A 288,358-nucleotide genomic window follows, 5' to 3' on the forward strand; every position below is an offset into this window, starting at 1 on the left:
AAGCGATGATTGAGACGGGTCTTTAACTCAGTCGTCGTCTCGCCTACATACAGCAAATTGCACGGGCAGGATAGCACATAGACGACATAACTAGAATCACAGGTTAGATGGAATAAAATGCCAAAAGATGCACCAGTGCTGGGGTGTATAGCTCCCACCCCAGGAGAATGATTCAATCACTGCCCTTCTTCCAGTTCCTTAGGGTTAAGCGTGTAGTGTCGGAGGAGACTAAACTGGATGCGATCCTGGACTCCATGGCCCTTAAATTTCAGGATAGGGGTTACCCCAAACAGCTGCTGAAGGAGCATATTGACAGGGTTCGCAGTCTGGACAGGGCCGAATTACTGGTAAAACGGAAAGCTGTCCATAAGGTGGACAGAATTCAGTTTGTTTCAGTATATAGTGAGCACAGCTCCTCAATAAATAGGATCCTCAGGAAGCATTGGGGTCTGCTAGGCTCATGCTTCAAAGAAATTCCAGAATTTCAATGTCCACCACTGCTCTCCTACCGTCGATCCAGAAATTTGAGGGATCAGTTGGTTAAAGCCGACATTGGCTCAAAAGGGTCCTTAAGACAGACTACGTTAACGCAATCCGGCCTGGGCTGTTTTCCCTGCCTGAATTGCGTTAACTGCAAATACATCCGTAAAGGGAGGAATTTCATTCACTCCAGCACTGGTGCATCTTTTGGCATTTTATTCCATCTAACCTGTGATTCTAGTTATGTCGTCTATGTGCTATCCTGCCCGTGCAATTTGCTGTATGTAGGCGAGACGACGACTGAGTTAAAGACCCGTCTCAATCATCGCTTGAGTATCTGGAAAAAACGGTTGGATCTACCGGTATCCAAGCATTTCACTGAAGCCAATCACAAGGAAGGTGATTTGAGGTGTTGGATACTTGACCATATACCTCAACCCAGACGAGGTGGAGACAGGTCAAGGATACTCAAGCGTAGAGAACTCAGCTGGATCCACAAGTTGGACAGCCTGAAACCCAATGGTCTAAATGTAGAGTACCATCTTGGTGATGTTCTGTGAGGGTTGGTTTGCCTCCTATGTCAGACTAGATGTAACTCAGTGTTCTAAGAGTTGTATAGCTAAATTTTTTCTTGCTTTAACAATTGTTGTTGTTCTTTTTTCATAGATCACGTATATTCAATACCAGGAGGGATGGAAAGTATGGATGAAGTGGTCGCAGCATACCGTACAGGAGAGGGTCATTCTACACGCTTTGTATTTTGTTTTTATTTTTCATATTTCATCTTGCCTGGTTTGGCGAGCACCGTGGGATTGGTTTATTCCGATACAACAGCCCTGATGATGTAATTTCTCAACATGTTACCTGCACTCTGTGGCATCTGTGTACCTACAAGAGGAGATCCCTCTCGGGTGAGATGGCAACTAGGTACCTTGGGTGATATTTCTGCACGAACCACGGTCCCCGTGGTTGCGGCAGGTTTCTACCAGGGTTGGGTATGTGGACACCCTGTTTCTAAGGGAGTTCACTACCTCTCTAAGTTGTACATACCCTATTTAGTGTAGGTTGGATGTGATACACCGAGTTACATGGTTCATGGGCAGTTTTCCAGAGACCAAGATGGCACTATGAGCAAGTTCTTCCACTGAGCATGCGCCTGGAGAAAGACATCGAGGCTGTATAGGATGACGTTGGGGTGACGTCTGAGCGCCGGCCCAGTCCGATGACGCTGGACGTTCCCCTCTCGTCCTCATTCCCTAATTGGTGCTGCGCTACGCCTGCACAATGAGATGTATACAACGCCAAGTAGCGGTATGAAATGAGTCTCCCTGTTTTTTGGTATGTCTGCGATATCACCTCTCTGCTCCTCCCACTGTATGACACATAATTATTTGACACACTGTTTGTTCAGTTCTGTGTTTCTGATCGACAATTTTTTTTCACCATGCTTATAATGTATATGACATGTATGTTCATGTCTCTTGTTCTTTGATTTGCACTTTCATTATTATGTCAATATTGTTTTATCATATTATTGTCACAATTTGTAACACACCCACTGGGTGGAGTGTGATCACATGATTGGTATGTAGATTGATATACACACACACACACACACACACAAAAAAAAGAAGCAAAACAGTTATAAAATAAATGTGATATAAAAAAAATGAAAAACCTAATTTACAAGCTATAGTTCTTCTGACTTCTTTGGGGGGGGGGGGGGGGGGGGGGGGAGTGGGTCGAAGGAAATATGGGAACACACTCAGATCTTGGCTGACCTGCGCATGTGTAATTCTGTTCTTATGGTGAGCCCAAGTTTTTTTCTAATTTGAGCCCACTTTTGAATCAGTATTCAGATCCCTTGTTGGTGACTGTGCCGTAGATTAATAAAAAGGTCAAGGAATATTAATGTGTCTGGCTTAATTCTCCCCCCTTGCATGCGGTGGTTGGTACTCATCTGGGATGTCCATTTTTTGTAGCTTATACAAGCCAAACTCAAGTGTCAAAAGTCACCCTCTCCCTATGCCAAGAGCTCCAGCTCTCAGCCACACTCCTGCAATAAATATTTACCTGAACATTTCATGTTTTTTTTTTTTCTCCCAAATTCACATTCATCTCATTTGGACTACAACAGAATTCCCCTGACAAATGAATACAGTTGTGGGCCTTTCATTACAATATAGTTTTGTTATTTTATGCCATTTCCTCAATTTTGTCTATACTCCTCCATTCTCAGAAGTCGTTAAAAAAATGTAATAAAAAAATACCAGAATAATCACGTGTTTTTGCCTTTTATTTTTTTTAACAACCTACAGTTTTCAGTTTTTGTGGCCTTTTTTGCATACAGTGCGTCTTAGGGCTCTTTCACACTTGCGTTGTCCGGATCCGTTGCGTACTCCATTTGCCGGAATTACACGCCGGATCCGGAAAAACGCAAGTGAACTGAAAGCATTTAAAGACGGATCCGTCGTTAAAATGCGTTCAGTGTTACTATGGCAGCCAGGACGCTAAAGTCCTGTTTGCCATAGTAGTAGTGGGGAGCAGTATACTTACCGTCCGTGCGGCTCCCGGGGCGCTCCAGAATGACGTCAGAGCACCCCATGCGCATGGATGACGTCACTCTGAAGTGCCCCGGGAGCCGCACGGACGGTAAGTATACCGCTCCCCACTACACTTTACCATGGCAAACAGGACTTTAGCATCCTGGCAGCCATGGTAACCATTCAGAAAAAGCTAAACGTTGGATCCGGCAATGCGTCGAAACGACGTTTAGCCTAAGGCCGGATCCGGATTATTGCCTTTCAATGGGCATTAATTCCGGATCCGGCCTTGCGGCAAGTGTTCAGGATTTTTGGACGGAGCAAAAAGCGCAGCATGCTGCGGTATTTTCTGCGGCCCAAAAACATTCCGGTCCTGAACTGAAGACATCCTGATGCTTCCTGAACGGATTTCTCTCCATTCAGAATGCATGGGGATAATCCTGATCAGGATTTTTCCGGCATAGAGCCCCGACAACGGAACTCTATGCCGGAAAAGAACAACGCAAGTGTGAAAGAGCCCTTACCACTCGCGTTTTCTTTATGGTGTTTTGCCCTATAAATAAGGCATTGTTAAAACGCCTGAAAAATCATCAGGAGCTACAGCAGACTGCATTTTAGAAAAGAAGCATAAAAAGACAAAAAAATAAATAAAATGCCACCCAATTAACAAAAATGCCAAAATGAAAAAAATAAAATAAATGCCATGTCCTGCATTTTATCTTTCCCGTAGTCCTTCAGCTAACACCCAGAGCTAACATTTTTACAGCAACAAATGTTGCAAAACAAAAAGCCACAAAAAAAGCCACAAAAACAAAAAAAATGCTAAAGTGCAGCAAACCAACCAGCAAAAACCTACATGTGAATTAAGTTTCCTTTGAAGGGTTGAGAACCATATTACCAAAATGCTTGTTAATTCAGTAATAAATTCTATAACTCTAAAAAGTGGGAAGTTCTCGTGACAACAGCAAGAAAACACAGCTTTGTTGAATTTCATATTTCAATGTTTTTATTACTGTCCAATGTCCGGAATGCATATAAAAATAAGTTTTAAAAACGCAATTAAGGAAAGTTCTAAAAATCTCAAACATAAAAGAGCACAGTGTTTAAATATAAATCATAAATTAGCTGTTACACTTACTAGCATATTTAGATGTCATTAAATTAGGCAAAATGCATATATAACAATCTTTGTACTAGAAAGAGCAGTGTTAATTGAATTATGTTAACACATAGGTACATGATGGAACATACAACCGCTACCGAATGTTATCAAATAGGTGTAGCTTAAAATGTCAAGGTGCCCAAAGAAAATTGTACTGAGTGAAAGTGCACCGAGTAATTCTAAGCATATATTCGACCGACCCAAGCCCCAAAGTTTGCATTTTAAGACAATTGCTCATAAGCAGTATCTTATCTCAATATGTACACAAAAACTGAATTTGGTTTCTTTTTTTTTTGTTTGTTTTTTTAAATATGACCTGAATACACACACAAACATCAATAGAGATCACTGCAGTGTGTCACACAACTATGTCCCGGAAGGGGTCAGCGAGAGCTTAGCCGTGAACTGACCTTACCACGGTGCCATAAAAAGGGTATTAAAATACACACTGTTAGCAACCTTTCCAGAATACAGTTAGAAAGTGTATACGGCAAAAGTACCTGGTCACAAACACAAGGTAGCAGCACTAAAACAAGTCAGCAGTTCATTCAACATTCTCTTGAAAATCCATGATTATGTCACGGTCCCCACTTATCAGACTAACTGCAGAGATGGGCTCTGTGGAATGAAGGTAGGTGAATAAGAAGTCAATAGGGACCCAGTTTGTAATGGATAGTAGATACACTTCATGTGTCGGCAGAGGTTCCTATCCACTTACAAGGATTTATAGAAGTAAAAGTTTTAATGTTTACAGATTAGGTTTCCATTATGTAACATCCGCTCATCACAGCAAAATCAGTACTACCTGTTCTCAACACACATGCACCTAGCAAGGTATCACTAGTTCTCCAAAGTGCTGACGCTGGGAAATCTGAATTCCATACAATGCCTTTTCTAAAGCAGGAGCAGAAAAGACCACATATGCACTATAGTGCTTGCAAATATTATGTGGCATGACTACGGGAAAGTTCTGGGATATAAGGGCAGCAGGAATTACTCATCATGAGCTTGTTGATGCTCTGAATGTTAACATTTGCCGTAACACTAGGTCCATTCTATACACCATGGCACCACATGCATGCAGAGACTTTAAGGATGTCTATGGAAAACAATCTTTTAGTTGTGATTTGCCAACATAAAATGACTGGCACTCGAATATCAATTATGATGTTTTCACATCACCGGTCCCAACGGTATCAATAAATCACAGAAAAAGCTATGAAATGAACCCAATGAAATTCTTGACACCTATACTGAAGGCTCAATTAAAGATATAGCTAAACTATTATATGGGGAAAAATTGCCATTCTATAACAGTAACATATCCATTTATCCTTTAAAAGAGTTGTCCTGCCACAGCCAGAAAACCCCTATAACATGAGAGCTGCTGTTCCCGAGACCCTGCCAAACAGATTAGCTAGTTGGAGAAGGCTCTCCTCTATGGCATATGTACAGGAGATGTCTTTAATGGAATAACCTCTATAAAAAGGTACCTGACCCTAAACCCCAATAAAATGCTTTATTTATCCGGTCCTTGAAAAATGTAATTTAGGCATCTATGCTTTTGGAATATATATTTTTTAACAATCTATTAAGTTTAAAAGGTGATTTCCGATCATTAAAAATGTTGCCCCCATAGTTCAAGTGCACTTAAAGGGGTTGTCTCACTTCAGTAAATGACATTTATCATGTAGATTAAGTTAATAAAAGGCACTTACTAATGTATTGTGATTGTCCATTTGCTGGCTTGATTACTTTTTCTATCACATGATACATTACTCATTTCCATGGTTAGGACCACCCTGCAATTCAACACAGGTGGCCATGCTTGCACACTATAGAAAAAAAAAAAAGTGCTGGACTATGCACACTCCCGCGATCCCAGCCACCAGAGAGGCCGGTGCTTTTTCCTATAGTGTGCAAGCACGGCGACCAATGCTGGCTTTTAGGGTGGTCGTAACACCTGGATACGAGCAGTGTATATTGTGATGGAAAATGAATCAAACCAGCAAAGGAGACAATATGGATAATCACAATACATTAGTAAGTGCCTTGTATAAACTTTATCTACATGATAAATGCCATTTGCTGAAGTGAGACAACCCCTTTAATGATGCAGCTAAAGGGTCTCTGTATGTCCCTGCTTCTGGTGTTCTGCTGCTTGGGTGAAATCCTGCACTGTGATCTTGTGCTATGTCCCTCTACTATACAGTACGAACCATCTCAAATCACATGCCTCTTACCTCTACTGCTCCCTAGATTTCCAAACTCCTTAATTTCCTGTCTTAAGTCTCATTCACACGTTGGTGTTTTGGTCAGTGATTTCCATCAGTGATTGTGAGCCACAAACAGGAGTGGAGCCTCCACAGACATAAGGGAAAGATCTGCATCTGGTTTTGGCTCCAAAACACTGACGTGTGAATGAGGCATTAATAGGGATCGTGTTTCACATGCTGGGCAGAAGGTGGTGCAGTATGCAGTTTAAGAACAGCACAGCAACAAGTGATTAGCAGATCTGTGCTGTGTGCAAAAATAGAGAGCATGAAGCAGCTGTAAATACATGCAAAGCTTGCAAGAGTTGAGTGGTATCATGGGAACTGCAGTTCGTTACATAGTAATACCATTCACAGGAAGCCCTGGCAGAGTCAAAGATGCTATAAAGAGTTAAGCAAGATAAATTAAAGTAAACATAATTATTTCTGAGATCTAGTGAGCATTCAGGCAGAGTGAGGCTACTTTCACATTAGCAGGTTCGGTTTTTGGCCGGCCTCCTCTCGGCACGTTTGCCATGCTGCTGCCGGACCTCTGGTCTGTCCCCATTATAGTTCACCCTTTCGCTACCAGCGCTGTACATGTACGGCGCTGGTAGAACTGTGCAAGCATGACCTCCGCTCGCGCGTGCAGTGGGCATCATGGCCCCTGCTGTAACAGCCTGCCGGACCCTGCTAACGCTAATATTAAAGTAGCCTGAGGTAGTTTTCTGTATCTTTTTCCAGAAAACCGCTACAGAGTCCCTATACACACAAGTTTTGACTGGCTTTTTTTTTGGGGGGGGGGGGGTTGGAGAAGGCAGAATAACTGCATGTTTTTGCTCAGGCCACCTGAGTTTTTTCCTGGCATTTTTTGCACACTAGCGTTTACTTCAAGATGCTCAACCCCTAAAGAGAAGGTGATTTAAAAAAAGCCAAAAAGACAAAACACAGCAACTACGGTAATGAACAAAACCACCTATAGAAAAAAAAAGGCTTGAGTTTCCCGCTTTTCCCATAGACCTGCTAATTCTGGAGTTGCCGTTTTTTACTGCAAAAAAAACAAAACAAACAAAAAAAAAAAACACCAAAAACCACAGGTGCACAAAAATACCAGCAAAAACCCTTAGACGTTACTATAAAATTGGATATGGTATATATTCATCTACTTTCATTCCAACTTACTGCAAACTCATCAATCCTGTAATTGTTTTTACAGATCTTCAGGCATTTTCACGTACATTAGATTATTTTTTCCAAACAAGTTCTGTACAAATATAGCTGTGGGGTCTTCAACCGAGCAGTGATACAACAGACCAGTACATAATTAATCATACATGCTCTGAATACAAGACATTAATAATACACTGTACATTTCACTATATTAGTTACACATGACAATTCTTGTTTCCCAGGTAAAACATATCAGTGGGTATTCTAATTATATCACACATAGAGCCTGTGGCACCAATACAGCATCTTCACAAACGGCCCTATCGACTTTCTACCAATCCAGTACAATCATTTGCAGGGAAGGGGGGGGGGGGATGCTGTGATGACTGAGGCTCCTTCTATAGATAAAAAATGAACAAGCTTACCATTTCCTCACTTCCAAACCTATCCTGACACGCCAGGGATATCTTATCATTCAGGGCCAATTTCATCCAATACATTATCCAAGAAAACCGGCATACATCAGGTTGATAACCTACACAGGAGCTTACTTCGATATCTCCATTACCTCCTGGCATAGTACACAATGTTAATGGAACAGAGCACAGGATGTGTATGCATAGATTAACATACATGTATTTAGTCATTATAGTCATAGCCTAATTATTGATGGGAGACAGAACATCTGGATAACACATCAAAATTGTCTGTATATCCTGTGCTCAGTTCAACAGATGTTTGTACTATGCCGAAGAACCCCGTCACTGGGTACAACACTGGCTTGATAGTCAATAGGGGTAATTTATCAAACTGGTGTAAAGTAGAACGGGCTTAGTTGCCCATAGCAACCAATCAGATTCCACTTTTCATTTTCCAAAGGAGCTGTCAAAAATGAAAGGTGGAATCTGATTGGTTCCAGAGAACTGTAATTTACAACTAGAAAAGCTTGGAATGCACTTTCTTGTAATGATGAACCTTCTCACCATAGGTTATTGTCTTCAGAGTTCTAATAGTCACAGACTAGACCTCTTCATAAACTGTTTCATCAACTTCTCTCCTCGGTCCTAAAGAAGTACTGCCCGATAAACATAAAAGCAACTGAACACTGTCAAAAAGTACAGTACAGTATTTCAAAAAGTTGTAGAATGCAAAGCTAATGTAAGGCTCCATTCACACGATGGCTGGCAAAAAACGTAATTGTAATTGTAAAGGGGCTGTTGGCCCATGAAAATAGACAAAATAGGATAGACGTTATTCACGGCCCATCAAAAACAAACAAAAAACAGCATGTGAATAACCCCATAGACTATCATAGTTGTTAAAACGGTCATGTGACAGCCGTCGTGCGAATGTAGCCTTAATGTGAAGTAAGGAGGTTTTGCTTAAAACATATTTAGACTTAAAACACAGAAAAATCCAAGACATAAGTGGACAGAAATGTGTTTTTTTTCTACAGGTATTCATAATATAAGTCTATGGGCTACAAGGTAGTACAGCAGAAAGGCATCTCTCAACAAGAAAGCGCTCATTTTCAAGACAAGCCCCATGTCTCGCCCCCCCCCCCCCCCCCCCCAAGTAATGCTATTGCACATGAGCCATTGCATCAAACATTCTGGGCATAAACCTCAACATCCACATATATAACATAGAAAGACAGCTGTAGAAGTGTACTGAGTATCGTCATTCAATCAAGCATTAAAATGGTGGCATGTCACCATGTCACCCTCATCTGACCAGGACAGACTAGATACATTTAAAATTTGATTTCCTGTATTACAAAAGTACGACAAAGTAAACTGAACATTTAGGGGCTGCAGTGACTGGAGACCGACATTTTGGGTAGAAATGAGTCAATTCATTCATTGTGGTATATTAGTAAGCTGAATAGTGGGAGAAGGGCACAGTATGGCCGCTTCCCCTTGTATAGAGATGCTAGGAATAAATACAGATTGAATGTTTTTGGAGAACTGACCTGAATTGTGTTATTCATGTACAACAGATCTCTGGATAGGCCAGAAACGAGCGCCATTAAAAACCCCTAGACACAGTCACCTACGCACCATTAATGAAGTCTATTATATTTGGGTGACACGTGGAGTATAACTTGAACAGGAAAGATGGGGGTTCACTTAAAGTAAAGTAGTGTATGCGATACCCACAGCGAGGTCCATTTTACTTGCTCATTTGTTCCAATACAACCCATATGGTCGCTTCACGTGTTTTTATTGTTGGAATAGCTGTCTTGTTCAAACCCTGTGCATTTTTGCTAACACATTCAAAAGAAGAAGAATATAAAAAAATAATAACATTTATGACGCAATACAAGAGTGAATAGCTTGGTGGAAGACGAAGCAGCAGCATAAGTTATCGTCAAGATGGAAGAAACTAGAAACTAAAGGTTTTGATCTAAAGTCCTAGCTGAAAGGCAGATTGTACATTCTATACAAGTTTATAAAAAAGGGGGGTATGGATGAAGTTTGGTTAATTTTCAAAAAGGCACCTCAAGGCTAAAGGCTTTTACAAATCTAGAATCCTTTCACTGGTCAAAATAAAAAGAAACACGCTTTTATTGCTGCTTTTCAAGTAGCAGAGAAATAAACTTCCATGTATTCGAGTCCCATACATCGGAATCTCCCTTATGAAGCCAGGATCCACCGGTAATGTAACAGAAGCAGTAAAACTGCAACAGATGCTCAAGTGTGGAAAAAGTTACTTTCCTCCATGTGCTTTCAAGTCTGTGAAATTCAGAAAGAGAAGTTCAGGGGCTTTAGAGAACGTGATGATGCCTGCATCCCAGCCACTGAAGTACCATTTCTTTGGGGGCTTTGCGGCTGTCAGCTTTTAGGAGTAGAAAGTAAGGACGCTCTGGTGATTTCCACGGACAAGCAGGATGGGTGGGAGATCTTTAGAAAGTGCCTCTAGCCAAGCCATGTAAAGTGCACTGGACACGGCACCTTTTCTCGCAACTGGAAGGCTCCTGTCACAAAACAGTAAAGCAGATATGTTTAGGCTGAAATACAGAGTAATAACAGAGCAATATAGGTAATCATAGGAAGTATTACTGAACACCTTAAAGGGGCTATGCCACACTGCAATCAATATTGATGACCTCACCTCAGGATAGGTCATTAATATCAGAGCGGCGGGGATCCGACACCTGGTACCCCAGCCAATCAGCTGTTTGAAGCAGTAGCGGCGCTCGGGCAAGCGCTGTTTCAGCTTTAAAATTACCTGAGTGTCGTCTTGTTTATAGAGACGGCTCAGTGTAATTGCAAGAGCAAGATGACGTGCAGATAATTTTGAAGCAGAAGTAGCACTCCAATGAGTGCCGCTACCGCTTCAAACAGCTTATCATCAAGGGTGCCGGAAGTCAGACCCCCACGATCTGATATAGATTTCCCATCCTGAGGATAGTTCATCAATAGGGATGAGCAAACTTGTGTTTTACACGTTCGAGTTCAGGGTTTGTGTTTTATAACAATTCCAATATGGATTCCGTTACCACGGGCCAAAACGGAATTCAATGACGGAATGCCTTTAAGAGGCATTCAGTCATAAAAGAGGTCTATGGGCCGCATAACGGATATGTCTGGTTTCAGTTATGCAGGAGTCCACTCCTGCATAATGGAAACCAGACGGATCTGTTTTGCAGCCTGTAGACTTCTATTATAACAGAATGCCTCTTAACCTCTTAAGGACATAGGGCGTACAGGTACGCCCTTGTGCCCTGGTACTTAAGGACACAGGGCGTACATGTACGCCCTGTGTATTTCTGATCACTGCCGTGCGGCTGGCAGTGATCGGAACCCGGTGCCTGCTCAAATCATTGAGCAGGCACCTAGGCTAAATGCGCGGGGGGGTCCCGTGACCCCCCCATGTCGGCGATCGCGGCAAACCGCAGGTCAATTCAGACCTGCGGTTTGCTGCGATTTCTGCAGTTTCTGATCCCCGCGGTCCCTGACCGCGGGGATCAGAAACTTTAGGATTCCAAAAATGTTCCTGCATCCCTCCCCCCTGCACCCCTGAGTTATTTGAGCACGGTGGGAGGTGCAGGGGGAGGGTTGCGGGCGGTGCGGGAGGTGCGGTAGGCGGGATCGCGATCCCCCGCCCGCCTCCCCTTGAATAATCGTTGGTTTCTAGTGGGTATACCAGGGTGCCAGCACATTGCTGGCACCCTGGTATAAACGGCTGACATCTGTGCTGCGATGTCAGCCGTTTAACCCTTTCCATACCGCGGTCCGTACGGACCGCTGTATGGAAAAGGTTAACAGCGCAGGGAGCTCCCTCCCTCTCCCATCGGGGGGCTGCTGTGCCTTTGCAGCCCCCCGAATGGAGAGGGAGAGAGCTCCCAGGCAGCCCCCCCAGAGCCCCGTCCTTACCCTTCCCCGTCTGCGCAGTTCTGACCATAACTGAGCAGACGGGGAAGGTTCCCATGGCAACAGGACGCCTCTCAGGCGTCCTGCTGTCCATGGTGCTGAACAGATCTGTGCTGAAAGGCATAGATCTGTTCAGACAAAGTGTAAAATACAGTACAGTACTATATATTGTACTGTACTGTATTATACAGACATCAGACCCACTGGATCTTCAAGAACCAAGTGGGTCTGGGTCAAAAAGAAAGTGAAAAAAAGTAAAATAAAGTAAAAATCAAAAAACACATTTATCACTGATTAAAAATAAAAAAAAATGAAATTCCCTACACATGTTTGGTATCGCCGCGTCCGTAACGACCTGATCTATAAAACGGTCATGTTACTTTACCCAAACGGTGAACGCCATAAAAATAAAAATTAAAAACTATGATGAAATTGAAATTTTGCCCACCTTACTTCCCAAAAAAGTTAATAAAAGTGATCAAAAAAGTTGTATGTACTCCAAAATTGTAACAATCAAACCGTCATCTCATCCCGCAAAAATCATACCCTACCCAAGATAATCGCCCCAAAACTGAAAAAACTATGGCTCTTAGACTATGGAAACACTAAAACATGATTTTTTTTGTTTCAAAAATGAAATCATTGTGTAAAACTTACATAAATAAAAAAAAGTATACATATTAGGTATCGCCGCGTCCGTATCGACCGGCTCTATAAAAATATCACATGACCTAACCCCTCAGGTGACCACCGTAAAAAAAAAAAAAAAAAAACGGTGTAAAAAAAGCAATTTTTTGTCATCTTACTTCACAAAAAGTGTAACAGCAAGCGATCAAAAAGTCATATGCACCCCAAAATAGTGCCAATAAAACCGTAATCTCATCCCGCAAAAAATGAGACCCTACTTGAGATAATCGCCCAAAAACTGAAAAAACTATGGCTCTTAGACTATGGAGACACTAAAACTTTTTTTTGTTTTAAAAATTAATTCATTGTGTAAAACTTACATAAATAAAAAAAATTGTATACATATTAGGTATCGCCGCAGTCCGTGACAACCTGCTCTATAAAATTACCACATGATCTAACCGGTCAGATGAATGTTGTAAATAACAAAAAAAAAAAACTGTGCCAAAAAAGCTATTTCTTGTTACCTTGCCGCACAAAAAGTGTAATATAGAGCAACCAAAAATCATATGTACCCTAAACTAGTACCAACAAAACTGCCACCTTATCCCGTAGTTTCTAAAATGGGGTCACTTTTTTGGAGTTTCTACTCTAGGGGTGCATCAGGGGGGCTTCAAATGGGACATGGTGTCAATAAAACCAGTCCAGCAAAATCTGCCTTCCAAAAAACGTATGGCATTCCTTTCCTTCTGCGCCCTGCCGTGTGCCCGTACAGCAGTTTACGACCACATATGGGGTGTTTCTGTAAACTACAGAATCAGGGCCATAAATAATGAGTTTTGTTTTGCTGTTAACCCTTGCTTTGTAACTGGAAAAAAAATATTAAAATGGAAAATCTGCCAAAAAAGTGAAATTTTGAAATTGTATCTCTATTTTCCATTAAATCTTGTGCAACACCTAAAGGGTTAACAAACTTTGTAAAATCAGTTTTGAATACCTTGAGGGGTGTAGTTTCTTAGATGGGGTCACTTTTATGGAGTTTCTACTCTAGGGTTGCATCAGGGGGGCTTCAAATGGGACATGGTGTCAAAAAAACTGTCCAGCAAAACCTGCCTTCCAAAAACCATATGGCGCACCTTTCACTCTACGCCCCGCTGTGTGGCCGTACAGTAGTTTACGGCCACATATGGGGTGTTTCTGTAAACTGCAGAGTCAGGGCAATAAAGATACAGTCTTGTTTGGCTGTTAACCCTTGCTTTTTAGTGGAAAAAAATTGGTTAAAATGGAAAATTAGGCAAAAAAATGAAATTCTCAAATTTCATCCCCATTTGCCAATAACTCTTGTGCAACACCTAAAGGGTTAATGAAGTTTGTAAAATCAGTTTTGAATACCTTGAGGGGTGTAGTTTCTTAGATGGGGTCACTTTTATGGAGTTTCTACTCTAGGGGTGCATCAGGGGGCTTCAAATGGGACATGGTGTCAAAAAAACAGTCCAGCAAAACCTGCCTTCCAAAAACCATATGGCGCACCTTTCACTCTACGCCCCGCTGTGTGGCCGTACAGTAGTTTACGGCCACATATAGGGTGTTTCTGTAAACGGCAGAGTCAGGGCAATAAAGATACAGTCTTGTTTGGCTGTTAACCCTTGCTTTGTTAGTGGAAAAAATGGGTTAAAATGGAAAATTAGCCAAAAAAATGAAATTCTCAAATTTCATCCCCATTTGCCAATAACTCTTGTGCAACACCTAAAGGGTTAACGAAGTTTGTAAAATCAGTTTTGAATACCTTGAGGGGTGTAGTTTATAGAATGGGGTCATTTTTGGGTGGTTTCTATTATGTAAGCCTCGCAAAGTGACTTCAGAGCTGTAGTGGTCCCTAAAAATTGGTTTTTTGTAAATTTCTGAAAAATTTCAAGATTTGCTTCTAAACTTCTAAGCCTTGTAACATCCCCAAAAAATAAAATATCATTCCCAAAATAATTCAAACATGAAGTAGACATATGGGGAATGTAAAGGCATCACAATTTTTAGGGGTATTACTATGTATTACAGAAGTAGAGAAACTGAAACTTTGAAATTTACAAATTTTTCCAAATTTTTGTTAAATTAGGTATTTTTTGGTGCAAAAAAAATATTTTTTTTACTTCATTTTACCAGTGTCATGAAGTACAATATGTGACAAAAAAACAATCTCAGAACGGCCTGGATAAGTCAAAGCGTTTTAAAGTTATCAGCACTTAAAGTGACTCTGGTCAGATTTGCAAAAAATGGCCTGGTCCTAAGGTGTAAAAAGGCTGTGTCCTTAAGGGGTTAAAGGCCTTCCATTACGGCCTGTTGTAACGTAATCCATATCGGAATTGTAACAAAACCTGAACCTTGAACTTGTAAAACACAAGTTCACTCATCCCTAGTCATGGATATTGTAGTGTTGCAACCCCTTTAAAAAGGAGTTAACTGGGACTCTAAAATTCATGGTCTATCCTTAGGATAGAAGGGCCCACATCACACTTTTAGTAGAAGCTGTGTCTGGTATTACAGCTTAGTATCTCTCACTTGAACCAGAATGAAGGTGTAGTGAAAGTAACCTTGGGCACAAGTATGGCACAGAGCCTGGTAAAGACAGACCATCATTCTTATAGTCCCAGATAACCCCAATATTTCGCTACCACATGAACTCAAAATATTATTGTAGGCCATTATTCATAATGTTGTGTTTAATCACATTTAGGTCAGGTTCACATCACGCCTTTTTTTAAAATAGGTTGCTTTGTGTCATCTATGGGATGGGAAAACTACACCAAAGATAAAACATTTGGCTTCAAACGCTCTGAACCAAAAAAACAGCTGAAAGTGACAATTCGGCAAGTTTCCTTTTTCTCCAGAGCCATGAGTCATGGTATAAGCAGAACATGTTTGGAATTCTTGTTAAAGTATTTCAGACCCATTTTCTATACAGGCTCATACGAACAGTACTGGCACATAGGAGAGGCAAAGCTCACTCCCGAGCAGCATGTACATAGCAGTCTAGATCATATTTCAACTTACATGACAATAACATTGGCTGTGCTCGAGTGCTCCTTCAACAATTCATTTAACCGGATCTGACGATGAGTCTAATACAAGGCAGAGGGTGAGACATGGTGAATACTCAACAACATGTAGTAGACGAAACAAAGTTGGAAAAGGAACAGAAGATCTATTACAATAACCATGTCTTACAGATTCTGTTAGCATACAGTTTTAAAGATGGCTCGTCACATTTGCCCTCCCATATGAATTAACATCGAGTGAGGGCAAATTTACTTTAGATTGCTGTTACTCACCTCATTTATATCAAACTATGTTTAAAGGGGTTTTCGGGGCTATAGATATTAATGACATCCATAGGATAGGTCATACATAGCAGAATGGTGGGGTTTCAACAGCCAGCACCCCCACCAATCGGCTGTTCTCAGCAGCTGCTGACACCGGAACCAACAAAGGATGGGGTTAGGAGAACAGTTCTGTCCTGTGTAGTGGCCATGCCGGGTTACTGCGGCTCATTTCCCACTGAAGTGAATGGGAGCAGTTAGCCGGCACAGAGGACGCTTTCTGCTTCTGGCTCCATCTGCTGTGTAAGTTCTTGCACTGGCAGCTGCTGAGCTGATTGGTGTCCGGCCTCCATGATCTGATATTGGGAAAAAGCATCAATACCTATAACCTGGAAAATGCTTTTAAAAGGGATTTTCCTGGCTAGGTCAGCAGGGGGTCAGACACCTGGCACCCCTGCCCATCAGCTGTATGAGGAGACTGTGTGCGCAGTCTTTCTGCTGCTGCTATGTCTATGGTAAAGCAGCAGCGAGCAGGAAGATAGAAGGGAGACAGCACGTGCACACTGCGCGCGCCGTCTCCTCATACAGCTGATCGTTGGAGGCGCGGGTATCGAATCCCCACCAATCTGGTATTGATGACCTATAGGTCATCAATAATAAAAGCCAGAACCCCTTAAAGGAAATATCCTGAATTGTCAATGTAAAAGTAAGCTAGGTAGTAACACCTCATGCTAGGGATTTTAGACTCTTCTTGACATGCTCCAGGTTTTGCCAATTGTATGAAATGTAAAATACTCTTCAGATCAACTAGCTCATGGCTAATTAGGGACCTATCCATTCCCTTTAATGCCATTATTGTTCCCAGAAACTGGTTAAATGGCTGGAATGAAATGACAGCAATTGTCTTAAGCTTATATTAAGGGGGAATATAATCATTCGTCGCTAAAAAGCATTCGTATGAAAAAAGTTGTGCACCTCGCTCAAGATTGTGAGGTATAGTTATGCCATTTAGAGGAAAACAAGCATTAAAAAGGGGTGTCTCACTTCAGCAAATGGAATTTATCATTTAGATAAAGTTAATACAAGGCACTTACTAATGTATTGTGTCCATATTGTCTCCTTTACTGGCTGGATTCATTTTTCCATCCCATTATACACTGCTCATTACGGCCACCACTGCAGCGCAGAACGGGAGCTGCTGCGCATGAGTGCCTATGCTTGCTCCCATTGTCCTGGCCACCAGAGAGGCCAGCACTTTTTTCTATTCTGTGCCAGCACGACCACTGCTATTGGATTAAAGGGTGGTTGTAACCATGGAGCAGTGTATAATGTGATGGAAAAATGAATGAAGCTAACAAAGGAAGCAATGTGGACAATCACAATACATTAGTAAGTGCCTTGTATTAACTTCATCTCCATGATAAATGCCATGTGCAGAAGTGAGACAACCCTTTAACATTGCAGTTTCCATATTGCAGTCTATTTGATTTTGCTGCAGTGCGCCAATGCCAAAGCTGGCTGTAAGCTTTAGCCAACAGGACATATGACAGATCACTGGATGGCAGATACCCCCGTTTAATACATCATGTGTCTGTAAGTTAAAGGAGTTGTCTCTTTTTTAAGAAGAAGCCACCTTCTCAAACCCCATGCATTGCTGGAGGAAGCCACATGCTGATAAACACTGAATGATTAGCTGGCCAATCAATGGAGAAGGCACACTTCTACATCAGCTTTCTATTCTGGTCTGAAGAGAGGAGTCCCCAGCGAGGACACCATAGAAAGGAGATGTCTTTATGATATCACCCCTTTAATATACTAGAACTTTAAGAGTTCATTCCCTGAAATGGATATCTGACATCTTGCTATTGGCATTGCTGATCAGATAAAAGGTACCTTTGTCTTATAAAGCTCTAGCTCATTATCAGTTATTCGCCATGGCTCTTCCTCTTTCATTTTGTCAGCGACATCCTGTTCCTTTTCGTCTTCCCGCAGCCTGAACGGTTCAATCATCTCTTCAAAAGCTGCCACACTGAAGGCAACGGAGGGAAAAAAAAAACTGTTAACCGCAATTCTATCTCATTGTAGTAGTAGAAATGTAACAGTCAATGTCACTTCAGGTTTTAGTTGCAGATTCCCAAAAACCTTGAAAGTCACAGTTTAATTGTTGGAAATCCAAAACGTGCAATTGATCATTCCACTACTGAATGTGAACAGACAAGGAGCTTCATTTGTTGACATCCATGGGAATCAGATCATTCCCATACAAACCTATTCTACAAAATGACAAATCCGATTGATGCGTTTGAAGCTACAGGCGAGGGAAAATAACATTAAGGGGGGGGGGGATATGCTGAAATGAAAGCCAAATCCAGGATTTGCCAAAAGTGATCCTGACAAAGCAACAGCAGCTAATGAACACAGCTCAAACACTATGCCAAGAAATCGGGATACATACTTGGCAAGCTCCTGGCTTCTTTATCGTAATAAATGGAAGGTGCCACCTTCAGCTTTGAAGTGTCTTACATCTACAGCTAATAAGATTATAGAATTCCTTACAAGAACACACAACACAGACAGATTATCTAAACCTTTACCTTTTAACCCATTTACCCAAAGCTATTAAAAAACAAACAAAAAAAACATAGCTGTATAAGGGTTTGTTTTATGCAGGGTAAGGCCGAATGCACACGGCCGTGAGCGGTCCGTGGAACCGCGGCCTGGATTCCTGCTGAGAGCAGGAGGGCACGGCGGCATGGGTTGCTATAACGCCGTGCGCTCCCTGCTGCCGCCACAGTACAGTAATGCACTGGTATAGATCATACCAGTGTATTACTGTACTGTGGCGGCAGCAGGGAGCGCACGGCACCATAGCAACCAATGACGCCGTGCGCTCCTGCTTTCAGCAGGAATCCAGGCCGCGGTTCCACGGACCGCTAACGGCCGTGTGCATTCGGCCCAAGTTATATTTTTGGGGAAATGTTTTTTATTGGGGCCTGTTGAAAAAATACAACATAATTCTACCATTGTTTTTAGTGTTTTGTTTTATGCTATTCACTGCATGGTAAAAATAATATTTGACATTTATTCTGTGGGTCAGTATGATTAAGGTGATTCCATTTATATGGTTTTTACAATTTTTCAAATTTTTTTTATTGCCGTGTCTCCCCATATTTGACCACATTTTTATATTCTGCTGACATTGCTGTGTCATAACTCATTTTCGTGGGACAAGGTATAATTTCTTATGATACCATTTTTGGATACATTGATCATTTTTATTTTATTTTTTCCTGTTACAGAGTTCACAGTGCAGGTTAAATAGGATATTTTGATAGATTGGGTCAACTGAAGCTGCAGTCCTTTTATGGCTTGTACTATGCATGGTAACACTCCTGTATTACATTGCAAAGTCATTCTGACAGGCACACTACTACATCATGTTGGAGGCATGATGTAATAGTGGCCCTGAACATGGCAGGCCTGGGGCTCTTCAGAAGGCCCCCAGCTGCCAAGCTGAGTACCCAGGACCTCACAATAGCTTTCAAGGGGTACAAATCAGAGGACCGAGGGAGCTCCCTTCATCTAACTGCTCAGATCCAGAGGGGCACCTGAGGGGTTAAACTGCTGCATCAGATTTCTCTCTGATCCCAGCAGTGAGAGCTGGATGCCTGATGTGCAATATAACGTAAACATGCAAACTATGGCGCGGGCCCAGCTCCTGAGCCCACTCCATTGCCACGATGTACTATTATGCCACGCAGTGGGAAAAACTCTGCTGCTGGGACCTAATAGTATGTCATGGAGCATTACGGAAGTAACAGCAATTTCTAAACCTACAAAGTACCCAAACACATGTTGAAAAAAATAAGAAGTCGGCAGCCACGCCAATAATTCTAACCTTAAGCATTATAAGGCTGCTTTCAGACAAGCGACTGTCATGCTCTGGACTCCCAGCTCAGCCCCCATCGTGAACTTCCAGCACTGCCGGGATCGAGTTATGATTCTTACAGTTCTGGAATGTATTGGATAACACTGACCTAATGCTGTCAGTGTTATCCAATATTGCAGAATTGTAAGGGTTAGATAGCATCATAAACCAATATAATGCTATGTGCTGGAAGTTCAAGACAGGTGCTGCAATGTGAGTCCGGAGCGTGACACTCGCTCGTCTGAAAGCGGCCTAAGAATATTTTCTGAAAATATATTACTATTATTTATACCAGTCAAATGTCTCTTTATACTTACACGGTGGGAACAGTTAACCTGCAGAGTGCAGACTACCAGCAGAGTGTAGATTACCGGTCACTATTAGGTAACTTCCACAAATATACATGATCCATGATGGAGGACAATATATTCCATTACTCTTCCTGGGTTCTGCCACTAAGCAGCATTTCTGGCCAACTACATCTAATCCACATGTACAACTGCCCTTATTTTTGTTGAACATTTTAACCCTTTAACTGCTGGGGGAGGGTTGTTTCTGTACACTTTGTCACACACAGATAAAATTATCATAAAAAAATAAAATATTATACCCCATGAAAACACATATCATCTTGTACACAAATTAATTAAAGAAATGCTCCTGTGACTCAGAGACTTAAGGCTGCCGATTTTTCAGCAGATGATCGCTAACGAGCGTTTGTTTGAACGCTTGTTAGCGATCATCTTGCAGTGTAATACTGCTGCTGATTGCTTGTTCATCGGTAAATAGTGATTTTTAAGCACGCTTAAAAACCATAGTTTGCCGGTGGCAGATCGCACTGTTTAATTACGATCTACTGCTGGCAAACCACTAGATAGCATGGGGATGATTGATGGCACAGCAATCGTTTCTTTCCCCGACAATAGCTTGCTCAGTCAGGCCTGTGTAACACAGGCTTTAGACCTTCTTAAGAAGGAAACAAAAAAATCGAAATGTGCATACAGTATTCTTGGATCTGTGTATCTTCACAAAATCACAACAACTAAAAAAGCAACAGAGGATTAACTGCATGCTCTTGCAATATTAAAAAACGGAATTATAAAGAAGTACACACATGATCCTGCACCGGTACACACGTCATAAACCAAAAATAAACCTACTTTTCTTTCTTTGGCTTGGTGTTGATATCGCCGAGAACCATGATGTCAGAGAAGTCAATTCTGAACTTGCTCAACAATGTTGCCATCCTGGAAAAACACCATGCCAGATATCAGCATTACAGACAATGAAATTAAACACAGGCATTATAGCATTAGGGAGAAGAGGGTGCCACAGTTTTGCTCGATTTACTACTTTCCCCCAGAGATGATGCCGTCAATTGACATGAACGAGGCAAGATCCAACTATAGCTATTACTGTGCACCCAGACACTACACAAGTGCTGGTTTTCAGGGTTTGCTCTTCTCACAAAGCCATTTCTTCTCTGCTCTGTTTGAAATAATATATTAGAAATTCTTGCGTATAGATCATAATGTCACGGTACAAATTGTTTTGGTGGCTTAGGGTTTATTACTTAATGCTTTTGTCATTCCCATGTCATCAGCAGATTGTCTGGTGATAAATTGATTTAAATTTGCTTTAAGCTGAGTGTACACCCCTTTGAACAGAAGCTTTCCCACACTGCTCAAGAAAGAATGGATCATGAGAATCATTAAAAATCATGACGGTGGTAAGTGACAACTTGAATTACACTCTGATGTTATCCTAGGGCCTAACAGAATCTCATCCCTGAATGTGACTGTGTGTGTATGTATATATATATATACACACAGTACAGACCACCTTCTCATTCAAAGTTTTCTTTTTTTCATGACTGAAAATTGTAGATTCACACTGGAGGCATCAAAACTATGAATTAACACATGTGGAATTATATACATAACAAAAAAGTGTGAAACAACTGAAAGGTTCTTTTTCTAGGTTCTTCGAAGTAGCCACCTTTTGCTTTGATTACTGCTTGGCACACTCTTGGCATTCTCTTGATGAGCTTCAAGAGGTAGTCACCTGAAATGGTCTTCCAACAGTCTTGAAGGAGTTCCCAGAGATGCTTAGCACTTGTTGGCCCTTTTGCCTTCACTCTGCGGTCCAGCTCACCCCAAACCATCTTGATTGGGTTCAGGTCCGGTGACTGTGGAGGCCAGGTCATCTGGCGCAGCACCCCATCACTCTCCTTCATGGTCAAATAGCCCTTACACAGCCTAGAGGTGTGTTTGGGGTCATTGTCCTGTTGAAAAATAAATGATGGTCCAACTAAACGCAAACTGGATGGAATAGCATGCCGCTGCAAGATGCTGTGGTAGCCATGCTGGTTCAGTATGCCTTCAATTTTGAATAAATCCCCAACAGTGTCACCAGCAAAGCACCCCCACACCATCACACCTCCTCCTCCATGCTTCACGGTGGGAACCAGGCATGTAGAGTCCATCCGTTCACCTTTTCTGCGTCGCACAAAGACACAGTGGTTGGAACCAAAGATCTCAAATTTGGACTCATCAGACCAAAGCATAAATTTCCACTGGTCTAATGTCCCTTCCTTGTGTTCTTTAGCCCAAACAAGTCTCTTCTGCTTGTTGCCTGTCCTTAGCAGTGGTTTCCTAGCAGATATTCTACCATGAAGACCTGATTCACACAGTCTCCTCCTAACAGTTGTTCTAGAGATGTGTCTGCTGCTAGAACTCTGTGTGGCATTGACCTGGTCTCTAATCTGAGCTGCTGTTAACCTGCGATTTCTGAGGCTGGTGACTCGGATGAACTTATCCTCTGCAGCAGAGGTGACTCTTGGTCTTCCTTTCCTGGGGCGGTCCGCATGTGAGCCAGTTTCTTTGCAGCGCTTGATGGTTTTTGTGACTGCACTTGGGGACACTTTCAAAGTTTTCCCAATTTTTCGGACTGACTGACCTTCATTTGACCTAATGATGGCCACTCGTTTTTCTTTACTTAGCTGCTTTTTTCTTGCCATAATACAAATTCTAACAGTCTATTCAGTAGGACTATCAGCTGTGTATCCATCTGACTTCTCCACAACGCAACTGATGGTCCCAACCCCATTTATAAGGCAAGAAATCCCACTTATTAAACCTGACAGGGCACACCTGTGAAGTGAAAACCATTTCAGGTGACTACCTCTTGAAGCTCATCAAGAGAATGCCAAGAGTGTGCAAAGCAGTAATCAAAGCAAAAGGTGGCTACTTTGAAGAACCTAGAATATGACATTTTCAGTTGTTTCACACTTTTTTGTTATGTATATAATTCCACATGTGTTAATTCATAGTTTTGATGCCTTCAGTGTGAATCTACAATTTTCATAGTCATGAAAATAAAGAAAATTCTTTTGGTCTGTACTGTGTATATATATATATATATATATATATATATATATATATATATATATATATTCTAACAGGGTATACATATTTGATTTAAATTGTGGGAGACCACATGTGGAGTAGTGTGTTCAGTTCAGGAGACCTCGGCCATACGAACGTCGGAGGCTGTGCTGCAAACCATCATTGCAGCCCACCGTGATCTGCTTGATGATAGGGCATTATACTATCGGGAAGCTCCTGATGAAACATTGCGAATTATAGTGTGCAACAAAGTTGAGCACCATCACCTGCACCTAGCCAGAGCAGCAATACTATGCTTTGAGAATTATATAGGCAAAGCTATAGTTGGATGAGATTTATCAAAACTGGTGTAAAGTAGAACTGGCTTAGTTGCCCATAGCAACCAGGTTCTACCTTTCATTTTCCAAAGAAGCTGTAAAAAATGAAAGGAGGAATCTAATTGGTTGCTATGGGCAACTAAGCCAGTTCTACTTTACACCAGTTTTGATAAATCTCCCCCAATATGTATGAAGGGAATGATACAGCTGAGGGAATTGTACAGGCATACACTTCCAATAGAGCACAGATCCAAGTGCAGCCCCCCTCAGGGATCGGGAGCAAGTCATAAAACCCTGGTGTTGATAAATGTCCCCACTAGTGTTTTAACAACCTTTTTGAATACCTTACATTTTATATAGGAAAGTATGTATTCCGTTGTAATGTCACTTGACATTACAATCTCTGTGATTTAGAAAATAAAATAAAATCGCCATGGACCCCAAAAAACACAACTCAAGTGTGAAAAAACTGTGCTGTATTCAATAATTCCCATAGACTTCCATTTAACTTCTGTAGCTGTGCTTTTTTCCATAGAAAAATGCATTACTGTGTGTGCGACACCATCTTTAGGATTTCTTCACACACAAATGGTGTTTTATTCCCGCCATAGAAGCAGATTTTTCCATACCATGTACATTTTTTTCCAAAACAAAAGCATGAATGGCTTGTTTTTCTTCTCTAAAAGCAGATAGAAAACCAGCTGGAAAAAACAACATTACTTAAAGGGAACCTGTCACCGGGATTTTATGTATAGAGCTGAGGACATGGTTTGCTAGATCGCCACTAGCACATCCGCTTTTATTGTGGGGGAAAAAAAAAAATTCATACATATGCAAATTAACCTGAGATGAGTCTGAGCTTGAAAATATGACTCTTCTCTGGTCACACAAGTAAGATATGACTCTCTTATGTTAATTTGCATAGAAGGCGGGAAGTACAAAAATGCATAATTCTTATTGAATTAGTCTGCAAATGAAATTAAAAGTGTCATTTATATGTTTAGGGTAACACAATGAACATGAAACGCTCAATGAGGGTAGCATAGTAGAGATGACAGGTTCCCTTTAAGATGCGGAGTTTAAAAAAAATATATATAAAAAAATACCAGAGAAAAAAATTTCAGTAGAAAACACTATATTAGGAACCAATATTTTCAACATACAAAGGTCTTTTCTGACCAATCGTAAGTTGAAACTAAACTCAACATACAATGCCTGAGACTCAGACCCAACCAATCCAGGCCACTTCTCTGGTAAAATAGTTGTATTAGTTGCTAGTTAGCCTCTATTCCTGACTGTTATGTGTAATGACTTGTTTTATCTGTCTTAGCTATCTGCTTATTTTTCTTCATTTTTTTCTTGGATCTCATCTTGGATGACATTTTGGGGCTTTGGAACCAATTACTCTACATACCATGGTTTCAAGATACAATGGTCGTCCTGGAACCAATAAATATTGTACCTTGAGGGACCACTGTATGTCTGACATTAGATGTTTTCCATAGACTTTAAGGTAACATTTGGACATCAAATGCTGAAAAACGCCACTAAAAACTTATGTGTGAATACACCCTAAACATAGTATTTGCTGGATCCCATGGGTGATTTTGTTGGGAAAATGGGGACCACTCAGATACTGTATATTGGCTGCAGTAGAAGGAACTAGTATTACAAGACAGTCTGAGAGGAGGACCTCCCCCTAGGATGTCCATATGCTCTACTAGTTCTTACAGTACAACCCTTTACATATATGTATGTTATCAAAATCAACAAACTTACGCTCTGCGGTCATGATCTATCCTGTTAATCTTTCCACCGATAAACACTCTGATCTTGCAGTCTTTCCACTTCTTTTTGGTAGTCAGCAAGTATGGAATTAGCAATGTCAATCCTGAGCAAGGGTGATAATGCATGAGTTACTAAAATGGAAGACAATCATGTGCTAGAGCCATCAATTAAAAATGTAGGACAGACAGGAGAAATGTGATAGCAGACAACACAAATCAGCCATGGTGTGCACAGAACAAAACAAAGGAGAAAAATTATGGAAAGTTTTATCTCCCTTTTCTGTCTAGGATGCATTCTCTACTTTAAAATCACATTACGACAGTATAGTGATTGTTGCATCTTCCTCCCACTTTAAGTTAATGTTATATGCTTTAACCCCTTAGGGACACAGCCTTTTTACACCTTAGGACCAGGCCATTTTTTGCAAATCTGACCAGTGTCACTTTAAGTGCTGATAACTTTAAAACGCTTTGACTTATCCAGGCCGTTCTGAGATTGTTTTTTCGTCACATATTGTACTTCATGACACTGGTAAAATGAAGTCAAAAATTATTATTTTTGCACAAAATAATACCTAATTTACAAAAAAAAATCAAAAATTTGCAAATTTCAAAGTTTCAGTTTCTCTACTTCTGTAATACATAGTAATACCCCCAAAAATTGTGATGATTTTACATTCCCCATATGTCTACTTCATGTTTGTAGCATTTTGGGAATGATATTTTATTTTTTGGGGATGTTACAAGGCTTAGAAGCAAATGTTGAAAATTTGGACCAGTTCAGGTTTGAAGTCATATTGTGAGGCTTAGATAATAGAAACCTCCCAAAAATGACCCCATCTAAGAAACTACACCCCTCAAGGTATTCAAAACTGATTTTACATACGTCGTTAACCCTTTAGGTGTTGCACAAGAGTTATTGGCAAATGGGGATGAAATTTGAGAATTTCATTTTTTTGTCTAATTTTCCATTTTAACCCATTTTTTCCACTAACAAAGCAAGGGTTAACAGCCAAACAAGACTGTATCTTTATTGCCCTGACTCTGCCGTTTACAGAAACACCCAATATGTGGCCGTAAACTACTGTATGGCCACACAGCGGGGCGTAGAGTGAAAGGTGCGCCGTTTGGTTTTTGGAAGCCAGATTTTGCTGGACTGGTTTTTTCACACCATGTCCCATTTGAAGCCCCCCTGATGCACCCCTAGAGTAGAAACTCCATAAAAGTGACCCCATCTAAGAAACTACACCCCTCAAGGTATTCAAAACTGATTTTACATACAATTTTAACCCTTTAGGTGTTGCACAAGATTTAATGGAAAATAGAGATACAATTTCCAAATTTCACTTTTTTGGCAGATTTTCCATTTTAATATTTTTTTTTCCAGTTACAAAGAAAGGGTTAACAGCCAAACAAAACTCATTATTCATGGCCCTAATTCTGTACTTTACAGAAACACCCCATATGTGGTCGTAAACTGCTGTACGGTCACACGGCAGGGCGCAGAAGGAAAGGAATGCCATACGGTTTTTGGAAGGCTGGATTTTGCTGGACTGGTTTTTTTGACACCTTGTCCCATTTGAAGCCCCCCTGATGCACCCCTAGAGTAGAAACTCTAAAAAAGTGACCCCATTTTAGAAACTACGGGATAGGGTGGCAGTTTTGTTGGTACTAGTTTAGGGTACATATGATTTTTGGTTGCTCTATATTACACTTTTTGTGCGGCAAGGTAACAAGAAATACCTTTTTAGCACAGTTTTTTTTTTTGTTATTTACAACATTCATCTGACAGGTTAGATCACGTGGTAATTTTATAGAGCAGGTTGTCACGGACGCGGCGATACATAATATGTATACAATTTTTTTATTTATGTAAGTTTTACACAATGATTTCATTTTTAAAACAAAAAAGTTTTAGTGTCTCCATAGTCTAAGAGCCATAATTGTTTCAGTTTTTGGGCGATTATCTTGAGTAGGGTCTCATTTTTTGCGGGATGAGATGACGGTTTGATTGGCACTATTTTGGGGTGCATATGATTTTTTGATCGCTTGCTATTGCACTTTTTGTGATGTAAGATGACAAAAAATTGCTTTTTTTACACCGTTTTAATTTTTATTTTTTTACGGTGGTCACCTGAGGGGTTAGGTCATGTGATATTTTTATAGAGCCGGTCCATACAGACGCGGCAATACCTAATATGTATACTTTTTTTAAAATTTATGTAAGTTTTACACAATGATTTCATTTTTGAAACAAAAAAAATTATGTTTTAGTGTTTTCATAGTCTAAGAGCCATAGTTTTTTCAGTTTTTGGGCGATTATCTTAAGTAGGGTCTCATTTTTTGCGGGATGAGATGACGGTTTGATTGTTACAATTTTGGCGACTTTTTTGATCACTTTTATTACCTTTTTTTGGGAAGTAAGGTGGGCAAAATTTCTATTTCATCATAGTTTTTATTTTTTTATTTTTATGGCGTTCACCGTTCGGGTAAAGTAACATGACCGTTTTATAGATCAGGTCGTTACGGACGCGGCGATACCAAACATGTGTAGGGAATTAAATTTTTTTAATTTTTAATCAGTGATAAATGTGTTTTTTGATTTTTACATTTCTTTCACTTTTTTTCACTTTTTTTTTTACCCAGACCCACTTGGTTCTTGAAGATCCAGTGGGTCTGATGTCTGTATAATACAGTACTGTACTCTATATAGGGTACTGCACTGTATTTTACTTACACTGAACAGATCTATGCTTTCAGCACAGATCTGTTCAGCACCATGGACAGCAGGACGCCTGAGCAGGCGTCCTGTTGCCATGGGAACCTTCCCCGTCTGCCACAACTTCGCAGACGGGGAAGGGTGAGGACTGGGGTGTCGGGGGGCTGTCTGGGGGCTCTCTCCCTCTCCCATCGGGGGGCTGCAAAGGCACAGCAGTCCCCCGATCGGAGAGGGAGGGAGCTCCCTGCGCTGTTAACCTTTTCCATACAGCGGTCCGTACGGACCGCTGTATGGAAAGGGTTAAACGGCTGACATTGCATCAACGATGTCAGCCGTTTATACCAGGGTGCCAGCAATGTGCTGGCACCCTGGTATACCCACTAGAAACCAACGATTATTCAAGGGGAGGCGGGCGGGGGATCGCGATCCCGCCTGCCGCACCGCCCGCCTCCCGCACCGCCCGCAACCCTCCCCCTGCACCACCCACCCACATAATATCATTCAGGGGTGCAGGGGGAGGAAGAACATATATATTCTGGGCATTGTAAAGTTTTTGATCCCCGCGGTCAGGGACCGCGGAGATCAGAAACGGCAAAAAGCGCATCAAACCGCAGGTCTGAATTGACCTGCGGTTTGTTGCGATCGCCGACATGGGGGGGTCACGGGACCCCCCCGCGCATTTAGCCTAGGTGCCTGCTCAATGATTTGTGCAGGCACCTTGTTCCGATCACTGCCAGCCGGGCGGCAGTGATCGGAACAACACATGACGTACCGGTACGTCATGTGTCCTTAAGTACCAGGGCATCATGACGTACCGGTACGTCATGTGTCCTGAAGAGGTTAATAGAAATGTTATCTTGCAATATAGTATTCATATATAGGATAGGCCAAGAATATTCGATAAATGGGAGTTTGACATCCGGCACCCTCACAGATCAGCTGTTTTAGGAGGCCATGGCTGTGAGTGCTGCAGCGTACATTGTATCACAGCCCCAGGCCCGTTCACGTCTATGGGACTGAGTTACCAATAGGTCATGTAACCGATAAATATGATATCACTAGCCTAGAAAGAGGCCACGATGGCCACCAGAGTGCTGTGGCCTCTTCAAACAGCTGATCAGCCAGGAGTTGGACCTCATCCAAATTATAACAAATAAAGAGTTGAAATATCTCGCTTTGCATGTAATGAGTCGCTCATATGTTAGTTTCACCTTTTAAGTTGCATTACTGAAATAAATGAACTTTGCACGGTATTCTTCAAGTTTCCCCTGTATACACACCGCCTGTAGGCATGCATCCGCAGTGACATCCCGGTAGTTTGGCTGACTACCACTCAACGTGTAACAGGAATGTAACTACAGTTTTTGCCACACAATTATAAAACTGACATGACTCAAGCCTTCCTCCACTTGACAGCACTGACCAAAAGAGATTGCATAAAAACAAAAAATCAATTTTATGCACAAGCTTCATAGCCTATGCTAGGAAGCACAGAAAGACTCCAGCTTCAAATCGACAAAAGCAGTCAAATTTATCCTCAGGGAGTAACATTGTAAAGAAGGTCAAAACTGCACAGCGGCTGAATATAAACCAAATGGTCATCAGCAGCAGATAACTTCCCCACTGGACTATTTGTTCCAGGGCCAAGATCTACAAAGCCTGCTGAGCATTAAAGGGTCACTGCGCTTTCAGAAAACGTTTGAGGTGTTACAGGGGCATATCAAAAGTTTTGATCAGTGGGGGTATGAGCACCGAGACTCCCGACGATCTCTAGAATGAGGGGAGAGAAGCGATCACCTGTATATGATTTACAGTAATGTACACAAGTACATACAATAGAATCTGGTAAATCTAGGGCAATATGGCAACTTTAGTATTACGACATCGCAAGTGCGGATTTTGAATTTGACCATGTTTGACATGACAGGTCCCAAAACATTCAAACCTGCTGGATTTTTGATTGCAGGTTACATGCAATTTTATCAGTCTAGACTTAGTATTTTTTTTCTGTATAATGGGTGTTGCAAATACTAAACCGTGATAATACTCCTTAGACAATACGTCATAGCTGTGGGACTTACTGTCGCATGGCCAGGGTAGCCGTGCAGTCCTAGCCTACAGCAAACATCTTTGTGTTGTCTGACAATAATATTATAATAACAGCATAGTCATTTTGGTGTATAGTCCATATGACTGGCACTACCTCCATCATCAAAGAGCCACCACACATCAATAGTGCTTTTGCCTTGCGTCTTCTGGAACTGCAAGCTGGCATCCAAAAGTCTCTGGTCTGCAGAGTTCAGAGCAACGCCTTGACCTTTAGAGTCTGCAGAAAGAAGCAACATTTTAATAACGTCGAATAACGTTGTATGCAGAGATCTATTTAAAAAAGGAGTAAAATTTTGGGGAAAAATTTTTTCGATCACACCATCCGTCATACATCTTGACCTAGCCAGAAGGTTGACAAATAAGCAGCCATATTAAAGGCTTTTCTACTTTAGAAGGTCAGTCGAGCCAGCTGGACACAGAATTGTTCTCCAAGACGACAATCTACATTTCCTACCATCATCTGGAATCCGCTACCCTTCAGCACTGGCTAAATAAAAGCAGTTTAATACTATAACAGTTCTGGAGGATGAGTGCAGCTGATGTGACTGCAAATAGTCAGCTTCATCAGCTAATGGATTGTGTAGACATACTGGTAGGTTCCAGGAGCATTAGTAATTCTAATGGTGGTAGCCGCCTTTATCGATTATGCTAGGGAACTGAATTATCAGCAATTAACTCATAACCTTAGAAGAACTGTATCATCTTCAAGAGTTTCCTAACATATGACATTAAGGGAATCTGCCACCAGTTTTCTGATGCTCTGAGGGCAGCATAAACGGATGAGAAAGACCCTGACTGCAGTGTCACTTACAATTTTTTGGGCCCAGTTATTTTCTTTAACAAAATCAGTCATGTTGAACATGGGCTGCAGTTATATTACATAGCAGAATGAGCTGAACAGAATAATATATAGTTGTATGGGAAAAGGCTCTATATAAGGGTACTTTCACACTAGCGGTTTTCTTTTCCGGCACCGAGTTCCATCAAAGGGCTCAATGCTGGAAAAGAACCGATCAGTTATATCCCTATTCAGTCTGAATGGAGAGCAATCCGTTCAGGATGCATCAGGATGTCTTCAGTTCAGTCTTCTTGACTGATCAGGCAAAAGATAAAACCGCAGCATGCTACGGTTTTATCTCCGGCCCAAAAAACGGAAGACTTGCCTGAATGCCGGATCTGGCATTTTTTTCCATAGGAATGTATTAGTGCCGGATACGGCATTCAAAATACCGGAATGCCGGATCCGTCCTTCCAGTCTGCGCATGCGCAGAAAAATAGGGTGAAAAAAATAAAAAAAATGCCGGAAAGAGATATCCGGCATTTCAATACCTTTTTTTTCCAAGACTGATCAGGATCCTGATCAGTCTTACAAAAGCCATCAGTTGGCATACGTTTTTCCGGATCCTGCAGGCAGTTCCGGCGACGGAACTGCTTGCCGTATTCACTCTGCTGCAAGTGTAAAAGTAGCCTAACCTGGAGCTGAGGACATGGGTTGCTAGATGGCCGCTAGCACATCCGCAATACCCAGTCCCCATAGCTCTGTGTGCTTTTATTGTGTTAAAAAAAAAAAAAAAAAAGAGGTTCCCTCTAATGTATGCTCATTCTGGGCTTTGACCTCAAGGAGGAGATCCCATCAGTGATTGACAGCCTTCCTCTAGGTCGGTGCATACAAAGATAGCCGTCAGTCACTCTGCTCCTCCTCTATAACATGCTGCTTAATTTTCATGCATTTTCGTGGTGCCAGGTTCTCATTAAAATCCTTATTGAACAGCTCCATTGGGAGTGGAAAGTTGGAGTCTGCTTAATACAGGGCACCAGCTTGGGAGTCCTCATATTTTTGAGCTCCTGCCGCATAGACACTGTTAATGGAAGGGGAGGTGCAGCTCTCACCAGGTATTTTCATAAAATGACTGGACTAAAATGAGTAAGTGACCCGGCATTTCAATCAGAGTCTGTCGCCAGTTTATTGCCCTGTTATTATAAGGCAGCATAAAACTGATGACATATTCCCTTTAAGCATTATATTAGGAATCACTTGAAGATGTTTCTAAGGCCAGCAGTTCTTTTAAGATTACCAGGAACAAGTGCTGATCATTCAGTTCCCAAAGATAATTGATAATGGTGGCCACCACTAGGACAGCATAAAACTGGTGACAGATGCCCTTTTAATTCTCTGTACAGAATTAGAAACACATGGCTGCTTTCTTTCAGATACGTTGCTAAAACCTGTCCGTGCGCTGCGTCTGGTATTGCAGTTCAGCTCTATTGAACTTTCGTAGGTAATGGCTATAGAGTTACCTTTTCTGATGACATCCCTTAGAGATGGGCAGCACCACAGCTTACTGGTTAGCAATGTTGCATTGCAGAGCTGGATCAAAATCCACCCAAGGGTAATATCTACAAGGAGTTTGGATATCCTCCCCATGTTTGCACGAGTCAGTTCAGGTTTCCTACATAAAAGATGGGTCTCTTTCTTTGGGAGATACCTCTGTGCATATTATTTTCCAATGGGGCATTGCTACTAAGTCTCCATACCCAGTTGGTAATGTTAAAGGAGTTTTGTCACTTCAGCAAATGACATTTATCATGTAGAGAAAGTTAATACAAGCAACTTCCTAATGAATTGTGATTGTCCATATTGCCTCCTTTACTGGCTTGATTCATTTTTCCATCACATTATACACTGCTCTTTTCCAGGGGTTATGACCACCCTGAAATCCAGCAGTGGTGGATGTACTTGCACACTATAGAAAAAGGCACCAGCCTCCCTAGTGGCTGGTACCACGGGAAAGCGCACAGGCCTGGAACTTTTTCCTATAGTGTGCAAGCACGACCACCACTGCTGCAACAATGGATACGCACAGGGTATAATGAGATTGAGTAGTCATGTGTACGTGATTAATGCCATTTGCTGACGTGAGACAACCTCTTTAAAAGGAGCACCAGTACCTCCCCCTAAGCTGTAACCAGTAGGTTAAATGAAATGGAGAATGATTCGCTTAGTGTGGACAGTGATCAATGTAAGCCAAGACAATCTCTGTACAGCGCTGTAGAATAAGGCTTATTTCACACTGTCAGATCCGTCCCTGCCGGGCGCAGCCACGCGCTGCCAGCATTCCGTCCGGCCCCATTCACTATAATGGGGGCAGGTGAACCCTGCCAGCCACAACCCAACAAATATGCCGAAGAGCGACCGGAAAAATACCTCTGCGTGCACACAAATGTGAAACAAGCCTAAGCTGGCGCTATATATACAGTAAATAATACGCCCACACAAGTCCTCATAGTTATATACATGTTCAGTCTTTTTGAAGTAACTTAGATGTGAAGAATTTCAAATCTAGTTGAAACAAGCATGAATTATACAAAAGATATCAAATTCAACTTGCTTGCAGTATAAATGACACAAATAACATGAGAATGTCTGAAGATAAGCCTTCTCACAGAAAGTCACACAAAAGTTAGAAAGAGTGGAAGAACTATAAGCTGGAAAAAGAACAGTTCAAGATTAAGGAGTTACAGAGCATTAAAGATTCTTCCCAAATCTATTTCCCACAAATAACATTTGGTAATAAATGTACGATTGCTGGGGGTCTCTCTGCTGGGACCTCACGGTCAATAGAACAAAGATCTCCAGTCCCCCATTTCTGTGGCAAGGAGAAGTTGAATGGACTGGTGGTCATGCATTCAGGCTCCTTTTAAAGTGTAAGGGACTGATGGAAAACACTCAACCCCTGTTCTAGTGATCACGGGTGTCCCGGCAATCATACATTGATTAGCTATTCAGTGGATAAGTCTCTAGATGTATTTTTAAGGGCCTTTTGTACATCAGGTATGTTTTAGCCTCTACGGTATTTCATGATCAGAAAAGGAAAGATGAAAGAAACAAGACAGTACAAAAAAGAAGGAAGCTGGAAAAGAACCAAAGACAAAATTAAGGATGGCACAAAAAAAAAAAAAATATGATAATGCCTGCCTTTTTTCAACAGAGGTTGTGTAGTTTGTGCCTTTCCATCGTCTTCCTCATCTGGATATTATTTAAAAAGAAACATGAAAGTCAATGTTAATTGTGTTAACAGTCAGTGGAAATTATGAGAAAACAACTAAAAAAAATAAAAATTTAAATAAAGCACACAACATAAAGGCTACTGCACTAACCAAAACATACAGGTACTGTAGCAAATGTCTGAATCACATTTTTCTACAATGTACAGATGAAAACGAAATGATTGACTGAACAGCAAGGACTCATTTTCTGGGCTGGTGCTACAAGTCAACATTACACAACTACAGATCAGAAGAGTGTTCTGACCCAAGTGTGGAAATACTGATGTTCTAGAAACTATTCCCTCTTAGCCTGGTACTGATCCCAAAAGGGATGGGGATTGCCAAACAACTAGAATTGGTTTAATAGATAATAAGACTCGTGGAATAGCAAAACTTTATGTCATGTTTTCTGTAGAATATTAGCTGTGTACCTGCTAATTTTCCACCACAGTTCCCACAGAATTTGGATAAACCCATCAAAAATAAAGCATAAAATGGTTCCAATGTGATTTATACCTTTCCTCATCACTGGACTGGTGTCACTGGAGAAAGGCTTTGAAGACTCTGCCTTTTTACTATAGTCTACGTTCACCACTACATCTTTGGTGCCTGGAGACTTCTCTTGTGATGACAGCAGCTCCTCTGGAGAAGAAAAGAAACACCACATGAGCTTGAATAAGTAAAGAGGACTTTGTTAAATCCGAGTGACCCCCATTGACATCAGATGAGAAGTAAATAAAGTGCCTACAAAAGGAAAATAGAACCTTCTGCTTTCCCATTTATCCGAGGTCTGAAACACCACAAACCTTTCTACTAACAGGCCTATATTTTTCCTTCATACATACTAACAATGTACGCACTACTACCATAGCAGATGCAGTAGAGATTAGTAAATCCCCAACTTGGTGCAAGTTTGGAATAAAATCTGGGCCACTGCGTTCTGAAGCCACGATGACATCCACAGACTCAGGCAGCTATTGACCAGACACCATTGATTTCCACTCAGACAAGCTAAAGAGATTTGTAGTAATTAAGATTTCAATTAAAAAATGCTCCCAGGACAAACCAGAGCATAGCAGGAGCTAAAATAGTCACACATTCTGCCCCTGATCTCGACATGGTGTGTTCATCTGCACTAAAAGTCGTGCAAAGAGCAAAGTTCAACCAGTCTGGTTACATTATCGCCAAGGATTGTGAAATGGGTAGGTGTCTAAGGCTACTTTCACACTAGCGTTGTTTGCGGATCCGTCATGGATCTGCAAAAACGCTTCCGTTACAATAATACAACCGCATGTATCCGTCATGAACGGATCCGGTTGTATTATGTCTTATATAGCCATAACGGATCTGTCTTGAACACCATTGAAAGTCAATGGGGGACGGATCCGTTTTCTATTGTGCCAGATTGTGTCAGAGAAAACGGATCTGACCCTATTGACTTACATTGTGTGCCAGGACGGATCCCTTTGGTTCCGCTTAGTCAGGCGGACAGCAAAACGCCGCAGGCAGTGTTTTCGTGTCTGCCTCCAGAGTGGAATGTTTACTGAACGGAGGCAAACTGATGCATTCTGAGCAGATTCTTTCCATTCAGAATGCATTAGGGCAAAACTGATCCGTTTTGGACCGCTTGTGAGAGCCCTGAACGGATCTCACAAATGGAAAGCCAAAATGCGACTGTGAAAGTAGCCTTAGATCGACAGATAAGATAAACCTTCCTTAGTATAGATTTGCAGGGGGAACAATATCCTGCACTTTCTGAAGAAAAAAAGACAATGAAAAAAAAAACCAAGGAGAGATTCTATTCGCATACCAACACTAACCAACAGGAAATTCTTTTCTTCTCCTCCTGAGCTATAAATTAGGCTGGTAAAGAGAAATATTCCTGCAGGAAATTCTACTACATAATGTGCAGGCTGTGAGTCATCAATCTCTCTACTCATGTCTTGGTGCATCCTCATAAATGCTGTATCCTCGGCCCATTAAGTGAATACATAAGCATGGCCTACTTTATGTCTAGTGATAGAATAACCAATTATCCATCTCCAAGAAATAACCTCCCTATATAATCACATTTCTAGTGACAGTACCATAATAAGCAGCCAACTGAAACCAGTCTGTCCGGGAATGGTGTCTGACAAGGTTCAGGCTCATATGTCAATTCAAAACGGTCCCAATGTCAAACATAACATTGAAATTGCAACACCAAGAAGGAAAAGTTGTGGAATTATGGAAATCACAGGATCAGACAGACATGTTAATGATAAGTAAATGATAAAAAATAAAATTAAAAACATCTTTATTTATTCAGTATTGAGTATGAGTGCAAGCCGGAAAATAAAAATAAAATAAAAATAAATCAATCACACACTTCCACAACTTGGCATGCTATTGGTGATGTTATTAATAGTTGCCTGAAGAATGTTCTTCCATGCTGAATGCAACTGGGCACACAAATCATCAAGATCCATTGTTCGCAGATCCCTTTACAATTGCATACCAATGAAGCCTGGAGGCGCTGCAGTCATGATCACATGTTTAAGACACAAAGGCAGTAAAACGACCCCTGGCGTTGTCCTGTTGAAAAATTTCTACAGGAACACTATGGATAAATGGCCACACCACTAATTCCACGATCAAATAACTTTAAAGCCGAGCTGTTAGTGTACATCAAATGAAGACTTAGTGGGGTCTATCTACCGTACATCATGCCACCATACACCATAATCCTGGGTGTAAGGACCGGCGTGACATTGCTTTCTTCATGGTGTTGCCCACATGGCCTCCATACCAATCTTTAGCCATCATTGCATTCGAGTCAAAACTGTGACTCATCACTGAAAAGGATAGACCTCCATTGCCGACTTACTGTGCTACCTTGATAGCCTTTGAGAGTTGTGGCGTGAAGTCAGTGGAACACCTGTAACTGGACTTCTGTCTCGTTTTTTAAATGTAGTGCAAACGTCTTTTGATGGTTTGTGCAGACTCTGTTTGCTGCCCCAGGCTTGGCATGTGACATCCAATTTCATTTGCAGTATACAATGGATGACTACGCTCCATTCTTGATCAATTCGTGCAGAGGTTCTCCTCGGTGCACATTTTGCTGTCATTCCAGTTTGCCATTTTTCTCCCAACCACCTGGACATGCAATGATGAAGAGTGCCGACATCTTGGCCTAGGCAAGTAGCGATAAACCAAGGTCTCTCATCTCAAGGATTCTGTCCCTATCAGTTTGCGATAACTGGCACGTCAGGAAACAGGAGGCACAGCATCATCACCCCACACTGTTTGAAACCTCAAAAATCTGATCATGTCGTGTGGGGTGATAATGCAGTGCCTCCTGTTTGCTGTCGTGCCAGTTATTGCAAATTGATAGGGACAGAATCCTTGAGCCGAGAGACCCTTGGTTTATCGCTACTTGCCTAGGCCAAAACCTCAAGAATCAGATCATGTGGCAAAAAAAAACAAAAAAAAACGTTTCTTTCAATCTCGCTTTTATGCCCCTCTCACATGCCACAAATTGGAGAAAGGTCCTTGAAAATCCGATCTGCAAATGTAAGAAAATCCTGCTACTTCCTCAATTTGCATAACCTTATAGCTTGTCCTTCTTGATGCTGCAATTTCAATAATGAGACCTGCAATATTTTTTTTTATATCCCATATGGGCTTCTTGAAAAATGGATGGTAGGTATTTTAGCTCTATGTCTGCCATGACAAAGTCACAGCTCTATCTCAGCCTCCTTGGCATGGAAAGAATGCTGCAAATCATATGTTAAGACTAGGCCTATGGAGAAACAACTATCACCACCAAGAAGGCAGTAACATCAATAATATATGAAAGTGCCTTATTAGAGCTTATAGAGAGCATCTTGGAGAAGTGATTGCCAATGCCACATGTGCTTAGTTGACACAAAGGTGAGTCAGCAAGATGCTGAATTTTCATAAAGAAATTCTCAAATTTTGCAGCTTACACACTGCCCACTGAGCCTTATAAATGGCTGAAAGGTCTTGTTCTACAGCCTTTTTTTCCAGCAGTTATTGCATTATAATCACAGGCAGAATTAAAATGACAAGTAAACTATTTAGATTGGGAGCTCCACTGAGACAGTGTGATGCTAGTGTCACACACTAATATATATATATATATATATATATATACACACATACACACACACACACACACACACATATATATATATATACGACCCTTGTGCCCTTGTTTCAGACTTCAAACCGCACCAGCAGTGTGAAGTCTGAATCGCAGTGCGGACCCATTGACTTCAAGAAGATGTTTCGGGGTCCGTGCCGCAAAAGGGAAAAGATCTTACAGATCGCTGACCCATTGAAGTCATTGGGTCCACACTGGGATGTGGCGTTTACACGGTCAGTGCCAGTGTTTTGCAGACCCACAGTTGGCGGTCAGCAACACTGGCACGGCGGTCCATGGTCATGTGAATGGGGCCTAACTAGACTTTTCTGCCATTTTTTATGTGATGTTGAGGACACCAAATCCATAGAACAGTGTGACCACAAATAATCTGAGCAGTGCAGAAACACTGAAACACGAAGTCGCACAAGTTGCTCTTTGTAGGCCCGATTTAGGAGACAAACACGTAGCAGAATAATAAGTGAATCATCAAACGTCTTCCTGGAAAAGCAGGCACAGTCGTCCAGATCAGACAATGATAGCTATAGGGAAAAACTTGCATGGTTTCTACATCATATCACGCCCATAAAACGGTCACTGCAGCCTTTTGAACACACACAATAGCTATTCTAGCCGGAAACTAGTCTTTCCTGTGGTATTTCATTCATCTATAAATAAGCCACAGATGCAGCTGCTCGTAAAGAAATCCCAGTGGATAACTATTTGCCAGGAATAAAAGAAAATGCCATAGAACTATAAATGTGTAAAGGGGCTTTTCTCTTAAACAGCTGTAGGCCTAGATTCCACATATGCAACCAGTTTTCATTATCAATTGTCTTGCAAAAAAAAACTAAAAACGCAAGTCACTAAAAAGCTGGGTAAGGCTACTTTCACACTTGCATAGTTAATTCCGGTATTGAGATTCGGTAGATTAATTAAATGGATCCATTTTGATTTTGCACATCAGGATGCATCTGATCCATTAGGATGCGGTTGTGTGAAATCACAACTGGGAAAAAAAAAAAAAAGGAAAAAAGGGATCCTTCAGTAAATGCATTGAAAGTCAGTTGGTGACTGATCCGGTTTTTTTAGGCTCCTAAAAATCACATCCGTCACCATTAACATATTGTTTTGAGTGCCGGATCTGTTTTTTTCTTCTGTTTTTATGAACAGACACAAAACCGCATCTTGCAGCGGTTTTGTATCCGGTCACAAAACAGAATTCTGCTGGAACTGAAGACATCCTGAACAGATCTCTTTCCATTCAGAATGCACGGGGACCAAACGGACACATTTTTTCCAGGACATCCTCCATGACAGCCCCACATGGAGAAGGTCTCCCCGCCCACTATTGGGACAGGAACAAAGAGGTTCAGAGAGGGGACAGAGAGGGTTCCCTGAACCTGGATACTGGCACGGGTTGGATCAGGGGGCATGTTCCTTTTCTTCCCTCTCCCGCTAAGGTGCCATGCTAAAACCCTCTAAACTGGGGGTCCCTTAGCTGTTTCCCCAGCCCCTCCAGTACCTGATGGCCAAGTGGCTATAGAAAGGTAGAGTCCAAGTAGGCCGTGGGCTGGGGAGTTGGTTGCCGTAACCCCGGAGGGGCTGTGGGCACCAGGCTTCCTACTCCTCACTAACAGACACCGGGACTGCGCACGCGGCGCAGGGCGTCTGACGTAATTTGACTCTCCTAGTATGAGTCCTGGAAGGAAGAACAGAGGCCTGGCGGCAACAGGAGGGGTAAGTGCAGGTGGTATTTAAACCTCAGGGGAGCCAGCATTAGGGTCCCCATATTATGGATACCTCAGCTATCCGCAGAGAGCAATCCCCAGAGCCTCCTGTGCAGTGACATGTAAGTAAATATCTTAGAGTAATTACCAACTAAGTTTGTGCAAAAAATAAAAAATAACACAGAAAACGACAAACTTCCCCAGTGAACAAGTCCCTGTTCACGTAAAACTAAACTGTCACAGGATATTCCATTTTCCCACTCATCTCAGCACTGTAGTTTCCCTTGTGAACTCACCCTAAGGGTTTATGCTTATGCATACACAGAAAAAAGGACAATCTCTCTGCCAAGTTCTTTTCATTTCTGACAAGACTGCCTCTCATCAGAGACAACCCCTTTCAAAAAGCAGATGCTGAGGAGTTTAGCTTATGGCCGTGGGCCCTCCTTCTAGCACCCCTGTGAAGCAGCAGATAATGGCTGCTCATGTAATACAAAGAAGGCTTGAATCCACCAGAACTGGAGCAGGTCATACAGATAAGATCTCTGGTCGGGAACATAGATGGCAAAATAGGGCCTACGGATGGAGGTTGTGTTTATGAGACAACCCCTCTAAATCTTCAACACAACCTAAGAGGGTTATTCCAGCTTTAGAAAACAAAACCAAAAACCCACTTGCCTCCTCCAATCCTATTGGTTCCAGCACAGAAGGCTCCTCTCCAAGATGCTTCCGGTTCTTGGTCTGTACACTTGCAGACGGGATCATGTGCACAGCTGTGGCCAATCACTGCTGGGTTACGTGCCGCTGATGGACACATCACAACTGAGTCCAGTGACTGGCCAGAGCGGTGCAAATGACCCCCAGCCACATGTCTACAGAGCTGGGAAATGAAGCCTCTCAGAAAGGTGCCTCTGCACTGGAAAAGTGTTAGTGTGTCATTAAATAGGTTTGTCACGTTAATAAAATCTGTGTTATAGGTGAATATGGTGACTGCTGATGGAGGGGCATGTGACCAGAAAATTCACTCAGCATCCTCCACTGTGTCTGTGAGATTACCGGCGTACAGAACCTGCGCAGGCGCTGATGACAGGTGAGGCAGAAAGACTAGTCCCGTGACTCTCCACCTGCAGCCATTTTAAAAGGGTTGTATCACAGAACACATTCTACATTTTTCAAACCAGCACCTGGATCTGAATACTTTTGTAATTGCATGCAATTAATAATTTTATAACCAGTGAGTAAATGTATCTATACAGTGCCACCTGCAGTTTTGCTCTTTTCCTTATTTTTTGGGCCGTCACATACACTCAGTTTTGATCTTCACCTGCCACCATTTATATGTTCTGTTAGAGGGAGAGTGCTGTGGCAGAAAGGACACACCTGCCAGGCTGAAGATAATCTGGAGCTCTCCGGACCCATGTGTAGACCCCTTTAATACATTCGCACCACATCTGAACGTATGCCGTATTACATTTGGCTTAATTGTGTGGAATGTTTTTGATGTCAGAATACTTAGAACACTTGTAACACTTTCATATGTACTTCTACAGTGCACATAGTTTCACCATGTAGACGCTTAGCACAAACAGCTGAGGACACACGGCAGTGAAAGGGTAGGCGAACATATCTGCCACGTCACACATTCCCGCCATTGTCTACTCGTTAGAGAGAGAAGGTAACATTTACAGTTTGTGCTGTCAGTCAGCAAAGTCTTTGTGAACCAATTCCACCCTGCCCTGCAATGAGTAACCCTCCGCTCTGCTGCTGTCGTACAGTCCTACGCCAGAAGGGCGTGGTGAAAACCCTTCAATGAGAGCACGTCCTGTCACACCTCCGTCTGACATCCCCGTCATGATCTTTGTGGTATTCTTGTCTCTACATGTCAAGACATTAGGAAAGTTTCTAGCAGCTATTTGATCAAGTCATAAACATGGTATTTGCTGGAGGGAAGGGAGAACTGAACAAACGTTTAAGCCATGAGATGCCCCAAGAATTTATCACTGATGAATAGGAGCTGAAACGATGGATAAGGGTCCATTCACACATCCGTGTGTGTTTTGTGGATCCGCAAAACACGGACAGCGGCAATGTGCGTTCCGCATTTGCCAGCACAAATAGAATATGCCTATTCTTGTCCACAATTGCAGACAAGAATAGGACATGTTCTATTTTTTTCGAGAACGGGATTGCAGACCCGGAAGTGCAGGTCCGCAATTCCGTATCCGGGCAGCACACGGTGCTGCCCCATAAAAATGAATGGGTCTGCAATTCCGTTCCGCAAAATGCGGAACGAAATTGCGGACGTGTGAATGGACCCTAATAGAGTCGAGATCACATTTTTTTTTTTTTATATGGTCCTCTTTTGCATGTATGTTTTAGTCATCACATAGCCGCAGCCAGGTTATAATATAAGGTGTAAACAAGCATAAAAAAAAAAAAAGGAAGAGATCCCAGAATATTTTTAAGGTCCTGTTCAGATCATGCCAGCAGCCTCTCTCAAGCTGGTGGACCAAACATTTATACCAGTCTCGTCAATTCAGACAGGCGATATCGCTGGGCAATGATGGGTAATGGGCGTTCCCCGTCACTGGCCGCTTGTTAGGCATGTATGGAATTTTGCCATAGTCTTCTACATTCTATATAACAGCAGTAATAAATAAAAGCATACCACGCGATATTCATTTTTTTTCGTACAATCGGACTCTATGGGTAATATAACCCACTGTATCACTAGACAGTGGAATATGTCACAGACCTCCATTAAAAAGGTACACGTCGGGAGCTTTTCCCAAAGTATACATTAAATGGAGGCCATTACTGTTAACGTGGACAGGGCCTAACAAGAACTTCTCTATCCTAACGGCCTGTGGATAATTTCTGTACAGTGTACTTGGTTTATCACATATCAGACTTCCATACCTTGACCTTGGAGATGAGAAATATCTAGACCTTCTCTCAGACGAATCACAACTACACCATACTGGAAATCAAAAGCATCACTGCAGCAAAGAAATGGAAAAAAAACAAAAGGTTTAAAATACGTTTGGAGTAAGTACAATGCACTCGGCTCGTTTTGTTAATATCTTTACACGAACTACTCATTCGGCCACAGTAGACCTTCTTGCTGCATTACTGATGCCTCCAACAGAGCGCGGGTACAGAAAAATGAAAGGGTACCGTTTTATCCAACTGGATGGACTAACTGTTAGTGGATGTCCAGGTGGATATTAACCCCTTCAAGCATTATCACGTACATGTACATGATAATGTGTAAGGGACTGTATGCTGGGAGTGGGCTGCTATGCTGAGCCTGCTCTATACATAGCGGAGGCCAGCTGTACGGCAGCGACGCTGAACCCAGTCATTTAACCCCTCACATGCCACAGGCAATAGTAATCGCAGCATCTGTGGAATTAGGCAGAGGGAGGGGGCTCTGTCTTCTGATCAGCCCCCTGTAGTAAAATGCAGTGTGAGGCTCTAAGTGGTCACCACGGCAGCCTAGGGCCTGCTGAAGGTTACCACATAAATGTATAAGAATACCACAGCACTCAAATGATGCTTGAGTATGTCTTTGTTTTATTAAAGGCACTCCAAAACAGACAAAATTATAGGCGAACACTAGTGTTTTTCGGTCTAACCATAGACCTTGCCCACGGCCATGTGGTATGTAGAGGAGTAACCATGGCGTCAGAACTAACGAGAATAAAGCATCCTGCATGATGAAATGCCAACTGTTCCCAGGCCTGTCATGGGTCTCCATTATAAGACAAGCGATCAGAAGATCACAGGTTCTAGCCCCCTAAGGGGGCTAAAAATTATGTAAAAAAATTTTTTTTTTAACAAGTTTACATATAAAAACTAACAAAAACTAACAAAAACAAACATAAGTATAAAAATATAACAAATTTCCTGTGCAGTGTAGGCCAAAACAGAAAAAATAAAATATAAAAACATGCGATTTGCAATTTTTTTGTTATCTTGTCCCCCCAAAAAGTAGACAAAACTACTTCATTCCGCAAAAAACAAGCTCTCATACAGCTCTGTGGATGGGAATTTTTTTTAACAAAAGTTATGGCGATACAAAGAAAATAGTTTTTTTTGCAAAGGTTTTTATTCTTTTAAAAAGTAGTAAAACCAAGTAAAATTTATACAAATCTGGACCGGTAATCGTCTTAACCCGTTTAAGACCCTGCCGTTTTTCACCTTAAGGACCAGGCCATTTTTTGCAAATCTGACCAGTGTCACTTTATGTGGTGATAACTTTAAAACGCTTTTACTTATCCAGGCCATTCTGAGACCGTTTTCTCTGCACACTGTGTACTTCATGACCGTGGCAAATTTGAGTCAAAATATTTCATTTTTATTTATAAAAAAAATACAAAATTTACCAAACATTGGGAAAAATTAGCAATTTTCAAAATTTTTATTTCTCTGCTTTTGAAACAGATAGATAGTGATACCTCCTGAAATAGTTATTACTTTACATTTCCCATATGTCTACTTCATGTTTGGATCATTTTGTAAATTACATTTTCTTTTGGGGACGTTAGAAGGCTATGAATCTTGATATTTTTTAGAAAATTTCCAAAACCCACTTTTTAAGGAGCAGTTCAGGTCTGAAGACACTTTGTGAGGCTTACATAATAGAAACCACCCGTAAATTGCCCCATTTAAGAAACTACACCCCATAAGGTATTCAAAACTGATTTTACAAACTTTCTTAACCCTTTAGATGTTTCACAAGATTTAAAGGAAAATGTAGATGAAATTTCAGAATTTCACTTTTTTGGGCAGATTTTAAATTTTTATAATTTTTTTCCAGTAACAAAGGAAGGGTTAACATCCAAACAAAACTCAATATTTATTGCCCTGATTCTGTAGTTTACAGAAACACCCCATATGTAGTTGTAAACTGCTGTACACTGCAGGGCACAGAAGGACAGGAACGCCATATGGTTTTTGGAGGGCAGATTTCACTGGGATAATTTTAAGTTGCCATGTCACATTTGAAGACCTGGAGTAGAAACTGCCAAAAAATGACCCCATTTTGGAAACTACGGGATAAGGTGCCAGTTTCGTTGGTACTATTTTAAGGGTACAGATGATTTTTGGTTGCTCTTTATTACACTTCTTTATTATTCTTTTTGTGAGGCAAGGTTACAAAAAATAGCTGTTTTGGAACAGTTTTTATTATATTAAATAAACTTTTTTTGGTTGTTTGTTTTAGTTTTACATTATAAAGCATTTTTTTAGTGTCTCCATAGTTTATTTTTATTTTTTGGGTGACTGTCTTATGTAGGGGCTCATTTTTTTCACTATGAGATGATGGTTTGATTGGTACTATTTTAGGGTGCATATGGCTTCTTGATCGCTTGGTATTACACTTTTTTGTGATGTAAGGTGACAAAAATGTTTTTTTTTTACACCGATAGAGATATATATATGTATATATATATATATATATATATATATATATATATATATATATATATATATATATATCTCTATGTGTAAGAGAAAAAAAAATAGATATATATAAAAAAAAAATTTTTTACGGTTCACCTGAGGGGTTAGTTCATGTGATATTTTTATAGAGCAGGTTCTTACGGACACGGCGATACCCAATAACTATAATTTTATTTATGTTTTACACAATAACAGCATTTTTTTTTAAACAAAAAAAAATTAAATTTCATAGGGTGAATACATAAATAGGTGGGGGGGGCACTCGATATCTGGCAAACACGACCTCAATGGATACTATTTCCTCTTGTATATATATTGTAAGCAGAGGTCCTCTGTAGAGCAATAACAAGCACTAATACTTCATATATGAGACCAGTCGGTTGGAAGGTGTAGTTAGGGTTATACCAATCCCTGTGGGATACTGGATACATAAATCTTGAAGGTATAAGTGGATACAGAGTGTCTGATGTTAGTACTCCGTAGACTGGGGATTATATTAAAGTTTGTACCAGTCCCCGTGCTTCAACTGTACCGGAGTTTGCAATAAATATCAGTATTTCCACATTCATATAGTTTGCCTTACCATTCCAGGTCTCGTCACTTATCAGAGCTCCATAGCTGGAAACTGGTCAGGAGACAGAGGATCCAATTCCTGCTTTACCCTGCAAGGACCTAAGAGGCATCCCACGTGGTCCGCAGCTCTCCCCGTGATGTGTCACCTGACTCGGGAGGAACTTACTTTGAATCCACAGATTGAGCGATAGTCCCAGTTTGATGTAGAGGGGTAGTACTGTAAGTGTCTCCAAAGGAATCAATTATATAAACACCACTTCTGTTCAGTCCCTCACTGTTCAGTAACAGAATAGTTTCGGGGTTAAAAGCACCCCTTCCTCAGTGGCTGAACAGTAGATGTAGGGAGGCTTCCTTTTATATGGTAACCGTCAACAAGGCGGTGTATTCTGGGACAGTGAGGGATATTCAGAAGATACAGATATCAGCTCCTGATCGGAATTGAACTATAAAGTCTCTATACATCAATGTACCTTAGGGGTTGGTGCCCTACAAAGGTCCCTATCCCTTCGAAAGACAACCTCACATATAAATACATGAATAAAAGTATATATCACACTAAATAAAAATATATATCACATTAAGAACATATTAAAAATAACTGTATAAAATTACATAAAAAAGATTATATAAAAGAATATATGGGATTAGCAAACTTAATAGCAATCTGGAGAATTCATATCCAATATTTTGTACCGGAGGTAAGTTACACATTAAATGTAACAAATATCTGCAGTGTTTTGTATTGTAGATCTGGAGGTAAAGTGATTAATGATGCTGTTGGTGATGGTAGAGGGTGTGGTGGCCCACCCGGGAAGGGAGATATGGGTGCTGGAAAAACAGCCTGACACAGATGTACCGTCCCTAAATAGGCCCACACCCCTACAAAAAGCCAAACAGCTCCATTTCAGCATTTAAACCTCTTGGGATGAGAATATCGAAGTCAAAAATCCTTTTGGACTCTAATCTGGACATTTGTGCGATGCGATTCCCTCGCCAACAGCATCATTAATCGCTTTACCTCCAGATCTACAATACAAAACACTGCAGATATTTGTTACATTTGATGTGTAACTTACCTCCGGTACAAAATATTGGATATGAATTCTCCAGATTGCTATTAAATTTGCTAATCCCATATATTCTCTTTTATATAAGCTTTTTTTTAATGTAATTTGTGGTATGGTCCATGTTTATATATAGATATTTGTTTTTTTATATTTGTCTTCATGTCAGTTTTTTCCCCCCAAAAGAAACGCAGTGAAAACGCACATGCGTTTTCCATTTCATGTATCCCTACAGCCTGGGAGTGATCCAGTTATTTTTAATATGTTCTTAATGTGATATATATTTTTATTTAGTGTGATATATACTTTTATTCATTTTTATTTATATGTGAGGTTGTCTTTTGAAGGGATAGGAACCTTTGTAGGGCACCAACCCCTAAGGCACATTGATGAATAGAGACTTTGTAGTTCAAATCCAATCAGGAGCTGATATCTGTATCTTCTGAATATCCCTCACTGTCCCAGAATCCACCGCTTTATTGACAGTTACCATATAAAAGGAAGCCTTCTTACACCCAGTTTCCAGCTATGGAGCTCTGATAAGTGACAAGACCTGGAATGGTAAGGCAAACTATATGAATGTGGAAATACTGATATTTATTGCAAACTCCGGTACAGTTGAAGCACGGGGACTGGTACAAACTTTAATATAATCCCCAGTCTACGGAGTACTAACATCAGACACTCTGTATCCACTTATACCTTCAAGATTTATGTACCCAGTATCCCACAGGGATTGGTATAACCCTAACTACACCTTCCAACCGACTGGTCTCATATATGAAGTATTAGTGCTTGTTATTGCTCTACAGAGGACCTCTGCTTACAATATATATACACAAGAGGAAATAGTATCCATTGAGGTCGTGCTTGGATTATGTTTTATCAATCAGCATGTTTTTGGCCTTCACCATCTGTATGCCATATGTGAATCTGGCCATTTGAATCTATTGGGATGTACGCAGTAAACCCTTTTTATGAATTTATCTTATTTTTCATAGTTGTGAATAAATTGGTTTAAATTAAATTGTATTCGTTGCGGTCCATGTGTTGCCAGATATAGAGTGCCCCCCACCTATTTATGTATTCAACCTAAACCTTTCTATACAGCACTGGGGGTGCTGAGGGTGTGCACCTGTCCATTATTTGGGCAATTTGGTTGAGCCACTAGTACTACTACTCTATCTGTTCAATAAAAAAAAATAAAAAAAAATAAAAAAATCATGTTTTAGTGTCTCCATATTCTGAGAGCCATAGTTTGTTTTACTTTTTGGGCGATTGTCTTAGGTAGGTTGTTACGGAAGCGACGATGCCCAATAAAAACTTTATTTTTTGTCCCACTCTGGGTTCAACTTTTAGAGGGTCTGATCCCCTTTACAATACCTCTGTATTGTAATGCATTGGTTGTAAGTGTATTACACAGCTTACAGCTTCCTGCCTGTGAGATCCAGGGGACTGGATCTTGCAGGCTGTCACAGAAGGCAGCCACGATGCCTATGGAAGGCATCAAGCTGACTTCCTTGCCATTGGGTCCCCGTCACAGCAGCGCGGGGACCCGATGGCCACCCGGCAAGATCCCGCACGTGCCGCGGTCAGCGCTGACCGCAGCAGAGCGATTGTTAATGTGCCGGCATCTGCGTTTTCACCGATGCTGGCGCATACAGCAGGGGTCCAGCCATCAGTGACTGCCAGATTCCTGCCGCTGATCGGGCGGATGCAGCTCTTGCACCCGCCCTATCAGCACGCCGTACATGTACGGCGCTGGACCAAAAGTCACGTCCACCAGCACCGTACATGTACTGTGCAGGTCCTTAAGGGGTTAAACATGGCAGTGTCCCTGTTTTTTTCATATAAATAGTATACTTGTGTTTAATTTACCAGTAAAAACAGCAAGGAGCATAACTAAGCCCAGATATACACCACTGGGCATTGTGTAGAAAAGGCATACTTAGAGCAGAGACAGGCAGCCTCGGAATCACAAGACATAGAAAACGTAGAGAAGAAGTTAAAGAAAACATTGGTGCCAAAGTCGGTAGATACACATGCAGTTTCAGATTTTTCCCATACTTACTGTAATAAGTTAATATAAGTCTCAACATCTTTCATATCGGACTGAATCCAATTATTCTTGAAGCCAAGCACAAGAGTATTTGGTTTCATTCTCCCCAATCCAGCAGCCTACAAAGCAAAAAAAAATAAACAAATTCAGCTTTCCTTTAACTTTAACTAGAATGTCTTCAATATTATATAATTACATAATTGGTGTTGATAGCATAACTTTACACTATGCAAACTAGAAGACATGGGGATAAAGATTTTACCTGCATAAGATACTGAACTCCATCCCTCAAGTCCTCGGCATGTACTGGGGAGTAGAAGGCTTTGGTTTTGTTTTTAATAAGCCACCTCTGATATCTAGCCTGGTCTGTAAGCAGCTCTTTCATAGCTTGTCTTCGAGGACCCTACAGAGATATAAAACTAATGTTAAACATATTGTATTATATTCATTTAGCAAGTTCTATATGACTGTCAATGAAAAGGGCTGTCGACCATGAAAGGCCAGCCTACAAAAGCCGCTAGCTTTGATCAACCACATCTAAGGCTACTTTCACACTCGCGTTTGGTGCGGATCCGTCATGGATCTGCACAGACGGATCCAAATCAGATAATACAAACGTCTGCATCCGCTCAGAACAGATCAGTTTGTATTATCTTTAACATAGCCAAGACAGATCCGTCTTGAACACCACTGAAAGTCAATGGAGGACGGATCCGTTTTCTATTGTGCCAGATTGTGTTATGGAAAACAGATCCGGCGCCATTGACTTACATTGTGTGTCAGAACGGATCCGTCTGACTTAGTTTTGTCAGACAGTCACCAAAAGGCTGCAAGCAGCGTTTTGGCGTCAGTCTCCAAAGCGGAATGGAGGCGGAACAGAGCCAAACTGATGCATTCTGAGCGGATCCTTATCCATTGAGAATGCATTAAGAGCAAAACTGATCCGTTTTGGACCGCTTGTGAGAGCCCTGAACGGATCTCGCAAACGGAAAGCCAAAACGCCAGTGTGAAAGTAGCCTTAACAGGAATAGCAGAGTCTATTCTTCTAGGTACACTTGCACACAGGTTTTTAAGGAACTCGGCAGAGATGTTGTTTCAGACATCTTGGAAAACTAACTACAGATCTTCTTTATATGTAGGCTTGTTCAAATCCTTCTGTCTCTTCATGTAATCTCATAGGACTTGATGATGTTGGGATCAGGGCTCTGTGGGTGCCGTATCATCACTTCCAGGACTCCTTGTTCTCTTTACACTAAGACAAATCTAGACATTGGCTGCATGTTTGGGGCCGTTGTCCTGCTGCTGAGTAAACTTTGAGCCAGACACATCCCTTAGGGTACTTTCACACTAGTGTTTTTCTTTTCCGGCGCTGAGTTCCGTCCTAGGGGCTCAAATCCGGAAAAGAACTGATCAGGCATATCCCCATGCATTCTGAATGGAGAGTAATCCGTTCAGGATGCATCAGGATGTCTTCAGTTCAGTCTTTTTGACTGATCAGGCTTTTCAGAAAACCGTAGCATGCAGTATTTTTACCTCCGGCCAAAAATCCTGAACACTTTGACTGAACGCCTGATCAGGCCTTTTTCCCATTGACTTGCATTAATGCCGGATCAGGCGCTGTGTGTTCAGTCAAACCGGATCCGGCTTTTGCATGTTAAACCCCAAAAATGTGAAAAAAATGTTAAAGTCCATAAATGGCGGATCCGTTTTTTTCCAATGCATTTTTTCATTGTGATCAAAATCCTGATCAGGATTCAAATGTAATCCGTTTTCATACGTTTTTCCGGATCCGGCAGGCAGTTCCGGTGTCGGAATTGAACGCCGGATTTAAACAACGCTAGTGTGAAAGTAGCCTTATGGTAGTCCATGATGGATACTTATCTGCCTGTATTTCATTATTGAGGACACCATTAATCTTGACCAAATCCCCAACTCTATTTGCTGAAATGTAACCACAAACTTGCAAGCAACCTCCAACCATGCTTCACTGTTTCATGCAGACTCTTTTTTGTACCACTTTCTAGCCCTTTGGTGAACAAACTGCCTTCTCTTATTGCCAAATATTTTAAATTTTGACTTATCAGCCCAGAGCTCCTGCTGCTATTTTTTTGCAGCCCAGTGCCTATGTTTTCATGCATAGTTGAGTCGCTTGGCCTTGTTTCCATTTCAAACATATGGATTTTTGGCAGTAATTCTTTCATGAACACCACTTCTGGCTAAACTTCTCCATAGGTATAGCTGGATCCCACTGGTTACTGCCAGTTCTGAGCTGATGGCACTGCTGGATATATTTTGATTTCAAAGTAAAGTAAGCAAGATGCGTCTCATCTGCTGCACTAAGTTTCCTTGTTCAACTAGTGCGTCTACGGTCCTCATTGTGCCTCTTCAAAAGAGCTTGAGCACACTTGAAATCCCCGTCTGCTTTGAAACCTTTGTAGAGGAGATACCTTGAGGATGCAGTATAACTACCTAGTCTTCTTGTTGTGCTCAATCTTGCCATGGTGTATGATCTGTGACAGTCAACTGTCTTCCTCAACCTCACCTTTGTAGCAGACTTTGGTTGTTCCTCACCCAGTTTTAAGCCTCCAAACCAGACGTTTCTATTTCAGTTAATGATTGTTTTTCAACCTACATATGTAAATAAAGCACTGCTTCCTTTAAGTCTCATTTGCAGCGGCAGCACATTTTATTTACAATTGCGAAAGCTTTCTTAGTTTGCGGCATTTCTTTCAACACCTGTCTACAATTTTTGCACAATACTGTACATCAAGGATTAGCACACTCTTTCAGTATTCTACTTATGTTCTAAGAGCTATTTGGTAACAAGTTTTTGTTTCCTTCCATAGTCCGTTATGTGGGTGAAAGGTGCCATTATCAAGCACAACATGTTGTGCTTAGTAATCTATTCATATTTACCCCGATCTACTTCATACTTCTTTTATCCAACTCAATGAAAACATTTTAAAATACAAACTTTTAACATGACATGCCAAAAACACATACAGAAAGGAAAATGAAAAATAAAATTTAAAAAAAACTTACCATGTGCACATGGCCACAGATCATCAATCCAACATTTTTTGTAAAGGCGTGCACTAATTGAAGGAGAGCTGGACGTGAATTCGGAGCACCAATTAAAACAAGGCATTGAGGCCTGTGATGAGGGAAATAATGCACAAGACAATATAAAAAATAGTAATCCATTTAAAAAGAAATGTATAAATATTGTAACTGGAATATTTTAAGGGTGAAGAAGATGCAAGATAGGGGTCGGTTCACATCTTGTTCAAAGTATTCCACGACAAAAGCATGCTGCGGTATTTTCTCGGTCCAAACACCGTACAGTGATTGAACTGAAGACATCCTGATGCATACTGAACGGATTGCTCTCTATTCAAAATGCATTAGGATAAAACTGATCAGTTTATTTCCGGTATTGAGCCCCTAGGACAGAACTCCATACCGGAAAAGTTTAACGCAAGTGTGAAAGTACCCTTAATAATAATATAAATGAAGGATGTTACAAAACTCCTAGGTCTACACAGCAGATGATATAATTCCCCAGTGTATTATCTACATACACACAAACTTGAAAAGTGTACACAGGACTATGTCAAACAACCAAGTCCATCAACTTTGTGTTATTGTCCCTCAAAAACATCAGCAGGAGGATGGTAGCAGAACATATATAGGTTACTTCTGAGTAAAGACAGTGATAAATAGAAATCAGGGACCTTTTTAGGAGAAATTTGTTTAAAAAGAGCTCATATTTAACTGCCAGTAGACAATTTAGGGATGGGGAGGGGTGTTACTTGTCTGCGCAGACTGGAAGATAAACTGATCCATATACAATGTTGTATTAAACAAATTATCCTTTAAAAAATTACCTGAAGTTTTTCACATGGTCTTCAACACCTGCCAACCGAATGGTGTGCTGCAGTGCATTCAGATAGGTCAAGGCTTGGGTTGAAGACCCCCAGTTTACATCTGAAAGGAAGTCAATTATTTCATGTTTTAGATAGAACACTAGTCAGACTCCTAATAAGTTAGATTTACACATTCCATAATGGATACAGCTTGTTACAGTTATGGGGTAATTGGCACACAAAAGTTTGTGATACTAACAAAGTATTGGCCAATGTAAATATGTGCATGGATTGCATGACCAGTGAGAAAGTGCTAGCGTGCTGTTCATAAAAATTACTGCTGGTCATCCATGGTACATCCATTCGTGTAAGTAGGTACCTTCTACTTATTAGCAGACAAGATAAGAGGTGTGGAAATGTAGCACGAGGCATGGTCCAGACAGGTGATCTCACAAGCACTTGAAATTCGGGAAAAAATAAAAAAAACATTTATTGTTACACCTATAGTAAATACAAGTCTTTCCCATGTTAATGACTTGTATCAGTAGATGTTGACCCTTAAAAGGAGTAATTCCAGCCCAATAAAAATGTTGTCAGATTTTAAATATGCAGCATGTCAATTTATGTTGCAGATTTCCAATGAGGCTTTACATTGCAATGAAATCCGCAGCAAATCATCAGCAAAATCTGCATCAAATTCATGTACTCAGAATATAGAACATGCTGCGATTCTCGCGCAACGCAGAACTGATGCGTGAAAAACAACGCCGATTGAAATGAATGGGTCAGGATTCGGTGCGGGGGCTGTGTGTTCACTTCACTCATTGCACCCGCTCAGAAAACTGGCTCGTGTGAAAGGGGCCTAAATGTTCTCCAAGAAGATTTCATGTATGCCAGTGTTGGTTGCTTTAGTAGTGGCCGGTCAAAATGATAGGATGCTGTGAAAGAACCAAATTATGAATAATGGCTTCGAGCACTGAACAGACCCAAAATATATTGTGACCAGAGGTGAATCAGGTTTAAACATGTGTTCTAGATTAAGACAAAGAACTCCAACAACCCCATCCATACTCCATTTTAAAGGAATTAAATTGTAAAGCTAAGCATTGTAGACCGCTCTGTGAATGGTCATTGTAACAGAACTTTCTATATTGTCACATTTAAAAAACAATGTAAAAGTTTGTATTTCTGTTATTTTAGACCAATCTAGTATGTTTTCCCCCCCCCCTAGTGCGCAAACGATCCAGTCAGGAAACTAACAGGAACTAAATGGAACTTCCCGTAAACGGCCCTTCACTGTGATATTCCACAGGGCTTCTTCACTTAGAGAATGTCCTGCCGCCTTCCTCCATGTGTTATGCTTGCATCTATTATTAAAGTGCATTATTTTCTATGACTGTATAAGTGTAGCAATGTACGTACGCAACATTCATTATCATATAGTGCAGGATGTTTTATTTTTATTTTTTCCGTGATTTGTTTAATTTGTCTTGAAGGAGTGGCACCTTCATTTGTGAATACGCTCCTATCTTGGGAGTAGCATTCATGTGCACTTTTGCCCCACCTATCTAATAGGCGACCTTGATTAGGTGGTACATATAGGTGTGTGTGCTCCTCCTCCTCCGACCGGTTGCTGTTGCACATGGAGGTAACTAGGAACAACACACTATATGTGTGGGGTCTGCGCTCCTGAACATAAATGCATAACGGCATAGGCAGGTTTAGCGTAGGACCCGCCTGAACTGAGACCACCTTGTCGCTTGGTAGGTGGGCTTAGATGTGTTTTGATCAAAATGTATTCACCAAGTGTGTCAGATTTTATCAATAGAGTGAGGGCTTAGTCCATGTGTTATGCTGGCATCTATTATTATAGTGCATTATTTTCTGCGATTATATAAATGTAGCCATGTACATCCGCAACATTCATCATCATATCGTGCAGGATGTTTTATATATTTATTTTTTCTGTGATTTGAGCACTGAACTGACCCAAAATATATTGTGACCAGAGGTGAATCAGGTTTAAACATGTGTTCTAGATTAAGACAAAGAACTCCAACAACCCCATCCATACTCCATTTTAAAGGAAATGAAAAAAGGTAAAGCTAAGAATTGTAGACCGCTGTGTGAATGGTCATTGTAACAGAACTTTCTATATTGTCACATTTAAAAACAATGTGAAAGTTTGTATTTCTGTTATTTTAGATCACGACCAATCTAGTATGTTTTTTTTTTCCCCCTAGTGCGCAAACGATCCAGTCCAGTCAGGAAACGAACAGGAACTAATGGAACTTCCTGTAAACGGCCCTTCACTGTGATATTCCACAGGGCTTCTTCACTTAGAGAATGTCCTGTCGCCTTCCTCTCAATACAAAGACATTTGTTACCAGGCATGCTTTCTTCTCATTTAAAAAAAATAAAAAATAAAAAAAATTCGTCATCTACATGTATATACCGCGCACAGCTGCAGCCAAGCAAAACAGCCGCAATACTGCTGAAAATAGCCACAAATTAACTGCACATGGCTTCTATAAATGAATATATCAAAAGTGTTACACACCGTGAGGCTTCTGATAATAGCTCATATTTTCCATGGATAAAAATACTTTTCTAAAGATTTAAAAATAGCAGATGGGCGCGAGTCGCTCTAAATAGCTTCACAACTCAAAACGGACCGCTGCGACCTTGGGAGTGAAATCCGCTCCATTGTTTCGCCCATTCTAAATGAGATCCTAACTAATCCATGCGCAGGAATGCTTCTTTCAAAAGCTTAGGGTCAATATGCAACAGTGACTATTCAGAGAACCTACTTCATAGCCTTTCACAATCCCATCTGTATAATTGGGAAGAAAACCATTGCAAAGTGATTGTGTCCAACAAAAAGCCTAAATGCTGCTTCATTTTAATGTGTAAAGCAGGGGCTGACATCATCTGCGCATTAAAACCTTTCTGATCTAATCAGCGGTCTTCACACAATATAGCCGTGTTTAAGGGCTGCCACCATTGAAAGGACCGTGACTAAGAACGTATTACTTCTTATGTCAAATAAGTCCCAAGCAGCAATATCTAGGGTCGGAGATCAAATCAACAAATCTGTCAATGTTAAATTTACCGAATTCCTTTTTCAGTTATGGTCACTTACAAACGGTTCAGTATAATCTGTCAAAATAGATGTAAACTTACCAGGCTTCTTGTATGTAACGTATATATACAATCCAATGACAATGACATATGTTAAAAGAGCAGCCTGCCAGTTAATAACAAACATGACCCCACAGCAAAGAAGGGCTCCAATTAGAGACACCCACATATTGTAGTATTTAAACGCTGGACGCCAACCTGTCAGGAAAAATAAAATAAATAAGAGTCACCACAGATCATATAAAAACGTAGCATCTCTCTGGATACAGTATAAATTCATCTTAAAGATGTCCATCACTGGATCACCAAATTCAGACTGTGTACATTAGCGATTCGCTCATCCCTAGTGCACATGACCATGACTTGCGTTGGCCGATTCCTGACAGTAGTAATGATCATACAGGGCGCACGTATCTCAGGAACAGGAGGCTCTTATCAGCAAATAACGCTCTAGTGTGATGTTGGGAATGAACTTGGTGAACTAGCTAGAATTGCCTATTCTTGATCACCAAATGAAATGGGGGCTTGTTCATATCAGCGTTGTGTTTTGCATATTTCTGTTCTGTCAGAGGAACAGAAAAAAAAAAATTCTGTTAAAAGGATCAATGACATAATTCATTGATTTCAAAGCAGATATAAAAAAAGTTCCTTATTGTTGGTGGGAACAAGCACAGCAGACGGCGCTTTTTCTCCCATCAAAAATAATTAAAACTTGTTTGAATGGACACAAACTGAGCTCAAAGTGACCCATACAAGCAAACGGGGATTGAAATGATGGAAAAGAAAAAAGGAAAACACAACACTGATGTGAAAAAGGCAGAAGTCGCAATAAAGCACAACCCTATGTATTCGTATAGATGTGTAGAAAAACATTTAGAAGAGGGAAGAAAACCAAAAACATAGGCATGTCTTACCTGGAGACTTTGCAAGTGAAGCGTGAAACACTGAGAAGTTTATTAAGGCATAGGATGCCAGGAAGAAGTTTGAAATGATTGGAGCAATCACATTCAGTTCAGCTGAAAGAGGAAAACATCCAAAACTTTAAATTATGAATTAAAAATGTAGTTGTAATTTGCAATACTTGTGCAAAACATCATTGGTTGGTTTACAATCCATAGAATTAGAGACTCATTTTATGCTACTCATTTTATGCGGCAAGGAGATCCACCAAAACGGCTGAGAATTGGCCAGACACAAAGCGCAGCATGCAGCAGGTCGTGTCCGGCTGATTCTCAGCATTTCGTTTGTATCCTGCGGTGCCTGATCCGGAGAATTCCATCAGGTGGTTCTCTGCCAGAATTGTTGCCGCAGATGTGAAAGTAGCCTAACATCTCCATGTCTCCCCCTCAACCTTACTTTCATACCAGACCATCCAAGTGCCATCTATCTTGCACCTGAACTTGCTAAGAAATCAATCTTCTATCTTTCAGCCACAATAAACTTTATGGAGATTTATCAAAAAGAGTAAAAGGGAAATGTGGTCTAGTCACCCATAAACCCAATTAGGACAGGAATTTTATTGAATAAAAAAGGTAGAATCTGAATGGTTGCTATAGGTAGCTGCTCAACTTTTTCGTTATACCAGCTTAATACATCTCAGAATCTTCCTGGTGGCTTTATTTTTACTAAGATCTGAAAATGACTGAAAAGCGTAATTTATAAAAATCTTTTAACTTTGCACATACAAGTAAGAGGATGGAGTATCATATCCCTGATTCAAAACTAAACTCCCCCACCCTCCAAGAGAAAAAAACTAAAACACACCAACCAATTAATATGAACCCCAATGCAATTAAGAAGGTGAGCAGATATCCCCGAAGTGGTTCGTTGTTCTTGCCATATCCTTTAGCAAATATTTGAAGACCAGGATAAATATTGTCTTTGCATAGGGCCTTGGGAGAAAAAAGGTTTAATCAAGGAAGATATAAAATGTATTTATGCTGTACAAACAAGACACACAATCTGAACAACCCCCAAGGAAAAAAATATAGCTAGCATACAGTAAAAATCATTTATTAGTCTTCTATGAAGGAGTACAAAATATCAGCAAAATCAGAAGGCATTGGTGCATAAACTTCCTTTTAAACTACAAATATTCAATAAGTTACGTGCTGTAAGTCTATTTCATATTAAGAGATGCTTAAGCTTGGAGCCACGTAGGAAATTACAGTATCATCAATTAGTATAATTTTCAAAAAAACTAAACAAACAGCCGTTACCCAGTAAGAGTGTTTTTTTTTAGAGCTCTATTATGAGCTGCAGCTTTGTCTCGTCAGTGGACAATTGTGGGGCCATTTTTACAAATTATAGATTAAAATGCAATTTGGGCTAAGAAATTGTTTTTTTTTGTTGCAATAGGTTTTTGCTAGACATTTTTTAACATTGTATGCATTCTGCAGCTTCTGTTTTACACTACATAGCAACCTCAGAAAGCTCCTGTGTGATAGACCCAATAGCCTACGTGTCTGATAGCTCTGTCTCCCTTCAGTCTCTGACTTCTCCTGATCAAATAAATCAGTCAAATAAATCCGCTCAGAAGATCATTCAGTATAGGTCAGAGGCACTGGAAACCAGTTAGCAGCTAGCTATGTAATGTAAAACAAAGAAGCTGCATAGGCCAAACATACATAGAATAAATTATTTTCAAGCCAAAATCTATGTAAAAATCAATAAAAATGGTTTCCAATTTGTGTCCATAGTCTTTAAAGGGGTTGTCTCACTTCAGCAAATGGCAATTATCATGTAGACAAATACAAGGCACTTACTAATGTATTGTGATTGTCCATATTGCCAGGGGTTACGACCACCCTACAATCCAGCAGAGGTGGCCATGCTTACACATTACAGGAAAATGTGTCAGAGACTAATGCCAGCGCTGCTGGATTGCAGGGTGGTTGTAACTCCCCCTGGATAGGAGCAGTGTATGGAAAAATGAATTCAGCCAGCAAAGGAGGCAATATGGAAAATCACAATACATTAGTAAGTGCCTTGTATTCACTTTGTCTACATGATAAAGGCCATTTGCTGGAGTGATAATCACTTTAAGTAAACAGCTTCTACACATCACTGATGGTAGCTGCAAGATGTAAAACAAGAGTTTGATTGAAACATAGACCCGCAAGCTTACTTTCAGAATAGTGATCACTTGTATTGGGAGCAAATCCAATTTTTTTTGTAACTAGGCGCAATTTGGATTACCACAGCAAGGAAAATTGTATACATCAAAATAGAAAGTACTCATTGATGGTCAACTACAGAGTAAAGAGGTGAGCATATAAAGAACAGGTCACGTTTCCTCTATACATGCTAGTATAAAGAGCTCACCTGGAAAACCTTTGGTGCACTCACTAAGGAGGCAAGTGCTGATGAAAGGGTGGCAGAGAAGATTCCTGCTGAAATAAGTGGTGCAAATCCAGACACCATGCCCATGACCTAAAAGGGAAGTAGAGTTTGATTGTTGACACTGAGTACATAACGCATTCAAAAAACATACAGACAGGATAGGGCAAGTGCCAGAGTCAAAACCCAAGAAATAAAAGGCATTGCATGGACTAGGTTGCCACTTTTCAATGGTGAGCAGCACTGGAGACTTGTCGTCTCACTATAATGACTCTAAAGACATCAGTGCAAGAATGGGCGAAATATTTCTCTAACAAACAGCGATACATCATATCAATCATATTAGCTGAGATTTATGCAGGAAAGATCTATAAAAAGTACAAATGCATTTTCTAAAGGATGTTTCACTAAAAGAGAAAAGATTTTGCTCTCAAATCTAATTAATATATTCTTGACTTCAACTTCATTTACACATAATGAAAGCCCAATGGAGATAAAAATGATAAAAATGCACCAGAGCCTTTAAAGAGGACCTTTCACCGAAGGTACCGAAGGGCATAGCAGGAGAACGGAGCGGCGCCCTGGGATAATAGTAAGTGCAGTGAGATCCCCCGGGCGCCGCTCTCCATGTCTGTATACTTAGTGAAAGGTCCTCTTTAAGCCGTGCCAAAAACAACGAGGGGAGTGGGGGACAATCCAAAGAATTGTGTATATATAGCGACTCACATTTTGCAGTAAACTTAAAGAGGACCTGTCACCACAAAATGAAATGCCATCTGAGAGTGCAGTAGCATAGAGCAGAAGGAGGCCGATATATATTTCTGTGGGAAAAGATTCAGTAAAACTTGTAATTTATACATTTATATCTCAGCTTTTTTCACTTCCTGTGAACAGCTATCGGTACAGGAGAGAGGTGTTATCAGTGATTAATAGCACTGTGTGTACAGCTGTCAGTCAAAAGGCAAAAATATAAATGGCATAAAGTACGGGTTTTACTGAATCTTTTCCCATAAAACAATATATCAATCTGCTCAGCTCCTCCTGTTCTATAACATAGTCCTGTCAGATTGCATTACATTTTGTGGTGACAGGTAGAGATGGCCAGTTCGCAGTGTTCGCCCGCGAACACATGCGATCTGCCATCTTAACTGACAAGTCCGAAAAACGACCCCTGGACTGCCTGCTCCTGGAGACCGCATTTCATTTTAGACCGGCTCGCACACAGGTAAGGACTTACCTGTGCCTCGCCGGACTTGTCAGTTAAAGGGAACCTGTCATTTGGATATTTGATTATAATCTAACTAATTATATACAATCATTAACTACTAAAAAGTACCTTAGATGTATTCACTTACTGGTGTGACAAATGGTTACCTCATAATATACACACACAAAGATGCCACATGCCGCATGCTAATGAGCTGATTTGAGTCCAGCGTGATGTCATTGAGTTCAGCGTTTATTTAATTCAGAGATATAGCCACTCCCCTTCCCACCTGCTGCTGATTCATATGGAAAATAACTGTCAATCTGACTCATCAGCTGGAGATTTTCAATACAAGATGTTGGCAGATTGACTGGGTCAATTAAAGAAAGTGACCCAGCATTTTTCTAAGAGAATCAGTCACTTATTTATGTTGCCCTTAGTTCGGACACCATAAAACTGGTGACAGGTTCCCTTTAAGATGGCAGATCACATGTGTTCGCGGGCGAACACTGCAAACTGGCTATCACTGGTGACAGGTCCTCTTTAAAGGGGTTTATCCAACTTCACCACCCAGCAGGACCTGTCAAGGGAAGCATGCATACCTGCTCCATGACACTCAGTTCCGGCTTACTGGGTCCACCACTGTCTTCACTGCGCTTCAGTCACTGCCTTTACATTCTGGCATGGGACATGTGCACTGCTGCAGTGGCGATATGTCCCCAAGCGGCATGTCACTGCTAGGTCACATGCCATTTAGGGTTTAATGCTTGGACCGAAGTGCAGTAAACACAGTGGTGGATCCACCAAGCTGGAACAGAATTGAGGAGCAGGTAAGCATATTTGTTTCTTTTTTACTAGAGAACAGGGTGTAGAGAATTTTGTTAGCAATAACGGATTCAGTCTTCAGCATTCTACTGACAGCTGAAGACGCCTGTGTGTAACGTACAGAGCCTCCCAGCCTGCTTCTTGACACTACCCCATTCCCGACTTTTTACATTTGCCCCATCACTGCACCTCAACCTGCCTGTCTGACTTGTTACACACAGGAGTCTTCAGCGCTCATTAAAATGCTGAAGATGGACCCCTCTTTAGCAGTGCTCAAGTTAGGGCTTTGCTAAGAAGACTTTACACCCTGTTTTCTAGAACAAAGAAACATCTTTCCCTAATGAAGTGTACTACAAAAATGCTCCAGTTTGGAGAAACCAAGATTCCCAATAAACAAAAAGGATAAGATATACATTCGGATACCTGAAAGTTGTTCATCAGTCCATATTTACAGTCTGGTATACAGGATGTAAAGTTATAACCTAATTTACAAGAAGCATCTGTGCAGTTTGTCGCAGCGTACGAAAGGGTGTCATTAACATTTCCGGAGGCATCTCGTATGACACATGAGCCTGGTGGAGATAAGAAAAACAGGCCATATGGATGAAGGAAAAACTGGAAAAAGACAAGAGCATTTGTGTGGTAATTTGGCAACAGTTTTAGTGCAGTAGCAAGGTTTCCTAGTATACTGAATAAAACGGTATTGTTTTCCATTGATTTTGTGGCTTTATAGTGTCTGTGAGCCTGGGTCTCCACAGGGAGGCTGGATGCAACAACTGCAACCTCGACCACCCGTGGTAAATAGTCACACAAATTTGCAGGTTAAACAAACACCTTTAATAGAAAATATATTTTATTTTTACTTACGTTACATGCATTTTTTTATGGCTTTAATATGCGTTTTTTTTCCCTTGATACAGAAAATGTATGAGAAAATGAATGAATAAACCCTATAGTGAGAAAATACTGCGATTTAAAAAAAAACACCCATAGACCTAAAGCTAACAAACACAGTTTTTTTGTATGGCATATACAGTACTTACATAGAAAAAATTGGGCTGGGCATAACATTTTCAATAGATGGTTCCGCAAAAAACGGAACGGATACGGAAGACATACGGATGCATTTCCATATGTGTTCCTTTTTTTTGCGGACCCATTGACTTGAATTGAGCCACGGACCGTGATTTGCGGACAAGAATAGGACAAGACTGAAAATCTAGCGGAACGGAATTGCGGACATACGGAAACTGAATGCTCACGGAGTAAATTTCGTTTCTTTTGTGGACCCATTGAAATTAATGGTTCCGTATACGGAACGCAATAAATGGCCCGTATACGGAACGCAAAAACGTTCGTGTGAACGAGCCCTTAATGCAACCTAAAGAAAACATGGAATTTTTGGTGACCGAATTACGTTGTAGGTCATTACATTACAACTGGAAGGAGCAGTCATTGGAAAACATTAAATGCCTGGTTTCTTACCCACAGACACTGCAACGCCCATGTACACTATAGTTGTTACTAGAATAGCCAACAGTGTGCCTTTTGGTATGGCTTGTTGTGGGTCCTGGAGAATACAGAACAGATACATGGGTTAAATAACACCTAGGTACCAGAAATACTTTGCCATCTACTTCCCCAGAAAATACTCACCGTAAGATCACCTGAGATATTTGCTCCTGCTAAGATACCAGTCGCAGCAGGGAAGAAAATGGCAAAGATACTAAAGAAAGTTTCTTCATTCCGGAAAGCTGGCCCAAAGTTTTCACTGAAAATTTCAGCTAAAAGAAAAGTAAATGCAAGCTCAACTACTGGCTTTAATGGGAGTCTGTTCACTCCAAATACCGGTTTCAAACTAAGCATACTGCCACACAGGGTAGGAGCCCTCAAATCATACCCATACCTTTCTAGTGAAAGTCTGGCCCTCTAATCCACGAAAATCCTCCTTTTTAAATTTTACGCAAATAAGGTTTTCAGTGCAACATCGCTCTAATGATAATGTCGCCCAGCCCTCCCCCTCTTGTTTGATTGACAGTCCCTAAGACTTAAAATAATGTTGTGGGGCACCTACCCTACATGGTAGTACGATTACTTCGAATACGATTTTGGAGGTGACAGACTCCCTCTAAACAAAAGCAAATGCAATCCTGACAAGCATCTTTTTACTTTCACTGTGCAAATGACATTACTGATCACAAGCTACATGCATCTGCATAGATCGTATTTAATTTCTTAAGAAGCAGATACCAGAAACTGAAGTCTGAAGCTGATCTATAACAGGCCAGTTTCTGGTGCAAGTTACGGTTAATACGGCGGGCTACACTAAGGCCCCCCCCCCCCCAAGCCACACACCTTTCCTTAATACTTTTAAAATCTGGCGAGAACTTCTAAAAGTCGCAAATTATGGCACAAATATTGCATATGCCATCATTTCCAACTTTTTCATGCCATTATTGTGAAGTAAAGACACGGATGAAAGTCCTCCTATGGGCTCAGATATACAGGTCCTTCTAAAAAAATTAGCATATTGTGATAAAGTTCATTATTTTCTCTAGTGTACTGATAAACATTAGACTTTCATATATTTTAGATTTATTATACACAACTGAAGTAGTTAAAGCCTTTTATTGTTTTAATATTGATGATTTTGGCATACAGCTCATGAAAACCCAAAATTCCTATCTAAAAAAATTAGCATATCATGAAAAGGTTCTCTAAACGAGCTATTAACCTAATCATCTGAATCAACTAATTAACTCTAACCACCTGCAAAAGATTCCTGAGGCTTTTAAAAACTCCCAGCCTGGTTCATTACTCAAAACCGCAATCATGGGTAAGACTGCCGTCCTGACCTCTGTCCAGAAGGCCATCATTGACACCCTCAAGCAAGAGGGTAAGACACAGAAAGAAATTTCTGAAGGAATAGGCTGTTCCCAGAGTGCTGTATCAAGGCACCTCAGTGGGAAGTCTGTGGGAAGGAAAAAGTGTGGCAGAAAACGCTGCACAACGAGAAGAGGTGACCGGACCCTGAGGAAGATTGTGGAGAAGGACCGATTCCAGACCTTGGGGGACCTGCGGAAGCAGTGGACTGAGTCTGGAGTAGAAACATCCAGAGCCACAGTGTACAGGCGTGTGCAGGAAATGGACTACAAGTGCCCCATTCCCCAGGTCAAGCCACTTTTGAACCAGAAACAGCGGCAGAAGCGCCTGACCTGGGCTACAGAGAAGCAGCACTGGACTGTTGCTCAGTAGTCCAAAGTACTTTTTTCGGATGAAAGCAAATTTTGCATGTCATTCGGAAATCAAGGTGCCAGAGTCTGGAGGAAGACTGGGGAGAGGGAAATGCCAAAATGCCTGAAGTCCAGTGTCAAGTAGCCACAGTCAGTGATGGTCTGGGGTGCCATGTCAGCTGCTGGTGTTGGTCCACTGTGTTTTATCAAGGGCAGGGTCAATGCAGCTAGCTATCAGGAGATTTTGGAGCACTTCATGCTTCCATCTGCTGAAAAGCTTTATGGAGATGAAGATTTCATTTTTCAGCACAGCCTGGCACCTGCTCACAGTGCCAAAACCACTGGTAAATGGTTTACTGACCATGGTATTACTGGGCTCAATTGGCCTGCCAACTCTCCTGACCTGAACCCCATAGAGAATCTGTGGGATATTGGGAAGAGAAAGTTGAGAGACGCAAGACCCAACACTCTGGATGAGCTTAAGGCCGCTATCGAAGCATCCTGGGCCTCCATAACACCTCAGCAGTGCCACAGGCTGATTGCCTCCATGCCACGCCGCATTGAAGCAGTCATTTCTGCAAAAGGATTCCAGACCAAGTATTGAGTGCATAACTGAACATAATTATTTGAAGGTTGACTTTTTTTTGTATTAAAAACACTTCTTTTATTGGTCGGATGAAATATGCTAATTTTTTTAGATAGGAATTTGGGGTTTTCATGAGCTGTATGCCAAAATCATCAATATTAAAACAAGAAAAAGGCTTGAACTACTTCAGTTGGTGTGTAATGAATCTAAAATATATGAAAGTCTAATGTTTATCAGTACATTACAGAAAATAATGAACTTTATCACAATATGCTAATTTTTTTAGAAGGACCTGTATAGGTTTATATGATTTGGAGTAGGATTTCTGAGTAAAAGCAGAATAAATCCTTACAGGACTCCTAGGAGACACAGTAAGAGTCCTGATTATCCTGCTCACACATGGTTGAAAGCTCCCCCTGTATCAGTGTGTATATACAGAAGGCTGTCAATCACTGTGTGGAGACGGGATAATCAGGACTCTCAGTCTCTGCTAGGAGTCCTATCAGGATTTATTCTTCTTTTTACTCAGAAATCGTGCTCTATCATCTCCTGCACAGAAATCACTAGACAGGTTCATTTTACTTGAAATGTTATTTTTGTAGCTTCCATTACAACAAATACCTTTGTAACTAAAGAATCCTTTGGCCTTCTTGTCCTCCATTGGAATAACTGTTCCTATAAAGAAGTCAGCTATTGCCAACAATAAAATCACCAACAGCACAATTTGGGCCTGTGAAAACATAATGTAACAGAATTATTAACAATATGGAGACATACTCCAGAACAAACATACCAATTATACACAAAGTACTGTACCAGCGATCTTGGCATCAGACAGCGGGCACGGTTTAGAAAGATTTGTATAGGTGCATTTACAGACATCTGGGGAGATTTCCTAATCAAACTGTGCCAGAATTCTAGTGCAATTTGCACCCAAAAAACGGTGCACATGCTTTGCATCACATTTATTAAGCGTTTTGGACACTTAGAGGGAGATTTATCAAGACTGGCTCTTTCCTGCACTGCCGGACGACGTGCCCAATTTACGACGAGGCCTTCTTTGTCATAACTTAGGTGCATCCTCCAACAGTCTGTGCACCTAAACAGATATCTATAGCAGCACTGCGCTACCATAGATTTCTGGCTTCATTTGCACCAGAAAACTGGTGTAAAGGAGGATAAATTTGACTTGGTTATTGGCCTGCCCTTGCCCCTCTGCTTTTTGGCAATGTGCAAGAGTGGTGTTAAAAGAGGCACTTGTGATATTTTATTTTTTTAAACAAAAAATTCACATTTAAAAAGTCACAAACACACAGCTTGTGACTTTTTAAAGCCACTTTTCTGGCACAAGGGATATCAAATCTCCCCCTTGTTGTGTCTTCTCCGACAATGGCTTCACAAAAAGGGGCATGGCTTAAATGCCACACTTTGCACCCAAAAAAAAAAGTAAACTACACCAACAAATAGGTGGTGTAAAGTTAGATTAGTCTATCTTAGGGTGCACCAGATTTATCATCAAGCACCAGCCAGCGCGATAAATCTGGCTCAGTTTAAGGCTCCATTCACACATCCGCAATTCCGTTCCGCAGACCCATTCATTTCTATGGGGCCGCACATTGTGCGGCCCGATCCGGAAATGCAGACCCGCACTTCCGGGTCCGCATTTCCGCTCCCGAAAAAAAAATAGAACATGCCCTATTATTGTCCGCAATTGCCGGTATCCGTGTTTTGCGAATCCGTGGATCTGCAAAACACACATGGATGTGTGAATGGACCCTAAGACTGTCTAGTCTCACTTTTAGACAGCATTAGTAAATCTGCCCCATAATGTATGACTTGCCTTCAGTACATTTACCTCTGCATGCAAACTTCCAAAATGGGTGAATCCTCCCCCAGCCTAAAAGACTCTGATTCCCTCTTAGGCCTCATGCACACGACCGTATGTAATTTGGGGTCCGCAAAAAATACTGATGATGTCCGTGTGCATTCCATATTTTGCAGAATGGAACAGCTGGCCTCTAATAGAACAGTACTATCCTTGTCTGTAATGCCGACAATAATAGGACATGTTCTATTTTTTTGTGGAACTGAATGCATTGTAATGAATTTTGCGGACCGTATACGGAGCCAAAAAAAAAAAAAAAAAAAAAAAAAAAAAACACGGAACGGACACGGAAAGAAATTACATTCGTGTGCATGAGTCCTTAGGCTATATTTACGTCACATTACATGAACGCATTTAGCATATGCAGCAGGAGAACTCCCAAACATAAACTAGGACCCCATTTATTTAAAACACGCTGTTGGGATGGTATGTGTCATAATATTTTTTTTTTTTTTACTGCATTTTTTTTTTTTTACTCATGAAGAACGGATTCGGTTGTATTATGTCTTCTATAGCCATCCGTCTTGAACACCATTAAAAGTCAATGGGTGACGGATCAGTTTTCTATTGTGTCAGAGAAAACGGATCCGTCCATATTGACTTACACTGTGTGCCAGGACGGATCGGTCTTGCTCCGCACCACATGGCGGACAGAAAAACGCTGCAGGCAGTGCTTTGGTGTCCGCCTCCAGATCTGAATGGTGACTGATCGGAGGCAAACTGATGCATTCTGAGCAGATCCTTTTCCATTCAGAACGCATTAGGGTAAAACTGAACCGTTTTAGACCGCTTGTGAGAGCCCTGAATGGATACCACAAACGGAAAGCCAAAACGCAAGTGTGAAAGTAGCCTAAAACAAAGACTAGCGGGTAGCAGCCAAATCATCTGCAGAGGATTGAAGAGGTGACTTGATTGACTTACTTTCGCTTCCCACTCCATTCCTGCTACAGAGATACCCAGCAGCAAAACAACTGTGATTGCGCCTATGATTCGAATGTCATTCAGTTCATCCACCATCACAGCGTTGCTTTCCTATATAAGATATTAACAGCGTTATCCTACATAAAAGAGTAACAGATTATTACGTCTAATGCATACATGTACAGAAATAGTACGTCACTGATCCATATACCAGCCCGTTAGACTACACTGTTCTTTGGCTGTCTGACCGAGTTCACTTAGTGACAGGAGACAGAATACAGAAAGCCTTCTGTGTGCATAAACAGCCATGCAGTGTGCCTGAGAGAAGAACATGTGCGGAAGGTCTAGGTACACTGAGCAGATGTTTACAGCATTCCTATGAAAGGCACTGAGCGGAGCTGATGACAACCGCACTGTGCTCAGGACCCCCTGCTCGCACACTTTCCTTGTGCCTGGCACTTGCTGGGTTTCTAGAAAGAGGTACAGGAAAACTTGACTAATTCGTAGGCAGAGTATTGGAAAAAAGACATTATGGTTACCGTCTACACCCTCAGTCACTCCGTGAAGCCAAACTAAATAAAGTCATAGTTTCAGCCACTTATTGTTTAACATATTAAAAAGTATAAGCGTGGGTAGAGCACACTATTTTACCATCTGGTATGGACAAGTGCTTCAGATGCTACTACATAGGACAACAGATGCATGTGACTACCAATGACAGAAGGACTTGAAAGACATTTCTGCTAAAACCACTTAAAAGCATTCTAAGCCTTAAAAGGAGTTATCAGAGACAAAAATAAATAAAAATGTCCCCTCACCGCTGCTGCCGCTTCTCCACGTGCGGGGAAGGGGGAGCAGCCAATGGTAGGCGGTGATGGGGATGAGTCTCCCTAGCATCACAGGTGACGCTAGGGAGGCTCGTCTCAGTCACCGCCTGCCATTGGCTGCTCCCCCCAGACACTGGATGTTTTCATCCGCACATGGGAAGATGCAGCAGTGGCGGTGCGGGGGCCAGGAGCGGCACAGGGAGCGGGCAGCCAGGTAAGTATATTCAGTGTGAGGGGTCCGAGCATATGCAGTACATTTTTTTTTATAGTCTCTGATATCCCCTTTAAAGGGCTTTTACCAGACTTACATAATTACATACTTTTTTTTACCGTACTATGCAGGATACAAATACGTAGTGTACTAAGCTTTTGTATTTTTTTTTTTACCCAACATATTCATTAAACGGATTGCAAAAAACTGATGTGAACCCACCCTAAGCTGGTTTATTTAATGTAACTATTTGCAGGTCCTGGGGCAGCGTTTTTAAGGGGTCGGTATATCGTTTTAATTTATAATAATTGTAAAATTATCCTTTACAAACGTGAACAATTCTGATGTTGAGAGAAATGTTATCTTCACTGAACTAATAGTAGCATATAAGTAAATATCACACATATATTGTGTACATGTACAATATTTCATATACCTGTAGTAATTCCACAACAGTTTCAGCAAAGCCCACCACATACATGGCAACTGCAACTGCATTGGCAAATGCAAAAATTAGCCCAATTGCACCACCAAATTCTGGTCCCAAACTTCGGGAAATTAAGTAATATGCACCTCCTAAAACAGAGAAAAAAAACATTATATGAACGTAAAGCACAACACAAACACAGATGAACAATTATAAGCAAATTAAGATCTAATTGACCATAGCTGACAGATGGGCACTGGCATTTGACTTTTTTCTGAAATCCAACAATTTTTACATATCTGGCCATAATTAAAATTTGCCCCTAATCCAACCAGAACTCTAAAGCTTCTTTCACATCACAGTTCAACCTTTCCGTTCTCCTGCTCCATTTAGGACGGAGAAGGCACATAACGGAGCCTAAAGACTATAATGGGGTCCGTTATGTTTCCGCTCAGAGGATGCTTTTGGAGCGGAGACCAAAGTTGTGCATGCAGGACTTTTGTCTCCGCTTCAAAATCATCTTCTGAGTGGAAACATAACGGACCCCATTATAGTCTATGCTCAAATCCAGGAGTGCAAACCTTGTGGTATAATACCCAAGAAGATTGGAGGCTGTAATCACTGCCAAAGGTTTTTTAGTTTTTTCTTTTCCATGAATTTTGAAAAGATTTCGAGCATTCTGTTTTCACTTTCTCATTATGGGGTATTAAGTTAAAAATGATGGGGAAAAACAAAACAAAAAAAACAGTTCTTATGTTAGCACAAGGCCACAACATAATAAAATGTGAAAGCATTATTCCAAATGCATTGTATTAGGAATGCTTAGCTGCTACTATAGTGCACTACCAGCAGTAGAAGCCAAAGCGTGAAATGAGATCTACTGTTAGCACAGCGAAGGCAAGTAGACTGCAATATCATCCTGCTACTGAAAGTTGTTCTCATGTGCTGTATTACTGCTATTACCTCACTAATAAGTTCCCAGCCAGCAATACTCGCTCAGCCCTGTCTCCCTCCCCAATGCTGGCAGCCAAGATCTGCAACATTGGACATTAGCACTGATCTGTTTGGCGTCCTGCTCCTGCGGAGAGCCACCTAAGCCCCAGAATTGCAAAGGGTATTAGAAGTACAGCTTATGCACTAGTGGTGTCGGCCATTATAGTAGAAGACCGGACACCGGTTATTCGGCAGTAGCAGGAATACACAGGGAGATCTACAGAGGCACAAAGATTCCAGTATATAAAAAAGAGCTCACAAAACTGGAAGTGCAGTGGTCATATGACTTCCCTTCTCATGGTATCGCTAAAAGTGAAAGCCAACGCACACACTGATATGTCTATATATTTCCTTTAATTCCCCAAGCTCAGTGCTGTGAAGTCTCTATAAGACATACTACTGGGTCATCTGCTTCTTGTGATTTCCATCTGTGCATACATTGAGCTATACGAGTAACTGTAGAGAAATTTAAAGGGGAAGTGTAACTGATTATGCACTCGAAAGAGCAAAGAATTGCATGTAGAGGGATACATCAATAGATTTTAAGGTTTAGCAGTTTGTCTAGAATTGTAACATCCGATATTTACCCCAACCAGGGGTTAATTATTTGTCCAAGTAATAGGTTAAGCCTATGGCAGCTATCATATATATATATATAAACCTACACAGAAAAATGCCAAACCGCTTATACTAATCAATTCTTTATTACAAAAATCACAATGTTTGCATAATTAAATACAGACATGATTAAAACAAAGTGCAGGAGATAAAAAACGACATCACTGGAGGAGATCTACAGCGGATCCAAGTCCATTATTATTCAACATGATGGTTGGCGCCATCCTGGAGGAGAAACAGCATGGGTAAATGTTCAAATGTCTACTATTTATCATTTATAATATACTCCTCATTTGTTGCACATGCACTTTAGTGAATGATAATCATGTTGAATAATAATGGACTTGGATCCGCTGTAGATCTCCTCCAGTGATGTCGTTTTTTATCTCCTGCACTTTGTTTTAATCATGTCTGTATTTAATTATGCAAACATTGTGATTTTTGTAATAAAGAATTGATTAGTATAAGCGGTCTGGCATTTTTCTGTGTAGGTTTATATTGTCTAGAATTGTTGCTGATCAACAATCCTTGTAACTTGGGTTCGCCACACATTAATTCATTGTGTTATTTTATATGGCGCAAACATATTACAATAAAGAACACAGAACAGTCAGAACAAAAGGATCAGGCATGTTGAAATTCCATATACTTTCCCCTTCTTTCCCCCAATATCTGCCATCTTTGTTGGTACACCCTCATACATATTAGACGATGGGTGAATCCAATATTAGGGAAAACCTAAATATTAACCACTTAAAGACTAGGCTAATTACCCCCCTCCCTAACCAGGCACATTTTCCATTTCTAAGCACATGTGCCTTTGGAAGCCATAACTTTTCTTTCCCATTTAGTTTTGTAAATCATTTTTGAGCTTTTTTTTTGTTGGCGATACAAGTCATTTGAATTTCAGAAATCTTTTATTTTTTTACTTTTTATAATCAGGAAGATGTAAATATAAAAAAGGGAAAAAAATAATAATAAAGTCTTGTTTTCACATATATATATATATTTTAAATACTTTCATTCTGTCTCCATTGGTTAAGAGTGAGTTTTATATATAGGATATATGGTTATGGTTAACAGAAGCAGAGCTAGAAGCTGCCTCTACAGCTACATGTGGTAGCTTTTTTATTTTGTCTATTTATTTACACTTTTGTTTGTTTCATTTAATGTTTGTGTGTGTTATTAAAAGATAAAATAGACAGTATTCCCCATAACAGTGACCTCTACAGCACCCCGCCCCTTTAACAGTGAACGCCACAGTCCCCTACCCCTCAACACTGACCCCCCACAGTGCCATGCCACTTTAAAATGGCACCTTCACAGCAGCCCGCCCCTTTAACAGAGTTTCACAGCACTCGCCTACCTTGACAGTGACCTCCACAGTACCCCGCTGCCTTAACAGTCACCTCACAGTACCCTGCTGCCCAGTGACCTCCACAGTGTCCGCCCCTTTAACACAGACCTCCACAGTGGCCTGCCCTTTTAATGCTAGGGCTACACAACGACATGTGTCGCGGGACATTGTGTCTCAACAATATTTATAATGATAGACTATGGTGTTGCAGTGCTACATGTGACATGCTGCGACTGCAATACGACAGTTGCAAAAAATCCATCCGAGATGGATTTTTTCTGCCACTGTCGCGTCGCAGCATGTCAAGTGTCGCAGTGCGACATCATAGTCTATCATTACGAAAAATGTTGCGCGACATTGGTGCAACATCAATGTCGTGCCACACATGTAGCAGTGTAGTTGTGCCCTATGTGTCGTGCAACTTATTGTCGCGCGACACAGTCATCTAGCCCTAGCCTAAAGCTGACCTACAGCAGTGAAGAAAAATGGCTGGGTTGTTATGGAAACCTGGAGTAAAACTGTGTGTATGTGGAGACTAAGGGCCTGCGAGCTTCTATTGGCTGATAAGGGACATGTGACCGTGTGTATGGCAGTTGGGATATGAAGAGAAGGACTTGCAGGCTTGTATTGGCTAATGCAGGTCATTTTTTGGGAATCTCTCAGGAATGGTGCGTCCTAGAGAGCTGAGACCCCCACAAGATTTATTTCCAGGTAGCAAGGGGTGTGTATACCAAGTTTCATTGAAATCGATGGTTGCGTTTTTGAGTGATCGCAGAACATACATACATACATGCATATATACGTCCTTCTTATATATATAGGAGCCGAACGTAAACACCGCAGGGCCTGGAACATGGACACAGCAGAAGCAACATGGAGGACCAGAGCAAGTAAGTATGAACCTTCTGTTTAGAGAGGCGCGCTGCAGACTAGAGTTGTTGCGATACCAATTTTTTGATTCGGTTTCGATACCATAAAAAGGATTGCGATACTCGATACCATTCGAAAAAAATAAACAAAAAAAGCCACGTGCATTCCTCATTTTTAAAAAAGGCGAATCGCACAGTTTTTATTTTATTTTTTCTGTTCCGGCATTCACCACCTAGATTTTTTTAATATATTTTAATAGTTTGGACTTTTCTGACGTGGCGATGTAATATGTTTATTATTTATATATTTTATATGTGAAATTGGGAAAAGGGGGTGATTTATACTTCATATTTTAGTGTTTTTTGTTTGTTTTTTTTACACTTTTTATTTAATAACTATTTCCCCCTTAGGGGCTAGAACCTGGGATCTTTCATCCCTTTTCCTATTCAGCCTGATAGATCTCTATCAGGCTGAATAGGACTCCACACTGTCCCTGCTGCTCTGTGCTTTGTGCACACAGCATCAGGGATGTTACCATGGCAACCAGGGCTTCTGTAGCGTCCTGGCTGCCATGGTAACCGATTGGAGCCCCAGGCTTACACAGCTGGGGCTCCGATCAGAAGCTGCCACTGCACCACCAATGAGGGGGAGGGGAGAGGTCCCTGTGGCCACTGCCACCAATGATTTTAATACTGGGGGGTTGAGAGGGGCCGGCGCACTGTGCCACCAATGATTTTAATGGGATGGGGGGGGTTGAGGGGGGGGCGGCACACTGCACCACCAATGATAACTACCCCTTTATACAGGAGGCGGGTACTGGCAGATCAGCGGCAGATCGCAGCTCCCTGTCAGGGGCAGGGTGCCGGCAATGCGATTTTGCTGCCGGCACCCGCCTCCTGTATGTGTTAAAGACTGACTACTGTATATGAGTCCAGACTTTCACTATCAGGCCACACAGAGCGGCGCCCAGCAATGTCTCAGCACTCACCATTAGTCCTGGGCGCCGCTCCGTTCGCCTGCAGTGCTCCATTACTGTCTCCTCTCCTGCTCCACATGCTGCTGATTACTATCGGAGCGATGGGAGGAGACATCAGATTCACTAGTGGGCGTTCCTTCTCCCTGGCTGTAGCGCTGTCCAATCGCAGCGCAGGGAGAAGGAACGCCCACTAGTGAAGCTGATGTCTCCTCCCATCGCTCCGATAGTAATCAGCAGCAAGTGGAGCAGGAGAGGAGACAGTAATGGAGCACTGCAGGCGAACGGAGCGGCGCCCAGGATTAATGGTGAGTGCTGGGACATCGCTGGGCGCCGCTCTGTGTGGAAATAATCCTATCATTGGTGGCGCAGTGCGCCCGCCCCTCCTCCGCCCCTCTCTTCTCATTGCCGCCCCTCCTCCGCCCCTCGCTTCTCATTGGTGGCAGCGGCAGCAGCACAGGGGGAGGGAGGACAGCTTCCTTCTCCCCGTGCTGCTGAGAGAGAACATGAGCGCGCCGATAGCAGCGCGCTCATGTTCAGAGATACTAGACTGCCCAGAAGCGCAGCCCAGTATCGAAAAAACGGAAATCCCGGTATCGTATCGATACCGGGACAAAAGTATCGATTGGGTATCGAAATTTCGATACCCGCAACAACCCTACTGCAGACACTTGCTAAAAACGGATTATCCCCAGAGAACCCCTTTATACGAGATCTCTCTAATAAGGGACGCACACAGCCAATGAAGCGCTTTCTGCTTGCCCCAGGGTGACAAACCTTAGTATTCTCTGGCATTACATATATGGCTGAAGGAAGCAGAAGTTTCTTACTACGGCATATTGTTCAGTAACTAGTAGCTCTCCAGCTGTGGGGGTACTACTACTTACAGAAAGCTTTAACAACTGGGTGCTGTAGTTTCCTATATAACGATACAAGGTTCTCATCCCATTTTTCTATCATTTAGCTAGAATCTGACACGGTTTGCTGTTCTTACACAGAAGTAATCGATTTTCACAAGTAGTACACTTAAAGAAGGAGAGGAGCCAAATAAGGAAGAAACTAGGAACTAGGTGACTTCCGCAAAGAAATTTTAAGCAAAACTCTACCACAGTCATTGGTGTTCAGTGAGGTAACAACGTGAAGCCCGACCAAACGGCATTAAAAAGAGTGAAACAACAAGAAGTGACATTTTTATCATGTCAGCCACGCTCCTCGTAGGAACACATAGAGCCAAGATTTACATGTGATTCATCCTTCTACTCACTAGAAGATAAACAGCTTCACACAAGGGCTTTTTCTGGCACCAATTTCAATTGCTGGAAATGGGGATTGTCAAGTCCAGCTCTCGAGGTCCACAATGATCACAATGACTGGGAACGTGGAGAATGAATGGTTACAATTTGTATGGGATAAAGAATTATATCATCTATGTGAAACCCGTCTCAGATGTACAGCGCCATGGAATTAATGGCACTTTCAAATAAACAATATAGCTAGAAACTGCGGAACAGCGTTTTTTCTTGAGGTATAATATTAATTCCGATACAGTTATATGGATAACTAATAACTAGTTACGAAGAACCCCAAAATGTCAACCCAAAGTAAGGCTACTTTCACACTCGCGTTTGGTGCGGATCCGTCATGGATCTGCACAGACGGATCCGTTCAGATGATACAAACGGATCCGTTCTGAACGGATGCAGACGGTTGTATCATCTTTAACATAGCCAAGATGGATCCGTCTTGAACACCACTGAAAGTCAATCGAGGACGGATCTGTTTTCTGTCATAGAATCCGTCTCCATTGACTTACATTGTGTGTGAGGACGGATCGGTTTGGCTCCGTTTCGTCAGACGGACACCAAAACGCTGCAAGCAGAGCTTTGGTGTCCACTTCCAAAGCCAGAATGGAGACGAAACGGAGGCAAACTGATGCATTCTGAGTGGATCCTTTTCCATTCAGAATGCATTAGGGGAAAACAGATCCGTTTTGGACCGCTTGTGAGAGCCCTGAACGGATCTCACAAACAGAAAGCCAAAACGCCAGTGTGAAAGTAGCCTTAGAAGAACAAGGAGATCTGCAATACGAATGACGCAAGTAACTACATATAAAAGCTGCAAATCACTCTTTATGCATAGGAAAGGATCTTCTTCAGGGTCCATAGTACATTGAAAATATTATATCCAGAAGCCACTGTAACATGCGCAACCAATAAATTTAGGATCTGTGCAAGTCCAGACATTTATGTGACTAGGCCTGTTCCCTTAAGAGGCATTTTGAATCTTTCTTCTTGGACTGTGAGGCAGAAGCAGACACTCCCAGACTAGAAGGTAATCGCATCTCCATGAGCATGCTCCCCAGGCAATGTGTCAAGAAAGCCTACACTATTATTAACGATTAATCTGCACCATTATTTTACAATAAGAAAAAACATTTAACGGGAAATATATTGCTTGTAAATTCAAGGCAGTCATAATGTTAGGAGAAAATGAACCCTTTATTAGTGTAGTCTCAGTAGGCGCTCTTCAAAATGCAGGAAGTCTTAGATGCTGCTGAGCATAGCTATTCTTAAGACACAAATATATAATGCATGAGGCTGTCCTGACCCCAGCAGGACCAGCAATGATCGCATTAAGAGCCGGAACACAAGCTTTGATTTTCGTAAATGCTGTATTATATACCACCCTCTGAAATGGAACGCATAATAAGATGATGCACGTCGGTAACAGGCGAACATGATAAAAGGTAACATAGATGACTGTTACTCTAGATAATCAGCTGAGCTGAAACTAAAATAATCTGGCCCTTTGGAGACAAAGCGTCAGCAGCAGAAGGAGAACCGAAGGTCATAATAAAGTTAGTTACCTCCTCTTACAAAGCCATTTGTAGCAATGGCCGAAGTAGACAATCCAGTGATGGTCGTCACCACGGTGGCCATGCCAATGACAACAATGGTTAAACCTGGGAAAAAGAGAAGAAAACAGAAACTTTCACACAGAGCTTTGAAGTAGGATGCAACAAAGTAAATATACATGGGGGCGTTATCAAAGCTTTCACACCCTACTCAAAGATAAGGTATAATGGAACGATTTACTCTTGTTCTGTGCTTGTGACCAGCACCTGGTTTTGGCTCACAATAACTGATGGAAATAACTGAAATGTGAACTTGGCCTAAAAAATACAGGATTGTGCAGGATACAAGAACATGGTGTGCTGCGGTTTTTTTTTTTTTTTTTTTCCCCCTAACATACTGTATACGTCAAACGGAGGCATAAAACGTGATGTGAACCCACCGTTTGCAAGTCAAATTGTGGCTCATGCCATAGGTGTACCATTATTGGTTTTTTTCTTTCTAAAGCAGTGGGAAATGTGGAGGTGCTTACCAAATTACCACGCAAAAGGTAGAAAAAAAAAAAAAAAAAAAAAAAGCAGGCTTGTGTTGCTGCACTTGGCAACAAAGACATTTTAGGCATATCAAGTAAATACAATCGTGAAAAATTAAATGTCCTCCCCCTAATTAAAGAATTAAGAACTAAAATACATATATGGAAAAAACTGCCAATGTCAATTCAAGGTAGGGTAAATTTAATAAAAATGGTCTTTCTCCCAAAGATACTCTATATATTGCAAAATGCTCCAGTGAGAATATCGCAGACTACCTTTAAATTATTAGAAAGACTAATGGGGGACCTCATCTGGAAAGGCGCGATTCCTCGGATAAAGAAGGAAGTCCTCCAGCTCCCAGTGCAGGATGGAGGTCTAGCGGTTCCTAATTTGTTTCTTTATTATTTAATAATTCAATACGGGAATATTAAGGGTAGCTTAGACACTCAAGTGGGTAGGCAAGAATTAAATAGATGGGGTTGGAAAGAGGGAGGGAATCACTTAGAGGTGTTGGAGTCAGGTTTTTTGGGTAAAAAAAATTCAGAGAATAGAATATTAAACTTAATAGAATACGTATGGGGGGAAATTAAGAAGATATTGGAGATTAAAGGGTTTTTGAAATACACACCGATATGGAAAAATGTTAATTTAAAAGAATTAGAAACAATAAGGGACTATATAGATTGGCAGAAAAAAGGAATGAAATATCTAGACCAGATCTTTGAGGAAGACAAGTTGAAAGATTTCAACACAATGGTGTTGGAATTTGGGATCCCCCATACTGACACGTATAAATATCTCCAACTTAGGAATGCATTGCGGACAGTGGTACAGGAGGATAGGTATAGAAGGGAAAAATCAGATAGGTTGGATAAATTCATTACAGTAGGAGAAGGAGTAGGAACAACAGCAAGGAGATATAGGCTTTTGATGGGTGGGAAGAGAAAAAAGATCACAATGCTAGCTCTAGGAAAATGGGAAAAAGATCTTGGATCCCTTACAGAAGAAAATTGGAAAGATGCCCTTAGAAACTATGCTACAATCTCCGATAGGGGCTCTCATAAGATCTCACAATTTTTTATAGTGCATAGATTACATCGATCTCCATGGATGTTGAAAAGAATGGGTGTGAAAGCAACAGATAAGTGTCCAAAATGTGGGGAGGAGAGAGCAGATTTAATGCACTGTTTTTGGAGATGTCCCAAGCTCCATAGATATTGGACAGAAATAATGGAAACCATATTCTTGCTCCTGAAAGTCCGGCTGCCCAATGACCCAATAATTGGTATTCTAGGGGCAACTGAACATTTGAAACTAAATAAAAAAACTCGACTGGTCTTGAATAAAGTACTGTTTCAGGCCAGACTGCTCATACTTAGGCAATGGATAAAAGTAGATCTACCGACAGTGGGACAATGGAGAAAAATGGTAGACAATTTAATTAAAGAAGAACGAGTGATGGAGAACTATATAAAAAGGTCAATAAATCTCGACCAAGTGTGGGAAAAGTGGTTACTTTAGTGTTTTTTTTTTTTTTTTTTATCTCTCACGTCCCTACGCGGAGGGGGGGGGGGGTGTAGGATGGGAAACGGGAGAAGATAGGGAAAGAAAAAAAAAGGAACTGTACTTATTAATTAGGACTGGTGGATCTCGGTTTACCTGATTTTTGTGGATTTGTTCCTTGTGTGAAAATTAAATAAAGACTAATTTAAAACAAAAAAAAAAAAAAAAAAAAAAAAAAAAAGTAAATACAATCGTGCCACACTCACTATAGAAAATGTGAAATGCTGCGTTATAAATGTGAGATTCTTGGCAAATACATTTTGTACAAAATTTGTGCCCATCTGCCGGCGTCAAGGCGATCTCATTAAGACGGGAACCTTAACCCTAAATACCACATTCACTGGTGCCATACCAGCCTCCATTACATTTAGGGAATGCAGGTTCCACATGCATGCCGAGCCCAAGAGATATAGATATATATATTTGTGGTATTTAGGGTTAAGGTTCCCGTCTTAATGAGATGGCCTTGACGCCGGCAGACGGGCACAAATTTTGTGCAAAATGTATTTGCCAAGAATCTCACATTTATAACGCAGCATTATCATTTTACATTTTCTATAGCGAGTGTGGAACGCAAATTTATTAACTTGAATATTTATGTTTGCAGAGTGCAGTTGCACTGTTTGTTTTTTGCTTTTGTGTTTTCAGCCATGGCAGCGTGCACCTGCGCACTGGGATGTGCTGACTGATGCCCAATTTTGATTTCTTTGCACATTTTAGGCATGTTATGAAACTGGTTTACATCAAGCATAACGCAATCAAAAGTAGTTCACGGCATGTGAGGTAAGTATCTGGAATTTTAAAGATATGCTCTCCGAGCCGAGAGCAAACATCAAACACTGCCTCTTTGACATTCAAGTTAAAATTGCTGTTGCATCTCTGGATTGTCTGGAATTTCACAGGGAGAATTTATGTAAGTCTTCATATCTGACTCTGCATCTTCTGCTCCGCTAAAGCAAATCTCTGATGCAACATGCTTTCATGTCTTATTATTAGGGGGAAAAAAAAATTCAATCTGAAGCAGGAGGCTCTCCTTCAAAGCAAACCCATGAACAATCAGAAAAACGCACCGATTCCAGCGTGGCCGACAATCCACGACAACCGAATGAATAGCATCACACCCCATATATTCAGCATGCATCGTACCTAGGTGACAAGCAGAAAAAAAGAGCAACATAAACATAAAAAAACAAAAACAAGAGCAAATTGACCTTCAAGGAACATATAAACGGATTAAACCCATTCCATCATTATCTTCTATAAGTTTTCTGTATATTCAGTTTATGGTCTTAATTATGATTTGGGATTAAAAACAGACTAGAATTACAATTTGTTATCGTAATGTAAAGCATGTGTAAGCAATCATTGATATGACACGCTGATGATAAAAATAAATACAGCTAGCACCATAGGGAAATAAACTCAACTTAGTAGTATAAATCTTAATACTAAAGCAACTCTTGAAAGTCATAAAATCAAGAAAGCAAACAAGAGTTTGACCTGGGGGCAATATCGGTGTCCAATACGGTGACACAGCACATCAAAAGAATAATAATACACCAGTTTGCTGTAATATTGCTTTCCATTGATCAGTGTGGAAAAAAAACATTATATAAACACTCAAAAATGCTAGATTATGAAATAATTGGGGCAGTTCTAGAAAGATATAAAACTAAAATGTAATGGTAGAGGCCCTGTTCGAAGCAATCTCTAAACAAAATGTGAAAGAAGTTCTCCCACAATGGACATTAATCATGTATCGACAGGATAGAAGAAGAATCTAATCGACCCTATTCTTCGCCTGATAAGAGGCACCTAGGTTTTTGAGGAGGAAAATAAGGAAAGAAAAAAATGTTGGGAACCAAATGGGGTGCTTTTGGTGGGTTTTGAACTAAAAGGGGGTCTGTCACAGTTATTTTGGGGGGAATGAAGATGACAAGCATATAGCACCTTATGCTGGTGGTATTAGTGTCCCCATGTGTCACAGTCAGGGTCTCCTCATTTCCACCAGTATTACAGTCATTAATGGGTCCCCTCATGTCCCTGTGTGTTACAGTCAATAGTGACCCCATTACACTGGGCCCTGGTCACAGCGGTCTTCACATGCAGAATGTCTCTTCAGTTCATCCCCTGGCAGTGGTGCTTCTTTATTAAACTAATCACCTGTTGCAGTGCTCACTATCAAAGCAGCGAGCAAGCAGGCAACGTTGCGTCACTCATTCGGTCCCGCGTCAGAGCGAGTGACGTTGCTGGCCTGCCTGCTGTTTTGGGAGTACTGCTACAGGTGATTACTTTAACAAGGAAGCACCACTGCCAGGGGATGAATTGAACAGACTTTACATGTGACGACCGCTGTGACTGGGGCCCGGTGTAATGGGGTACAGTGACAGCACCGGGCCCCACCGCCAGTGCAACAGCAGTTTTGTCTACTATTGACTATCTTTTCAGTTAGCCATTAAGGATTCTTATTTTATACCTTCCATGAAAAAATATTATGACATAGTATGACATGAAAGGCTTTTTCCTTTGGAAAGGGTGTGTAATTTATTCATTGCCTTAACTTTAACCACCAGCTCTTGCTGCAGAGAACGGCTGTCCCGACCTACTCCTCTGCCTCTTTTGTTCCCTAGGCAGTGAAGCTATGGAAATATTTCCTGTCATAGCAGCCGCATCATCACAACAGAAAAGTTATAAACTGTGAGCTCTAAAATAAGAACCCATACTAACTTGTATCTTAATGTATTACAGTGGTCAATATCATACTTAACCGCTTTTCTTTTAAGAGCCACAGTGGTTTTTTAGTGCCTTTAGTAAATATGCAATGTGTGCCGCCATTATTAACACTGGGCAGGTTTCATTTCTTCTCTAGTACGTGCTCACTAAATTAGGCGTTTCGTATTCTATGGCAAACTACAGACTGGAGCCTGAAACTAGAGCACGAAGCATGAGCCTGCGGTGATACATTGCCATAAATTGTGTGTCAGGATTTGGGGAAATAGTAGAAATATACCAAGTAACATAGCATTCATATAGCACAAATATTATTAGCTGCACACCAGCAAATATACAACTTATATTTCACGACTCAAAAAAATAATAATAATAATAATAAGTCGAAATGAAGGCTTAGGAGATTTGAGAAAAAACGCTCACCAATACTCCTTTAATCCAGCCAAATTTTACCACTCCTTTGCTATCAGCAACGTGATTGGTCACGGCATCTCCTGTCGGTGTTCCTTCTTCTCCATTGGCAAAACCATCTTCAAATGGTTCCTGAAAACCCCAACATGACATGGAAATGTTAGTGAAAGACTTCACATTCATTCCTAAAACTAAAGGTTAAAAGGATATGTACTTTTGCAACCATTTTGTATTGCTCTAATGCATTTAAAATTAAAATGAACGCAAATCAGTCTAAAAGAAAACAATTTTGTTTTTATATAGTTCCTATGAAGACCAAGGTGTCTCCATGTTTAACGACTGAGAACAAACCCTACCCCCCATGTTATAAGCCCACCTTCCTGGGACAGATGAAGACTTATCAGACAAAAGAGGTCATAAACTGGGGAGAAAGGGGAAGTTAGTCATTTACAGACAAAAGGCTAAACTGCACTGCTTTCCAGGCAACGTAGTGATGCTACTGGAATAAATGCAGGCCACAGACCGTAAATCCCCAGGCCACCCAATGCTGCTGAATAAATCCAGAGACCAGAAGATATACATCAAAAGCAGCCTTGTTATAATTCAAGTTTTGTAATATACAACTTATGTTCTTATGATCATAGCATGTGGGCACTAAGATTTTCAGTCTTAGGAAACCTACCGAATTACATATTGGTTGAAAGGATACATTTTTTATAAGTGTTTATATGCCTGGGTTAATAAAGATATCCTGTAAACCTGCCGGTCATATTATTCGTCTCAGAGATACTTACAAGAAGTTGTGCCTCAAATTAGAATTATGCTATACAACTTTCCACTGGTTTAGCCAACCTCCTGTTATATGACTAATAGAAAGGTGAAAGGAGGGCCGGCTAAGACCCTTTAAAAATTGCATAATGTAAACCAAACAAGTTTTAGTTCCCTGGAGATACATGTAGTTGTAGGTATAGTCAACTTTCAGCTGTTCTCCCATCATGGATCCATCACCAGTCTAATTGGTATACGACTCATTATTTCATCCCTTTTGTTTCTGTACCGTTTGCCTGTCTGTATGTCCTTTTTTCATCTCTTTGTAACTTTTTAGAACTGTACCTTCTTGTATAGTAAACCTTAAATGTAATTTAAGACTTCCCTTGCAACTCTAAACATATCCACACCCTCTAAGTACTGAATTGCAGTGTTACCATTGAAGGCCAGTGTGATTGAGGTTTGCCTGTCGAATACTAGAACGCAGTGGGTTCCTGTGAGTGTTGGGCATCTGTAACCGCGGCGGTCCATCAGCCATATAGATGGATGGTGGCAGCGTTGTATGTGGATGTGCAGACGTGCTGGGGGGGCTGATTCACTCCTTGGTAGCCTAATGCGTTAGGAGAGTGTGAAAGCTAGAGTAGAAGAGGAGTTCCCCCTAACAGTCACATCCAAGGTCCCGGGGGGCAGTGAATACCAAAGTGCCCCTTCTGACCCGTTGTGTTGCGTGTGTGCCCCGATTGTGACAATGCAGCTATAGGTCACTCTTTTCTATCCAGCTTTCTTTTTAACAGTCTATAGGCTGAGAGAGGGGTGTAGCAGATGACCAGCAGATCAGGATATACAGGGTACCCTAGTAATACGTAACCAATTATTGCAAATACAAAAACAGCTTTTAAAGCATACAGTGTTGGCGTGTGTCCATAAAGCACAAACACTCAGACATGAAATAATCAGGTCTTTTCTAGAGGTTGGGCAGACAAGTGGCGGCATGTGTTGGTGTTATTAATGCGGGATGTGATGCCGCGTATTCACAACACTTGGGGCAATGATAGTGAGGTAGGAGTATCTCAACAATGAATGGACTAAAAATAGCTGAAGTACAGACAGCTGGCCCTATATAACCACGCCTGTCACTGACAAACGCCACCCTACCTAACTGCACGCTTTCTCACACTATGTATTAATGTTTGGTAAGAGAAAGGCTATGGAAAACTACTAGTTCTTAACCCACAGAGACAAAAGGAAACATCGCCTCCATCAGTCAGTAGAGTATTCCAGTGAAATGACCTTTGAAGCTTTGTGTTTGCTTCTGTATATTCATGCAAACACTAAAAAAACTCAAATCAGAATATGGGACTGCCTACTACATCAAAAGCCTAAATGACCATCCTAACAGCCCGGAATGACATTATTAGCACACAAGAGAAAAGTTAAAGGGCTGTGTAAAGGATGGGGTGTCTCAGGTCATCAGTCTAATCCAGGGAAGGCCAACCTGTGGCACTCCAGCTGTTGTAAAACTACAACTCCTGCCATGCCCTGCTGTACGCAGTCTGGGCATGCTGGGAGTTGTAGTTTTGCAACATCTGGAGAGCCTCAGGTTGCCTGTCCCTGGTCTATTCTATCACACTCCTGGAAACATCACTTGCATGCCCCTGTTACTTATACTGACAGGCCTGGCCAGGCCTACTGACAACAGCTGGCTTTAAATGGTCACCAACTTTTCACACAACTTTGCATAAGCCAAATAGTACAAGCGATCATAAGAAACTTTGTAATATGTCTTATCAGTAAGAAATGTCTACTTCTCATGTTATCAGCTGCTTACCTCTCCCCCACCACTCCCCTTGCTAATTGCTTTTAACTTTGAAAAAGTCTTAAACCTGTCCAGGAAAGATCGGCTCCACAGAAAGATATTACACATGTCAATACAAGTCTATGGAGAGGAGAAGGGAGGAGTGAGCAGGAGCTGAATAAGACAAACACAGACAAAGAGACTGCACAGCTATATTAGGAAGCTTATATCTCAACACAAGTGCTTTATTCACACCCATACAGAGGTAAGTACTCCTCCATGAGACTGCTTCTAAGTAAGAGAAGTTTAGGAAGCAGATTCTCCTCTACTTTCTGGGCTGAGTGGGTGGCAGCTAGTCTCCACCTCTCCACCTTTGGTAGAACTGCAAACTAGACATTCTTTAAGCACAGGTCAAAACTTGTTTCAGACCTGAACACAGTAGTGCTCATGGAAATTAGTAGACTGCTAGTAAACACCATTCTCAACAGTCAGCATATATTAATATAGGACTACTGGATGCACTGGTCGAAGAAAACAAGCTGCGGAATTGAACTTTTAGAAAGGAATATAAGTATTTTCAAAAAAAATAAAAAAATTGGGTCAGGAATCACTCTTGAGAAACACCCAGCTATCATATGGAGTCAAAACTTTAACTGATGGTGGATGTTGCTGCCGCTTCAGTTTTTTTGGATGTCATGAGTGGGTGACAGGTCCTCTAACTCCCTGCAACTAACAGTTTCCTGGCAGCTAGAAAACAGCAAAGTATTTATAGCATTAATGACGCTGGAAGAATTAAGAATATGTGGTCTAATTTGTTACAGCAAGTGTGGCCCTACCTAACCCGATTAAAAAGGAACCTGACCTAAATTCCAGCTAAATATCTCCTAATTCTTACTCTGATACCATTGCCAATCGGAGCAGTGAGTATGTCCTATATCATTGGTACATTCACATGCATTATGTATGCTCTCCAGTACTGGAATAATGTTACCTTAAAGGGGCTGATTGCACAGGATTTCTTCTGAATAGATGTATGCAATTCTACGAATAAGTGGAAAACATAGAAGTCTAGTCCACAGAATCACTTCAGGGATGTGCAGTGATTTCCCAGGAATCCTGCTAAGAAGCCAAAAGGAGTAGAAACTTTCTTTAAAGGGCACATTTGAACCTATGACACTGGCTGACCTGTTGCATGTGCGCTTGGCAGCTGAAGGCATCTGTGTTGCTCCCATGTTTATATGTAATTAAAGTCCAGCGATTCTAAATAGGATTATTATATATTGGGTTAAGAGGTAAATAGTACTAAAGTCCAGCTAGAGCATAACCCTTCTAGAGAGATTAACTTTTAATGCATGTTTATATGTACCCACATTGCTGAGAAAAATGATGCTATAATATATGCAAATGAGCCTCTAGGAGCAACGGGGGCGTTACCATTACACCTAGAGGCTCTGCTCTCTGTAAAGCCTTATTTACACCTCTGTGTCTGTGCTCCGATCCGTGTTGGGTCCATGGGTCAGTTTTTTTGCTGTCCATGTTGATCCAGGGAGTTATTCTGATTGCCTGATTGGAGTTGGGAAGGAATTTTTTCCCCCTTAAGTGGGGAAAATTGGCTTCTACCTCACAGTTTTTTTTTTTGCCTTTCTCCGGATCAACTTGCAGGATAACAGGCCGAACTGGATGGACAAAGGTCTTTTTTCGGCCTGATATACTATGTTACTATGTGTCATCCGTTTTTCGCTGACACTGCACAGCAAAAAAAAAAAAATTCAAAGCATCTTTTCCTAATGATCTGTGAAACACGGTCCCATGGACTATAATGGGCTTGATTGATCCGTGAACACAGACAAAATAGAGCATGTATCCGTGCGAAAAACATGGACCCGCGGATAGTGCTAAAACACTGATGTCTGAATATACACATTCAAATTAATGGGGATGTGTGCTGTCCATGGAGAACACGTACAGCACACGTCCATGAAACACTGATTGATGTATGAATGAGGCTTAAAGGGGTTATCCAATTTCTCAAACGGCCCCCACGCCATGTGCCAGGCTCCTCACAGGTAATATACTTACCCCGCTCCGCTCCTGGTCCCCACACCGCCGCTGCTGCGTCTCCCTGTACATGGACGAAAACATCCGATGTCGGGGAAGGGGGGGGGGGGGAGCAGGCGGGAACTAGCCTTTGCTCCTAGAGGCTCATTTGTATATATTATTACTTCATTTTTCTCAGCAATGCGGGCACATATGAACATGGGACTAACACAGATGCCTTCAGCAGCCAAGCGCACATGTAACAGGTCAGCCAGTGTCATGAGTACAAATCTACTGACAGATTACCTTTAAGATCTACTGTGATACTGGCTTCAATTCAGCATGTGTAAGCGCCCTAAAAGACGTCCTGATCTCTGTATGTAATGGAATCTCTTATTCAGGAGCACAGACGCTGGTTGTCTAATGCCCAGTGGGGGGCTTCGGTTTCTCCTTGCACCCAGCCAAAACAGCTGTTTGCAAATGGGTGTTTTTTCCATTAAGGGAAAGACTGTGGCTTTGCCCAGTTTCCTAAACCATTGCTTCATCCATTAGAAGGCACTACAGAGCCACAAGATTATTTACATTTCGTTTTGCCAATTTGCGGGCTCCAGAAAAGAGAAACCGGTTTACTCTCTGCAGAAAAACGTGTGGAACTGAACCAACAGTAGGGTTACACTAATGCCACCAGCCAGATCGCCAATGTGCTCATTAGTTATGCCTTCATCGCATGTTTTGCAATGTATTCTTTCCCAGTCTAAATTGTTTGCTGGCCGCAAACAAACAGTCACTAGAGTGTGTGTGTGTATATTGTGAGGGGTAGTTTTCTTTCAGGGGATCATCCTCACAGATACGGCTTCAGGACACCAGGTTTAAGGTCAAAACAGTGCATTTATTCTGGCACACCAGCAAAAGGAGAACAACCAAACAATAAACACTCGCCCATCCAGGCTCTAACTAATACATAACGTCCCTGACTCACCTATTAGGATCACATGCGGCTTTCTCAGTCAATGTACCACAGCCTCCTGGCTGTACAGAGCACAGTATACCCACTGTCTTAAGTGGAGGATTAAAGCTCAATAGTCCACCTGACTATGGCCCTACCACCCAACTCCAGGCTACCACCCAGCCTCGTGGCCCTATAGCCTTGCCCGGCTGAAACCACACTCTGTCCACAGGTTTTACTGACACCCTGGGAGGTGCTTTATGCCACCCTGAGTACCTCCAGCTGGTCTCGCCTGTCATGGAATAGGGGTGTGGACCGCACTATCCACCCCTTCCTTGCCTCTAACCTGTGTGAGATCTGTCACTGTCTCACAATATGTATATATCTAAAAAAAAAGCAAGGAAGAAAAATTTGTGTTTTCTTCTATACTAAAGAATCAGGCATTTTTCTACATTCTGCACGAGTACTTGCTTGATAATACAGCAAGTTCCACATCCTATATACTTAGCTGCTCATGTTTCCTGAGAAATTTGAGGTAGAGCTGTGATCATGGGGGCAGATATTCATCTGGACTTCCCATCAGTAATTCTATACAAGAAAAAAATAAAAATCTCTCCTGCCTGAAATAACCATTGAACGGAAACCAGAGTCGGCGTCCGACTGCACAAAAACATATACGGGAGAGAGGAATCTTTCAAACCACTAATCAGCGATGGCGTGATTTCCCTCGGTACAATCATTGCGCACATGCTGTTATTTTCTAATGCATGGATGATCATGGGATTTAGATTTGCTGATGGCACCAACAACGATTTTGATGCATGCCTGATCAGCGGTGAACAATACCGGTATCACAGATCATTTTGTGCATTAACATTTGCCAATAATCGATATTCTTTAGACATTAATGAAAAATACAATTATTGCTAGAGGTAGGTACTCTAGAACTCATCTGTCCAAGAAAAGTCCTCCAAGCAACAGCCAGTTACATGGTAAAGCTGAGATATGAGATACAGGTTCCAAACCACCTTCTAGCTTACTGGCCGATCTCCCCTGGGAACATCCAACATGCCTGATCCTTCTTTCCGCCCTAATTTGGAAAAACTAACACACATTAGGTGGCCATTTGGTAGACTTTATCCAGTGTGTATGGCCAACGTAAACGAGTTTGGCCACAATACAAACTCAGATCCAACTGCTGGGACCCCCACCAATCATGACAAGAGGGGTCCCACTCCACTAAATGAATGGAGCAATAGTAGGCGGCTGCTGCTCCATTCACTCTCTATAGGACTGCTAGAGATAGTAGAGTAGCTTGGCTATTTCCGGCAGTCCCACAGAGCAAATGAGGAATGGCAAGCCCATTCTCATGACCCCCACCTATTCTGCAGACAGGGGATAAGTTTGTACTGTGGGGAAAACTGCTTTAAGGGAGGAGGATCAGAGCCCACAAATCTTGTACTGGTGATTCTTCTATCACTTTATGTAAGGCATTTTACAGATTGCTATACAGATTCACAATAATTAAGACTGCATACAGAATATAACTTCTCCGTACTACTGCTACGTATCCTCCAGCAAAGAAAGTTTGATTTATTTTGCCTGCCCGGGAGATTGACCATGACATGATCGAGAAAAACAGCCGTTTTCAACAGGAAGAACTAAGAACCATCCAATTTGTATCCTAAATCTCAATGTAAAGTGTTACAATGATTACAGCCAGAGCAGAACGTTCTCGAGGATCGTTCACATTGCTTCCGCTCTGTTTGTGGATACAAAATGGCTTTAGAAAAAACAAACAAAGCAGCAAACATGAAATTACTAAGGGTACTTTCACACTTGTGGCAGGTCTTCTTCAAAGAACAGATATCTCAGGCCAGGATGAATGCTGTAATTACATATGACCAGTAAGGTAATGCCGACCTCTGCCTTCCAGCTCTCAAAAAGGTTTATCCTACAAGCCTGTCTATAGTCACCCGCACACACCATTTCATCTACATGAATTAGGAATTTTAAAGCAGTGTTTTGGCTACTTTTTTAAAATTCTGCAAGCATTTTTCCCGCCACTGTTCTTGTCCTACATAGAATTCTATGAGAAAAATTCCAGAAAAAAAAATGCCATAGCATACCAGAGCAAGCCATGTTTGAAAAGACCTACAGAACACGATAAAACTAAATGGTTTGTATGTAGATTTTTAAATATCTCACTAAATACTTTAAAATACCATATTTTGGGTTCCATAAGATGCACATGAGGTCTCATTCTCATGAGGATTGGGGGTCTTATCTAAGGTCTGTGGAGGCTTGAGGGTCTGATTCGGTGGGTTTAATCTGAGGTTTTATGAAGATTGGGAGTCTTATCTAAGATCTAATGAAAATTTATTTTCTTATTTTCCTCCTCTAACACCTAGGTGTGTCTTATGATCAGGTGCATCTTATAGAGTGAAAAATACTGTAGATACCACTGAAATTGCAGCGCAGCTCCTGTGTGTGATTGCAGTCAATCAGCAAGGATCCTGCATGGTCGGTTCCCTCATCACCTGGTGTCCAATTTCCCAAAGGACCGGACAGGTGAGCTATGTTCAGTTCAGTAAACCTATGGGAAGTCCATGTATTGTGGGTCTAAAAAAAATTACAAACATTAAAGAAAGACCATACTGAACTGTAAGGGTCAGGTTTTGACACAAAATACATAACTAGAAGCTTAATGATTGCAAGTGTGTTTAAAGGGGTTGTGACATGAAAAATATTCTAGTTTTCAAGCCAGCACCTGGGTCTGAATACTTTTGTAATTGCATATAATTACAAATTTTGTATAGCTACGGAGTTATTCAGTAAAACGTATTTGCCACTTAATTTCTCATTTCTTTGACCTGCACACTGAGATGGCCGCACATGCTCAGTTTCATCTTTCAACTGCCTCCTGAGCTGTGATAGGGAGAGCATGGACACGCCCCCTGAGCTGCAGTAGAAAAGACACTCCCCTTCAGCTGCCAGCTTGATATAAATCTAGCAGAGTAATGAATGGGGAGGTCTCTGGATCCATGTGAGGTACAGGGCTGGTTATGGCTTTATTAGAAAGAGATGGTCATGTACTATATGATGTCTGGTTTAATTTTTTTACATTATTAATTGGATAACCCCTTTAACAAAACTTCAAAAATTGGAATGAAGACCCCAAGGAAAACAGCCTTAGGACTCATGCACATAAACATATTTTCTTTCCGTGTCCATTCCATTTTTTTTGTGTGGACCGTATGCGGAACCAGTTATTTCAATGGGTCCGTAAAAAAAAAAAACACAGGGAAGTTACTCTCTGTGCATTCCGTTTTCATATGCTCGTTCCACAAAAAAGTAGAACATGTCCTATTATTGTCTGCATTACGGACAAGGATAATACTGTTCTAGTAGGGGCCTCCTGTTCCGTTCGTTTTTTTTTTTTACAGATCCATGTTTTGCGGACCGCTAAATACATAGGTTTGTGTGCATGAGCCCTTATCCATGAGCTTATTTCATTGGTAGGGAATATGGCAAAAGCTCACGCAGGATAGCACAGGGATTGTATTAAAGAGTAAACAGCTTGAGAGGATTAGGAAATAAAAATCCAAATTTGATGCTTCAATTCGCCAATATTGCGCTGGTTGGGGAAAAAGACATAAAAGGAAATTACCAATTAAAGTTATATTCCACATTCTGAACCCCCTCCTTTCCAGTGCTGTGGCTCAAATTCTCCCCGCCATTGCAGCCATGACCTCAAGTTTTTTGGCTGCAGTGATGGCATGCCCATATACCACACAGGACCATAGAACAAAACTGCCGAGACCTGTGATTCTAATAAAAGGCACAACAAGCAACATACATACATATACACACACACACACACATACATACTTTATACTTATTTATATATGCAAATAATATACTTTATTATTTGTATATATAAAATTATGATTGTGACATTCCACTGTGATTTGTATTATTTTCAAGCTACAGTCATGTGAAAAAATTAGGACACCCTTTGAAAGCATGTGGTTTTTTGTAACATTTTTAATAAAAGGTTATTTCATCTCCGTTTCAACAATACAGAGAGATTAAAGTAATCCAACTAAACAAAGAAAACTGAAGAAAAGTCTTTTCAAGATCTTCTGTAAATGTCATTCTACAAAAATGCCTATTCTAACTGAGGAAAAAGATAGGACACCCTTGCCCCTAATAGCGAGTGTTACCTCCTTTGGCTGAAATAACTGCAGTGAGACGGTTCTTGTAGCCATCTACCAGTCTTCGACATCGGTCTGAGGAAATTTTACCCCACTCCTCAATGCAGAACTTTTTCAGCTGTGAGATGTTTGAGGGGTTTCTTGCACGTACAGCCCTTTTCAAGTCACCCCACAGCATCTCAATGGGATTCAAATCTGGACTTTGACTTGGCCATTCCAGGACTCTCCATTTCTTCTTTTTCAGCCAATCTTTGGTTGATTTACTAGTATGTTTTGGGTCATTGTCATGTTGCATGGTCCAGTTCCGCTTCAGCTTTAATTTTCTAACTGATGGTCTCACATGTTCTTCAAGCACCTTCTGATACACAGTAGAATTCATCGTGGATTCTATGATGGTGAGCTGACCAGGTCCTGCTGCAGCAAAGCAGCCCCAAACCATGACACTTCCACCTCCATGCTTCACAGTTGGTATGAGGTTCTTTTCTTGGAATGCTGTGTTTGGTTTACGCCAAACATGTCCTCTGCTGTTGTGTCCAAATAATTCAATTTTGGACTCATCTGTCCAAAGAACATTATTCCAGAAGTCCTGGTCTTTGTCAACTTTATCTCTGGCAAATGTCAGTCTGGCCTCGATGTTTCTCTTGGAAAGCAAAGGTTTCCTCCTTGCACACCTCCCATGCAAGTTAAACTTGTACAGTCTCTTTCTGATTGTAGAGGCATGTACTTCTACATCAACAGTAGCCAGAGCCTGCTGTAGTTCTCGAGATGACACTTTAGGGTTTTTGGAGACCTCTTTTAGCATCTTGCGGTCTGCTCTTGGGGTGAACTTGCTGGGGCGACCAGTCCTGGGCATGTTGGCAGTTGTTTTGAAAGCCCTCCACTTGTAGACTATCTTCCGGACAGTGGAATGGCTGATTTCAAAATCTTTTGAGATCTTTTTAAATCCCTTCCCAGACTCATAGGCTGCTACAATCTTTTTTCTGAAGTCCTCTGACAGCTCTTTTGCTCTCACCATGGTGCTCACTCTCACTTCAACAGTCAGGAGCACACCAAACTAAATGTCTGAGGTTTAAATAGGGCAAGCCTCATTCAACATGCAGAGTAACGATCTACTAATTATGTGCACCTGGTGTGATATACCTGTGTGAGATCTGAGCCAATTTAAGAGGGAATACATGTGAGGGTGTCCTATCTTTTTCCTCAGTTAGAATAGGCATTTTTGTAGAATGACATTTACAGAAGATCTTGAAAAGACTTTTCTTCAGTTTTCTTTGTTTAGTTGGATTACTTTAATCTCTCTGTATTGTTGAAACGGAGATGAAATAACCTTTTATTAAAAATGTTACAAAAAACCACATGCTTTCAAAGGGTGTCCTAATTTTTTCACATGACTGTATATATGTTCTCTTTTCACAAGGATATAAAATGCAATTGGCTCCAAATCAATGCCCATCTTTCATATAGGCTTTGGTTTAGAATCAAAGAAATGTTAAAGGGGTTGTCTGGGTTCAGAGTTGAACCCGGACATACCCTTATTTTCGCAGCCCCCCTGATGTAAGCATCGGAGCATCTCATGCTCCGATGCGCTCCCTTGCCCTGCACTAGATCGTGCAGGGCACGGGCTCTTTTGTTCACTATAACACACCGCTGGGCGAAGGCTTCTGCCCAGTAGTGTGTTCGGTGAAGTCACCGGCTCTGATGGGCGCGCTTTAGCGCTGCCCTATCAGTTTTACTAGCTAGGGCAGCACTAAAGCCCGCCCATCAGTGCCAGTGACGTCATCAGGCTTCCTGGCAGCCCCATGGAGAGCTTGGTTAGTCACTGGAACTCCTGAAAATGCCTTTGCCCTGCACGATTTAGCGCAGGGCAAAGGAGAGGATCGGAGCATGAGCTGCTCCTATGCTCAAGTCAGGGGGGCTGCCTGGGTGAAAATAGGGGTATGTCCGGGTTCAGCTCTAAACCCGGACAACCCCTTTAATCACCATCTTCAATAGAAATGAGAAACGCTTTACTGTTCAAAGCTGCTTTTGGGTCCATAATCTAAAAAAGTTATGATTGCTAATCTATATAAACCCCGAGGGTAACCACACTAGAAAAGCACTGTATGGTAAAACACCCATGTGTCTGCAGAAATGTTTCCAAAAACCCTTCATCCTTAGAAATACAAGACCATGCGCTCCTACGTCGCTGCTCTCAGCCATTACAGTCACACGTGCCACTAAGTATACACTATCTTTATAAACAGTAATCTAGATAAATATTAGTTGTAGAGACCCATGAAGTGAGAAAATGCATTTTTCCCCCCAATAGTAGTAGACTAACTAGTTTAGGTGAACTGGTGCCTATAACCTCCAAACTGTTATGTCACATTCATCGTCCTCGGCTTTAAACAACGCAGAGTATTTGTGCCTCCAGGGTAAAAATGATCCAGTCTGAAAAATCTCACTTTCACTGGGTACCTTAAAAACCTTAACCACTGTTGAACTAGCTCGTCATTAAAGCGGCCATGTGACGAGGACACATGCCCGCTGAGATCTGTTCTGTATAATGAATGGGGAGAGGGGCTCGTACATCTCAAATCAGAAAGCAAAGAGTCATTGGAATCATCATAAAGGCAGCAGAATTTAATAAAAATGTAAAAGTTAATAATTTTTACTATAGGGGAAATCCAAGAGTCAGACAGGCCTCCCACAGTGGCCGACCAATGGAGATAATACTTACCTGGGTCACCATCAATGGGTTTGGTGTCTAATGCTCCCAATTCCATCAATGCCATGCTGAGATCAACATCCGTTAATGGGGGGCTGGGGGACGGGGTCCATGTTGTGACAAATGCCGCCAACCACAGGTCATGTGAAGCATGGAGTGTAGGTCACCGCTGCGGATCTATGGATGTTGATCTCAGCACAATAGCGAGAGGAAAAGCCGACCCGGGAGTGTTAGACACCAAACCCAGCGGTGGGGACCAGGTAAATACGACCTCCCATTTTGGGTGGCCTGTGTGACTCTTGGATAACTCCTTTAACATGCCACTACTAAAATATTTGATAGATAATAGTACCAATGAAAAGTGATGTACTATGGTGGAGTGATGTGTGCATTCTCTGTGACCTGTGCAGAGGTTATTGTGCAGGGAGGGGGAAGAGGAGAGCTTTGGCCATATAGGTGTTATCTATCATTGTATACCTGTCTGTGATAATAATGAGATGTCATCTTAAAGGTGATCGGTACGGAACAGGAAGGGTCAGCCTGTTCAGTGAAAAAACCCTCATTATAGTACAGATGGTGTATTATTCTTAATCTGACATTAGCCATTTCCAATAGTAAAAATGGTTTAATGAAAATGGAACAGGAACAAGCCAGGAGCACATTACCCATCAGAAAGGATGCTGGCAGCAAGGGTCAGCCAATAGGAAGCTCCAGTGTCAAGCTGATAATGTGCCATTTCCTATTGGTCTGGAGAAACTTGGATGTCAGCCATTTTATTTTCCCTGGTGGACGGGTGCGCAATTATGGACAGCATAACTGAGATTACAAGAAATCATTCTCCTCCTACCAATACTGGAATAAAGAAGTGGTGGAGTATGGTTCTATACAAAGCACTACATGCAGTCCCATTCTCAGCAAATTTCAGGAAATATCCTTGCCTATCATTTTTACTGTTGACGTCACATGAGAAAGAAAACCAGTGATGAGCCTCAGTATACAGGCACATAGTGCACGGATCCATACGGCAGTGTGCGAACTGATGTCTAATGAGAAATGCAATCACCCACTGGAAAAATATATATAATACCTTCATATAATGGATTGCAATAAAACCATGCATTATTTTCCATGAGATTCCAAAATAATTAACCTCTTTGTAGAAGTAAAGGCAAATGGATGTACAGTATGGGCTTACAACTTTCTATGGGATCAGAGTCACTATGTTCATGGGCCTTAGTCACTGCACTGCCACACAATCTAATTATAATTTAATCATGGCCACTAGGGCTCTCACTTCCACCCAAGTTGCAGTCCACTGCTTGTTGTCAGGCAAGATTCGTCCCTAGCATCAGAGACACAGCAGACGGCAGCGAAGAAGTGGGGGTATGTCAGAGCAAGCGGAAATTCTGAGCCTGATAAAACTGCTTATGTACAGCTTTTGAGGACTATAGGAGCCTCTTGTGTGCGATTTATCTCTCCTTAACTGTTCTGTGAGCTAACATAGTGGGAAGTAAGGGAAAGGATGTCACAGAAGTACAGTGCTGGCAGTTTTCACAGAATGGATACACCCCTTGCTTCTGAGTGAAATGCATCTATCTGTGCAAGTTGAAACAGGGAACAATATGGCTGAAAGACACATTACAGAAGCCCAAAAAAGACCTGTTCCGTCACAATTATGACTGTACAAAAAAAGCACACAGTCGTTATGCAAACTTATTTAATTATTTTTATTTTATTTTTTTACTCAGTTATGCTTTATCCCCTCCAAAATCTGTTTTATGATAGGTGCCCCAAAACATAGCCATACCTTTATGTTTTTATGCTGTGGGCACGGATGCTTCATTTGGTGCACCACTTCTCGCTCAGTAACGCTGCCAGTCCCAGTCTTGTTTAATTAAAAGGGTCTTCCGAGACTTTTAAACTGATGACCTATCCTCTAGATAGATCAACAGAATCTGATCACTGGGCGGTCCAACACCCGGTACTCCTGCTGAACAGCTGTTTGTGACCGCACTTACACTTGCAGTAGCTACGGTGGTCTCGGGTGTCGAACCCCCACCAAATACTGATAATGTATCCAGTCATAAGTTTTAGAAAAACCCCTTTAATGATGGAAGAAGCTGAACGGAGGCCACTCTCCGTGTACAGTACCTAAAATCTTATTTCGCATAAAAATAAAATAATGTATTTCTTACGATTATAGAATAGGTATGGATATATTTCAGGGGCTAGCACTGTTCTTTTCTCCAGCACTGGAGTCAAGTGTTCTGCATGGAGTTTGTATGTTCTCTCCATGTATGTGTTAGTTTCCTCCACAGACTCAGTTCCCCCCCCCCCCCCCCCCCCAAACTCCAAAAACATAATGCCAATGGGAACAAGGATGTGATAATAGTATAAAAAAATAATATATAAATTAATGAAATACATAAAAAAATAAATGGTGTCATGGGCACTCCAATGCTGTATGTATCTAAGGAAATTAGCAATTTCAATCTTATAGGGACAGACTGCAGACTATTACAGTGCTAATTACCAGGTTTATGTACTGTATGCAGAAAGAGGCGCCATGCAAGTGCCTTGGTACACACGATTAACCAAGGTGTTTCAATCTAGTTAAGCAGATACTGTATAGGAAACATAAGAATTTGGCCCTGTGGTCGCCTGAATGCACAGAGCACTGGTAAAGTCTATTTATTATTTACTGCCAATCAAGTCTGTTCACCCCATGAATTCTAGTAGCACACATACTGCAAACCTATGCAGCTTAGCAGACTGCTCATGTCTCCTTGGGTGATCCGAATATCCTGCAGAAAGTGGATAGATTTGGGGATGGCTATTCATCATGTGAACAAGTGCTCCACACACTTCCTATCTGTGCCATGCGGGATGGCGGTATTCTTTACAGGTCCCTCCATCGCAGACTAAGCTTTCGAAACATGGTATTGTTTTACAGGAATCTGATCCCCCGCCAGCTAACAATGCTCTATTAATATCCATGGCATTAATGCAAAGCTCAAATAAAACGGGGAGGACAGCCCTTGTGATTTACAATGTAACCAGTCACAACTGCTGACCACACTGAAAGGGGGATCATTCAGCATTGTACACCTGGCGGATCATGTTCTTCACTCACAGTGACAAAACCGGTCTCCAAAAACAGCAGCTATTCTATTACCAACCCCCAAAAACAGCAGTAGTAAACAGGCAAGTAAATGCACCTTGCACAGCAATACTACTGGCTGCATAGAACCTATAGAGCACAGCTGATGCATTTCAAGAGGCTCCTGTCTACACACGTCAGGGATCAATAGTAATGTCTGCCGGAGGCTGTCATGCACAGGTACATCTAACCCTGTATAGGGAAACACAAGTGTGGTGCAAGGCCTCGCGGTTAAGATGGTCGTGTTACTCAATGTCTCCCACACACATTACACAATGCCATGTTGCTGCACATGATTCTTCCTGTACAGGATTTCCTACACTTTGATATGCAAGTGAGGGCATTGCATTGTAATGCTGTAGTCATCACCTGTGACCACTCCTGCGCGTGTGTCTACATGGTGGTATGGGGGGAATGGTCAACTAAAAGATCTACCCAAAAAATTATTACATTCGAGTCATGAGGAGGGCTCTGTCACACCGCAGTAATAGCCAGAAAATACTACTGTCAAATAGTACATCTGTATTATAGTAAAACAATCATTATTTGATCAATTATATTTTAATATACACATTAAAATCTGTGTATATTAAAACACCTATAATCAATTATTATAATATTATTATTATTATTATTATTATTATTATTAACAGGCAGACACATCAACCATCCTAAAACAGTACAATGTAACGTCAATCATGTGTGAAATGGGATATAATTAATAGTACCACTAGTATTCCCACTGTCACAGCCCTAGTCATAGTACAAACATTCTAAATCAAGGAGCCAAAATAACAATATACCATCACACATAGTAAACTAAATGGATGGCACAGCCATTGTGTGCGTCTCAGTGCAGCTCCTCACTCCACACCTTCCCCTCTCCATAGAAGTATGGGCTGCAGCTATAACCTAATCCCGCAGTAAAGCTGAAAATCCCTATGATCTCTGCCTGTTCCAACACAAATTTCTCCCTGGCTATGAGCGGTGGGCTCCGATTGGATGCGCTCACAGCCAGGTAGAAGAGAACCGCTCCAGTCTCCGCCTAGTATAACTAAGTCAGCTAATTAGAATATAAGGCGCCGAAATCAACAGGGAACAACAGTGGACGAATGGGGAGTCTTTGAAAAAAATAAAATAAAGTGCGATGACATCAGTAGGGGCCGTCCTATAAGGTAAGACCCTAATTAGACTATGGTTAGATAGATGAAAGGTCTTCTTTAAACCTTCAATTTGTGTGTGTAATTTCTCCGATACATGTGAATGGGTAAAAAAAAAAAAAAAAAAAAAAAAAAAAAAAAAGTTTGAGTTCCAACAGGTCTCATGTACCTACTTCCTGGTCCCTCTCCATAAGGCCTCTTTCACACTACAGTATGTTGAATTCAGTGTTTTGCGTTCCGTTTTTCAGTTTTTTTGCTTCCGTTGTGGTTCCGTTTCCGTTCCGTTGTTCCGTTCCGTTTTTCCGTATGGCAAATACAGTATACAGTAATTTCATATAAAAAATTGGGCTGGGCATAACATTTTCAATAGATGGTTCCGCAAAAAACGGAACGGATACGGAAGACATACGGATGCATTTCCGTATGTGTTCCGTTTTTTTTGCGGACCCATTGACTTGAATGGAGCAACGGACCGCGATTTGCGGCCAAATATAGGACATGTTCTATCTTTTCAACGGAACGGAAAAACGGAAATACGGAAACGGAATGCATACGGAACACATTCCGTTTTTTTGCGGAACCATTGAAATGAATGGTTCCGTATACGGAACGCAAAAAACGGACCGCAAAACGGAAAAAAAAAAACGGTAGTGTGAAAGAGGCCTAATGCAAATGTGATCGCTCGGCCAATCATTTCCTTGGTTCAAAGGGACCAGAGGGCAGAGAACAGCAGGGGACCTGGAAACCAGGGCTGCAGGTGACTGTTCAAGATAGTAAACCCCTTCAGACCCCTTAAGATTTATTTAAAAGAAAAAAAAAAAAAAAAGCAATAACCCCTTTAATATATCTACATAAATGACTGCATAAGGGCCAGTAAAACCCACAGATACTTAGGTGACAATCTTTACTATATAGCCCACGTACTGTAGGTTAAAGGCATTAGTCAGGTGAGAAGTGACAAATGACATAATGCAATTATTTTGTGCTCCTAGTGTTTCGGCACGGAATGGTAAAAGGCATTTCAGATGAGTGTTACACATCTAGAGATACGCATCAAGGAGGAGGACTTGTATGGGGACCTGAAAAATTATATACGCTTGTGGTAAGAACAGGCGGAAGAGACGCCTCCGAGTCCAAAAATACCAAGTCTGGATCAATGATCTGTGGAAAATGCGATGGGCAGATAAACGCAATGTCTTAACACTAACCGACAAAGCAGTCGGCGCATCATAGGAGGCCACTTTACCTCAGATAAGGATACAGTAGACCTGTGGTCAGGTAGGAACTCATAGTATCAGAAATCATTATGATGCTGTGAATTCAGGTGCCAAGTTCAGTCTAGGAAAGGCGACTGTCCAGGAAGGTGCATTTTCCAGTCTCACGTCAGCAAATGGCCTTTATCATGTAGAGTATATTATAAGGGAGTCTGTCACCACTAAATACAGCACTTACATGGCTTTAGACATTCAGAAGCAGGAAAAACGATGTTGATTTTATATGCAAATGAGCACTCACAAGTGCCCAGGGGCGGCATTCAATGAGTAGGAGCGTTACTCCTCCCCAGCCCGCCCACCCATTCCCTTGCATCATCCCTAGGTCTGGCAGAGATCCCGGGCCATGCGCACTGCGATGCCCATTGTGGGCACGGCATCAATTCAACTCATGTGATGGAAAAAAGAATTAAGTAAGCAAAGGAAGCAATATGGACAATCACAAAACATTAGTAAGTGCCTTCTATTAATTTATCTACATGATAAATGTCATTTGCTGAAGGAGACAACACCTTTAACATATACCTGTGAAGCTGCCCTACATAATGCACAGATGCCACTCACACTCATACCTCATTAGAACAGTGGATGAACGATAGGTAAAGCTGCCCTGTAAGCACAGAGGATAGACACGTATGTTTCTTACGCCGTCAGGATCCGCAGTGCGACTTATAGGCTCCTATGTCATTTCTCTCTGCACATAACACCCTTTGTTCTTCCTCACAAAATTAGCCGCTTGACCTTCTGGAACCTCCACTGAAACTTGGCAAAAACCTGAATGAAAATGTAACTTTGATGACAGACGTTCAGCCACAGGTATCTGATGTCACCGGAGAGGTGACCTACAATACACAGAAGTGCCACTAGGGGTATGCGTCATGAGCTCTGACAGAGGAACAGACTGTCATTCACCATCCCGCATGCAGTATTATTTGTCCAGCTGAAAGCCAGCATTTATCCTGGAAACCCACCGGATCCCATTATAATCCATGGGGACCCAGCGGTACGTGGCAGTGCTCCGGCAGTCTGTATGTGAACCTTGCCTTAAGCCTGAGGCACACAACCGTTCAGTTTTTTTGCGGTCCAGAAAAAACGGAAGCCAACCGTGTGCCTTCCGCAGTTTGCGGTACGGAACAGGAGGCCCATTATAGAAATGCCTATTCTTGTCCGCAAAACGGACAAGAATAGGACATGTTTGATTTTTTGTTTTTTTGGCGGGGCCACAGAAAGGATCAACGGATGCAGACAGCACACGGAGTGCTGTCCGCATCCAGGCTGCCAAAACAGCGGATCGGATGCGGCTCCTATCCCTGTGCTGGGCTGTGGTCACATGTCCATGCCGCGCCTTCTTATTTCCTGAAATGTTCTGTCCATGGGCGGAGCAGTGACAGTGGAGGAGTGGCCAGAAGTAGCTGGGTGGGAGGAGCTATAAACTAGCTGGGTGTTAGGGGTGGTGCTGGAGAGAGGAGAAGTGCATCATGGGTTTGGTTGGATACAGGACCAGAAAGTGCTACATACAGGATGGAAAGAAACCAAAAGGCAAAAGCATGGGGTAAGCCTCTTCATGAGCATATCTGTTGAAATTCATAGTAACCCCAGAAAACCCCTTTAATACACTTCCCTAGTCAAGGAGTTTACGGGATGAGGTGGTGCCCCACTTGTGCACATTTTTACCGTGGTTTTTGAAGAGTGGTTATTGACCACAGGGCTTTCATGAAAGGTTAAAATGTTGGGGGAGATCTGGATAGCTAAATTGCTTATTTTGGGGCAAAATAAAAAATAGCATACATGTTTTAAGCCACATGTATTATCCAGTTTACTTTTTGTGCTGGCAAACTAAAATGGGTGTGTTCTTTTAGGAAAGGAGTCCGGATAATTATGTGCCAACGTAGTATATATTGGGGTTCTGGACACTGTTTTGTCGGTGCCCGCAAAGGACTTGGCAGTCGCTTAAATGTTTTGAGAAATTTGCGGCACTCTGGATCAAGCCCCCAGTACACAGAGCACCACCGGCCACAGATAAGATCGCTGATGAAGGTCCCACTGGACCGAAACTTACGGCCCAATATTGCAGGCATAGATGGGCATTATTCCATAAAAGGATTACTACTTTAAACTGGATCTTGAATTGTGATGAGATTGTGATACTATACAATACACGGACACGCTGAAGTTACGTACAATAAATAATATGGTGCCAACGGGCACCAAATCTGCAGAAAAACTGCGTTGCAAATCCAGGTGGTATGCAGTTAAACATCATTGTCCAAAGATGCACCAGATTTATCATCCAGCATAAGGTTACTTTCACACTAGCGTTATTCTTTTCCGGTATTGCGTTCCGCCACAGGCATCAGTTCTGCGTTGCTTGAAAAAAAAGCAGCATGTTCTATATTCTGTTTTTAATGCAGCCCTGGCCCCGTAGAAGTGAATGGGGCTTCAGTGAAAAACGCATTGCATCCGGAAGAAATTGCGGATGCAATGCGTTTTTCACTGATGGTTGCTAAGAGATGTTTGTAAACCTTCAGTTTTTTTTATCACGCGCGTAAAAAAAACCGCATAAAAACGCATTGCACACGCGCAGAAAAAAACTGAACAACCGAACTTGCTTGTAAAATGGTGCAAGTTTCACTGAACGAATGTCACAGCTGTTTAACCCCTTAAGGACCAGGCTCATTTTCACCTTCAGGACCAGGCCATTTTTTGCAAACCTGACCAGTGTCACTTTAAGTGCTCATAACTTTAAAACGCTTCGACTTACCCAGGCCGTTCTGACATTCTTTTTTCGTCACATATTGTACTTCATGACACTGCTAAAATTGGGTCAAAAAAGTTAATTTTTTTGCATAAAAAAAATACATTTTTTACCAAAAATTTTGAAAAATTAGCAAATTTCAAAGTTTCAGTTTCTCTACTTCTGTAATACATAGTAATACCCCCAAAAATTGTGATGACTTTACATTCCCCATATGTCTACTTCATGTTTGTAGCATTTTGGGAATGATATTTTATTTTTTGGGGATGTTACAAGGCTTAGAAGTTTAGAAGCAAATTTTGAAATTTTTGAGAAATCTTCAAAATCCCACTTTTTATGGACCAGTTCAGGTTTGAAGTCATATTGTGAGGCTTAGATAATAGAAACCTCCCAAAAATGACCCCATTCTAGAAACTACACCCCTCAAGGTATTCAAAACTGTTTTTTCAAACTTTATTAACCCTTTAGGTCTTCCACAAGAGTTGATGGCAGATGGAGAAACAATTTTGAAATTTCTATTTTTTAGAAAATTTTCCAATATAATAAATTTTTTCCAGGAGTAAAACAAGGGTTAACTGCCAAACAACACTCAAAATGGGTTGCCCTGATTCTGTAGTTTGCAGAAACACCCCATATGTGGTCGTAAACTACTGTTTGGCCGAATGGTAGCACATAGAAGGAGGGGAACACCATATGGGTTTTGGAAGGCAGATTTGGCAGGACTGGTTTTGTTTATACCATGTCCCATTTGAAGCCCCCCCTTGCACCCCTAGAATAGAAATTTCAAAAAAGTGACTCCATCTAAGAAAGTACACCCCTCAAGGTACTCAAAACTGGGTTTACAAACTTTGTTAACCCTTTAGGTGTTCCACAAGAGTTAATGGCAGATGGAGAAACAATTTAGAAATTTCTATTTTTTTGAAAATTTTCCAATATAATCAGTTTTTTCCAGGAGTAAAACAAGGGTTAACTGCCAAACAACACTCAAAATGGGTTGCCCTGATTCTGTAGTTTGCAAAAACACCCCAAATGTGGTCGTAAACTACTGTTTGGCTAAACGGCAGGACATAGAAGAAGGGGAACGCCATACGGTTTTTGGAAGGCAGATTTTGCTGGACTGGTTTATTTACACCATGTACCCTTTCAAGCCCCCTGATGCCCCCTAGAGTAGAAACTCCATAAAAGTGACCCCATCTAGGAAACTACGGGATAAGGTGGTTGTTGTTTTGGGACAATTTTTGGGGTAAATTAGATTTTTGGTTGCTCTATATTACTCTTTTTTGAGGCAATGTAACAAAAAAATTTAATTCTAAAATTGTTTCTACATTCGCTATTTAGTTTTGTGGAACACCTAAAGGGTTAACATAGTTTGTAAAGTAACTTTTGAATACCTTGAGGGGTGTAGTTTCTTAGATGGGGTCACTTTTTTGGAGTTTCTAGTCTAGGCTACATCAGGGGGGGCTTCTAATGGGACATGGTGTAAAAAAAAAAGAATGTCCATCAAAATCTGCCTTCCAGAAACCGTATGGAGTTCCCTTCGTTCTATGCCCTGCCGTGCGGCTATATAGCCATTTACGACCACATATGGGGTGTTTCTGCAAACTACAGAATTGGGGCAATAAATGTTTAGTTTTGTTTGGCTGTTAACCCTTGCTTTATTACCGGCAAAATGGATTTAAATTTAAATTTTGCCCAAAAATAGGTGTTTTGGCACCGTTTTTATTTTATATTTTTAACACCGTTCATCCGAGGCGTTTGGTAAAAAGTTATTTTTATAGCGACGACTTTTACGCACGCGACGATGCCCAATATGTATGGCTCTCAGACTTTGGAGACACTAAGCAGGCATCCTCAAACTGCGGCCCTCCAGATGTTGTAAAACTACAATTCCCACCATGCCCTGATGATGGCTGTAGGTTGTCTGGGCATGCTGGGAGTTATAGTTTTACAACATCTGGAGGGCCGCAGTTTGAGGATGCCTGCACTAAAACTAATATTTTTTGGGGAAAGAAAAATTATTTTCGTGTCTCCAAAGTCTGAGAGCCATAGTGTTTTATGTTCTCTAGTGAACTGTTGGGGATTATAAAAATTTAGTACTCCATGGAAGTGTGATACTCCCTGAAGCAATCGATAATGCAGAGGCCCGGATGATCGGGGCACGTGTCACATTGAGTTGTGGTGTCCTTCCGTATCCCCCTCTTGTGACACACTCTGCACTTTTTTTGGGTTCGTCCCTTCTTTCCAGTATGGGGGACCACACCTGGAAAGTGTTGGCCAGGGACGATCCGGGCGCCTCCAGTTCCCGAGGTACTCCGGCCTGCTCTTTCCCGGTCCGAAAAGATCAGGTCCTTGAGGACTGCCTCATAGAATTGGAGGAATGTCCCTGTGCTGCCAGCGCTTCGGGATAGTACAAAAGAGTTGTACATGGCAACCTGCACCAAGTAGACCGCAACTTTTTTGTACCATGCCCGGGTTTTGCGCATGGCGTTATATGGCGTGAGGACTTGATCAGAGAGATCAACTCCTCCCATATACCGATTGTAGTCGACGATACAATCGGGCTCGAGGACCGTTGCCGCGGTACCTCGCACAGGGACTGGGGTGGTGCTGTTACCGTGGATTGTGGACAGCATAAGGACATCCCTCTTGTCCTTATACCTGACCAGCAACAGGTTTCCACTGGTAAGTGCACGGGTCTCACCCCTGGGGATAGGTACCTGGAGGGGGTAGGCAGGGAGGCCGCGTTGATTTTTCCGCACGGTCCCACAAGCGAACGTGGATCTGGCGGCAAGGGACCTGAACAAGGGAATGCTGGTATAAAAGTTATCCACGTACAAGTGGTAACCCTTATCCAGCAGTGGGTACATAAGGTCCCACACGAGTTTCCCGCTAACACCCAGAGTGGGGGGACATTCTGGGGGTTGAATACGGGAATCTCGCCCCTCGTACACACGAAATTTGTAAGTGTACCCTGAGGTACTCTCACAAATTTTGTATAGCTTCACGCCATACCTCGCCCGCTTTGTGGGAATGTATTGGCGGAAACTGAGTCTCCCCTTGAACGCAACGAGAGACTTATCAACCGCGACCTCCCTTCCAGGTACGTAGGCCTGCTGAAATGTGGCCCCAAAGTGATCGATGACCGGCCGTATCTTATACAGCCGGTCATAGGCAGGATCACCTCGGGGTGGACATGCTGCATTATCGGAATGCTGGTGGTGGGGGGGATGCGGGGGGGGCAAGTGGCAGGGGGGGTCTGGGGTCTGAAAGTTGAAACAAAAAAGTTTGGAATAAATGTGCTTTTTTTTTTTTTTTTTTTTTTTTTTTTCTTCTTCTAACTTTTCCCTTCTATCCCTGCCTAAAGGTGCCTCTCCCTCACTGACCCTAACCTACCTGGGTGGCGATGGGTGCAGGAGGGTGATGGATGCCGATTTAGGGGGACACAGGAGCTGGTGCTGGACGATGCTGCACGGTCAGGGTGCTGGACAGGAAGAGGAGGGGAGAGAGGAGCGCAGGAAGTTTGAATCTCGCGCCTCTCTCCCCTGCACCAATCAGCACCCTGGACAGCGGCGTTCAGCACCAGGGCCAGCACCGCCTCCTCAAATCCTCGGACTGCGATTGGTGGTGTAAAATTACGCCACCGATCGCAGTCTTTTTCCGGTTCATCGGGTCACAGGACACCCGAATGGACCGGAAACGCAGAAAACCGCAGGTCTGAATTGACCTGCGGTTTTCTGCGATCGCCGATACGGGGGGGTCCAATGACCCCCCCCTGCGTTGTTACGGGATGCCGGCTGAATGATTTCAGCCGAAATCCCGTTTCGATTAACCCCCGCGGCGCCGGAATTCAGATTTTAAGTCAGGACGTACCGGTACGTCCTCGGTCCTTAAGGACTCGGGAAATAGGGCGTACCGGTACGTCCTCGGTCCTTAAGGGGTTAAGGGAAACAAGAGCATACACAGTAAAAAAAGCTACTGACCGGACCCAAACTAGAGAAGAGAAAGGGTGACCCCTGTCAGACCCTCAACACTCTCCCTATGCTGCTAAAGCACATGCCCGGATCCATATGGTGGAACGAGGCATGCCCGCGTGCCTAAGACTGATGAGCCCTGTAACCCCTACAATAGTGGAAGGGGCACGGCCACCGATGCCCTGCTCAGAATATGGAGGGAACCGTGGCCACCTCAGATCCAGTCAGAAAATCACCAGGTACACAACAAAGTCTGCACACTTAGCTGATGGAGCTGCAGCCGCAGAGAAGACGGATCCAAGGGCCGCTGGCAATATCCGGAGTGCTTGCAGCAACAGAACACAGGTCCAGAGAACCAATAGCTTAACAAGTGAAGATACTCAAGGCAGAGCTACAACTGAAAGAGAAATATAATCCACGCCCTGCAATAGGAGGAGGGGTGATTTAAAGGCAGGGAAATCAAACGCAGGAGGAACAGCTGGGAGTAAAGACCTCATCACAGGGGCAGAGAAACAGAACAGTGAGAACACCTCCAAACTCTAAGTGACATCATCACAGGGGTGGAGACACAGAGCTGTGAGAACGTCTCAAAAGCTCTGGTAGTGACAACGCACCCTTAACGCATCTGGACCTAATCGTCACACTGGTGTTAAAGAGGCCTTAATGTCCCGTTTTTCATACAATCATGCCCTAATGAAGCCTGGACACCAGAATGCATGGGGAACAGAGACTGCACCAAGACCACAGGACTTTCCAAGAGGGCGCGGTGTCTTCGTTACCACAGTCCACTTCCAAAACTTGGTGGCAGAGCATACCGCAAAGTGCAGGGAGGGGCAGGGTTTGTGCAAATTTACTCCAGGGTGTAAAAGACCCAAATGTTTTGGCAACTATGGAAAAATGAATTGTCTTTCTCAAACACATCTCCCCATCAGCTGGGTGACCCACAAAGTTGGGACCATGGCTACATCTGTTTATGCTTCCGCTACTTTCACACTGCAGTTTCTGGTTCCGCCTGCAAGATCCGTTTCAAGGCTCTCACAAGCGGCCCCAAAACGAATCAGTTTCGCCCCAATGCATTCTGAATGGATAAGGATCCGTTCAGAATGCATCCGTTTGGATCCGTTCTGCCTCCATTCCGCTCTGGAGGCGGACACCAAAACGCTGCTTGCGGCGTTTTGCTGTCCGCCTGGCGATGCGGAGCCAAACGGATCCGTCCTGACTTACAATGTAAGTCAATGGGGACGGATCAGTTTACATTGACTCAATATGGTGCAATTGTAAACGGATCCGTCCCCCATTGACTTTCAATGTAAGTCAGGACGAATTTGTTTGACTTACACTTAGGCCCCTTTCACACGGGCGAGTTTTCCGTGCGGGTGCGATGCGTGCGGTGAACGCACTGCACCCGCACTGAATCCTGACCCATTCATTTCTATGAGACTGTGCACACGAGCAGTGATTTTCACGCATCACTTGTGCGTTGCGTGAAAATCGCAGCATGCTCCTCTTTGTGCGTTTTTCACGTAACGCAGGCCCTATAGAAATGAATGGGGTTGCGTGAAAATCGCATGCATCCGCAAGCAAGTGTGGATGCGGTGCGATTTTCACGCATGGGTTCTAGGTGACAGTCTATTCACTGTATTATTTTCCCTTATAACATGGTTCTAAGGGAAAATAATAGCATTCTGAATACAGAATGCTTAGTATAATAGTGCTGGAAGGGTTAAAAATAATAAAAAAAAGTTAACTCGCCTTCTCCTCTTGTTCGCGTAGATGCCGGTCTGTTCTTTATCTGTGGGCTAAAGGACCTGTGGTGATGTCAGATCACATGCTCCATCACCATGGTGATGGACCATGTGATTGGAGCATGTGATCTGACGTCACCACAGGTCATTCAGCCCACAGCTAAAGAACAGACCGGGATCTACGCGAACAAGAGGAGAAGGTGAGTTAACTTTTTTATTATTTTTAACCCTTCCAGCACTATTATACTAAGCATTCTGTATTCAGAATGCTATTTTCCCTTATAACCATGTTATAAAGGGAAAATAATACAATCTTCAGAACATCAATCCCAAGCCCGAACTTCTGTGAAGAAGTTCGGGTTTGGGTACCAAACATGCGCGATTTTTCTCACGCGAGTGCAAAACGCATGACAATGTTTTGCACTCGCGCGGAAAAATCGCGCATTTTCCCGCAACGCACCCGACTCTTATCCGGGCAAAAAACATGACGCCCGTGTGAAAGAGGCCTTAGACGTTTGCATTTTAGGTGCGGATCCGTCTGTGCAGATACCAGACGCATCCACACCTAAACGCAGGTGTGAAAGTAGCCTTTGTCTGATATAACAGAGGTGCGTCTACAGATGAAATCATTGCTCCCACATTTAAATGGTCCCCCAACATCAGCGTTTGTCAGTCCTAAGTTGTACATTACACTGGATATTTCTAAATTCATAAAATTGGTAAAATAGGACAACTCGTTCAAGTAAGGCTACATTTTTGGGGCACATAGTTTACAACAATTTGCATGTGATCAGGTCACATTTTATTAGATTACTAAACCACTCATATGATCAAACAGAACTGCATCTGACAAGTCAATTACGTAATACCAAGTACAAAACTAATTAAATATATGTCAATTAAAGCTTTGTGTTGTGTAAGCATCCAAACATAACTGCTAAATTCAATTAAACAGCAAGCAGTTGCCCTCAGTGCTGCACCCGCACCTCACATCCCTTTACCGGCAGATGACAGTAATTCACTATTACGGGAAGAGAAATGTGACGGCGCTTCATTATAACACACACGGGCACCTTTATTATCAGGGTAATAGTCAAAGTCTGCTTCGCTTGCCTCTGTGTGGGCGTACTTGGGTGCCAAATTTATCAAAGCTCTCATGTTCGTTAAATCTGACAGAACTGTCTTCCGTCCAGCATAACGGAAACCAGGCGGATCTGTTATGATTGCCTATAGACTTATGACGGATCAAAACGGAATGCCTCAAAAAGGTTTCAGTTTTGATTGCAGTTTTATTTCTTCTGCTATTTTCCGTTATAACGGAAAGCCATAACGGAATACAGGACGGTGATGTGAACAAGCCCTTAGAAAGCTGTACTTTCGAATGGCACCATTCAATATTGCGTACAATGCAGTGGGAAGCTTGAAAAAAAAAAAAATGCCGAGTTTTATGGGTTTTGTTTTTACAGCATTCCCCGTGTGGTAAAAGTGACCTGTGCCCTACATTCTCCGGAACAAACTAAAAACTTATTTATGGGGGTCATTTCTAAAATAGAAATATGCCTAAATTAGGCGTATTTCTGGTGCAGATTGTGGCACAAAAGTCCTTTGTGCCACAATCGGAGACTTCTCTCTGCTCATGCCAGGTCTAAAAAAGTGGGAGTGGCGTGGGCGGTGAAGGGGGCGCTCTTACAGGCTTTCATTTTCCATGCCTGTTTTAGGTGTAGAAAAAAGGTCTAAATGTAAGACAGCAAGGAACTGGCGCTGGATGCAGACACCGCTACATAACTCCAGCCCAGGGCTCATTAAGACCGGCATCTAAAACGCCCGTCTTAATAAATGTACCGCAATTTTTTTTCTTTTCAGCGCCATTTTCTGGCCCTAAAAACTTTTTTTTTATATATAGTTCCACCTATGGATCTGTGAGAGGTCTCATTTTTGCGGGGCGATCTGTAGATATCAGCGATACTATTTTGGTGTGTGTATGACTATTGGGTCACTTTTAATTCAATTTTTTGGGGGGGAGGTAAAGTGATGAAAAAAAGTGACTCTGCTAATTATTTTTTTTCATTATAGTTTTCAATGTACGGTATAAATACGTTTATATTTTAAACGTTTGGACATTTTTGGACGCAGTGGTGCAAATGATCTGTATTTTGTTTGACTTATTATTATGGGGGGGAAAAGCAGGGGGGGGGGGGGTAATGTGATTTACGAACGGGAAGCCGTTTGGGCACCTTGGGCGAATCGCTCATGGGAAGCCGCCTCAGATGCTGTAGTCACAATTGACACTGGCATCTGAGGATCTAAAGGTCTGCGATTAGCGCCATCTACGGCAGAAACCTGCCAGCTATGGCTATGTGAAACAGGGGAAACCAAGTAGCTGGAGCAGGCACCATCTTTAAAGTGCCGATGTCCGCCGTAGATGTATGGCGTCATGAGGAGGTTAAACACTTTGGTCTCAAAATACTACTCCAGTTTGTTTTTGTTTTGTTTTTTACACCAACCCCTGCTGGGAGGAGCTTGCGCCTTTTTAAAAAGTCTCATTGATAAATCTGGGAGGGAAACCAAGTACCACGGCCAACGACATTCGATTTCCCATTCAACGCTCAGAACTGGCCTGAGTAGTCTAAAAATGTAAAAAGTTTTTAAAAAGTTTGGCACAAGTAAGCCCAAAGTCATAAAACTTTCTGAAGCTGGGGCGCAGGGAGCGGTAAGTGGTTTTAGATTACAGAGAAAATAATAGATTGTGTATGTAAGTGACAGATTCTGGGTCTCCGCACTTTTTAAAGACGTTATCACATCTAGCTCCTGTTTGTAAAGTCTTTTATGTGCTCACAGTAAAGACATTTAGGTCATTAAACAAACAGATAAATTAAGGGCCAACTTCTCTGCCATAAAAAGGTACAAAGTGCTTGTTGATCTTTGGAGTTTGTTAAAGTAAAACCCCTGCTGTTGTGCTAAGAAAACTTTGAAAGTCATAAAAAGATTTCGTTGACTTTGTAGCACATATTCTCAGCTTATACATGTATGGATGTATAGGCGTATGCCCATGATCACATACCACTTTATATAGGAAAACACACTAGACAGCCACACTCGCCTGTATAAAATGGAGAGAGATTTAGTTTTGCACACAGATCACAGGACCACTTTTTCGTTATTAGATGTATTATGCTAAATAGTATAAAAGGGAAACTAGATGGGACTGATTACCGTAAATCCTAGGAGGCAACAAGTCAAACGATGTCACAATTCTTATGTGGTGCCTAATGGAGCTTTTACATAGGCCGATACATAGGTAATTATTGGGAACAGACCAAATGATCCCGATAATTGTCTGACTGTGAGGGGAGATGATTGCAGAGTTACATGTGGCAATATTCTGAGAACGGGAATGAGTGATCACTGCTGTGATCGCTCATCCCCTTACAGACCTAATTGTCAGCCAGAAGCAGATCCCCGTTTACACAAGGCGATGTACTGTTGACAGATAATGATTTAATGCACATTTGCTCACTCAGGGGGATCGGTGACACATTTACATAAGCTAATTAAAAGGAACCAGTGTTCCTACAAACATTAGTTCCCAATAATCTGCCCATTTACAAGAGCCTTCAGGCAGAAGAGAAGCTAGACTCGGTCACAGATTCCTTCACATTTACCCATAATGGGATCAGTTGGGGGCCATAAGTGTCCAAGGTGTGACACAAGCCAAAGCACATAGACAGAACCTAACTTTTTAGAGCATTTTTCTCCTGATGTCTATGAACACCTCTATTACCAGCTCAGTAAGGAAGTTTTATGGTTGATATGTCAGAAGATACAATCAGTGGAGATGTGTGCCCTGCGACACCCATCGATTGCTAGATGGGCTGTGCCCCCTCATTCTCCGCCTTCATTCAGATAGGGCTTTTGGGTTGGTTTTAGTGACAGTCACCTTTATGTTTTAGAACAAAAGGTTATGGAGGAGATTTATCATATTCCTAGCGCCTAAAAAGTGGCTTCAAAAAGTCTCAAACAAATTTTTTTTTAATTTAAAAAATAAAAATTGCATCTTTTGGATTTTGCACCACACTCGCCACTTTCCCTAAAGGCAGAGTGGCAAAGTCGGGAAAGGGGGGGGAAGTTTTCTGGTGCAAATGAAGCTAGAAATCTACAGCAGCTCTGTCTCGTTTGTTGGCCAAGCCCCTTTCCGCACACCCTGTTGGAAAAGTGGCATGGGCGACAGAAAAAGAGGCAATCGCAGCTTTTTTTTTTTTTTTAAAGTCACAAACTACTATTTTCAAAGTCACTTTTCTGGTGCGAGTTAGATGATAAATCTTATCTGAATGTGCAAGAGCTGAAACTGCAGTATGATGGAAAATTAAACTAGAGTGAGGGTAAAGTCCTCTGCTGGCCTCCTCAGGAGGCTGAGCCTTGTGGTACCTGCTGACGCCGAGCCGCGTTAGTGAAGGTAAACAGTACAATCAAGTGGCAGGCCTTCAAATACCCCTGAAGGTTGTGCGAATGACATGTTCTCTGCTATGTGCCACGGCTTTGTGACCCAAATAATAAAAACTGATGATCCAAAAACCATAGTTTGCTTTAACAAAACCCAAATGAACCCGAACCTTAGCATGTCCGGGATGCCCCACAGTAAGGCCTCATGCACACGACCGTTGTGTGCATCCGTGGCCGTTGTGCCGTTTTCCGTTTTTTTTCGCGGACCCATTGACTTTCAATGGGTCCGTGGAAAAATCGGAAAATGCACCGTTTTGCAGCCGAGGCCGTGATCCGTGTATCCTGTCCGTCAAAAAAATATGACCTGTCCTATTTTTTTGACGGACAACGATTCACGGACCCATTCAAGTCAATGGGTCCGTGAAAGAACACGGATGCACACAAGATTGGCATCCGTGTCCGTGATCCGTGGCCGTAGGTTGCTTTCATACAGACGGATCCGAAGATCCGTCTGCATAAAAGCTTTTTCTGATCTAAGTTTTCACTTCGTGAAAACTCATTTCCGACAGTATATTCTTAACACAGAAGCGTTCCCATGGTGATGGGGACGCTTCTAGTTAGAACACACTGCAAACTTTGTACAAGACTGCCCCCTGCTGCCTGGCAGCACCCGATCTCTTACTGGGGGATATGATAGCACAATTAACCCCTTTAGGTGCGGCACCTAAAGGGGTTAATTGTACTATCATATTCCCCTGTAAGAGATCAGGGCTGCCAGGCAGCAGGGGGCAGACCCCCCCCCCCCTCCCAAGTTTGAATATCGTTGGTGGCACAGTGTGCCTCCACCATCGCCCCCCCCCCTCCCTCCCTCTATTGTATTAAATCGTTGGTGGCACAGTGTGCCAACCACCATCGGCCCCCCTCCCTCCCTCTATTGTATTAAATCGTTGGTGGCACAGTGTGCCAACCACCATCGGCCCCCCTCCCTCCCTCTATTGTATTAAATCGTTGGTGGCACAGTGTGCCAACCACCATCGGCCCCCCTCCCTCTATTGTATTAAATCGTTGGTGGCACAGTGTGCCAACCACCATCGCCCCCCCCCTCCCTCTATAGCAGTAACATTGGTGGCAGTGTGCGGTCTCAACAGTAGAAGATTCATACTTACCCGATTGCTGCTGCGATGTCTGTGAACGGCCGGGAGCTCCTCCTACTGGTAAGTGACAGTTCTTTAGCAATGCGCCGCACAGACCTTTCACTTACCAGTAGGAGGAGCTCCCGGCTGGACACAGACATCGCAGCAGCAAGCAGGTAAGTATGAATCTTCTACTGTTGAGACCGCACACTGCCACCAATGTTACTGCTATAGAGGGAGGGGGGGGGGGGCGATGGTGGTTGGCACACTGTGCCACCAACGATTTAATACAATAGAGGGAGGGAGGGGGGGCCGATGGTGGTTGGCACACTGTGCCACCAACGATTTAATACAATAGAGGGAGGGAGGGGGGCCGATGGTGGTTGGCACACTGTGCCACCAACGATTTAATACAATAGAGGGAGGGAGGGGGGCCGATGGTGGTTGGCACACTGTGCCACCAACGATTTAATACAATAGAGGGAGGGAGGGGGGCCGATGGTGGTTGGCACACTGTGCCACCAACGATTTAATACAATAGAGGGAGGCCGATGGTGGTTGGCACACTGTGCCACCAACGATTTAATACAATAGAGGGAGGGAGGGGGGGCGATGGTGGGGGCACACTGTGCCACCAACGATATTCAAACTGGGGAGGGGGGGGGGCTGCCCCCTGCTGCCTGGCAGCCCTGATCTCTTACAGGGGAATATGATAGTACAATTAACCCCTTTAGGTGCCGCACCTAAAGGGGTTAATTGTGCTATCATATCCCCCAGTAAGAGATCGGGTGCTGCCAGGCAGCAGGGGGCAGTCTTGTACAAAGTTTGTAGTGTATTCTAACCTGAAGCGTCCCCATCACCATGGGAACGCCTCTGTGTTAGAATATACTGTCGGATCTGAGGTTCACGAAGTAGCTCATATCCGACAGTATATTCTAACATAGAGGCGTTCCCATGGTGATGGGGACGCTTCAAGTTAAAATATACCATCGGATTGGAGAAAACTCCAATCCGATGGTATAAAAGAACTCCTGACTGTACATTGAAAGTCAATGGGGACGGATCCGTTTGAAATGGCACCATATTGTGTCAACATCAAACGGATCCGTCCCCATTGACTTGCATTGTAATTCAGGATGGATCCGTTTGGCTCCGCACGGCCAGGCGGACACCAAAACGACTTTTTTTTCATGTCCGTGGATCCTCCAAAAATCAAGGAAGACCCACGGACGAAAAAACGGTCACGGATCACGGACCCACGGACCCCGTTTTTGCGGACCGTGAAAAAAAAACTGTCGTGTGCATGAGGCCTAACTTAAAGGAAACCTCCCCTCACAATTCTAGACTATTATCTGCAGTAATACATTAGTAGTACTGCACAAAAGAAGAAGTCCAGATCCCCATTGTCAGCACTCGCCGATATACACAGTCCAGACCACAGTGCTGTGCTAACATAAAGGAGAGGACTCATGCGCATGAACAGCAGTCCTGACCATGCATTTCACCACAGCTTCATATGCTGAGAGCAGGGGAACGGGGCAGTAGAAAAATAAAAACTACAAATCTGGACTCCTCATAGTCAGTATTACTGCAGATAATGGTCCTAGATACTCGTGACAGATTCCCTTTAAAGGAATTCTACAGACTTGCACTTAAAATGGGTCTATTACTTAACCTGTAGAGAGAACACACTTTCAGCAGTACATCCGCCTGCTCGCTCCGCCGATTCCACGATCCCGGCAGGGGTCATGTGAATGACCAACTAGATTTGGATTTTCTTCTGAAGCTGAACAGGAAGAAAGAGGAGCACATCCAGAAGTATCAGAGGAAGAGCAAAAGGCCAGTCGAGCAGCCACGTGACCCCAGCTGAGTTTGCGGAATCGGAACGGCGATAGAGGGGTATGTAATGCTGAAAGTGTATCCTCTCCAGGGGTTAGCTGAAAGATCCATTTTAGGTACAGGCCCAGGGAGGGGTTTTCTGGTTCATATAAAGGGTCTCCTGAACAGCCGCCATCATCATGAAATGTGGCCTGTAAGAGTTTATTTCACTCATGGAAGACCCACAGTACGCTGCCTTCTGGCGGGAGTGCACCCTCTATCAGATTCATGCCAATGGGCGGCATAAGGCCTCTCACAAGTGGGTTTTCCATCCAGATCCGATGAGTGTTGTTAATGGTTCTTCACACAACTCTAGCCCCCACAGAAGTGAATGGGGTTTGAGTGAAAAAGCAGAAGGGATCCGGATGCAATGCGTTTTTCACTAATGGTTGCTAGATGTGGAGGGTTATCCTTCAGTTTTTTTTTTTTAAACTGAAGCACTACTAAACACAAAATCGCAGGCAAAACGGATTTTAATTTTTCCCCGAACTGACCAAGGCTCATTCCGCTCGTGTGAAATAAGTCTAAGGCCTCGTGCACACGACCGTAGTTTCAGTCCGCATCCAATCCACAATTTTTGCAGATCAGATACGGACCCATTCACTTTAATGCGGTCGCAAACTATGCAGACAGCACACCGCGTGCTGCCCGCATCTGCATGCCTGTTCTGTGGCCTCGCAAAAATACTGAACATGTCCTATACTCGTCCTTTCTGCAGACAAGAATAGACATCACTAACAAAGGCGAGGACGTGCGGATCTGCAAAATGCGGAACGCACGCGGCTGGTATCTGCGTTTTGTGGATCTGCCATTTGCGTACCGCAAAAATAGATATGGTCGCGTGCGTGAGGCTTAAGGCAGACACAGCTATGCATTTTCCAGCTCTATGGAGCGGCAGAGCTAATAAAAGGCATCAATAATTCAAGTGCAAAAATCTGATGAGTCGGCAAATGTCTGCATCCACTGGGTATACATAACAGGGTACGTCAGCGGGAGCAAACAGTTTGTGAAGGTAGAAAGACAATCAATATTAACCCGATCTTACACTGCAGACAGAACGCTTCCCACTCAATTAGCACAACCGCTTCTCCTGCATCTCTGACGTGGAGGCTCACCTTCCATAAAGCAGAATATTAGGGAACAGCTCTATATATAGTGTATTTTTGCACATTGAGACCTGCCATATAGGTCAAAGGGAATCTGTCAGCGCCCCCCCCCCCCCCCCCCCAACCAGAGTAAGCAGTGTACAATGTACGTGGTGCCGAGTCCCGTTATGCAACATCGTTTTTTACTGCTGGTTTGTCGGAGCACAGCGTCAGGATGCAAGCTGGAGGTAGGTCTTCTGCCTGCCTAATGATGTTATATGACGGGACTCTGCGTCATTTACTCAATACAACGGGGGGGGGGGGGATTTGGAGCTGACAGATTCCCTTTAAAACAATATCTGCTCTCATTCAGAAAATGTGAATTACTATAAAAGAGATCGGTCACAATAACAGTGATGGCAAACCTTTTACAGACCGAGTGCCCAAACTGTAACCCAAAACCCACTTAATTTATCGCAAAGTGCCAACAGAGTAATTTACCCTGAATACTACAGTCTAATATAGTATGTCTTCCATGTCCTTTATCATTTAGCTATAATAGCCTGTCTACATTCAATGCGCTGCCTGCGCTGCTCATAGAGCGCCCTGTGCTGATGAATGGCAGGGAGAGTCTGAGGCATATTGGTACACCATAGACTTTATCCAGGGTTTGGGTGCCCACAGAGAGGGCTCTGAGTGCTGCCTCTGGCACCCGTGCCACAAGTTTGTCACCACTGCACCATAGTCTGATATTGTTCACTCAGCTTCAAAGTATTACATAAATGCAAGTCTCACAAACAATTTGGGGGTCAACGATACATTTAAAGGGCATCTGTCCCCACACATAGCAACAACCCATCCATACGAGATGTAAAGCTGTTGGTCCCATCGCTTTGGGTGGCTGCAATCCTACAATATGTAAATGAGCCCCTTGGTGCAATGAGAGTGGTGTCGTTATGCCAGTATGAAGCGGTTAACCTAGAGAAAACTGTCACCAGGTGTGCCGCATCCACTGTCTAAACGCTAAACCATCAAAAATGGCCGAGAGTTGGAGCAATCCAGAGCACGAAGGTATTTGCATCTTCTGTCGGTGCTTTGCATCAGTTGTGGCTTTGTGCTATTTGCATGGTTACATGACGCGGGGCTTAGTTTAGAAAAACCAATTGCTGCAAAGTAGAGAGAAAACCAATAGGCCCCAAGTCTGCAGGATTTCCCCAGAGCAGTCACTGGAGGTCATTTAGAATACTACTAACTCCTGTGCTAGTCCACATCAAAATTTTAACATTTTTGCATTTTTCTGTCACCCTTTCAACTTTTTCAAAAAGTGGGCAGTGCGTGAGCAAGAGGAAGCAGGCCATGGGCAGGACCTCCACAGGTCAAAAAACTGCTCCAGCTCCCGACTGAACTCGATTTCTGCTCTGAAGTATGGGCAGCAGTAACTGCAACATATTTAATAAGAGGTGTCTGGCTTGCCTCTCTGGCAGGGTTTTTACTAAAGGCTCCAAACACACCCAATAGCTCCCTCCCGACTCCCCCATACACGGTTCAGTTCATGGACTCACTGCGCCTGATCCCTCTCTGTTGGGGAAGAGTCGGAAACTCTCTGCCCACATTAGACCGTCAGTCTAAGATGTATGGGGGCTTAAAGGGGTTGGCCGCTTTTGTAATACCGATTACCTATCCCCAGGTAAGTCATCAATATCAGATAAGCGGGGGCGTCCTTTACCTTTTAACAGGCTGATTTTTTTTTGAGTGATCAGAGTTTGTCTTATGTGTCAAAAAGATGAAATACTTCCTCCGTCTCTCATACAGGAAGAAGTGTAAGAGCCCGCATGTCAGGAAATGGATGTCAGCACTAAATGGCGAGAGAAAATTAGGAACGCATCATTTAGGAAATCCATGTGATGAGTAGTAACCCCTATGGAGGCAGACCGCCATATATCACTGAGATGTCAATAAAGCCTCCATGCCCTGTGTACCTGAGGTCACATCAATCTGCTGTATTCTAGCAAGAAACTAGCAAGAATATCCCCCAGAAAATCAACTTTGTGCACCAAATAACACAATGACAACCTTTTGTAATTCGCTTTTCTCACAAAGACTCATAGCGGAGTCAGAGGCCGAGCATAAACCCACGCAAAGAAGACCATGCAGGACCCCAGCGCTGCCAGGCACCAGTGCTAACCACTGAGCCACCGTCTAATAACAAAAACCACCAAAACGCGACTTTCCTTCAACAGAGTAAGAAGAGTTAACTGCAAATACTCCTTACACGGTGAGACTGACTGAAACCAGATGTCCATTTACACGGTTCAAAAACATTCCTCTCCTAATCTCAAGGAAACCTGAAAGACTAATGACAAGCATTTGGAGATAGAATTAATTGTGAGGTCAACCTGATATGCGTAGCAAGTGCAAACTCTTTCAAAGCGTTGCACAACCGGAGAACGGCACACAATAGGCCACAGAAAGCCTAATAAACCCTGTAATAGTCCTGGGATATCTGCGTGGCATAAGGAGCATGAAAGCGTTCCCATGTGGGGAACCAGATCGAACGTACCTGCATTCACCAAGTCAGATTGGCGCGGTTACATACTGAAGGCTATTCTTCACACTGGTGCAGCTGATACTTTGCAAGAAATGCAGTGCAATCTGCCGGCAGCATGTTATAGAGCAGGAAGAGCAGAGCAGATTGTTAGCAAAAAATATGATGTCTTATGTCTTTTTCAAACTGTACTATGCACAGACGTGCGCCATTGCTTCCTCCAAGTAGTGCGCTTTAGAAATACGTTTTTTAACTAATACTATTGAGGTTATTTATCAAACTGGTGTAAAGTAGAACTGGCTTAGTTGCCCATAGCAACCAATCAGATTCCAACTTTCATTTTTGACAGCTCCTTTGGAAAATGAAACATTGAATCTGATTGGTTTGCAGCAGTAACATAGGGTCATTCATCAGACGATGCCGTCCTTACACTGAAAAGAACCAGAATGGCCCACGCAAGCATGTGTGCACAGAGCCTTAGAGGGACGCAGACATGCTCCCTATCTATTGCATGTAACATTTTCCAAAAATACTGTCGTCACCTTACTATAGTAGAGAGACCCAGCAGAATTCCAAAATGGAAGCGGTTGCACCCCATGTCCTCTATCGCACTGTAATATTAGTGGAAATGAAATAAATAAATAAATAAGAGTGTCAATCCCCGTACATAGGAATGCATCATGGCCTGTATGTGACTGCAGCTTGCATGGCTTATGGTACAAGCAGACCACAGTAGAAGTCATAGGGTTGGTAGTTACACAACACCTTTCTATTTTCACCCAAAGTTCCTCCAGATGATATTTAAAAATAAAAATATTTCTAACTAAAGGGTAAAGGCCTCATGCACACGACCGTTGTGCGTTTTGCGGTCCGTAAAACACAGATGGCGTCCGTGTGTGTTCCGCAATTTGCGGAACGGCACGGACAGCCATTGATATAACTGCTTATTCTCGTCCGCAAAACAGACAAGAATAGGACAGGTTATATTTATTTTTTTGCGGACCACGGAACGGAGCAACAGATGTTGACAGCACATGGAGTTCTGTCCGCATCTTTTGCGGCCCAACTGAAGTGAATGGGTCTGCCTCCGAGCCGCAAAAACAACGGTGGTGTGCATGAGGCCTAATAATGACTGAGGATTGCTTCCATCAATGTACCCTAAACAACCCAAAGCCCTGAGAAGTCACAGCTTTTCCAGCAATATCACTATCTACCATCTGCTCCGTCAGATCATCCTTTCAACAGATTCCGTATGGTCATGCTTTGCAAGATATACGCAACCTAGCTAATGGAAAGCGTCTCGGCACCAGGAGGGAGCACCCTGAGGTCCTGACAGCTTTCATGCATTGCAAACAAAAGATATGATCTCATCCTCCAGCCACATGGCCAGCAACACAACGAGGCCGCATTGTGTCCTACACATGGCTCGGAGGCAGCAAACCATGCCTGAAGCAAGCAAGCCATCAATCCTGTTACAGCACCGGAAATGTACAAATTCTTCAGGAAACAAAAAAATGCAAACTTCCTAAGAATGGGTAAGAAACGACTATAAACAATAAAAAGAAAGAAGGCAAAGAGATACCAAAGAGGTCATCTACACACAAGCAGTACCTGGGACACCATCACTGTATGCTGCCGAGGCTCCAGGTTCATTGAAGAGTCATAAAATTACATTAAAAAGCCACTAAACCTTAAAAACAGGTATTATTTTCCATCTGCTACACTGCCCTTCACCCAACTCCTCGTCTGTCGCCTGCACAACGACCTGCAAAGCAAACGATCGTTTCTCCCATTTTCACTTTGCATCAGGCCTTGTGAAAGGCCCTTTGAGGACACTTAGGGGAGTTTTCCAGGACGGCTACAGTCTTTAACAGGTAGTTGCTCACCTCGCCTACACCCTCCCAAAACTTTTTTTTGCAGTTTGGATTCTACTGACCGGTTGTCACAATGTAAACAAATCCCTCTGGTTTTCATCCTGTATGTAGCACTTCCTGTTCCTGTATCCAACCGAACCCATGATGCACTTCTGTCACAGCTCCAGCACCGCCCCCAACACCCAGCTAGTTTATAGCTCCTCCCACCCCGCTAGTTACATAGACACTCCCCTATCAGTGCCCCAGTATGGACATCACAGAAAGTAAGAAAGAGCCTCGTGGACATGGTCATGTGACCACAGCCCAGAACGGAAGATAGGAGAAATAAAGATACAAAAAATACAGATATCTTCATAAATGGTTATTTTAAAGGATGTATAAGAACCCCAGAAAACCCTTTAAAGACACGGTTAGAATATCAAACAGTGGGGGCATGCTAAATGCAAGGATAGGGAAGAGATCTTCAGACAACTGCCGTCTGAGGGGCACATCCAGTTATAGAGGATACAATCAAGAGACATGGTTGGGGGGGCACCAAGATTTCCTTAAGTCTCATTTGCTGACTTTCTATATGGCCATAGGGATTAGTGTGCTCACATATATTAATGGCACAAAATCAATAGTCAAGTAAATTATGCTTTCGTTCAGCATCCAAGCCAATCTGCTGGACTGACGGAATAATGTGAGTACTATGAGGGAACACACAGCATCATCCTACCTAATAAAAGCCCTGTGTGCATGCGCTGTGTCCGTGACGATTTTTACACTGGGCATGCGCAGCGACCTATCAGCACACAGCGCTCCAACCAATGAGCAAACAGCGCTACACAGGCCGCCCCGCACCGCCCACACCATTGAGCTGACCAATGAGCAAACGGCGCTACACACGCCCACACACACACCAGGGCGCCGGAGCACTGCCATTTCGGTAATTCACGGCAGTATCAGCCACAGCACGCCGGCAAACACGTCAGAGCGCCGCCATCTCAGTCAGTCACAGCACTATCTGCCATATAGAGACGAGCCCCTGTCAGCAATCTGACCTACCAGTCAGTGCCAGCAGTCTCATTCTCAGCCACAGCCACTAGCCACAGCAGCCACAGCCAGCCGCGGCCACTAGCCACAGCAGCCGCCAGTCGCGGCCACTAGCCACAGCAGCCGCCAGTCGCGGCCACTAGCCACAGCCGCCAGTCGCGGCCAGCCACAGCAGCCGCCAGTCGCGGCCACTAGCCACAGCAGCCGCCAGTCGCGGCCACTAGCCACAGCAGCCGCCAGTCGCGGCCACTAGCCACAGCAGCCGCCAGTCGCGGCCACTAGCCACAGCAGCCGCCAGTCGCGGCCACTAGCCACAGCAGCCGCCAGTCGCGGCCACTAGCCACAGCAGCCGCCAGTCGCGGCCACTAGCCACAGCAGCCGCCAGTCGCGGCCACTAGCCACAGCAGCCGCCAGTCGCGGCCACTAGCCACAGCAGCCGCCAGTCGCGGCCACTAGCCACAGCAGCCGCCAGTCGCGGCCACTAGCCACAGCAGCCGCCAGTCGCGGCCACTAGCCACAGCAGCCGCCAGTCGCGGCCACTAGCCACAGCAGCCGCCAGTCGCGGCCACTAGCCACAGCAGCCGCCAGTCGCGGCCACTAGCCACAGCAGCCGCCAGTCGCGGCCACTAGCCACAGCAGCCGCCAGTCGCGGCCACTAGCCACAGCTAGCCACAGCCAGCCGCGGCCACTAGCCACAGCAGCCGCCAGTCGCGGCCACTAGCCACAGCAGCCGCCAGTCGCGGCCACTAGCCACAGCCGCCAGTCGCGGCCAGCAACTGTTATCAAATTCAGACAGAATATTTACAAAAAAAATGTTGTCTATAAAGAAATTTTATAGAAAACTTTCAAGAGGTAAAAAAAACTTTCTGAATATCTGCTTCAGATATTGTATATTGCAGATTGTTACAGTTTTACACTAAGGTTCTAATAATTATACTTACTGTATTGTGATATTAACATTTCCATTTTAATTTTATTATTTTACTTCTTGCCAAAATATTTGACAAAAAATAAAAAACAAAAAAATACAATGTGGTCAAATTACCTTGCTATTTAATATAGACTGTTCCTACTAATGATTATACTACTGTTCTAGCGCCCGTTATTGTAACGATGCTGTGAGTTTGCTCCAGATAAGCAGCGTTCAGTCTGGGAAATACAGCGGTCCTGCACAGAGCGTTTCCCAGACTGAATACGCTGGAGCCAAATTAGCTTAAGGCCCCATGCACACGGCCGTGTGCGGGCCGTGGAACCGCGGCCTGGATCCCTCCTGAGAGCAGGAGCGCACGGCGTCACTGGTTGCTATGACGCCGTGCGCTCCCTGCTGCCGGCACAGTACAGTAATACACCGGTATAGATCATACCAGTGTATTACTGTACTGTGCCGGCAGCAGGGAGCTCGGATGCGGACCGGCAGCAGGGAGCTGAACGGCTCGGATGCGGACCAAAACAACAGTCGTGTGCATGAGGCCTTAGGCTGTGGATTCCCACATGAACATTTGCACATGGGGGACATCATTCCCTCTGTGCCAGATAAGTGGCGCCAAAAAGTAGCAAATTGTGGAGTATGCTGCTGTTGCGCAAACATTTGCAACTTTTTGGGGAGTTTACTCACCGCTCGTCACTTCTTAGGCTACTTTCACACTGGCGTTTTGGCTTTCCGTTTGTGAGATCCGTTCAGGGCTCTCACAAGCGGTCCAAAACGGATCAGTTTTGCCCTAATGCATTCTGAATGGAAAAGGATCCGCTCAGAAAACATCCGTTTAGTCTCCATTCCGCTTTGGAGACAGACACCAAAATGCATTTTGGTGTCCGTCTGACAAAACTGAGCCAAACGGATCCATCCTGGCACAATGGGGACGGATCCGTTTTCACCTACACAATCTGTCAAAATTGAAAACGGATCCGTCTTCCATTGACTTTCAGTGGTGTTCAAGACGGATCCGTCTTGGCTATGTTATAGATAATACAAACGGATCCATTCTGAACGGATGCAGAAGGTTGTATTATCTAAACGGATCCGGACAAAACACAAGTGTGAAAGTAGCCTTAAAGTGGCGTGCGGCTGTAGCAGGCGGCCCATCAGATTAATCCTGTTTCCTGACATAGATTACAGTAAGAGTGGAAATCTACACCAGTTTCCTTGCTGGTCTGGATCTCCACTTTTACAGCATGGACCTGCACGGATCTAAAGCAAGCAGAGGACAGATGGAAGAACGGTGCCCCCCCATGTGCACATACCCTAAGAACCCATCCTTCTGGCACACCCACCGGCATGCAGGAGGCTTATATGAAATGACACACATTAGAATAGCGGTAGCATTTTTTAGTAGCGGCAGGCCGGCGGTTGTCCGTGACCTTACACTCTTATCTCGTCAGTGGTAATGGGCCTGATGCTCCAAATTCCTGACTCCTGACTTGATTAGAGGATGAAGCGGGGCCGTCTGGAGCCACTGACAGAATGCCACCTATATGTGTCCGTAATCCAGCCGCAGCGGGCAATCTGCACTACAAAGCTGGCTTAATATCTCCACCACCAGATGTTAGTGTAGAAATACTCTATTTACTGCAGCTGTCCACTAATACAGATAAGGGTCCATTCACACAACTGGATTTTTTCGTCCGCATCCACTCCACTATTTTGCGGACAGCACACCATGTTCCGTCTGCAAAAAAGATAGAACACGTCCTATTCTTGTTCATTTTGCAGACAAGAATAGGCATTTCTATCATGGAGAAGGACGTTCTGATCTGCAAAATGCAGAAGGCATACGCTGGTACACGTGTTTTGCGGTCATGTGAAGGAGCCCTAAGATAATGAGACAGATAGTCAGAGGTCTACCTGTTAGCTCGCAGGCCTAATCCAACATCTGTAGCACAATTCATAGCATGGTTATTATGTGGGTCCCTTTAGGGACGAAGTCCAGATGTGACAGACCACACGGACAGGCTTCTCCCGTTCACACTGTGCTAGTAAAGTGCAAAAATAATGGTACAAAAAAAAAGGGCTCATTACGTGTTTTCCTAAGAACAGCCTGGCCAAGTGGGAATTCATTAACAGCTCGGCAAATCTCAGGTGCAAGGTAGCCATGGCTCCTAGGTCAGACGTGATGGCACAGGCGGCACCAACAGAAAACTACTATGTTAGCACATACAACTAAAATTGGCTTTGACCGCCGTTTTTGAAGCCCCATTTCACAATCTTGTAATACATGGATCTCAATGTGAATTAGAGGACAAGGCCATCTTACCTTGTCCAACTCATCATGCAGCTCGGCCAAGCTGGGTCTCAGCAACTTCTCACCAAGTTCTGCCGCTGTGTGCCGATAGTAATCAATCCTGGGCACAGCATCCATGGTGTTGTGCCCAAAGGTCCGCAGGTAATAAGTGTTAGTGTGAGTGTCATAATGATAGTGATGACCAGTTCCACCAGAATGCAGGCTACCTTCGCTTAACACTGTATCTCCATTCTGAAAGCTCACCCCACCTCCGCCCTCACCACTCTCAGGAGAGCTTCCATCTGGATCAGCCGGGTCCACAAAGTTTACTCTAAACCGACCTTTCGCTTCCTCTCCACCTGAACCCCCCCTTCCTCTATGGGTTATGGTGTCAGAAGGTAGAGGAGATGGCTCCTGATCCCCAGCAGCTGCTTCCCGGGAGACTTCACTGACCGGGTCCACTTGGAAGCGGCTCTGACTGGGAGTGGGACCCAGGGGCCTGCCCATCTGGGCATCATCAATCTGTAGTCCTTCTTCACCCTGAAGAGACGGAGGAGGAGATGCCGAGGACTTCGATGGCTCAGCCATGGCTGAGGAGAACTTGGTCTTCTTTTCCATGGGCTGCTGTGTCTCTTCTGCTCGGTTACACTGAAGATGGTGGTGGTACCAGAGTAATATCTGCCAAAGTGATCACATAGAAAGAAGCGGGATGGTCAGTATAATAGACTGTGTCCCCTCTCCCCAGCAATACAAGACTGAGGACACTGCTCAGCCCTGCTGTTAGGTTTTGTCAGTGATGTTCCACCTCCTCCTAATCCAAAATACACATAACAAAGTGTGAGTGCACACCCAGCCCTCCCCGACCACTGATCAATGTGAGGATTGTGTGAGGACAGGGGAGGAGACCGGGCGTGGAAAGACGCCTCTCATTTCCATGAAGGGACAAGTACAAGCTGTGTGTCAGCGAGCTGCCCCCACTGCATCCTCCAGGAGCAGGCACCACATGAAGGGCATATCGCTGTGTGGGACCCAGCAGCAGCCCTTTATCACCCGGAGGCTCCCAGCGCTCTGCACAAGGGTCATCTCAGCGTGACCTTGGGGGGAGAAGATCTGGGTCACAGTGTACGTGATGTACGGAGCAGCCCTGTACATTACATGGTATATAATTCTCTACTGACGTGCCCATCACATACTGTACGCCATTGTGTATACTGCACATACCATATATGGTATATCACTATATATACGGCTCTGTATAGTGTAACTGCACATACCGTATGTTACTATATATACTGCTCTGTATAGTGTAACTGCACATACCGTATATTGTATATCACTATATATACTGCTCTGTATAGTGTAACTGCACGTACCGTATGTCACTATATATACTGCTCTGTATAGTGTAAGTGCACATACCGTATGTTACTATATATACTGCTCTGTATAGTGTAACTGCACATACCGCATGTTACTATATATACTGCTCTGTATAGTGTAACTGCACATACCGTATATTGTATATCACTATATATACTGCTCTGTATAGTGTAACTGCACGTACCGTATGTCACTATATATACTGCTCTGTATAGTGTAAGTGCACATACCGTATGTTACTATATATACTGCTCTGTATAGTGTAACTGCACATACCGTATATTGTATATCACTATATATACTGCTCTGTATAGTGTAACTGCACATACCGCATGTTACTATATATACTGCTCTGTATAGTGTAACTGCACATACCGTATATTGTATATCACTATATATACTGCTCTGTATAGTGTAACTGCACATACCGTATGTCACTATATATACTGCTCTGTATAGTGTAACTGCACATACCGTATATTGTATATCACTATATATACTGCTCTGTATAGTGTAACTGCACGTACCGTATGTCACTATATATACTGCTCTGTATAGTGTAAGTGCACATACCGTATGTTACTATATATACTGCTCTGTATAGTGTAACTGCACATACCGCATGTTACTATATATACTGCTCTGTATAGTGTAACTGCACATACCGTATATTGTATATCACTATATATACTGCTCTGTATAGTGTAACTGCACATACCGTATATTGTATATCACTATATATACTGCTCTGTATAGTGTAACTGCACATACCGTATGTCACTATATATACTGCTCTGTATAGTGTAACTGCACATACCGTATATTGTATATCACTATATATACTGCTCTGTATAGTGTAACTGCACATACCATATATATTGTATATCACTATATATACTGCTCTGTAGAGTGTAACTGCACATACCGCATGTTACTATATATACTGCTCTGTATAGTGTAACTGCACATACCGCATGTTACTATATATACTGCTCTGTATAGTGTAACTGCACATACCGCATGTTACTATATATACTGCTCTGTATAGTGTAACTGCACATACCGCATGTTACTATATATACTGCTCTGTATAGTGTAACTGCACATACCGTATGTTGTATGTCACTATATATACTGCTCTGTATAATGTAACTGCACATACCTTATATTGTATGTCACTATATATACTGCTCTGTATAATGTAACTGCACATACCGTATGTTGTATGTCACTATATATACTGCTCTGTATAATGTAACTGCACATACCTTATATTGTATGTCACTATATATACTGCTCTGTATAATGTAACTGCACAAACCTTATATTGTATGTCACTATATATACTGCTCTGTATAGTGTAACTGCACATACCGTATGTTGTATGTCACTATATATACTGCTCTGTATAGTGTAACTGCACATACCGTATGTTGTATGTCACTATATATACTGCTCTGTATAGTGTAACTGCACATACCTTATATTGTATGTCACTATATATACTGCTCTGTATAATGTAACTGCACATACCGTATGTTGTATGTCACTATATATACTGCTCTGTATAATGTAACTGCACATACCTTATATTGTATGTCACTATATATACTGCTCTGTATAATGTAACTGCACATACCGTATGTTGTATGTCACTATATATACTGCTCTGTATAGTGTAACTGCACATACCGTATATTGTATGTCACTATATATACTGCTCTGTATAGTGTAACTGCACGTACCATATATATTGTATGTCACTATATATACTGCTCTGTATAGTGTAACTGCACATACCGTATGTTGTATGTCACTATATATACTGCTCTGTATAGTGTAACTGCACATACCGTATGTTGTATGTCACTATATATACTGCTCTGTATAGTGTAACTGCACATACCATATATATTGTATATCACTATATATACACCGCAGTTGTATAGCATCACTGTGTGCCCATCACATATTGTACATCATTGTGTATAGTGTAACTGCATATACTGTATTTAGTAGATCAATATATATATATAATATATATATAGGGCAGCGGCGCTGGGTATGTAGTATAGGGCAGCGGCGCTGGGTATGTAGTATAGGGCAGCGGCGCTGGGTATGTAGTATAGGGCAGCGGCGCTGGGTATGTAGTATAGGGCAGCGGCGCTGGGTATGTAGTATAGGGCAGCGGCGCTGGGTATGTAGTATAGGGCAGCGGCGCTGGGTATGTAGTATAGGGCAGCGGCGCTGGGTATGTAGTATAGGGCAGCGGCGCTGGGTATGTAGTATAGGGCAGCGGCGCTGGGTATGTAGTATAGGGCAGCGGCGCTGGGTATGTAGTATAGGGCAGCGGCGCTGGGTATGTAGTATAGGGCAGCGGCGCTGGGTATGTAGTATAGGGCAGCGGCGCTGGGTATGTAGTATAGGGCAGCGGCGCTGGGTATGTAGTATAGGGCAGCGGCGCTGGGTATGTAGTATAGGGCAGCGGCGCTGGGTATGTAGTATAGGGCAGCGGCGCTGGGTATGTAGTATAGGGCAGCGGCGCTGGGTATGTAGTATAGGGCAGCGGCGCTGGGTATGTAGTATAGGGCAGCGGCGCTGGGTATGTAGTATAGGGCAGCGGCGCTGGGTATGTAGTATAGGGCAGCGGCGCTGGGTATGTAGTATAGGGCAGCGGCGCTGGGTATGTAGTATAGGGCAGCGGCGCTGGGTATGTAGTATAGGGCAGCGGCGCTGGGTATGTAGTATAGGGCAGCGGCGCTGGGTATGTAGTATAGCGCTGCCTGCACAGCGGCACTGGGTATGTAGTATAGGGCAGCGGCACTGGGTATGTAGTATAGGGCAGCCCGCACAGCGGCACTGGGTATGTAGTATAGCGCTGCCTGCACAGCGGCACTGGGTATGTAGTATAGGGCAGCCCGCACAGCGGCACTGGGTATGTAGTATAGGGCAGCCCGCACAGCATCAGTGGGTATGTAGTATAGCGCTGCCTGCACAGCGGCACTGGGTATGTAGTATAGCGCTGCCTGCACAGCGGCGCTGGGTATGTAGTATAGGGCAGCCCGCACAGCGGCACTGGGCATGTAGTATAGGGCAGCGGCGCTGGGTATGTAGTATAGGGCTGCCTGCACAGCGGCACTGGGTATGTAGTATATAGCGCAGCACTGGGTATGTAGTATAGCGCTGCCTGCACAGCGGCGCTGGGTATGTAGTATAGGGCAGCGGCGCTGGGTATGTAGTATATAGCGAAGCACTGGGTATGTAGTATAGGGCAGCCCGCACAGCGGCACTGGGTATGTAGTATAGGGCAGCGGCGCTGGGTATGTAGTATAGCGCTGCCCGCACAGCAGCACTGGGTATGTAGTATATAGCGCAGCACTGGGTATGTAGTATAGCGCTGCCTGCACAGCGGCGCTGGGTATGTAGTATAGGGCAGCGGCACTGGGTATGTAGTATAGGGCAGCGGCGCTGGGTATGTAGTATAGCGCTGCCCGCACAGCGGCACTGGGTATGTAGTATATAGCGCTGCCCGCACAGCGGCACTGGGTATGTAGTATAGGGCAGCGGCGCTGGGTATCTAGTATAGGGCAGCGGCGCTGGGTATCTAGTATAGCGCAGCCCGCACAGCGGCACTGGGTATGTAGTATAGGGCAGCGGCACTGGGTATGTAGTATAGCGCTGCCTGCACAGCGGCGCTGGGTATGTAGTATAGGGCAGCGGCGCTGGGTATGTAGTATAGCGCTGCCCGCACAGCAGCACTGGGTATGTAGTATATAGCGCAGCACTGGGTATGTAGTATAGCGCAGCCCGCACATTAGCACTGGGTATGTAGTATATAGCGCTGCCCGCACAGCGGCACTGGGTATGTAGTATAGCGCAGCCCGCACAGCGGCACTGGGTATGTAGTATAGGGCAGCGGCACTGGGTATGTAGTATAGGGCAGCCCGCACAGCGGCACTGGGTATGTAGTATAGGGCAGCCCGCACAGCATCAGTGGGTATGTAGTATAGCGCTGCCTGCACAGCGGCACTGGGTATGTAGTATAGGGCAGCGGCACTGGGTATGTAGTATAGCGCAGCCCGCACAGCGGCACTGGGTATGTAGTATAGCGCAGCCCGCACAGCGGCACTGGGTATGTAGTATAGGGCAGCGGCACTGGGTATGTAGTATAGGGCAGCCCGCACAGCGGCACTGGGTATGTAGTATAGCGCTGCCTGCACAGCGGCACTGGGTATGTAGTATAGGGCAGCGGCACTGGGTATGTAGTATAGCGCAGCCGGCACAGCATCAGTGGGTATGTAGTATAGCGCTGCCTGCACAGCGGCACTGGGTATGTAGTATAGGGCAGCGGCACTGGGTATGTAGTATAGCGCAGCCCGCACAGCGGCACTGGGTATGTAGTATAGCGCTGCCTGCACAGCGGCGCTGGGTATGTAGTATAGGGCAGCGGCACTGGGTATGTAGTATAGGGCAGCGGCGCTGGGTATGTAGTATAGCGCAGCCCGCACAGCGGCACTGGGTATGTAGTATAGGGCAGCGGCGCTGGGTATGTAGTATAGCGCTGCCCGCACAGCGGCACTGGGTATGTAGTATAGGGCAGCGGCGCTGGGTATGTAGTATAGCGCTGCCCGCACAGCGGCACTGGGTATGTAGTATATAGCGCAGCACTGGGTATGTAGTATATAGCGCAGCACTGGGTATGTAGTATATAGCGCAGCACTGGGTATGTAGTATATAGCGCAGCACTGGGTATGTAGTATAGCGCTGCCCGCACAGCGGCACTGGGTATGTAGTATATAGCGCAGCACTGGGTATGTAGTATATAGCGCAGCACTGGGTATGTAGTATATAGCGCAGCACTGGGTATGTAGTATATAGCGCAGCACTGGGTATGTAGTATATAGCGCAGCACTGGGTATGTAGTATATAGCGCAGCACTGGGTATGTAGTATATAGCGCAGCACTGGGTATGTAGTATATAGCGCAGCACTGGGTATGTAGTATATAGCGCAGCACTGGGTATGTAGTATATAGCGCAGCACTGGGTATGTAGTATATAGCGCAGCACTGGGTATGTAGTATATAGCGCAGCACTGGGTATGTAGTATATAGCGCAGCACTGGGTATGTAGTATATAGCGCAGCACTGGGTATGTAGTATATAGCGCAGCACTGGGTATGTAGTATATAGCGCAGCACTGGGTATGTAGTATATAGCGCAGCACTGGGCATGTAGTATATAGCGCAGCCCGCACAGCGGCACTGGGCATGTAGTATATAGCGCAGCCCGCACAGCGGCACTGGGCATGTAGTATATAGCGCAGCCCGCACAGCGGCACTGGGCATGTAGTATATAGCGCAGCCCGCACAGCGGCACTGGGCATGTAGTATATAGCGCAGCCCGCACAGCGGCACTGGGCATGTAGTATATAGCGCAGCCCGCACAGCGGCACTGGGCATGTAGTATATAGCGCAGCCCGCACAGCGGCACTGGGCATGTAGTATATAGCGCAGCCCGCACAGCGGCACTGGGCATGTAGTATATAGCGCAGCCCGCACAGCGGCACTGGGCATGTAGTATATAGCGCAGCCCGCACAGCGGCACTGGGCATGTAGTATATAGCGCAGCCCGCACAGCGGCACTGGGTATGTAGTATATAGCGCTGCCTGCACAGCGGCACTGGGCATGTAGTATATAGCGCAGCCCGCACAGCGGCACTGGGTATGTAGTATAGCGCTGCCTGCACAGCGGCGCTGGGTATGTAGTATAGGGCAGCGGCACTGGGTATGTAGTATAGCGCAGCCCGCACAGCAGTGCCAGTGACGTTCCCGCTGTGTACCCGCACTGGCAGCAGCTGGCACCGCGCCCAGGACCCCTCTGCCGTACCCCGGCCACAGTGTAACTTCCTGCTCCCCGCACCTCATGTGAGTTGAGAGATAACGCAGGAATACCGCCCCCATCATATACAAGCAGCCGCAGCATCATCCCGCCAGTGACCGCCGCCCCCGGCACATGCCATGTGTGCTCCCGGCTTGCGTCCCTGATGACAGGGAAGAGCGCGAGCCGCGGTGCCGAGCCTCTCCCGCCTCAGCCCTAGACATCTGGGCAGTCGTAGCCCGCGGCCTCTCCGCCCATCCTCCCTCCGCCGTGCTTACCTGCTCGGCCGGTGCCGCAGTTCGGAGCTGGCTGGCCTGGCGGTGGTTCCGGTGTGATGCTGTTCACAGAGGAGGAGCTGTAAAAGCCTCCGGTCCCTGACACAGCAGCCTCCTGACTCCCGGTTGCTTTGGATGGGGAGGCGCATGCGTTCCAACCAGTAACACCCAGCTGCCGCTGCACGCCGCCCCGGACTACCGGCACCTCAGGCTATTAACCCCTTCCTGAGCTGTGCTACGGGACGCCTTGTGATGCCGCAGGGAGGAGCCGCTGGGCTGTTCGCTGAGACAACTGAATCATCATCATCCTCATGTATTAGTAATGTGAGGGACAATCAGCTTCTCCTGGGATAAGAATGTGAGGGGCAATCTGCTTCTCCTGGGATAAGTAATGTGAGGGACAATCATCTTCTTCCAGGATAAGTAATGTGAGGGACAATCAGCTTCTCCCAAATGTGAGGGACAATCATCTTCTTCCAGGATAAGTAATGTGAGGGACATTCAACTTCTCCCAAATGTGAGGGACAATAAGCTTCTCCTGGGATAAGTAATGTGAGGGACAATCATCTTCTTCCAGGATAAGTAATCTGAGGGACAATCAGATTCTCCCAAATGTGAGGGACAATCGTCTTCTTCCAGGATAAGTAATGTGAGGAACAATCGTCTTCTTCCAGGAAAAGTAATGCGAGGGACATTCATCTTCTCCTGGGATAAGTAATGTGAGGGTCAATCTCCTTCTCCTGGGATAAGTAATGTGAGGGGCAATCAGCTTTTTCCGGGATAAGTAATGGGAGGATCAATCTCCTTCTCCTGGGATAAGTAATGTGAGGGACAATCAGCTTCTTTGGAGATAAGTAATGTGAGGGACAATCAGCTTCTTTGGAGATAAGTAATGTGAGAGGCAATCAGCTTCTCCTGGGATAAGTAATGTGAGGGACAATCAGCTTCTTTGGAGATAAGTAATGTGAGGGACAATCAGCTTCTTTGGAGATAAGTAATGTGAGAGGCAATCAGCTTCTCCTGGGATAAGTAATGTGAGGGACAATCAGCTTCTTTGGGGATAAGTAATGTGAGGAACAATCAGCTTCTCCCGGGATAAGTAATTTGAGGGGCAATCAGCTTCTCCTGGGATAAGTAATATGAGACAATCATCTTTTTCCAGGATAAGTAATGTGAGGGACATTCAACTTCTCCCGGGATAAGTAATGTGAGGGTCAATCTCCTTCTCCTGGGATAAGTAATGTGACATTCAATCAGCTTCTACTGTGATAAGTAATGTGAGGGACAATCAGCTTCTCCGGGGATAAGTAATGTGAAGGACAATCAGCTTCTCCGGGGATAAGTAATGTGAAGGACAATCAGCTTCTCCCGGGATAAGTAATGTGAGGGGCAATAACCTTCTCCCGGGATAAGTAATGTGAGAGGCAATCAGCTTCTCCTGGGATAAGTATCATGAGGGACAACCAGCTTCTCCTGGGATAAGTAATGTGACGTTTAATCAGCTTCTTCTGTGATAAGTAATGTGAGGGACAATCAGCTTCTCCGGGGATAAGTAATGTGAAGGGCAATCAGCTTCTCATGGGATAAGTAATGTGAGGGGCAATTAGCTTCTGGTATAACATGAGGGACAATCAGCTTCTCCTGGAATAATGTTGGGGGGCAATCAGCTTCTCTATGGATAAGTAAGGTAAAGGGACAATCAGCTTCTCCCGAGATAAGTAATGTGCGGGGCAATCAGCTTCTCTATGGATAAGTAATGTGAGGGGCAATCAGCTTCTCCCAGGATAAGTAATGTGAGGGGCAATTAGCTTCTGGTATAACATGAGGGACAATCAGCTTCTCCTGGAATAATGTTGGGGGGCAATCAGCTTCTCTATGGATAAGTAAGGTAAAGGGACAATCAGCTTCTCCCGAGATAAGTAATGTGCGGGGCAATCAGCTTCTCCTGGGATAATGTGAGGATCAATCAGATTTTTCCCTCGCAGATTCAGTATTAATTAGAGTACATTCAGACTTACTGTACTTCACACCAGAAACTTCTGTAGTTTCTGCTTTGGTTTCTCACTTAGCATACCGTGACTAATTTCAACTGAATGGAGATAAGCCATGCACGGACAACCAGCGCGGCTTGAAGTGGCTTTCATCCGGACACAACACCAAGAAGGGACATGTCCTTTCTTGTCATAATCGCAGCTTTAAACTGCGTGCCCGCGAACTGCAGTGCTGATTCTCATAGAATAAAATGCGAAGTAGACACCACGTGGCTGCCACCAGAATTTTGGAGCAGTGTCAACACCAAAAATAGGAAAAATAATAATAATTCCGCCATGTAAATTGGCCCAGCCAACTGTATAAAAAATTGTGACTGCAACATACTTTTCAATATGGCACTAATTCTGTATGTCCACTTAGGACACTAAGTGTCTACAATGGTCTCCAGGTCTGTGAGACTGACAAGAATAGTGCATGCTCCTGAGAGTCTCGAAGTGTGAATGGCATCACTTTCTTCAAAAACATCCAGATGAAGTCAGGTACATCCATGTGTCATTCACACTGACATGGAGGACAGAGAGATACTGGGCCCAACAGAGGATTTCTTTTGCCATCAGTTTCCAACTATCTGTAAATTCCTGAACAGTCTGTAAATATGTAATCTCCTTCCCTGCCAGTCGTGGTGCTCTTTTTGGTGTTGTGTTTCAGTGTGTCCAACATGCCTTATGCAATTCAAGAAAGACTTGTGATAGTGGAAGCCAATGTACGCCCATGCTCATGCACAGAGACATAGGTCTGTGGTGCTGGTCAATTTGTGGACCTTCCCGTTCCAGCAAAAAGCAGTATAAATGGTTTGGGTTGGAAGTGGTGTAACACAGGATCCATGGCTGATGCAAAAAAAAAAAAAGTTTGGATATGTGTTTTTGTAAATATCCAAGAGACGATTATAAGTAGCCTGAGGAAATTTGTGCGAAAAATTATAGAGTTAGGGAGGCGGAGAAAGAGAAGAGTGTGCCGTATTGTAGTTGGCTGCTGGCCATTGCCATTTTCGTACATGACTATGAGTACTCAGACTGTTAGTCCAATGTTTTGTGGTGGTGGGACCCGCACCTATCTTTATTCAGTTCTATGGGAGCTCTGAAAGGGAATGAAGACCACACTGTTCATTCATGGTCACTTCTCCATTTACCTCTATCGGACTGCTGGAAATATTGGAACTCCCACATAAGTGATTGGAGGGTGTCCACGCTTGCGCTGTGCGCTCTCCTTTATTTCAGGGGGTTTGTTCTGGAGAAAGGAGTGGGACCCGTACCTATCTCTCCTTTTGATATGCCACCAATGTCTGAGATGGGACTACCCCTTTAACATCCTGGCATTTCGTTGGTTGTGGAACCGGTGGTACAGCCATTTCTCCAAAGTGTCCTAGGAGCCAGTTTTCAACAGAACAACCCCAGGTCTCATGTTGCTTGTGATGTCATTGATAGTCAATTGATTTGCGTGCCCAGATGCATTCAGCATGACAGACAACCATTAATACCCTCACTGAGAGCATGGCAAGGAGTGTAAGTGAGTGTATTTCTGGGCATGGCATTCATACTGAATAAATCAAGATGGTTTGAATATTTTGTTTCCAGTTTTTAACATTTACATATCATTAAGGCTGGGTTCACATCACGTTTTGGCCATGCTTTTAATGTATATAAAAACGGATGCCTCAGACTAATGCCATCCAGTGGCATCCGTTCACCATAGAATTCCATTGTAAAAAAAAAAAAAAAGTATATGTTTTTTTACTGGGCTCTGCTTTGTGTGCTGCTTTTTTGTATCCTTTTTTTTTTCCTAACGTATGCGCCAAGTAGAGGCATAAAAAGTAATGTGAACCCAGCCTTAGGCCTCTTTCACACGACCGTTTTTTTTTTCCGTTTTGCGGGCCGTTTTTTGCGGTCCGTATACGGTCCGTATACGGAACCATTCATTTCAATGGTTCCGCAAAAAAAACGGAATGTACTCCGTGTGCATTCCGTTTCCGTATTTCCGTTTTTCCGTTCCGTTTAAAGATAGAACATGTCCTATATTTGGCCGCAAATCACGTTCCGTGGCTCCATTAAAGTCTATGGGTCCGCAAAAAAACGGAATGCATACGGAAATGCATCCGTATGTCTTCCGTATCCGTTCCGTTTTTTGCGGAACCATCTATTGAAAATGTTATGCCCAGCCCAATTTTTAATATGAAATTACTGTATACTGTATTTGCCATACGGAAAAACGGAACGGAACAACGGAACGGAAACGGAACCACAACGGAAGCAAAAAACGGAACAACGGATCCGTGAAAAACGGACCGCAAAACACTGAAATGGACATACTGTCGTGTGAAAGAGGCCTTACATGTCTACGGATCCTGCGCTTTTCATGATGCCAGGACTTTTCCTTCTTGGTGTTACAATTTCTTTGTTGAGGAGTGTATATAGATAGGGGGTGGAATCTTTTATTATGGTGGGCTGCGTATTCAGCTGCATTCAGTAAATCTTCTGCAGTCTGCTTGGTGTTCTGGGGTTAAGACAGGTTTACGCACTGCTTTTTGTCACAGTTAAAAAAATACAAAAACGCATCGTAAAAAAAACTATGCCCACATGCTTTTTACAATTAGAACACATTGATTTAACTTGTTTCATCTGTAAAAAAAAAAAAAAAAAACGCAGTTGCAGAAGAAATGCATGTTGTTGTTTTTTTTAAATGAAACAAATGCAATATATAAACCCATACTAAAGGTCTCATGCACCCGGCCGTTGTTGGCCGGTGCCCGTATTGTGCCCGCAAACAGCGGGTCCACAATATACAGGCACCTGCCGTTTGGGCATCACATCACGGATGCGGATCCATTCAATCCAGAAGGTGCGGTGCAGAACGGAGGCATGGAGTGCTTCCATGGTTTTTCTGTCCGTGCCTTTACACCGCAAAAAACAGTAGTGCATGGACGGAGAAATCAGGAAAAGAACAAACAGCAGGTGGCACTATATGGATACATTTTACTGCATAGCTCAAGGGCTATACTACTTTTTTTTTTAATTAGATGCAGTTACAAAAAATCCTGGTGGAAAGCCACCACCTTCACTATCATTAGGTGCAATGTAGTAAAAATGACATTGCGATCTTATGTGACATGACTTCAAGTCACCATGGACATAACCTCTGGACTGCTCGTAGTTCTATCAAAATCACTATAGCAGGGATCTCTGCCACTCCAGCTGTCCTGTAAGCTACAACTCCCAGAATCAGTGGGCTACATAGACAAGTAAGGGCCCCAAAGGAAGGATCAAACCAGGCCCCCCACACAGGACAGAAGGGTTTACTGCCTAAACCCTTTTCAATGACCCTTGGGCCATTTTTCCACTTTTTTATTTGCTAAAAGTTGTTCATTTAGAGAGTAGAGTCCTGGCCAAGTTTTCACCCCTAGTAGAAGAGGAGATAATCCCAACTAAGGCTACATGCATACGACCGTAGTGTGTTTTGCGGTCCGCAAATTGCGGATCTGCAAAACACGGATGGCGTCCGTGTGCGTTCCACAATTTGCGGCTCAACACGGACAGCCATTAATATAACTGCCTATTCTTGTCCGCAAAACAGACAAGAATAGGACAGGTTATAAAATTTTTTTGCGGACCACGGACTGGAGCAATGGATGCAGACAGCACACGAATTCAAGTAAATGGGTCCGCATCCGAGCCGCAAAAAATGCGGCTCGGATGCGGAACAAAACAACGGTCGTGTGCATGTAGCCTAAGACTGGGCCCCCTTTTGCCCTGGACCCCATAGCAGTCGCATGGTCTGCTGCTATGGTAGTTATGCCCCTGCCCAGAATCCTCTTTTCACTTCTATGGGTTTTCCAAGACCAGCCAAATAGATGTGCAATGCTGGGAGTTGTAGTTCCACAGCAGCTGGGTGCTGAAGGTTGCTGACCCCTACACTATCGGGTTCTATGGTGATCTAAGTTTGCACCAACAGAATGGGAGGTCTGCATGTAAAACCGTTATAAGCCTCCTGCACGCTTCCATGTACTGCATGTGATGGCGCATGCCACAGTGTGCTCATGGATGGATCTGTGAGAAAAAACCTCAGTATGAAAACGGTGAGTAGGTACTATGAGAGCGGCACTGGCTGCCATAGTACATGAGTCCATAATACAACTATGTGCATGAGCCATCTCTCCAAAGTACTATGAAACGGAAATGACCTTTTGGGTCAGAAATGACTGAAGTATAGTGTAAAGATGAAAGGTGTTCAGGATAAATACATTTTTTTACTAGATATTGAACATGTGGTAATTATATTTTTAAGTATATTATATACACAGAAGCCTACACCCACAGAGAGATTTTCGGTAGGCGCACAACTTGTCCTTGATATAATTTCTGAAGAATTTTTCTGATATAATTTTACCGTTGGGGAAGTTGTTCTCTGAGCAGAACAGGATTTGGATCAGGATACATTTTCCCGCTGTTAATCTGTTATGTCTAGGATTTTTCCTGTTTGTAGATATAATAGAGGGCTTTTTGAAGCCATATCATATTTTAGTACAATTCATTATTTTGAAGTTGAATGGAAGTCCACAACCAAGGTAATCCTATCCTTTCTGGCAAATACATTGTACATTGAGTGTCTTCCAAAGCCAAGATTCTTGTCTTGTTGGAGCTCTCAGACACACCACACCCTATGTAATTTTAATGGCTTCTTGGCATGAAGACACCCACACATTTTTGTACTCTTTTATATGGTTCTAGCTGAAAGGCTTGAGGTATACACCCGTAGTACTCATAAAATACACAAAGACTGTTTCAGCATAGTGTATTAGCACATTTATGTTCCTAATGGTTGAGATCTGTCCCACATCCCACATCAATGTCATGTGAATCAGAAATGACCAAAAGTGAACAGTATCAGGACAGTTTTAAATAATTGAGGCATAAAAAGGCATACGTCCACCAAAAAGTACAAAATATAACCACAACTCAGATTAACGGGCTGAAGGATTTTATTCTGCTCACAAGCATAAAGATAAAAAGGCTCATCAATCAAACATCGGTTTAAAAAACGGTTTACCATGCACTTGCCAAACCCAAGGGTTTCGTCCTCCTGGCTTTTTCTTCTTTTATTGATGAGCCTTTTTATCCTCATGATTGGGAGTAGAATTAGATCCTTCTTCCTATTAAGCTGCATTGCGGTTTTACACAATGTTGGATCCCATTTATCATTTGCAACTTTGGAGACACCAGCCTTTTACCCTTGGATATTTGGGATTGAAGAGATGCCGTTTGTGGAGCATTGGAGTTTGTTATCAAGGTGGTAGTGCAGCAAAATGGTCTTTGTGATATCTACTCCTAGGTGGAGACGCTATTTCTCTGTGGTCTGCAAGCAGGACTATTTGTTTTTAGCTAAGGTCTTTTCCAAGTTGACATTGAGACTATGGTACATATTTGAATTAGGAAGGATTCAAAGCCACTTATCCAGGGTTCCTAAGGCTAGGGCTACATGGAGACACTGGTCCCACGACAGGTGTCGTGGCTATGATCGCAGAATAGAGGTGATCCCAAACAAATGAATGGGATCACAGAACGAGTCGCAAATATCCCTGCTACCCTACGATCCTGGCTACAAAAGTTGTTGTGCGACCTGTGTCGCAGTGTAGCCCTAGCCTTAATCTTCATCCACAATGCAGAATAGAAGGTTGCAGAATCCTGTATAGAACATTTTTATTATACCTGTGTAGTGTATTCAGCTGAGCAACAGAGCTTTCATCAGACATGATACATCTCTTATTGTCCTGCCGAAACAGCTGTTTTACTATACTTAGGTCAATAAGGATTTCAACTTTTGCCATACTTTCAAATTTTTATTTCTTTTTTTGCTATACATTGATGCGTTTTTGTAGCACGTACAGTATTTGAGTCTTTCTAATGTTGTCAGTTCATAATTGGAGGTGAAGTCTCCAGAAGTTAAGACAATCTTACTAAGGGCAGTTTATATGACGGAAACCTTTATAGCGGCCTTATCAACTTCTCCTCGATGAAAAGGAGAGTGTACAGGTCCACTAAACAATGCTGAAATAAGGTCTCATTCACACTTCTATCAGTATGTTGCCATCCTAGGACCTGCTAGATCCTGCTTTTGGTTATGTCCCTTAACACTTTGTTTTTGTTCGTATGTTTTTTTTTTTTTTTTACATTTTCCGAATTTTACATTTGAAGCTTTTTAGTGCATTATTTAAATCAATGTTTATAACCATTTCTTAAAACCTAAATTGGGAGTGAATGCAAAAAAGAGTAAGAGTATAAATACAAACCGGATTCCAAAAAAGTTGGGACACTATACAAATCGTGAATAAAAACTGAATGCAATGATGTGGAGGTGCCAACTTCTAATATTTTATTCAGAATAGAACATAAATCACGGAACAAAAGTTTAAACTAAGAAAATGTACCATTTTAAGGAAAAAATATGTTGAATCAGAATTTCATGGTGTCAACAAATCCCCAAAAAGTTGGGACAAGGCCATTTTCACCACTGTGTGGCATCTCCCCTTCTTCTTACAACACTCAACAGACGTCTGGGGACCGAGGAGACCAGTTTCTCAAGTTTAGAAATAGGAATGCTCTCCCATTCTTGTCTAATACAGGCCTCTAACTGTTCAATCGTCTTGGGCCTTCTTTGTTGCACCTTCCTCTTTATGATGCGCCAAATGTTCTCTATAGGTGAAAGATCTGGACTGCAGCCTGGCCATTTCAGTACCCGGATCCTTCTCCTACGCAGCCATGATGTTGTGATTGATGCAGAATGTGGTCTGGCATTATCTTGTTGAAAAATGCAGGGTCTTCCCTGAAAGAGATGACGTCTGGATGGGAGCATATGTTGTTCTAGAACTTGAAAATATTTTTCTGCATTGATGGTGCCTTTCCAGACATGCAAGCTGCCCATGCCACACGCACTCATGCAACCCCATACCATCAGAGATGCAGGCTTCTGAACTGAGCGTTGATAACAACTTGGGTTGTCCTTGTCCTCTTTGGTCTGGATGAAATGGCGTCCCAGATTTCCAAAAAGAACTTCGAATCGTGACTCGTCTGACCACAGAACAGTCTTCCATTTTGCCACACTCCATTTTAAATGATCCCTGGCCCAGTGAAAACGCCTGAGCTTGTGGATCTTGCTTAGAAATGGCTTCTTCTTTGCACTGTAGAGTTTCAGCTGGCAACGGCGGATGGCACGGTGGATTGTGTTCACTGACAATGGTTTCTGGAAGTATTCCTGAGCCCATTCTGTGATTTCCTTTACAGTAGCATTCCTGTTTGGGGTGCAGTGTGGTTTAAGGGCCCGGAGATCACGGGCATCCAGTATGGTTTTACGGCCTTGACCCTTACGCACAGAGATTGTTCCAGATTCTCTGAATCTTCGGATGATGTTATGCACAGTTGATGATGATAGATGCAAAGTCTTTGCAATTTTTCGCTGGGTAACACCTTTCTGATATTGCTCCACTATCTTTCTGCGCAACATTGTGGGAATTGGTGATCCTCTACCCATCTTGGCTTCTGAGAGACACTGCCACTCTGAGAAGCTCTTTTTATACCCAATCATGTTGCCAATGGACCTAATTAGTGTTAATTGGTCTTCCAGCTCTTCGTTATGCTCAAATTTACTTTTTCCAGCCTCTTATTGCTACTTGTCCCAACTTTTTGGGGATTTGTTGACACTGTGAAAATTTGAATCAACGTATTTTTCCTTTAAAATGATACATTTACTCGGATTAAACGTTTGATCTGTCATCTACGTTCTATTACAAATAAAATATTGACATTTGCCATCTCCACATCATTGCATTCAGTTTTTATTCACAATTTGTTTCGCAACTTTTTTGGAATCCGGTTTGTATTATGATTTTTTTTCATCCATTTGGGATACATTCTTGGTTTTGATTCGATTAAGATGGTTGCAAATACGACCAAATACAAAAGTGTGAATGAGACCTCACTTACCCCTTTTCCTTCTCTTGTCATGTGCAGCTTTTCTAACATTGACATGCCAAGTAGAGTTACTTAAATGTCATATGATTAGACAGAGTCTGTCAAACACTCTTCTGAGGCGGCGGCCCATGCACCATGTAGAAATTTAGCATTTTTTGGTAACTAAAACTAGGAATGAACCTAAAATGGAGGAGGTTGATAATGCTGTCAGTTATAAAAGTCTTTCCTATAGAGGCTCCGCTCCTGCAATGGTTAAAAGAAAAAAAAAGGTTCAGAGAAAAATGAATCTACCGGATCTTAATACTGGAAGATGTAAACGCAAGTCTGAAAGTAGCCTTAGGATAATTTGCATTAAAAAGAGGAAATATTTGCGGGCTGAAAAGCAAACAATACAAAAAATGAGGTAGCACTGCTGCACTCCCGGAAGTTAAAGGGGATTTCCAGGATTAGCATCTTGATGGCATTTCCATTGGATCCAATCGAAAGGCCATCAAGATGCTAATCCTGGAAATCCCCTTTAACTTCCGGGAGTGCAGCAGTGCTACCTCATTTTTGGCAGATCGGTGCAAGTCTGACTCTGGGTACCCCTGTCAGCCAGCTGTTTGAAGGAGTTCCGTTACTTGTGCTAGTGCTACAGGCTCTTCACTATTTACCCTGTCGCTGTACCCGTACGCTGTACATATAGTAGCGGTAGTGCAGGGTATGGCAGCTTTATCCCATTCTCTTGAATAGGACGAAGCTGCAATAACCTGCAAAGCCGCTACTAAGTAGACATCATGCAGATGGACAGAACAAGGTGAACATGATGGCAGACTAACGGGGGTGCAGGGAGTAGACCCCAATGATTTAATACTGCTGCCTATCCTGAGAATAGGCCATTAATATGCAGATCCCAGTTAACCCCTTTAAAATTGGTGGACATAGGTTATGTTTCAAAGGTTTAACTACTTTTGTTTCATGTTATTTTATTTTTTGCAAAAAGATAAGCATAATCGAAAACTAGGCATGCCAGACCAAGGACATTACTACAAAGTCTTATGTTGTTGGAAGAGTATCATATGCTTAGAAACCAAATAGAAGAAAACCAACGGGTAACATTTTTAAGCTTCTCTGGGATGCACACATGTATGCTAGAGTATAGTTGCGGCATGTTCTTAATGGCGCAGTAGGGAGCTCCTCTGACATGTTTACAGGCAATACTTGTATTCTCCTTGAAATATTAATTCTTGAGCCTCTTTTCTTAGAACTTACATCGTGCCATTCCTCAATTAGTCGGTCACATCTTTCTGCCATAAATGCGACTTTTTACTCAGAACACCACCACATAAGCCAGCATAATTGTCCACAACAATCTGAGCCGATAAGTGGATGATAACTGAGGCGTAATATGTGGCAATTTGAAAGCCCCGTCCACTTTGATATTTACAACTCATTTCTGGCGTGATGCATTCTTTATGGTAGAAATTCTGGAGAAAACAGTTGATATATTTGGTGCAAATTGAAACGTCATTCTTTTTGGCGCAATTTACGCCATAATTCAGCCACAACATGCTTAGTAAATGTCCCCCCACATGTTGCCATATGGTGCATCAATGAAGCATTGTATACCTCTGTATTACATGCTGTAATAAAATAGGAGGCACGGAGAAGTGAGGTATGGGCCCCTAACAGTTTATGTGTCTACAAGAAACGTAAAGATACTTGCGCCCTTGCTGTGGATTGTTGTGTCCAGTCCTATTTCTAAGATGATACCTGAGCGCTGCTTGGATGGTTCTGCTTTTGGTTACTACATGTAATAATAAGAAGAATCTTCAAGATCTGTTTGACGTCAGCCCCTAGACTTTTTCCACTAAGCTATTTGTAGTTTTTTTATTTTAACAAGCCGTGACAGCAGTCATCCAAACTTAATCTGGTCCTGACATGACCCCTTAATGAAAGGAAAAAAAACACAATTTTCATGCTAAAGTTGATCATAGTTTTGTGTGCCGTTAGAATAACTTCAAAGTTACTAGTTACTTGGCACCCGGGCCATTTAGGAATTTACAGCTCTATCATTAGACAGTTCTCACAGTCTCAGGCCTGGTTGAAGGGTGATGCGGCCACAGTGCTTTTTTTCCAACACTTTTCCGTGGTGGCTTTTGTTTATGATTAAACAGTGATGGCCAGTTCGCATGCGAACATATGCGGGCTCCCATCTTTTTTCACAAGTCCGGCGAGGCACATGTAAGCCCTTACCTGTGCCGCAAGCCGGTCTGAAAACAAATGCGGTCACCGGGAGCAGGCAGTTCCGAGAACAGCCCGATGAAGGCCCCCGGTGGCTGTTCTTGGAACTGCGTGCTCCCGCTGACCGCACTTGTTTTCAGACCGGCTCGTGCACAGGCACAGGTAAGGGCTTGCCTGTGCCTCGCCGGACTTGTGAAAAAAGATGGCAGCCCGCATATGTTCGCGGGCGAGCAATGCGAACTGGCCATCACTATAATTAAACACAAAAGAAAAAAAAAATCACACTATAATGTTCATGTACGGTAGGCTTTATCCACATTTACAGTACAATACTGTACAGTAGGCTTCATCCACATTTACAGTACAATACTGTACAGTAGGCTCCATCGACATTTACAGTACAATACTGTACAGTAGGCTTCATCCACATTTACAGTACAATACTGTACAGTAGGCTTCATCCACATTCACAGTACAATACTGTACAGTAGGCTTCATCCACATTTACAGTACAATACTGTACAGTAGGCTTCATCCACATTTACAGTACAATACTGTACAGTAGGCTTCATCCACATTCACAGTACAATACTGTACAGTAGGCTTCATCCACATTTACAGTACAATACTGTACAGTAGGCTCCATCCACATTTACAGTACAATACTGTACAGTAGGCTTCATCCCCATTCACAGTACAATACTGTACAGTAGGCTTCATCCACATTTACAGTACAATACTGTACAGTAGGCTCCATCCACATTTACAGTACAATTCTGTACAGTAGGCTCCATCCACATTTACAGTACAATACTGTAGAGTAGGCTTCATCCCCATTTACAGTACAATACTGTACAGTAGGCTTCATCCACATTTACAGTACAATACTGTACAGTAGGCTCCATCCACATTTACAGTACAATACTGTAGAGTAGGCTCCATCCACATTTACAGTACAATACTGTAGAGTAGGCTTCATCCCCATTTACAGTACAATACTGTACAGTAGGCTTCATCCCCATTTACAGTACAATACTGTACAGTAGGCTTCATCCACATTTACAGTATAATACTGTACAGTAGGCTCCATCCACATTTACAGTACAATACTGTAGAGTAGGCTCCATCCACATTTACAGTACAATACTGTAGAGTAGGCTTCATCCCCATTTACAGTAAAATACTGTACAGTAGGCTTCATCCCCATTTACAGTACAATACTGTACAGTAGGCTTCATCCACATTTACAGTACAATACTGTAGAGTAGGCTTCATCCCCATTTACAGTACAATACTGTACAGTAGGCTTCATCCCCATTTACAGTACAATACTGTACAGTAGGCTCCATCCACATTTACAGTACAATACTGTACAGTAGGCTTCGTCCACATTTACAGTACAATACTGTAGAGTAGGCTTCATCCCCATTTACAGTACAATACTGTACAGTAGGCTTCATCCCCATTTACAGTACAATACTGTACAGTAGGCTCCATCCACATTTACAGTACAATACTGTACAGTAGGCTTCGTCCACATTTACAGTACAATACTGTAGAGTAGGCTTCATCCCCATTTACAGTACAATACTGTACAGTATGCTTCATCCACATTTACAGTACAATATTGTACAGTAGGCTTCATCCCCATTTACAGTACAATACTGTACAGTAGGCTTCATCCACATTTACAGTACAATACTGTACAGTAGGCTTCATCCACATTTACAGTACAATACTGTACAGTAGGCTTCGTCCACATGTACAGTACAATACTGTACAGTAGGCTTCATCCCCATTTACAGTACAATACTGCACAGTAGGCTTTATCCACATTTACAGTACAATACTGTACAGTAGGCTTCATCCCCATTTACAGTACAATACTGTACAGTAGGCTTCATCCCCATTTACAGTACAATACTGTACAGTAGGATTCCTGCACTTGCCCATGCTACAGATCCCTAATACATTGCCCATACTGTACTGTAAACTGTCTCCATGTGCTTCACATTTTACAAGGAAGCACACCGTTTTTTTCACACCAAATCTTTGAGAATCCACGGGAATTCCCAGTGGCCTGATTTATCGCATGCTGCATTATAAGGTATTTCATATCGGACTAGGACAGCCACCATTTGGACTTAGATTAGTTTGGCTGGTGATATGGTTTTCATCAATACTTAGTGGAAGTTGGAAATACTACGGATTGGTTACAGTACAAAGACGCTTCCATGCTGAGGCTGTCACTAAGTTCCTTGCCCCTCATATGCAGGTGCTGCCAGAATACTCAGCATTCCTTAGTATAATCCCCTCTACCTCCCAAGTAGCTGTCAGCGAGGAGGCACTAAATTGTTTCCTCTAAGTGGTGGCAATTAGCTGAACACATTTTAACACTGGCAGCTAAGAACAAGGTGATAACATTTTTAATTCTTCTAACAGCTGCAGCCCGGTATTTTATCATCTAACATTCATCACTTTTAGGCTACTTTCACACTAGCGTTTTGGCTTTCCGTTTTCCGGATCAGTTTTGCCCTAAGGCATTCTGAATGGAAAAGGATCCGCTCAGAATGCAACGGTTTAGTCACCATTCCGCTCTGGAGGTGGACACCAAAACGCTGCCTGCAGCATTTTGCTGTCCACCCGACGAAGCGGAGCCAAATGGATCCGTCCTGGCACACAATGTAAGTCAACGGGAACGGGTCTGTTTTCTCTGACACAATAGAAAACGGATCCTGAACCCTATTGACTTTCAATGGTGTTCATGACGGATCCGTCATGGCTATAGAAGACATAATACAACCGGATCCGTTCATGATGGATGCATGCGGTTATATTATTGTAACGGAAGCGTTTTTGCAGATCCATGACGGATCCGGAAAAAAATGGTAATGTGAAAGTACCCTTAATCTGATATAAACAAAGGAGACACAATGATGGATAACCAAATTTACTATAAGTAAACAATAAATATATATTTGTACCGTGTTAGCTAACTGAAAAGAGGATGACAAAATTGCAAGCTTTCGAGGCTACTTGGGCCTCTTCATTAGTTGTCTCTTAAGAGAGTGTCTGAAGATTCGCTGTCTTAACCCCTTAGTGACCACGCAGATTTTTTTAAATCACATTCCAAGAGCTATAACTTTTTTGTTTTTTCATCAATGTACTTGTATGATGTCTTATTTTTTGCAGGACGAGTTATAGTTTTTAATGCAACATTTAAGTACATGTAATGATTTATTAAAGCCAACTGTTTAGCTAAAACCCCCTTTGTTTACGTCAGTAAAAAGGCGTATTAGTGGTCACTAAGACGCCTGATAAGGAGGCCCAAGTAGCCTCAAAAGCTTGCAATTTTGTCATCATCTTTTCAGTTAGCCATTAAAAGGTATCAACCACTGAGGAATTTCAATCTTTTTCATCATATTTACTATAGTCCTCCAGTCTATTTAGATTAAATTAATAGAAACCAGGTAAACCTCAATATATTTTTCTCCCCATAAGATACAAAAGTGGGGGGAAATGCCCCAGCATCTTATGGGGTCAATACTAAAGAGCGCTTCCATTATGGAAGCACTCATTAGTACCAGAGGACCAGGAAACGGTGGAGGCTCTGTACTCACCGTTTCCTGTTACTCGTCTGTCAGCTGTGCCGTGGCTGCGCACAGCGTGAGGGTGCTCTGTAAACTCATGCTGTGCGCATCGGTTGACAGCACAGCCGGCAGCAGGATGAAGAGGATCGCATTGGAGGAGAGGAGCGGCAGCATCCAGAGCAGGAGAGAGGTTTTATTTTATTTTATTAAGCATAAGGCAAAGGGGGAGGCTGGGGGCTGATCTGAGGGAATGAGGGCTGCTGGGGGCTGATCTGAAGCAATGGGGGCTGCTGGGGGCTAATCTGAGGCAACGGGGCTGATATGAGGTAATGGGGGCTGATATGAGGCAATGGGGGCTGATATGAGGTGCTGGGGGCTAATCTGAGGCAATGGGGGCTGATATGAGGTGATGGGGGCTGCTGGGGCTGATATGAAGCAATGGGTGCTGCTGATGAGAGGGATATGGGGCTGATGAGAGGCATGGGGCTTTTACCTGAGGTCTGATTGGTTGTCATTTACATTGGGATCTGAGCTGAGGTCTAACTGAGGGTCTGATCTGAGGTCTTATTGGGGTCTTATTAACATTGGGGGTCTTATTGAGGGTCTGATTGCTGGTCTGACCTGAGGTCTAATGAAAAAAATTTTTTTCTTATAAAGAGGGCCTTTCATGGGTCCAGACATTATAAACTAAGTATCAGGATACGTAGGGCATATTTAGTGCAGGGATCTAACTGCACTTACTATTTTTTCTGGGTGCCGCTCCGTTCGCTGTTATTGCCGAACAGTGTGTTGTCTTCCTGGTGCTAGAGTTCGACACATCGTGGATCGGGTTGGCAGATTACTGTGAGGGGCTGGAGAAGATCCAGCGGTCATGGTCCATATCAGAACGAATGACAAAGTTAGAGGAAGGTGTCCTTAAAAATGATTTTAGGGATTTAGGTCAAAAGCTTAGGGCAAGGACCTCAAAGGTAGTGTTTTCTGAAATACTGCCTGTACCACGAGCCACACAAGAAAGGCAGCGGGAGATTAGGGAGGTTAACCAGTGGCTCAAGAACTGGTGTAGGAAGGAGGGGTTTGGGTTCCTGGAGAACTGGGCCAACTTCTCTGTCAGCTACATGGTCTATCGTAGGGATGCCCTGCCCCTTAATGGGGAAGGGACAGTTGTGTTGGGGGAGAAGATGGTTAGAAGGTTGGAGGAGTGTTTAAACTAGGGACTGGGGGAGAGGGTAATTACGTTATAGGATGGGAAGATAGTGCAGATAGAGACCGGGGGCAAGGTAGTGGGACTGGGGGAGGAATGAAAGGAGGGACTAGAACAGTTCAGAAGGAAAGATGTAGGGTAAAAAATATACATAAACCTCTTACTTGTATGTATACTAATGTCAGAAGCCTGACTAATAAAACTGGGGACCTGGAATTAGTGATGTGTGAGGAGGACTATGACATAGTGGGAATAACTGAGACATAGCTGGATGATAGCTATGACTGGGCAGATAATGTACAAGGTTACAGTCTGTTTAGAAAGGATCATCAAAACCGGAGAGGGGGAGGGGTCTGCCTTTATGTAAAGTCCTGTCTAAAGCCCACAGTCCGAGAAGCTATAAGTGAGGGACATGAACATGTGCAGTCACTGTGGGTAGAAATACATGGAGGCAAAAATAATAATAAATTACTAATAGGAGTTTATTATAAACCCCCTAATATACCAGAGTCCACAGAAAATCTACTACTAAAAGAGATAGACAAGGCGGCAAATCATTATGAGGTGGTTATATGGGGGACTTCAACTACCCAGATATAGACTAGGAAACTGAAAGCTACATCTCATAAAGGAAACAGGTTCTTGGAAATAACCAAAGACAATTACCTTTCCCAACTGGTTCAGAACCCAACTAGAAGGACGGCCATACTGGACTTAGTATTAACCAATAGACCTGACAGAACAACAGATGTGCAGGTTGGGGGACACCTGGGAAATAGTGACCATAAAGTAATAACCTTCCAATTATCCTTCAAACGAGCGTTTCTACAGGGAGTAACAAAAATACCAAACTTTGAAAAAGCTAAATTTAGCCAACTAAGAGAGGCCATAGGCGTAACTAACTGGGACAAAGTCCTCAAAAATAAAAATACTACCAGAAAATGGGATATTTTTAAAAGCATCCTAAAATCTAATTGTGAGAGGTACATACCTCATAGGAATAAAGGGTTAAGGAACAAGAAGAAACCAATGTGGATAAATAGAGCTGTAAAGAAAGCAATAAATGACAAAAAGAAAGCATTTAAATCACTAAAACAGGAGGGTAGCAAGGAAGCACTGAAAAACTATAAGGAAAAAAAATAGAATATGTAAAAAACAAATAAAAGCCGCCAAACTAGAGATTAAGAGATTAATTGCCAAAGACAGCAAACTAACCCTAAAATGTTCTTCAATTATGTAAATGGTAAAAAGCATAAATCTGAAGGTGTCGGCCCTCTACAGAGCAATGAGGGGGAAGTTGCAGAGAGCGATGAGAAAACAAAGCTATTAAATATTTTTTTCTCCACTGTATTCACTTAGGAAAATAAAATGTCAGATGAAAGGCAGAATGTAAAAGTAAATTCCCCATTAAAAGTGCCCTGTCTGACCCAAGACGAAGTACAACAGCGACCTGAAAAGATTAAAATAGACAAATCGCCAGGACCAGATGGCATACACCCCTGTATCCTAAGAGAATTATGTAAGATCATAGCCAGACCCTTATTTCTGATATTTACAGACTCTATACTGACAGGGAGTGTTCCACAGGATTGGCGCATAGCAAATGTGCCAATTTTTAAAAGGGGTGCAAAAACAGACCCCGGAAACTATAGGCCGGTAAGTTTAACATCTGTTGTGGGTAAACTGTTTGAAGGTTTTCTAAAAGATGCTATCTTGGAGGATCTCAATGAAAACAAGCAAATAACATCATATCAGCATGGCTTCATGAGGGATTGGTCATTTCAAACTAATTTAATCAGTTTCTATGAAGAGGTAAGTTCTAGACTTGACAGTGGTGAATCAATGGATGTCGTATATCTGGACTTCTCCAAAGCATTTGAAACTGTACCAGGTTAGTATATAAAATGAGAATGCTCGGACTGGGGGAAAATGTCTGTATGTGGGTAAGTAACTGGCTTAATGATAGAAAACAGAGGGTGGTTATTAATGGTACACACTCAGATTGGGTCACTGTCACTAGCGGAGTACCTCAGGGCTCAGTATTGGGCTCTATCCTCTTGATTATATTTATTAATGATCTTGTAGAAGGCTTGCAAAGTAAAATATAAGTTTTTGCAGATGACACTAAACTGTGTAAAGTAATTAACACTCAAGAAGACAGTATACTGCTACAGATGGATCTGGATAGATTAGAGGCTTGGGAAGAGAAGTGGCAGATGAGGTTTAACACTGACAAATGCAAATCACCCATACATACTAAATAACACTCGGTAACACTGACGTGGAAAAGAACCTAGGAATTTTTATAAACAGCAAACTAAGCAGTAAAAACCAGTGTCAGGCAGCTGCTGCCAAGGACAATAAGATAATGGGTTGCATCAAAAGGGGCATAGATGCCCGTGATGAGAACATAGTCCTACTACTTTACAAATGACTAGTCAGACCACACATGGAGTACTGTGTACAGTTCTGGGCTCCTGTGAACAATGCAGAGCTAGAGAGGGTTCAGAGGAGGGCAGCTAAAGTAATAACTGGCATGGGGCGACTACAATACCCTGAAAGATTATCAACATTAGGGTTATTTACTTTAGAAAAAAGACGACTGAGGAGAGATCTAATTACTATGTATAAATATACAGTCAGGTCCATAAATATTGGGACATCGACACAATTCTAAATTTTTGGCTCTATACACCACCACAATGGATTTGAAATGAAACGAACAAGATGTGCTTTAACTGCAGACTGTCAACTTTAATTTGAGGGTATTTACATCAAAATCAGGTGAACGGTGTAGGAATTACAACAGTTTGCATATGTGCCTCCAACTTGTTAAGGGACCAAAAGTAATGGGACATGATAATCATCAGAAATCAAACTTTCACTTTTTAATACTTGGTTGCAAATCCTTTGCAGTCAATTACAGCCTGAAGTCTGGAATGCATAGACATCACCAGACGCTGGGTTTCATCCCTGGTGATGCTCGGCCAGGCCTCTACTGCAACTGTCTTCAGTTCCTGCTTGTTCTTGGGACCTTTTCCCTTCATTTTTGTCTTCAGCAAGTGAAATGCATGCTCAATCGGATTCAGGTCAGGTGATTGACTTGACCATTGCATAACATTCCACTTCTTTCCCTTAAAAAACTCTTTGGTTGCTTTTGCAGTATGCTTTGGGTCATTATCCATCTGCACTGTTGAAGCGCCGTCCAATGAGTTCTGAAGCATTTGGCTGAATGTGAGCAGATAATATTGCCCGAAACACTTCAAAATTCATCCTCCTGCTTTTGTCAGCAGTCACATCATCAATAAATACAAGAGAACCAGTTCCATTGGCAGCAATACATGCCCACTCCATGACACTACCACCACCATGCTTCACTGATGAGGTGGTATGCTTAGGATCATGAGTAGGGATGAGTGAACCCGAACTGTATAGTTCGGGTTCGTACCGAATTTTGGGGTGTCCGTGACACGGACCCGAACCCGGACATTTTCGTAAAAGTCCGGGTTCGGTGTTCGTCGCTTTCTTGACGCTTTTTGAAAGGGTGCAAAGTAGCCAATCAACAAGCGTCATACTACTTGCCCCAAGAGGCCGTCACAGCCATGCCTACTATTGGCATGGCTGTGATTGGCCAGTGCAGCATGTGACCCAGCCTCTATTTAAGCTGGAGTCACATAGCGCCGCCCGTCACTCTGCTCTGATCAGCATAGGGAGAGGTTGCAGCTGCCATGTAAGGGCGAGATTAGGCAGTGATTAACTCCTCCAAAGGACTTCATTCAGAGATCGATCTGCAGCTGTGGATGATTGAACTGCTGCTATTGAATTGCTCACTGTTTTTAGGCTGCCCAGAGCGTTTTTCAGTCACTTTTTTCTGGGGTGATCGGCGGCCATTTTGTGTCTTGTGGTGTGCCAGCACAAGCTGCCACCAAGTGCATTTAACCCTCAATGGTGTGGTTGTTTTTTGGCTAAATCCTACATCAGGGTGAAGCTGTCACACCAAGTGCATTTAACCAGCAATAGTCTGGTTATTTTTTGGCCATATACTACATCAGGGGCAAGCTGAGCCTGTCACCAAGTGCATTTAACCCTCAATGGTGTGGTTGTTTTTTGGCTAAATCCTACATCAGGGTGAAGCTGTCACACCAAGTGCATTTAACCAGCAATAGTCTGTTTATTTTTTGGCCATATACTACATCAGGGGCAAGCTGAGCCTGTCGCCAAGTGCATTTAACCCTCAATGGTGTGGTTGTTTTTTGGCTAAATCCTACATCAGGGTGAAGCTGTCACACCAAGTGCATTTAACCAGCAATAGTCTGTTTATTTTTTGGCCATATACTACATCAGGGGCAAGCTGAGCCTGTCACCAAGTGCATTTAACCCTCAATGGTGTGGTTGTTTTTTGGCTAAATCCTACATCAGGGTCAAGCTGTCACACCAAGTGCATTTAACCAGCAATAGTCTGGTTATTTTTTGGCCATATACTACATCAGGGGCAAGCTGAGCCTGTCATCGAGTGCATTTAACCCTCAATAGTGTGGTTGGTCAAGCTGTCACACCAAGTGCATTTAACCATCAATAGTGTGGTTATTTTTTGGCCATATCCCAGTCTAATTCTGTCAGTAAACCTATACCTGTCACCCAGCGCCTAAATACTAGGCCTCAAATTTATATCCAGCTAAATCTGTCGTTACTGCTGTACTGTTGTGGCTGGTCAAGTTATTTAATGTCCGTCAAAGCACATTTTTTGTTCTGGGTTGAAATACAATTCCCAATTTAGCAATTTCCTAATTTAGTGGTTTCTGCTGTATCAGAGCTATTTGAAATCTATCCCTAAAAGGGTATATAAGATTCAAGGTGCACATAGCGTCATTCTGAATAACTTTACACACACGCTACTGTGCATTTCCAAGTCGAATTCTGTCAGTAAACCTATACCTATCACCCAGCGCCTAAATACTAGGCCTCAAATTTATAGTCAGCTAAATCTGTGGTTATTTCTGTGGCTGGGCAAGTTATTTAGTGTCCGTCAAAGCACATTTTTTGTTCTGGGTTGAAATGCAATTCCCAATTTAGCAATTTCCTAATTTAGTGGTTTCTGCTGTATCAGAGCTATTTTAAATCTATCCCTAAAAGGGTATATAAGATTCAAGGTGCACATAGGGTCATTCTGAATAACTTCACACACACGCTACTGTGCATTTCCAAGTCTAATTCTGTCAGTAAACCTATACCTGTCACCCAGCGCCTAAATACTAGGCCTCAAATTTATATCCAGCTAAATCTGTCGTTACTGCTGTACTGTTGTGGCTGGTCAAGTTATTTAGTGTCCGTCAAAGCACCGTTTTTGTTCTGGGTTGAAATACAATTCCCAATTTAGCAATTTCCTAATTTAGTGGTTTCTGCTGTATCAGAGCTATTTTAACTCTATCCCTAAAAGGGTATATAAGATTCAAGGTGCAAATAGGGTCATTCTGAATAACTTCACACACACACTACTGTGCATTTCCAAGTCTAATTCTGTCAGTAAACCTATACCTGTCACCCAGCGCCTAAATACTAGGCCTCAAATTTAGATCCAGCTAAATCTGTTGTTACTGCTGTACTGTTGTGGCTGGTCAAGTTATTTAGTGTCCGTCAAAGCACATTTTTTGTTCTGGGTTGAAATACAATTCCCAATTTAGCAATTTCCTAATTTAGTGGTTTCTGCTGTATCAGAGCTATTTTAAATCTATCCCTAAAAGGGTATATAAGATTCAAGGTGCACATAGGGTCATTCTGAATAACTTCACACACACACGCTACTGTGCATTTCCAAGTCTAATTCTGTCAGTAAACCTATACCTGTCACCCAGCGCCTAAATACTAGGCCTCAAATTTATATCCAGCTAAATCTGTCATTACTGCTGTGGCTGGTCAAGTTATTTAGTGTCCGTCAAAGCACATTTTTTGTTCTGGGTTGAAATACAATTCCCAATTTAGCAATTTCCTAATTTTGTGGTTTCTGCTGTATCAGAGCTATTTTAAATCTATCCCTAAAAGGGTATATAAGATTCAAGGTGCACATAGGGTCATTCTGAATAACTTCACACACACACGCTACTGTGCATTTCCAAGTCTAATTCTGTCAGTAAACCTATACCTGTCACCCAGCGCCTAAATACTAGGCCTCAAATTTATATCCAGCTAAATCTGTCGTTACTGCTGTGCCTGTATTAGTGTAATACGGTACCTAAATAGATAGCCAGATAGTGTTAGGTGTCTGTAAAAAAAAGGCCTGAATTTGAATTCAATACATTGGGCCAAATAATATTTTTCTTATTTGAAAGGTAACAATGAGGAAAACATCTAGTAAGGGACGCGGACATGGTCGTGGTGGTGTTAGTGGACCCTCTGGTGCTGGGAGAGGACGTGGCCGTTCTGGCACAGCCACACGTCCTAGTGTACCAACTACCTCAGGTCCCAGTAGCCGCCATAATTTACAGCGATATTTGGTGGGGCCCAATGCCGTTCTAAGGATGGTAAGGCCTGAGCAGGTACAGTCATTAGTCAATTGGGTGGCCGACAGTGGATCCAGCTTGTTCACATTATCTCCCACCCAGTCTTCTGCAGAAAGCGCACAGATGGCGCCTGAAAACCAAGCCCATCAGTCTGTCACATCACCCCTATGCATACCAGGGAAACTGTCTGAACCGCATGTTATGCAGCAGTCTCTTATGCTGTTTGAAGACTCCGCTGGCAGGGTTTCCCAAGGGCATCCACCTAGCCCTTCCCCAGCAGTGGAAAACATAGAATGCACAACCACTTATGTTTCCTGATGATGAGGACATGGGAATACCACCTCAGCATGTCTCTGATGATGACGAAACACAGGTGCCAACTGCTGCATCTTTCTGCAGTGTGCAGACTGAACAGGAGGTCAGGGATCAAGACTGGGTGGAAGACGATGCAGGGGACGATGAGGTCCTAGACCCCACATGGAATGAAGGTCGTGCCACTGACTTTCACAGTTCGGAGGAAGAGGCAGTGGTGAGACCGAGCCAACAGCGTAGCAAAAGAGGGAGCAGTGGGCAAAAGCAGAACACCCGCCGCCAAGAGACTCCGCCTGCTACTGACCGCCGCCATCTGGGACCGAGCACCCCAAAGGCAGCTTCAAGGAGTTCCCTGGCATGGCACTTCTTCAAACAATGTGCTGACGACAAGACCCGAGTGGTTTGCACGCTGTGCCATCATAGCCTGAAGCGAGGCATTAACGTTCTGAACCTGAGCACAACCTGCATGACCAGGCACCTGCATGCAAAGCATGAACTGCAGTGGAGTAAACACCCTAAATCCAAGGAAGTCACTCAGGCTCCCCCTGCTACCTCTTCTGCTGCTGCCGCCTCGGCCTCTTCTGCTGCTGCCGCCTCGGCCTCTTCTGCTGCTGCCGCCTCAGCCTCTTCCTCCGCCTCTGGAGGAACGTTGGCACCTGCCGCCCAGCAAACAGGGGATGTACCACCAACACCACCACCTCCGTCACCAAGCATCTCAACCATGTCACACGGCAGCGTTCAGCTCTCCATCTCACAAACATTTGAGAGAAAGCATAAATTCCCACTTAGCCACCCTCGATCCCTGGCCCTGAATGCCAGCATTTCTAAACTACTGGCCTATGAAATGCTGTCATTTAGGCTGGTGGACACAGACAGCTTCAAACAGCTCATGTCGCTTGCTGTCCCACAGTATGTTGTTCCCAGCCGCCACTACTTCTCCAAGAGAGCCGTGCCTTCCCTGCACAACCAAGTATCCGATAAAATCAAGTGTGCACTGCGCAACGCCACCTGTGGCAAGGTCCACCTAACCACAGATACGTGGACCAGTAAGCACGGCCAGGGACGCTATATCTCCCTAACTGCACACTGGGTAAATGTAGTGGCAGCTGGGCCCCAGGCGGAGAGCTGTTTGGCGCACGTCCTTCCGCCGCCAAGGATCGCAGGGCAACATTCTTTGCCTCCTGTTGCCACCTCCTCCTACTCAGCTTCCTCCTCCTCTTCTTCCACCTGCTCATCCAGTCAGCCACACACCTTCACCACCAACTTCAGCACAGCCCGGGGTAAACGTCAGCAGGCCATTCTGAAACTCATATGTTTGGGGGACAGGCCCCACACCGCACAGGAGTTGTGGCGGGGTATAGAACAACAGACCGACGAGTGGTTGCTGCCGGTGAGCCTCAAGCCCGGCCTGGTGGTGTGCGATAATGGGCGAAATCTCGTTGCAGCTCTGGGACTAGCCGGTTTGACGCACATCCCTTGCTTGGCGCATGTGCTGAATTTGGTGGTGCAGAAGTTCATTCACAACTACCCCGACATGTCAGAGCTGCTGCATAAAGTGCGGGCCGTCTGTTCACGCTTCCGGCGTTCACATCCTGCCGCTGCTCGCCTGTCTGCGCTACAGCGTAACTTCGGCCTTCCCGCTCACCGCCTCATATGCGACGTGCCCACCAGGTGGAACTCCACCTTGCACATGCTGGACAGACTGTGCGAGCAGCAGCAGGCCATAGTGGAGTTTCAGCTGCAGCACGCACGGGTCAGTCGCACTACAGAACAGCACCACTTCACCACCAATGACTGGGCCTCCATGCGAGACCTGTGTGCCCTGTTGCGCTGTTTCGAGTACTCCACCAACATGGCCAGTGGCGATGACGCCGTTATCAGCGTTACAATACCACTTCTATGTCTCCTTGAGAAAACACTTAGGGCGATGATGGAAGAGGAGGTGGCCCAGGAGGAGGAGGAAGAGGGGTCATTTTTAGCACTTTCAGGCCAGTCTCTTCGAAGTGACTCAGAGGGAGGTTATTTGCAACAGCAGAGGCCAGATACAAATGTGGCCAGCCAGGGCCCACTACTGGAGGACGAGGATGTGGAGGAGGATGAGGATGAACCATGGTCACAGCGGGGTGGCACCCAACGTAGCTCGGGCCCATCACTGGTGCGTGGCTGGGGGGAAAGGCAGGACGATGACAATACGCCTCCCACAGAGGACAGCTTGTCCTTACCCCTGGGCAGCCTGGCACACATGAGCGACTACATGCTGCAGTGCCTGCGCAACGACAGCAGAGTTGCCCACATTTTAACCTGTGCGGACTACTGGGTTGCCACCCTGCTGGATCCACGGTACAAAGACAATGTGCCCACCTTACTTCCTGCACTGGAGCGTGATAGGAAGATGCGCGAGTACAAGCGCACGTTGGTAGACGCGCTACTGAGAGAATTCCCAAATGTCACAGGGGAACAAGTGGAAGCCCAAGGCAGAGGAGGAGCAAGAGGTCGCCAAGGCAGCTGTGTCACGGCCAGCTCCTCTGAGGGCAGGGTTAGCATGGCAGAGATGTGGAAAAGTTTTGTCAACACGCCACAGCTAACTGCACCACCACCTGATACGCAACGTGTTAGCAGGAGGCAACATTTCACTAACATGGTGGAACAGTACGTGTGCACACCCCTCCACGTACTGACTGATGGTTTGGCCCCATTCAACTTCTGGGTCTCTAAATTGTCCACGTGGCCAGAGCTAGCCTTTTATGCCTTGGAGGTTCTGGCCTCCCCGGCGGCCAGCGTTTTGTCTGAACGTGTATTCAGCACGGCAGGGGGCGTCATTACAGACAAAAGCAGCCGCCTGTCTACAGCCAATGTGGACAAGCTGACGTTCATAAAAATGAACCAGGCATGGATCCCACATGTCTAATCCCTTGTGCAGATTAGACATTAACTACCTCCCCTTAACCATATATTATTGTACTCCAGGGCACTTCCTCATTCAATCCTATTTTTATTTTCATTTTACCATTATATTGCGAGGCTACCCAAAGTTGAATGAACCTCTCCTCTGTCTGGGTGCCGGGGCCTAAATATATGCCAATGGACTGTTCCAATGTTGGGTGACGTGAAGCCTGATTCTCTGCTATGACATGCAGACTAATTCTCTGCTGACATGAAGCCAGATTCTCTGTTACGGGACCTCTCTCCTCTGCCTGGGTGCTGGGCCTAAATATATGCCAATGGACTGTTGCAGTGGTGGCTGACGTGAAGCCTGATTCTCTGCTATGACATGCAGACTGATTCTCTGCTGACATGAAGACAGATTCTCTGTTATGGGACCTCTCTCCTCTGCCTGGGTGCCTGGGCCTAAATATATGCCAATGGACTGTTCCAATGTTGGGTGACGTGAAGCCTGATTCTCTGCTATGACATGCAGACTGATTCTCTGCTGACATGAAGACAGATTCTCTGTTACGGGACCTCTCTCCTCTGCCTGGGTGCTGGGCATAAATATATGACAATGGACTGTTGCAGTGGTGGCTGATGTGAAGCCTGATTCTCTGCTATGACATGCAGACTGATTCTCTGCTGACATGAAGACAGATTCTCTGTTACGGGACCTCTCTCCTCTGCCTGGGTGCCGGGGCCTAAATATCTGAGAATGGACTGTTCCAGTGGTGGGTGACGTGAAGCCAGATTCTCTGCTATGGGACCTCTCTCCAATTGATATTGGTTAATTTTTATTTATTTTTTTTATTCATTTCCCTATCCACATTTGTTTACAGGGGATTTACCTACATGTTGCTGCCTTTTGCAGCCCTCTAGCCCTTTCCTGGGCTGTTTTACAGCCTTTTTAGTGCCGAAAAGTTCGGGTCCCCATTGACTTCAATGGGGTTCGGGTTCGGGACGAAGTTCGGATCGGCTTCGGATCCCGAACCCGAACATTTCCGGGAAGTTCGGCCGAACTTCTCGAACCCGAACATCCAGGTGTCCGCTCAACTCTAATCATGAGCAGTTCCTTTCCTTCTCCATACTCTTCTCTTCCCATCACTCTGGTACAAGTTGATCTTGGTCTCATCTGTCCATAGGATGTTGTTCCAGAACTGTGAAGGCTTTTTTAGATCTCGTTTGGCAAACTCTAATCTGGCCTTCCTGTTTTTGAGGCTCACCAATGGTTTACATCTTGTGGTGAACTCTCTGTATTCACTCTGGTGAATTCTTCTCTTGATCGTTGACTTTGACACACTTACACCTACCTCCTAGAGAGTGTTCTTGATCTGGCCAACTGTTGTGAATGGTGTTTTCTTCACCAGGAAAATAATTATTTGGTCATCCACCACAGTTGTTTTCTGTGGTCTTCCGGGTCTTTTGGTGTTGCTGAGCTCACCAGTGCGTTCCTTCTTTTTAAGAATGTTCCAAACAGTTGTTTTGGCCATGCCTAATGTTTTTGCTATCTCTCTGATGTTTTTTTTTTTTTTTTTAGCCTAATGATGTCTTGCTTCACTGATAGTGACAGCTCTTGGATCTCATCTTGAGAGTTGACAGCAACAGATTCCAAATGCAAATAGCACACTTGAAATGAACTCTGGACCTTTTATCTGCTCATTGTAATTGGGATAATGAGGGAATAACACACACCTGGCCATGAAACAGCTGAGAAGCCATTTGTCCCATTACTTTTAGTTCCTTAACAAGTGGGAGGCACATATTCAAACTGTTGTAATTCCTACACCGTTCACCTGATTTGGATGTAAATATCCTCAAATTAAAGCTGACAGTCTGCAGTTAAAGCACATCTTGTTTGTTTCATTTCAAATCTATTGTGGTGGTGTATAGAGCCAAAAATGTTAGACTTGTGTTAATGTCCCAATATTTATGGACATGACTGTATCAGGGGACAGTACAGAGATCTCTCCCATCATCTATTTATCCCCAGGACTGTGACGAGGGACACCCTCTGCGTCTGGAGGAAAGAAGGTTTTTACACAAACATAGAAAAGGATTCTTTATGGTAAGAGCAGTGTGACTATGGAACTCTCTGCCTGAGGAGGTGGTGATGGTGAGTACAATAAAAGAATTTAAGAGGGGCTTGGATGAATTTCTGGAGTGTAATAATATTACATGCTATAGCTACTAGAGAGGGGTCATTGATCCAGGGAGTTATTCTGATTGCCTGATTGGAGTCGGGAAGGAATTTTTTCCCCCTTAAGTGGGGAAAATTGGCTTGTACTTCAGGTTTTTTTTTGCCTTCCTCTGAATAAACTGGCAGGATAACAGGCCAAACTGGATGGTTAAATGTCTTTTTTAGGCCTTATATACTATGTTACAAATTTCTACAACCCCTTAAACCTAATAACCATTCCTATGTGTCCTGCTCCTTTGGTTTCTCTTGCAGGAGCATTATGGAATGCTCGCTTAGTCTGTAACAAACTGTCTTACATTCATGACCTCTTCATCTGTCGAAAAATTTCCTTTCTGGGATGGTGGCTGGCTGACACCCTCTGACACCTCCTCCCTTGCTGCACTCTCCTATAGCGGATTTCATTTCACTCACACACCCTGCCCCGGTAGCAAACATGGTGGAGGAGTTGGTCTTCTACTATCAGACACCTGCTCCTACAGCCCAACTTTATTGCCACCCTCCATTACACTTACTTAATTTGAAGTACCCTCTGTTCGCATCTACTCCCCCTCCAACCTCCAAGTAGCTGTCATTTACCGCCCCCCCCAGGCCCAGCCACCATCTTTCTCGACCACTTTAACACCTGCCTCCTACACTTTCTTTCTGCCGACATCCGCACTATCATCATGGGTGACTTCAACATCCCTATTGACACCTGCCACTCAGCCGCCTTTAAACTCCAATCACTCTCTTCCTTCGACCTCTCACAGTGGTCTTCGCTCCCACCCACAGAGATGGCCACACTCTGGATCCTATCTTTACCCACCTCTGCTCCCTATCTAACCTTTCTAATTTGCCTCTCCCCATATCCGACCACAACCTACTCACCTTCTCTTCATTCGTCTCTTCTGCTGCTCCCCTGGCCCACACACTAACACACCCCCGCAGGAACCTTAAACATCTCGACTTTCGCTTGCTTTCTGACTCTCTTCTGCCACTCTCTACCATCTGTTCCCTCCAAGACCCAGATATTGCCACCACCCTGTATAACAACACAATAAGTACAGCTCTGGACATTGTTGCCCCCCTCACACACAACAAAACCCAAAAAATTTACAGACAACCCTGGCACACCAACCTGACCAAAAAACTCAGACAAGCTTCCAGGGCTGCTGAGCGGCAATGGAAGAAATACCATTCTATGTATTACTTCACCACATACAAGCAATAATCCCTCCTCATTTTCAAATCCTCACTCATTGATGCAAAACAGGCCTACTTCTCATCTCTCATATCTTCCCTGTCCCACAGCCCTTAACAATTTTTTAACACTTTTAACTCCCTTCTCCGTCCCCCAGCACCCCCACCCTCTCCTCTCAGCTGAGGACTTTGCCACATACTTCAAACAAAAGATAGTGAACATCAGAGAAAGCTTCAGTGCACAGTCCCCACAGACCCTATACACAACTGCTAAGTCCTCTTCTCCCAAAACCGGCTACTCCACCATTACAGAATAATAACTCTCCACTCTACTCTCCAGATCACATCTCACCACCTGTGCACTTGACCTGATCCCATCCCACCTCATCCCTAACCTCACCACAGTGTTTATCCCAGTCCTATCTCATATCTTCAACCTATCAATAACCTCTGCTGTCTTCCCCTCTGGTTTTAAACATGCTACCATTACACGCATCCTCGAAAAGCATTCACTTGACCCATCTTCTTTATCCAGTTATCGTCCCATATCACTTCTTCCATATGCCTCAAAGCTACTTGAGCGACATGTCCATTCTGAGCTGTCCTCTCATCTCTCCTCCTGCTCCCTCTTTGACCGGCTACAATCTGGCTTCCAAACCAACCACTCGACTGAGACTGCCCTCACCAAAGTCACCAATGAACTACTAACAGCCAAAACCAAAAAAACATTACTCTGTCCTCCTTCTCCTTGACCTGTCCTCTGCCTTTGACACTGTCGACCACTCCCTTCTGTTACAAGCTCTCTAATCTCTTGGCATCACTGACCTGGCCCTCTCCTGGATGACATCATACCTCACAGAGCGGACATTTAGTGTCTACCACTCTCACACTACCTCCTTGGCTCATTCCCTCTCTGTTGGTGTCCCTCAAGGCTCTGTCCTAGCACCCCTGCTCTTCTCTTTCTACACTTTCGGCCTGGGACAGCTCATAGAGTTCCATGGCTTTCAGAATCACTTTTATGCTGACGACACACAAAGCTACCTCTCTGGTCCAGACATCACCACCTTACTATCCAGAATCCTGAAATCCCTATCTTCTATATCCTTCTTCTCCTCTAGCTTTTTAAAACTTAACATGGATAAAACAGAATTCTTGATCAATAGCTGCACACTCTCCCCGTTCAACCAAGTCCGCTGCCTTGGAGTGACCTTTTATTCTGCCCTGTTCTTCAGACCGCACATCCAAGCCCTTTCCACCACCTGCTGCCTCCAACTCAAAAACATCTCCCGCATCCGCGCTTTCCTCAACCTTGAGTCTGCAAAAATGCTTGTACATGCCCTCATCATCTCCCGCCTAGACTACTGCAACATCATCCTCTGTGGCTTTCCATCTAGCACTCTCGCACCCCTCCTATCTATCCCCAACTCTGCTGCCCAACTATTCCACCTCTCACCCTGTTACTCCTCTGCCTTCTGCCAATCCCTTTACTGGCTCCCCATTGCCCAGCGAATTTAGTTCAAAATACTAACAAATACATACAAGGCTGTCCACAACCTGTCTCCTCCCTACATCTCTGAGCTACTTTCCTGATATATCCCCACACGCAATCTCCGATCCTCACAAGACCTCCTTCTCTCCCCTTATCACCTCTTCCCACAATCGCCTCCAAGATTTCTCCCTTGCATCCCCCACATTCTGGAACTCACTAACCCAACATATCAGACTATCGCCTACAGTGGAATCCTTCAAAAGAAACCTAAAAACCCACCTCTTCAGACAAGCCTACAACCAGTGACCCTGCTGCCTCTATACCATCATGACCAGCTTTACCCTCTCCTACTGTGTCCTTCCTCTATCCCTTGTAGATTGTAAGTCCTCACGGACAGGGCCCTCCTTCTGTACCAGTTTGTAACTCGTCTTGTTCATGCTTAGTGCAACTGTCTGTATTATCTATGTATACCCCTTTTCATATGTACAGTGCTATAAAATAAATGGCGCTTTAATAATAAATAATAATAATTTGCCTAAGTGAGACAGCCCCTTTAAAGGGGTTCTGCAGTTTGTTTAAACTAATGATCTATCCTCTGGATAGATCATCAGCATCTGATCGGCAGGTGTCCGACACCCAGGACCCCCGCCGATCAGCTGTTTGAGAAGGCAGAGGAGCTTTAGTAGCGCCACGGCCTTCTCACTGTTTACTGCTGGCCCAGTGACATCACGACTAGTTTCAGGCCTGGGCGCGGATAAGCTCCATTCAAGTGAACGGACCTTAGCCGTGCCCAGGATAGTTGATACCAGTCGTGACGTCACTGGGCCAGCGGTAAACAGTGAGAAGGCTGCGGCGCTGCTACAGCACCGCTGCCTTCTCAAACATCTGATTGGCAGGGGTCCCGGGTGTCGGATCCCCGCCGATCAGATGCTGATGATCTATCCAGAGGCTAGATCATTAGTTTAAACAAAGTGCAGAACCCCTTTAACTATAGCAAATTGTAAAAAGTTTGAACCAAAAACTTTGCCAAACTTAATGCAAATAAAGTTAATAATTTTATAACGAAAAATTCTGCAGCTTACTAGAATACCTAGTTACCGGTATTTCAACTCACCATTTTTGAGTTTCCCATGAGTAAATGGGACCATCCACACATAGATCTAATGCTGAGTTTGCCTCAATTGTATCCAGTCTGGACAATCCTATGTGAGCTATAGACAATAGGTGTATCTTTCCTGCCATCATAGTTTGCAACAATGTATCAGTGAAGGAAGTGAATCAGCCAGGGGTCCTGTTTGTCTTCTCACAGTGGATGCAGCTGTAGCAAGTACTGAGTTCTGAGAAGTTCAGATGGAACAAAAAAATAAATTATTTGGAAAACCTTTTATTAAACAATTATTAGTATTTAATAATTTACAAAACTTTAAATCCTCTTTATGACTGACACAACTTTAACATCTAGGAATGCTGGAAAATCCAAGAAATACGGAGAGTAACAATGTGACACAAAAAGACAAACATGTAATTTTTATCAACTGTACTGCGCTGGAGTCTGGGTTTGTGCAGCTACCTCAAGGCAATTTTTCTCCTACAGTCCAAACACAGTTTTCCAGATTATAACGCGTCCCTGGCCAAACAATAACATTTCCAAGTGCTCATGAATGTTCTGTACTCTCAGTCTGTGGCTGCCCAGTAGTTCTTTTATTTGCATAGGAGTTTGTGCTAAAGAGACAATATTCCTGCAGTAACTAGTGATCAGAAGCAATAAAAGCCTGAACTTTCTTCTCCCCCTCCCCCCCCCCCCCCGCCCCATTATGTTAGTTCCTTGTGCCTTCCTGGATTGGTACACATCATGAACCCTTTGAATTTGAATATACATAAAGTTTTGGTCCACTTGTGTCTTGTCCAATGACTCATAAACAAATGCCCTTCATCTGGATTAATTCCCCAGGAGTGACATTTGTGGGCTAAGGCTTAATTGCATGTATTAAATCCAGTCCAGTCCCATTTATTAAAAGAAATACATTTCATTTTGTAGGTGTATTTACGTCTATTCATGGTACTTGATAAACTGTTCTAGTCATACACTCTCAGTATTTACCGGTAAATAGGTGACTCTTCCGATCAAAGTGCATGCAATTCAGAAGGCATGTTTGCACTTTATATATCGTATGTGTTTGATATTTTAAGACTATAATCCAAAGACTTAATACTCTAAATTGCATCAACAGAGTACAAAGCGAATGTTCAGACATCTTCCTGCTGTCCTTTAAACTTTTAGCAGCTTTCTACAAGTTAGTTCTAGACCAAGCTGCATAAACTGAATAGCACACAGACAACATAAGGCATAGTCTAAAACAATAGGTGTTCACATCCGAGAGCAAGCCATCGAAAAAGGAAATTAGACATTATAAAGAGATCATTGACCCGTTAAAAGCAGTTGGCAGGCCTGTGGGATTGTACAGGTCACTATTATCTGAAGCATTGTACCTCAGCACAGATAATAATAGACATTATGAACAGTAATTATTTAACCCTTTCACCCCTGGAGGGTTTTAGTTTTTTTGCGTTTTTGTTTTGTGCTCCCTGCACTCCCGAGCCATAACTTTTTTGTTTGTCTGTTACATTTGCCATAAAAAGGCTTGTTTTTTGCGGGACAAGTTGTAATTTCCAACGCCACCATTTAATATTGCATATGATGATGGGAAGTGGGAAAAAAATTCCAAATGGCGTGAAATTGCAAAAAAAAAAAAAGCAATTCCACCACAGTTAAAACTGACCAGTTACTTTTATTCTACAGGTCAGTACGAATCAAGCGATACCTTATATGTATAGTTTTTCTTGCGTTTTGATAGTGATAAAAAAAATGTAAGTGGGGGAAAAAAAATCAGTTTTATTTTTTTCTCGACATATTTTGACCCCTATAACTTTTTTGTAATTATGTGTTCAGAGCTGTATGGGGGCTCATTTTTTGCCGGGCGATCTGAACTTTTCATTGATACCATTCTGGGGTGTGTATGACTAGAGATGAGCGAACTCGAACTGTATAGTTCAGGTTCGTACCGAATTTTGGGGTGTCCGTGACACGGACCCGATCCCGGACATTTTCGTAAAAGTCCGGGTTCGGGTTCGGTGTTCGTCGCTTTCTTGGCGCTTTTGTTACGCTTTCTTGGCGTTTTTTGAAAGGCTGCAAAGCAGCCAATCAACAAGCGTCATACTACTTGCCCCAAGAGGCCATCACAGCCATGCCTACTATTGGCATGGCTGTGATTGGCCAGAGCACCATGTGACCCAGCCTCTATTTAAGCTGGAGTCACATAGCGCCGCCCGTCACTCTGCTCTGATTAGCGTAGGGAGAGGTTGCGGCTGCGACTGTAGGGCGAGATTAGGCAGATTAACTCCTCCAAAGGACTTGATTAACTGATCGATCTGCAGCTGTGGGTCATTGAGCTGCTGATACTCAATTGCTCACTGTTTTTAGGCTGCCCAGACCGTTTGTCAGTCACTTTTTTCTGGGGTGATCGGCGGCCATTTTGTGTCTTGTGGTGCGCCAGCACAAGCTGCGACCAAGTGCATTTAACCCTCAATGGTGTGGTTGTTTTTTGGCTAAAGCCTACATCAGGGTGAAGCTGTCACACCAAGTGCATTTAACCAGCAATAGTCTGTTTATTTTTTGGCCATATACTACATCAGGGGCAAGCTGCGCCCGTCACCAAGTGCATTTAACCCTCAATGGTGCGTTTGTTTTTTGGCTAAAGCCTACATCAGGGTGAAGCTGTCACACCAAGTGCATTTAACCAGCAATAGTCTGTTTATTTTTTGGCCATATACTACATCAGGGGCAAGCTGCGCCCGTCACCAAGTGCATTTAACCCTCAGTAGTGTGGTTGGTCAAGCTATCACACCAAGTGCATTTAACCAGCAATAGTCTGTTCATTTTTTGGCCATATACTAAATCAGGGGCAAGCTGCGCCCGTCACCAAGTGCATTTAACCAGCAATAGTCTGTTCATTTTTTGGCCATATACTACATCAGGGGCAAGCTGCGCCCGTCACCAAGTGCATTTAACCCTCAGTAGTGTGGTTGGTCAAGCTGTGACACCAAGTGCATTTAACCAGCAATAGTCTGTTTATTTTTTGGCCATATACTACATCAGGGGCAAGCTGCGCCCGTCACCAAGTGCATTTAACCCTCAGTAGTGTGGTTGGTCAAGCTATCACACCAAGTGCATTTAACCAGCAATAGTCTGTTCATTTTTTGGCCATATACTAAATCAGGGGCAAGCTGCGCCCGTCACCAAGTGCATTTAACCAGCAATAGTCTGTTCATTTTTTGGCCATATACTACATCAGGGGCAAGCTGCGCCCGTCACCAAGTGCATTTAACCCTCAGTAGTGTGGTTGGTCAAGCTGTGACACCAAGTGCATTTAACCAGCAATAGTCTGTTCATTTTTTGGCCATATACTACATCAGGGGCAAGCTGCGCCCGTCACCAAGTGCATTTAACCAGCAATAGTCTGTTCATTTTTTGGCCATATACTACATCAGGGGCAAGCTGCGCCCGTCACCAAGTGCATTTAACCAGCAATAGTGTGGTTATTTTTTGGCCATATCCCAGTCTAATTCTGTCACTAAATCCATACCGGTCACCCAGCGCCTAAATACTAGGCCTCAAATTTATATCCCGCTAAATCTCTCGTTACCGCTGTTCTGTTGTGGCTGGGAAAGTTATTTAGTGTCCGTCAAAGCACATTTTTTGTTCTGGGTTGAAATACAATTCCCAATTTAGCAATTTCATAATTTAGTGGTTTCTGCTATATCAGAGCTATTTGAAATCTATCCCTAAAAGGGTATATAATATTCAAGGTGCACATAGGGTCATTCAGAATAACTTCACACACACACACGCTACTGTGCATATCCCAGTCTAATTCTGTCACTAAATCCATACCGGTCACCCAGCGCCTAAATACTAGGCCTCAAATTTATATCCCGCTAAATCTCTTGTTACCGCTGTCCTGTTGTGGCTGGGAAAGTTATTTAGTGTCCGTCAAAGCACATTTTTTGTTCTGGGTTGAAATACAATTCCCAATTTAGCAATTTAAAAATTTAGTGGTTTCTGCTGTATCAGAGCTATTTGAAATCTATCCCTAAAAGGGTAGATCATATTGAAGGTGCACATAGGGTCATTCAGAATAACTTCACACACCCGCTACTGTGCATTTCCAAGTCTAATTCTGTCACTAAACCCATACCTGTCACCCAGCGCCTAAATACTAGGCCTCAAATTTATATCCCGCTAAATCTCTCGTTACCGCTGTCCTGTTGTGGCTGGGAAAGTTATTTAGTGTCCGTCAAAGCACATTTTTTGTTCTGGGTTGAAATACAATTCCCAATTTAGCAATTTCATAATTTAGTGGTTTCTGCTATATCAGAGCTATTTGAAATCTATCCCTAAAAGGGTATATAATATTCAAGGTGCACATAGGGTCATTCAGAATAACTTCACACACACACGCTACTGTGCATATCCCAGTCTAATTCTGTCACTAAATCCATACCGGTCACCCAGCGCCTAAATACTAGGCCTCAAATTTATATCAAGCTAAATCTCTCGTTACCGCTGTCCTGTTGTGGCTGGGAAAGTTATTTAGTGTCCGTCAAAGCACATTTTTTGTTTTGGGTTGAAATACAATTCCCAATTTAGCAATTTAAAAATTTAGTGGTTTCTGCTATATCAGAGCTATTTGAAATCTATCCCTAAAAGGGTATATAATATTCAAGGTGCACATAGGGTCATTCAGAATAACTTCACACACACACGCTACTGTGCATATCCCAGTCTAATTCTGTCACTAAATCCATACCGGTCACCCAGCGCCTAAATAGTAGGCCTCAAATTTATATCCCGCTAAATCTGTCGTTACCGCTGTACTGTTGTTGCTGGGCAAGTTATTTAGTGTCCGTCAAAGCACATTTTTTGTTCTGGGTTGAAATACAATTCCCAATTTAGCAATTTCATAATTTAGTGGTTTCTGCTATATCAGAGCTATTTGAAATCTATCCCTAAAAGGGTATATAATATTCAAGGTGCACATAGGGTCATTCAGAATAACTTCACACACACACGCTACTGTGCATATCCCAGTCTAATTCTGTCACTAAATCCATACCGGTCACCCAGCGCCTAAATACTAGGCCTCAAATTTATATCCCGCTAAATCTCTCGTTACCGCTGTCCTGTTGTGGCTGGGAAAGTTATTTAGTGTCCGTCAAAGCACATTTTTTGTTCTGGGTTGAAATACAATTCCCAATTTAGCAATTTAAAAATTTAGTGGTTTCTGCTATATCAGAGCTATTTGAAATCTATCCCTAAAAGGGTATATAATATTCAAGGTGCACATAGGGTCATTCAGAATAACTTCACACACACACGCTACTGTGCATATCCCAGTCTAATTCTGTCACTAAATCCATACCGGTCACCCAGCGCCTAAATACTAGGCCTCAAATTTATATCCCGCTAAATCTCTCGTTACCGCTGTCCTGTTGTGGCTGGGAAAGTTATTTAGTGTCCGTCAAAGCACATTTTTTGTTCTGGGTTGAAATACAATTCCCAATTTAAAAATTTAGTGGTTTCTGCTATATCAGAGCTATTTGAAATCTATCCCTAAAAGGGTATATAATATTCAAGGTGCACATAGGGTCATTCAGAATAACTTCACACACACGCTACTGTGCATTTCCAAGTCTAATTCTGTCACTAAATCCATACCGGTCACCCAGCGCCTAAATACTAGGCCTCAAATTTATATCCCGCTGAATTTGAATACAATACATTGGGCCAAATAATATTTTTGTTGTTGTGGTGAACGATAACAATGAGGAAAACATCTAGTAAGGGACGCGGACGTGGACATGGTCGTGGTGGTGTTAGTGGACCCTCTGGTGCTGGGAGAGGACGTGGCCGTTCTGCCACATCCACACGTCCTAGTGTACCGCAACTACCTCAGGTCCCAGTAGCCGCCAGAATTTACAGCGATATATGGTGGGGCCCAATGCCGTTCTAAGGATGGTAAGGCCTGAGCAGGTACAGGCATTAGTCAATTGGGTGGCCGACAGTGGATCCAGCACGTTCACATTATCTCCCACCCAGTCTTCTGCAGAAAGCGCACAGATGGCGCCTGAAAACCAACCCCATCAGTCTGTCACATCACCCCCATGCATACCAGGGAAACTGTCTCAGCCTCAAGTTATGCAGCAGTCTCTTATGCTGTTTGAAGACTCCGCTGGCAGGGTTTCCCAAGGGCATCCACCTAGCCCTTCCCCAGCGGTGAAAGACATAGAATGCACTGACGCACAACCACTTATGTTTCCTGATGATGAGGACATGGGAATACCACCTCAGCATGTCTCTGATGATGACGAAACACAGGTGCCAACTGCTGCGTCTTTCTGCAGTGTGCAGACTGAACAGGAGGTCAGGGATCAAGACTGGGTGGAAGACGATGCAGGGGACGATGAGGTCCTAGACCCCACATGGAATGAAGGTCGTGCCACTGACTTTCACAGTTCGGAGGAAGAGGCAGTGGTGAGACCGAGCCAACAGCGTAGCAAAAGAGGGAGCAGTGGGCAAAAGCAGAACACCCGCCGCCAAGAGACTCCGCCTGCTACTGACCGCCGCCATCTGGGACCGAGCACCCCAAAGGCAGCTTCAAGGAGTTCCCTGGCATGGCACTTCTTCAAACAATGTGCTGACGACAAGACCCGAGTGGTTTGCACGCTGTGCCATCATAGCCTGAAGCGAGGCATTAACGTTCTGAACCTGAGCACAACCTGCATGACCAGGCACCTGCATGCAAAGCATGAACTGCAGTGGAGTAAACACCCTAAAACCAAGGAAGTCACTCAGGCTCCCCCTGCTACCTCTTCTGCTGCTGCCGCCTCGGCCTCTTCTGCTGCTGCCGCCTCGGCCTCTTCCTCCGCCTCTGGAGGAACGTTGGCACCTGCCGCCCAGCAAACAGGGGATGTACCACTAACACCACCACCACCACCTCCGTCACCAAGTGTCTCAACCATGTCACACGCCAGCGTTCAGCTCTCCATCTCACAAACATTTGAGAGAAAGCGTAAATTCCCACCTAGCCACCCTCGATCCCTGGCCCTGAATGCCAGCATTTCTAAACTACTGGCCTATGAAATGCTGTCATTTAGGCTGGTGGACACAGACAGCTTCAAACAGCTCATGTCGCTTGCTGTCCCACAGTATGTTGTTCCCAGCCGCCACTACTTCTCCAAGAGAGCCGTGCCTTCCCTGCACAACCAAGTATCCGATAAAATCAAGTGTGCACTGCGCAACGCCATCTGTGGCAAGGTCCACCTAACCACAGATACGTGGACCAGTAAGCACGGCCAGGGACGCTATATCTCCCTAACTGCACACTGGGTAAATGTAGTGGCAGCTGGGCCCCAGGCGGAGAGCTGTTTGGCGCACGTCCTTCCGCCGCCAAGGATCGCAGGGCAACATTCTTTGCCTCCTGTTGCCACCTCCTCCTTCTCGGCTTCCTCCTCCTCTTCTTCCACCTGCTCATCCAGTCAGCCACACACCTTCACCACCAACTTCAGCACAGCCCGGGGTAAACGTCAGCAGGCCATTCTGAAACTCATATGTTTGGGGGACAGGCCCCACACCGCACAGGAGTTGTGGCGGGGTATAGAACAACAGACCGACGAGTGGTTGCTGCCGGTGAGCCTCAAGCCCGGCCTGGTGGTGTGTGATAATGGACGAAATCTCGTTGCAGCTCTGGGACTAGCCAATTTGACGCACATCCCTTGCTTGGCGCATGTGCTGAATTTGGTGGTGCAGAAGTTCATTCACAACTACCCCGACATGTCAGAGCTGCTGCATAAAGTGCGGGCCGTCTGTTCGCGCTTCCGGCGTTCACATCCTGCTGCTGCTCGCCTGTCTGCGCTACAGCGTAACTTCGGCCTTCCCGCTCACCGCCTCATATGCGACGTGCCCACCAGGTGGAACTCCACCTTGCACATGCTGGACAGACTGTGCGAGCAGCAGCAGGCCATAGTGGAGTTTCAGCTGCAGCACGCACGGGTCAGTCGCACTACAGAACAGCACCACTTCACCACCAATGACTGGGCCTCCATGCGAGACCTGTGTGCCCTGTTGCGCTGTTTCGAGTACTCCACCAACATGGCCAGTGGCGATGACGCCGTTATCAGCGTTACAATACCACTTCTATGTCTCCTTGAGAAAACACTTAGGGCGATGATGCAAGAGGAGGTGGCCCAGGAGGAGGAGGAGGAGGAGGAAGAGGGGTCATTTTTAGCACTTTCAGGCCAGTCTCTTCGAAGTGACTCAGAGGGAGGTTTTTGGCAACAGCAGAGGCCAGGTACAAATGTGGCCAGACAGGGCCCACTACTGGAGGACGAGGAGGACGAGGATGAGGAGGAGGTGGAGGAGGATGAGGATGAAGCATGGTCACAGCGGGGTGGCACCCAACGCAGCTCGGGTCCATCACTGGTGCGTGGCTGGGGGGAAAGGCAGGACGATGACGATACGCCTCCCACAGAGGACAGCTTGTCCTTACCCCTGGGCAGCCTGGCACACATGAGCGACTACATGCTGCAGTGCCTGCGCAACGACAGCAGAGTTGCCCACATTTTAACCTGTGCGGACTACTGGGTTGCCACCCTGCTGGATCCACGCTACAAAGACAATGTGCCCACCTTACTTCCTGCACTGGAGCGTGATAGGAAGATGCGCGAGTACAAGCGCACGTTGGTAGACGCGCTACTGAGAGCATTCCCAAATGTCACAGGGGAACAAGAGGAAGCCCAAGGCCAAGGCAGAGGAGGAGCAAGAGGTCGCCAAGGCAGCTGTGTCAATGCCAGCTCCTTTGAGGGCAGGGTTAGCATGGCAGAGATGTGGAAAACTTTTGTCAACACGCCACAGCTAACTGCACCACCACCTGATACGCAACGTGTTAGCAGGAGGCAACATTTCACTAACATGGTGGAACAGTACATGTGCACACCCCTCCACGTACTGACTGATGGTTCGGCCCCATTCAACTTCTGGGTCTCTAAATTGTCCACGTGGCCAGAGCTAGCCTTTTATGCCTTGGAGGTGCTGGCCTGCCCGGCGGCCAGCGTTTTGTCTGAATGTGTATTCAGCACGGCAGGGGGCGTCATTACAGACAAACGCAGCCGCCTGTCTACAGCCAATGTGGACAAGCTGACGTTCATAAAAATGAACCAGGCATGGATCCCACAGGATCTGTCCGTCCCTTGTCCAGATTAGACATTAACTACCTCCCCTTAACCATATATTATTGGACTCCAGGGCACTTCCTCATTCAATCCTATTTTTATTTTCATTTTACCATTATATTGCGAGGCTACCCAAAGTTGAATGAACCTCTCCTCTGTCTGGGTGTCGGGGCTTAAATATATGCCAATGGACTGTTCCAATGTTGGGTGACGTGAAGCCTGATTCTCTGCTATGACATGCAGACTGATTCTCTGCTGACATGAAGCCAGATTGTCTGTTACGGGACCTCTCTCCTCTGCCTGTGTGCTGGGCCTAAATATATGCCAATGGACTGTTGCAGTGGTGGCTGACGTGAAGCCTCATTCTCTGCTATGACATGCAAACTAATTCTCTGCTGACATGAAGCCAGATTGTCTGTTACGGGACCTCTCTCCTCTGCCTGTTTGCTGGGCCTAAATATATGCCAATGGACTGTTGCAGTGGTGGCTGACGTGAAGCCTCATTCTCTGCTATGACATGCAGACTAATTCTCTGCTGACATGAAGCCAGATTGTCTGTTACGGGACCTCTCTCCTCTGCCTGGGTGCTGGGCCTAAATTTATGAAAATGGACTCTTACAGTGGTGGGTGACGTGAAGCCTGATTCTCTGCTATGATATGAAGACTGATTCTCTGCTGACATGAAGCCAGATTGTCTGTTACGGGACCTCTCTCCTCTGCCTGGGTGCTGGGCCTAAATTTATGAAAATGGACTCTTACAGTGGTGGGTGACGTGAAGCCTGATTCTCTGCTATGATATGAAGACTGATTCTCTGCTGACATGAAGCCAGATTGTCTGTTACGGGACCTCTCTCCTCTGCCTGTGTGCTGGGCCTAAATATATGCCAATGGACTGTTGCAGTGGTGGCTGACGTGAAGCCTCATTCTCTGCTATGACATGCAGACTAATTCTCTGATGACATGAAGCCCGATTGTCTGTTACGGGACCTCTCTCCTCTGCCTGGGTGCTGGGCCTAAATTTATGAAAATGGACTCTTACAGTGGTGGGTGACGTGAAGCCTGATTCTCTGCTATGATATGAAGACTTATTCTCTGCTGACATGAAGCCAGATTGTCTGTTACGGGACCTCTCTCCTCTGCCTGGGTGCTGGGCCTAAATTTATGAAAATGGACTCTTACAGTGGTGGGTGACGTGAAGCCTGATTCTCTGCTATGATATGAAGACTGATTCTCTGCTGACATGAAACCAGATTGTCTGTTACGGGACCTCTCTCCTCTGCCTGGGTGCTGGGCCTAAATATATGCCAATGGACTGTTGCAGTGGTGGCTGACGTGAAGCCTCATTCTCTGCTATGACATGCAGACTAATTCTCTGCTGACATGAAGCCAGATCGTCTGTTACGGGACCTCTCTCCTCTGCCTGTGTGCTGGGCCTAAATATATGCCAATGGACTGTTGCAGTGGTGGCTGATGTGAAGCCTCATTCTCTGCTATGACATGCAGACTAATTCTCTGCTGACATGAAGCCAGATTGTCTGTTACGGGACCTCTCTCCTCTGCCTGTGTGCTGGGCCTAAATATATGCCAATGGACTGTTGCAGTGGTGGCTGACGTGAAGCCTCATTCTCTGCTATGACATGCAGACTAATTCTCTGCTGACATGAAGCCAGATTGTCTGTTACGGGACCTCTCTCCTCTGCCTGTGTGCTGGGCCTAAATATATGCCAATGGACTGTTGCAGTGGTGGCTGACGTGAAGCCTCATTCTCTGCTATGACATGCAGACTAATTCTCTGCTGACATGAAGCCAGATTGTCTGTTACGGGACCTCTCTCCTCTGCCTGGGTGCTGGGCCTAAATATATGCCAATGGACTGTTGCAGTGGTGGCTGACGTGAAGCCTGATTCTCTGCTATGACATGAAGACTGATTCTCTGCTGACATGAAGCCAGATTGTCTGTTACGGGACCTCTCTCCTCTGCCTGTGTGCTGGGCCTAAATATATGCCAATGGACTGTTGCAGTGGTGGCTGACGTGAAGCCTCATTCTCTGCTATGACATGCAGACTAATTCTCTGCTGACATGAAGCCAGATTGTCTGTTACGGGACCTCTCTCCTCTGCCTGTGTGCTGGGCCTAAATATATGCCAATGGACTGTTGCAGTGGTGGCTGACGTGAAGCCTCATTCTCTGCTATGACATGCAGACTAATTCTCTGCTGACATGAAGCCAGATTGTCTGTTACGGGACCTCTCTCCTCTGCCTGGGTGCTGGGCCTAAATATATGCCAATGGACTGTTGCAGTGGTGGCTGACGTGAAGCCTGATTCTCTGCTATGACATGAAGACTGATTCTCTGCTGACATGAAGCCAGATTGTCTGTTACGGGACCTCTCTCCTCTGCCTGTGTGCTGGGTCTAAATATATGCCAATGGACTGTTGCAGTGGTGGCTGACGTGAAGCCTCATTCTCTGCTATGACATGCAGACTAATTCTCTGCTGACATGAAGCCAGATTCTCTGTTACGGGACCTCTCTCCTCTGCCTGGGTTCCGGGGCCTAAATATCTGAGAATGGACTGTTCCAGTGGTGGGTGACGGGAAGCCAGATTCTCTGCTATGGGACCTCTCTCCAATTGATTTTGGTTAATTTTTATTTATTTAATTTTAATTTTAATTCATTTCCCTATCCACATTTGTTTGCAGGGGATTTACCTACATGTTGCTGCCTTTTGCAGCCCTCTAGCCCTTTCCTGGGCTGTTTTACAGCCTTTTTAGTGCCGAAAAGTTCGGGTCCCCATTGACTTCAATGGGGTTCGGGTTCGGGACGAAGTTCGGATCGGGTTCGGATCCCGAACCCGAACATTTCCGGGAAGTTCGGCCGAACTTCTCGAACCCGAACATCCAGGTGTTCGCTCAACTCTATGTATGACATTTTGATCACTTTTTATTAAAAAAAAACATTAGAAAATGAAGCGACGAAAAACGGTGAATCGGCCATTTGGACGCTTTTTTCCATTTTGCTGTTTGCCGTATGGGGAATATATTTTTATACTATGGGCATTTTCGCATGATGTGTATTTAAAAAAAAAATGTTCTTTTATTTTTATTTCGGGAAAAGGGGCGCAATTTAAATTTTTATGTTTTTTTTTCTTTTTAAAAACTTTTTTCTTTTTAAACACTTTTTTTATAGTTCCCATAGGGAGTTATAACATGCAATCATTAGCACTGGAGTCTATGAGAAAATCACTTGTTTCCTATAGAACCCTATTACAGGCAAGGGCTCCATAGGAAATACTATGCAGTAGCCTCCTGTCATTCATAAAGACAGGGGCTGCTGCATACACACTCCAGCTCCTCTGATCACCACACGGGGGAGCCAGAGCATCACCGGAAGCGCGCGCTTCCGGTGTTTCATGCGCTCAGATGCCGTGGTTAGGATTGACCATGGCATCTGACGGGTTAAATGTCCGCAATCGGCATTATTGGCAGTTGCGGACATGAGCCGCAGGTGTCTGCTAAAAGAAGCAGGCGGCTACCGCGGCTATGGCGCCTACTCCGTTCAGGAGCGGGCGCCATCTTTAAAGACCCGGCGCTGGTCGGGGAAGGATTAGAGAAAGTAGGAATATTCATAAGCAGTATACCTAGGCCCTGATTTCCCTATAAGGCCCTGGAATAAGTATAGGACCAGAGACAACCCATTCCTCTCCAGATGGACGAATGGAACTCTCTGTCTCAGGACCAGATACAACAGGGAATATAAGAAATACAAACAAACGCGACACTTAACTTCTGTAGAGCTGGAAGAACAGGAACACCAGAGAGGATCTCACACCAGCTCAGCCAAACCCAAATGAAGCTATCAACCGCATAGTCAGAAGGGTGGGGTGAGACTATAAAGGGTAGAAGTGATGACCAATTAGCAACAGCTGACAAAAGAGAAGTGGTCATTAACCCTATCAACACTGAATCAAGAGAAATCAAAGAGGCTGTTAGATTCCTCCACACTCCTTGATTTCCTGACATCAGTCACCTGAGGGACCGTGACACATCATCACCAATGAAATCCCTTCTGGCAGCTCTCAGGCCCCTTCTATGCCTCCATGTTTCTCTGTATTCTGTTGAAGATATAATGTATCCACTATTTAAAAGACCAGGAGTTCAGATATACAGTAGGTGAGTGTATACAGTGATTAGCTCCAGTCATATAAATCTTTGGACTCACAATGCCTGACTGTATTATCTGTGAGTACTGACTCTCCAGTGTAGTTCTATGGAATATAGCATCACACTGGTCTCCCTGCCTCTTGTATTTAAAAGCTGACAGGAGAAAGAGAGATGACAGGGCAGAGAGGACAGACAGGTTCAACCTGCATCACAAAGGAATACATTGAGAGTATGCAGTGTATCACTAATTTGTCATGACTTCCCTTAGAGGACACAGAGTAGTGCAGTGTGGTGAGACTCCACTCCCCAGCCTGCAAAGCCAGGCATAATGGGAAATGTAGGATTCAATAGGAAAACCAAATCTGAAGGGAAGAAGTAATCAAGATGGCTGTTAGGCATACACAACAGCCTCTATCGTATTCTTTAATGATGGCCTATCCTGCACAATATAGGCAAAGAAAAAAAAAATTGGAGTCAATTTAACTAAACTAAAAGGGTTTTCTGAGTGAAATAAAAAACCCATAAAGCAACAGTGTGATAAAATAAGAAAAGAAGTGATACTTACCACTCTTCTCCTCTACTGCTCCCAGCATAGGTTCTCCTGTCCTTCCTGATGGTGTTTGCTTTCCAGGCTGCAGGAGTGACATCCCATACACATCATATCATCGCTGCAGCCAATCACTAGCCTAAGCAGTCACGTTCTGCCTATTTTTGAGGCCAGTGAATGGCTGCATGGTGACCTGGTGTGCACAGGACATCGGCCACTGCAGTCAGGAAGATGATATGAGTGCAGCAGGACTGGAGTTTGGCGCTGCAATTGGCAAGTACACATGCACATCACTGCACATGTCACAGTGACAGTAACATGCACAGTGACGTGCAGGTGTAAGGCATGTGACTACTGCAGCCAATCACTGCCCTCAGTTTGTAAATAAGGAGGACTGGCAAGTGGCACAGAGAAAGACGCTGGAGAAACGGGTACTTATAGCATAATTTTTTATGTTACAGCTTGGTAGCTTGCCTGAGATTTTTAATTATTTCAGACAGCCCCTTTAAGTATTCCAGTATAAGACTTTTGATTGTGATGGTCAGCACTGTAGCACAATTTAGCATTTCTTGTTTTGCAAAGGGAATCAATATCCATTAAATCTGACACTTATCAAAACACAAAGTCCTATCTCAGGACAATAAAATGTACGTCCAAAGATAAAAGTCTGCTATAGAGAACACTGAATTATTTAAAATAGTAGGATCAAAACAGTGTTTTGTCTCTACAGGGGATATTGCAGCTGCCCAAATCCCAGCATCAAACTGAGGACTGTGCAGAAAAAGGCAAAGGTTTGTAGAATCATAATAAAGATACAGATCCACACCATCAAATAAAGGTTAAATGTGTCCACATTGTGCAAAACAGATCAGACACATAACAGCTAAATAAACACGGAGCCTCTGGAGACACAACGGATATCTGTGCAAAGCTGTAAAGTTACCAGGTGTTGTTCAATGGAGAAACCACCTGTAGTGGCGAACCTTACCTCCCAACTTTTTGGACGGTCAAAGAGGGACACTTATTGTTCCCTGTGTGAAGGATCTATTTTTCCTTCATATCTGTACACTTCAATAGTTTTCTCTTATGAAATAGTGCAAAAATAATCTGACTATAGAAACTTCTAATATCCCAACTGCATCAACTAATGAAATAATATACAAGACGGGCTCTAATATACATAGAGGAACTAGACAAACACCTTTTAGGTCAATATTGTAAATGTAATAATGCAAATTTATACCTCAGGTCAAAAAGAGGTACTGTCCCTTCAAAAGAGGGACACTTGGGAGGTATGGGTTAACTGTTAAAACTATGGTGGTTTCCAATAAAACAATGGATAACACTGCACTCCCAAATAAGATCCCACTAAAGGCGCATTTATACTGCGCTAACGAGCAGACAATTATCAGGAAGGAAGCTTTCCTTCCGAATAATTGCCTCCTCGTCAGTGTAGATGAAGAGCTGTATTTACATTCAGCGATCACCTTTACTATAGGGGGATGAGCAATGGCTACTGTCGTTGCTTGTCCTCATACAGATCCATTGTTTCTGGGCAGCAGAATGCTGTTTACACAGGAAGATCTGCTGCCCAAAAATTATGATTGAGGTGTCCACATGAAAGATCATTTCACTGATGAACAAGCGTTTTGCCCGTTCTTCAGGCGATCTGTGGCTCCTTTAGATGGCCGATTAGGTGAAGAAGCATTCGTACAAACGTTTATTCCTGATGATCGATCATAAGTGTATCATATCGATCATCTACCAAAGGATAGATGAAATTTTGCTGTCATTTTTATTTGCGTTCCAAAATACAGATGACACATTTCCCAGCACTGCACACAGTTATACAGCAATCCGAGTGGTCAATGCAGCACCAAAATGTCGCTGATATGATTTTGGATTGCAAATAAAAATCACAGCAAGTTTCATCAACTGACTGCTAGATCCTTTTGTCTTGCTTGAGCGTACAATGCCAGGACCTGGGGAACAATATTTTATTACAATCGGTGGTCACAGGATATTGTGTGTTGCTGTTAAAGGACTCATATGTCAAAGTGAAGTCTCAGTGACTCTTGGCCTTATTGTAAGCACATGCAGTCCCTTGGGGCAGTAGGGTCAGGAAGGATGATGTCATACTGAATTTCAAGTAGTGAGATGTCTCCTCTGTCAAGGGAAGAAGAGAGTATGACATTGGCTTCTATACAGAAGATGCCAGATTCATATGATACAAGTCTTATACATGCCCAGAGGCTTTATCTCTTCAATACATGAGTAAAAACAGATTTGTTAGTGTTCCCTCTAAGCTTTGCAGCTAGTGACCAGGGCAGTTAAGAACATCGATACTGTCTTCTCAATGCCTGGCTATACGGAGAAGCATCAAACAATTGTGTACATACAGTGCCCTAATAACTAGTCGTACAGCAGCCAGACACACAAGGTCACATAGCAACTAGGCAAATAGTACCCGTATAGAGCAGGTAGGTCTAGAGCAGTAAGGGGTTCACCAGACAAGGTCTCTATATCTAAAACATAGCTTTTATTCTAGAGATCAAAACCTTTCCCAGATCAACCAATTCCAAATAACTGATAGCTATTCGCCACACCTTGGATGGGTACCTTGATTAGACTATTGCTGGTGTGGATTTGTACCATTGCGACCAGACACACCCTTAGTTTGGTTCAGGAGACTCTAGGGTGGTATGGCACTATGGTCCATCCTCTTTCTTCCCTTTTTGCATATAAACAACCATACACTGTGCATTATTGCGCTATCCTCATGTTAGAATTCTTTGTTTTATCTTGTATGGTGTATAGCTATTGTCAGAGGCTCATGGGCCCTGATACAAGAGTTCATGGGCCCTTCCCTCAGTGCTTTGTGGCCAATACATCACCTTTATGTTGCCTGAGGCAGAAATTGAAATGGCACCCTTCCCCCCATGCCAAATTCTTGACCTAACTCCTTCCCTCCAGCCAGAGGTGTAACTTGACCAGCATGCACTTTCTATAATAATGGTGTCTTCTTATATCGCACAAGGGTCTTTGGGCCCCCTCAGGCTCCTGGGCCTGGTAGCGACTTCTACCTCTGCACACCCTATAGCTACGCCCCTGGCTATCGGTTATTTGGTGTTCATGATTGTAGAATTGCTTGATCTGGGAATGGTTTTAATTGAGCCCTTAATTGTGTTGAAACCTTCTATACAACTAAAGAGATTATTATTATTTTTTTAAAGGGGCTGTCCGTTTTTTTATATTGATGACCCATCCTCAGCATAGGTCATCAGTATCAGATCAGAGGCAGGGGGAGAAGACTCCCGACACCCCCACCGATCACCTGCAATTGTAGTTGTAATTACACCTGCTCACCATCGTAACTGCAGAGGTGAGCAGGTCTAATTATTAATTTATTTTACGCACTTATATAGTACTTTACAGACATTAGCATCAAGCTGTCCCCAATGGGGCTCACAATCTCACAATCAATGGGGCTCAAAATCACAACTACAATTACAGCTGATCAGTGGGGCTGCCAGGAGTCAGACCCTCGCCAATCTGATATTGATGACCTTTCTGAGGATAGGTCATCAATATAAAAAGAAACAGACAGCCTCTTTATTAGTCCATTTTTACTCTAGGGCAGTAAAGGATCAATCTTTGGCAATGAAGAAGTTGATCATAGTATCCTTGATGGCCTTAGGCAGGGATTCCCAACCTGCGGCCCTCTAGCTGTTGCAAAACTACAACTTCCAGCATGCCCAGACAGTCTACAGCTATCAGTTTACAGCAGGGCATGATGGGAGTTGTCGTTTTTGAACAGCTGGAGGGCCGCAGGTTGAGCATCCCTGCTCTATGGCAAAGAAGGTGATTAATACCCGGATCATTAAAGATCTATGGCAATGTAACTGTTATTGTCAGCATCCCTTTTGCTCTAGGATAGTAAAAGAGTTAATTTTGAGAGTGGTCTAAGGTAGTAAATGGGTTAATACCAATATCTCTGATGGTCTATTTTAATGAAGTTCCAGCATTTAATGTTATTGCCAGCATCTCTCGTGGTTTAGGGCATAAAAGGGTTTATTTTAGGATCCCTGGTGGTCTAGGGCAATGAAGTGGTTGATTGTTAATATCCTTGGCGGCCCAAGGCAGTGAAGAGGTTAGTGTCAGGTGGCCTAGGGAAGTAAAGAGGTTCATTTTGGTGGGTAAATCATACCTGGGGTCTAGTGGTTATTTACCTTTCAAGGCTCCAGTTTTGTCCTGCGGTAACAGTGCACAGCCTCCTGTTATCTCCCCACACTCATCACCAAGCAGGAGTAGCTCCTGAGCTGCGCATCGGCACTGCAGCCAGCTTAAAGGGATTCAGTCACCAGATTTCACCCTATTAAGCTAGCTGACATTAGCGAGGTGCTAATGTCAGCTAAACCTAACTAGCCTATTCCTACTTTTATCTATGCCCCCAGTATGCCAGGCGCAGTGAGGAAGCTGGCAGCCTGCGAGCATCTTTCCCTCACCGCGCCTTTGCCGAATGCTGAACAGCGCGAGATTTCACCAGAGCACAGGGCTGGCAGACAGATGCGAGCGCCGCCTGGCCCTGTCAATCAGGACTTTGAGGGAGGCGACAAAGGTGGGAGAACGGAACCTCTAGCAGGAACAATGCCCCCCTTATGCCAGAAATCTAACTTTTATAATATGCTGATTAGAGTCTAATCAGCATATTATAACAGTTAGATTTCTGGCGTAACGGGGGCATAGATAAAAGTAGGAATAGGCTAGTTAGGTTGAGCTGACATTAGCACATCGCTAATGTCAGCTAGCTTAATAGGGTTAAATCTGGTGACAGAATCCCTTTAAAAGGAACAATGGCCCATATACCTCAGGTTACTGTCAGGCATGTGAAAACGTAACATTACAATTTGACCGCTTGCTAAAAGTGTATCAAATCTGAATCCCTAAATGCATAATTGAATTATTTAGGTATATAGAGGGTCATTTATTATGCAGAAATAACGCCTATTTTAAGTGTATTTGTAGTGCAGATTGCGGCGGAAAGGTTATGTGCGCTGTGTCTAATAATGTGGGCGGGGAAGGGGATGGGCTGGCAGGTCCGTCTCATTCATCATTTTCTACACCTGTTTTAGGCATAGAAATGGTCTGAATGTAAGCCAGCTAGGAAGCAGTCTTACATTTAGACAGGCACTGAATGTGCCAAAGTTATGTAGAGTCCTGCACCTCTTTATAACTTCAGTTGACCCACCACCAGATATAGGGGTTATTAAGACAGTCATCTTAAAAGCCAGTCTTAATAAATGGACCCCATATTATCTTTTTTAGAATAAACAAGAAGTAGTGGCTGACTGCGCATTCAGGTTTTACAGCAGTGCCTGGGTGCCTATGGCCATAGAGAGGTGCTTTTCAAATGCTGTCATGATTGGTAAAGAAAATCACAGAAATAAGATAATCATGCACTTAGTAAAGTAGATGCAAGCATTATATATGGACAAAGTCCTCACTCTGATATGATAAAATCTGAGACACTTAGATCGGTTACCATGGCAGCCAGGATGCTATTGAAGCCCTGGCTGCCATGGTAAGCTCCCTGCTGCTGTGTGCGTTATGCACAGGGCAGCAGGGAGAGTGTGAAGTCCTATTAGTCCTAATAGAGCTCTTTTAGGGTGAATAGGACAAGGGATGAAAATATCCCAGGTTCTAACCCCTAAGGGCAATAGTTATTAAATAGAAAAAAAAAAGTTAACACAAAAAAACACCAAAATATTAAGTATAAATGACCCTTTTTCCCAATTTTACATATAAAATATAGAAACAATAAACAAACATATTACATATCGCCACGTCTAAAAAGTCCAAACTATTAAAATATAAAAAAAAACTCCTATGCGGTGAATGCCAGAACAGAAAGAAAAATAAATAAAAACCTTGCCCCTCCAAAAAATAGGATAGACCTGTTCAAATATGGGCCGGACATTCCATAAAATACGGAATGCACGCAGCTTTTTTTTTTGTGTTTTTTTTTTTTTTGCATGGTATCGAGTATCGCAATACTTTTTTATGGTATTGAAACCGAATCAAAATTTTGGTATCGAAACAACCCTAGCATAATGTATTAAATTCTAACTTTCACACCTGCGTTCGGTGCGGATCTTGTATCTGCGCAGAGGGATCCGCACCGATAATGCAAACGCTTGTATCCGATCAGAATGGATCAGTTTGCATTATTCTTTTTAAAAAAAGTATAAGTCAAAACGGATCCGTCTTGACTTACATTGAAAGTCAATGGGGGACGGATCAGTTTTCAATTGCACCATATTGTGTCAGTGAAAAACGGATTCGTCCCCATTGACTTACGTTGTAAGTCAGGATGGATCCGTTTGGCTCCGCATCGTCAGGCAGACACCAAATCGTCAGGCAAGCTGCATTTTGGTGTCCGCCTGAAAAGCGCAACGGAGACCAAACGCAGCCAAATTGATGCATTCTTATCTATTAAGAATGCATTAGGGCTGAACTGATCCGTTTTGGGCCGCTTCTGAGAGCCCTGAAACGGATCTCACAAACGGACACAGAAACACCAGTGTGAAAGTAGCCTTATATAACAGTGTAAATTTGGTGTGTCCTCAAAATAATTCAACACACAGCGATTAATGTCTAAACCGCTGGCAACAAAGGTGAGTACACCCCTATGTGAAAATTGCCAAATTGTGCCCAATTAGTCATTTTCCCTCCCCGGTGTAATTTGACTCGTTAGTGTTACAAGAACTCAGGTGTGGAGGGCAGGTACGCTCTCACACTCTCTCCTACTGGTCACTGGAAGCTCAACATGGCACCTCATGGCAAAGAACTCTCTGAGGATCTGAAACAAATAATTGTTCCTCTACATAAAGGTGGCCTAGGCTATAAGAAGATTGCCAACACCCTCAAACTGAGCTGCAGCATGATGGCCAAGACCATGCAGCGGTTTAACAAGACAGGTTCCACTCAGAACAGGCCTCACCATGGTCGACCAACAAAGTTGAGTGCACGTGCTCAGGGTCATATCGAGAGGTTGTTTTTTAAAAAATAGATGTATGACTGCTGCCAGCATTGCTGCAGAGGTTAAAGGGGTGGGGGGTCAGCCTGTCAGTGCTCAGACCATACGACTCACACTGCATCAAATTGGTCTGCATGGCTGTCGTCCCAGAAAGGAACCCTCTTCTAAAGATCATGCACAAGAAAACTGTTTGCGGAAGACAAGCAGACTAAGGACATGGATTACTGGAACCATATCCTGTGGTGTGATGAGACATGGTGGTGGGAGTATCATGGTTTGGGGCTGCATGAGTGCTGCCGGCTGAGGGAACCATGTATGCCAACATGTACTGTGACATACTTAAGCAGAGCATGATCCCCTCCCCTCGGAAACTGGGCCGAAAGGCAGTATTCCAACATGATAACGACCCCAAACACACCTCTAAGACGACCACTGCCTTGCTAAAAAAACTGAGGGTAATGGTGCTGGACTGGCCAAGCGCGTCTCCAGACCTAAACCCTCCTGAGCATCTGTGAGGTATCCTCAAATAAAAGGTGGAGAAGCACAAGGTCTCTGACCTCCACCAGATCTGTGATGTCATGGAGGAGTGGAAGAGTACTCCAGTGGCAATCTGTGACGCTCTAGTGAACTCCATGTCCAAAAGAGTTAAGGCAATGCAGGAAAATAATGGTGGCCACACAAAATATTGACATTTTGGGCACACTTTAGCCATTTTCACTTAGGGTTGTACTCACTTTTGTTGCCAGCGGTTTAGACATTAATGACTGTGTGTTGAGTTATTTTGAGGGCGCACCAAATTTACAGTGTTATACAAGCTGTACACTGACTACTTTACATTGTATCAAAGTGTCAGATCTTCAGTGTTGTCCCATGAAAAGATAGAATAAAATATGTGAGGGGTGTATTCACTTTTGTGAGATACTGTATATCCTTAAAATGATCAATGAAGAAGTGGAAAACAAAGTGCAAAGTGCCAAAAAGAAAAGTGCTCAATGTCAGTTACCAGGTGTAACAAAAAAACATGCAGTGTGAACAAGCACATACACTGTAGAAGACAAATAACTAAAATAAATAAATATGCGAAACATTCCCAAGATAATGAATGAAAAATGTATATATAAGAATTTATGATTAAAAATACATCATTTTAAAAGAAATATAGAAAATTCACAATCACATTATAATTCATAATCACAATATTACCTTATATATAGGAATATAAATACAAAAAGAAAATACAGTTGATAATAATAGAGAGTAAAATATGTATACAATAGTACAAAATAAAAACTTTGTGGGGGAGATTTATCAAACTGCTGTAAAGTAGAACTGGCTTAGTTGCCCATATCCACCAATCAGATTCCACCTTTCATTTTTGACAGCTCCTTTGGAAAATGAAAGGGGGAATCTCATTGGTTGCTATGGGCAACTAAGCCAGTTCTACTTTACACCAGTTTGATAAATCTCCCCCAGCGTGTATGGCAGAACCTCCAGATCAACTCACACCTCCACAGGTCGTGTTGCAAGATTAAAACACGCTACATAAGGATTTCATAAGATGGTCCCGTATTAAAAACAGCTGCATCTTAGTCCCAAGATGATCTCCTTGGTAATAGCTGGCAGAAGATTTCTATATCCATGTCATTAGACTGTAGTGCACTGAAATAAACAAAGTATATACAAATTAAAAACATAATAAAAAATTATATTGTGGAACCTAACATGAGGAAGCACAATATCCCAAGGCCACCAATTACACAGTACAAACTCAACAACCTCCACCTACCAGAGAATACAAAAAACACATCTCCAAGGCTACATCAACTGGCGGTGGGAATTGTACTTAAGCAAATTTTTGTTTCACGAATGGTCTTGTGGTCAACATCATCCATGCGTTTGGTATCTGCTTGTGAGAGCCAGGATGCCTCTTGTGCCCAAAAGTCCATTATGATAGACGGACAATACATCTTTCATCATTTATGTATTTGCCAGCATGTCACCTTGTTTTCATGTAGGAATGTGTCTGTATTTTAGTGATATTTTAGAGCGATTTAATAAAGATTTGAGTATATTTTCCTGATACTGTTTTGTGGTTTTATATTTTTTGGAGTGGATATTTTGGCTTTCAGCAAACATTTGGCCGTGATGTTTTTTGATGGAATAAAATGCTGAAAATGACATCACAAAAAGGAATGTTTCCTAAAACTGCTATGGCCTCATGCACACGAACGTATTTTATTTCCGTGCCCGTTCCATCTTTTTTGCAGACCGTATGCAGAACCGTTCATTTCAATGGGACTGCAAAAAAAACGGAAGGTACTCCGTGTGCATTCAGTTTCCATATGTCCGTATTTCCGGACATAAATAGAACAAGTCCTATTACTGTCCGCATAATGGACAAGGATAGTACTGTTCTGTTAGGGGCCAGTTGTGCTATTTCACAAAATACGGAATGCACACGGACGTCATCAGTATTTTATTGTCGTGGACCGCAAAATATATACAGTCGTGTGCATGAGCCCTATATGTGATAGCAACCTTACCAAGTAACATAAATCAACTTGAGACGGATTCTGTTTCTCATTGAAGAGACACAGTCGTATCTGGAGACTTATTTTAATCCTCTGTATGGATCGGGAATATCGTTTTCTGTATTATGGCCTATATACCATCAGGCATGCTTTATTCTTTCCCTGTTGTGTATATTTTACTATGTCATTGTATTTATGTAATAAAGCAGAAATATTTTTGTATGTTTATGGGCATATTTACTCACTCTTGTGGGCAGCTCATACCACTTCACTGAAAGGTTATGGCTGAATACAGTGACAAAAATGTCTATATTATTCAAAAGTACAAAACGTATTTGCTATTGCTGTGTTCATACCAAACTGTAGAGTTGCAATATTGCGCCCCCTCCAAAGAAATGTATAAAGCTAATCAATCAATGATATGTACCCCCCAAGCTGTACCATTAAAAATACAAGCCCTCATACATATGGTGTATCACTGGAAAAATACAAATCTATGGCTCTTAAAAATGAGTTTCTGTTTTTGTGAGCATTTTTTCTCTAGGGCCCATTATCTATTCTTGGAGAACATTGGTATGTTGAAAATAAAATAATGAGAGACACTTACTCCAGATTAGACTACTTCTTGTTGAGACACTCTGCGGTTTCCCTCCTGGCCTCGTCGGCCATAGATCTGCTGACCTTCTCAGACCACGCGATGCTCCATGTTTCATTGAATTCCCCCCTACCTGCTCCGAAATTTTGGCAGTGGAGATTGAATGAATCCCTATTGCAGGATGTGGTGGTAGCTCAAGAGGTGCATACGGAGATCTCCCATTATTTTGAAACTAACCAAACAGATGACGTGTCACCCATCTCTATTTGGGCGGCTCACAAATGTGTAATCCGAGGTGAATTCATCAAGCATGGAGCTAGACGTAAGAAAGAGAGGGCGGCAGAAATCTCACAAATTTTGGCGGAAATAGTTACCCTGGAACAGGCCCATAAAAAGTCTCACGCGATAGCTGCACACACTTCCCTTTTATTGGCTAGAAGTAAGCTCAAGGAAAAGTTAGATGTTCGTACAAAAACCATTCTAGCTAAAGGTCGCCGTTATTTCTTTGAGTATGGGAATAAAAGTGGTAAACTCCTAGCCAGATTACTTAGGGAGCATAGAGCCAGGAATTATGTTCCCCGTATTGCCGCTCCCAGAGGGCCCCCGCTTAATGACCCCGTCGCGATTGCAGAAACTTTTGCTCAGTATTATCAATCCCTATACAATCTCCCTCAACCTAATAACTCGAGTGAGACTTTACATTCGAAGATGAACCAGTACTTGATAGATTCGGGCATGCCGAGACTACCTGCAGACTCCCTTCGGGACTTAGATAGACCGATCTCAGCAGATGAAATAGCGGAGTCTTTGAAAAATATGCAACCCAATAAGGCCCCGGGCATCCTATTATAAGAGATTCTTACCACTACTCCAGACCCCACTAGCTAAGGCTCTCAACTCTCTTAGCACAGGATGTTCTCTCCCTGCTGACATGTCACATGCTCATATCACAGTGATACATAAGGAAGGGAAGGATCCCACACTTTGTGGCAACTATCGTCCCATTTCATTATTGAATGTGGACCTTAAGTTGTTCGCAAAAATTTTGGCCACACGGATGGTTCCTCTGCTTTCGGATCTTATACACAATGATCAGGTGGGTTTCATTCCGTCTCGTGAGGCGAGAGATAATACCACTAAGGTTCTTAACCTGATTCATCTTGCCGGGATCCGTGATACCCCACTCTGTCTCCTATCCACAGATGTGGAAAAGGCTTTTGACAGAGTGGGCTGGCCTTGGTTGTTCACAGTGCTGCGATATCTTGGTATCACCGGTCCTCTGGCATCATGGATAAGAGCTTTATATGAGTCTCCCTCGGCGTCCGCAAAGGTGAATGGTGTTTTTTCCCCGTCCTTTGCGATACGGAATGGGACCCGCCAGGGGTGTCCTCTTTCCCCGCTGATCTTTGTTCTTACCCTTGAGCCGCTCCTAAGGACAATCCGACAGAACCCGAATATATCGGGACTCTCGGTGGAGGGTAAAGAATTTAAGATAGCGGCATATGCGGACGACCTGTTGTTTACTTTAACTAATCCCAAGACTTCCTTCCCGAATTTGATGGCGGAATTCCATACGTTTCATGGTCTCTCGAATCTGAAGATTAACTTTCAGAAATCGGAGGCCTTGAATGTCTCCCTTCCTGCTACGCTCGTGGCCGACCTAGTGGCCTCATTCCCTTTCAAGTGGGCTTCTGGGGCAGTGAAATACTTAGGTACATATATCCCCACAGATCTGAAAGAGGTATATCACAGAAACTTTATCCCTCTCCGGGAACGGATTAGGGAAGATCTTAAGAAGTGGTCGAAAGGGCTGCACACATGGTTTGGAAGATGCGCCATTTTCAAAATGAATATTCTCCCACGAGTGTTGTACCTCTTTCAGACCCTTCCTATCAAACTACCCGCTAGCTTTTTTAACAAGATGCATGGAGACATATTTAGGTTCATTTGGGCAAAGGGTAGCCCGAGACTTGCCAGATCTCTCTTACACATACCGAGGGACAAAGGAGGACTAGGAGTACCTGACTTACGTAAATATCACTCAGCTTCCCTGCTCCAGAGGATAGTGGATTGATGTAGGCATTCACAGCTCAAGCAGTGGGTATCAATTGAACAACTATGCTCGAACTACCCATTAGGGTCCCTACCTTGGGTGACTTTTAAACTACCTTCAGCCCTAGCTAACCATCTCACAATTGGACCCACTATCTCACAGTTCCATAGAATTAGAGATAATCCTCTGATCTCCCCCTCCCCCTCACCTTTATTTCCCATCTTGGGGAATCCCACTTTCCCAGCGGGATGTAAGGGCGGTCCGTTCTTGCAGTGGAGAACTAATGGTAGGTCCCGAGCTCCCTTCTTCAGAACCTCAGGCAGATGGCGCTCTTATGACGAGATCCTAAGTATAACAGATCCCTGCTCTTTGGGCTTCTGGAGAGCTTGGCAGTTGACGCACTTTCTCTCTTCTATTCCGAACTCTACGGGTTATGACAGGGCTCTCACATCGTTTGAAAAAATTTGTGTTGGGGTAGGCGCCTATAGACATTCCCTTTCTGAATGTTATCAGTCTTTGATAGCCCCTCGTCAGGACTACCTTCCACCGTTTGTGGCTAAATGGTCACAAGACCTAGGAGTTAACATCCCCCCGACCACTGGTTAAAACTCTTCGCTCTACTGTACAGGGCATCCATAGCGAGTAGGTTCCAAGAGGCAGGATACAAGATAATGTCCAGGTGGTACTACGTTCCAACCAGATTGCAGAAAATGTTCCCATCTGCGTCTCCTAATTGTTGGCGCTGTGACTCCGGTATGGGCTCCATGTTACACATTTTCTGGGAGTGCCCAAAAATTCGTCCTTTTTGGCAGCTGGTCCATAAGACCTTGTCTTCAATTTTCCGACTTACGATTCCATTCACCCCTGGTTTCTTTTTATTATTTTTCTCGGATCTGCCAATGAGTGTGCTCCGGAAGTCCTGTCTGTGCTCCCTGGTGATAGCGGCTAGGTCTTGTATCCCCGCGAGGTGGAAACTCTCGGTGCCTCCGACTATCGGTTTTTGGATCCAAAAGGTAGAGGAGATCCGGAGAATGGAGGAACTTACCTCTCAGCTGAGAGCCAAACATAAAGCCTTTCTTGATTCATGGGCTCCCTGGTTTTCTTTTCAGGAGTCTCAGGAGTTCCAGGACCTTCTGGCCTAAGCGGTGGATTCCATTTGATACTTTTTATTTACTCCATATGTGGTATCCATCCCCTCCCCCTTTAATGTCTACTGTTTGTGTGTATTGTCATCCTTCTCCTGTTGTTATTGCTTAAGGTCGCTCTTCCTAGTCTGTGTCCATTTAGGCATTTTACTTATTCTGGTAATTTTGGTTTAAGGCTAGGATAATGTCCTTATCTGTTTTTTTTTTTTTTTTTTCTTTTTAGTCTGAGTTGGTTATGGGCCAGTTAAAAAGGGTCCTTGCTTGGGCGAGGTGCCTTCCATTATACCACAAGTGCCATAAGATATTATTATGGGAATTGATGTATGGTGTAATTTTATTTTTGTGCTATATTTCTGTTACGAGGATTGTATGTCCTTACGAATGCATATTTGGACTTTGATATTTGCTTAAATAAAGAATAAAAAATAAAAAAAGGAAAAAAAAAGTGTTTTTTGTTTGTTTTTGGAATGGGCTTTTATTTTATTTTATAGTAAAGCCCCAGTCCGCCACAGTCATAAGAAAGATTGGGAAGGAGGAGGGGGAGGTTGATACACTGTCCCTCTGTGAAATATCTTAGATGCCTTAGTCACTGTTCTGAAGAAGTCAAAAATGTCTATATAATACACCACCAGAAAAGGCTAATAAACAGGCTGGCCGTTCTGCTGTATATAATATAAGTCCACTTTATATGTATTTACCTTTCTGGTCCCTCTCTAATGTACTTATGGAACAATACAGAGTGAAACTTGCAGTTTTGATGTCACTCACCATCTGCTGTGCGGAGCTTCGCAATCTGCCACCTTATACGGCTCTTTAGAATGATTCATTACTTTTTGTACAATATGGCCACATGCGCCCACTATGTCATTTACTATATGAACTGTAGATGCTAAAACTAGAACCATATGTGCAATTGTTAGCAGCGTCTGGTACAGTATAAATTGTATGATCAACCTTTTATGCTGATGTCACACAATGAGGGACATTTATCAAGTGTCTTGATATCTCTGAGCTGGCATTAGATACGCCTAAATTATTAACAGGCATATGTCTCCTAATAAACTTGTCGCATCTCTGCCCTGCCATGTGCCATAAACTGAAGTCTACACCAACCAGGGGCTGACATAGGCTCCAGCTATAACTTACGCAAGTTTTTGACAAAAAACGGCACGGTCGTGTGCATGAGGCCTAAGTCTAAAGGCCCTATTACATGGGCAGATAGAGCAGATGATTGTCGGGAGGGAAGCGTTCCCTCAGACATAGCCTGCTAATGCATCGCTCGTCCCTATACCGTGTTATCGCTTGCTGCCAGCAGGGAACCTATTACACAACGCAATCTGCCGCAGGGCAAACCAGGATTGCTAAAACATCCGGATTACCCGATGAACGAGCGTTTGCTTGTTCAAATTATACTGCCACATGATTGCTAACAAGCGTTACTATGAACGCTTGTTAGCGATCATCTTAATAATAATCTGCCCGTGTAATAGGGCCTTAAGGCTGGGTTCACACCAGGCTGGGAAAAGATGCGGGTGCGTTGCGGGAACATGCGCATTTTTTCCCCGCGAGTGCAAAAAGTTTTAATGCGTTTTGCACGTGTGTGAAAAAAACTGGCATGTTTGGTACCCAGACCCGAACCCGGACTTCTTCACAGAAGTTCGGGTTTGGGTTAGGTGTTCTGTAGATTTTATTATTCATACAGAATGCTTAGTAAAATAGTGATGGAGGGGGTTAAAAAAAATAAAAAAATTTAACTCACCTTAATCCACTTGTTCGGGCAGCCCGACTTCTCTTCTTTCTTCTTCTTTAGGAAAAGGACCTGTGGTGACGTCATTCTGTATTAAGAATGCTATTATTTTTCCTTATAACCATGTTATAAGGGAAAATAATAAAGATCGGTTCCCCATCCCGATTATCTCCTAGTAACCATGCGTTAAAATAGCACCACATCCGCACTTGCTTGCGGATGCTTGCGATTTTCACGCAGCCCTATTCACTTCTATGGGGCCTGCGTTGCATGAAAAACGCACAATATAGAGCATGCTGCGATTTTCACTCAACGCACAAGTGATGCATGAAAATCACCGCTCATGTGCACAGCCCCATAGAAATGAATGGGTCCGGATTCAGTGCGGGTGCAATGCGTACACCTCACGCATTGCACCCATGCGTAAATCTTGCCCATTTGAAAGAGGCCTAAGACTTTTGTCTTGAGATGTTCCTTCACTCTCTACATCAGTAACCTACAATGAATGAAATTTAAAAACCCGTGGCATTTTCGCAATAAATAGGACTTTCTGTGAAAAATTGCCTGTCCCCTTTGGACAACACCCTATTATAAGAATGCTTGGATCGCAGCAATGACAATAATTGAGGGGAAATCTGACAGTAAGGCCTCTTTCACACGGGCGAGATTTCCGCGCGGGTGCAATGCGTGAGGTGAACGCATTACTCCTGCACTGAATCCGGACCCATTCATTTCTATGGGGCTGTGCACATGAGCGGTGATTTTCACACATCACTTGTGCGTTGCGTGAAAATTGCAGCATACTCTATATTGTGCATTTTTGACGCAACGCAGGTCCCATAGAAGTGAATGGGGCTGCGTGAAAATCGCAAGCATCCGCAAGCAAGTGCGACTGTGGTGCGATTTTCACGCATGGTTGCTAGGAGATGATCGGGATGGGGACCCGATCATTATTATTTTCCCTTATAACATGGTTATAAGGGAAAATAATAGCATTCTTAATACAGGATGCTTAGTAAAATAGGAATGGAGGGGTTAAAAAAATAAAATAAAATTTTAACTCACCTCATCCACTTGTTCGCGCAGCCCGACTTCTCTTCTGTCTTCTTCTTTGATGATCTGTGAGGAAAAGGACCTGCACAATGGACCATGTGATGAGTGCAGTGACGTCACCAAAGGTCCTTTTCCTCAAAGAAGAAGAAAGAAGAGAAGCCGGGCTGCGCAAACAAGTGGAGGAGGTGAGTTTAATCAATTTTTTTTTTGTTAACCCCTCCATCCCTAATTTACTTAGGAAAATAATAAAATCTACACGACACCGATCCCAAACCAGAACTTCTGTGAAGAAGTCCGGTTTGGGTACCAAACATGCCGATTTTTCTCACGCGCATGCAAAACGCACTAAAACGCTTTGCACTCACGGGGAAAAATCACAAATTTTCCCGCAACTCACCCGCATTTGTTTAAAGTTATTGTAAAACTGTTAGAAATAATTTTCTTTCCTTTTATCACTAACCACAAAAAGCCATTATAGCCTGCAATTAGTAAATTACTGCTTGACATTTACATTGGTCTCTAGTGTGACTTCTCTCTGAATCTGAAAAGAAATTGCATTAAACAGAATAGTGGTGATATGTACAAATTAATAATAATCTTTATTTATATAGCACCAAAATATTCCACAGTGCTTTACAATCACAGGGTTCATGTACAAACAAACAAAATCATATATTACATAGCAACAAAGAAGAGGAATGAAGGTCTCAAGAGTTTACAATCCATGAGGAGACAGGGGTGACAGAAAAAGTAAAACATGCTTGTTCTGTGCAGATATAAAGCTGTATGACCCGGCCATCAGCCGATATTTGTAGTGCTTCTGAGTGCATGGGGTGTGGGGGGTAGTGTTGGATGCATTGGCGGATCCGGGGGGGCAACGGGGCAATTGTTCCCCCAAGAATATAGTGAGAGCCAGGGGCGGACTGACCATTCCGGCGGTGGTGGCAGCGGCAGGGAGTGATGAGCGCTTCCATTGTGGAAGCGCTCATCTCTATATTCATCTAATGAACGGTGCAGGGCAGGGGAGAGGCGTCCCCTTGCCCGTTCCCCTGATAGGCTGCAGGCACTAGGCCTGCAGCCTATCAGAGGCCATTGCAGGCGGCCGGATGACGTCATCACGCCGACTGAGCCGTAAAGAGCGGGACACAGGCCGGAAGAGGCCTGCATCACATTGCAGTGTCATGGAGGTAAGTATAAGTGTTTATTTTTATTACTTTTAGTACAGTATGGCAAGAAGGGGGGTGGGGCCCTATATACTGGCACATTATGGGGGGGGAGCACTATGGAGAAGGGGGGGAAGGAGCACTATGGGGGCATCTAATGGGGGCCCTATATAATGGCACATTATGGGGGCACTATGGAGAAGGGGGGAAGAGCACTATGGGGGCATTATATAGGGGCATTTAATACTGGCACCCATTTTGGTGCCACTATGGGGAAGGGGGAGAGAAGCATTATGGGGGATCTACATGGGGAAGTCTATAGGGGCATTTTATACTGCCACATTATGAAGGGCACTATGGGGACAGGGGAGAAGCACTATGGGGGCATCTTCTGGAGGCACTATATACGACGGGGAGGAGCACTATGGGGGCATCTTCTGGGGGCACTATATACGACGGGGAGGAGCACTATGGGGGCATCTTCTGGAGGCACGTTATAGGAGTATTTTATACTGGCACCAATTATAGGGGCACTATGGGCACCTTAGCTCAACTGGGGGCACTAAGTGTTTTTTGTAGTGGCACACAGTACGGGTCATTGGATCACATGAGGGAACTCTGGGGACATTGACTGTGGGCACTAAGAGGAGGTATTTGTTTTTTTACTGCCACACAACAGAGCATTTTTTGTACTGGCACACATTATAAGGGGTTTTATTACAACTGGGGGACTATGGGAGCATTATTACTTCTGGGACACAATTACTGTTGGGGGCACTGTAGGAGTACTATTACTACTAAGTGCACTCTGGCACAGAATTATTACTATTGATGGGATTTTGGGGAGCACTTACTGTGGGGGCGCCCTGGCACAGTATCAGCTTAGCACAGTTATTTTTGGGGGACATTATGGTTACACTATTAGTGTCAGGGGCACTATTTGCTGGGTGCAGTTATTTTCTTAGAGCATTGTGTTCCAATAATTATTGTAGGGGGCACTATCTGTGTGTAACTAGTATTTTCAGGGGGTTTATCTGTTTCTACAGTATAGTTTTGGGGGGCGCAGCGTCTCAGTATTGGGGGTGCATGATGGGATGTTGAGAAGGTGGGAGGAAAAGTAGGAAACTATTATGTCTGTCTGTCAAACTCTGCAGAGATAAGAGATGGCTGAAAGAAATCATCATGGTGATCTGGTCTGAATGGAGAAGCTGAAGAAAGAGAACATCTACATCCAAGGAGACGTCACTGGATGTAAGAGGTATGGGCGCAATATATGGGTGGGGCTGTATGTGGGTGTGGCTTGAGGGTGGGCGGGGAAACAGGGTCCCCATAATCTCCTATTGCCTGGGGAAGTGCCCCTCTCGAGACCAGGCTCTGGATCTGCCACTGGTTGGATGATGGATCAGGCCCTGAAGAATTAGGGTGAAAAGGGGTTGAATGGATACCATGCTATTAAAAACCATCCTGTTGTGGACAGCATCGGATGTCAATTAAAGTGTAAGAAAATAGAAGCACGCTTCTCATAGTTTGACACTGTTAATGTAGCATTAACTTATATACATGACACCTACAGTCACCCCCTTATCCAGACGAAATTTCATGTCACAGTTGGTAAAGGTGTTGTCTCATCTGGGAGATTGGCAGCATATCAACTGGTATAGCTCTGGGACCCTCACCTATTTCCAGAATGTGACCCCTAAAGTGAGCGGAGAATGGCTGCGCATGCGTAGCTGCCCTCTGTTCATTTCTATGGGACTGCTGCAAATGGCTGAGTGCTGGCTCGGCTATCTCCAGCAGTCCCATTGAAGTGAAAGAAGTAGTGGCTGCGTATGTGCGGCTGCGCTTTCCTTCACCTTTGGGGGCTTGTTCTGGAGATAGGAGTGTGCCCCAGAGGTGGGACCCACACCTGTCTGACATTGGTGGCATATCCTAGCGATATGCCACCAATGTCTCAGATGAGACAACCCCTTTATGCTTCACCACATATTATGCACCTTGAAGATGACTTATCAATGCTAAATGCGGTTTCACCGTATTACATTCAACTGCATAGCAATTAAATTGCTTTTAGTTTCGGTTTCCCTCTGTGCCAGCTCTTTCAAAATGGCTGACATCTACTTATCCCTGATGTGTACACAATTCTCAGAAACACTATGTATTCCAAAACTTGCTTGTGACCTCCAGTCAGCAGGTGCAGCCTCCTATAAGCCCGATAACTAACGGGAATAATGAAGGAATAAAATGCCGCCTCATGATTAAAACTATTCTGTAGGAGATAAAAGAAACAAACATCTCCATTCATGGTAGCGGTTTTATCGAGAGAGAAACAGTGAAGGATTAAGATGTTCTGCGAGTGAAACATTGAGAATCCAAGACACTAGGGTGAACTTTCTTGTTTCTTTTTTTACATTTCTGATTCCCATGCTCAGCACTTTTCAAATGTAATTAAAGGGGTTGTCTCACTTCAGCAAATAGCATTTATTACGTAGAGAAAGTTAAAGGGGTTGTCCGGGTTCAGAGCTGAACCCGGACATGCCCATAATTTCACGCAGGCAGCCCCCCTGATGTTAGCATCGGAGCATTTTATGCTCCGATGCTCTCCTTTGCCCTGTGCAGGATCGCGCAGGGCAAGGGCTCTTTTATTTACAATAACACACTGCTGGGCTAGGGCAGCGCTAAAGCCTGCCCATCAGTGCCGTCACTGGTGTCACTGCTGGGCAGCAGCCCTATGGAGAGCCTGGTACGTCACCGGAACTCCAGAAAATGCCTTTGCCATGCGTGATTTAGCGCAGGGAAAGAAGAGCATCGGAGCATGAACTGCTCCGATGCTCAAGTCAGGGAGGCTGCCTGGGTGAAAATGGAGGTATGTCTGGGCTCTGAACCCCTTTAATACAAGGCACTTACTCATGTATTGTTATTATCCATATTGCCTCCTTTTCTGGCTGGATTCATTTTTCCATCACATTATATACTGCTCTTATCCAATGGTTACAGACAACACTGCAGCGCAGGTACAAGGTGGCCAGGACAGGAGCTGCTGCCCATGCTCCCACAGTCCTGGCCACCAGAGAGACCTATACTGTGCAAGCACAATAACCGCTGCTGGATAGAAGGGTGGTCATAACCCCTGGGAACGAGCAGTGTATAATGTGACTGAAAAATGAGCAAAGGAAGCAATATGGACAATCACAATACATTAGTAAGTGCCTTGTATTAACTGTATAAATGCCATTTCCTGAAGTAATTTATATCAATCTATGATCCTCTGGGAGGCCAGCTTTATAACAGTGCAGTTCTTGTCATCTAATGGCTAGACACGTCCACCTCTTAATTATCCCATGGGGCTGTTGAAGAGTACATTTTTAGGCTAGAGCTACATGGCGACATGTGTCATGTGACTTCTTGCCGCAGAAAAGTCATGCAACATTTTTATAATGATAGTCAAAGGTGTCTCATTGGTCTCATTGTGACTTGCAACATGCTATGACTGCGACACGACAGCAAAATCCATCCAAGTCGCATGTTGCAGTGCGACACCATTGACTATCATTGCAAAAAATGTAGTGCAACAAAGGTGTGACAGTTTAGTTATACCCTTTTTGTCGCGTGACACATGTCAGTGTTACCTCTCCTACACCCTGCTACTATCTTTAATGGTCTAACCTAAATGCCATCTTATGTATTTTTGTCTAGGTCCTCTACACTGTGCATTCCTAATCTTGTTATGCAACTGTTTTATTACATGTAATGTGTGTGGTTCACCAGCAGGTGGCAGTGCAAATGGCAGAGGTATAGATAGAGAGAATGGAACTCACCATTCCATTCTCCCCCTTTTGGGCAGAAGTGGTCCAGTCCTGCTTCCAGCCGGAAGGGTTGGGCAGAAGTTTCCAGTTAGTTCTAGTTCTAAGCTAGACAGGAGGAGTGTGAGCAAGGGAACACACATGTATGCCTGTGCCAGCCAGAGCACCCTAAGCTCTGCTGGCAATGAAGAAAGATGTCTGGAAGCCATAGGAGCCAGAGGAATAGATCTTTGGCCACCATAAGAGATGTCAGCAAGAGGAAGAGTTCTTCGACTGAAGAGAAGTTTTACTGAGTGTCAGGAGGGGAGAAACAGTGGACGGCACCCCATCTAAGGATACCATTACAGACCCAAAGTACAGAAACCAGACTTAAGCAGAGTTTAGTGTAGCACAGAGAAAAAAACTAAGTATTTAAGCAGGTCTGTCAGTACAGCAGAGAGAGAAAGAAAGAAAGCAGAGTTATTGAAGAAGTGTGCCAGTTTATGCTAACTCCTACTTGGAGCAAGACAAAGCCTGCCAATCGTTTGGATGAAGGTTTATTCAAGTAAAGTTGCCATTGAACTTCACAACAAGCTCTGGACTCAAGTTATTTTTCATTCATCCCTCAATTATTCACCTTTTTAATGCTACAGAGCCAAAGCCTGGGGTCCTGCTGTATCCAGGTAGGACCACCGTGACATATAGGCCGCACCACACCACTTGGCATTCCACTAAACCTGGGACGCAATAGGGCCCTGGGGGGTGGCGCGTTGAAGATGTGTGGCTCTAGCCTTACTGCCCTGTATGAGGATGGCATTTCAAATGTCTCAGGCCAGCATCTGAAGCAGAATGGGGAGAGGTGAGAACGTGGAGGCTTGGGAGTCGGAACACCAGCACACACAGTAGATGGTCCACTGGTCCCACCAAAGAAGACAGGTTAAGCCGACAATCATCTAAACTGAATAGTCAACTCAGGGGCGGACACAGACAGCAACAGGGGCGGACACTGTGCAAGGAATGTAACTGCCCCCCCCCCCCCAATGCACAGATACAAATATAAATATATACGTGCAAATAAAATCTTGTGAATATGGGTCAATATGTTTACAATATGTATATATTGTTTTTTCATATGAGAGGCCACGCCTCTAACCCTGCCCAAAGCATAACTATACACAACCAGTCCCCTTAATGCCCCCACATAGTAATTATTCCCCCTTTGTACCTGTACATAGTAGTAATGCCCACACTGTGCCTTCTTCACAGCACTTATGGCCAGATCTGTGCCCATCTCCCAGCATTTCTCTGGCACTTACATTCATTCCATGGCATCACAGGTCTCCCCTGCTCAGCGCTGCCTTTTTCTGCAGTGGACACATGATGGTGACCTCATCACAAGTCCTACTTTCACTTCCACTGCTGAAAAGGTCACATGACTATGATGTCATTACAGGTCCTTCTGCTATGAAGTGTAGGCAGAACTGGCAGCAGATTCACAGTAAGTGCTAATCAGTTCCCATTTCAGCTAAAAATGGGCTTGCCTTCTGCTGGAACTTTTCAGCCATTTAGCGTGTCAGAGCCTGAGCCCACTGGAAGATCCTCTGGTACTTTGCAGCTCCAGTCTGACCTTGACAGTATATATACAGTGAGGAACAAAAGTATTTGAACACCATGCAATTTTGGAAGTTCTCCCAGTTAGAAATCATGGAGGGGTCTGAAATTCAAATTGTAAGTGCATTCCCACTCTGAGAGACAGAATAAAAAAAAAATTTTTTTTAATGATTTTTAAATAATTTATTTGTCTTGCACTGCTGAACATAAGTATTTGAGCACCTGAGAAACAGCAAGAATTCTGGCTCTCAAAGACCTGTTACTGTGCCTTTAAAAAGTCCACCTCTACTCCACTCATTAATCTAACTTAGTAGCACCTGTCTGAGCTCTTTAACCCCTTCCCGACTGCAATCCGTTTATATACGTGCTATTTGCACATGCCCCGTGCAGCTAGCACGTGTATAGACGTCAGGCAGCTCTTTAATCCAAGCGCTGCAAAACGCTTGGATTAAAGCTTCTGCCCCTGCCCTGCTGCTGTCACGGACAGCATACAGTGCAGTAATGCCAGCAAGGGACCAATCAGAGTGGTCCCTTGCTGGTAATCGATCCGATTGGTTAGTCTGTGCAGACTAACCAATCGGATCGCGGCAGTGAAAAAATGCCTGTTCCAGGCTCTGATCTGCGCTCTGCAGATCAGAGCCTGAAATCAGGTAGTGTCCTCGTGCCCCCCGATCTGTGCCCCCATCCTGTGTGCCTCCAAGCCCCCCCTGCCCCTGATGCAGTTCTCCCTGCCCCCATCCATATTCATGAAGCCTGCCCCTGATGCGGTCCGCCCCCTCCCCGCCCCATACATTCATTCTTTCCCCATTTGTGGCGCCTCAATGCTGGCCGTACCTTCCCCCTCCCCTTTTCCAGCGCTGCCCCCTGCCCTCTTCCCCCGATGCAGTGCGGTCCCCCTGCTGTGTTTGATGGCTGCGGCTCCATTCCTGAGCCTCCGCCATCAGCAGCGAGTGTCAGCTCTATGCTGACACTGTGCTGTAACCCCTTAGATGCTGTGGCAGCGGCATCCATGGGGTTAATAGAGGGAAGGGGCTCCCTCTCTCAACCATCGGGGCTGCCGCGCTGTGATGGCAGCGCCCAATGGTTGCCATGGCAACCGGACACTTTGCAAAGGCGTCCGCTGTTGCCACCTACAGGACATCTGATAGTATTATACTTTGCAATGCAAGAGCATTGCAAAGTATAGTACAGCCATCAGCCCCACTGGATCTTCAAGATCCAAGAGGGACTTGACAAAAAAAATAAGTGAAAATAATAAAAGTTAAAATAAAAATGTAAATTAAAAAAATAAATGGCCTTTTCCTATAAAAAATAAAACAAAAAATACACATATTAGATATCACCGCATCCGCAATGACTGTCTCTATTAATATATCACATGATAGACCCCGTCCGATAAACACCATAAAAAAAAGAAACCTGTGTAAAAAAAGCAATTTTTGTCACCTTACATCACAAAAAGTGCAACAGCAAGCGATCAAAAAGGCTTATGACCCCCAAAATAGTACCAATCAAACCGTCACCTCATCCCGCAAAAAAAGATACCCTATTTAAGACAATCGCCTAAAACAATCAAAAAGCTATGGCTCTCAGACTATGGAGACACTAAAACATCATTTTTATTGGTTTCAGAAATGCTATTATTGTGTAAAACTTAAATAAATAAGAAAAAGTATACATATTAGGTATTGCCACGTCCGTAACGATCTGCTCTATAAAACTGTCACATGACCTAACTCCTCAGATGAATGCTGTAAAAATAAATAAATAAAAACTGTTCAGCCAAGTTTTTGGTCACCTTGCCCCATAAAGTGTAATAATGAATGATCAAAAAATCTTATGTACCCAAAAATGGCGTTCAGAAAATAGACACACAAAAACATAATTTATTTTTTAAAAATGCTTTATTATGTAAAACTGAAACAAACAAACAAACTAAGAAAGTAGACATATTTGATATCACTGCATCCGTAACAACCTGCTCTATAAAAATAGCACATGATCTACCCTATCAGATGAATCTTGTAAAATAAAAAAACTGTGCCAAAACAGCCATTTTTCGGTTACCTTGCCTCACAAAAAACGTAATATAGAGCAATTAAAAATCATATGTACCCAAAATAGTACCAATAAAACGGGCACCCTATACCCTAGTTTCCAAAATAGGGTCACTTTTTGGGAGTTTCTACTGTATGGGTGCATCAGGGGGGCTTTAAATGGGACATGGCATCTAAAACCAGTCCAGCAAAATCTGCCTTCCAAAAACCATACGGCGCTCCTTTTCTTCTGCACCCTGCCGTGCGCCCTTACATCAGTTTACGACCACATGTGGGGTGTTTCTGTAAACCGCGGAATCAGGGTAATAAATATTGAGCTTTGTTTGGCTGTTAACCCTCAATGTGTTAAAGATAAAAATGTAATAAAATGGAAAATCTGCCAAAAAAGTGAAATTTTGAAATTTCATCTCCATTTTCCTTTAATTCTTGTGGACAAGAATTGTAAACAGTGACAGTTTTGAGTAACTTGAGGGGTGTAGTTTCTACAATGGGGTCATTTATGAGGGGTTTCCACTTTGTAAGCCCCCACAAAGTGACTTGAGACCTGAACTGGTCATTAAAAAGTGGGTTTTGGAAATTTTCTTAAAATTTTAAGAATTGCTTCTAAACTTCTAAGCCTTCTAACGTCCTAAAAAAAAAAATGACATTTCCAAAATGATGCCCACATAAAGTAGACATATGGGGAATGTTAAGTAATAAATATTTTATTAGGTATCACTTTCTGTTTTAGAAGCAGAGAAATTGAAATTTGGAAAATTGTGAATTTTTCAAAATTTGGGGTAAATTTGGGATTTTTTCATAAATAAAGGTGAAATATATTGACTCAAATTTATGACTATCATGAAGTACAATGTGTCACGAGAAAACAATCTCAGAATGGCGTGGATAAGTAAAAGTGTTCCAAAGCTATTACCACATAAACTGACGCATGTCAAATTTGTAAATTTTGACCTGGACACTGGGGCATCAATGATCCTTGGTCATGAAAGGGTTAAAGACCCCAGTCCACCCCACAGTCAATCAGACGCCAACTACTATACATGTGATTTCCTAAGTTTTTTTTTAACTCTGTCTCTCAGAGTGGGAATGCACCTACAATGTGAATTTCAGACCCCTCCATGATTTCTAAGTGGGAGAACTTGCAAAATCGCAGGGTGTTCAAATACTTCTGTTCCTCACTGTACATAAGAACATGCACATTTCACTGCTTTATTTTTCTAAATAACATAGAAAAAATTAAGAGCCACTGTCCGGTTGAAAAGGTCAATTTCTACATGTTTGCACAGATACTATGATTTATATTTATTTTAACAATAAGTATTAAAAGTTAAGTTTTAAACAGTAGGTTTTCCTTTCAGTGACAACAGATACTATGACACCCACAATTTGTAACCAGCAGACTTGTTTGCTTCTGCCTTGTATTTGGTTCTTTCAGCCAGGGGAGTACAAAGATTTCACAAGGCCCCATAGCAAAACTTAGTATGGGACCCCACGTGTAGGCGTGCATCAATCACTCCCAGACAATGCGGAACACAAAGTGCAAACCCCCTGATGCCTGATGATTTTTAAATCTGAATTTATTTAGCAGAATAAATTTTTATTACAAACAATAAAAAAAAAAAACGCCAGCCTTGGCCTCACCCACTTTACCCGACGTCAGATGTCCGTAAAGTAGAACAGGTCCTTCATAAACATCGCACTCATTCTGAACAACATATTTTTCAATGTATTTATACCAGACAACTGTCAAAAATACATTGATTAATCTCCTGCTTCTCTTCTATTATAAAGCTGACTGCCTGCCGCTACCACTAGAGGGAGCTTAGTGCCTAGGAATGTATACGAGATGCAATAATCTCTTTGCATTGATCTCCCCATATTGGCAGCTGCATGAAAATGCAGTGTTTTCACATGGGGAGGAGAAGAAGCTGTTCAATGCTGGGCCCCCTCCCCTCCCTGGGCCCCATAGCAGTTGCCTGGTCTGCCTATATTAAAGGTACGCCACAGCATTCTGCAGCGATTAGGGTATTCACATCACAGATATTTAGGGAATATCCACACAGCAGTCCATCCAGTCAATTCACTGTAGGCAGATGCTGACTGATGCATCGGTTCCAGAGGTGCATCTATCAGACATTCCCTGTGGATATGCCATAAATGTTTGTAATGAGAATACCACTTTAATACCACATAAATATCAAAATCCTTTACTACCTCTTTACCCTGGGTTCACACCTGAGCGTTCTGAAAGGAGCGCTCTGTATGCGCGATTGTCCCGGCGTTTGCAATCGTGCATACAGAGACAAGCGAACGCCCATTGTCGCGCGTTCCCGAAAGTCTATGTACGGGAACACGCGTCAAAACGCCCCAAAGAAGCTCAAGAACTTTTTTGAGCGTAGAGCGTTTTACAGCGCGTTCAAACGCGCTGTAAAACGCTCAAGTGTGAACCAGGGCCATAGGGAAGCATTGGTTTTCATGTGTTGAGCGTTTTACAGCGCGTTTGAACGCGCTGTAAAACGCTCAGGTGTGAACCCAGCGTTAAAGAGTACCTGTCACCGCTCCTGACATGTCGGTTTTAATAGCTTCATGCATTCCCCATGTAATAACCATGCTGGAACATCTATTCTTATGGCTCTATGTTGTGCCATTACCAACTGGTTACCGCCCCTCTGTACCCTTACTGCAGACTGCTAGCAATTCATTCAGAACTTCTAGTAGAAATAATAAAGGAATGGCACCACATAGAGCCATGAGAATAGATGCTCCAGAATTGTTATTACATGGGGAATGCATGAAGCTATTAAAACAGGCATGTCAGGAGAGGTGAAAGGTCCTCTTTAATGTGTATAATAAGTTAGGCTTCATGCATATGGCTCTGTCCCTACTTCAGTCCGCAAACAACAGATCCACAAAATACCTTCACTGTGCATTCTGTATGTTTCTCACTCCCATCAATAGAAATGGCTATTTTTGTCTGCAATATGGACAAGAATAACACATGTTGTATAATTTGCAAAACAGCTACATGGAGCTGCAAAAAAATACAGACGTGGGCATGGATCCATAGAAATGAACGGGTCACTGTGCCATCTGCCAAAATAGCATATGGATGAAAAAGAGGGTCACCCATGTGTGGATATCACACGGCTGGAGAATACAGTATAGACCTGTGGTGGCTAACCTCCGGCACTCCAGATGTGGTAAAACTACAATTCCCAAAATGCACGCTTGCTTGGGTGTTCTCAGAACTCCATAGAAGTGAATAGAGCATGCTGGGAGTAGTAGTTTCCGACGGATGTTAGCCATCACTGGTATAGACCAATAGTACATATATTAATGTTTTCTTGGGACAGGAGCCTGACTAGATTCCAGACAGTTGGGAAAGGATATCCAAAGGTAAATTCAAGGCCCATAGACATCAGATTGTCGGCAGATCTCTTTAGGTCCAATAGGATCTGCCAACAACGATCATATCTATGGCTCGACTGGCTTTAAACCTTTAACTGGTGAATATCTGTTACATTCCAGTGTATGCAGAACATAACATGTCAATGTAAAATATCAGCAGATTAATGACTCGGATTCATAGTTTGTGGTTAAATTTGCTAAGGAACTGAGGAATTAATACTGCGCACACAAAGTGTTCATGAAAGTCAAACAGCGAGCAGGTATTTATTTGTATATGAATGCTAGGTCTAGGAAACGTGATGACGAGTACTAGACAAGGCCGCTCTTACCTTCTCCTGCCCAAAAAAATCATTTTAACTGTTCCGAGTATAATCTATGCGGCAATATGGTGGTCTGCAGTCTCTCCACAGAAAAGGTTTCTGGCAGCATATATTGGGAATGTTTTGACACTGAGGAAATGAATGCACGCTGTACTTCCATATGTTTAAATCAAGTATTACAAAAACTTGTGCAGTTTACATAGTCGGGAGACTGTCACAGCACGCGTAAGAAAGAGGCAAGGCATGTCTGCCACACTGTTTTAGTACAAGAAGATTATGTCTGGTTTGAAGTTACACAAGCTAATATATTAGGGAATAAAGCTGGCCATACACTCGATCCTACCATACATACACATGTTCGGCACAGCTGAGCGTGTATTTGTAGTGACTAGAGGAAGGGGAAAACTGCTGCCAGACGCCTCTGATAGCTGCTCATTTCCCCACTAATATAATAATTGGGTAGTTGAAATCCAACATGTCCAATCCTTATCTCCCCGAACATCAGCCCCTGGGGAAGAGTGGGAAGGTTCCATAAACATTAGATAGGAATAGGTGGGTTCAGCCAGGGATGCATCTAGCCTTTCTGCTGCCCCCCTACTTGTCCCTACCTGGTGTTGTCTGGGTTCCGCCAATACACATCTAATGTCTATGGCCAACTTAATTTGTGATCAGAGATGATTAAATAAAACTGTAGGGAAATGTTCTGAGATTGCAGCTGTTTATGGCAGTCTGTGGTTGGTCTATAACAGGCATGCTCAACCTGCGGCCTCCAGCTGTTGTAAAACTAAAACTCCCACCATGCTCTGCTGTAGGCTGATAGCTGTAGGCTGTCTGGGCATGCTGGGAGCTATAGTTTTGCAACAGCTTGATTGCCGCAGGCTGGGCATTCCTGGTCTATAGGGTATTAGCTAAATGCTGTAGCCCATTGACGAGTTGCAGAAAGACTCTTAGGCCTCTTTCACACGGGCGTCCTGGATTTGCTCTGGATGCGTCGCATGTGCAATGCATTTTGCAAGCGCGTGATAAAAAACTGAATATGGTACCCAGACCCGAACCCAGACTTTTTCACTGAAGTTCAGGTTTAGGTTAGGTGTTCTGTAGATTTTATTATTTTCCCTTATAACATGGTTATAAGGGAAAATAATGGCATTCTTAATACAAAATGCTTAATAAAATGTCGATTGAGGGGTAAAAAAATAAAAATAAAAAAATACTCATCTTTATCAACTTGTTTGCGCAGCCGGCATCGTCTTCTTTCTTCTTCTTTCAGGACCTGCAAAAGGGCCGTTGATGACGTAATCGGGATCAACCCGTGGTGAGCGTGGTGACATCAGTGCAGGTCCTACTGAATGAAGATAGATCTTCTATATTCAGTAGGACCTGCACTGACGTCCGGCCGTTCTGCAAAAAGATAGGACATGTTCTATCTTTTTGCAGAACGCAAGTACGGGACGAAACCCTACGGAAGCACTACATAGTTCTGTTTGTGCTTCCGTTTGTGCTTTCGCACCATTCCGCATCTCCGGATTTGCGAACCCATTGAAGTGAATGGGTCCGCATCCGTGATGCGGAATGCACACGGTACGGTGCCCGTTTATTGCGGATCCTCAAATGCGGTCTGCAATACGGCCACGGAGAGCACAGTCCGTGTGCAATAAGCCTTAGGAACTTGGTTTGCCAGTATCCTACCTGCTCTTTCTAACTTAAGTGGTCCTTGACCTTAAACTATCTATCCAGTATATACATATGTAGGTCATTTTCAATAAATTACTCAAAAAACACATCTAGCCTAAATGGTTGGAATAATTCCATAAGGCCTCATTCACATTTCCATTTTTCACAGACTGTGCTATCTGCATTTTCCATGGACAGCTCACGTACCCCTTGATTTTAATGTGTTTGTTCACACATCGGTGGTTTTCCACTGATTGTGGGTCAGTTGAAAAATTGTGGTGACATGCACTACTTTGATCTGTGAAGTGGAGAAAACATGCCCATTGAAGTCTATGGGCTTGTGAAAAACCACTGACACAACACGGATTGCATCCGTGTTCTGTCAGTGTTTCATGGAGCACTGGCAGGAGATGCTCTGGAAATAAATTTTCGGCGCAGTGTCCATGGAATTCAGATGACACACGGAGGGCAAAATAATGGACGCAGGGATCAAACTCACATTCTTCACAGATGAAACACAGACAGATTTTCCACAGAGTGTTAAACAGACACGGAAATGTTACCGAGGTCTAAGTAAATATAAATTAGGGGACTGCACAAATTTTGTAGCCTGCCATCATGAAACATATAGGTCTCCATATTGTCTGTAGACATAAAACTGTTCTCAAATCTACTTCATTTTTCATCATAAAGGTGGCCCTTACTCCCGCTCTACACAGGCAGTTTTGTTGGAGTATGAGTTTCACCAATGACCGAGTCATCAGATCTGGAAGCCCGGGGACAGCTAATGAAGCCCACTGATTAGTACCCCTTCTTCTATCTTCCAAGCCCATTGATGTGTCTTAGGGCTCATTCACGCGGCCGTAGGTGGGCCCTTCCGTGCATTGTGGTCCCCAATGCACGGGCAACCTCCATACGGCTGCCGGGATGAATCCAGATCCATTCAACTTGAATGGGTCTGCTTTCATCCATTCCGCAAAAAGATAGAGCAAGTTCTATCTTTTTGCAGAACGGAAGTACGGAACAGAAGCCCACGGAAGCATTCCGTAGTGCTTCCGTTCTGTGATTCCGTTCTGCATCTCTGGATTTGTGGACCCATTGAAGTGAATGGGTCCACATCCCTCATGCGGAATGCCCTCGGATGTGGAGTGCCCGTGTATTGCGTATCCGCAAATGCGGTCCACAATACGGCAACGGGCATCACACGTTCGTGTGCATGAGCCCTTAGGTTGATTTCTCAGATATTCCTTTGGGTGGAGCTGTGCTATAGATGTAGGAACTCCATGTAGTATGCCAAGCTTCTTCTACAAATGCATTCACCAGTTGGAAATACGAATGCCTCATTCCACTTGAAGTACATCATGGATCTAGCGATCTAGTTAGATAAATGTTTGTTCCCATTACTGAAGATGGAGCGTGCTTCTTTTTATTATTTCTACATTGTGACCTAGGTGAATGGCAATAAACATTGCACACACCTTTTGCTTTACAGATTAAGTGCTCATTTATTTTACAAGCCCATCCTTTATAAAACATCAACTCCATATGCCATAAAGTTACAAGGACATCAGCAAACCACAGAACGTGCAGCATGAGCCTGAGCCTTGGTAGTAAAGGACTATCTGTGTGACTACACAATAAAGCCAGTGTAATCAATGTTCCCTTCATCCTTAATTTTACAAGAGGCTTCTTGGGAACACAAATCATGTAAACAGACTGATAAACCTACACGCAGTATGTAGCTTTCCTCTGGGATCATTTCCACTTTTAAGTTCAGTTCCCATGCAATGTCTTCAGTCACAACTTCCGTTGGAAGCAAATAGCACAGTCTGTTTCATTTTTCATCATTTAAAATATCAGCAGGAACTACACATTTTAGGTCCCACAGGATTTGCTATTGGATAAAATGTTTGCACAATAAAGTAACATTTTGTCAAACGGTTTATAATCCTAATGTTATTAGGAGATGGAAAGACCAGACTCGGGACATGCACAATGTCATTATGTGGAGTTTAGGAGGAAACGTAAGATGATGTTCTCCTTCTCCTGCTTGGTCAAGAATGAGATTTTGTGTTCAGAGTTTATTAGGTTACTCCCACTATCCATATAGATTAGGCCTCTAAATATTAGTACAATGCTCGTTCTGCCACATGCCTTGCTCTGAGAAAAAGAGGAAGTTTGGATTTAGCAAGTAACATCTGGTCTCCAAAAGGACTCCAGCCACTGTGCTCAGTTTAAATCCAAGGGAATGTACAGGTCCTTCTAAAAAAATTAGCATATTGTGATAAAGTTCATTATTTTCTGTAATGTACTGATAAACATTAGACTTTCATATATTTTAGATTCATTACACACCAACTGAAGTAGTTCAAGCCTTTTATTGTTTTAATATTGATGATTTTGGCATACAGCTCATGGAAACCCCAAATTCCTATCTAAAAAAATTAGCATATCATGAAAGGGTTCTCTAAACGAGCTATTAACCTAATCATCTGAATCAACTAATTAATTCTAAACACCTGCAAAAGATTCCTGAGGCTTTTAAAAACTCCCAGCCTGGTTCATTACTCAAAACCGCAATCATGGGTAAGACTGCCGACCTGACTGCTGTCCAGAAGGCCATCATTGTCACACTCAGACAAGAGGGTAAGACACAGAAAGAAATTTCTGAACGAATAGGCTGTTCCCAGAGTGCTGTATCAAGGCACCTCAGTGGGAAGTCTGTGGGAAGGAAAAAGTGTGGCAGAAAACGCTGCACAACGAGAAGAGGTGACCGGACCCTGAGAACGATTGTGGAGAAGGACCGATTCCAGACCTTGGGGGACCTGCGGAAGCAGTGGACTGAGTCTGGAGTAGAAACATCCAGAGCCACCGTGTACAGGCGTGTGCAGGAAATGGGCTACAGGTGCCGCATTCCCCAGGTCAAGCCACTTTTGAACCAGAAACAGCGGCAGAAGCGCCTGACCTGGGCTACAGAGAAGCAGCACTGGACTGTTGCTCAGTGGTCCAAAGTACTTTTTTCGGATGAAAGCAAATTTTGCATGTCATTCGGAAATCAAGGTGCCAGAGTCTGGAGGAAGACTGGGGAGAGGGAAATGCCAAAATGCCTGAAGTCCAGTGTCAAGTACCCACAGTCAGTGATGGTCTGGGGTGCCATGTCAGCTGCTGGTGTTGGTCCACTGTGTTTTATCAAGGGCAGGGTCAATGCAGCTAGCTATCAGGAGATTTTGGAGCACTTCATGCTTCCATCTGCTGAAAAGCTTTATGGAGATGAAGATTAAATTTTTCAGCACAACCTGGCACCTGCTCACAGTGCCAAAACCACTGGTAAATGGTTTACTGACCATGGTATTACTGTGCTCAATTGGCCTGCCAACTCTCCTGACCTGAACCCCATAGAGAATCTGTGGGATATTGGGAAGAGAAAGTTGAGAGACGCAAGACCCAACACTCTGGATGAGCTTAAGGCCGCTATCGAAGCATCCTGGGCCTCCATAACACCTCAGCAGTGCCACAGGCTGATTGCCTCCATGCCACGCCGCATTGAAGCCGTCATTTCTGCAAAAGGATTCCCCACCAAGTATTGAGTGCAGAACTGAACATAATTATTTGAAGGTTGACTTTTTTTGTATTAAAAACACTTTTCTTTTATTGGTCGGATGAAATATGCTAATTTTTTAAGATAGGAAATTTGGGTTTTCATGAACTGTATGCCAAAATCATCAATATTAAAACAATAAAAGGCTTGAACTACTTCAGTTGGTGTGTAATGAATCTAAAATATATGAAAGTCTAATGTTTATCAGTACATTACAGAAAATAATGAACTTTATCACAATATGCTAATTTTTTTAGAAGGACCTGTATTGTCAGATGATGACCTATTGTTTGTTTAAATCATGTTTTTATGTTACACATTCTAATAATAAATAAATAAAAGAAAGAATGGTAATTTGTCCATACAGTGCCTTGCAAAAGTATTCACCCCCCTTGACTTTTTTCATTCTTTGGTGCCTCACAACCTAGAATTAACATGGATTGTTTGAGGATTTGCATCATTTAATTTACAGAACATGCCGACAACTTTGAATATTTTTATTTATTTATTGTGAAGCAAACAACAAATAGGACAAAATAACAATAAAAGTCAATGTGCATAACAATTCACCCCCCTAAAGTCAATACTTTGTAAACCACCTTTTGTGGCAATCACAGCTCCAAGTCGCTTTGGATAAGTCTCTATGAGCTTGCCACATCTTACCACTAGGAATTGCACCCATTCCTTCTTGCAAAACTGCTCCAGCTCCTTCAGGTTGGATGGTTTGTGCTTGTGAACAGCAATCTTTAAGTCTGACCACAGATTTTCTATTGGATTGAGATCTGAGCTTTGACTAGGCCATTCCAACACATTTACCTGTTTCCCCTTAAACCACTCAAGTGTTGCTTTAGCAGTGTGTTTGGGGTCATTGTCCTGCTGGAAGGTGAACCTCCATCGTAGCCTCAAATGACGCACAGAGTGGTACAGGTTTTGCTCAAGAATATCCCTGTATTTAGCACTATCCATCTTTCCCTCAACTCTGACCAGTTTCCCAGTCCCAGCTGCTGAAAAACATCCCCACAGCATGATGCTGCCACCACCATGTCTCACTGTGGGGATGGTGTTCTTTGGGTGATGTAATGTGTTGGGTTTGCGCCAGACATAGCATTTTATTTTATGCCCGAAAAGTTCAATTTTAGTCTCATCAGACCAGAGCACCCTATCCTCTATAGTCACCCACATGCCTTTTCGCAAACTCACAATGTGCCTTTTTAGCTGAAAGTAATGTTTTTTTTCTGGCCACTCTGCCATAAAGCCCAACTCTATGGAGCTCACGGATTATTACCATCCTATGTACAGATACTCCAGTCTCTGCAGTGGAATTCTGCAGCTCCTCCAGGGTTACCTTAGGTCTCTGTGCTGCCTCTCTGACTAATGCCCTCTATGCCCGGTCCGTGAGTTTTGGTGGGCGGCCGTCTCTTGGCAGGTTTGCTGTTGTGCCATCTTCTTTCCATTTGGTTATAGATTTGATGGTGCTCCTGGAAATCATCAAAGATTTGGATATTTTTTTATAACCTAACCCTGACTTGTACTTCTCAACAACATTGTCCCTTACTTGTTTGGAGAGTTCCTTGGTCTTCATGCCAGTGTTTGGTTAGTGATGCCTCTTGCTTAGGTGTTGCAGCCTCTGGGGCCTTTCAAAAAAGGTGTGTATATGTAATCACAGATCTTGTGACACTTAGATTGCACACAGGTAGACATCATTTCACAAATTATGTCACTTCTAAAGGTAATTGGTTGCACCAGCGATTTTTATGGGCTTCCTAACAAAAGATGTGAATACATACGCACATGCCAATTTTCTATTTCTAAACAATAGTTCTATTTATATATTTATTTCAATTCACCAACTTAGACTATTGTGTTCTGATCCATCACATAAAATTCAGATTAAGGCCTCTTTCACACGGGTGAGATTTCCACGCGAGTGCAATGCGTGAGGTGAACGCATTGCACCCGCACTAAATCTGGACCCATTCATTTCTATGGGGCTGTTCACATGAGCGGTGATTTTCACGCATCACTTGTGCGTTGCGTGAATATCGCAGCATGCTCTTTTTTGTGTGTTTTTCACGCAACGCAGGCCCCATAGAAGTGAATGGGGATGCAAGTAAGTGCGGATGCGGTGCGATTTTCACGCACGGTTGCTAGGAGACGAGTGGGATGGGGACCCGATCATTATTATTTTCCCTTATAACATGGTTATAAGGGAAAATAATAGCATTCTTAATACAGAATGCTTAGTAAAATAGGGCTGGAGGGGTTAAAAAATTAATAAATTTAACTCACCTTAATCCACTTGTTCAAGCAGCCCAGCTTCTCTTCTTTCTTCTTTCTTCAGGACCTGGGTAAAGGACCTTTGATGACATCACTGCGCTCATCACATGGTTCACCACGGACCATGTGATGACCGCAGTGACGTCACCACAGGTCCTTTTTCTCCTGCACAGCAAAGAAGAAGACAGAAGAGAAGCCGGGCTGCGCAAACAAGTTGATTAAGGAGAGTTAAATTATTATTTAATTTTTTTTAACCCCTCCAGCCCTATTTTACTATGCATTCTGTATTAAGAATGCTATTAATTTCCCTTATAACCATGTTATAAGGGAAAATAATAATATCTACACAACCTTAAACCCAAACCTGAACTTCTGTGAAGAAGTTCGGGTCTGGGTACCACATTCAGTTTTTTATCACGCGCGTGCAAAACGCATTGCAGCCGCACAATAAAATAACAGAACGCAATCGCAGTGAAAACTTGCGTACCTACTCGCGGGGGTTTGCTGCAATGCCCCCGGGCCGCATCCTGAGCCAAAACGTGATGCCCGTGTGAAAGAGGCCTAACAAAACATTGAATATAAGGCTGTAATGTAACAAAATATGAAAAAAGTCTAAGGGGCTGAATACTTTTGCAAGGCACTGTATATCCTGAAAAATATCCTAAAGTCTTGCAGGTTTCACAATGAGCCGTAGCTTCTTCTTCTGTAGAGATTACTTTATTTACTCTTTATCATCAAAGGCAAGAGTACAATAAAAAACTGAACACATAGGGGGTCATTTAAGATGAGAAGTATGCCACTTTTTGCCATACTTTTGTCGCAGATTTGGTCGCAAAGGGGATTTGCAGTCGAATCTGCGACTTTTTCATGCTCACGCCACTTTTCCAAGGTGGTAGATGAAGGGGGCGTGGCATGGATGGGGAAGGGGGCAGTCTGGCCGGGCCATCACGTTTATCATTTTCTACACCTGGTTTTGGCATAGAAAATGACTTAAGGCTACATGCACACAACAGTGATAAACGGACATGTGATGTACATTTTTACATTTTACATTTTACCAGCACAGGGAAGGAACACCATGCTGGCACTGCACATGTGCGAGCTTGCACATCAGGAGATTACGGCGGTAGAGATGTCGCGAACATAAAATTTTCTGTTCGCGAACGGAGAACGCGGATTTCTGCAAATGTTCGAGAACGGGCGAACCTGGCGAACCGCCATTGACTTCAATAGGCAGGTGAATTTTAAAACCAACAGGGACTCTTTCTAGCCACAGTAGTGATGGAAAAGTTGTTTCAAGGGGACTAACACCTGGACTGTGGTATGCCGGAGGGGGATCCATGGCAAAACTCCCATGGAAAATTACATAGTTGACGCAGAGTTGGATTTTAATCCATAAAGGGCATAAATCACCTAACAATCCTAAATTTTTTTGAACATCGTGTGTATATACGATCAGGTATGATGTTGTATCGATCAGGTAGTGTAAGGGTTACGCCCGCTTCACAGACATTGACAGACCAAACTCTCCTTTTAATGCACCGCAAACAGTCCATTTGCCCAACCGCAAACTTCCCATTTGCACAAGGTTGGATACCAAGCTAGCCATGTCCCGTTGATGTCATTGAAGGTTTCTTCCTCCACCCAGCCACATACAACACCAAGGGTCCCCGAAAGGTGAATTGAATTGATTTTTCGAATGAGGAGATGGTTAAAATAATTGCTGGCTCCCTCCCCTTTGTTTGAATCCACGCCATGGTCACTGCGTCTGCGCCGTGCAATTTACTGTCACACCCGATATGAGTGGTATTTTCTGTAGTACCATTCTCATCAGTTTAATCCCTGTTACGTAACGTCCCCAATCTGGGGGCCATTTATTAAATTGATTTTTCGAACAGGGAGATGGTTAAAAAAACGCTGGCTCCCTCCCTTTTGTTTAAATCCACGCCACGGTCACTGCGTCTGTGCCGTGCAATTTACTGTCACACCCGATATGAGTGGTATTTTCTGTAGTACTATTCTCATCAGTTTAATCCCTGTTACGTCCCCTATCTGGGGACGTGTGTCGAATTGATTAATTATTGTCGAATTAACGACATCCTGAAATAATTTTCTTCTGAGCTCTGTACTTGCTTTGTATTGGAATTGATGGGGATTTTTTAAATTGTCTGCATTATTTCTAATAAACTATTAAGAGACTTTATTATGATTTTTTTCATTTTATGTATTAAAAACCCATACAACTTAAAAAAAATTTAAAAAAATAAAATAATGTTTTTTCTATGAAAAATTATCCAGCCGATCGCTTTTAGTCTGATCATAATGAAGCAACAGCCTTATCTGGGGTGTGGCAACATTGCCAACACACTCATAGAGGTGATGATCGCTTCATGGTGATACGCAAGCCCCTTTACCACAACAATCAAGCCTGCACACCCAGTAGTCAAGGGGTTCATCGCTCCTCAGAGTGTCGATATCTACAGTTAAGACAAGGTAGTCTGCTACCTGTCGGTCGAGTCGTTCTCTAAGGCTGGATCCCGAAGGGCTGTGGTGATGTGTAGGACTGATAAAGCTCTGCATGTCCTCCATCAACAACACATCTGTAAAGCGTCCTGTCCTTGCCGCCGTGGTCGTGGTAGGAGGAGGATTACTTTCCCCTCTTCCCCTGTTAGATTCCCGTTGTGCTGTGACATCCCCCTTATAAGCTGTGTAAAGCATATTTTTTGGTTTGGTTTTGAACTGCTGCATCCTTTCTGACTTCCGGTAATTTGGTAACATTTCCGCCACTTTCTGCTTATATCGGGGGTCTAGTAGCGTGGCCACCCAGTACAGGTCGTTCTCCTTCATCCTTTTTATACGAGGGTCCCTCAACTGACATGACACCATGAAAGACCCCATTTGCACAGGGTTGGATGTCGAGCTACTCATTTCCCGTTCCTCCTCCTCACTGATGTCATTGACGGTCTGTTCTTCCCCCCCAGCCACGTACAACACCACAGGTCCCAGATAGGTGACAACAACGAGCACCCTGGGATGCCTGCTGTGGTTGGTCTTCCTCCTCCTCAAAGCCACATTCCTCCTCTGACTCCTCTTCCTCATACTCCTCTTGCAGCGTTGCCACAGGTCTGGCAAGTGATGATGACAAGGCTGTTTCTGGTGGTGATGGTGACCACAACTCTTCCTCTTCACGCTCATCTACAGCCTGATCCAGCACTCTTCGCAGGGCACTCTCCAGGAAGAAAACAAATGGGATGAGGTTGCTGATGTTGCCTTCGGTGCGACTGACTAGGTTTGTCACCTCCTCAAAAGGACGCATGAGCCTACAGGCATTGCGCATGAGCGTCCAGTAACGTGGCAAAAAAATTCCCAGCTCCGCAGAGGCTGTCCTAGCACCCCGGTCATACAAATACTCGTTAATGGCTTTTTCTTGTTGGAGCAGGCGGTCGAACATTAGGAGTGTTGAATTCCAACGTGTCGGGCTGTCACAAATCAAGCACCTCACTGGCATGTTGTTTCGGCGCTGAATGTCTGAAAAGTGTAGGAACGCCTGAAATGGCCACACAGCTTCCTGGCCTGCTTGAGGACGTCCTGTAAGCCTGGGTACTTAGACACAAAGCGTTGTACGATGAGATTCAACACATGTGCCATGCACAGCACATGTGACAACTTGCCCAAATTCAATGCCGCCAACAAATTGCTTCCATTGTCACACACCACTTTGCCGATCAGGGCGGACAGGAGTGCTGGTCCGGTGTGGCTCTCTTCTTTCAGGCAAGTCAACCCCAAGACAGCGTGACACTGTCGTATCTGGGATGTGGAATAGCCCCTGGGGAGCTGGGGGGATTCAGTTGATGTGCAGCCAGACGCCGCAGCAGAAGAGTACTCAGCCGAGGAGGTTATGGAAGAGGATGGAGTAGGAGGAGTAGAGGAGGTGGCAGTAGGCCTGCCTGCAAGTCGTGGCAGTGTCACCAACTCCGCTGCAGAGCCACGCATTCCATGCTTTGCAGCCGTCAGCAGGTTGACCCAATGCACAGTGTAGGTGATATACCTGCCCTGACCATGCTTTGCAGACCAGGTATCAGTGGTCAGATGGACCCTTGCCCCAACACTGTATGCCAGAGATGCCATGACTTCCTTTTCAATCACTGAGTAGAGGTTTGAGATAGCCTTATATGAAAAAAAAAATTGTCCGTGTACCTTCCACTGTGGTGTCCAAATAGCGACAAATTTTTTGAAGGCCTCAGACTCCACCAGCTGGTATGGTAAAAGCTGGCGGGCTAAGAGTACCGTCAAGCCAGCTGTCAGACGCCGGGCAAGGGGGTGACTCTGTGACATTGGCTTCTTACGCTCAAACATTTGCTTTACAGACACCTGACTGTGGGCAGATGAGATGGAACTGCTGAAGGTGAGAGGCGGAGTGGCGGGTGGTTGAGAGGGGGCAAGGAGGACAGCAGTGGTTGACGTGGCTGAAGATGCTATACCAGGAGGAGGATGGTGGCTTTGAGCTTGTGTGCTGCTTCTACTCGTCATCATGTGTTGATTCCATAGGCGTGATGTGCGATCATGTGCCTTCACAAAGCAGTTGTACCTAGGTGGGTGTTGGATTTCCCATGACTCAGTTTCTTTTGGCACAGGTTGCAAATGGCATCGCTGTTGTCAGAGGCAGACACACAAAAAAAATGCCAAACTGCTGAGCTTTGCAATGACGGCATTCTGGTGGTGGCAACAGCATGCGTTGATTGGCGTGCTGTCTGGCTGGCCCCGGGTGCCGATACATGCTGTCTGACTGTGCCACTAGCTCCTTGCGACGACCTCCCCCTGCTTCCAACTCATCTCCTCCTTCTCTCTGTCTCCCCTTCTGAACTTTCCCCCTCTTCTTCTTCTCTTCGAGCAGGCACCCACGTGGCATCCACGTACACATCGTCATCATCAACCACTTCACTTGTATCTGACACCTCAGCAAAGGAAGCAGCAGCGGGTACAACATCATCATCACACTGTACGTCCATGTGTGTAATGCTGCCTGACTGAGACATATCCCTGTTATCTACATCCCCTGGCAATAATGGTTGCGCATCACTAATTTCATCCAACTGATGTGTAAATAACTCCTCTGAGGGATCAAGTGAAGCGGCTGTGGTGGCTGTGGTGGTAGTGGTGGTGGTGGCGGCGGGCGGGAGAGTGGTAACTTGAGAGCAGGTGACCAAAGCTGAGCTGGAGGAGGATGGGGCGTCAAGGTTCTTAGCGGAAGCTGTTGAAGATTGGGTGTCCTGTGTAAGCCAGTCAACTATTTTCTCCGAATTTTTTGGGTTCAGGGTACGTGGCCTCTGAACACTGGGCATTATTCCAGGGCCAGTGGAAATCACAGCACCACGACCACGACGGCCCCTGCGGGGTGGCCTGCCTCTGCCTGTCATATTTTTTTTTTATGTGAAGTGGTACTATGCGTGCAAGGTACTGTGCCAACCTATATAAGTGGTGGGCAGTGGGCACAGTACAGTCTGTGTGGGCCTGACACACACAGGCTTGCAAATGTGATTATATCACTGAAAAATTTAAAATATATATTTTTTTATCTGCAAGGTATTTGAGTGAATGACACCCTGTAACGGTATGAGTGGAGGCCTAGCAACTATACAGTATGTGTGGGCATGACACACACGGGCTTGCAAATGTGATTATATTACAGATACATTTTAAATATAATTTTTTTTATCTGCAAGGTATCTGAGTGAATGACACCCTGTAACGGTATGAGTGGAGGCCTAGCCAGTGGCCACAATACAGTATGTGTGGGCCTGACACACACGGGCTTGCAAATGTGATTATGTCACAGAAAAATATTAAATATATTTTTTATTATCTGCGAGGTATTTTCTGTCAAACCCTGTATGAATGGTGTGCACACAGTGCTGTCTGTGACTGAGCCTGCAGCCTCTCACACACGGGCAGCCAGGCAACTGCAATATATATATATTTATATTAAAAAAAGCAGACTGATGTACCAGCCCTGAAAAGGGCTTTTTGGGGTGCTGTCTGGATGCTGTCCTTACAGCAGATGGGTCTGTGGACACAGAACAATGCCCTAGCTAATGCTTTCCCTATTGAATTGTAAGAGGCAGCCCTGATCATCCAGCAACATTTCCAACACATATATATATAGCAGACTGTCATGTTTCCCTCCAGCCACCAGAGGCCACTGTGGCTGAGTAGGACAGTGTGAGGAGGTTTTTCCAGAGGACAAGGAGTTAAGTGTTTTTCCCGGGCTGAGCAGAGAGCCTGGGCTGAAGGTGTCTGAGTACACAGGAAGAAGGACGCTGTGCACTGAGAGGGAGATCCACAGGGAAGATTAGAGTGATTTCTCCCTGCCAACCTGCTGTGACATGGTATCTGGGACATTAGAGTGTGTTTGCTCTCTGACTGAGCTGATGTGTCCTGGTGTAGAAGAGAGACTGCTGTAGTGTGAGGCACTTACCAGAGGAACTGTGAGTGAATTCCAGGCCCTGCCTGATTACACGTCCAGAGCTGCTGATTATCTCTAACCAGAGTTACAGAGACTACAAAGAGAGGCCAGAGCTGAGCCACGCTGAAGCAAGCAAGCAAGCAACCAGATCGGGACCCAGACTGTATCTGCCTGCATGTGCCGGACACCGAACTGTGAGTGCACTGATGCTAACCGGAGCTAGGGCATAGTGGAATAGGATTTAGTTTAGTGCACCATAGAGGTGCACCCCGGGTAGCGGGGACAGATAGGACTACCTAGAAGAGAGTAGCCTGCTATTGTCTGTACTTGTGTTTGTGATTCATTTGTGTTCTTTATGCAAATTTCCATTATCTTTGTTGTGAATTCTCAAGCTGTTCATATTGTAGATCTGCTTCTCCGGCAGTTAGAGTTCTCCTTTAATAAAGCCGGTTTCAACTTCAGCCTCCTTGTCTGCTGCACTGTACTTGAGTCCTGCTCTACGGTCTCTTCCTCTGCTGACCGTTACAGAATCAGCAGCAGCACTCTCTCTCCTCTCACTGTGAATGCAGCTTCCAAATGAATCTAAAATGGATGCTGTCCAGGAGGTGGGAGGGTCTGGGAGGGAGGGTCTGCTGCTGATTGGCTGGAATGTGTCTGCTGACTGTGAGGTACAGGGTCAAAGTTTACTCAATGATGATGTATAGGGGGCGGACCGAACATCGCGTATGTTCGCCCGCAGCGGCGAACGCGAACAAGCTATGTTCGCCGGGAACTATTCGCCGGCGAATAGTTCGGGACATCACTAACAGGCGGTGCTGGGCTCCTTCACAGGGGGGCGTGGCTGAGCTCCAGAACAGTTAGTACAGTCCCTTGGGCTCCTTACCAGGCTGATTTACATATATATATATAAAATCCTTTTTTCCCCTAAATAAAACCACTCAGAAATATGGGACAGGTATATTGCGGACATGCTAGCGGCGATCTAACCGTGTATGTCCGCATCTCTATAGGCTAAAAAGAGGTGACAGTATCCCTTTAAAGGGGTTTTGCATGTTTAATAATTTGGCCCTAGACACCTAACGCTTTAATATGAAAAGTTATATACCCCCCCTTCTCTGGTGCAATTCTCTGCATCTCCAGTCTGATCCTCCTCCTGCTGCTTATATACAGTACTGCAGAAGTGATGTGTAGGTGTATGGCACATGACAGCTGCAGCCAATCACTGTCCTCAGAGGTTTTGTGCTGTATACAACTGAGGACAGTTATTGGCTGTAGTGGCTACATGCTATATACCTGTACTTTACCACTGCAGCCTTGTATGAAAACAGAGGGAGGAGGATCTTGAGAAAAGAGGATCTAAGATGGGACATGATCAACCTACAGTATAAGTCTAATAGGGCACATGGGAGGTGGTTGTCTGGAAGGGCCAACCCTATTGATCTGGTCATAGACAGGAGAATGTTTTCTTCATGCTAAGTTTGGTGGGATCTGATGAAAGTCTTATGTCTATGGTGACCCAGTGTCTACCACTGGGTTATAATGGAATCGGGTATGTTGCATTTTAACCATTTCAGTCCTGTTGCTTTTCCCCAAGAAAAGATGCATGAGAGGCATAATACATCTGATTCTTCTGCTCTCGCTAAAGAAGTAGCATGATATCTTGGCTGACCCTAACAAGCATGATATTATAAGGAGACACAGCGTTAGTCATCACTTAGGTTTTTTTTTTTTTTATGCAGTCAGAATTAGTATTGACTAGCAGAAGGACCCGGCTTCGCACGGGTATATTTCATCTATTTCATTTAATGTTTGTGTGTCGTTAAAAGATATCGACAGTATCCACTATAAGAGTGACATCTACAGTAACCCACCCCTTTAACAGTCACCTTCACAGCAACCTGCCCCCTTAACAGTAACATCCACAGTGCCCTTCCCTTTAACAGTGACCTCCACAGTGGCCGTCCCTTTATTAGTTACCTCCACAGTACCCTGCCTCGTTAACAGTGATTTCAACAATAACCCGCCCCTTTAACAGGGACCTCCACAGAGCTCCATTCCCTTAAAATGTGACCTCCACAACACCCCACCCCCTTAACAGTGACCTTTACAGTACCCTGCCCCTTAACACTGACCTTCATAGCAGACTGCCCCTTAACTGTCACCTCCACAGTTCCCTGCCCCCTTAACAGAAACCTCCACAGCACCCTCCCCTTTAACAGTGACCTCCACAGCATTCCGCCCCCTTAACAGTGACCTCCACAGCAGCCCACCCCTTTAACAGTGACCTCCACAGCAGCCGCCCCTTTATTAGTGACCTAAACAGTACCCCATCTCCTTAACAGTGATTTTCACAACACCCTTGTCCCTTTAACAGTGGCCTCTACAGCAATCTGCCCCTTAACACTGACCTCCATAGCGGACCATCCCCTTAACTGTGACCTCCACAGCAGCCTGCCCCTAGGGTAGACAGAGGTCCAGTTTTAGGCCAGACAGTCCGGCTTTCAGACTCCCTGTCCTCCGTCTGGTGCAGGGCCTGGACCGACACAGGGATATCCTTTTGAACAGCTCACTCTCAGACAGCAGCACTGTGCTGTCTGAGCGTGACCTGCAGGGAGAAAGTCACCCTCCCTCCTTCCCCTGCAGCTGACAGAAGTTGATTTTTACCTTCATTTTTTCAATCCCCGTCGGATGCAGAGTGGGAGGGGTTGTGACCTAACCGGGTCAGGGGCATAGCTTAGTGGGACCCGGGGCGGGGTTTTTTAGTCCATCTTTTGAGGGTGGTCTGAATGGCCACCCTACCTGCCCCCTGAACTGTGGCCTCTACAGCACTCCGCTCCCTTAACAGTGTCATCCACAGCGCCCTGCCCCTTTAAAGCTGACCTACAGCAGTGAAGAAAAATGGCTGGGTTGTTATGGAAACCTGGTGTAAAACTGTGTGCATGTGGAGACTAAGGGCCTGTGAGCTTCTATTGGCTGATAAGTGTTATGCTTCTATTGGCTAATGCATTTTTCGAGAATATTTCAGGAACAGTACGTGCTAGAGACCCAGTTTAATACCTTCCCGAACACCTTATGTACCTGTGTGCTAAATTTCGTGATTGTAAATTTGACAGTGCGGATTCTTTTAGCGGACATACATACACAGATACACTCAGCTTTATATATTAGATTAAAAATAATTTTATGCTGTCATTTATACTAAACTAAACAAATCTGTAAATCTGCACTGTGCAAATAAGGCCTTAATGTAATGTGACTGTTCCACTTGTTAACCCAAGGTGCCATATGGAAGATTCTTCTATGATTTGGCTTGACACAAAGCTGTCTCCTTCATAATAGGGATGATAATTACATAATATATCAGTGCTACATTCCTTTACTAGTTCAGCACTGATATTTAATAGGCCAGTGTCAATCCAATCACTGAACAATTTTCACACTGATCACGTTACATTTTACAAATGATGGTTGAATGTAGTAACAGACCTGTTCATCCAGATGAGAATTCTGCATGCACACTAGTCTAATTAATGGTACTGTTAATATTGCACAGTATATTAGGATCCGCTTGTGATTTTTATCAATGCCTTGGTGCTTTTCATAGTTTCAGGAAAAGAAATGTAGCAAAAATAACAGAAACAAAATTATAGTTAATTGGCTTTACAAAATATTTCTCCCATTTCATGATTTTACTGGATGTGCAGTTATTAGAATTGTAAAGAAAGAATATAGTAAGAAGGTTTATTAAAGCAGAGTACAAAAAGTAGAGAGATATCCTTAAGATTTTCCTGTAATTCACTGATGAACTTGTATTTGTCATGTGGTTATTAAATGTTATTACTCAGGATTACAATACACTGTGAGAATGTGTCAAATGCACAAAGTACAATCAACACTCTTTTTCCTCTTTTACGTATTTTCAATTTTTTTTCCATCTTAAAGTTAAAAGGACTTTTCCAAGACTTTTATACTGATGACGTATCCTTTGATAGAAAAAAAAACACAATGCAACAGCACTCTGCAAACACAAATAATGTACAATAATGCCATAGTTATAGAAAATATTCTGGTGCTAATGCTACGTTAATTTAATAAATTTGACATTCTTGGCAAATACATTTTATACAAAATTATGTGGACCTGTCTGCCAACGTCAAGGCCATCTCTATAAGACGGGAACCTAACACTAAATACTACCTGCCCTAAAAGTGGCAAAAGGCAAAGTTGCAAAGTTGCATTCCTTGAATATTATGGTATCCAGTATTGCACATAACAGGTACAAACCGGATTCCCAAAAAGTTGGGACACTAAACAAATTGTGAATAAAAACTGAATGCAATGATGTGGAGATGGAAAATGTCAATATTTTATTTGTAATAAAACATAGATGACAGATCAAACGTTTAATCCGAGTAAATGTATCATTTTAAAGGAAAAATAGGTTGATTCAAATTTTCACGGTGTCAACAAATCCCCAAAAAGTTGGGACAAGTAGCAATAAGAGGCTGGAAAAAGTAAATTTGAGCATAATGAAGAGCTGGAAGATCAATTAACACTAATTAGGTTAATTGGCAACATGATTGGGTATAAAAAGAGCTTCTCAGAGTGGCAGTGTCTCTCAGAAGCCAAGATGGGTAGAGGATCACCAATTCCCACAATGTTGCGCAGAAAGATAGTGGAGCAATATCAGAAAGATGTTACCCAGCGAAAAATTGCAAATCTGGGATGCCATGTCATCTGGACCAAAGAGGACAAGGACAACCCAAGTTGTTATCAACGCTCAGTTCAGAAGCCTGCATCTCTGATGGTATGGGGTTGCATGAGTGCGTGTGGCATGGGCAGCTTGCATGTCTGGAAAGGCACCATCAATGCAGAAAAATATATTCAGGTTCTAGAACAACATATGCTCCCATCCAGACCTCATCTCTTTCAGGGAAGACCCTGCATTTTTCAACAAGATAATGCCAGACCACATTCTGCATCAATCACAACATCATGGCTGCGTAGGAGAAGGATCCGGGTACTGAAATGGCCAGTCTGCAATCCAGATCTTTCACCTATAGAGAACATTTGGCGCATCATAAAGAGGAAGGTGCAACAAAGAAGGCCCAAGACGATTGAACAGTTAGAGGCCTGTATTAGACAAGAATGGGAGAGCATTCCTATTTCTAAACTTGAGAAACTGGTCTCCTCGGTCCCCAGACGTCTGTTGAGTGTTGTAAGAAGAAGGGGAGATGCCACACAGTGGTGAAAATGGCCTTGTCCCAACTTTTTGGGGATTTGTTGACACCATGAAATTCTGATTCAACATATTTTTCCCTTAAAATGGTACATTTTCTCAGTTTAAACTTTTGTTCTGTGATTTATGTTCTATTCTGAATAAAATATTAGAAGTTGGCACCTCCACATCATTGCATTCAGTTTTTATTCACGATTTGTATAGTGTCCCAACGTTTTTGGAATCCGGTTTGTAGTATTTAGTGTTAGGTTCCTGTATTATAGAGATCACCTTGACGCCAGCAGACGGGCTTCTATATTGTTTGTTTCCCTGTGTCACTACTCCATCACAGAGCACCGGGCCTTAAAGAAATGAGTGGAGTGCAACCATCTATTACTTATTGGAACCGATCAGACATAGGGAGCCCCCTCCCTCTGTCTAACCCCACAGATGCTGTAGTCACTATTTACAGCAGTATCTGAGGGCTTAAATGCACAGGATTGGTCACTAACGGTCAGGTCCTGTTGTGTTATACAGCTGGCACCCACCGTGTATGGAAAATGTGCAGCATGTAAGCTCACTCTATACATCCCCTGTACGCTAATGATGTACAAGTATGGAATTATGCGTTAAAGGGGTTATCCCGTGACTAATGTAAAAAATTAAAATTATACATCATATAGTACATGACAATCTCTTTCTAACACAGCTAAAACCAGCCCTGTACCTCACATGGATCCAGAGATCTCCTCATTCCTTGCTCGGATAGATTTATATCAAGCTGACAGCTCAGGAGGAGTGATTTTACTGCTGCAGATAAGGGGGCGTGTCTCAGCTCTCCCTATCACAGCTCAGGAGGCAGTGGAAGGAGAAACTGAGCATGTGCGGCCTTCTCAGTGAGCAGGTCAAAGAAAAAAGAAAAAAATCAATCAAGTATAGAAAAATTGTAATAGGACAGCACTACCTTTCGAGTTGTCTCAGTAAGTCCATTCGGTGGTGTTGCCTGTGGTGTCGGATACTAGCCTCTGGGGATCCCAGGATGCCGAAATACCGAGAAAAAACGCGGCATTCCAGCTTCTCAAATCAGATCCGTGTTTATTATTCACCCAGCGTGCAACGTTTCGACTCCACAGAGTCTTTATCAAGCATGGTGTGTTACAATACATGAACAAAATATATGCACATCCCCTAAAGTTAATTGGATGGGCGGTCTATCCCTAAGGTGCCTCCCTCTCTCCCATTTTGAGTTAACCCATATGTCCCGCAGAAATGTCAACACCAACATATAATATTTATAAACCAATCACCAATATTGTACTTATCATTAACTTACTTAGGGCTGAAGGAGGGCGATATAAGGCTGCACTAGTCGGCGTCTCCCCTCCACGTGTGCCAGCGTGATAGGAGTTTCTGGCAACAGCGCTGAAGTGGCTTCCAGTGAGAGCATGTATGGAATAGTGTACTCTACTATGTCATTCCATACTTGTTTGGGGTATAACGGCCAGATGAAGGTCAATATGACACTTTTTGGTCCCCATTTTAGTAATAGAAGGGTATGTGTATATAAGGAACTTTCCCACTATACACATTAAATCATTAAACATAGAAAATACATGCTGTGCACAGTCTCTTAATAGTCTATTATTCTTTCTGAGGAACAACTCAACCTAAAAAATGCAAAAAAAAATCCCAGAAATTTATCATCTCTTTATTTTATTTCATGTTACAATTTAAACTGAGATACAAAAAAAAATCTTCTCTATGCACCTCAACAGTTCAGCCTTGTCCCCCCCCCCCCCCCCCCCATTGTCCTCCTCTCTGTCCTGTGTCTGGCTGCAAGATAACTGGCTGGAGCAGTATCCTCCCTCCTATGCCTTGTCTACAATAGACACAAAGATAACTAAGCACTACCTCTGGCTACGCCTCACCCCTTTGGCTGAAAATGGAAGCTATCCCTAGGACATTAAATGGATTGTCTCACTTCAGTAAGTGGTAGTTATCATGTAGAGAAAGTTAATACAAGGCACTTACTAATGTATTAACATTACCCATATTGCTTCCTTTGCTAGCTGGATTTACTTTTCCATCACATTATACACTGCTCATTTCCATGGTTACAGATCACCCTGCAATCCATCAGTGGTGGTCGTGCCTGCACAATATAGGACAAAGCTCTAGCCTATGTGAGCTCCCACGGTCCCGGCCACCAGAGAGGCTGATACTTTTTCCTATATTCTGCAAGCACGACCACCACTAATGGATTGAAGGGTGGTCTGTAACCATGGAAACGATCAGTGTATAATGTGATGGAAAAATGAATCCAGCCAGCAAAGGAGGCAATATGGACAATCACAATACATTAGTAAGTGCCTTGTATTAATTTTCTCTATATGATAAACCCTACTTGCTGAAGTGAGACAACTCTTTTAACCTCTGTTCTCTACAACATTTCTTCAAAACTGTGTTACAAGAATCTGCAGAAAATGCTTCAGAAAAAGAGACAGTGGGGGCAAGATTGTCTCTCATTTGCTTTTGTCATTCACTTCTAGGATTAGTGTACCCGATTAACAACTTTCCTTTTGATGAGATTTGTCAGCTGTTTATAAGTCAGACTGCAAATTAACACTGTGACACTAAAAGTCATGTGAAAAATCTCATCAAAAGTAAAGTTTTCCTTTTAAAGTCTCACAGTTTGAGATTTATGCGTATGGCTTTGCTAGGGTCTGCAAGTAAATCTCTGTACTCTGCCATGATTTATATTTTATCTTTAGTAATAAGTATTTTTTGACCTTTAAATCAACTAAAATTAAATTAATATGATATCATCCATATTCATCTGTGAAACACATATTACTTTCTGTGCACATCTATCTATAATATTATATAACTGTACTCCATCTTCTCCAAAGCCACATTTAATACCAGATAGCACTGTGTTTTATTACAGGTAAATTTACTTAATTACTCCCTGTCTGCTCTATTCACGGGTTGTGCCCTCTTTTAATATTCCAAAGCCTAATTCACATGGCAGATTTTGCTATCTGTGTGCTGTCCTGATTGTACCCGGACAGCGCACAGACCTATTAAAGTAATGGTGCAATTCACAAATTGGAATAAAAAAATAAAAAAAAACATTTTTAAACATTTAAAGGCTATGTACTCCTTTGGGGCTTTTTTTTAAATTATTGCATTGTACTTATTTTTAAGTAAAAATCATTTTTTCAATTGATTTTTATTAACAATATGGAGTCCTTTTTTTCTGTAGAGAGCTGACATGCACTACTAGCTGCCTGTGTTTTTTTTTTTTTTTTTTGTCTTTTCCGTCATCTGGGGAGCAGACAGACTTCTTATCTCTGATCTCTGACATTATAAACACTTATTAAAGCTCAATCCTTATCTTACTGATAGGAATGTGTTTATCTTAGTAATTTAGAGATGAGGGTTATTAGATGACTGGCACAAAGTAAAAGTACCAGTCACACAGCTAGAAAGACAGTTTGTGACAGAATGGCTCAATATTTTTAATAAAGGCCAATTGAAAATATGATTTTTAGCCAAAAATAAGTTAAATGCAATCATAAAAAATAAATTGCCTCCAAAGGTGTACCTAGCCTTTAAACCCATGAATACAGCTCACTCAAAACTGTAAGTTTGCAGTAGTTTTCTCCAAGGTATTATACAAATAAGACATTTGTGTGAATATCCACATTAAACAATCTTGAAATATCACACTGGCGTTCAGAGCAGTTGCAATAACTGTGATGGCCAACCATCTAATGTGTATGGTAGGTTTCAGACTTTCCCGCCATGGAGACATGTCTGATGTTTTGTTCTCAATGGAAATAACCTGCCCCCTGACTTAGGGGACGAAAATTGAAAAGATCATAGCAGATCATCACAGCAGTCGTTAGCGATGATCTGGCGGTGAAAACGCTTGTTCATCGGGTAATTGGATAATTAGTGCAGCACAAAAATCCTCATTTCCCAGTGGCAGATCGTGCTGTGTAAACACGATCTGCTACCAGAAAACAACAAGTCTGTATGGGGATGAGCAATGGCATTAGCGATCACTCCACCCCATGCTGGAGCTGGAAGAGATCATTGCATGTAAACGCACCCGTTTCCTCCGCTAGCGATCAGCAGATTGTTGGGAAGGAACACTTCCTACCCAGCATTCGGGTAGCATTCAGCTGAGAGCTATCTAAACTGTATGGCCAGCTCTGTTATACTGCTGGAAGCCTAGATAATGTAAGTGTCATGGCTAAGGATGGGGAAAACCCTCAGCCGTGCAATGTCCAAAGATGTGAACCGCTGCTCGGCCAGGACGACAGAATTAGGGAGCAGGTCACCTCCTAACACATCCCTAATCCGTCCCTAACTCCTAGCTGCATGGGCCGACCTTGAAGGTAGGAGGGCCCATGCTCAGGAACCACGGATCCCTACTCACCCTCCGACCGGTCCCTGAACTAGGAGTAGGGTAAGACGACCTGTTCCTTCTGGACACGTAGGAACAGGAGTCTCACTGGCCAAGCTGCAAGGAATGGGGGAACAAATACAACATACAGATATGACAGGTGAACTACAGTAGTTCCAAACGTACCTGTCACAGCCACGCTGACTGGAACCCATGCATGACTATTGATGTCCAGAAAACACTAAGGGACACAGCACACATATCACATATCACACAGGTAACCAGGACATCCATAGTTGCAATAAATAGACATGACAAAGGAAAACATCAGGTGAACATCACGATAAAACCTATGACCACAAGGGTGGCCCCCACTGGCAGGTGGAATACACAGGAGGCTGCTCCAGCTAACCATGGCTGAAGTACCCCTCAGACACGTGCTAAACACTGAGGCTTTATAGGCCCAAGTAGCCACACCCAACAAACACACCCAGTGTTCACACACACAGAAGGGAATTAACCCTTCAAACACAAGGCAAGGGAAGACGGCCACTTAAATGGGAATACACACATAAACCGCACACTTCACCTGTTGCCGCGGGCAACGGCATGTGTGACAATCATGTCCTGGGGATCAGCCATAGGGCTGGGACACTGCCACCACACGCAGTCAACACCACACGTTGCCACGGACAACCAAATGAAGGAAAGTGTCACATAAACAGACCATAGGCCGTGACAGTAAGACAGCAACACTATAAACTATATACAGGGAGTGCAGAATTATTAGGCAAATGAGTATTTTGACCACATCATCCTCTTTATGCATGCTGTCTTACTCCAAGCTGTATAGGCTCGAAAGCCTACTACCAATTAAGCATATTAGGTGATGTGCATCTCTGTAATGAGAAGGGGTGTGGTCTAATGACATCAACACCCTATATCAGGTGTGCATAATTATTAGGCAACTTCCTTTCCTTTGGCAAAATGGGTCAAAAGAAGGACTTGACAGGCTCAGAAAAGTCAAAAATAGTGAGATATCTTGCAGAGGGATGCAGCACTCTTAAAATTGCAAAGCTTCTGAAGCGTGATCATCGAACAATCAAGCGTTTCATTCAAAATAGTCAACAGGGTCGCAAGAAGCGTGTGGAAAAACCAAGGCACAAAATAACTGCCCATGAACTGAGAAAAGTCAAGCGTGCAGCTGCCAATATGCCACTTGCCACCAGTTTGGCCATATTTCAGAGCTGCAACATCACTGGAGTGCCCAAAAGCACAAGGTGTGCAATACTCAGAGACATGGCCAAGGTAAGAAGGCTGAAAGACGACCACCACTGAACAAGACACACAAGCTGAAACGTCAAGACTGGGCCAAGAAATATCTCAAGACTGATTTTTCTAAGGTTTTATGGACTGATGAAATGAGAGTGAGTCTTGATGGGCCAGATGGATGGGCCCGTGGCTGGATTGGTAAAGGTCAGAGAGCTCCAGTCCGACTCAGACGCCAGCAAGGTGGAGGTGGAGTACTGGTTTGGGCTGGTATCATCAAAGATGAGCTTGTGGGGCCTTTTCGGGTTGAGGATGGAGTCAAGCTCAACTCCCAGTCCTACTGCCAGTTTCTGGAAGACACCTTCTTCAAGCAGTGGTACAGGAAGAAGTCTGCATCCTTCAAGAAAAACATGATTTTCATGCAGGACAATGCTCCATCACACGCGTCCAAGTACTCTACAGCGTGGCTGGCAAGAAAGGGTATAAAAGAAGAAAATCTAATGACATGGCCTCCTTGTTCACCTGATCTGAACCCCATTGAGAACCTGTGGTCCATCATCAAATGTGAGATTTACAAGGAGGGAAAACAGTACACCTCTCTGAACAGTGTCTGGGAGGCTGTGGTTGCTTCTGCACGCAATGTTGATGGTGAACAGATCAAAACACTGACAGAATCCATGGATGGCAGGCTTTTGAGTGTCCTTGCAAAGAAAGGTGACTATATTGGTCACTGATTTGTTTTTGTTTTGTTTTTGAATGTCAGAAATGTATATTTGTGAATGTTGAGATGTTATATTGGTTTCACTGGTAAAAATAAATAATTGAAATGGGTATATATTTGTTTTTTGTTAAGTTGCCTAATAATTATGCACAGTAATAGTCACCTGCACACACAGATATCCCCCTAAAATAGCTAAAACTAAAAACAAACTAAAAACTACTTCCAAAAATATTCAGCTTTGATATTAATGAGTTTTTGGGGTTCATTGAGAACATGGTTGTTGTTCAATAATAAAATTAATCCTCAAAAATACAACTTGCCTAATAATTCTGCACTCCCTGTACAGAGTTAAGGGTCTACATGTAACTGAGTGGTCTCAATAGGAAGGGGATGTCCGCCATCACTTCTGGTACACTGTAAAATCAATGAGATTTTTTTTAATGTTAATTGATTACAATTAATTTCAGCTTCCATAAAGTGCACACTCCTTGCTGTAATGGCAGTACAGGAGTTATAGTGTGTCTCTCATATGGATGACTACAGGGAAGGTTTTAAAAATAAAAAACAAGTAGCAACAAGATTAAAAATTATCATGGACAGTATCATCTTTTCATAAATACAATTGTAACACCCCTTTGGGCATGATGTATGGTGATTCTCACCTAACTATGACTCAGTGCCTCCACCCAAATCTTGCTTGGACCTCTATAGGATAGCAGGAGGGTCTTCCCAGGAAGTAGTTAACTGATCAACAGATTTATTTGGGAAAGGATGAATAATGGTGAAGAACATAAAGATAATGCAATAAATGGAACAAAACACAGATTGCAATTCTATCTAAGGAAAACACTTGATTAAGGGGGGGGGGGGGTATCTATAATGGTAAACTGTAATCTCCTTTGGAAGATAAAGACAGTATACACTTCCCAGCTATCTACTCCTAGCACTCAGCTTGCTATACCGTACTGTCTAGCAATTAACCCAGTCCGAACGTTGGGGCCAAGTTGCAGAAAATGTTGGTGCACTAATATTGGTGCACTTACGATTGTCCTGCCACACTTCTGTCTGTGGAGATCTCTCCGTCTCTCCATCTTCTACCCATGCTGCTGTCTCTTTGGCTGCTCTTTCTCCTACTTCCTTAGCCTTCCCCTGGTTCCCCTGCTATTGTCTGCAGAGAGGAGCAAGTGCTCATGGGATTTGTAGTCCACTTCACCGAAGAGAGCTACTGTGAGTTCCTGCTTGTAGCTGGCAGCAGCACCCACTAGACCCACTGCTGGGTATTTGTTGTCTTGTATGGCATGGCTTCTAGTAATAAAATGCTTTTTGTATCCCCAAAAAACTGTTGTCATGATCTTTCCATCTGATGGCTGTACACCACATTTCTTTGGAGTTGGTGACCCCATATGCTTCAATTGCATGGACTCTTGTTTGGTGTCAGGATCATGGTGGTGGAATCACGTTTCATTACCCATAATAATTGGAGAATAGAAGGATTTTTTTCTAAGCATGTCTAAATTCTTGGCTAAATTGCTGGCAGCAAGGTATTTGCTCAGTCATCAATATTTGTGGCACCCACCGAGAACTGACCTTTGACATTATCAAAACATCATGAATGATACTGGAAACTGTGCCAACTGCCTAATTCATGAGCCATAACACTGACTTTGACCCGACGATATTCTAAAATCATGGCTTCAACAGGTTTTCCTGAATGGGGGTTATCTTCAATTGATTCTCTACCCCACTTAAACTGCTTGGCCCAAAACTTTACTTGGTAGTAGGAAGGTGCATCATCACCATATACAGCAATTATCCATTCATGGATTTCTTTAGTCTTCATTTCTTCCATGTCCCTCACTTTCTTTGTAGACCTGCACTGTACTGCACTTGCTATACTGTCACTTCCAGCTGCCATCTTTGCCAGGACATCTGAACATCTATGGTCGTTACAGAATCAGTTAAGGAGCAAAGTTGTTTAATTCAATTAGTTTTAGCATTTCTTTATAAACTCTGTGTGAACCCAGGCTATATAAATTCAGAACCAGAGAATCGTCATTGTTAAATCTCTGAGCTTTACCACTAGGAACACAAGAATTGGAAGTCACTGTGACCCAACAAACCTGGACAAGGAACAGAGGCTTTCTGATCTACTTTATTTGCTCCCTGTTAACAATTTGTTGTGTGTAATTAAACTGTTTAAATATGTTCTCTTTATATGAGATGAAATTGGGATTATTCAGTTTGGAGAAAAGATGAAATAGGGATGACCTAGTCACTATGTACATATATGTTCAGGGTCAGTACAGAGATCAGTCTCATGAATGCATAATACTCAGGTCTATAACCATAATTAATGGGCATCCACCATGTCTAGAGGAAGATAGGTTTCATCATCAGCACAGAATGTTTTGTATTGCAATCGGTTTGGTTATACATGTACGGCACGGTCATCGGACAGACACAGGAGTTGTGCTCCCTCAGACTTCTGCTGGCTACATTGCTGGCGGTTTAACCCCTTAGAAGTGGCGGTCAATATTGAGGGGTTTACAGAGGGAGCGTATCTCTCTCATCCCAACAGTTCCCCTTGCAAAGGCATTTGGGTCTGCCAGCTACAGAAGCCAATCAAGTCGTGTAACAGGCAAACACAAAATATTGGGCACTGAAATTACATATGTGTGGAAAAATTGTAATTTTCACTTTGCATGGTCCACGGAGCATTCATTTTTGCAAAGTACCTGTGATATCAAAATGCTCATTCCATCCCATAATAAATACCTTGAGGGGTGTATTTTACAAAATGGGATTCATTTATTGAGGGTTTCCACTATATGGGTACCTCTGCAAATGTGATGTTGCACCCGAGAACCATTCCAGCAAAATCCATGCTCCAAAAGCCAAATGGTTCTCCCTCCCTTCTGAGCCCTGCCACAGGCGCATACAGTCGCTTATGTCCACATTTATGGCATTTCCGTACCCAGTAGGACCTGCCTATCAATTTTAGAATTATGGTTTGGAATCTCAGATGGCACAAGCTGAGCACAGCATATTGGTCAGTGAAATACTATATTTTCCACTATATCTGAAAAAATTGCAATTTTCATTTTGCATAATCCACTGTATATTCATTTCTGCAAAGTACCTGTGGTGTCAAAATGCTTACTCCATCCCTTAATAACTTGAGGGGTGTCATTTTCAATATGGGGGTCAATTTTCAGAGGTTCCTTTTATTATTTCACCCCAGAGTCTCCACAGTTGTCAGCACAAGCAGTGTAAATCAACACATTGGGCCTCAAAAATTGCACAATTTTCACTCTGCACCATCTCATATGCATTCATTTTTGCAAAACACCCATGTTGTCAAAATGTCCACGACACCATTTGGTAAATTGTGTGAGGGATGCGGTTTATAAAATGGGGTCACTTGTTGGGGGTACTTCAATTGAGGGAGATTGTGGAGTCCGCACACCTTGGTATAATGGTGGGTGCTTGCAGAGGACTTAAATCGCAGGATATATATAGAGATAATCCACGGCACACCAATGTCTTTTGCTTTGCAAATTTATTATTGATACAAAAAGGTATTCATAAATTTTGTCAATATATGACTGGTCGCGCCATCATAGTAATATGAGCATAAATCACATATCTTTGTAGGCCATAATGTGTCCCAACGTTTCGGTCCTGTCAAAGACCTTTCTCAAGGGATCTGTAAAGGAGTATAAATATAACGGTTTTATTGGCGTCTACATGTTGCGACCACAATATACTGTTGACATATGGTGAAGGAGGAAACGATATGGAAATAGGATGAATTGTACACATGTACATATATGTGTGCATGCGCATGTCTGCTCACACACACATATATGCACATACACGTATATAAACATACATATAGGTCTCAGATTCTAAAAATAGTAAAAAAAGAGAGTAGGGGGTAGGTAAAGTAAGAGGGATATAAGACAGGTAGGGCAAATGCTGTCTCTGATAAGGGAGGACATAATGATCAGGACTGGGCTAAAGCATGAACCATAACAATCGATGGGGCATAAAATTGAATAAAGACTCTGAATAGATTAGGTTAGTGTAGTAAGCATCTAAAGAAATGTCTGAATAAATCAAGCAGCGGATTAAATATGAGTATCTCGTGCATAAGCCTATAACATGAGTATCTAGCATGAGTAGCATGAATGTATACGGACTCACCATGGCTGGGTAGCAAACGGCTTAATGCAGGCGCTAAGTATCTCTCCGTTAGTTTGCTTTTTAAACTAAGGAGCCGGAAGTCATGTGGGCGCTCTGTTCTGTGTCCGGGTTCAGTCGGTCACATGATCGTCAGTGACGTCATGTGAGCCGCGTGACCGCGGGCCGTAGTGTGCGCATGTGCACTGGGTGCTGGGACAGAAATAGAAGATAGCTTTGTGCTGGGGATATATAACATATTGTATCTTGGAAAACGGGAATAATAGGTTGGGAATCGGTCTGCTATTGTTTTAAGAGGAGGAAGAAGAGTTGTAAAGAAGGATATTGAGGAGTTTCAAAATAAGGAGTATATAGTTCTATGCTAGCGCTTTAAGAGTGGGGAAAGTTGTCTCAGATGAAAAAGAGGTGGGGGGGGGGGTTACATACATATATAAATGGAATAGTTTAAAGTATGATTAGACAATTGCTTCGATTTACGTCATGCTAGAGTGTAAGGAATGAAAAAAATGAAAAAAATGATAAAGGTAACAAATGACAAAAAACAAGAGGCGAATAATCACATTATATGGTTCTAGATTTTGTGGATAAGTTTCTCAGCATATAGGTATCTATATATACTATAATCTTATACTACATATGATCTATGATGAGAGGGAAGGGTGGAAGAAGGGATGGAAGAGGGGAAAAAAGGGAAGGGAAGAAAAGGGGGAGGGAGGGGGAAAGGGAAGAGGAAGGATGGAAAATGCGGGGGAAGGGAAAAGTGGGAGGGGAGGGTTTGGAAGAGGGTTTTTTTTTCTCACCAACTTGTATATTGACTATGATTATAATCCAACTAGGGAGCCTGAAATAAAGGAGAAGTATATGCATATTAATATTAAAGAAATAACATTATGACACCATATCAGTCCACAATACCGAAAAACAAGAATGAATGTTTAAAGATTGAGTATTCAAAGATCACAATAAAGGTCACATTCCCGGTTGAGGCCCCTCGGGGATAAAGTGTCCAGTCGGTGTATCCAGAAACTTTCTCTTTGTTTCAATGTTTTAATCCTGTTACCGCCTCTCCGTGGGGTATTGACTTGTTCCAAGACCTGATAGCGTAAGGATGAGATCTGATGGTTGTGTTCCTTAAAATGTGCTGGGATTGGTAACAAAAACTGTTCAGTCCTGATGGTGGATTTGTGTTTTGAAATACGATTCCTTATTTGCTGCGTGGTTTCACCCACATAACAAAGTCCACACGGGCATTTAATTAAATAAACGACAAATGAGGAATCACAGGTATAGTATCCTTTGATAGGGAATCTTTTGCCAGTGTGTGGATGTGTTATAAAGTTTCCTTTGATCACACTCGAGCACTGCGCACAGTGTAGGCACGGGAAAGTGCCATATTTCGGATTCTGTAAGAAACGCTGTTTTGGTGTTTTATTTAAAGGTCACTTTCACTATCATAACCAATACCGAGAAAATTTGTTTTTTAGATACCTTAGTCCTGCAGGATCCATCTGGTCACATTCAATTTGACCTTTACAGTAAACCAACAGACAGGAATAGCCTACTACATTATACCAGTAACCACCCTAGAGCCACCAAAGCGTCACTTCCCAAATCTCAATTCACAAGGTTAGAAAGAATAGTAACAGATCCATCAACTTTACAACAGAGACAATCAGATATGAAATCCAAATTTAGACAAAGAGGATACCCCGACCAACTGATTACCAACAAATCGACAAAATTCAAACAAACTACCTCACAAACTACCATTCCCTCACCACGGATACCATGCATTCTCACATACCACCCCCTTGCTCCAAAAATCCAACAAACAATCAGAAAACAATGGTCCATATTGTCACAAGCATACCCCGAGATCCCAGAGTTTCAGTCTCCTCCCATCACTTGCTACAAAAGATCCCAAAACATTAGGGACCACCTCATCCGTGCAGACATTGGACCTTTAAATAAAACACCAAAACAGCGTTTCTTACAGAATCCGAAATATGGCACTTTCCCGTGCCTACACTGTGCGCAGTGCTCGAGTGTGATCAAAGGAAACTTTTCTAACACATCCACACACTGGCAAAAGATTCCCTATCAAAGGATACTATACCTGTGATTCCTCATTTGTCGTTTATTTAATTAAATGCCCGTGTGGACTTTGTTATGTGGGTGAAACACACAAATCCACCATCAGGACTGAACAGTTTTTGTTACCAATCCCAGCACATTTTAAGGAACACAACCATCAGATCTCATCCTTACGCTATCAGGTCTTGGAACAAGTCAATACCCCACGGAAAGGCGGTAACAGGATTAAAACATTGAAACAAAGAGAAAGTTTCTGGATACACCGACTGGACACTTTATCCCCGAGGGGCCTCAACCGGGAATGTGACCTTTATTGTGATCTTTGAATACTCAATCTTTAAACATTCATTCTTGTTTTTCGGTATTGTGGACTGATATGGTGTCATAATGTTATTTCTTTAATATTAATATGCATATACTTCTCCTTTATTTCAGGCTCCCTAGTTGGATTATAATCATAGTCAATATACAAGTTGGTGAGAAAAAAAAACCCTCTTCCAAACCCTCCCCTCCCACTTTTCCCTTCCCCCGCATTTTCCATCCTTCCTCTTCCCTTTCCCCCTCCCTCCCCCTTTTCTTCCCTTCCCTTTTTTCCCCTCTTCCATCCCTTCTTCCACCCTTCCCTCTCATCATAGATCATATGTAGTATAAGATTATAGTATATATAGATACCTATATGCTGAGAAACTTATCCACAAAATCTAGAACCATATAATGTGATTATTCGCCTCTTGTTTTTTGTCATTTGTTACCTTTATCATTTTTTTCATTTTTTTCATTCCTTACACTCTAGCATGACGTAAATCGAAGCAATTGTCTAATCATACTTTAAACTATTCCATTTATATATGTATGTAACCCCCCCCCACCTCTTTTTCATCTGAGACAACTTTCCCCACTCTTAAAGCGCTAGCATAGAACTATATACTCCTTATTTTGAAATTCCTCAATATCCTTCTTTACAACTCTTCTTCCTCCTCTTAAAACAATAGCAGACCGATTCCCAACCTATTATTCCCGTTTTCCAAGATACAATATGTTATATATCCCCAGCACAAAGCTATCTTCTATTTCTGTCCCAGCACCCAGTGCGCATGCGCACACTACGGCCCGCGGTCACGCGGCTCACATGACGTCACTGACGATCATGTGACCGACTGAACCCGAACAGAGCGCCCACATGACTTCCGGCTCCTTAGTTTAAAAAGCAAACTAACGGAGAGATACTTAGCGCCTGCATTAAGCCGTTTGCTACCCAGCCATGGTGAGTCCGTATACATTCATGCTACTCATGCTAGATACTCATGTTATAGGCTTATGCACGAGATACTCATATTTAATCCGCTGCTTGATTTATTCAGACATTTCTTTAGATGCTTACTACACTAACCTAATCTATTCAGAGTCTTTATTCAATTTTATGCCCCATCGATTGTTATGGTTCATGCTTTAGCCCAGTCCTGATCATTATGTCCTCCCTTATCAGACACAGCATTTGCCCTACCTGTCTTATATCCCTCTTACTTTACCTACCCCCTACTCTCTTTTTTTACTATTTTTAGAATCTGAGACCTATATGTATGTTTATATACGTGTATGTGCATATATGTGTGTGTGAGCAGACATGCGCATGCACACATATATGTACATGTGTACAATTCATCCTATTTCCATATCGTTTCCTCCTTCACCATATGTCAACAGTATATTGTGGTCGCAACATGTAGACGCCAATAAAACCGTTATATTTATACTCCTTTACAGATCCCTTGAGAAAGGTCTTTGACAGGACCGAAACGTTGGGACACATTATGGCCTACAAAGATATGTGATTTATGCTCATATTACTATGATGGCGCGACCAGTCATATATTGACAAAATTTATGAATACCTTTTTGTATCAATAATAAATTTGCAAAGCAAAAGACATTGGTGTGCCGTGGATTATCTCTATATATATCCTGCGATTTAAGTCCTCTGCGAGCACCCACCATTATACCAAGGTGTGCGGACTCCACAATCTCCCTCAATTGAAGTTTCCCCTGTGGATCCAGCACCCAGACTATATGTCTCAGAATACCTTTTCGTATGATCTGGAAGCTACTACCAATATCATCGCCCAGGTACAACTGGGGAATGATTTTCTACAAATTCCCTCACAGGAATGGAAAACCAGAGATTACACACATGATCAACGAAGACTGGTTTCACTGCAGCTACATTGCAGTACACTCACCGAGTATCACAAAAGCGGTCGCATACCGAGGGGATTACGGTCCCATTTGCGTCCCACACTTTTTCGTGATGACCCTGATTTTTGCAATCGCTTTGAAAGCATACTTAATAAATGCTCTTTTGATTTAATGCTCCTGACCATAGACAAAGCTCATCAAACAATTGGCGAACTAACGAAACAGATTGAATCCACAGAGAACCAACTCTCCACAGTATTGCCACAAGAGGAGTGGACAAACCTAAAGGAGAAAACAACCAAACAGACTTCCGAATTTCAGAAACTGACGGAGAACAGGAAAAGAACAAAGTTTATCAGAGACGCGGAAGACTATCGCTCCAATCGAGTCTACAGGTGGAGGGACCCCAACTTTCGGCCACCACGAGACAACCGCCAACAACACTTCTCCGCAAGTTCCTCTGGATCCGAAAGCGACCGACCCTACAACCAATACAACTCTCAACCTTTTTTAGGACGAGGACGGATACGTCAACGCTACAACAGAAACGAACGCGGAGGGGCAAGAGGCACAGACACCGACAACAGAATCCAGACTCGCTCACAGGTAAAGTTGAGAACTTAGTTGTCAATATTTCCTCAATGAACCTATCTCCGGCACATATCTCAGTCTTGCAAAAAGGATTAACCTTTTGTCCTACTACTCCTCTTGACACATTTCATTTAGAATTAGAATTACAGCGATTTTTTCGCAACATAAGATTAAAGGCACATTTTAACCAGGCAGACCCCACATCAATCCCATCACAAGCCAGTATTTCAGACCCCCTATCATTGAAGAACTTAGATCTGAGACTAAAAAGCACATTCATGCCTCCTAGAACCTACCACCCAGCAGAAACCTATATCTCTTTCACATACCAATCCATTCAACAGATCATTAAGGCCCAACAGACTGGTAAATTTAAACACACCAATAATCTCCCCATAGAAGAACAAAGGGCTATCACGGAATTACAAACTAACCACGACATTATTATTAAACCTGCTGACAAAGGTGGCGCAATAGTAGTCATGAACAAGTCTATGTACATTAATGAAGTGCTAAAACAATTAAGTGACTCTACTACCTATCTGCCATTACCATCTAACCCAACATTAATGTTAGCCAAGAAAATTCAGTCGACCTTATCTCACTACCAAGAACTAGGTATAATTGATAGCAAAACAACAACTTATTTAACCAAACAACATCCAATAATCCCAGTTTTTTATATCTTGCCCAAAATACACAAGAACCTTGAGAACCCCCCTGGAAGACCAATCGTTGCCTCTACAGAATCCATCCTGTCCCCCCTCTCCATCTACCTAGACCGTATACTTACCCCACTCATCAAGACGTCAAGATCCTTTTTATTAGATACCAATGATTTCATTTCTAAAATTAAACAGATCCAACCAGAACCAGATACCATTTTGTTGACCATGGATGTCAACAGCCTTTATACGTCCATTGAACATGATAAAGGCATCAAAGCCACAGCACACTTACTTGCCACTGCCTCTACTTTATCTCCCACACAACAGGAATTTTGCCTATCTCTACTTACCTTAGTGTTGCAGGAAAACTACTTCCTCTTTGGTGACCAATACTACGTTCAAAAACGGGGTACCGCGATGGGGGCTAACGTAGCCCCACCCTACGCAAACGCTTTCATGATCCACTTTGAGGAACAGTTTGTCTACACACACCATCTTTTTCAGCAACATGCGAAAATATGGCTTCGATTTATCGATGACATTTTCTGCTTGTGGAGAGGTCCTATGTCAAGTGTTTTGCACTTTCATCATTACCTTGACAACATTTACCCAGAATTGGGTTTCACTATCATAACCAATACCGAGAAAATTAGTTTTTTAGATACCTTAGTCCTGCAGGATCCATCTGGTCACATTCAATTTGACCTTTACAGTAAACCAACAGACAGGAATAGCCTACTACATTATACCAGTAACCACCCTAGAGCCACCAAAGCGTCACTTCCCAAATCTCAATTCACAAGGTTAGAAAGAATAGTAACAGATCCATCAACTTTACAACAGAGACAATCAGATATGAAATCCAAATTTAGACAAAGAGGATACCCCGACCAACTGATTACCAACAAATCGACAATATGCAAACAAACTACCTCACAAACTACCATTCCCTCACCACGGATACCATGCATTCTCACATACCACCCCCTTGCTCCAAAAATCCAACAAACAATCAGAAAACAATGGTCCATATTGTCACAAGCATACCCCGAGATCCCAGAGTTTCAGTCTCCTCCCATCACTTGCTACAAAAGATCCCAAAACATTAGGGACCACCTCACCCGTGCAGACATTGGACCTTTAAATAAAACACCAAAACAGCGTTTCTTACAGAATCCGAAATATGGCACTTTCCCGTGCCTACACTGTGCGCAGTGCTCGAGTGTGATCAAAGGAAACTTTATAACACATCCACACACTGGCAAAAGATTCCCTATCAAAGGATACTATACCTGTGATTCCTCATTTGTCGTTTATTTAATTAAATGCCCGTGTGGACTTTGTTATGTGGGTGAAACCACGCAGCAAATAAGGAATCGTATTTCAAAACACAAATCCACCATCAGGACTGAACAGTTTTTGTTACCAATCCCAGCACATTTTAAGGAACACAACCATCAGATCTCATCCTTACGCTATCAGGTCTTGGAACAAGTCAATACCCCACGGAGAGGCGGTAACAGGATTAAAACATTGAAACAAAGAGAAAGTTTCTGGATACACCGACTGGACACTTTATCCCCGAGGGGCCTCAACCGGGAATGTGACCTTTATTGTGATCTTTGAATACTCAATCTTTAAACATTCATTCTTGTTTTTCGGTATTGTGGACTGATATGGTGTCATAATGTTATTTCTTTAATATTAATATGCATATACTTCTCCTTTATTTCAGGCTCCCTAGTTGGATTATAATCATAGTCAATATACAAGTTGGTGAGAAAAAAAAACCCTCTTCCAAACCCTCCCCTCCCACTTTTCCCTTCCCCCGCATTTTCCATCCTTCCTCTTCCCTTTCCCCCTCCCTCCCCCTTTTCTTCCCTTCCCTTTTTTCCCCTCTTCCATCCCTTCTTCCACCCTTCCCTCTCATCATAGATCATATGTAGTATAAGATTATAGTATATATAGATACCTATATGCTGAGAAACTTATCCACAAAATCTAGAACCATATAATGTGATTATTCGCCTCTTGTTTTTTGTCATTTGTTACCTTTATCATTTTTTTCATTTTTTTCATTCCTTACACTCTAGCATGACGTAAATCGAAGCAATTGTCTAATCATACTTTAAACTATTCCATTTATATATGTATGTAACCCCCCCCCCCACCTCTTTTTCATCTGAGACAACTTTCCCCACTCTTAAAGCGCTAGCATAGAACTATATACTCCTTATTTTGAAATTCCTCAATATCCTCCTTTACAACTCTTCTTCCTCCTCTTAAAACAATAGCAGACCGATTCCCAACCTATTATTCCCGTTTTCCAAGATACAATATGTTATATATCCCCAGCACAAAGCTATCTTCTATTTCTGTCCCAGCACCCAGTGCGCATGCGCACACTACGGCCCGCGGTCACGCGGCTCACATGACGTCACTGACGATCATGTGACCGACTGAACCCGAACAGAGCGCCCACATGACTTCCGGCTCCTTAGTTTAAAAAGCAAACTAACGGAGAGATACTTAGCGCCTGCATTAAGCCGTTTGCTACCCAGCCATGGTGAGTCCGTATACATTCATGCTACTCATGCTAGATACTCATGTTATAGGCTTATGCACGAGATACTCATATTTAATCCGCTGCTTGATTTATTCAGACATTTCTTTAGATGCTTACTACACTAACCTAATCTATTCAGAGTCTTTATTCAATTTTATGCCCCATCGATTGTTATGGTTCATGCTTTAGCCCAGTCCTGATCATTATGTCCTCCCTTATCAGAGACAGCATTTGCCCTACCTGTCTTATATCCCTCTTACTTTACCTACCCCCTACTCTCTTTTTTTACTATTTTTAGAATCTGAGACCTATATGTATGTTTATATACGTGTATGTGCATATATGTGTGTGTGAGCAGACATGCGCATGCACACATATATGTACATGTGTACAATTCATCCTATTTCCATATCGTTTCCTCCTTCACCATATGTCAACAGTATATTGTGGTCGCAACATGTAGACGCCAATAAAACCGTTATATTTATACTCCTTTACAGATCCCTTGAGAAAGGTCTTTGACAGGACCGAAACGTTGGGACACATTATGGCCTACAAAGATATGTGATTTATGCTCATATTACTATGATGGCGCGACCAGTCATATATTGACAAAATTTATGAATACCTTTTTGTATCAATAATAAATTTGCAAAGCAAAAGACATTGGTGTGCCGTGGATTATCTCTATATATATCCTACTTGTTGGGGGTAGACATATGGTGAATGTTAATTACCTTCCCTTAGACCTTATCTCTGTGGAGGCTCCACTCCTGGTTTTGGCTCATGTGAATGAGGCTTTACAATGGTTTTAGTGCCGGACCCAGTTTCCTCATTTGCAATATAATACAACCGGATCCGTTCTGAAAGCACGCAGCCAGTTGTATTATTACAACTTTAGCATTTTGCTGTGGTTTTGAGATTCCCACGCCGGATCTCAGAACCGTACAGCAAAAACGCTGATGTGAAAGACACCTAATAAATTCAGTCGAGAATTGCCTATACCACTGCAACTTGTGACTGTCACAAATAACTGCACAATATTAAAACAGCCACACAGTACTGTCCATAAAATAGCTCAAGTCCAAAAAGTAGGCATGCTTATGCATTGTCCACACAAATACGCCAGTCACAGTGCTCTAATACTCATCTCAACCATATTGTCCTACTGTAATTCTGTATTATTAAGGCCACTTTTTATATCTGTCCTGTGAACTCTGGCAGTCTGTTCCAGCAGAGGAGCAGACTGCTGGAGTTCACCTTATCCGGCTTAGCCAGATACTACCATGCACTACCGGATCCCCATTCACTGTAATGGAATTCGGCGGTAATCCGGCCTCTTTCCAGTGTTTATGCCAGATTTAGGCTGGACAAAAAATGCTGAGTGTAGTATTTTTTGTCTGTCTAAAAGCCCATATACAATGGATACAGTGACCAGATTACAGTGGCAGAGTTCACAACACAGATGTGAAACCAGCCTTAGCAGCCACTTAAATGTTGCAATCTCTTCCCGGATGACAGATGTGTTGTCACCCATACGGTTACAATCTGTTACGTTATCACAATCTGTTACATTATCTTTTTACAATCTGTTACTTATCACGGATGTTTCATTGCTGTCAGCTGTAATCTGTGGAGAAAACCATTAGCAGGTATTCCCCTTCAGCACCATCATAGGAGATATGCTGCCTAACACAGTTCCCATTATCTCTATGAGCTGTCCATGTGATCTAATGGATGTCCACCACAGTGAAAGACACTCCGATGTGCCCTCTTTTATAATTGTATGTAAATTGTAATGAAGGTAATCTTCATACCGGTGACTGTGAATTATCCTCTCCTTTCAAGTTCTCAGCTGTGTCAATGGCTGGGAAAGTATTTGAACGCGCACACTGGCTGGCCTGAGAGCAAGCGCGCACCCTAAGAGACAGGAGGGCACAGGAAGAAGCATTCAGGTGCCAACTGCAGAGGACATTGGCAGATGTGGTGTCTGTGCCCACAGGGGATGGTGGGAGGGCCACGGTTCTGGTCCATCCACATAAAACAAATATTGTTACCGTATTTTTCGCCGTATAAGACGCACCGGCGTATAAGACGCACCTAGGTTTTTGGGGAGGAAAATAAGAAAAAAAATATTTTGAACTAATTGTGGTCTGTGGGTGATGCACTGTTATGGGGATCTGTGGATGACGCACTGTTATGGGGGATCTGTGGATGACACTTATAGGGGATCCTCTCTGGATGGCGCTGTTATGAGGATCTGTGTATGACAGTTATGGGGGGGATCTGTGGATGACACATATATAGCATCTTATGCTATGTGTCATCCACAGATCCCCTCCATAAGTGTGGGGGTCGCATTTGCTTTTATAATGGGGGTGGGGGTCGCATCTGCATTTATAATGACAGCGGGGCCCGTGCAGTGACTGTATTCTACTACACGGGCCCCGCTTACTGTACAATCATATCCCTAATACCGTAGTTAATTGTTGTGTGCACTGCATGTAAAAGCATAATGAGCGATGATGAGCGCTATTACTTACAATTAGAAGCGCTTGCCGTTCGGAGCAGGGAGGAGGGAGGAGGCAGGAGGCAGGCCGGGAGGACGGGCGCTGGCAGTGTGAGTCATCCGTCATGCGCCCACGCCGCCTGCTTCATTCATGAAGCAGGCGGCGCAGGCGCGTGACGTATGACTCACACTGCCAGCGCCCGTCCTCCCGGCCTGCCTCCTGCCTCCTCCCTCCTCCCTGCTCCGAACGGCAAGCGCTTCTAATTGTAAGTAATAGCGCTCATCATCGCTCATTATGCTTTTACATGCAGTGCACACAACAATTAACTACGGTATTAGGGATATGATTGTACAGTAAGCGGGGCCCGTGTAGTAGAATACAGTCACTGCACGGGCCCCGCTGTCATTATAAATGCAGATGCCGCCCCCAGCCCCTCCTCCCTCACAGCTGATATACCCGCCGCACGGCATCGCGGCGGGTGTATCATTGAAAACTAAGCAAAATCGGCTACATTCGCCGTATAAGACGCACTGCTATTTCCCCCCCACTTTTGGGGGGGAAAAAGTGCGTCTTATACGGCGAAAAATACGGTATATTTTAATAGCTTGTACATTTTCAGACACAGGAATATCTATTATGTTTATATTTTTTATTTTAATATTTTAAATTTGCGAACAAGATTGATTAACTTTTATTAATTTTTTATTTTTTGTAAACTTTTCTTTTTCACTGGACTTTTTAGTCCTTCTAGGGGACTTGAATATGTGGCCTTTTGTTCTCTTGTCCCATAGACTGCAATGGAATACAAGTGCAGTCCATGGGATTCTGCTGCCTGTGAAGCCATGCTTCGTGCTCGGCTTCACAGGCAGATCACTATGACATCACTGGGAGTCTTCACAAGATCCCAGGCTGTCATATAAACCAATTAGAACACCTCAATTATGCCACGGGGGCTCTGATTGAAGGGCAGAGGGAGTCCCCTCCCCCTGCCTATCCCCACAAATGCCGTGGTCAGTATTGACAGCAGCATCTAAGGATTTAAATGACCAACATCAGAGTCATCTTCAATGCTGGTCACTGCCCACGGGTGTTTGCTGTATTACACAGCTGGCGCCAGCCGTGTATGGAGTGGGCTCAGAGTGTGAGCTTGCTCAATACAACCACTTGATGCTCATGACATGTGGGTACGTCCTGGTAGGTTAAGGGTTACTAGACAAAAAGCACTTAATTATTAAATACAGTAAAATAAAGTGTCTAATATATATATCACCATCCATTATATCCATAACATTTTGTGTGTATATATATACACACATTAAAGACATCAAGGACATTCCCCTCACACATAAATACACTATTTTGAAAAACTACATGTGACACGTTGGCCCAGATTTACTAATCTTATAAATGGTGTAAAACCTATCACAGTGTCTCACACTCTCCTGGTAACGTTATATCTACAATTGGTTAGCTTAGGCAGAATTATGGTGTATTTTTGCCACCAAACATCAGATCTTAGGCCCCGCCCTATTTCCCTGCAAAGCCCCATCCTTTCCCGCTAAGCCACGCCCCTTTCAAGCAAGTCAGAAGAGAGAAAAAATTAGAAATCATAGCTGCGCTAATTTGTGCCAGTTTTTAGACAGAGAAAGATCCTAGATGCAGGCACATTAGTACATCTGGCCTATTATTAGTTTTTTTTGTAGCTGCAGTGGTAAAGTTCTCATGTTTGCACCTGTTATTGACCTTGCATATGTTTATACATAGTCTTTAGCCTATCAATAGTTTCTGAATATGTATGGATACAAGAAAACTAATACAAGAAAACAAAAAAATAATTTTAAATGTTTTTCATTTTTTATTAATTATTAATCTGTTTTAAGGAAGAGGTTTGAGATGAGAAAATATAGTGTATTTTTTCCCAGAAACAGCTCCACTCTTGTTGATTGGCTGCACTGGGTACTGCACGTCATCCTTATTCAGATAAGTGAAGCTAAGGTGCAGTATCAAGCATAGCCCATAGAAAAGATTGAAAGGGTTTTCTGAGATTTTACTACTGATGACCTATCCTCTGGATAGATCATCTGTATCTGATCGGTGGGGGTCACACCAGGGACCACCACCGATCAGCTGTTTGAGAAGGCCTTCTTGCTGCTTGCCATGCACAGCACCATACATTGTATAGCAGCTGTGCTTGGTATTGCGCTCAACCCCAACTTCTATGGGGCTGAGCTGCACCCAGGCCACGCAACCGATGAACGTGTCATCACTGGCCTAGGAAAAGTTGTGAGAAGGCCACGGCGCTCATGGGATCACCGGTGCCTTCTCAAACAGCTGATCTGCAGGGGTCCCAGGTGTCAGACCCCCATGATCAGATACTGATTACCTATTTAGAGGTAATCAGTAGTAAAATCTCAGAAAACCCTTTTAATCTTTTCTTGCTATTGCACCTTAGCTCCACTTAAAGGGTTCTCCAGAGATTTAAAAAAATTAAATACTTAACCCCTTAAGGACACCTTAGGACCAGGCCATTTTTTGCAAATCTGACCAGTGTCACTTCAAGTGCTGATAACTTTAAAACGCTTTGACTTATCCAGGCCGTTCTGACATTGTTTTTTCGTCACATATTGTACTTCATGACACTAGTAAAATTAAGTCAAAAAAATATTTTTTTTGCACCAAAAAATACCAAATTTATCAAAAATTTTGAAAAATTAGCAAATTTCAAAGTTTCAGTTTCTCTACTTCTGTAATACATAGTAATACCCCCAAAAATTGTGATGACTTTACATTCCCCATATGTCTACTTCATGTGTGAATTCTTTTGGGAATGATATTTTATTTTTTGGGGATGTTATAAGGCTTCGAAGTTTAGGAGCAAATCTTGAAATTTTTCAGAAATTTACAAAAACTAAATTTTTAGGGACCATTTCAGGTCTGAAGTCGCTTTGCGAGGCTTACATAATAGAAACCACCCAAAAATGACCCCATCTAAGAAACTACACCCCTCAAGGTATTCAAAAGTGATTTTACATATGTTGTTAACCCTTTAGGTGTTGCACAAGAGTTATTGGCAAATGGGGATGAAATTTGAGAATTTCATTTTTCTGTCTAATATTTCATTTTTACCCATTTTTTCCACTAACAAAGCAAGGGTTAACAGCCAAACAAGACTGTATCTTTATTGCCCTGACTCTGCAGTTTACAGAAACACCCAATATGTGGCCGTAAACTACTGTACGGCCACACAGCGGGGCGTAGAGTGAAAGGTGCGCCGTATGGTTTCTGGAAGGTTGATTTTTATGGACTGGTTTATTTACACCATGTCCCATTTGAAGCCCCCTGATGCACCCCTAGAGTAGAAACTCCCTAAAAGTGACCCCATCTAAGAAACTACACCCCTCAAGGTATTCAAAACTGGTTTTACATACATCGTTAACCCTTTAGGTGTTGCACAAGAGTTATTGGCAAATGGGGATGAAATTAGAAAATTTCTTTTTTTGCCTTATTTTCCATTTTAACCCATGTTTTCCACTAACAAATCAAGGGTTAACAGCCAAACAAGACTGTATCTTTATTGCCCTGACTCTGCCGTTTACAGAAACACCCAATATGTGGCCGCAAACTACTGTACGGCCACACAGCGGGGCGTAGAGTGAAAGGTGCGCCGTGTGGTTTTTGGAGGGCTGATTTTTATGGACTGGTTTATTTACACCATGTCCCATTTGAAGCCCCCTGATGCACCCCTGGAGTAGAAACTCCCTAAAAGTGACCCCATCTAAGAAACTACACCCCTCAAGGTATTCAAAACTGGTTTTACATACATCGTTAACCCTTTAGATGTTGCACAAGAGTTATTGGCAAATGGGGATGAAATTTGAAAATTTCATTGTTTTGCCTTATTTTCCATTTTAACCCATGTTTTCCACTAACAAAGCAAGGGTTAACAGCCAAACAAGACTGTATCTTTATTACCCTGACTCTGCCGTTTACAGAAACACCCAATATGTGGCCGTAAACTACTGTACGGCCACACAGCGGGGCATAGAGTGAAAGGTGCGCCGTTTGGTTTTTGGAGGGCTGATTTTTATGGACCGGTTTATTTACACCGTGTCCTGTTTCAACCCCCCTGATGCACCCCTGGAGTCAAAACTCCCTAAAAGTGACCCCATCTAAGAAACTACACCCCTCAAGGTATTCAAAACTGGTTTTACATACGTCGTTAACCCTTTAGGTGTTGCACAAGAGTTATTGGCAAATGGGGATGAAATTGGAAAATTTCATTTTTTTGCCTTATTTTCCATTTTAACCCATGTTTTCTACTAACAAAGCAAGGGTTAACAGCCAAACAAGACTGTATCTTTATTACCCTGACTCTGCCGTTTACAGAAACACCCAATATGTGGCCGTACACTACTGTACGGCCACACAGCGGGGCGTAGAGTGAAAGGTGCGCCGTTTGGTTTTTGGAGGGCTGATTTTTATGGACCGGTTTATTTACACCGTGTCCTGTTTCAACCCCCCTGATGCACCCCTGGAGTCGAAACTCCCTAAAAGTGACCCCATTTTGGAAACTACGGGATAAGGTGGCATTTTTTGGGGGAGTATTTTTAGGGCAAATATAATTTTTGGTTGCTCTATATTACATTTTTGTGAGGCAAGGTTACCAAAAATTGAAATTCTGATATTTCATCTCCATTTGCCATTAACTGTTGAGGAACACCTAAAGGGTTAATAAAGTTTGTATAATCATTTTTGAATACCTTGAGGGGTGTAGTTTCTTAGATGGGGTCAATTTTAGGGAGTTTTTACTCTAGGGGGGCATCAGGGGGGCTTCAAAAGGGATATGGTGTCAATAAAAAAGGCCATCAAAATCGGCCTTCCAGAAACCATGTCGGTCCTTTCCTTTTGCGGCCTCCCTTTTATGGATACAGCAGTTTACGACCACAAATGTGGCGTTTCTGTAAACTGCAGTATCAGGGTAATAAATTTTAACTTTTGTTTGGTTGTTAACCCTTGTTTTGTTACCGGAAAAAACGGACTGAAATGGAAAAGTGCCAAAAATAGCGGTTTTGGCACCGTTTTTTTTTTTTTTTTTTTTTTAACCGTGTTAATCTGGGTAGTTAGGTCATGGGATATTGTTATAGAGGAGATTCTTACGGACGCGGCAATATCTAATAAGTCTACTTTTTTTTTACAATTATTTAGGTTTTTGACTATATTATCTTTTTTGATACAACATTTTTTTTTGGGTATCTCTAAAGTCTAAGTGTCATTTTTTTTTTTTCTTTTAGCCAATTATCTTATGTGGGGGCTCATTTTTTGCGGGATGAGCGGACGGTTTTATTGGCACTATTTTGGGGGCTATATGACTTTTTGATCGCTTGCTATTAAACTTTTTGTTATGCAAGGTGACAAAAAAAATATTTTTTTGCACCTATTTTTTTTTTTTTTTTTACTGTGTTAATCTGGGTGGTTGGGTCATGGGGTATTTTTATAGAGGAGATTCTTACGGACGCGGCGATACCTAATAAGTCAACTTTTTTTACAATTATTTAGGTTTTAGACTATATTGTCCTTTTTGATACCCTAAAAAAAAATTTGTATCTCTAAAGTCTAAGAGTCATTTTCTATTTTTTTTTTTATCTGATTATCTTATGTGGGGGCTCATTTTTTGCGGGATGAGATGACGGTTTTATTGGCACTAATTTGGGGGCTATATGACTTTTTGATCGCTTGCTATTAAACTTTTTATTATGTAAGGTGACAAAAAAAACTTTTTTTGCACCTTTTTTTTTTTTTTCTGGACCGTGTTAATCTGGGGGGTTAGGTCATGGGGCATTTTTATAGAGGAGATTATTACCGACGCGGCAATACCTATGTCTACTTTTAATAAATTATTTTAGTTTTTTTGGGTGTCTCAAGTCTGAGAACCATTTTTTTTTATCCGATGTCAGTGCTAAATTGGGATATAAATTTAGTACTCCATGGAAGTATGATACTCCCTGAAGCAACCGTCAATGCAGAGGCCCGGATGATCGGGGCATGTGTCGCACTGAGTAGTCGTGTCCTTCCGTATCCCCCTCCTGCGACACACTCTGCACTTTTTTTGGGTTCGTCCCTTCTTTCCAGTATGGGGGACCACACCTGGAAAGTGTTGGCCAGGGACGATCCGGGCGCCTACAGTTCCCGAGGTACTCCGGCCTGCTCTTTCCCGGTCCGAAAAGATCAGGGCCTTGAGGACTGCCTCATAGAACTGGAGGAATGTCCCTGTGCTGCCAGCGCTTCGGGATAGTACAAAAGAGTTGTACATGGCAACCTGTACCAAGTAGACCGCAACTTTTTTGTACCATGCCCGGGTTTTGCGCATGGCGTTATATGGCTTGAGGACTTGATCCGAGAGATCAACTCCTCCCATATACCGATTGTAGGCGACGATACAATCGGGCTTGAGGACCGTTGCCGCGGTACCTCGCACAGGGACAGGGGTGATGCCGTTACCATGAATTGTGGACAGCATAAGGACATCCCTCTTGTCCTTATACCTGACCAGCAACAGGTTTCCAGTGGTAAGGGCACGGGTCTCACCCCTGGGGATAGGTACCTGGAGGGGGTGGGCAGGGAGGCCGCGTTGATTTTTCCGCACGGTCCCACAAACGGACGTGGATCTGGCGGCAAGGGACTGGAACAAGGGGATACTGGTATAAAAGTTATCCACGTACAAGTGGTAACCCTTATCCAGCAGTGGGTGCATAAGGTCCCACACAAGTTTCCCGGTAACACCCAGAGTGGGGGGACATTCTGGGGGTTGAATCCGGGAATCTCGCCCCTCGTATACACGAAATTTGTAAGTGTACCCTGAGGTACTCTCACAAATTTTGTATAGCTTCACGCCATACCTCGCCCGCTTGGAAGGCACATACTGGCGGAAAATGAGTCTCCCCTTGAACGCAATGAGAGACTCATCAACCACGACCTCCCTTCCAGGTACATAGGCCTCCATGAATTTGGCCCCAAAGTGATCGATGACCGGCCGTATCTTGTACAGACGGTCATGGGCAGGATCACCTCGGGGTGGACATGCTGCATTATCGGAATAATGCAGACATTTCCGGATGGCCTCAAACCGGGAGCGTGTCATAACCGTACTGTAAAGTGGGGTCTGATATAGGACGTCCCCACTCCAGTACAGCCTGGCACTGGGTTTCTTGACCAGGCCCATATGCAGCACGAGGCCCCAAAATGTCCTCATTTCGGCTGCACTGACCGGCGTCCAGCCACCGGGCCTGGCCAAAAAGGAGCCCGGGTGTTGAGCGACGAACTGTTGGGCATACAGATTCGTCTGCTCCACCATCAGATTTACCAGTGGGTCACTGAAAAAATGACAAAAAAAAGTCATATTCAGTGTAGCCCACTGTGGAAATCTGGATTCCTGATTGGCCTACGAAATCGGGAATCACGGGCTCGTATCGCTCTGGGCTACACCAGACAAGTTCACCGGCAGGGTGCTCCGGTGGATTTAACTGGTGGGCCGGGAAACCAGTACGAGCCCCAGAGCTGCTCGTACTAGTGTGGGCCACAGGGTCCCTAACATGGCGGTCCCCTTGCTCCGCCTGGCGGCGTCTCCGCCGCCTTGGGGGCTCATCATCATCGCTAGATGATGAGGAGGATGCGGATGACAACAGGAATGTGGGGTCATCCTCATCCTCACTGGGACTCTCGGACTCGGAGGCAAGCTGGGCGTATGCCTCCTCGGCCGAGAACGTCCGGCGGGCCATAGGGGAGTGTGTGTCTGCGTGTATATGTGCGTGTGTGTAACTCTTTATTTGGTGTGCATGTGTGAGGGGGCACGGGTGTTCACGAACTCACCCTAAAACTAACAGAAAAAATAAATAAACTAACTAAAAAAAGGGCAAAAAATGTGGGGAAAAAAAATTCAAAACTGCTGATCAACCGTCCGAAGTTGATCAGCGGTGGGGTGTGCGATGCGCTAACAGTGGCCGGACGCTAAGTGCCGGCCACAGTCAGCGAACTCAAAAAAAAAAAAAAAAAAGCACCCCAAAAAAGGTGGGGGGGGGGGGGGTCAAGTGGCAGCACCCCTGGGGGGTCTAGGGTCACACAGCTGTGCTGTGGACCCCAGACACCCTAACTGGGGTGATGCAATAAAAGTTCAAAAAAACTACCTTTCCCTTTTTTTTTCCCTGCCTAAACCAAACTTTCCCTAGCTGTCCCTATGTACCTGATGGGGTGCTGGGGGCAGAGATCGGGTCCTGGGGGGGGCACAGATCGGGTGCAGGCAGCGGTGCAGCGGTGGCAGCAGACACGTGCAGGCAGCTCCTCTCTCCTCCGGCTCCGGAACACAAAAGGAGGAGGAGAGGGGCGCCTGCCTCTTTTGAATCTGCCGCCGGACCGCCCACAGACCAATCAGAAAGCGATCCTGAGTGGTGATGTCACCATCACCACTCAGGATCGCTGGATGGTGATTGGTGGAGTGAAATCACACCACCATCACCATCCTGTTCCGGGTTATCGGGTCTTCAGAGACCCGAATAACCCGGAAACGCAGAAAACCGCAGGTCACCGGACCCCCCGACGCATTTGCCCCAAGTGCCTGCTCAATGATTTGAGCAGGCACGGGGTTCCGATCGCCGCCGGCCGCGTGGCGGTGATTGAAAATGCACAGGGCGTACATGTACGCCCTGTGTCCTTAAGTACCAGGGCACAAGGGCGTACCTGTACGCCCTGTGTCCTTAAGGGGTTAAAGGGAACCTGTCATGTGGATATTTGATTATAATCTAACTAATTATATACAATCATTAACTACTAAAAAGTACCTTAGATGTATTCACTTACTGGTGTGACAGATGGTTACCTCATAATATACACACAAAGATGCCGCATGCCACATGCTAATGAGCTGTTTCGAGTCTGGCGTGAGGTCATCGAGTCCAGCGTATATTTAATTCAGAGCTATAGCCACTCCCCCGCCCACCTGCTGCTGATTCCTATGGCAACAAACTTTTACTCAGCAGCAGGTGGGCGGGGAGAGTCAGGAGCTCATGAATATTCATGACTCATCATTATCAGCTGGAGCTTTTCAATACAAGATGTTGGCAGATTGACTGGGTCAATTAAAGAAAGGGACCCAGCATTTTGATAAGCGAATCAGTCACTTATTTATGTTGCCCTTAGTTAGGACACCATAAAACTGGTGACAGGTTCCCTTTAAATATTATTTTATAATAAATATATTCACAAATACCTTTCATTACTTAGAATGGCTTGTTTTGTCTGGGGAGCAATCATTAGGAGAAATAAAATGGCCGCCGTTCTACACACAAAACCTGCCCTAATCACACAACAGGACAAGTTACGGATGTAGTAGAGTTTAACACACATGCTTTCTGAGACATGTTATCTAAATGCGTTAAGCAAACACCTTCAAAGGCTTTTCAAAGGCTTTTGTTTCAAGATAACATGATGAGTTAAGAAATTTGAGTTAAGAGTTTGTGTGTTAACCCTGCTACATCTGTACTTCCTCACAATGAGCCATAGTGCTGCCTCATCCTCTGCTCTGCCCTGCTTGTCAGGAATCATGATCCTGAATACAGGTGAACCTCTGTGGGAATGGAGATGATGAGGAGACATGAGAGGAGGATGAGATGTGGCTAATGAGTAGCAGCACTTGATTAGTCTACCACAGCCCCACATTATCACACCCTGTCCTGTCCGTCCTCTCTGTACTTCATGTCTCCTCATGAACTAAATTCCCCATAGATTCAGCTAAAATTCTTATCATCTGTATTCAGGATCATAATCCCTGACAAGTAGAGAGGAGGAGGATGAGGCAGCTCTTTACCTCAGTGTTATAAAGTAACTTGTCCTAATGTGTGATCAGGACAGGTTTTGTGTGAACTAATGGGACAGTGGCCATTTTGTTTGCCCTGATGATTGCTCCCCAAAGAGAACGAGCCATTATAAAAAGTGAAAGGTATTGGAGAATATATTTATAGTAAAGTAATATTTAAGTAATTTCATTTTCTTAATTCCTGGAGAACCCTTAGTTAGTATTACAATCTTGGAAAACCCCTTTAATGCTTTGTGTGTGTGTGTGTGTGTGGGGGGGGGGGGGGATATCTACTTTTGTAATACTAGATTTTCCCTTTTATTCATGACCAAATAATGTGAAATACTGAGCAGAACTTAGACTAAGGAAAGATTTTTTTATGTTTTATGAAACTTTGTTATCAACTCTATGAAAGTCGGGCATTTTTCCACTTAGCAACCCGTGTTAAAGCCAGTAATCTCTGTGTTGCTGAGGGAACCGCTAACACATGGGCTTCAATTGCAAGTTGGCCCAAGTCTTTAATACTTGGCTGGCTAATTACTCAATAATTTCACCATGTAAGCCAAGTTTTGCTAAACTAATAATGAGTTTGGATTACGTGAGGTTTAAGACCCCTTGTTGAAAGATCTTGTGGCTGGAAACCAGTTCACAGCAGGGAAGGTGTGGTTGTTGTTTGACGGAAATATTATTTAATCTTTGAACATGTTCTAATCTGTCGATTTCTAATTGTTTATCCGTGCAGCTAGAGCACATTTTTTAGCAGTTGGAATAAGTCACTTGCTGCTCATAGCGGCATGCGGCGGTGTATTATAAATATTGTCACGGTGTCCAGTGTTGTAACCGCTCATCTGAAATAATAGCGCACGCAGAGGAGGTGTCACAAAATGTACAAGGACTCGAAATGATGCAGTGGAACACCAGACACACTATAGCACTTAAAAGGTGCAATAATACAGTACATTTGTATAACTTTTTGTCATCGCTTTATTCTAAGGCTACCTGCACATGATGTAGATTACGCTTGTTTTTTGTGTGGAAAAAAAGCTGCGTAATATGAAACCAGCAAATTGTACGAAATTAGACAAATCTCATGTACACTTAGCTTTTTTTTTAGGTGTAGAATTTGACCTGTCATGCGGATTTTGAAAAAACAAATGCATCAAAACTGCACCACAAATGTGATAAGTAGTGCAAATTTTAGTGCATTTCTTTGTCCATATTTCATGCAGATTTTCTGCATATAAGGCCTCGTGCACACGGCCGTTGTTTGGGTCCATTCACTTCAATGGGCCGCAAAAGATGAGGACAGTGTGTGCTGTCCGCATCCGTTGCGCCATTCTGTGGCCCCGCAAAAAAATAGAACATGTCCTATTATTGTCCATTTTGCAGACAAGAATAGGCATTTCTACAATGGGCCACCCGTTACGTTCCGCAAATTGGGAAAGGCACGTGGGCGGCTTCCGATTTTTGCGGATCCACAGTTTGCTGACCGCAAAAAAACGGTTGTGTGCATGTAGCCTAAATCTGCACTGTATGCAAGCACTCTAAGGTGGAATACATGTGGTTTTTCTGCATGGATTTCCGTGCAGAAAAACCACAGAGTATTACTGTACCAGCAAAGTGTATCAGATTACACAAATCTCATGTGGAAATTGACCTGCATTGCAGATTTCAAAACCGTCAGCATGTTAATTATTTTAGTGGTTTTCGCTGCAGATTTCACCCTTTTCAATGGAAGGGTGATATCTGCTGCAAAACCGCATCAAATCCGCACCAAAAGCTGCTATTAGAAATTGCAGATTTTGGTGCAGATATGCTGCAGAAATGGACATAAATCAGCGCGGAAATTAGTGTGGATCTTATGTGCGTTTACCCGCACCCATGTTCAGGTGGCATATAATCTGGTGCAGATTTGTATGCAGAAAATCCACATAAAATCCAAACCAAAACTGCATATAAATCCCTACTATGCATTGTGGTTTTGGGGCATTTTTTGTGCATATTTCAATGTAGGGTTTTTTGTGTGGATTTTCTATTGATATTAACAACCCCATTGAAGTCTATGGAGAAACCCACTGTACAGAAGGTGTGGAATCACACAAAAAAATGACATGCTGTAGTTTTTAAAATCTGCATGGCAGTTAAATCTTCGCACGGAACAAAAAAGCAAAGTGAACGTGAGATTTTTCAAATCCAATAAAAATTGTGCTAATCTGCATCAGTGATGGCCAGTTCGCAGTGTTTGCCTGCGAATACATGCAGGCTGCCATCTTGACTCACCCGGCCGGCAATGCACAGCACAGGTAAGCCCTTGCCTGTGCCTGTGCCGCGAGCCGGTCTGAAATCAAATGCGGTCACCGGGAGCAGGCAGTTCCGAGAACAGCCCGATGAAGGCCCCCGGCGGCTGTTCTCAGAACTGCCTGCTCCCCGTGATTGCATCCTTCCACCCAGACTTTGTTAGGAGCTCCACTACTGCTGTGTGCATAGGTCTATATAAAGTTCTAGGGAACACATACTATTTGCAAACGTCCAAAAAAGTGAAATACATACTGAAATATATTATTACAAAATACATTGTTTCATGTGCCCCTTTAAACTACCTGCACACATTGCGGATTACGAGAGTTTTTTTCATGCGGATTCTCATACAGGAAAAACGCTGAATAATACAGTACCTGCTAAATTCTGAGATTAGACAAATCTCTTGTACACTTTGCTTCTTTATTCCACGTGGAGATTGACCTGCTGTGATGATATAGACATTTGCAACATGTCAATTATGTTTGCGATTTTTGGTGCGGATTGCAGCCTTTTCAATGGAAGGGTATGATCTGCGTAAAAAAACACATCAAATGCACAGAAAACCGCACGGAAATCTGGGCTGACTTTCTGTTAGTAAACCTGCACCTGTGTGCATGTAACCTTAGACTGTGACATGTGCATAGATGTTTTGTCTGTTTGCGTACTCATTGATATCACTGTACACAATGGAGAGGGACATATGTTGGCATATTAAGTATCATAGGTTGTTTTGCTGTAAGGGTCTGTGTAGAACTAAACTGGGCTGGGGTGGGGGTGGGGGGCTAAAGAAAAATGTTTATTGTATTATAACAAGTACTGCAGTTTAGTGACAGATCTTGGCCCTAAAGCAGGAACAGCAGAAGTATTAGGTATGACTGGCATGTTAAAAAGATGCACTTGTTTTAAAAATGATAAAAAAATGCAGTTGAACATTCGCACAGCAACAAAGAATGAATTTGTGGAAGCACAGCATTTATTGCCATAACTAGCAAAACTTTGGCTCAGTTGCAGTTATACAATTAGTATGATAAGTAACTTCCTTTTTTTACTGAAGGTAAACCAGCATTTCTTTATTATACTAATTCTTATTTTTATTGTATTTCATTTTTTATTGTATTTCATATTTACTAATAAATATTCTAGGGAAGTGCTGATCTGCCTGTTCTGCTGCCCGCAAGGGAAGTGCCATTTTCCACATTGAAATAATACTGCTACCATACAATAACTTTATAATGTCATCATACAGTGACTGAATAATCAGTGGTTAAATAATACCGCACTACAGTGACTGAATAATACCACAATACAGTGACTGAATAATACCACAACACAGTGACTGAAAAATACCACAACACAGTGACTGAAAAATAGCACAATACAGTGACTGAATAATACCACAATATAGTGACTGAATAATACCACAACACGGTGACTGAATTTTTCCACAATACAGTGACTGAATAATACCAAACTACAGTGACTGAATAATACCACAATACAGTGACTGAATAATACCACAACACAGTGACTGAATAATACCACAATATAGTGACTGAATAATACAAAACTACAGTGACTGAATAATACCACAACACAGTGAGTGAAAAATACCACAATACAGTGACTGAATAATACCACCATAAATAATTTATACACAGTGACGTCAGCATCTTCTTTATAATCCAGCTTTATTTCTTTACCATATAGTACCCAAAGTGCAGAGTATAAGCATGTACGGTAATTTGCCTTTTTCAAGCTTATTACACACCAAAATGTCACTCTTTTTATTTACTATGCGGTAAAGGGATAAAGCTGGGTTATTTAGGAGATGCCGACATCATTGTGTATAAATTAGACATTTTATAACTGGCAAGGATCATCCTGCTTGGAACATATGTGTTGCTGTAATGATATGATGAACTAGACTGGCAGATAAATGTTGACAAGATCCAGAAAAAGGGAACAAGTCGAGTATTTCATGAGAAGGTTGAGGTCATTCAATGTCTCCAATAAGATCCTGGGAATGTTTTATCACTCTGTCATGGAGAGCGTTATATTTTTTGTAGTAGTGTGTTGGGGAAGCTGTATTAGGTTAGCAGATGGGAATAAAATCAAGACATTGATTAAGAAAGCGGGCAAGGTTGTGGGCTCCAAGTTGCCAGAATTTGAGTCTGTGCTGAAGGATAGGACACAAACAAAGTTGAAATGGTAACCAGTCCCAACCTCTACATTCATTAGAGGAAAACCATAAGAGAAGCTTCCATGACAGGTTCATACTTAAGGATTGTGGAACATCTAAATGCCCATGGATTGAAAGATGAAAAACAGCATGGGTTTACTTCAGGGAGATCATGTCAAACTAATCTTATTGATTTTTTTTGATTAGGTGACTAAAATAATAGATGGAGGAAGTGCAGTGGACATCACTTATCTAGACTTTAGTAAGGCTTTTGATACTGTCCCACACAGAAGGCTTATCAATAAAGTGCAGTCTTTGGGCTTGGACTCCCATATTGTTGAATGGATTAGGCAGTGGCTGAGGGACAGGCAACAGAGGGTTGTAGTCAATGGAGTATATTCAGACCATGGTCTTGTTACCAGTGGGGTACCTCAGGGGTCTGTTCTGGGACGCATATTGTTTAATATCTTTATCAGCGAAATTGCAGAAGGCCTCAATGGTAAGGTGTGTCTTTTTGCTGATGACACAAAGATTTGTAACAGGGTTGATGTCGAAAATCGACCGGTTTTGGATCACTATAGATGCGGATCCTTAGTCATGATGTGCCTGGAGGAATACACCAAATGGAAAAGGACTTAGGAAAACTAGAGGAATGGTCAAAAATCTGGCAACTAAAATTTAATGTTGATAAGTGCAAGATAATGCACCTGGGACGTAAAAACCCAAGAGCAGAATATAAAATCAGTGATACAGTCCTAACCTCAGTATCTGAGGAAAGGGATTTAGGGGTCATTATTTCAGAAGACTTAAAGGTAGGCAGACAATGTCATAGAGCAGCAGGAAATGCTAGCAGAATGCTTGGGTGTATAGGGAGAGGCATTACCAGTAGAAAGAGGGAGGTGCTCATGCCGCTCTACAGAGCACTAGTGAGACCTCATTTGGAGTATTGTGCGCAGTACTGGAGACCATATCTCCAGAAGGATATTGATACTTTGGAGAGAGTTCAGAGAAGAGCTACTAAACTAGTACATGGATTGCAGGATAAAACTTACCAGGAAAGATTAAAGGACCTTAACATGTATAGCTTGGAAGAAAGACGAGACAGAGGGGATATGATAGAAACTTTTAAATACATAAAGGGAATCAACAAGGTAAAAGAGGAGAGAATATTTAAAAGAAGAAAAACTGCTACAAGAGGACATAGTTTTAAATTAGAGGGGCAAAGGTTTAAAAGTAATATCAGGAAGTATTACTATACTGAGAGGGTAGTGGATGCATGGAATAGCCTTCCTGCAGACGTGGTAGCTGCAAATACAGTGGAGGAGTTTAAGCATGCTTGGGATAGGCATAAGGCCATCCTTCATATAAGATAGGGCCAGGGGCTATCCATAGTATTCAGTATATTGGGCAGACCAGATGGGCCAAATGGTTCTTATCTGCCCACACATTCTATGTTTCTATGTTTCATTCAGTTGAACTGTGGTATGGAGAGGTTCAGGATATAATTCGTACCAGTTTCTATCACACTACACAACAAGTGAGAGGCGGACGGGTATCAGATAGACCACATGCCGAATCTGTCCTCCAAACAAGCAATGGGGAGCATAAACAGATATGGAAGAGCCTTACCTAATGGTAAAGACATTAGTACTGATACATTTTAACCACATTGTATTTTGTTATGCTCTTGCACTTATATTGCACTGTAGTATTGAGTAGTACATTGTAAGATAAGTGTATGTATGCTGATCTGCTAATGTGACACTGCAATTTTCCTCTCAAATTTATCTTATCTTATCATTTTTTATTACATTAGTGTTTCCATACAGTGACTACATTATACCACCATACAGTGATAGGATAAGATCCATATACAGTGAATGAATAATACCAACAACCAGTGAATGAACAATACTATTATACAGTAATTTAATTATACCATCATATAGTAAGGGCCCATTCACACGACCGTATGGCTTTTCAGATCCGCAATTTGCGGATCCGCAAAACACGGACACTGGCCATGTGCGTTCCATAATTTGCGGACCGCACATTGGCGCAACCATAATAGAAAATGCCTATTCTTGTCCACGATTGTGGATAAGAATAGGACATATTCTATCTTTTCTGCGTAGCCGCGGTACAGAATAACGGATGCGGACGGCACACGGTGTGCTGTCCTCATATTTTGAGGGCCTATAGAAATGAATGGATCCGCAGACCTTCCGCAAAATTGTGGAATGGCTACGGATCCGTACATACGGTCGTGTGAATGGGCCCTTACTTAGGAATAGCAAAAAAAAGTCCAGCTCCTTTTTCTTAAAAACCAATGCTTTATTCTTTCACATATTCAATTAAAATCCGTGTGTACAAACGGAGAAACTGTAGCACAATGTGACGCGTTTCGGGCCACTTGCGTATGGGCCCTTCATCCAGACATGATCATCATACAGTAATTGAATACTACTACCACAGCAGCAGCAGGAGTGCACTGGCCATAAACCTTACAGGCCAGTGACCAGGGGACCACCCAAGCCCTCTTCACTGCTGCTGGCCAGATACATAAGAATCTAATGCTCTCAGCATTAATTAATGCCAGCAGCATCAGGTACGTATGTATCTGGCGAGTGGCTGCAGGTGCCCTCCTGAATTCAACGGTATTGCCATCCTTAGTATGGTGATAGGGCACTATTTTATGCTGCACTGTGGTATTTGGTTCTGCTGGGGTGGCATTGTGCACTGCACTATGGTATTGGTGGCCCCGCCTACTTCTGTTGTCCCTGCCTACTTGCGGCTTGTGTTGGCCCTGCCTACTTGTGGCTTGTGTTGGCCCTGCCTACTTGTGGCTTGTGTTGGCCCTGCCTACTTGTGGCTTGTGTTGGCCCTGCCTACTTGTGGCTTGTGTTGTCCCTGCCTACTTGTGGCTTGTGTTGTCCCTGCCTACTTGTGGCTTGTGTTGGCCCTGCCTACTTGTGGCTTGTGTTGGCCCTGCCTACTTGTTGCTTGTGTTGGCCCTGCCTACTTGTGGCTTGTGTTGGCCTTGCCTCCTTGTGGCTTGTGTTGTCCCTGCCTACTTGTGGCTTGTGTTGTCCCTGCCTACTTGTGGCTTGTGTTGGCCCTGCCTACTTGTGTTGATCTGCCTTCTGTCAATTTGGACTCACCTACAAAATGGGGCCACTTTTAGTTTTTTTATTCCAGGCCCACTTTAAGTTCCCAGTCCACCCCTGCTCAGCAGCACTTCCCCTGTCACATCTTGCTTTACAGATGTCAGCCTACAGGGAGTTCTAAGAAAGTTTTTTTGTGTATTACTGGTACAGTGTCATAGAAGGATGAGGTTTTCTTTGAAGCTGTTAAGGGCAGCTCATTACACATCCGGTTAATAGGACAAACAGCAAACAAAACAAAAAAAAAAAATCATAAGGAGAGTACTGCCAGGGCTTCTTCCCACCCTCCTGACATATCAGTGGCGGCAGCTTCTGAATACAGGCTTATACAATGTCTGCACTCACTCAACACCAAGCCAGTGACCTCCTCAGGTCAACAGTCCTATTCACTCTTCAGATCTGGAGTGGTGATATGCTGACCAGCGTACTATACTGGCAGATCTAACTAGGGTTGTTTTCTTTATAAGGTTCACTACAATAGATTATGATTTCTGTGGAACCTCAAGCAACATCATGGCGCCTTCTATAAAACGCGTCACTCTCTGTATACAAGCATTACAATGCATCACCTTTAGGCAACATGAGAATTTGGAGACCAGGATCTATCTTTAAATCTTTTAATACAGGATTTGAGAGGCTAAGAGCAAGTTATTTTATAACAAACTTCCTCCTTGAAATTAAACAATGTGATTATTATTTTGTCACGTGTGGATCGCTTCCAATGTTTAACAGGTAAAGGTGCTGTTGCCTCAGATGATTGCTCTTTCATTAATCACGTATTACTTCTCCCCTATTTGCACAAGCGCTCTACTGGGAGTCAAAGGTCCAAAATGTTTAAGGACCGCTTGAAAAACGGTTAAAAACGTTGAACGCATAAAACGATATAGTCATTTGTAGTTCAGATGTAACTTGCAGGGAACTCAAGCCCACATGCTCAGAGACTTTTTATGGATCATTTAACCAAGAGGTTGTCTTGTCACGAGCAGCCTAGCAATCATGGAAGTTGCAGCCAGCAATACATTTCTCCTGCAAAGGCGCAACTTCAAGGAGCCAATGCAAAATGTATAACAGAACCTACCACCTACTGAGTGCCATTAATAATACTGGTGTCTTTGTATGTGGCCAAGGGGCTCCCAAAGGTACAAAGGACAGGGCAAGCTAAGTCTATGAGTCTACTGATGCTCCAGTAAATATTAGATTATCAAATGTTATACAAGCTAAGTAATATTCATCTAATAGACGAAAAGAAGATTACTGTAGATTACATATAGTGATGAGCAAATCAAAGTTATTTTTCAGGATAAATTTGATTCGCCGCAAAGCCGAATTTCCTTGTGCTTCACGGTAGTGAATCGATTTAACCTGACATAGTGTAAAAAACAGAAAGAAATACTTGCCTGATCCATTTGCCCGTAACGGGTCAGCTGTCGACATCTTGCTGACCTGTGATTTCCTCTCAGACCTTGAAGCAAGATTGCGGCAGCCGTCCTGTTGTAAGCAAATAGATTAGGTAAGTATTTCTTTTTATTTGACACTCTGTTACTGATATCAGATGCGATCATGTACGACTGCGGCATATGAGGCGTACAATGACGGGGAGTGGCTTCCTGTCTCTGCAATCAGTACTTTTCATAGACATGTTGATGATATGCAAAAAGGAAAGATAATGGAAATGAAATATTTAAAGCATCTTGATTTATTCAGTATGGAGTTTGAGTGCCACTCGCAGAAACACAGGCACTTACACGCCTTGGCATGCTATCAGTGAGGTTATTAATGGTTGTCTGCCACGGTGAATGCACTTGGGCACGCAAATCATCAAGATCCACTGTTGGCGGATCTCTTTGCAATTGCTTATCAATAACACCCCAGAAGTGTAATGGATAAGAGAAAAAGTCCAGAGATACTGCAGGCCGTGCGTGCAGGCTGCTGACAGTAGCATGAGCAACATGTGGCCTGGCGTTATGCTATTGAAAAACAGCTCCTGGGACACTTTGGAGAAATGGCCGTACCACAGGTTCGACAACCAAATCAATGTAACGCCGAGCTGTTAGTGTACCTGAGATGAAGACTAGAGGGGTCTGGCTGCTGTACATTAGGCTACCCCTTTACCATAATTCAAGAAGTAGGACTGGTGTGACGTTCCGTTTTGAAGGGCTTTTCATAGCGTTGCCCACCTGGTCTCCAGACCAATCTCCAGCTATCATTGCGACGAGACAAAAAGCCCCAGGTCTCCAGGCCTACCATGTCCCTGCTGCTAATAACTTCTGCCTTCCGTCAGGATGTATTAGGCTACTTTCACACTGGCGTTTTGGCTTCCGTTTGTGAGATCCGTCATGAGTAGAGTTGAGCGAACACCTGGATGTTCGGGTTCGAGAAGTTCGGCCGAACATCCCGGAAATGTTCGGGTTCGGGATCCGAACCCGATCCGAACTTCGTCCCGAACCCGAACCCCATTGAAGTCAATGGGGACCCGAACTTTTCGGCACTAAAAAGGCTGTAAAACAGCCCAGGAAAGAGCTAGAGGGCTGCAAAAGGCAGCAACATGTAGGTAAATCCCCTGCAAACAAATGTGGATAGGGAAATGAATTAAAATAAAAATTAAATAAATAAAAATTAACCAAAATCAATTGGAGAGAGGTTCCATAGCAGAGAATCTGGCTTCCCGTCACCCACCACTGGAACAGTCCATTCTCAGATATTTAGGCCCCGGCACCCAGGCAGAGGAGAGAGGTCCCGTAACAGAGAATCTGTCTTCATGTCAGCAGAGAATTAGTCTGCATGTCATAGCAGAGAATGAGGCTTCACGTCAGCCACCACTGCAACAGTCCATTGGCATATATTTAGGCCCAGCACCCAGGCAGAGGAGGGAGGTCCCGTAACAGAGAATCTGTCTTCATGTCAGCAGAGAATTAGTCTGCATGTCATAGCAGAGAATGAGGCTTCACGTCAGCCACCACTGCAACAGTCCATTGGCATATATTTAGGCCCAGCACACACACAGGCAGAGGAGAGAGGTCCCGTAACAGAGAATCTGGCTTCATGTCAGCAGAGAATCAGTCTGCATGTCATAGCAGAGAATGAGGCTTCACGTCAGCCACCACTGCAACAGTCCATTGGCATATATTTAGGCCCAGCACACACACAGGCAGAGGAGAGAGGTCCCGTAACAGAGAATCTGGCTTCATGTCAGCAGAGAATCAGTCTGCATGTCATAGCAGAGAATGAGGCTTCACGTCAGCCACCACTGCAACAGTCCATTGGCATATATTTAGGCCCAGCACCCAGGCAGAGGAGGGAGGTCCCGTAACAGAGAATCTGTCTTCATGTCAGCAGAGAATTAGTCTGCATGTCATAGCAGAGAATGAGGCTTCACGTCAGCCACCACTGCAACAGTCCATTGGCATATATTTAGGCCCAGCACACACACAGGCAGAGGAGAGAGGTCCCGTAACAGAGAATCTGGCTTCATGTCAGCAGAGAATCAGTCTGCATGTCATAGCAGAGAATGAGGCTTCACGTCACCCACCACTGCAACAGTCCATTGGCATATATTTAGGCCTAGCACACAGGCAGAGCAGAGAGGTCCCGTAACAGACAATCTGGCTTCATGTCAGCAGAGAATCAGTCTGCATGTCATAGCAGAGAATCAGGCTTCACGTCACCCACCACTGCAACAGTCCATTGGCATATATTTAGGCCTAGCACACAGGCAGAGCAGAGAGGTCCCGTAACAGACAATCTGGCTTCATGACAGCAGAGAATTAGTCTGCATGTCATAGCAGAGAATGAGGCTTCACGTCAGCCACCACTGCAACAGTCCATTGGCATATATTTAGGCCCAGCACCCAGGCAGAGGAGAGAGGTCCCGTAACAGACAATCTGGCTTCATGTCAGCAGAGAATTAGTCTGCATGTCATAGCAGAGAATCAGGCTTCACGTCAGCCACCACTGCAACAGTCCATTGTCATAAATTTAGGCCCAGCACCCAGGCAGAGGAGAGAGGTCCCGTAACAGACAATCTGGCTTCATGTCAGCAGAGAATTAGTCTGCATGTCATAGCAGAGAATGAGGCTTCACGTCAGCCACCACTGCAACAGTCCATTGGCATATATTTAGGCCTAGCACACAGGCAGAGCAGAGAGGTCCCGTAACAGACAATCTGGCTTCATGACAGCAGAGAATCAGTCTGCATGTCATAGCAGAGAATCAGGCTTCACGTCAGCCACCACTGCAACAGTCCATTGTCATAAATTTAGGCCCAGCACCCAGGCAGAGGAGAGAGGTCCCGTAACAGAGAATCTGGCTTCATGTCAGCAGAGAATCAGTCTTCATATCATAGCAGAGAATCAGGCTTCACGTCACCCACCACTGTAAGAGTCAATTTTCATAAATTTAGGCCCAGAACCCAGGCAGAGGAGAAAGGTCCCGTAACAGACAATCTGGCTTCATGTCAGCAGAGAATCAGTCTTCATATCATAGCCTAGAATCAGGCTTCACGTCACCCACCACTGTAAGAGTCAATTTTCATAAATTTAGGCCCAGAACCCAGGCAGAGGAGAAAGGTCCCGTAACAGACAATCTGGCTTCATGTCAGCAGAGAATCAGTCTTCATATCATAGCAGAGAATCAGGCTTCACGTCACCCACCACTGCAACAGTCAATTGTCATAAATTTAGGCCCAGCACCCAGGCAGAGGAGAGAGCTCCCGTAACAGAGGATCTGGCTTCATGTCAGCAGAGAATCAGTCTGCATGTCATAGCAGAGAATGAGGCTTCACGTCACCCACCACTGCAACAGTCCATTGGCATATATTTAGGCCTAGCACACAGGCAGAGCAGAGAGGTCCCGTAACAGACAATCTGGCTTCATGTCAGCAGAGAATCAGTCTGCATGTCATAGCAGAGAATGAGGCTTCACGTCACCCACCACTGCAACAGTCCATTGGCATATATTTAGGCCTAGCACACAGGCAGAGCAGAGAGGTCCCGTAACAGACAATCTGGCTTCATGACAGCAGAGAATCAGTCTGCATGTCATAGCAGAGAATGAGGCTTCACGTCACCCACCACTGCAACAGTCCATTGGCATATATTTAGGCCTAGCACACAGGCAGAGCAGAGAGGTCCCGTAACAGACAATCTGGCTTCATGTCAGCAGAGAATCAGTCTGCATGTCATAGCAGAGAATGAGGCTTCACGTCACCCACCACTGCAACAGTCCATTGGCATATATTTAGGCCTAGCACACAGGCAGAGCAGAGAGGTCCCGTAACAGACAATCTGGCTTCATGACAGCAGAGAATCAGTCTGCATGTCATAGCAGAGAATGAGGCTTCACGTCACCCACCACTGCAACAGTCCATTGGCATATATTTAGGCCTAGCACACAGGCAGAGCAGAGAGGTCCCGTAACAGACAATCTGGCTTCATGTCAGCAGAGAATCAGTCTGCATGTCATAGCAGAGAATGAGGCTTCACGTCACCCACCACTGCAACAGTCCATTGGCATATATTTAGGCCTAGCACACAGGCAGAGCAGAGAGGTCCCGTAACAGACAATCTGGCTTCATGACAGCAGAGAATCAGTCTGCATGTCATAGCAGAGAATGAGGCTTCACGTCACCCACCACTGCAACAGTCCATTGGCATATATTTAGGCCTAGCACACAGGCAGAGCAGAGAGGTCCCGTAACAGACAATCTGGCTTCATGTCAGCAGAGAATCAGTCTGCATGTCATAGCAGAGAATGAGGCTTCACGTCACCCACCACTGCAACAGTCCATTGGCATATATTTAGGCCTAGCACACAGGCAGAGCAGAGAGGTCCCGTAACAGACGATCTGGCTTCATGTCAGCAGAGAATCAGTCTGCATGTCATAGCAGAGAATCAGGCTTCACGTCAGCCACCACTGCAACAGTCCATGGTCATAAATTTAGGCCCAGCACCCAGGCAGAGGAGAGAGGTCCCGTAACAGACAATCTGGCTTCATGTCAGCAGAGAATTAGTCTGCATGTCATAGCAGAGAATCAGGCTTCATGTCAGCCACCACTGCAACAGTCCATTGGCATATATTTAGGCCTAGCACACAGGCAGAGGAGAGGTTCATTCAACTTTGGGTAGCATCGCAATATAATGGTAAAATGAAAATAAAAATAGGATTGAATGAGGAAGTGCCCTGGAGTCCAATAATATATGGTTATGGGGAGGTAGTTAATGTCTAATCTGGACAAGGGACGGACAGGTCCTGTGGGATCCATGCCTGGTTCATTTTTATGAACGTCAGCTTGTCCACATTGGCTGTAGACAGGCGGCTGCGTTTGTCTGTAATGACGCCCCCTGCCGTGCTGAATACACGTTCAGACAAAACGCTGGCTGCCGGGCAGGCCAGCACCTCCAAGGCATAAAAGGCTAGCTCTGGCCACGTGGACAATTTAGAGACCCAGAAGTTGAATGGGGCCGAACCATCAGTCAGTACGTGGAGGGGTGTGCACACGTACTGTTCCACCATGTTAGTGAAATGTTGCCTCCTGCTAACACGTTGCGTATCAGGTGGTGGTGCAGTTAGCTGTGGCGTGTTGACAAAAGTTTTCCACATCTCTGCCATGCTAACCCTGCCCTCAGAGGAGCTGGCCGTGACACAGCTGCCTTGGCGACCTCTTGCTCCTCCTCTGCCTTGGCCTTGGGCTTCCACTTGTTCCCCTGTGACATTTGGGAATGCTCTCAGTAGCGCGTCTACCAACGTGCGCTTGTACTCGCGCATCTTCCTATCACGCTCCAGTGCAGGAAGTAAGGTGGGCACATTGTCTTTGTAGCGTGGATCCAGCAGGGTGGCAACCCAGTAGTCCGCACAGGTTAAAATGTGGGCAACTCTGCTGTCGTTGCGCAGGCACTGCAGCATGTAGTCGCTCATGTGTGCCAGGCTGCCCAGGGGTAAGGACAAGCTGTCCTCTGTGGGAGGCGTATCGTCATCGTCCTGCCTTTCCCCCCAGCCACGCACCAGTGATGGACCCGAGCTGCGTTGGGTGCCACCCCGCTGTGACCATGCTTCATCCTCATCCTCCTCCACCTCCTCCTCATCCTCGTCCTCCTCGTCCTCCAGTAGTGGGCCCTGGCTGGCCACATTTGTACCTGGCCTCTGCTGTTGCAAAAAACCTCCCTCTGAGTCACTTCGAAGAGACTGGCCTGAAAGTGCTAAAAATGACCCCTCTTCCTCATCCTCCTCCTCCTCCTCCTGGGCCACCTCCTGTTCCATCATCGCCCTAAGTGTTTTCTCAAGGAGACATAGAAGTGGTATTGTAACGCTGATAACGGTGTCATCGCCACTGGCCATGTTGGTGGAGTACTCGAAACAGCGCAACAGGGCACACAGGTCTCGCATGGAGGCCCAGTCATTGGTGGTGAAGTGGTGCTGTTCTGTAGTGCGACTGACCCGTGCGTGCTGCAGCTGAAACTCCACTATGGCCTGCTGCTGCTCGCACAGTCTGTCCAGCATGTGCAAGGTGGAGTTCCACCTGGTGGGCACGTCGCATATGAGGCGGTGAGCGGGAAGGCCGAAGTTACGCTGTAGCGCAGACAGGCGAGCAGCGGCAGGATGTGAACGCCGGAAGCGCGAACAGACGGCCCGCACTTTATGCAGCAGCTCTGACATGTCGGGGTAGTTGTGAATGAACTTCTGCACCACCAAATTCAGCACATGCGCCAAGCAAGGGATGTGCGTCAAATTGGCTAGTCCCAGAGCTGCAACGAGATTTCGCCCATTATCACACACCACCAGGCCGGGCTTGAGGCTCACCGGCAGCAACCACTCGTCGGTCTGTTGTTCAATACCCCGCCACAACTCCTGTGCGGTGTGGGGCCTGTCCCCCAAACATATGAGTTTCAGAATGGCCTGCTGACGTTTACCCCGGGCTGTGCTGAAGTTGGTGGTGAAGGTGTGTGGCTGACTGGATGAGCAGGTGGAAGAAGAGGAGGAGGAAGCCGAGAAGGAGGAGGTGGCAACAGGAGGCAAAGAATGTTGCCCTGCGATCCTTGGCGGCGGCAGGACGTGCGCCAAACAGCTCTCCGCCTGGGGCCCAGCTGCCACTACATTTACCCAGTGTGCAGTTAGGGAGATATAGCGTCCCTGGCCGTGCTTACTGGTCCACGTATCTGTGGTTAGGTGGACCTTGCTACAGATGGCGTTGCGCAGTGCACACTTGATTTTATCGGATACTTGGTTGTGCAGGGAAGGCACGGCTCTCTTGGAGAAGTAGTGCCGGCTGGGAACAACATACTGTGGGACAGCAAGCGACATGAGCTGTTTGAAGCTGTCTGTGTCCACCAGCCTAAATGACAGCATTTCATAGGCCAGTAGTTTAGAAATGCTGGCATTCAGGGCCAGGGATCGAGGGTGGCTAGGTGGGAATTTACGCTTTCTATCAAATGTTTGTGAGATGGAGAGCTGAACGCTGGCGTGTGACATGGTTGAGACGCTTGGTGACGGAGGTGGTGGTGGTGGTGTTGGTGGTACATCCCCTGTTTGCTGGGCGGCAGGTGCCAACGTTCCTCCAGAGGCGGAGGAAGAGGCCGAGGCGGCAGCAGCAGAATAGGCCGAGGCGGCAGCAGCAGAAGAGGTAGCAGGGGGAGCCTGAGTGACTTCCTTGGTTTTAAGGTGTTTACTCCACTGCAGTTCATGCTTTGCATGCAGGTGCCTGGTCATGCAGGTTGTGCTCAGGTTCAGAACGTTAATGCCTCGCTTCAGGCTCTGATGGCACAGCGTGCAAACCACTCGGGTCTTGTCGTCAGCACATTGTTTGAAGAAGTGCCATGCCAGGGAACTCCTTGAAGCTGCCTTTGGGGTGCTCGGTCCCAGATGGCGGCGGTCAGTAGCAGGCGGAGTCTCTTGGCGGCGGGTGTTCTGCTTTTGCCCACTGCTCCCTCTTTTGCTACGCTGTTGGCTCGGTCTCACCACTGCCTCTTCCTCCGAACTGTGAAAGTCAGTGGCACGACCTTCATTCCATGTGGGGTCTAGGACCTCATCGTCCCCTGCATCGTCTTCCACCCAGTCTTGATCCCTGACCTCCTGTTCAGTCTGCACACTGCAGAAAGACGCAGCAGTTGGCACCTGTGTTTCGTCATCATCAGAGACATGCTGAGGTGGTATTCCCATGTCCTCATCATCAGGAAACATAAGTGGTTGTGCGTCAGTGCATTCTATGTCTTTCACCGCTGGGGAAGGGCTAGGTGGATGCCCTTGGGAAACCCTGCCAGCGGAGTCTTCAAACAGCATAAGAGACTGCTGCATAACTTGAGGCTGAGACAGTTTCCCTGGTATGCATGGGGGTGATGTGACAGACTGATGGGGTTGGTTTTCAGGCGCCATCTGTGCGCTTTCTGCAGAAGACTGGGTGGGAGATAATGTGAACGTGCTGGATCCACTGTCGGCCACCCAATTGACTAATGCCTGTACCTGCTCAGGCCTTACCATCCTTAGAACGGCATTGGGCCCCACCATATATCGCTGTAAATTCTGGCGGCTACTGGGACCTGAGGTAGTTGGTACACTAGGACGTGTGGATGTGGCAGAACGGCCACGTCCTCTCCCAGCACCAGAGGGTCCACTAACACCACCACGACCATGTCCACGTCCGCGTCCCTTACTAGATGTTTTTCTCATTGTTATGGTTCACCACAACAACAAATATATTATTTGGCCCAATGTATTGTATTCAAATTCAGCGGGATATAAATTTGAGGCCTAGTATTTAGGCGCTGGGTCACCGGTATGGATTTAGTGACAGAATTAGACTTGGAAATGCACAGAAGCGTGTGTGTGAAGTTATTCTGAATGACCCTATGTGCACCTTCAATATTATATACCCTTTTAGGGATAGATTTCAAATAGCTCTGATATAGCAGAAACCACTAAATTATGAAATTGCTAAATTGGGAATTGTACTTCAACCCAGAACAAAAAATGTGCTTTGACGGACACTAAATATCTTGCCCAGCAACAACAGTACACCGGTGGGTAACGAGAGATTTAGAGGGAATTAAATTTGAGGCCTAGTATTTAGGCGCTGGGTCACCGGTATGGATTTAGTGACAGAATTAGACTTGGAAATACACAGTAGCGGGTGTGTGTGAAGTTATTCTGAATGACCCTATGTGCACCTTCAATATTATATACCCTTTTAGGGATAGATTTCAAATAGCTCTGATATAGCAGAAACCACTAAATTATGAAATTGCTAAATTGGGAATTGTACTTCAACCCAGAACAAAAAATGTGCTTTGACGGACACTAAATATCTTGCCCAGCAACAACAGTACAGCGGTGGGTAACGAGAGATTTAGAGGGAATTAAATTTGAGGCCTAGTATTTAGGCGCTGGGTCACCGGTATGGATTTAGTGACAGAATTAGACTTGGAAATGCACAGAAGCGTGTGTGTGAAGTTATTCTGAATGACCCTATGTGCACCTTCAATATTATATACCCTTTTAGGGATAGATTTCAAATAGCTCTGATATAGCAGAAACCACTAAATTATGAAATTGCTAAATTGGGAATTGTACTTCAACCCAGAACAAAAAATGTGCTTTGACGGACACTAAATATCTTGCCCAGCAACAACAGTACAGCGGTGGGTAACGAGAGATTTAGAGGGATTTAAATTTGAGGCCTAGTATTTAGGCGCTGGGTCACCGGTATGGATTTAGTGACAGAATTAGACTTGGAAATGCACAGAAGCGTGTGTGTGAAGTTATTCTGAATGACCCTATGTGCACCTTCAATATTATATACCCTTTTAGGGATAGATTTCAAATAGCTCTGATATAGCAGAAACCACTAAATTATGAAATTGCTAAATTGGGAATTGTACTTCAACCCAGAACAAAAAATGTGCTTTGACGGACACTAAATATCTTGCCCAGCAACAACAGTACAGCGGTGGGTAACGAGAGATTTAGAGGGATTTAAATTTGAGGCCTAGTATTTAGGCGCTGGGTCACCGGTATGGATTTAGTGACAGAATTAGACTTGGAAATGCACAGAAGCGTGTGTGTGAAGTTATTCTGAATGACCCTATGTGCACCTTCAATATTATATACCCTTTTAGGGATAGATTTCAAATAGCTCTGATATAGCAGAAACCACTAAATTATGAAATTGCTAAATTGGGAATTGTACTTCAACCCAGAACAAAAAATGTGCTTTGACGGACACTAAATATCTTGCCCAGCAACAACAGTACAGCGGTGGGTAACGAGAGATTTAGAGGGATTTAAATTTGAGGCCTAGTATTTAGGCGCTGGGTGACAGGTATGGGTTTAGTGACAGAATTAGACTTGAAAATACACAGTAGCGGGTGTGTGTGAAGTTATTCTGAATGACCCAATGTGCACCTTCAATATTATATACCCTTTTTGGGATAGATTTCAAATAGCTCTGATATAGCAGGAACCACTAAATTATGAAATTGCTAAATTGGGAATTGTACTTCAACCCAGAACAAAAAATGTGCTTTGACGGACACTAAATATCTTGCCCAGCAACAACAGTACAGCGGTGGGTAACGAGAGATTTAGAGGGATTTAAATTTGAGGCCTAGTATTTAGGCGCTGGGTCACCGGTATGGATTTAGTGACAGAATTAGACTTGGAAATGCACAGAAGCGTGTGTGTGAAGTTATTCTGAATGACCCTATGTGCACCTTCAATATTATATACCCTTTTAGGGATAGATTTCAAATAGCTCTGATATAGCAGAAACCACTAAATTATGAAATTGCTAAATTGGGAATTGTACTTCAACCCAGAACAAAAAATGTGCTTTGACGGACACTAAATATCTTGCCCAGCAACAACAGTACACCGGTGGGTAACGAGAGATTTAGAGGGAATTAAATTTGAGGCCTAGTATTTAGGCGCTGGGTCACCGGTATGGATTTAGTGACAGAATTAGACTTGGAAATACACAGTAGCGGGTGTGTGTGAAGTTATTCTGAATGACCCTATGTGCACCTTCAATATTATATACCCTTTTAGGGATAGATTTCAAATAGCTCTGATATAGCAGAAACCACTAAATTATGAAATTGCTAAATTGGGAATTGTACTTCAACCCAGAACAAAAAATGTGCTTTGACGGACACTAAATATCTTGCCCAGCAACAACAGTACAGCGGTGGGTTACGAGAGATTTAGAGGGAATTAAATTTGAGGCCTAGTATTTAGGCGCTGGGTCACCGGTATGGATTTAGTGACAGAATTAGACTTGGAAATGCACAGAAGCGTGTGTGTGAAGTTATTCTGAATGACCCTATGTGCACCTTCAATATTATATACCCTTTTAGGGATAGATTTCAAATAGCTCTGATATAGCAGAAACCACTAAATTATGAAATTGCTAAATTGGGAATTGTACTTCAACCCAGAACAAAAAATGTGCTTTGACGGACACTAAATATCTTGCCCAGCAACAACAGTACAGCGGTGGGTAACGAGAGATTTAGAGGGATTTAAATTTGAGGCCTAGTATTTAGGCGCTGGGTCACCGGTATGGATTTAGTGACAGAATTAGACTTGGAAATGCACAGAAGCGTGTGTGTGAAGTTATTCTGAATGACCCTATGTGCACCTTCAATATTATATACCCTTTTAGGGATAGATTTCAAATAGCTCTGATATAGCAGAAACCACTAAATTATGAAATTGCTAAATTGGGAATTGTACTTCAACCCAGAACAAAAAATGTGCTTTGACGGACACTAAATATCTTGCCCAGCAACAACAGTACAGTGGTGGGTAACGAGAGATTTAGAGGGATTTAAATTTGAGGCCTAGTATTTAGGCGCTGGGTCACCGGTATGGATTTAGTGACAGAATTAGACTTGGAAATGCACAGAAGCGTGTGTGTGAAGTTATTCTGAATGACCCTATGTGCACCTTCAATATTATATACCCTTTTAGGGATAGATTTCAAATAGCTCTGATATAGCAGAAACCACTAAATTATGAAATTGCTAAATTGGGAATTGTACTTCAACCCAGAACAAAAAATGTGCTTTGACGGACACTAAATATCTTGCCCAGCAACAACAGTACACCGGTGGGTAACGAGAGATTTAGAGGGAATTAAATTTGAGGCCTAGTATTTAGGCGCTGGGTCACCGGTATGGATTTAGTGACAGAATTAGACTTGGAAATACACAGTAGCGGGTGTGTGTGAAGTTATTCTGAATGACCCTATGTGCACCTTCAATATTATATACCCTTTTAGGGATAGATTTCAAATAGCTCTGATATAGCAGAAACCACTAAATTATGAAATTGCTAAATTGGGAATTGTACTTCAACCCAGAACAAAAAATGTGCTTTGACGGACACTAAATATCTTGCCCAGCAACAACAGTACAGCGGTGGGTAACGAGAGATTTAGAGGGAATTAAATTTGAGGCCTAGTATTTAGGCGCTGGGTCACCGGTATGGATTTAGTGACAGAATTAGACTTGGAAATGCACAGAAGCGTGTGTGTGAAGTTATTCTGAATGACCCTATGTGCACCTTCAATATTATATACCCTTTTTGGGATAGATTTCAAATAGCTCTGATATAGCAGGAACCACTAAATTATGAAATTGCTAAATTGGGAATTGTACTTCAACCCAGAACAAAAAATGTGCTTTGACGGGCACTAAATAACTTTCCCAGCTACAACAGGACAACGGTAACGAGAGATTTAGAGGGATTTAAATTTGAGGCCTAGTATTTAGGCGCTGGGTGACAGGTATGGGTTTAGTGACAGAATTAGACTTGGAAATACACAGTAGCGGGTGTGTGTGAAGTTATTCTGAATGACCCTATGTGCACCTTCAATATTATATACCCTTTTAGGGATAGATTTCAAATAGCTCTGATATAGCAGAAACCACTAAATTATGAAATTGCTAAATTGGGAATTGTACTTCAACCCAGAACAAAAAATGTGCTTTGACGGACACTAAATATCTTGCCCAGCAACAACAGTACAGCGGTGGGTAACGAGAGATTTAGAGGGAATTAAATTTGAGGCCTAGTATTTAGGCGCTGGGTCACCGGTATGGATTTAGTGACAGAATTAGACTTGGAAATACACAGTAGCGGGTGTGTGTGAAGTTATTCTGAATGACCCTATGTGCACCTTCAATATTATATACCCTTTTTGGGATAGATTTCAAATAGCTCTGATATAGCAGGAACCACTAAATTATGAAATTGCTAAATTGGGAATTGTACTTCAACCCAGAACAAAAAATGTGCTTTGACGGGCACTAAATAACTTTCCCAGCTACAACAGGACAACGGTAACGAGAGATTTAGAGGGATTTAAATTTGAGGCCTAGTATTTAGGCGCTGGGTGACAGGTATGGGTTTAGTGACAGAATTAGACTTGGAAATACACAGTAGCGGGTGTGTGTGAAGTTATTCTGAATGACCCTATGTGCACCTTCAATATTATATACCCTTTTTGGGATAGATTTCAAATAGCTCTGATATAGCAGAAACCACTAAATTATGAAATTGCTAAATTGGGAATTGTACTTCAACCCAGAACAAAAAATGTGCTTTGACGGACACTAAATATCTTGCCCAGCAACAACAGTACAGCGGTGGGTAACGAGAGATTTAGAGGGAATTAAATTTGAGGCCTAGTATTTAGGCGCTGGGTCACCGGTATGGATTTAGTGACAGAATTAGACTTGGAAATACACAGTAGCGGGTGTGTGTGAAGTTACTCTGAATGACCCTATGTGCACCTTCAATATTATATACCCTTTTTGGGATAGATTTCAAAGAGCTCTGATATAGCAGGAACCACTAAATTATGAAATTGCTAAATTGAGAATTGTATTTCAACCCAGAACAAGAAATGTGCTTGAACGGACACTAAATAACTCGCCCAGCTACAGCACTAGGGACAGATTTAGCTGGATATAAATTTGAGGCCTAGTATTTAGGCGCTGGGTGACCGGTATGGATTTAGTGACAGAATTAGACTGGGATATGGCCAAAAAATGAACAGACTATTGCTGGTTAAATGCACTTGGTGTGACAGCTTCACCCTGATGTAGGCTTTAGCCAAAAAACAACCACACCATTGAGGGTTAAATGCACTTGGTGACAGGCGCAGCTTGCCCCTGATTTTGTATATGGCCAAAAAATGAACAGACTATTGCTGGTTAAATGCACTTGGTGTGACAGCTTCACCCTGATGTAGGCTTTAGCCAAAAAACAACCACACCATTGAGGGTTAAATGCACTTGGTGACAGGCGCAGCTTGCCCCTGATTTTGTATATGGCCAAAAAATGAACAGACTATTGCTGGTTAAATGCACTTGGTGTGACAGCTTCACCCTGATGTAGGCTTTAGCCAAAAAACAACCACACCATTGAGGGTTAAATGCACTTGGTGACAGGCGCAGCTTGCCCCTGATTTTGTATATGGCCAAAAAATGAACAGACTATTGCTGGTTAAATGCACTTGGTGTGACAGCTTCACCCTGATGTAGGCTTTAGCCAAAAAACAACCACACCATTGAGGGTTAAATGCACTTGGTCGCAGCTTGTGCTGGCGCACCACAAGACACAAAATGGCCGCCGATCACCCCAGAAAAATGAGACTGACAAACGGTCTGTGCAGCCTAAAAACAGTGAGCAATTGAGGATCAGCAGCTCAATGATCCACAGCTGCAGATCGATCAGTTAATCAAGTCCTTTGGAGGAGTTAATCTGCCTAATCTCGCCCTACTGTCGCAGCCGCAACCTCTCCCTACGCTAATCAGAGCAGAGTGACGGGCGGCGCTATGTGACTCCAGCTTAAATAGAGGCTGGGTCACATGGTGCTCTGGCCAATCACAGCCATGCCAATAGTAGGCATGGCTGTGATGGCCTCTTGGGGCAAGTAGTATGACGCTTGTTGATTGGCTGCTTTGCAGCCTTTCAAAAAGCGCCAAGAAAGCGTCACAAAAGCGCCAAGAAAGCGACGAACACCGAACCCGAACCCGGACTTTTACGAAAATGTCCGGGTTCGGGTCCGTGTCACGGACACCCCAAAATTCGGTACGAACCCGAACTATACAGTTCGAGTTCGCTCATCCCTAGTCATGAGCTCTCAGAAGCGGTCCAAAACGGATCAGTTTTGCCCTAATGCATTCTGAATGCATCAGTTTGCCTCCGATAAGTCTCCATTCCGCTCTGGAGGCGGACACCTAAAACGCTGCCTGCAGCGTTTTGATGTCCGCTTGACGAAACTGAGCCAAACGGATCCGTCCTGGCACACAATGTAAGTCAATGGTGACTGATCCGTTTTCTATGACACAATCTGGCACAATAGAAAACGGATCCGTCTCCCATTGACTTTCAATAGAGTTCATGACGGATCTGACTTGGCAATGTTACAGACAATACAAACGGATCCGTTCATGACAGATGCATGCGGTTGTATTATTGTAACGGATTCGTTTTTGCAGATCCATGACTGATCCGCCCAAAACGCGAGTGTGAAAGTAGCCTTAGCCTTCCTGTCAGAATGACTTTGCTTTGTAAAACAGGAGTTTTACAATGCATAGTACATGCGTTGAAAAGGGTCACATGTTCAAGTCCCTTAAGCTGACTAAAAAAAGTTCAATAAAGTTTTAAAAAATATTTAGGAAAATAATATTAAAAGTTAAAAAAAACTTTTCCCACAATTACTCAATCTATTAAATATCCAATTATTTAACCAGCACAGTGAACAAAAAATCTCCTCAATTCCAGAATTGTCACTTCAGTCACCTTGCCTCCCCAAAAACGGAATAATAAGTGATCAAAAGATTCCATGTATCGCAAAATCTATAAAAACAATAACTCATTATACAAAAAAATGAGTTTGTCAGCAGAAACATTTAAAAGTTATGGGCATCCAAATATGAAAGTTACTGATGTACCTCAATACAAGAGTGTAGAAAGACACCTTGCCCTGCATAAAACAAGTCCTTATATGTTGACAGAAAAATAAAAAAGTTATAGCTTTTGAAATGCACTGAACCTAAAGTACCAAACTGGGATGGGATATTAATGGGTTAGGTTTTATGTCAATAGAATATTTTGTTGCAGCTTTTATTCCAAAACTTTGACATGTATACATTAGATAAGCTCATAACATGTATACCTATAACCCACGCTGAACCCACCCACAGATACCGCCACAGAAAAAAAAATCTTCTATGTAAATTGATGATAATATGCAGCATCAGACCAGCCCTCCAGAGTACTAGAATATCCTCTGGTGGGCTCAGGTTCCGATCAGTCTGTCCATGGAAACATGAATAAATATAAACTACATTTCTGCTATACTTACTACATGAAAATTAGAAGGCCTTTGCGCACATTTGATCAAAATTGTGTCTACGTATCTATCTATAAATCCCTAATAATAAATCTCTTCAGTGTGTCCTGTGAGGACGGTGGGGTACCTCCGTGCAAACCTGCCGTATCCTTTGACCATGCAGGTCACCCCTTCTGCACAGGAATGAGCCCCCCCATCTATCTATCCATCCCCATAATAAATCTGTCACGGGTTTACCGAGACATATGGACTGGCAACACTTGGTTTGATCTGACATGTTTTCCTTTTGAATCTAATGATGTCTGTGTTGTTTCTGGTGCTTGCCACACCTTCTTTCCCCAGGTGTGGCTATGGTGGTCATTTAACCTTCTCTATTTATTGTTGTTTCTCCCACTATGCTATGTGGTTTATAGCTTCTGTTGGACTTGTGGTTAGCTTGTGTTTGAGTTCCTGGTGCTACCAAAGCTTCATTGAAGATAAGTGTTTACTTTCCCTTGTATTTTGTTTATATATTTGTGCGTGTGTTGCCTTTCCCTGTTGTTTGTCATTAGGCCTGAGGGAGACTCTTGTTCGTCCTTCCCTTTGGAGGAACAGGTTGACTCAGTCCTGACATTAGTTCCAGGGTCCTATAGGGTGAGATAGGTATCCGGTGTATAAACTTGCCTACCTTTTGGACCTGTTCATTCTGGTACTCTGTCAGGACTGGAGTTAGGGTTTTCTCTAGGAGGTGTCCATCTTCCTTCCCTAGTTTCCAGGCCTTATTCTGGTATCCCCTTTCCCTCCTATGCTCGGTGTGGTGTTTTCCTCCCACACACGAGCATGACAAAATCGCTCAGTAAGTCCTTTGAGCATAGAGGAGGCTGGAGAACCTCTGTACATACCTATTGTAGCCTCTGACCACATAGGTTGCCATCCCTGTTGAGGCATTGATAGGGCCTAGGCTCTGATATCATAATGGACCCCAAAGGTCCAGAGAAAGAAACACATTTCGAGCTGCATTTTGGAGACCATAAATTGCCACTAAGGTCTGTTTCTTTGAATCAAAACCTATTAGGCTTTATTTATATAAGTTTTTGGTCAAGAGATTAATTTCCAACAGTGGGCCCAAGGAACCCCAGTCCAACCTATGTCACAGAGACCCCGATTAAAGTGGTGTGTCCCTTACTTGTTTTCTTGCATTAGTTACCATATTAAACCGAGCATGGTGTCCTGACTGCTCTGAGAGTATATACTGTTACCACTGTATAGATGGGAAGAAAGTGATGCAAATGTCCTTTTAACAAGCTCTGCCTCTAAAGCCCCAAGGAGATATAGTACCCCTCAAATCCTGACTCTACACTGATGAGAGTCTCATTTAAAGGGTCGAACATTGACTTATAGGATAGCTACCTTACATCTGGTGGCATTAGAGGCAGAGGTTGTTAAGAGCTCATTTGCATCTCTTTCTTCACAGAATTCCAGAGGAGCATGTATAGCCTATAAGTATCCTCAAGCCAGTTAAGGTGTTCTCCCCAAGGAGAGATAGTACCCTCCAAACACTGTATAGATAGAGCAGCATAAATCAATTTAGCCACATGGCTGTAATACTAGGTTTGGATATCAGTCAAGAACCCAACCTCCCCACAAGTGCTAGTAAACCAAACCTAAAATGATCATAAAAAACCTTCGAGGACCTTTGTTCAGTTCTGTATAGCTGCAAGGGGTCTGGGTGTTGTGGTCGTAACATGGGCCCCAGTATGCTGTAACTTAGCTATGTGAAATATGAATACCCTACTGAAGGAAGCTATGTGAAAACCACACCTCTAATACATGTGTATAGGTGTTCTACATAGATCTATTATTTACATTCCATTTGTATGCAGCTCGTGTACATATTTGCAGTGCTAACATTCATACACTCTTATATTCGTTCCACGTCAGGTGCAGCATAAATGACCCTATAGAATGGAAATGCACACATTTAAAGAATCAGTGCCAGAGGTCACTTACTAGTAATATGATTCATTCACTAAGTGCCTCAAGCTATACTATTCCAGCCATGTTGCTTTTGGAACCTTACATGCTTTCTCACCCATGATCAATAAGTTGTGCAACAAAAACACAGATTAATCTAGTGACAGCTGTGCAATAATTTGTTAGAGCACTGTAACCTTACAGCTTTATTTTTGTCTTCCGTTGTAGATCCATCCTCACAAGCATTTTTATTAATACCCTAATGAAGATAATAAACAGTGGCACTCGCCACATGAAGTTTAACGCTTTATTTTCATCCTTAAAACCAGCAGTCTTGGATGCCGGTCACATACATAGCTCAGCAATAGCCGTTTCGTGCGTACTGCACTTTGTCAGGCCTCCCACCTATAATACAGTTCTCCCTGTATTATAATAATGCCCCCTGTAATGCTCCATCCTGTTATGCCCCAATCGTAGTGCTCCAGCCTGTAATTCCCCACTGTAGTGATCTAGTCTGTAATGCCCCCCTGTAGTGCTCCAAGTTGTAATGCCCCCCTCTGTAGTGTTCCACAGATACAGGTCAAAGGCTTCTTCTGGCCTGCAGTCAGAACCTTCTGCACTGGTTCTCAGTCAGTGCGATGATGTGATGACGAATGCTCATGTAAGGACGCAGGCATTTGTGAAAATGTCATCATGCTGCCAAAGATTCAGAGCAGGAGGTTGTTATGATTTTACTGTCTCATGGAGTCTCAAGGTTCAGGTCTAGGACTGAACGGTGGGCACTGGAACCAAAGGCTGCAATGCCCCACCATGAACTGCAGCCCCCACAGAGGCAGGCCAACCACTACCTGAGGCGAGATGCTCATCACACCTCATGGCAGATGCGGCCCTCTCATCATAACCTTTAATCAGCAGTATCAGCTTTGCATTCATAGTACACATTTATCATTCCTTAAATATCTACTATGTTAGTTTCTGGGCTGCCATTTTGAACATTAGAACTTGATGAATTTAATTGAAAAAACACTGTTCCTGTCCATCTCTAGTGTGTGACTTCATATTTTACATCTGACCAAAACACAAAGTTCCATCTTAACTTAGGTCATGTGAAAAAAATTGTTCATTGAACTTCTGTTTATCTGAATATAGTAAAATAGTTGGACCATTGGTGAGCATTTAGCAGATCACTTGGATGTTTGACATGTTTTATATCTCATTGGGTGTCATGCGCTCCGGAGGGCCAGATACTTGGTACAGCAATCATGGCTACTTTTACCATTATTTGATGTTTTTGTCCCAATCATGTTTTTCTAATTATGTATCTTTGATTCTATTAGTTAATAAACTTTATATTTTTATATACTATTTTTGGGCATTGCTTTTCTGCTCCTTTTGAGAGCTTTCTGTAGGTGATAAATGTGTATTGACATGCCCTGGTTATTGTTTGAGGCTTTCATAATTTCTGGAAGGAATAATACATGAATTGTACAAAACAGTCATAAGAATAGATGCTCCAAATTGTTAATACAGTGGGGATGTAAGTAGTTGGTAAAACAGACGTGTCTGGAGAGGGCTTCTTTAACTGTTGATTGGCAGATGCTAGAGTAAGAAAACTATTCACAAACCTACTCAACTTTTTAGATTAACTTTAAAACAGAAAATAGAAACGAAATGCTTGACAAATCTCTATGTCCTGGTGCTCTACTTCCTGCCCATATCTGCAGTTGGAGTAAGCCTGGGTGTCATGAGGGTGTCAAGAGCCACGCCTGACTCCGTTGTACCCGGGGTCAGGAGGTCGCAGCGGTTGGCTGCACGCTCTATGTAAGATAGGGATGTTTCCTTATTGTAGCTTTCTGGGTTTGCTTTGCAAACCCTTTTGGCTCACTCAGGTAGTAGCTCCTTCTCCTCAGCTGTTCCTTGTCCTGCACTCCCAAACCTCCTTATATTCCTCTCTCACACTTCTCTGGTTGCCAGATATAGAGCTTCCTGCCTGGACATCTATTCTGACCCACTGGAGCTGTGTTGCTGCGTTCTCTGATTGTTGATTCAGAACGCTACCCTCCGGATCCCTGTTGGACCT

General features: G+C 43.3%; 1 protein-coding gene across 1 annotated transcript; it reads right to left on the reverse strand.

Moving 5' to 3' along the window:
• Positions 1-4,398: 4,398 nt before the first annotated feature.
• SLC12A2 (solute carrier family 12 member 2) lies at positions 4,399-134,139 on the reverse strand. The gene is made up of 28 exons (XM_044275861.1): positions 133,912-134,139; positions 126,410-127,054; positions 82,649-82,768; positions 80,566-80,641; positions 77,414-77,509; positions 69,746-69,885; positions 68,272-68,382; positions 66,087-66,195; positions 63,303-63,430; positions 63,132-63,216; positions 62,070-62,218; positions 59,600-59,707; positions 58,044-58,167; positions 57,190-57,291; positions 56,318-56,473; positions 53,156-53,255; positions 52,311-52,422; positions 49,531-49,671; positions 49,281-49,387; positions 43,026-43,105; positions 34,752-34,877; positions 34,165-34,215; positions 30,283-30,405; positions 25,353-25,464; positions 21,010-21,096; positions 17,815-17,950; positions 15,656-15,723; positions 4,399-10,584 (listed from the first exon to the last, which is right to left on the reverse strand). The coding sequence occupies exons 2-28, from the start codon at positions 126,992-126,994 to the stop codon at positions 10,449-10,451; spliced, it is 3,468 nt and encodes a 1,155-aa protein (XP_044131796.1). The 5' UTR covers positions 126,995-127,054; positions 133,912-134,139; the 3' UTR covers positions 4,399-10,448.
• Positions 134,140-288,358: the final 154,219 nt, after the last annotated feature.

This window comes from Bufo gargarizans, chromosome 1 (assembly GCF_014858855.1).
Source record: "Bufo gargarizans isolate SCDJY-AF-19 chromosome 1, ASM1485885v1, whole genome shotgun sequence".
Lineage (NCBI taxonomy): Eukaryota > Metazoa > Chordata > Amphibia > Anura > Bufonidae > Bufo > Bufo gargarizans.

What these genes read in the sequence shown, in the direction of transcription:
- SLC12A2 (XM_044275861.1), bottom strand. Translation starts at nt 126,994, where the DNA reads ATGGAAAAGAAGACCAAGTTCTCCTCAGCCATGGCTGAGCCATCGAAG. An exon ending in TGCATGATGAGTTGGACAAG is followed by an intron (nt 82,769 to 126,409) that starts GTAAGATGGCCT and finishes TGGGGTTTTCAG; the next exon opens with GAACCATTTGAAGATGGTTT. An exon ending in GACCATGTGAAAAACTTCAG is followed by an intron (nt 52,423 to 53,155) that starts GTAATTTTTTAA and finishes CCCTCATCACAG; the next exon opens with GCCTCAATGCCTTGTTTTAA.